General features: G+C 37.6%; 1 protein-coding gene and 1 pseudogene across 1 annotated transcript; both read left to right on the forward strand.

Annotated features, from left to right (window-relative positions):
* The first annotated feature begins 140130 nt into the window (after positions 1–140130).
* Positions 140131–140586, forward strand: LOC118833330 (40S ribosomal protein S13-like). The gene has a single exon (XM_036740696.1). The coding sequence runs from the start codon at positions 140131–140133 to the stop codon at positions 140584–140586; it is 456 nt and encodes a 151-aa protein (XP_036596591.1).
* A 128355-nt stretch (positions 140587–268941) lies between these two features.
* On the forward strand, positions 268942–269655 carry LOC118834041 (annotated as a pseudogene).
* Positions 269656–288358: the final 18703 nt, after the last annotated feature.

Here is a 288358-nt window from a genome sequence, read left to right on the forward strand (position 1 = left end):
TAAAAACTTTCTATTCTAACCAAGCTCTGATACTTGTTGACCCCTGAACAAATCCCCTAATTTCCCCCTTTTGCCATTTATTGACACACTCCTGTACTCCTAGAATACACTTCACTACTGTATTTGATTGACAAGGTCCATTGATGAAGGTTCACCTTAAATTATCACCTCTTCAAAACAAACAAAAATCTTCTCTGATTTTCTCAATAAAACCATGCAAAATTAATTTAATATAAAATTAATTCGATGCAATACCTAGGTATTAGGTACATTTTCTGATCAAGGAACAGTGCTCAGTGGAGAAGACATAGTGATGAGCAAATAGTGCAGCCTTTACAATCTGGGAATATTAAATTTAGTACAAATAAGCAAAACGAGCACAGGAAGAAGGTGTCTACCAGGGAAGTTCCTACACAAACCTGGTGAGTTCTGAAGGTACTATGCTTTCTTTTTGTGCTTTGTCTGTATCTTATTAATTGGGGATAACTTGGTCGGTTTGGAACAATTTTAGGCAGAACTACACCTTGGTCCTGGGCTGGCCATATTTTCCTCCTTCCTTTTTCTAGCAAAGATAAAAGGCAAAAGAATCATGTTTTGACTTTAATCCCTATAGTACACCTACACAGAGGCTTGCTGTCCAGATAACCAAAGATGATCTCTCCCTGAGTCCCAGAGTTAGCTTCTTATCTCAAGAACTGGAAGCAGCCAAAGAAGTCATGGACCATCTAGAATTCTGAGAGACCAATTTCCTGAATTAAAATTCTGGGTCCTATCCAACCCTGGCAATCATGTATAACTGGAATAAAACAGTTACAAATTCTTCCAACCTTATCTTCCCAAGAAAGTGAAACCATATTTCCATGTGGTAGGAGTTCCTGAAGACCTGCCTTTCAAAGTGAAATGGAGAAATCTCCAGGAGCGTTAGCTTTGGCTTTGCCTCTTTAGGAACTGCAAATTTGACAGTTTAAAATGCAGCCTTCAAGTGAGAGAAGGGGAAGTTCCTGGACAATGCAACCCTCTGAAAGAGAGAGAAAGGCACTGTAATTCAATGATCTACCAACACAAGGGAGAATTCTTGGGGAGCCTTATCCTCTTGAAGAATAGAGGATGGGACCCACACAGTACAGACAGCAATGAGTCACTAAAGGTACAACATCAGAGATCATTAAAATAAAAAATAAACTGGACTTAATAATGAAATCATGCAGATTAGATCCATTATAAATTTACTTTACAAAATCTCAACTGAGCCCTAAGTTTAGCAATGTATAATTTTTTGATTAATCAATTCATTATTCCCCTCACTACAATGCTTTTTCCTAACCTTTTCATCCCTCTTTAAACTTCTTCATCCCTCCATGACTCCTTTGCCCTCACTCTCTCAAGAGGAGAACCCTTGCCTCATCTCACATTCAAATCCCTTCCCTTTGTATCTCCCTCTTCACTCCTGTCTCAAATGAATTAACTCCTCTCTTTGTCAAATCAAACCTCTCTGCATTCACAGTATTAATCTTATTTGATTCTATTATATGTAGCAGATTGCTTCTTCTACCACTAATATTATTTCTATTATCCATCCCTGGCTTTAGCTGCTTTCCCACTGTCTACAAACCCATCCATTTGTCCCCCACCAGTTATCATACCATATCTCTTTCCTCTTTTGTGGCTAAGCTACTTGAGAAGTCTATGTACAACTGAGGCCTCCACTTCTTTCCCTCTCACTCTCTTCTTTAATCTCTAAAGTCTGCCTTCTAAACTCATTATTCAACTGAGACGGCTCTATCCAAACTTACCAGTGACCTCTTACTTGTCAAATCTAATGGTCTTTTCTCAGTCCTCATCCTTCTCGATCACATTTAACATTGTTGCTTACCCTATTCTCCTCATTGTTTTCTTCTCTCTAGGTTTCTGTGACACTACTCTATCTTAATTCTCCTCCTACCATTTTGAGTGATGCTTTTCAGTCTCCTTTGCTAGATGGTTAACTATGTCATTCCCACTAATGGTAGGGGCCCCCCAAGAGTCTATCCTGGGTGCTTATCTCTTCTCTCTGTATACTATTTTGCCTATTAATCTGATCAGCTTCCATTGATTCCATTATCATCTTTATGTTAATTATCTTCAAATCTATTTAACTAGCCTTAATCTCTTTCTTAATATCTTCGTTTATATCTCCTTCCACCTACTATAAATGGACATCTTAAATTCAACAGGTTTTCCATGACTTGAACTCATTATCCTCTCTCTCCTTCTCTCCCCCATCCATCTCTCATCTTCCCAACTTTCATATTACTGTGAGCTCCTTGATCACAGTGACTGTCTTTTGCCTTTTCTATGTATCTCCAGCACTTGACACCATACCTGTCACATAGAAGGTCCTTAATAAATGCTTCTTGACTAGCCTTGACTTCTGATAGCTAATCAGAAAGTCTAGATCCAGTGTGAAGGAGGATGTCTCTCAAAGCAACCACAAATATATTGTGTTTTTATTTTTGAGGGTTTCCTACTAAATCTAATTCTGGAGGATTATACTATAAAGAAAGATTTATATCTGGGTCTTTGGAGTGAAAGTGAGTTTCACCAGAATGTGGGAAATTATGCTAACATATTCTCCTCAATTACAGGTTTTTAGGTAAACTCAAAAGCACTTGTCAGATTTGTTGTAGAAGGTATTCTGTTTTGGATATGGATTGAGTGAGATGTAATTGAGGTTCCATAAGATTCTGAAATCCTGTAGTTCTTTAAATGACTCTCATACTTCCAATGAAAATGAAATCTCCATGGACTCAGGGAACTATTCATTTCTGAATTTTCTTCAGATCTCTGTATATAGTAGATGCTTAATAATTTCTTCTTTAATGAAAAAATAAACCCAGAATGGAACAATTTTTAAACCATTATTTTTGTCATGTATCTTCCTTATTCAAAGCAATCTAACCAATCTTTCAATCGAACCCCACCATATAGCTATAGATTTGAGAGACTATCTTCTCCCACTCTGAGAAGTTTGTTAAAGTGCCGTTCAGGGAATGGGAGCAAATGAAATGGCATTCCCTACCCACAAGACAAATTTAATTTCACAATTGCAGCATGAGGATCAGTTTACTTTGGCCTTGAGGGAAGAAGATGAGAGATGGCTACAGGAACACACATTATCACGTCCTCCATCCCATTTTTAAAGGTAAGAATTGACTGCTGGAGTCTACCAAGAAATGAAGATGTATATCAAATCAATACAAATTAACCTACAAAGACAAAGTAAATTTTAGACACAGAAGATTCCTACATAGCTATCTAGTCTAGCCCATACATGGCAAGTATTCACACAGCTTTTGCTCCTAAATATCTCTGGTTATAATGACCTTGTAACACTTTTTTTGTCTTAAGATTTTATTAGTATAGATGACTCATTTTATCGATACACCTCTCTTCTACCTACATCAAGAGTGGGGAACCTGTGGCCTCGAGGCCAGATGTGGCTCTCTAGGTCCCCAAGTGTGGCCCTTTGACTGAATGCAAACTTCACAGAACAAATCCCCTTAAAAAAGAATTTGTTCTGTAAAACTTGGACTCAGTCAAAAGGTTGCACCTGAGGACTTAGAAGGCCATATGTGGCCTCAAGACCACAGGTTCCCCACCTCTGAGTCCTACACAGATCTACAACTGCTTTTGAATTTATATACTTGTTAACTCAACTCAGGTTATTATGACTCTGATGAAGAGACAATATGGCTTCAGTAAGAATAGGGCATTCAAGTCTTATTTATTATTCTTGTTTTAAAGATCACTAAATGAGAGAATATTGTAGATCCTATTAACCTAGATTTTATAAAAAGAAATGGCCTAAAGTTTTTCCTACCTTTCTAATGGAAAAGATGGACAAATGTGGGCTAGATGGTAGCAAAATTAAATAGATTATTAACTATTTAAACAGCCAAAATCAATGAATAATCATTAAGAGTTTGATATCAGTTTGAAACAGAGTCTCTAGTGGAGGGCCCAGGTATTTGTGTTTGGCTTTGCGGTATTTAACATTTTTTATCAATGGCTTGATGAAGGTGTAGACAGTATACTTCTCAGCTTTTCAGATGACACAAAGCTGGGGAGATAACTAACACACTGGATGACAGAGTCAGGATCAAAAAGATTTTGACAGGCCAGAAAATTGGGCTAAATCTAATAAGATTAAATTTAATAGGAATAAATGTAGTCTTACACTTGGTTTAAAAAATACTTTGTAAGTACAAGATATAGGAGATATGATTAGACAGCAATTTGTCTAAAAAGATCATGGGTTTTTATTGGATTTCAAATTCAATAAGAGTCAACATTAAGACGACATCTGAAATATTAGGTAAATTGTTGAATCCACAGTTTAAGGAGTCCATTATAAGCCGGAATATACCTCAGGGAGGGTGAAAATAATGATGAAAGGCATCAAGTCTATTTCATATGAGGATCTATTGATGGAAAACAGGATGTTTAGCCTACAAAAGAGAAGATTCGGGCTAGGACATAATAACAGTCACAAAGTATTTGTTGGGATGTCATGTGGAAGAAGTATTAGACTTGTTCTCTTTGGCCTCAGGAATCAGAAGTAGGATTAATGGGTGGAAGTCACAAAGAGATAAATGTAAGCTTGTTTTTAAAGGAAATAATGTTCTAAAATTTAAAGTAATTCTAAAATGGAACGACAAAATCGACTGTGTCTAGAGGTAGTCTGTTCTCAGGACAAGCAGAGACTGGATGACCAGTTAAGTGTATTATATTAGAAATTACTGGGTGGAAGGGGTGTGGCTTGGACTATCAGGACACTAAGAGCCCTTCCAAATATGAAATTCTACGATTCTGTGGTTAACTTTGATCACAGTTTTGCACGGTAGGGTAAAGCAAAATATTGCATTATCCATGGAGCAAACTTTTAAAGAAACCAATCATTCTCCTCCATCTTATCTTCTCTCAGATAAGCAGCACTTTTTGTACCATGATTTTGTGTCCTCTCTCTATAAACTATACCTAGACTCTTAGAATTTGAGGGGAGCTCAGCAGCATTTAGTCGTATCTATCCCAGAGCATGAATCTGCTTTACTATCCAACTAACATAGGACCATGTAGCCTCTACTTCAATGTCTGCAGCTCCTGAGGCACCCCATTCCAGGTTAGAACATTTCATATTGTTAGGAAGATTTTCCTTATCTTGAAATGAAATCTGCCTCCACTTTTCCCTTTGCAACTAAATGAAACAAGAACAATCCTTATTTTACTTGATACCCTTTCAAAGGTCTAAAGACAAGAGGTATTCCTTAATTTTTCTTTTCCATTCTAAATACCCCCAACCCCTTCACCTTATTCTCATTGCAAATTTTCCAGTCCCTCTACCAACTGGGTTGCATTCTTTTGGACATCCTCCAGTTTTTCAAAGGCTCTCCTAAGTGAAGACATCCAAAAATTATCATTTGATTGATTTACTGATTGAATGAACATAATGCTCCAGATAAGGTCTAACCAGAACAGAACATCATAGAATTTTTAAGTTAGATTGAACCTTAGAGTTCCTCTGGTCCAACTCATAACTACATAAGAATACCCTCTATAACATCCACACCAAATGATCATCCAGCTTTATTTTAAAACCTACTACTTTCAGAGGTAGTCTATGGGTCAGACAGTATAAATTGGTTGGAATAATAGGAGTTCAAACTATTAAGATTATTATCTCTTTTCTGAAGAGGTTTTTCATTGTCTAATGCAGAATTTAGACTTAATATACAATGAAATGCCCACGTCATTATTGGAACCTAATCCATGGCAAGGTGCTTGGAATCAGAAAACCAAATTGATTCATCACATCAGAAAAAGGTGACTCTTAGTTCAGTTAAACAAATTTGAAATGCCAATTTTGGGTAAAGATCTATGGTTTTAGAGCTAGAAGGTGCTTTAGAAATCATCTAAACCTCCTAATGTTTTACAACCTATATTTAGACTCTGTCCTCCTCTCTCTTCGTAACAATTGTCAAATAGTAGCAAAATTATTTTTCTAATGCACAGATATGACTATGCCATTCCCAGGCTCAAGAAGCCTTAGTGGTTTCAGCTTATGTCTTTGATAAAAACTTGTATTTAGCATTTATTACCCTTCACACTATGATTCTAAACTTCCTTGATTCATTTCACATTGCCACCCTTGTGTATTCTATGTTCTATCCCAATTGGGTTATAGTCCTCCACTCTACATTCTTATCTCCATCCCTGGATACAGATTCTTCATTCCTGTACTATACTATACTCCCTCCCCACTTCTGCCTTTTAGAATCCTTGTTGTCATTCACAGCACATCTCAGGGGCTGCTTCTCATAGGAAGCTTTCTTGCTGCTCTCCCTCATTATATTGTAATTACTTACCAGCATACATGTTGTTTCCCTCTCCAAGGAAAGATTGAGCTATCAGGTAATAACACTAAGGAGAGACATCAAATGCCACAATGGCAGAATCAACTTGAGAGAGCAATTGAAGACCTCCTGAAAGGCATTAGATGATTACATTAATATCTAGCTATTAAGTAGAAAACTTGAATGTCATGTGGCCCAATTAAAGAAAACAAAAAAAAGAAACATTCAGGAAAGAACCCAGAAAATAAATGAGTATCAGTGCATCTAGATTTCCTTAATTTAAAAGCAAAAGTTAAAAAGTCAAGATGACACAAGGAATCAAAGCAACACACACACACACACACACACACAAATACAACACAACAATACGGATATTTCAACATCAATTAATAACTACTGCAGAAGTTTAAAAGTAAAGAAATCAGAAGCAAAATAGACCCTTTCAAGGAATAGAAGAATATGGAAAATTTCAAAAGCAACCAATGAAATAAAGTAAAATAGAAAATCCCCATTAGTCCTGTGTGTCCTCCCTCTACTTCTATAGTGTTGTTGTTGGAACAGTGGGAAAAAGGGCAAGGTGAAGTAAGGATGATATAGTTTTCTAGTCTACAAATAGACTGAATTGTTTCTACTAATTACCTAGATATCATATTGGTTCATTAATGAACACAAAACCAACATTTTGATGGATTTCACCATACCAAATACTCAATCTCCATGCTATAAAATATAGAAACCTGACAAAAAAAGATTAAAATAATGTAGGAATAGGGTGAGGTATATACCCTCCCTGTTACATTATCTGATAATAGTTATCCTTAGGATGTTGTTGTTGAGCAAGCAGAGATGATATGCTTTGGTTGAACTGCAAAAAGCAATTATTTTATCCATTTGCTTTGTATTCTGTAGAACATTTAATAATAAACGAACAACAGGAGGATAGGGACTTCTCACCATACCATTTCTCTTTGAACCCCATTATAACTAGAACAATGGTCTAAGAATAATAACAATCATCAAAACAATGATGAATGTCACCCTTATTAATCCCTAACTTCTTGATCTATATAACAATATAGATTATGTAATTAAATGATGGAAACTGTGCAACATGTGCCAACAGTGAAAAAAATACCATTTACCACATACATGGAGAGACATGATGATGTACCTAAATTTTGCACCAGAATCTCACCATCCTTTTTGTAAGTTTTTTCAATTGATTTTAGGAACATATTCTGTTTCTTACATCCCCATATTATCCCAAGTAACCCTTCACTCCTCGAGGGTCATCTGATATGACAAATAGGGTTTTTTTTGAGAGACAAAAATCAGCACAACTAATTGACATATTTAAAAAATGCAAAAGACATGTACAAGTATAACACTTGTGAACCTACCACCTCCACAAAAGAACAGGTTGAAATTTGTCTTTTCATATCTCTTCATTTGAGTCCTGCTCAATCTTTATAATTTTATTTTATTTGCTTTTGATTTATTGGCATATTGTTCTTTTTTTACATTGTTTTCCTTATTGTATATATTGTTTTCTTGGCTCTTTTTGCTTCAATCTGTAAGAATTCATATAAATCTTCCCTGGTTTCTATATATTCATTACACATTTCATTTCTCATGGCACAGTAATAGTCTATAACATTCATGTGTGGCAACTTGTTTAGCCATTCTCCAATTGATGGGCATCTACTTTGTTCACTTTTCAAAACTAACGAATAATTAATCACTCACTATACTACAAATAAAACACTCAAAATATCTTTGAAAATTCAGTCAATAAATTGTACCAGTACACAATTACCATTACAAAGAGAATTGTTGTTTATATCCAACCAGACATGATATTAATCCAAAAAAATTTAAGAACAACATATTTAATAGATACCACTCAATATTCATAATCTCTAAACTAATTGAAGGCCTAGTGGGGAAAAAAAAATTAAGAATACTTGAGACTTAACATCAAGTAGTAACTTCCAGGTGATATGACAAATAGATTTTGGCCTAGACACTTTCTTCAATCTTTACAATCTCTCAAGCCTCTCCAAATTAGGAATTATTTGTAAGAGATAAAAAACAAATCAGCTGTTTTCATGGTCTATGACACCAAGAACCCAAGGAAATAAAAATGCAAGGTACTAACACAATAATGCTTAACTCCTAACAAATTACTCAGAATTTCCCTCCCCACTGCCCAACATGGTGAGGTGGTATGGCTATACAAGCTGATTCCCAGGCTTACAACAGAACTTAACTCTCTTTCACTTCTCTTCTTTCAGTCCATCAATTTTCTCATGCTGTGGCAGCAATGAGGGAAAAAAGCATTTCAGCAACACACTGTGCCCCCAAAACACTCTGTGCCTCAATGGAGCTCTGCCACTAAACAGAAGAGTAGAAGGACCTGGGGCAAGACAATTGTACGTAAATGTGTGGCACTAAGCATGAATAAAAGAACCCTGAATCTTGCTGGGTCTGATACTATTCCCCCTAAGTCACTCAGGCTTTGAGATTGGTGAATTATAAATTGCTTAATTTGGAAAGATGATGAGACAGCATTGTGATTCAAGCCCCAGACAAACTATAATCAAAGGGGAGAGATTCAGAAAGAGAACAATAAGGAAGAATGAGAGAAAAGACTGGAATTACCAAAGATCTGAACAAGAAGAAAATTCATTGAAAGATTGTGAGCATAAAAAAGTTAAACTATACGAGGTAGATATTAGTAAAGGAAGGAAATATGGCTCTGGATCAGGTAAAACATTTCAGTAGTCTAATAATAAATATTGCAAGTCAAAAGGAAGATGAATCAATAATCATAAGGTAAAGAACCCCATGGATGCAGAAGAGAGCAAGGAATCACAACAATATGTTCCTGAATAGTTTAAAGGGGAAACAAAAATTGTGAAGGTAGAATTTATTGCCTGCATATAAGAAATAATTGGTAGCATAGAAAAAATGTGAATCTACTGTGGAAAGTCTTACAAAACAAATAAAAATAATATATCTTATTAGAAATGTGAATACACTGAAGTAAAGGACAATTCAAAAAAGAAAAGCAAAAAGCAACAATGTTATGGCAGAGCAAATCTCCATACAAGCAAAATGTATTGATCTAAAAGACAGGATACATAGAGTCTACTTAATGATAATAGGTTTCCCAGAACAACACAATTTTTTTTAAAAAAGCCTGAAAATCATAATGGAAAAATAATACAAGAAAATCACAGAAATAAAAGAACACAGAAACAAACACAGAAAACAATGTGTCAACCAAAAGAATGCATGGATTGGTTCCAGGAAAAAAAAACTAACCAAACTGAACTATATTGCAAAATAATAAGAGAGGCAAATCAAAACAACCTAACGTGTTCCATTCAACATAGCCTGCTAATTGGCAAAGCGGACAACATGTGGTAATTGTCAATAATGTATGGGTTGCAGGAAGATAAGTACACTGATACATTATTGGTAAAGCTATACAATATTTTTTAAAATTTAGAATTATGCAAGTAAAGTGTCTATACATTTTGATCCCAATAAATAATGTCATTGATAAAAAAAATCCCTAAATGCCAAAATAATTATAGCAATACTTTTTTGGTGATAGTAAAGAATTAGAAACAATGTAGATGCCAATTCATTGAGGAGTAGCTAAGCAAATTGTGTTACATGAATGAATAAAATATTATTCTGCTATAATAAATGTGATGAATTCAGAGAAGCATGGTAAATTTATATAAACTGATGCAGAATGAAGTAAGCAAATCCAAGAAACTATATACAATGCTTACAACAATGTAAATGGAAAGAACAATAACAAAAATGTAAAAAGTGAGTATTTCAAATTTGTAAAGAACAAATTTGCTTTAAAAAAGATATGAGAAGATACTCACCTCACCACTCTTGATGGGGGTCCACAAGGGTTGCACATCGCAAATATTTTTAGATTATTTCAGTGAACTAATTTGTTATGCTTTTTAAAATTTTATTTCTCTTTAAAAGTCTAATTTATTAATTTGATGGCTTTCTTGGGAGGGAATGAGGAACGTTAAGGGGGGAATATATGGTGATATAAAAAAAATGAAAAAACTTATTTAAAAAATAAAAACCAGGGGCGGAGCCAAGATGGCCGCATGAAGGCAGCGTCTTACCGGAGCTCTCTCACAAGGTCTGTCAGATTCCCATAAAAAAGTGAATTTGAGCAGATTTGAGAGAGTCAGAAACCGCGAGCAGTCTGCGTGGGGCAAATTTCCGAGCCGGGAGAGTTTGAAAGGCCAGAGGAACGAACCTGCAGGCGCGGAGAGTGCCCAGTGCAGAGCTGCTCCAGACCAAGGCGGAAGCGGCTGGCCGGGAAATCCACGTGGGAGACGGGCTGGGAGAAAGCTGGGCGCCCGAAACCGGCGGAGATCCCCAGGACTCCCAACACAGGACTGCAGTCTCTGGGAGCGACGAGAGGCAGCTCAACGCCATCAGCTGCGAAAACACCCACTCCTGACGCTTGCAAAACTCAGGATCTCGGCCTCTTGAACTTCCGGAAGACTCAATGGCTAGGTAAGCGGCTCTAACCCCTCCCCCCCTCACCCAGAGAATTCCTCGGGGAAAAAAAAAAAAAAGAGAACTGAAACAGAGGAGAGAGTAGCAGGGCCTCACTGGACAAATACCAGCAGCTTATTAGTCCCAGAGGGGAAGAGTCGGCAGGGGGCCAAGCCAGGAGCCCAGACGTAACCTTGCTCCCCCAGGGGAAGCGCCAGTCAACAGCTCAAACAACAAACAGCTGAGACCATTGCAGAAAAGCAAGGGCTGGAGAGCACCCACAGGGAGTGAGACGCCAGGGAGCCAGACCCCTCCCCCACACCTCAGGAAACTGAAGGTTATAATTTTAGACTCACAACCCCCAGAATAAGAAAGCTGGGACAGAAAGCCCTGAGACTCACAGATAGAAATTCGTTCTAACGCCAGCAAAAGGCAATCCAACATGAAGAAGAACACAAAAAAAACCGAGGACAATAGAATCTTTTTATGGAGACAGGCAGGATCAAAATATCGACTTAGAAGAAGATAGCAATGACACGGTAGATACATCAGATACCTCAAAAGCTAATATGATCTGGTCTCCAGCCCAAAAAGCACTGCTGGAAGAGCTAAAAGAGGATTTTAAAAACCAAATTAGGGAGCTAAAAGAAAATATGGAAAAAATGGAAAAAAGGGAGAAAAAATCCACTGACGAAATCAAGTCCCTAAAGAATAAGATTGGCGAAATGGCTATGGAGATTCAGAATCTAGAGAGAGAAAAGGACACCCTGAGAGGTGAAATCAACCAATTGAAAATGGAGGCTCAAAAGCAAAATGTAAACACTAACTCATTTAAAATTAGACTTGAGCAAGTGGAAGCTAATGAATCTATGAGGCATCAAGAAGTAATAAAACAAAATGTAAAGAATGAAAAAATAGAAAAAAATGTGAAATATCTGATTGGCAAAACAACTGACCTGGAAAATAGATCCAGGAGAGACAATTTGAGAGTTATTGGTCTATCCGGAAATCCACGATGAAAAAAGGAGCCTTGACAGTATCTTCGAAGAAATTATCAAAGACAACTACCCAGAGGTCCTAGAACCAGAGGGCAAAATAGTCATTGAAAGAATTCACCGATCACCCCCTGAAAGAGATCCCAAACTGAAAACACGAAGAAATATTATAGCCAAATTTCAGAGCTATAAACTTAAGGAGAAAATACTGCAAGCAGCCAAAAAGAAGCAATTCAAATATCGTGGAACTACAGTCAGGATCACGCAGGATCTCTCAGCTTCCACATTAAAAGACAGGAGAAATTGGAATATGATATTCCGAAGGGCAAAGGAGCTGGGACTACAACCAAGGATCAACTACCCAGCAAAACTAAGCATAATTTTCCAGGCAAGGCGATGGACATTCAATGAAATAAGGGAATTCCAGACCTTCCTGATGAAAAGGCCAGAACTCAATGGAAAATTTGATCTCCAAATACAAACCTCAAGAGAGACATAAAAAGGTAACCGGGGGAAAAACCCCACAAACTTCATTAACCAATAAGCTTAGGTTGTTTACATCTTTATGTGGGATTATATCATCATATGTATGTTCTTTATGTATATATATATATACATATACATATATAAGTCATTCTTGTGAATGGCACAACTATTGTGACAAATGAAAGGGATATACATAGGTTGTGAATGCCTGTATAAATTAACTGATGTAAAGATATAAAATATAAATAAGAGATATAAAGGGAGGGCTATGAGGGAAGTGGTAAGAAGGTTGTAGAAAAGGGTAAATTACACCAAAGGAAGTGGCAAAAAAACATAGTATAGTAGAGGGAAAGAAGGGAGGGAGAAGAGCAGTATTTGAGCTTTACTGTCATCTGATCTAGTTCAAGAAGGGAATAACATACTCTGATAAGTTTAGAAATCTAACTTGTCCTACGGGAAGTGGGAGGGAAAGGGGGGAAAAAGGGAGGGGGGAGGGCAGAAGGAAGAGGAGAAGTAGCAAGTGGGTAACGGTTAGATAAGGGAAGGGAATAAAGAGGGAGGGTTAACTGAGGAAAGCGGCGGTCAAAAGCAAAACTTTGTTGGGGAGGAGAAGGGGAAAGGGAGAAATAAAAGCATAAACAGGGGGAATTAGGATGGAGAAAAAGACACAGATAGAAATCATAACCCTGAATGTGCAGGGGATGAACATTCTCACAAAACAGAAGCAGATAGCAGAATGGATTAAAAACCATAATCCTACAATATGCTGTTTACAAGAAACGCATCTGAAACAGGGGGATACACATAGGGTTAAGGTAAAAGGCTGGAGTAAAATATATTGTGCCTCAGCTAAAGTAAAAAAAGCAGGTGTAGCAATCCTAATCTCAGACAAAGCAAAAGTAAAGATAGATCTAATTAGAAGAGATGAGGAAGGACATTATATCCTGCTAAAAGGCACCATAAACAATGAAGCAATATCATTGCTTAACATATATGCACCAAGTGGTAAGGCATACAAATTCTTAGAGGAGAGGTTAAGGGAGTTACAGGAAGAAATAGACAGCAAAACTATAATATTGGGAGACCTCAACCTCCCCCTTTCTGAACTTGATAAATCTAACCTCAAAATAAATAAGAAAAAAGTTAAGGAGGTAAACAGAATTTTAGAAAAGGCACATATGATAGACCTCTGGAGAAAACTGAACGGGGATAAAAAGGAATATACTTTCTTCTCAAAAGTACATGGCACATACTCAAAAATTGACCATGTACTAGGGCATAAAAACCTCACAATCCAGTGCAGAAAAGCAGAAGTAGTCAATGCATCCTTTTCAGATCATGATGCAATAAGAATCATTTTTAATAAAGCACCATGGAAAAATAAGCTAAAAACTAATTGAAAACTAAATAATTTAATTCTAAAGAGTGAGTGGGCCAAAGATCAAATCAGAGAAACAATCAATAATTTCATTCAAGAGAATGACAATAATGAAACAACATACCAAAACTTATGGGATGCAGCAAAAGCAGTTCTTAGGGGAAGTTTTATATCTCTAAATGCCTACATGAATAAAATAGGGAAAGAGGAGATCAATGATCTGGGCATACAACTGAAAAAGCTAGAAAAAGAGCAAATTGAAAACCCCCAATTAAATACCAAATTAGAAATACTGAAAATCAAAGGAGAGATTAATAAAATTGAAACCAAGAAAACTATTGAATTAATAAATAAAACAAAGAGCTGTTTTTATGAAAAAACCAATAAAATTGACAAACCTTTGGCCAATTTGATTAAAAAAAAGAAAGAAGAAAATCAAATTACCAGTATAAAAAATGAAAAGGGTGAGGTCACCTCTAATGAAGAGGAAATCAAAACAATAATTAGGAATTATTTCGCCCAACTGTATGCCCATAAATTTGACAACCTTAGAGATATGGATGAATATCTACAAAAACATAAACTGCCCAGACTAACAGAGAAGGAAGTGAAATTTCTTAATGACCCCATATCAGAAAAAGAAATTGAGCAGGCCATCAACGAACTCCCTAGGAAAAAATCTCCAGGGCCAGATGGTTTTACATGTGAATTCTATCAAACATTTAAAGAACAACTAATTCCAATACTTTGTAGACTATTTCGGAAAATAGGGGAAGAAGGAGTCCTACCAAATTCTTTTTATGACACAAATATGGTACTAATACCTAAACCAGGTAGAGTTAAAACAGAGAAAGAAAATTATAGACCAATTTCTCTAATGAATATTGATGCAAAAATTTTAAATAAAATATTAGCAAAAAGATTGCAGCAACTCATTACGAGAATAATACACCATGACCAGGTAGGATTTATTCCAGGAATGCAAGGCTGGTTCAATATTAGGAAAACTATTAGCATAATTGACCATATCAACAACAAAACTAGCAGAAACCATATGATCATCTCAATAGACGCAGAAAAAGCCTTTGACAAAGTACAACACCCATTCCTATTAAAAACACTAGAAAGCATAGGAATAAGGGGAACCTTCCTCAAAATTATAAATAGCATCTACCTAAAACCATCAACAAGCATTATTTGTAATGGGGATAAACTAGATGCATTCCCAATAAGATCAGGGGTGAAACAAGGATGTCCATTATCACCCCTATTATTCAATTTGGTTCTAGAAACATTAGCTGTAGCAATAAGAGAAGAAAAAGAAATTGAAGGAATTCGAATAGGAAAAGAAGAAACTAAGTTATCACTTTTTGCAGATGATATGATGATTTATCTAGAGAATCAAGTAAAAAACTACTTGAAATAATAAACAACTTTAGCAAAGTTGCAGGATATAAAATAAACCTACATAAATTCTCAGGTTTCCTATACATTACTGACAAAGCCCAACAGCAAGAGATAGAAAGAGAAATTCCATTCAAAGTTACTGAAGGCACTATAAAATATTTGGGAGTCTATTTGCCAAGACAAACCCAGGGCCTATATGAACATAACTATGAAACACTTTTCACGCGAATAAAATCAGATCTAAATAAATGGAGAAATATCAGTTGCTCATGGTTAGGCCGAGCTAATATAATAAAAATGACAATTCTACCTAAATTAATCTATCTATTCAGTGCCATACCAATCGAACTACCAAAATTTTTTTTTACTGAGCTGGACAAAATAATAACAAAATTCATTTGGAAAAACAAGAGGTCTAGAGTATCTAGGATATTAATGAAAAGACATGCTAGGGATGGTGGTTTAGCCACACCAGATATTAAACTGTACTACACAGCAGCAGTCATCAAAACTGCCTGGTACTGGTTAAGAAACAGGGGTGTGGATCAGTGGAATAGGATAGGTACACAAGTAGGTGAAATCAACAAGTTTAGCAATCTACTCTTTGATAAACCCAAAGAAGCCAGTTTCTGGGCTAATAATTCACTATTTCACAAAAACTGTTGGGAAAATTGGAAAATGGTAGGGCAAAAACTGGGCATAGACCAATATCTTACACCATATACCAAAATAAAGTCAAAATGGGTTCATGATTTAGGAGTAAAAGTTGATACTCTAAGTAATTTGGGAAAGCAAGGAATAGTTTACTTATCAGATTTGTGGAAAAGTAAAGAATTCATGACCCAACAAGAGATAGAGAGCATTACAAAATGCAAAATGGATAATTTTGATTATGTCAAATTGAAATGTTTTTGTACAAAAAAAGCCAATGCAACAAGAATTAGGAGGGAAGCAGAAAATTGGGAGAAAATCTTTGCAACTAGTATCTCTGATAAAGGCCTCATTTCTAAAATATACAGGGAGCTAAGCCAAATATATAGGAATACAAGCCATTCCCCAATTGAGAAATGGTCAAAGGATATGGACAGGCAGTTTTCAGAGGAAGAAATTAAAGCTATCTACAGGCATATGGAAAAATGCTCTGGATCGCTGCTGATTAGAGAAATGCAAATCAAAACAACTCTTAGATACCACATCTCTCCTGTCAGATTGGCTAAAATAACAAATCAGGAGAATGATAAATGCTGGAAAGGATGTGGGGAAATTGGAACATTGTTGCATTGCTGGTGGAGTTGCGAGCTGATCCAGCCATTTTGGAGGGCGGTGTGGAACTATGCCCAAAGGGCTATAGAAATGTTCATACCCTTTGACCCAGTAATACCACTTCTAGGGTTGTATCCCAAAGAAATCACGCAAGCGGGAAAAGGTCCCATATGTACAAGAATATTTATAGCAGCTCTCTTTGTGGTAGCCAAGAATTGGAAAGCAAAGGGATGCCCATCAATTGGGGAATGGCTGAACAAGCTGTGGTATATGAAGGTGATGGAATACTATTGTGCCATAAGAAATGGGGACGATGCAGACTTCATAACAACCTGGAAAAACCTACACGACATAATGCTGAGTGAGCGGAGCAGAGCCAGGAGAACGTTGTGCACAGCCACAGATATGTGGATTCCGTGAGGACCAACTCTGACATACTGCGCTTCTCTCAGTAACCTAAAGGGGCAAGGACAACTCCAGGGGACTCACAATGGAGAATACTATCTTCATTCAGAGAAAGAACTGCGAAGTTTGAATACAGACTGAGGCACACTACATGCTCGCCTTTTCTGCTTCTCTTTTGTTTTTGGTTTTGGGTTGTTTTTTTTTTGTTTTGTTTTTTTGGTTCTGTTTCTTCTTTCTCATGATTCATTCCATTGGTCAAAATTCTTCTCCACGACTTGACTAGTGCATAAATTAATTCAATGCGAAGTTATACATGACAGTTATATGAGACTTCATGCCGTCTTGGGGAGGGAGCGGGGAGGGAGGGGAGAAAAACTGGAACTCAAAACTATGTAGAACCGTGTGTGGTAAACTAAAAATAAATAAAGGAAAAAAAAAATAAAAACCATATGTGAGAACAGGACTAGGTATTTGATCTCTGACATGTCTGCTAATGATATTAACTTAAAGATGAACTGAGTCTACAGAAGATGAGATTATGTTCTAAAGGTTTTGTTCAATTACAAAAATCAGTGATTTTATCTACCTGTGCAATTATTTCCAGGAAGCTTTTTTTTCCTGAGCCCCTACCTCTCAGCTACTAGAGCCCTCCCCTTCCAAACTATTTTGTATTAATTTGTTTTATATATACTTACACATGTTCATGTTGTCTTCCTCCCTTCATAGAACATACCCTCCATGAGAACCTGGACAATGAACTTTTGCCCTTTTATCCCAAGAGCTTAACACAGTCTTTGACACATGGTTTACACTTCATAAATGCTTGGTAACTGATTGATTATTGATGATATACAAATAATAGCAGGATAGTCATTGCCTTTTGCCCATTTCTATCTGAAATCCACTAAAGAAGATGACAAGAATGAAATGATGATGGTGATAATTACATTAGTCATGATGATGATGATAACTAAAATTTTAATATTCTAAGCATTCCAGAGTAATTCATTTTCTGAGAAAGTCTCCCTAAGTTTACAACTATTGATGTCTGGATTGAAGTCTTGGGAAAATAGCAATGAATTTGTGTTCAGGAGGTTTGTGTTCTCACCTTTGTCATTAAATTGCTACAGTAAATCTAGGTAAGTCACTTTGATTCTCTGGATTTCATTTATGGGTTCATGAAATGAGAGTAACCATTTTTTGTCCTTGCTCTGCGAGGCATTTTGTTATACTCAGAGAGAAATGTACATTAAGTGCCTTGTAAGCTATCACGCATTATATGAATATAGGCCAGTATTTTGTTAATGCCAAGCATAGGAACCCTACTTGGCTTTATTGGAGGGTTCTCTCTAGGACTAAGATGGTCAAAAGTACAAACTCTTCCACATGATTTTTCATGAAGATATGACCTCATTGCAGGCGTTCTTAACCTGGGGTTTCTAAATTTTTCTGCCTTTTATACTTTGATGACTACATTTCAATATAATTTGTATCCCTTATATTCTTACACATTTTATTTTGTGCAATTAAAAACATTATCTTGAGAAGATATCTATAGGCTTTACCAGATTGCTAAAGAAGTCCATGACACCCAAAACAAGGTTATGAATTCTTGTTCTAAAGGGATAAAACAATGGAGAGACAAAGTGAGTGGAAAACTACTGAAAATTACAAAAGAAAAAAAATCTTCCTATCTGTCTTGGTTGGTATATCTATCTATATGCATATTTAGATGTATCTCTAGGGAGCTAGGTGGTACAGTAGCTAGAATACTGGGCCTGGAGTCAGGAAGACCTGAATTCAAATCTGAACTCAGATATTTACTAGCTATGTGACCCTACACAAGTTCTCTTAACACTGTTTGCCTCAGTTTTCTCATGTGTAAAATGAGCTGGAGAAGGAAATGGCAAAGCACTCCAGCATCTGTCAAGAAAAGCCCAAAAGGAGTCAGAAAGATTCAGACACAACTGAAACAACTGAACAACAACACTGTATCTATGTATCTACTTTCTCTCTCTTTCTCTTTCTCTCTCTCTCTCTCTCTCTCTCTCTCTCTCAGCATGTTTCCTCCAGGAGTGAGCTGGAGCTCCACAGTTCACCATCTCTGTCATCGACTACTTGTGGAGGGAACCACATGCTGAGTATGTGTCCTTTAGCCATATTGAAATCATTCTAGAGCAGTAAATGTAGAGCTCTAAGTCTTGAGTTGCTTTGTGATAATAGAAGCTGAAAATCTTCTGATAAGACTCTGTTGTCACTTTCCTATCTTATTAAGACTTCATTTAAACTAGAGATGAACTCCAACAAGCAACCATTAATTTTCTTCTCTCCCTGTCATAGAATTATAGACTCATAAAACATTACAACTAGAACACATATTAGAACCAGAAGTGAACACAGAGGATAGGATGTTAGAATACCCAATAATTATCGATGGAGTGGGAAGGGATCTTAGTGATCATTTAGTCCCAATTTCTCATTTTATACATATTCAGATCACTGAGATCTAGAGAGTTAAGTGATTTGCTCAAGTCAACAAGGAGAACCAAGAATTTCTGTTTTCTGATCTAGTCTACTTTCCATTAATCAGTTTAAATAAAAATGTCAAATAAAGCTCACATTCCTTCAAGAGGTAGTATAAAATTTTCTTTAAACTGGTACCAGAGTCAGGGAAACCTGAATTTAAATTCTGTCTTAATAGATATTTAATTGCTATGCAAAAATAGACAGATCAATTTACGTTTCACAGTCCCAATTTCCTGTAAAAATTAGATTATAATGGCAAGTCTACATGGTCACTTCTAAGTGTAATGGAGACAATGCATGTAAAGTATTCTGAAAAATTTATCTCTTATTTATATTTTATATCTTTACATCAGTTAATTTATACAGGCATTCACAACCTATGTATATCCCTTTCATTTGTCATAATAGTTGTACCATTCACAAGAATGACTTATATATGTATATGTATATATATATATATATATGTATATATATATATACACATATATATATACACACACACATATATATATATACACACACACATATATATATATATATACACACACATATATATATATATATATATATATAAAACATACATAAGATGATATAATCCCACATAAAGATGTAAATAACCTAAGCTTATTGGTTAATGAGGTTTCTGGGGTTTTTCCCCCTGGTTACCTTTTTATATCTCTCTTGAGGTTTGTATTTGGAGATCAAATTTTCCATTGAGTTCTGGCCTTTTCATCAGGAAGGTCTGGAATTCCCTTATTTCATTGAATGTCCATCGCCTTGCCTGGAAAATTATGCTTAGTTTTGCTGGGTAGTTGATCCTTGGTTGTAGTCCCAGCTCCTTTGCCCTTCGGAATATCATATTCCAATTTCTCCTGTCTTTTAATGTGGAAGCTGAGAGATCCTGCGTGATCCTGACTGTAGTTCCATGATATTTGAATTGCTTCTTTTTCGCTGCTTGCAGTATTTTCTCCTTGAGTTTATCGCTCTGAAATTTGGCTATAATATTTCTTGGTGTTTTCAGTTTGGGATCTCTTTCAGGGGGTGATCGGTGAATTCTTTCAATGACTATTTTGCCCTCTGGTTCTAGGACCTCTGGGTAGTTGTCTTTGATAATTTCTTCGAAGATACTGTCAAGGCTCCTTTTTTCATCGTGGATTTCCGGTAGACCAATAACTCTCAAATTGTCTCTACTGGATCTATTTTCCAGGTCAGTTGTTTTGCCAATCAGATATTTCACATTTTTTTCTATTTTTTCATTCTTTACGTTTTGTTTTATTACTTCTTGATGCCTCATAGATTCATTAGCTTCCACTTGCTCAAGTCTAATTTTAAATGAGTTAGTGTTTACATTTTGCTTTTGAGCCTCCATTTTCAATTGGTTGATTTCACCTCTCAGGGTGTCCTTTTCTCTCTCTAGATTCTAAATCTCCGTAGCCATTTTGCCAATCTTATTCTTTAGGGACTTGATTTCATCAGTGGATTTTTTCTCCCTTTTTTCCATATTTTCTTTTAGCTCCCTAATTTGGTTTTTAAAATCCTCCTTTAGCTCTTCCAGCAGTGCTTTTTGGGCTGGAGACCAGTTCATATTAGCTTTTGAGGTATCTGATGTATCTACTGTGTCATTGCCGTCCTCCATATCGATAGTTTGATCCTGCCTGTCTCCATAGAAAGAATCTATTGTCCTCGGTTTTTTTGTATTCTTCTTCATGTTTGTTGTTTTCCCTTTTCCTGGCGTTACAACGAATTTCTATCTTTGGGCTCTCTGTCCCAGCTTTCTCATTCTGGGGATTGTGAGTCTAGAATTATAACCTTCAGTTTCCTGAGGTGCGGGGGAGGAGTCTGGTTCCCTGGCATCTCACTCCCTGTGGGTGCTCTCCAGCACTTGCTTTTCAGCAATGGTCTCAGCTGTTTCTTGTTTGAGCTGATGTCTGGCACTTCCCCTGGGGGAGCAAGGTTACGTCTGGGCTCCCGGTGTTGTCCCCTGCCAACTCTGCCGCTCTGGGACTAATGAGCTTCTAGTATTTGTCCTGTGAGGCCCCACTACTCTCTCCTCTGTTTCAGTTCTCTTTTTTTTTTTCCCCCGAGGAATTCTCTGGGTGAGGGGGGGAGGGATTAGAGCCTTTTACCTGGCCATTGAGTCTTCCGGAAGTTCAAGAAGCCGAGTTCCTGGGTTTGCAAGCGTCAGGACTGGATGTTTTTCACTGCCGGTGGCGATGCGCTGCCTCTCGTCGCTCCCACAGACTGCCGTCCTGTGTTGGGAGTCCTGGGGATCTCCGCCGGTTTCGGGTGCCCAGCTTTCTCCCAGCCTGTCTCCCACGTGGATTTCCCGGCCAGCCGCCTCCGCCTTGGTCCGGAGCAGCTCCGCACCGAGCACTCTCTGAGCCTGCAGGTTCGTTCCTCTGGCCTTTCAGACTCTCCCGGCTCGGAAATTTGCCCCACGCACACTGCTCGTGGTTTCTGACTCTCTCAAATCTGCCCAAATCACTTTTTTATGGGAATCTGACAGACCTTGTGAGAGAGCTCCGGTAAGACGCTGCCTTAATGCGGCCATCTTGGCTCCGCCCCACTCTGAAAAATTTAAAGAACTTTATACATGCCAGCTAGTAATTTGATTTGGATCTGATAGGCAGCATGGCCTGATATACCCAGTTTCTATTCCTACCTCTGACATACACTGGACATATGACCTAGCTTAAATAGTTTAACCTCTCAAAGCTCAAGACAATTCTTTAACGGAAGTAGTTTTTAACCTTGAGTCCACCTACCACTATCTATGGATAGATTTCAAGTGGTCTATGACTATGGAGGGGGAAAAATTATGTCTTTATTTTTGCTAATCATTAAATAAAATTTACAATGTCTCTCAACTACTTAAAACCCTAATTTTGAGAAGGGGTCCATGGGCTTTAAAAGTCTGCCAAAAGGGTCCATGACACACACACATAAAATGTAAATAGCTCTTGATCTAAGACTTATAAGTTGCAAAAATGGTGGTGATTTGCATTGGTAGGAGGAATGTCCTCATCCAAGAGTTCCCCATACCACTGAAATAACAGTCCCTTTATTTATCCTTGGACAATTTAGAACATTATAGTTGTAAAAGAACAGAAATAATTCTTTGAATTCTCACTTTAAAATGGATAAGAAAACCCTGCCCTCTCTGCCTTTGTATGTCCTACAGGGCCTCAAATGTTGTCAGAATGAATTTTCCAGAATGAATTTCAAGTGAAAAGATGAGTCAAGAAAAACATTAATGGGTCTCTTTGTGGTGAGCCCTTGCTTCTCAGTCATCATTGCATTTATTCAACACTGTCTAGATTTAGAGTTTCATCATTCCATGACTTTGGAAAAGATAATGGCCTTCACCACCTTTGATAGTATTATTTCTTTTTCTTCTATTACAGCAATTCCCAATTATTATTTTTTATTTGTTTCAAGAATCTCTTTTAATTACAACAACAAAATTGTTGTGAAAACCTATGGTAATACTTCTAACAATATTCGTATATATGCATTTATGAATATATATAGTACTTATATCTACAATGATAACATTTCTCCAAAACATCGAAATTAAATATAATTATAGTTATAAAATGTATTCTACCTATAATTATGAAAACTCTTAAACATAAAACTATAATTATAAAATGATTATAAATATTTTATATGGGTCATTCTGTAAGAATTAAATTAAGTAATCCAGCAAGACCTCATATGCTTACTATTATCTTCAAGATTTCATTTTACATTTTTTTACTTTATTAATTTTGTGAGATGTATGTTACATTTTGTTTCTTTGGGGGGGCAGGGCAATTGGGGTTAAGTGACTTGCCAAAGGTCACACAGCTAGTACATGTGTCAAGTATCTGAGGCCGCATTTGAACTCAGGTCCTCCTAACTCCAGGGCCAGTGCTCTACTCACTGCGCCACCTAGCTGCCTCAATATATGTTACATTTGAATGAAAAGGTTACAACTAGGAAAATGTTTAACATAACATAATCATCATAGGTAAACTTTATTTCAAGTTTAGACAAAGATTTTCAATACTTGACCCAATACCAAAAACTGTCTTAAATTTGGATGCACATCAACTTTATTCTGTATTTTGATTTAAAATAAGCATAAAGTGAAAATGCTCACTCGCACACATATATATTAGAAAACGGTAAAAGAATCAATCAACATTTACAAAGCACCTACTATGTGCCAGGCATTGTGCTAAGCACTATACAAGCTTTCTTACTGACAAATGGAAATTATTTTTGTTTCGTTTAATTTTAGCCACCTTACAAATCAACAATCATGGAGATCAGAACCAATCAAAAAAAAATGAATTGCTAGTTACAATATTTACCTTTCTCCTGGCTCATGAGAAGAGCTGTATCACAAGATCAACATATTTAAATTGCATATATTGTTTGTTTTTAGTATTTGTATATAAACTAACCTCTGTAATGAAATAAATTCTTCAGCCATGGCTTTCTTCTCTTCTACCACTGCTGTATTAACTATACTTTTGCAGAAACTCTGCAGATTTACTGAGCAATACTGACAACAGAACCCTTTGAAAGTTGTCTTCTTGATCACATGGTTACACATGGTGTATGACTACAGAGTAATAGAAAAGAATGAGGCAGGTATTTGGGTGCAGTGTACAAAACACAAGTAAGGATATTGCAAACATGGGATAATCAGTGGGGAATTGATTTGTACTTAAATGCCATACGTTTATGTTGGTCTGAAAACAATTTGGTGACAGGATGAAAAACTTCAAAAACCCCTTACATTTATTCAGAAGTGGTCAGAATTTGATGTAATTGTTACACAAATACCAACAAATCATTTTGTTCAATCACTATTAGGGTTTTGAATTGCTATAGAAACAAACCTACAATACTGTACTTCAAAGGTGCACAGGCTTGTTGTTAAAAAGGAAATATTTATATATAAACATATGTATGAATATGCATATATACACACATGTATTATGCATATATAACATAATTGAGCAATTATTTATTACTAAAGACCCCATTACTGTTTTTATCATAATTTTTTTAGCATAAATGAAACAAATTTTTAGACTATAATCATGACCCGCTTTGGGGGACTGCAAACAATTAAATGGGAACCACTTCTTTATGAGTACTGGCTGAACTAAACAAATACTGCATCTTATGAAATATTCATGGAGCTTTAAACAGTGCATTGCAAAGAGTATTTGATTTAAAGTCAGAAGATCTGGGTTTGAATTCTGACTTTGGCACTTATTAACTCTATAACCAGTAAAAAAACACTTCCTCTCTCTAAACCTGACTTTCTTCACCTTGAGCATAGGGGAAATACTGGCACCTCCTGTTTTCACAGGGTTGTAGTAAGAAGAGTACTTTATATTCTATAAATTCTAGAGAATAAAATGAGTTACTATTATTACTATGGTAATTTGACTTATCTTTTTTATGTGGGATAATCTCTCCTTCTGTCTCCTATCTTCTCCAATTGAAATCCTACCAATCTTTAATTTGTTTTGCAGTCATGTCTCTATGAGCCCACTTGAAGTTTTCTTGACAAAGACACTAGAGCTGTTTGTCAATTCCTTCTTCAGCTTATTTCATAGATGAGAAAATTGAGGCAAACAGGGTAAAAGTGAATTGCCTAAGGTCACACAGCTAGAAATTTTCTGAGGCCAGATTTGAACACAGGAAGGTGAGTGTCCCTGAATTGAGGCCCTGCACTCTATCCACCATACCACCTAGATACCCCCTTCAAAACCATACATGAATACTATCGTATCTGTGAAGTCTTCTTTGATCCAACCTAACTGGGGGCATTTTCTACTTCGTCTGTAACTCCATTTGCACTCTGTCTCTTACTGCAGTTGAAACCTTAAGAACTGTAATATCAGTATCTGCATATTAGTCTTAATGTTCATAAATAACTATACATTGTTTCATTTATCTTGCTATCTCCCAAGATGAAAAGTATAACTTTGGACTCAGTAAGTACTTTTGAAAACCAACAGAGAGGTACCACCAAGGTATTCCTGGAGTACAGAGCAGGTGAAGATTGCTTTTGACCAAGGATAAGAGAGAACCATGGTAGCTTTCATGTAGAAATTATAATGAGTTTGAGTAAGAGGGAGAATATCAACAGGAAGTGATGGAGGAAAAAAATGCATTCTAACTTAAAGAAATACTGTGAAAAAATATCAGAGAAAATAGGGCACAGGGAACGTAGATAAGCAGTAAATAGTCCAAAGTGATTAAAGGGTAGGGCTCATATAAGGAACTAGTGGAAAATAAGTATAGAAATACAGGTAATGACCTGATTCTATCTCAAGACAGAATGGTGAACATAGTTGTTAGAACTGTGATCATATCCTACTTCTTCAACTTAGTAGCTCTTTGAACACACACAAGTCACATTCTACATCCCAGTTTTTTCACCTATAAAATGAGAATAATAACTATTTAATTTAACCCAGCATATTACCATAAAAACACTTTATAAAACTTAAAAATGTTATATAAATATAGACTACTCAGAGAAAGGACAACTCTCACTGGGCTAACTCTCCCAACTCATATTTGTACTGGTAGCCTGATTTTACTTCTCCTATCAGGGTTCTAGGGGTGACTATAAAGCTAGAAATTTTCTCACATTGTTTCATATGAGCCTCTACCACTGTGCACCCCGTTGACTATTAGCCAGTCTTAATTAGTTTTTGTGTTTTGTTTTTGTTTTGTTTTGTTTTTAGAAAGGGTGCTTATTAAACAGATTCAGCAAGGACATTTATTATAGAAATATTCCTCCAAACTAGGGGTCTACTCTCTCCCTTACATAAACCAGTCTCTTTTAAAAAAGGCTCGGTTTTAAAGAGTAAACACTTCTGGTTTCTTTTCTCTATTTGAGAAGTCTTTAGAAAATGTACCTTTATGCGTAGATCTCTGACGGATTTCAAGGGTCAATGTCCTCAAAGAGTTCTGATTCTGCCTTTCCTTGGTATGCCTCTCAGCTCTTGATATAGACATTCTTTTTACTCCAAGGACACTGCTACTGGCTCTGGTTCTTACTAAATCAGACGGGAAATTCACACTTTCTTATCTCACCTTCTATCTTTTAAACAAGGTCATCTCTTGATCAAGGGGAAAGGAGTGAGGAGAGAGAGAGAGAAAAAAAAATAAAAACACTCCATTTCCCTAATGGCAATTTTCTCTTGCGTTTTCACCACTGGATTCAGCTACCACTCAACTACCTGGCAGCTACTGTATTGCTATTATTCCTCTCTTCTGCTAATCACAATATATATCCAACGTGGCATGTTTTGCTTTTATCTAATGACTCAAAGTCCCTATGAGCTTTTTCAAATGCTTTTAAGGATATTGGTACCTAGTTTATTTTTTATTGAGTTTTTTTATGTATTCAATTAATTTTTCTATGATTAATGGGCATAGAGCTGATCCCTGGCCCCAACTTATAAATTTATCCCAATAGGTGATATTATTATTAGAAAGAGAATAAAACTTGAAGGTAAAAAAATCTGTGTTTGAACCCTTTTCTGTCAAACACTAGCTATGTGACCTTAGACAATTTGCTTTACCATTTAGGACCTGAGTTTACTCATGAATAAATGAAGAGGTCAGTACCATTTTTTCCCCTAAAGTTCTCTAAAGACTAGACTAATCCTGATGATCCCTCTCTTTGTTAAGCTTGTTGACCAATAACCAAGTTCAATAGCAAAGCCATGGATAAAAAAAATCTTAATGTTTTAACATAAGACTGTCTCAGGGATCAGAATATAAAGTTGATGATAGGAACTACAGACAGACATACATACATACACACACACATACACACACCTAGGAATCATATTTTTAAAGCTGAATCAAAATTAATACTAATCTGGCTCAAAAACCTTTTCTCCACCCACTAAAAATTACTTTGGTACTCCCCTACCCTAGAAATAACTTCATATTAACTGTCATTTCTAGGTCAAGCAAGCCCATTAACCATGTTCTCCTACTGCCATCGTTTCCTGCCTACTGTGAGGTGGGCTTCCTTGGGTCTCATAGGACCCAAAATATTCATTTTTTCAGGAAGTATAACTTCATGGGAGAATCTCACGTGATATAATCTTCTGTATCCTTTAATGAACAATTCCCTAACCACCGGATCTCTGCTTTGTCCCATGATTTGCATACACCCATTCCCTTATACTCTTATACTTACTCCATTCCACTGATTCTAAACTCCCAGCTACTTATGTACCAATCCCATTCCCCATCCTCAGTCTTCCACTTCTGTATGTCTATCCAACTCAACAGTACCCTTCCCCTAATGTCTCACTTTACATCTGTCCAACCCTTCCACCATGTCCTCTGGAATGACTGCTCCATAGAGTTTCCTTCATCTTGAAACCTTTTCTCCTCCCTTCTCTTTTCTGTTCTTCACTGTGACAAAGCTCTCTCCTGCAACACAGATTCCACTCCCTTCCCACCCTTCCCCAGTAGTGGCTATACTTTCTTTCATAACTTCCAAATCACTGGTCATAGTCAGGGAGTGAGCATACTTCTTTCCCCTCATTAATACTTCCGGACACTTCTTTGCCCACCTAAGCAACCTCTCCTATTTGAGAATTATACTTTTCTCATCACCCAATCTAGATCCTACTGGCTACCTATACTCACCCAAGTCACGGTCATTCCTTCTTCAATGAAATCATTGCCTTGATCTTTCTTTTAGCCACATATCCTGCCCTCATCCTAGGAGACTTCAGGAATCTACTGATACCTTTTAAATACTCTATTTTACCAATTCATCCACTTACTCAAATCCAAAGACCTGTTCCTCTATTACAATTGAGTTACATAAAAGGATGGTCATAATCTTGAACTTATCATCACATGAAAGCGTTCCATTTCCTCATTCAAGAACTTCAAAACTTCTCTGATCATAATATTTGGTCATTCCATACCTCTTTCTTATATCCCCATCCATGTTCTTCATCCACAGTGTAACCTTCATTCTTTCCACCCTTCAGGAATTTCCCAGACCCTCATTACAATAACAGCTAAAATATTTTCCCCACTTTCTTCACTCTCATTTCCTTGCTTCCTCATCTAATCACTAACCACACCTTGCCAAACCTCAACTCTAGATTACCCACCATCTATCTCCTTCACTACTATTCATATACTTCTGAATGGAGCTGGGGGAAATCACAAAACTATGTTGATTAGGCCCACTACAAATGTTTGTCATCTAATTCCAACTGGGCCTACATTGCTCTAACAGCAACGATTCTACTCCCCGCCCCTTAATTTATTTACTATTCCACGTTCCACATTGGCTGCTCCAAACCTTCACATTCTTCCTCAAGTCTACTACAGTGACTTCTCAGCCAAGTACTTTATCTCACACTTAAAAGAAAAAAAATGAGACCCTTCATTGAGACTTCCCCTTTTTTTCTCTTCCTCTTTATCTCACATGTTTCTGATATCTTCTTCTGTCATGTCCTTCACAGTGATCTCAGATGAAGAGATCGGTGTGAAGAAGCCCATCTCCTTGTCATTGCAAACCTTTCTACACATCTCCTCATCCCATTCCCTCTAGACATGTTCAGGATATTGACCCACTACCATCCCCACACTTTTTAAAAACTATCAGTGTCTCCCTCTCTACAAGCACCTTACTTGCTCCTTAAAAACATGTTTATGTCTCTCCCAACCTGAGAAACAACAACAACAAAACTCTCATTTGATTTGTTGATCTCCACTACTTATCATTCTTTAATTTTCCCCACTTCTTGGCTAAACTTCCTAAGAAAGCTGTCTACATTTAGTCTCTTACCTTTTTTCTCCTCTCTACCTTCTAAATCCCATGCAATCAAGCTTCCAACCTCATCATTCAAGTGAAATAGCTCTCTTCAAAATTACCAATGATTGGAGAGTCAGAGAAAATATAGCAGACGGAAGCCAGGAAGTTGCCTAAGATCTCCCCAGTTTCCCTCAAAAACAACTGAAAAACTCCTGAGTTCCAGAAGCAAAGGTAGCAGAGCAAGCAATAAATTGATGTCACTTTTCCATATTGACGTCTGAAAAAAAACAAAAAACAAAACAGAAAATAGCATCCCAGGAAAAAACCCGGGATGGGAGCAAGTCGAAAGATGGGGTTAACCAGTCTTTTAGCCTGGGAAATATGGAGGATCGGCAAGAAAGGTCCACCACACTTGGGTAAAAGGGGAGCACACTGAAGGACAGGAAGTGTCTCAGTAAGGTAGTAACAAGCCCCACCTCAGAAAACCAGTACAAGATCCTAAGCCCCAGGGTGGTGGAGCAGGAAAACACCAACACCAGGATCCCCCACATGTCTTAGCACAGGCAAAGGAACCAGCAGACTTCAATGTGGAGAACCACCATGTGCACTGGCGCAGCACCTGGAGGGCAGGCATCCTCCAGCAGCAGACCTCCAGGTGCTTCAGCACAGAACCAGCTGGTCAGACATCCTCCAGTCACCAGATCTCCCCATGCTCCAGCATAGCCGCAGGCAGGTAGGTGTCCTCCAGTGGCCAGACTTCAGCATAGCCCCTGGGAAATGCAGAAAAACCCCATCTGGACTCACCACGTTAGACACCATGACTAAGACCCCAGTTCAGCAACAGGTAAGTTACCAGACCCCTACAGCCTCCAGCTGCCAGCAGCTAAGGTGCCAGCATATGAAGTCAGAGATCAGGACTCTGGCCTCCAGCACAAAAAACTTGGGACAATGTTCCCTGTGCCCCAGATTCAGAGCTTAACATTAAGAGCCAGGAAATAGGCAAACAGTGAGCAAAAACCAAAAATGAACATTTAACATAGTTTCTATGGGGACAGGGAAGATCAAAACACAAATTCAGAAGAAGACAACATTGCCAATATAACAACATCCAAAACCTCAAAGCAGAATACTAACTAGTCTCAAGCCCAAAAAGCCTTCTGGGAAGAACTCAAGAAGGATTTTAAAAGCCAAATAAGAGAGGCAGAAGAAAAATGGGAAAAGAAATGAGAGGTATGCAAGAGAGAGTCAACAGGGCAGAGCCAAGATGGCAGCTAGAAAGCAGGGACTAGCGTGAGCTCCCCACCAAGTCTCTACAAAAACCTATAAAAATGGCTCTGAACCAATTCTAGAACTGCAGAACCCACAAAACAGCAGAGGGAAGCAGGGCTCCAGCCCAGGACAGCCTGGATGGTCTCTGGGTGAGGTCTATCCCACACGGAGCTGGGAGCAGAGCCCAGCTTGAGCAGCAGGGACCAACCAGATCAGGAGGAGGGTGGAGTGTGCCCTAGCGCCCTGAATCAGTGCGCTGTGGCAGCTACCAGACTTCTCAACCCACAAACACCAAAGACCCCAGAGAAGGTTAGTAAGAAAAGCTGCAGGGAGTACAAGGAGCTCCCAGTTTGGCTACCGCCCCAGGGCAGCGGAGGTGGGGCAGCTACAGAAAAAAAGCTACAGTTGCTTCCGGCCGAAGGCCCACCTGGTGGGAGGAATTAAGTGGCAGATCAGAGCAGGAGTGCACAGCCTGCTGAAGATCTAAGCCCAGTCCGGGTTGGGGGTTCTTGGGGAAGGAGTAGTGCTGGTGTGGCAGAGCTGGCGCATTACCCACAAATGTGGAACATAGTTCTCTTAACTCCACAAGCAGTCATACCCCACTGAAAAACTCAAGGGTAAAGTTAGTTGGCTGGGAATATGTCCAGGCAGCGAAAACACACCCAGATTCAGTCTCAGACTTTGGATTCTTTCTTGGTGACAAAGAAGACCAAAACATACAGACAAAAGAAATTAACAAAGTCAAAGAGAATACAACAGAAACCTCCAAGAAAAACATGAACTGGTCCCAGGGCATGGAAGAGCACAAAAAGGATTTGGAGAAGCAGGTTAGAGAAGTAGAGGAAGGGAAGAAGTAGGGAAGAGAAATGAGAAGGACGCTAGAAAACCATGAAAAACAAGTCAATGACTTGCTAAAGGAGACCCAAAAAATACTGAAAAATATAATGAAGAAAACAACACCTTAAAAAACAGACTAACTCAAATGGCAAAAGAGCTCCAAAAAGCCAATGAGGAGAAGAATGCCTTGAAAGGCAGAATTAGCCAAATGGAAAAGGAGGTCCAAAAGACCACAGAAGAAAATACTACTTTAAAAATTAGATTGGATCAAGTGGAAGCTAGTGACTTGTTGAGAAATCAAGATACTATAAAACAGAACCAAAGGAATGAAAAAAATGGAAGACAATGTCAAATATCTCATTGGAAAAACCACTGACCTGGAATATAGATCCAGGAGAGATCATTTAAAAATTGTTGGACTACCTGAAAGCCATGATCAAAAAAAGGGCCTAGATATCAACTTTCAAGAAATTATCAAGGAGAATTGCCCTGATATTATAGAGCCACAGGGCAAAATAGAAATTGAAAGAATACAGCAATCGCCTCCTCAAATAGATCCCAAAAAGAAATCTCCTAGGAATACTGTCGCCAAATTCCAGAGTTCCCAGGTCGAGGAGAAAATAGTGCAAGCCGCCATGAATAAACAATTTGAGTATTGTGGAAACACAATCAGAATAATCCCAGATCTGGCACCTTCTACATCCATATTACGAAAGTCAATGGAGCTAGGATTAAAACCAAGAATCACCTACCCAGCAAAACTGAGTATCATGCTCCAAGGCAAAATATGGATTTTCAATAAAATAGAGGACTTTCAAGCTTTCTCAGTGAAAAGACCAGAGCTGAATAGAAAATCTGACTTTCAAACACAAGAATCAAGAGAAGCATGAAAAGGTAATCAAGAAAAAGAACAAGAAAAAGAAATTGCAAGGGACTTACTAAAGTTGAACTGTTTTGATTACATTCCTACATGGAAAGATGATGTGTATGTTTCATGAGACCTCAGTATTAGAGTAGCTGAAGGGAATATGCATATATATATATATATATATATATATATATATATATATATATATATATATGTTTATGTGTATATATATATACACATATATAAATATATATAAGTGAATGTGTATGTATGTATATATGTATGTGTATATATACATATATATATACATATATATATGTATATATATATAAATAGTGAGAGAGAGAGAGAGAGAGAGAGAGAGAGAGAGAGAGAGAGAGAGAGGGCACAGGGTGAGTTGAAGATGAGGGGACGATATCTAAAAGAAATAAAATCAAATTAAGAGATGAGAGAGGAATATATTGAGAGAGGGAGATAGGGAGAGATAGAATGGGGTGGACTATCTCGCATAAAGGTGTCAAGAGGAAGCAGTTCTGTGGGAGGAGGGGAGAGGGCAGTTGAGGGGGGAATGAGTGAATCTTGCTCTCATCAGATTTGGCCTGAGGAGGGAATACCATACATACTCAATTGGGTATCTTAGCCCACAGGAAAGAAGAGGGAAGAAGGTAAAAAAGGGGGGATGATGGAAGGGAGGACAGATGGGGGTGGAGGTAATCAAAAACAAACACTTTTGAAGGGGACAGGGTCAAGGGAGAAAATTCAATAAAATGGGATGGGTTGGGAAGCAGCAAAATATAGTTAGTCTTTCAAAACATGAGTATTGTGGATGGGTTATACATAATGATATACATGTGGCCTATGTTGAATTGCTTGACTTCTTAGGGAGGGTGTGTGGGAAGGGAAGAGGGGAGAGAATTTGGAACTCAAAGTTTTAAAAACAGATGTTCAAAAACAAAAAAAAAAGTTTTTGCATGCAACTAGAAAATAAGATACACAGGCAATTGGGCATAGAAATTTATCTTGAACCACAAGAGAAGAAGGAAAAGGGGGATGGGAGTGGAGTGGGGTGATAGATGGGAGGACTGACTGGGGAAAAGGGCAACCAGAATATACGTCATCTTGGAGTGGGGGGGGGGGGTAGAAATGGGGAGAAAATTTGTAATTCAAACTCTTGTGAAAATCAATGCTGAAAGCTAAATACATTAAATAAATAATTTTTTTTTAAAAAAAGAGAAAGTCAACAGATTGGAAGGACAAAAATTGACTGAAGAAAACAATTCCTTAAAAAATTCAATTGTCCACGTGGAAAAAAAATCACTAAGGAAAACAACTCCTTAAAAAGTAGAAATGGGGAAATATAAAAGGAAGTACTAAATCTAACTGAAGAAAATAATTCCTTAAAAGTTAGAATTGGGCAAGTGGAAGCTAATGACTCTATGGGACATCAAGAATCAGTAAAATAAAAACAAAAAAAATAGAAAAAAATGTAAACTACCTTATTTGAAAAACAACCAACATGGAAAATATATCCAAGAGAGATAAGTTAAGAATGATTGGTCTACCTGAAAGCCATAATCAAAAAAGAGCCTGGGCAGCATCTTTCAAGAAAACATCAAGGAAAAGTATCCTGAAGTCCTAGAACCAGAGAGTAAAATAGTCACTGAAGTAATCCGCTGATCACTTCCTCAAAGAGATCTCAAAATGAAAACTCCAAGGAATATTGTAGCCACATTCCAGAATCATCAGGTCAAGGAGAAAATACTGCAAGCAGCCAGGAGGAAACAGTTTAAATGTTGCGGAACCACAATTGGGATTATGCAGAACCTAGCAGCTTCTACATTAAAGGATAAGAGGGCCTAGAATATGATATTCTGGAAGGCAAATGAGTTTGGAAGAACCAAATATCCAGCAAAACTGAGCATAATTTTCCAGGAAAATAGATTGACATTCAATGAAATAAGGGACTTCCAAACTTTCTTGATTTTAAAAACCAGAGCTGAACAGAAAATTCAGTCTTCCAATATAAGACTCAAGAGAAGCATGCAAAGGTAGAGGGGAAAGAAAAAAAAACACGTTATTCAATAAGTTTAAATTATTTACCTCCCCATATGGGGAGATGATACTTGTAACTCTGGAGAACTGTACAGTGATTACAACATTTAGAAGTGGTATACATAAACAGAGGGTGTGGGTATATGTTAACTTTGATGTGATGATAAAAAAATAATTAAGGGATGAAAAAAGGATTGTACTGGGAAAAGAGTTTGCAGAAAAGGGTCAATCCCATCACTTGAAGAGGCCTATTACAGTATGAGGCAGAAGGGAGTGAGGAGTGATAGAAAGGAATATACTTTTTTCTCAGCAGAACATGGCACCTACACAAAAGTGACCATGTACTAGGGCATAAAATCCTCACAATCCAATACAGAAAGGCAGAATTATTAAATATATCCATTTCAGATCATGATGCAATAAAAATTGCATGTAATAAAGGGCCATGCAAAAATAAACTAAAAATGAATTGGAAAGTAAATAATCTAACCCTAAAGAATGAGTGGGTCAACAATAAATCATAGAAACAATCAATAACTTCTTCCAAGAGAATGACAATAATGAGACAAAATTCCAAAACTTATTGGGTGCAGCCAAAGCAGTTCTTAAGGGGAAATGCTTACATGCTTACATGAATAAAATAAAGAAAGAAGAGATCAATAAATTGGGCATGCAACCAAAAATGCTGAAAAAAGCACAAATTAAAAATCCCTAATTAAATACCAAATTAGAAATTCTGAAAACCAAAGGAGAGATTAATACAATAGAATTTAAGAAGACTATTGAACTAACAAATAACACTAAGAGCTGGTTTTATGAAAAAAAATTAAAAAGATAAACCTTTGGTTATTTTGATTAGAAAAGAAAAAAGAAAAGCAAATTACCAGCATCAAAAATGAAAAGGGTGAATTTACGACCAATGAAGAGGAAATTACAAGAATAATTAGGAATTAATTTGCCCAAATGTATTGTCAATAAATATGGCAATATTAGTGAAATGGGTGAATATTTACAACAATATAAGTTGCCAGAACAAAAGAAGATAAAATAAAATACGTAAATAACCACATTTCAGTAAAAGAAATTGAACAAGTCATCGATGAACTACCTATGAAAAAATCAGGACCAGATGGATTTACAAATGAATTATACCAAACATTTTTTTTTAAAAATAGCTTATTTTTAGTTTTCAATATTCACATCCATAAGATTTTGAGTTTTAAATTTTCTCCCCTACCTCCTTACCAAGATGGTGTGTGATCTGATATAGGCTCTACACATATGTTTATATTAAACCTATTTTCACATTAGACATGTTGTAAAGAAAAATCTGAACCAAGGGGAGGAAGCACAAGAAAGAAAAAGCAAAGCAAAGCAAAACAAAAAAAGCAAATAAAATGCTTTGATCTGCATTCAGATTCTACACTTCTTTGAATATAAATAGGATTTTCCATCATGAGTTTTTGGAGTTGTTTTAAATCCTTGCATTGCTGAGAAGAGAGAAGTCTATCAAAGTCAGTCATCTCACAATGTGGCTGTTACTGTGTACAATGTTCTGCTGGTTCTGCTCATTTTACTCAGCAGTTCATGTAAGTGTTTCCAGGTTTTTCTGAAGTCTGCCTCTTCATCATTTCTTATAGGACAATAGAATTCCATTACATTCATATACCACAACTTGTTCAGTCATTCCCCAACTGATGGACATCCCCTCAATTTCCAATTATTTTGGCACCACAAAAAGAGCTGCTATGAATATTTTTGTACATGTGGGTCCTTTTTCCAATTTGTAGGATCTCCTTAGGACACAGCCCTAGAAGTAGTATTGCTGGGTCAAAGGGTGTGTATAGTTTTATAGACCTTTGGGCATAGTTCCAAATTGCTCTCCAGAATGGCTGGATCAGTTCACAACTCCACCAACAATGCATTAGTGTTCCAATTTTCCCACATCTTCTCCAAAATTCATCATTTTCCTGTTTTGTCATGTTAGCCAATCTGACAGGAAAGATGTGGTACCTAAGAGTTGTTTTGACTTGTATTTCTCTAATCAATAGTGATTTAGAGCATTTTTTCATATGACTATAGATAGCTTTAATTTCTTTCATGTCAATATTCTTCGACCATTTATCAATTGGGGAATGACATGTATTCTTACAAATTTGACTCAGTTGTATATCTATATCTATATGAGGAATGAGGCCTTTATCAGAGACATAGGCTGTAAAAAATATTTCCTAGCTTTCTGCTTCCCTTCTAATCTAGGTTACATTGGCTTTGTTTGTAAAAAAAAAAAAAAAAAAAACAAAACTTTTTTTTAATTTAATCAAAATCATCCATTTTGCATTTCATAATGTTCTTTCATAATGTTCTCTATCTCTTCTTTGGTCATAAATTCTTCCATTCTCTATATATCTGACAGGTAAAGTATTCCTTGCTCTCCTAATTTGCTTATAGTATCACCCTTTATGTCTAAATAATATATACCCATTTTGACCTTATCTTGGTATAGAGTATAAGATGTTGGCCCATACCCAGTTTCTGCCACACTATTTTCCAGTTTTCCTAGCAGTTTTTGTGAAATAGTGAGTTCTTATCACAGAAGCTGGAGTCTTTGGGTTTATCAAACAGTAGATTACTGTAGCCATTGACTACTGAGTCTTGTGTACCTATTCCACTTATCCACCACTCTGTCTCCTAGCTAGTACCAAGTAGTTTTGATGATTGCTGCTTTATAATACAATTTGCAATCTAGTATTTGCTAATACTTTATTTAAAATTTTTTCATCTATATTTATTTGGGAAACTGGTCTATAATTTCCTTTCTCTGTTTGGCTCTTTAAGGTTTAGGTATCAGCACTATATTTGTATCATAAAAAGAATTTGGTAGGACTCCTTTTTCACCAATTTTCCCAAATAGTTTATATTGTATTGGAATTAATTGTTCTTTAAATGTTTGATAGAATTCATTTGTAAATAAATCTGACCCTGAATATTTTTTCTTAGGGAACTCATTGATGGCTTGTTAAATTTCTCTTTCTGAAATGGGGTTAAATATTCTATTTCCTCTTCTGTTAATCTGGACAATTTATATTTTTTGTAAATATTCATCCATTTCGCAAATATTGTCAAATTTATTGGCATACACTTGGGCAAAATAGCTCCTAATTATTCTTTTAATTTCCTCTTCATTGGTCATGAATTTACTCTTTTCTTTTTTTGATACTGGTAATTTCATCTTATTCTTTTTAATCAAATTAACCAAAGGTTTATCCTTTTCTTGTTTTTTTATTATAAAATCAGCTCTTAATGTTATTTATTAGTTCAATAGTTTTCTTAATTTCAATAATATTAATCTCTCCTTTGGTTTTCAGAATTTCTAATTCGGTATTTAATTAGGGATTTTTAATTTGTTCTTTTTCTAGCTTTTTTAATTGCATATCCAATTCAAAGATCTCTTCTTTCTCTATTTTATTCATGTAAGTATTTAAAGATATACAATTTCACATAGGAATCTTTTTTCTGTGTCCTAGAAGTTTTGGTATGTTGTCTCATTACTGTCATTCCCTTGGATGAAGTTACTGATTATTTCTATGATTTGTTGTTTAACCCACTCATTCTTTAGGATTAGTTCATTTAGTTTCCAATTAATTTTTAATCTCTCTTTTAACAGCCCTTTGTTACACATAATTTTATTGCATTATGATCTGAAAAGGATGCATTTAATATTTCTGCCTTGGTTTATGAGATTTTTAATGCCCTAGTACATGTCAATTTTTGTGTACATGCCATGTAACACTGTGAAAAAGAAATATTCCTTTCTAACCCCATTCAATTTTCTCCAGAGGTCTACCATACCTAACTCTTCTAAAATTCTATTTACCTCCTTACCTTCTTTCTTGTTTATTTTGTGGTTAGATTTATCTAGTTCTGATAGGTGGAGGTTGAGGTCCCCCACTAGAATAGTTTTGTTGTCTATTTCTTTCTGTAACTCCCTTAACTTTTACTCTAAGAATTTGGATGCTATACCACTTGGTGCATATACGTTTAGTAATGGATATTACTTCATTGACTATGGTGCCTTTTAGCAGGATATAGTTTCTTTCCCTTTCTCTTTTTATTCTATTTTTTTTTCTTTCTTAGCTATTCCACATATTTTAATGTGAGTTTTATTCAAGGCATTTAAAACACCAGCTTGTGAGTATAAAGACTCTGTTGGAGAGAGAGAATACAGAACACAGGTAGCCACGAAGTTGAGGAATTTTCTTGATTTGGGGCAGGATCTGAGAGTCCACTGTTTTCTGATCAGTCTTATGTTGCTCTGTAATCTCATATTTCTCTTTTTCTGTGTCAAAAACATCTCTCCTTCTTGGTATCTAGGTTTACAGAGCCTCTTTTTCTTGAAGTAAGCATCAGTAAGATGATTTGAAATTTTTACACCTGAAAGGTTAACTCTAATAGAGGTGGCAATGACAAATTAAAGGAACATGGTTGATGGTCAGAGGTCCAGTCACCAGTAAGTAGCAAGCCACTAGCCACTTCTGTTTTAAGGGAGAGATCATCCCATTCACAGTTATGATTACTATGCATGTTGTTCTCTCCATCCTATTTCCCCTCCTCCATTTATGCTTTTCTCTCTCTTTCCCTCCTCACTAGAACTTTGTTTTTGACCACAGCCTCTCTTAATCTGCCCCAGCCTTTCTATCCACTCCTCCCTTTTCTATCCCCTTTCCCCTCCTACTTCCTATAGGGTAAACTAGATTTCTGTACCTATGTTATTCACTCTTTGAATCAAATCTGATGAGAGTAAGGTTCAAATAATGTTTGTCTCCCTCCCTTCTTTCCCTCTACTGTAATAGGTCTTTGTGCCTCTTCATGTGATGTAATTTAACCTTTTTTTTGCCTCCTCCTTTACTCTTATCCAAGTGTAATCCCTTTTCACCATTTAATTAGAATTTTTATCATCACATCAAAATCAGCTTATAACCATGTCCTCTATCTATGTATATCCCTTCTAGATATCATAATAAAGATACAGTTTTCAAGAGTTACAAGTAGCATCTTCCTATGTAGGGATGTAAACAGTTTGCCCTTATTGAATAACATGTTGTTGTGATTTTGGTTTTCTTTCCTGTTTACCTTTTTATTCCTCTCTTTGGTCTTGTATTTGAAGACAAAATTTTCTATTGAGCTCTGGTCTTTTCATCAGGAAGGTTTGGAAGTCCTCTATTTCACTGAATGTCCACCTCCTCCCTTGAAAGATTATGCTCAATTTCACTGAGTAGTTGCTCCTTGGTTGTAATCCAAGCTCCTTTGGCTCAAAGAATATCATATTCCAAGCCCTCAGATCTTTTAATGTAGAAGCAACAAGCTCCTGCATAATCCTGACTGTGGTTCCATGATATTTAAATTGTTTCTTTCTGGCTGCTTGCCGTATTTTCCCCTTGACCTGATGATTCTGGAATTTGGCTACAATATTCCTTGGAGTTTTCAATTTGGGATCTTTTTCAAGAGGTGATCAGCAGGTTCTTTCAATGATTATTTTATCCTCTGGTTCTAGGACCTCAAGGTAGTTTCCCTTGATGCTTTCTTGAAAGATGCTCCGCAGGCTCTTTTTTTTATAATGGCTTTCAGGTAGACCAATAATTCTTAAATTATCTCTCCTGGATCTATTTCCCAGGTCAGTTGCTTTTCCAATGAGGTATTTTACATTTTCTTCCTTTTTAGAATTCCTTTGATTTTGTTTGACTGACTCTTGATGTCTAATAGAGTTGTTAGCTTCCACTTGCCCAGTTCAATTTTTAACAAATTGTTTTCTTTCAATTAGCTTTTGTATCTCCTTTTCCATTTGGCCCATTTTGCTTTGTAAGGAGTTCTTTTCTTCAGTGAGTTTTTGTCCCTCTTTTTCCATGTGGCCAATTCTACTTTTTAAGGAGTTCTTTTTTTCAGTGTACCTTTTTTTTCCAATTTGGTCAACCATATGTTTTAAGGATGTGTTTTCTACAGTTAACTTTGGCCTTCCTTTTCCCTTGACTTTTCCTATTGACTCCCTCTTGCATACCTCTCGTTTCTTTTCCTAATTTTTCTTCTACCTCTCCTATCTGACTTTTAAAATCCTTCTTGAGCTCTTCCAAGAAGGCTTTTTGGGCTTGAAACCAGTTCATATTCCCCTTTGCAGTTTCAGATGTGGGTATTTTGACAGTTGTCCTCCTCTGAGTTTGTGTTTTGATCATCCCTGTTCCCAAAGAAAAAATTGTCATTGTCCATTTCTGCTTTTTCCTTCTGATGTTTGTCTATTTCCTGCTTTTAAAGTTGAGCTCTCCTACTGTAGCACAGGGGGCACTGGCCCAAACTTCTTGTGCTGGGGGCCAGGGACTTGGTCACTGACTTTGTGTGCTGGGGCCTCAGGTGCTGGCAGCTGAAGGCTGTAGGGGTCTGGCAGCTTGCCTGGTTCTGAGCTGGGGTCCGCAACACTAAAGCTCTCAGGATGTGGGGGGATCTGTCCCTGGAGGATGCCTGCTCACCTAGGCTGCTCTGAAGTACCTTAAAGTTTGGCTGCTGGAGGATGCCTGCTTCCCTAGAGTCGTGCTTCTTGAAGTTGTGCTGAAGCAAGGGGATGTTTGGCTGCTAGAAAATGCCTGCCCAATGGCACACATGGTGGTTTTCTGAGTTGGAGTCTACTGGTTCTCCTCTCTGTGCCAAGGCACTCAGGGGACCTGATGTTGGCACTTGCCTGCTCCAACACTTTAGGGCTCAGGATCCTCCAATGGTTTGCTAAGGTGGGGATTACCACTAGCTTGCTGGGACGCCTCCTGTCCTGTACTGCTCCCCTTCCACCAGAGCAAGAGGGACCTTTCCTGTTAATCCCTCAAGCTTCCCAGGCTTAAATACTGCTGCCTCAGCTGTTCCATGATTTTTTCTGGGGCAATATTTTCTGGGTTTTTAGAGGTCAATAAGAGAAAGTGAGAGACACATACTGCTTACTCTGTCATCTTGCCTCCCAGAAGTTTCTACCAAACATTTAAACAATAATTAATTCCAATACTATATAACTATTGGGGAAAATAGACAAAGAAGGAATCCTACCAAATTATTTTACGATACAAATACAGTGCTGATACCTAAACCAGGATGAACCAAAACAAAGAAAGAAAATTATAGACCAATTTTCCTAATGAATATAGATGAAAAATTCAAATAAAATATTAGTAAAGAGATTACAACATCTTATAATGAGGGCAATACCCTATGACCAGGTGGGATTTATACCAGCAATACAAGGCTGTTTCAATATTAAGAAAACTATCAGCATAATTAACCATATCAACAACAAAACTAACAGAAATCATATGATTATGTCAATAGATGCAGAAAAAGCTATCGACAGAATTATACCATCCATTCCTATTAAAAATACTAGAGAGCATAGAAATGAATGGAGTCTTCCTTAAAATGATAAATAGCATCTATCTAAAACTATCAGCAGGCATTATATGTAATTGTGATTACCTAAAAGCATTTCCAATAACACTAGAGGTGAAACATTAAATTAAAAATTTTTGTACAAACAAAGCCAGTGCAGCCAAGATTAGAAGGGAAGCAGAAAGCTGAGAAACAATTTTTATAGTGTGTTTCTCTGAAAAAAAAGGCCTCATTTCTCAGATATATAGACAGCTGAGTCAAATTTATAAGAATGCAAGTCATCCCCCAATTGACAAATGGTCAAAGGATATGAACAGGCAGTTTTCAGAGGAAGAAATTAAAGGTTTTGGATAGTCACATGAAGAAATGCTCTAAATCACTACTGATTAGAGACATGCAAATCAAAACGACTCTAAGTTACCACATCACACCAATCAGATTGGCTAACATGACAAAACAGGAAATTATAAATGTTGGAGAAGATGTGGGATAATTGGAACAGTAATGCATCGTTGATGGAGTTGTGAACTGATCCAACAATTCTGGAGAGCAATTTGGAACTACGCCCAAAGGTCTATAAAACTGCACATATCCCTTGACTTAGTAATACCACTTCTACGGCTGTATCACAAAGAAATCACACAAATGGGAAAAAGATGCAAATGTACAAAAATATTTATAGCAGCTCTTTTTGTGGTGGCAAAGAATTGGGGAATGGCTAAACAAGTTGTGGTATATGAATGTCATGGAATACTTCTGCTATAAGAATTCATGAGCAGGCAGATTTCAGAAAGCCTGGAAAGACTTACCTGGACTGATGCTGAATAAAGTGAGCAGAACTAGGAGAACATTATACACAGTAACTTGGCTCTTTTCAGCAATACAAAGATCTAAGACAATTCCAAAAGACTCCATGGAAAATGCTATCCACATCCAAAGAAAGAACTATTGAGTATAAATTTAGACCAAAGCATACTCTTTTCCTTCTATATTTTTTTCTTTCTCATGATTTTCTTTTATTCTGATTCTTCTTTCACAAAATGACTAATGTGGAAATATGTTTAATATGATTGTATATGTGCAGCCTATATTAGATTGCTTGCCATCTTGGGGAGTGGTTAGAGGAGAAAGGTGTTAGGGGAGGGAGGGAGAAAAATGTGGAATTCAAAATCTTATAAAAGTGAATGTTGAAACTCATGTTTACATGTACCTGGAAAAAACAAAATACTATTAAGTGGAAAAAATTATCAATGATTTCTTATTTGTCAGAGATAACAGCCTATTCTCAGACCTGGTCTACTTTGAGCTCTCTGCATCATTTGATATTGTTAATTACCCTTTCCTCCTTATTCACTTTCCTCTCTAGCTTTTGCATAACACTCCTCTCTCCTGGTTCTCCTCCTGTCTGTCTGACACCTCCTTCACCATCTTCTTTCCTTGATCTACATCCATGACATGTCTACGAATACTGGTGTCCCCTAACCTCCCTTCCCTTTTCTGAATATTTTATCTCACTTAGTGATCTCATTCTCTCCCTTGAGTGATTCCCCTTTCCCTGTGTCCAACTTTACTCTTTACTGAGCTGCTGAATAGATCTCTTATTGCCTCCTAAACAACTTATACTAGAAATCGTCGACATCTTTAACTTGACACTTTCAAAACAAAACTCATCAGTGTTGCTACTAAATCCTCTACCGTTCTGAATTTCCCAAATACTTCTGAAGGTACCACTATGCTTCCAGTTACTCTGGCCTACACAGTGTCATCATTAATTCTTCACACTCATTCACCCCACATATCCAATATATTGCTGAATCTCCTTTCTACCTTCCCAAGACTACCTTCCTGTTTGTCTCCAACAGGACAACCTCATCACCTCTCACCTTGAAAAATTCAGTAACCTTCTAATTAGTTTGCCAACTTTAAGTCTCTTGGCAGTCTAATCTTTCCTCCATTTACCTGCCTGGGTGATCTCCCCCTCCACTAAAGCATAGATCTAATCATAGATTTATGCATAAATCCATGAATTTAAATCATACCTCCTCCCACCCCCATACTTCCCAGCTCTAGTGGTTCTTTATTATCTCTAGGATCAAATATAAAGTCCTCTGGGTGTCATTAAAAGCTCTTAATTATCCTCCCTTTTCCTACATTTCCAACCATCTTAAATCTTATTTCCCTATGTAAACACACCATCAACACTGCCCTTCTCACTATTCCTTGCAAAAAATATTTTGTGTCCAATCTCTCTGCCTTTTCCCTGACTTTCCCCCTCACCTGGAATCTTTTATCCCCTCATCTGTTTCTTAATTTCCCTGGCTTTCATGAAGATGGCTCAGATCTCACCTCTAGCATAGGAGTCTTTCTTCCCCTCTCCCTTACATGCTAATGCTTTCCCTTTTCATACTACATTTTATCTACTCTACATAAATCTTGGATATTCCTAATTTTTTGCAGGCAGTCTTCTCCATTAAAATTTATGATCCTTGAGGAAAAGAACCATTTAAAAATTTTTTGGCCCTTCTTTGTATCCCCAGTACTTGGCGCATAGTAAATATAAATGCTTGTTGACTGACTGATTGTTAACTGAACAAAGGAATGAACCCCTTATTTTCCAGATGAAAAACAGACCAAGAGAGATTAAGTAACTTGAGATCATACAGCTAATAAGTGTCCAATAAAAAGACTTAAACACATTTATTTAGACAACATGTCTAGAGTCCTTTTTATTGCAAGCCCAAAGTCCTTTGCTTCGTAAGATACTGAATCTTTCTTTTCATAAATTTTGTTCATTATTCATCCACTTGTTCATTCATTTTTGAAGCATTAATTACATGTGAACCATGTCCAAAGCACCATGCTGGGCAAAGCAAGAGCTTAAGAGCAAAAACCTAAAAAGGGGGGAAGCCAACCACAATAATAATGAGCTCTAATTTAGACACAGCTTGGAGAGAACAGAAAGCATAGGATATATTTTATATCCTATATTTTTACAAACTTTTTTTTCCAGTTTGTGGATTGAAATATCTCTTAAATCAAAATGGATTCAGTGAAGAATCAGCTTGTGGCCATTTGGTAGATAGTAAAGAAACACTTAAAGACAATATTTATCTTCTGTCACTCTCCTAATGAAATTTCCATCAGTGCCGAAACCTACCAATTTCACTCCCCAGCAGATGACTTCTTTCCTGAGCCATCCGCAAGAGGCCAAGTTGAAACCACCTATTTCTCAGAGGTGGGGCGATGGGTGAGCTCACCTTGCCAAATCTATTTGTGTTTCCTTGTCACAACATTTACCTTGATTCTTCTTCAGGAAAAGACTTGAGGGAAGGAAAAAAATTTTAAAAGATTATTGTAAAATGTGAAATAAATCAAGAGTACTGAGAAAAATTGTTCTATAAATCTTATAAAAATTTAGCCAAGATCTGTCAACTGGTGCCTTGAAATAACCAAGGACAAATATGGTGTTGACATTTTTCATCATTTGCAAGAAAATAATTAACAGCAAATATCAGCCCACAAGTGAAATAGTTTCAAACAAATAAGGAGAGCCTTCCATGTTTTTTGTTTTTTGTTTTTTTGTCCACAGGCCTCCATAGATAGACATCCCTATCTACAAAAGCAAACAGTTCCTCTGAATCCCAGAGAACTGAGAATCTTGTAGAAGCATCTTTTATTTTCTAAGTCAGTGACAAAGTGAAAGTACATAAAGTTTAGTGGAGAGAGGAAAGGAGAGGGAAAGGGTGGGGAGGAGAGGGGAGGGTCAAATTTGTCATTGATGAACTCCAGGGAGGAGTGAGCCACTGATGTCCAGGACAAGCTATTTTCATACTGGAATAACTTAAATTACTACAAATTCTACCTCTCTGGAACCCATCAGTCTGTTTTTGCTACCTAAGGCCAAACAGAATAAGTCCAGGCCCTTTCCTCCAAGATAATCTTTTTAAATATTTAGAGAGAACTCTTTCATTTCAACTAAATATACTCTTATTTTCTCTTCCATTCCTCTTATCTGGAGATACCCCATCTTCCAAGATCAGTTTCACTTCCTGACTCCTCTACGAAGTCCAGAGAGACCCCATGAAGATTTCAGAAATCAATTAACCCAGCCCATTCATTTTTACAAATGAAGACACTGAGGCTTAGAGAGGTGGAATAATTTGCTGACTTCACTGCAAAACCAAGACTAGACGTTCAGGCTTTTATCTTCCCTTCTAAAGCTCCTTCAACTATACTACTGTACCTGTGACAGAAAAGAAATTATATGATGCACGTTATGTATGTAAACAAAACATCATGAGTTTTGCTTTAAACTATTTTGATCAATGACCTTTGCATCTTTTTCAAAAGGCTCCAGGAATGGAGATTCAGCTGGTCTTGCTCTGGTCACCTCTTCCATGATTCAATGATAACATAGCTAAAAAAATTAATTTTTAAGAAAGCTTTTGTAAATCCACCTAGATTTCTTTATATAATTTAATATGGGCTCAAATTGTTGCACTATCACTTCCCTTGCATGGTTGTTTTAATTATATTGGTCGCTGTCCTCCTCAAATTCATGCTTAGAGCCTTAAACCACAATTACACAAGAATCAAAGAGTAGCTTTTTACTATGAAAATATGATGTTGAATTTATTACTCATTCCATAACAACATGTGACTATTCAAAATCCTATAACCCTCTAGAAAAACAATATTTGTTGATTAAAAAATGAACTACATCTTTGAAGAGAGCAGTGTAATTTTGGAGACTGGGTAAAATACAAAACCTTTTTTGTAAGCAGGATTTGTCACTGTCTCTGACTGAGTTTAAAGGATTTGGGCTTGGAAATTGTAAAAGAAGACAAGAGTTTGCAGCTTTTACCTTCTCGCAGAATAATAGGCTGTTCTTTCAAAGCACCCATCTTGTAGAGTGAGTAGTACCCGGGCCACAATACTTTGTGGAACAGGATAGCTATAAGCCAGAGAAGAGTAAATAGAGACATACCAGAAACCACAAACTCCTGAACTGGCCTTTGTTTTCCATCTACAGCTCCTCATGGCTAAAAGATTGGCCCTTTGACATTCGTAGCACCGGGGGACGGAGCCAAGATGGCGATGTAAAAGCAAGGAACTACCGGAGCTCTCTCACAAATTCTGTCAGATACGTCTAAAAAAGTGAACCTGAGCAGATTTGAGAGAGAGAGAAGCCACTAGTAGACTGAGAGAGGCAGGAGCAATGGGCATGTGGCACCAGACCAAACTAACCAGTTACAGCAGAGGAATCCAGCCAGCACAGCAGGTCTGGGAGAGTACTGGGTGAGGGAAATGCTGGAGCAGGAACAGGCCCAGGGTGGAAGTACTGGCTACAGCCTTGATCAAGCCCCAAGCCTCTCAGCCCAGGACCCAAGTCTGTCAGAGTGCAGCTCCCTGAGGCCATGGGAGCAACTAGCCCAGACGTCTCCAACCCACAGTCTAAAGGTTTGAAACTCACCTTCTTGAACTTCTGGGAGCCATGATGGCCAGGTAAAACTGCTGTAATCCCTCCCTTGAATAAACCAAGAGAATAATACCTAAGGAGAAACAGAGGAACCAAAAGGGAGGCTTCAGGAGCAAGAGAGCTGGGGGAGAGGGCCCTTCCTGTGGTGGTGGAAGGAGACTAGTGCAGGAAGAGAGGTGTCCCAGCAGCCCTCACCTCAGCAGAACAACGAGAATAACTGAGCCCCAGGGGGTGGAGCTAACAAACATCAATGCCAGGACCCCAGACATGGCTTTGCACAAGGCAAGGGAAGTGGCAAACACCAGCATGGACAAGAGCTGAGACCACCCATGCTGTAGAACAGTCCTGGAGAAGAGGAGACTCCCAGCAGCCAGACCACCCCTCCCCCACACCTAACGAAACTAGAGGCCATAGCACATAAAGCTACATCCCAACACAAGAAACTTGGAACAGAGCCCCCTGATCCCCAGAAGCAGAGATCCACTTCAGAAACCAGGAGGAAAAAAACACCATGAAAAAGAACAGTAAGAAACTTTCAAAGGCAATTAATTCGTATTATGGAGACAGGGAAGATCAAAATACCAATTCAAAACAAGACAGCATGGACACTACACCCATATCTGAAACCTCAAAAGGGAAAGTGAACTGGTCTCCAGACCAAAAAGCATTCCTGGAAGAACTCAAGGAGGACTTTAAAAACCAAATTAGGGAGGTAAAAGAAAAAATGGGAAAAAAGAAAAAAAAATTCACAGAGGAAAACAAATGTTTAAATAGTAAAATTGGTGAATTGGTTAAGGGAAATCAGAATATAAAGGCAGAAAATGTCTTATTGAAAAGTAAAATTAACCAAATGGAAAAGAAGTTAGAGAAGATAAAGGAAGAAGACATTGGTAGCAGCTCCAGGAGTTCTATGTTTGCTTGGGAAGGGAAGGTAGATGGCAGTGATAATTTTAAAGCAGAATAATCCACACACAATTTAATATATGGTATACCAAATAGGACACTACTTGGCCAGGTTTTGCTGCCTTGATTTCTTGTATTTTTACCTCCCTGTGCTTAGTGCAGAGTAGGCACACAATAAATATCTATGTGTGTGTGTGTAGGTATGTATACAGACATATATGTATGCTTGCACATAGGTATGCATTTATCTATCTGTTTGTCTGTCTATTATCTATCTACTTATCTATCACCTATCTCTGCCAATAGTATTTCCATTGTTCTAACAGCTTTGCTTGCTCATTTCCTCAGTGTGCAAGTGTGTGTGTGTATCTTTTATCCCCGTACCACTCATGGAAATTACTTTTCAAGGATTTGTTTCCTTTCCCTCATTCTGTAATAGCTGTCTTTTTAAGTGATTTCACACATTTCTAGCTATTTGAAATAATGATGTAGAGGGGCTTATACAAAACCTTTCATTCTTATTCAGCCACTGGTCCCACCTTTAGATGCACTTAAGGCAGCATTTAGAGAGGGATGTTTTAAAGAAATTACTTGTCCTTTTGTAATTCGGAGGATTTGTATGGTGTCATTGCTTTCTCTGTGAGATGATATCTGTGAATATTTTCCTGGTTACTAGTGTAGTGACAGACTTGCCATCAGAAAGACCCGCGTTCTGACACTGTCCTAGCCCTTACTACTTTTATGACCAAGAGCAAATCATAGTATTCAGAGTCCACCTTAATTAAGTGACCTGCAAAGAGTCACACAACCAGTAAGTGTTTGGGGTGGGATTTGAACCCAAGTCTTCCTGGCTCCAAGTCCTGTGTTCTACTAACTATACAACACTGAAACTATATAAATTTCAGTCACTTTTGTTGTCATTCACTCAGTCTGGATGTGGCTTTGATGCTATGGAGTTGTAACAATGTTTGCCCAAGTATAGGCTCTTAAAGGCAGGTGAAAAGGAGGGACCACAAGTGATGCCAGCTTTCAACAGGAAGAGGAACCAGGGAATTCTTTGGTTTCATTCAAGAGGGAAAAATTAATTTCAGATCAATTCAACAAATACTTGTTTCATGTTTTCTGTGACGTAGTAACTGTGCATAGCTCTTGAAACAGAAAGATGAAAAATGGCAGTCTCCAATGTATCAGGACCATATAAGTGTCTGCAAAATTTTACTATAATAAAGGATTAGTACACTAATATATACTATATTAGTATAATACTATATAGTATGTATAATGAAACAATATATAATATTATTAGTATACTATTTTAGTATGTTAACATATACTATATTAGTACAATTATTAGTATAATAAAAATATTTTTAATAGAAGGATTTGTTCTGTCATTTTCATTCAATCAAAGGGCCACACTTGAGGACCTAGAGAACCACATGTGGCCTCAAGGCTGCAGGTTCCCCACCCCTGGAAAGATAAAAGAGGCCACACATAGCACGCACACACACACACACACACACGATAAAGGCTTCAGACACCATCTGCAACACCAAGAAGACCTAAGTGTCAGGTATGAGGTCTGACACAGAGACACAAGGTCCACTGATATAAAATGTCTTCTCACCAAACAACTTAGGATCAATTAATCAATCAACCAACCAGCATTTTAAAACAGTACTATGTGCCAAGTATTCAGGATAAATTATACAAAGAATGAAATAATACATCTTCTCTAGGACCTTGGAATCTAATAGGGATAGAAACTTACATATTTAACTATATGCACAATAAACCTAAGGAGAATAAATTGTTTGAAGTCACAGAACTGGCAAGAAGTTCAGTCTGGTCCCCAGGGGCATGATGTGTGGGTATTTATTGCATAATCCTCTTGCCCAAACTTCTCTCCCAGCTCTCTAATACTTGTAAAATTAGCACCTCCAGGAGTACTTCCCCCATCTTATTGCCAGAAATTTGTAAGTCTTACTCTCTGGTGGTTTCTGCCTGCCCACACACCCCCTTCCATGAAAGCTTCAGTTTCCTGTTATCTTGCACCCTATTCTTGTACTCAAATGAGATGATATTTGTAAAGCTCTTAGCCCAGTGCTAGGCATACAGTAGACACTTCATAAATGCTTGTTTTTCTTTTCTTCTTCCTTCCCCCTTTCAGTTGAACCCTGCCATTCCATTGTTCTTTTTTTTTTTTTTTTTGGCTTCCATGCCCTTTTATTCTGTTATATAGAATTCTGAACTGTATAGTTAACAGACTGCCTTTATTCTTGGACTTATATTCAAATTGCTTCTGTCTTTTCTGAATGATACTGAATTCATAGCAACCTTTTCCAGTGATGGCTGTTCTTCATATTGTGAGCCAAGTATCTGACTGGGCCAGAAAGGAGTGTATAGGCTTCTCTTTCTCCCTACTGACATTTCTGGATCGTTCCTTTGCCACCATCACTGAACAACCATTCTTCCTTTTAGAGATGACTAAATTCCCTTATATTATCCTAGCCAGATCCTTGCTCCTGTGCTCTATTAAGCCTCCCTGGAATATTTCCTCTTCTCTCAGAGGTGAATGAATAGGTAGAGAAACCTATAGTTCCACTCTCCCAGACGAAGACTCTTTATACAATGTGAGTAAGCTTAAGGCTTAAATGCACCCAGTTCTAGTCAGAACCAACTACTGAAACCCTTCCAAAGGCTTGCTGATATGTTGTAGTTATAATTATACTCTCCCCAACCTAAGGGCTTCCATGTTCAATAGTTAGACCATATGCAATATTTAGACCTTCCTGATTAAACTTTAGAAAACTTCCTTCCCTAATGGCCCACATTTCTTGATGCCATTACTCCACAGGACATGTGGCAGCTGCAATGCTAGGCCCTTTGTCTGAAAATCCGATATAAACCCATGTCCCCAAAGTCTCTGATCTTTCAACCTGGAGCATATATCCCAACTACACATCTGGGCTACCATCCTGCACTCTGTTCCATTGGACTGTGGAGGTAAGGGAGGCTGTGCCAACTCTTCCACTGACTGAACTGCTGTCCATACCCTCTGATGCTATGTTTGACTGTCAGGATCAATAAACAATTTTATTCATCATACTTTTTTGCTGCATTCCATTCAACTAAACTTAGTTCAAATTTATATGAGACAGAATCTAGCATAGATTTTTTTTCCTCCCCATCCCAAGACCTGCCTTCATAAGGATTAGAATTTGCACAGTGATGCCCTTTTGAATTTTCTAGCCTAAATCTACTTAATAAAGGCTGGATCAATCCAAGCCTTCAGTTGACATAGGAGGAAAAATGTTGACTTCAAAAGAATTCTACCAACTCTTGTCTTTAGTATTATCTGGTCTACTTTGTATTGGAACATTCAATGGATGATGGGGTTTTCTTACCCTAGACTGGAATTTATAATTCCAATCTCTCAGTCTCTAACATTTACAGGCTATCTAGACTGAATTAGGTATTTGGTCTGAACCAATTGAGATTTAGATATGGAGATATAAGGCAACATTTTCCCCAAAATAAAACAAAGCAGTGGCTCTGGATGGCAATGTAAATATGCACTAATAAATGCTGTAGTTGGATCAATTTAGCATAAGGATTTTTTTACGTTCCTTAAAATTCTTGAATTTGACTTATATGTACTTCGACTAGCTTACCTTTATCTTTACTTTTAAAAAAATATTGTTTTTTGGTGTTCCATTTTGAGTTCTGAGTTACTTCCCTCCCATCAGAGAAGGCCAACATTTTGAGATATATATGTGTATGTGTGTGTGTATATATACATATGTGTATACATATTTATATATATGTATATATATATATATATGTGTGTGTGTGTGTATATGTGTGTGTGAGTGTGTGTGTATGTATATAACCCTACAATACATCCATATGTGATTTTTTTTCCCTCTAGAGGTGGACAGCATTTTCTTTTTTTTGTAGTAGATTTGGGTATTTGTATTCAAAATAGTTTGTGCAACTAGGTGGCACAGTGTAGCACTAGGCTTGAAATCAGGAAGAATCAATGAGTTCCAATTCAATCTCAGACACTTACTAGCCATGCAAACCTGGGTAAATCACTTTACTCTCCTTGCCCCAGTTTCCTCATCTATAAAATGGGCTACAGAAGTAAACGTAAAACCACTCCAGCATCTTTGCCAAGAAAACACTAAATGAGGCCACAAAGAGTCAGACACAACTAAAACTACTGAACAACAATTCAAAATAGCTTATTCATAATCAGAATAGCTTAGTCATCACAGTCATGTTGAACAATGCTGCTGTTACTATATACAATGTTCTCTTGGTTCTACTACTTTCACTCTGCATTATTTCATGCAAGTCTTTCCATGTCTTTTCTAAAATCAGCCTTTTCATCATTTCTTACAGCAAAGTAGTATACCGTCACGATCTTATTTGGTCATTTCCTAACTGATGGACATCCTCACATAAAAAATCTGGGTCCTTTTCCTTTTATCTTGATTTCCTTGGGAAACAGACCTAATAGAGATATTGCTGGGTCAAAAGTATATACTTTTAATTCTTTGGGCATAATTCCAGATTGCTCTTCAAAATGGCTAGATCAGTTCAAAGTTCCACCTACAGTGTGTTAGTGTCTCAATTTTTGTATATCCCCTCAAATATTTGTCATTTCTCCCTTCTATTTCACTCCTCCAAAGAAGCTTTTAAATCCTATCAGGAGGGAAAGCAGGAAGTTTGGACCAGAGCTTAGTCCCTCTGTTCTTCTCAGAGAGAGGGAGTACAGGGCTAGAATTATATCTGTCTGTTCTCTTAAAAATTATGGATCCAGAGGATATGATTTCCAGGTTCAAGCCAATTTCTGATCACTGTGCATTAGTAGGCATGAGGAAAACCTTAACCTGTATATACAAGGTTTAATTCCCTTTCTACTAACACCAGTTCCATAGTGAGCACAAATAGCAATTATCACAGAAACCTACTTATCAAATTCAATAGAAAAATGGAAATCATAGGAAGCAAACACAGGAGAAATCTATCTATCTATATCTCTATATCTATCTATCTATCTATCTATCTATCAGACAAAACAGAATGAAGGAGATCTTCCATTGGGAGTGAGGTAATTCAACTCAACCAAGAGAGACAGTCCTAGATTTCATTACCAAAGTCTGTAGTGTAGCAGGCTATGTTTAGGGACATGATAGAGATTGCCAGATCCTCTCATTTCAGCTTCTTCACAGAGTCTTTTCCTTCAGTAACCTGAAATGGGGTTGGCATCTTTCTTCTTCTCTTGAGAAGCTGCAAACTAGTAGCTACCTAAGTACAAATAGACTCAGCAATCCAAAGAAAATCCTAAAACTCTTCTTTCTCCTCTTCTCACCAACTCTATCCCATACCTCAATTAGAGTAAGGGCATTTATCTCTACCAATGAGGAAAGCATCCCATACCAATGGGCTCTGGGACTAAGATTACAAGAGCTTATTAAGAGCTTATTCTGCAAGCAGTTTCTGTGTGCTTTCTGTATGTTTATAGGAGGTTTTAATGGTCTGCTGAGCCATTAACAAGTGTACGTAGAAAAGGTATTACCTGGTTAAATAGATCTCTCTCTTTCCTGGTTTTGATCAAGGAAAGGATAGCCCTAAGCCCTACATAGGAAAAGAGAGATGGCACTAGGGGCCTACTCACCCCAATGAGGATAACAAACACATGCCCATTAGTATAATACAACTGTTTTTGGTTTGTTTACTTCTTTGTTTTGTCTCTGCTGTGTCTTTTCATTTCTGCTGCTAGGTGAAGTAGTATTGGTGATGTCACCAACCTTGTAAGTTTCAAAAGGTCATAATATGGAATTGCCAACAGTCCCACAAGTGGAGTCTATAACAATTTGCCTAAAGCTAAGCTTCAAGAAATTACTTGATTAAGCCAGCCATGGTAATGAATTGACAAGGTAATCAAAGATGGTGCCATGTTGTATAATAAGGTAGTCACTCATCCAAAAGGAACTATAGTCCCTGAAATTCTACCATTAGAAATAATTTCCTTTGTTGGGTCATTAATTATGTATTTTGGGTCACTAATATATTTCTGCTTTAGATGTCCTCTTTAAAATGCAAATATACCTAAAAAGGCAACACATTAAGATATTATCACCCATTAATACCTTACTGTAACTTGAATGTTCATTTAACTTTCCAACTTAACAGTTAGCTGAAACCACATTACTTCAGGAATCAGAGATTTTGAACAGGGTATGTAGGCCATTAGAGTTTGGGAGCTTAGGAGACTCTATAGGGAAGTCACCCATGAGAGGTCATGCCATTAAAGAGTATGAGGCCCTGAGCCTCAGGGGAGTTGAATAGGATTTTCCAGGAGAGGGGAATAGAAAATGAAATTAAAGACAGGTTAATAATCTTGCCCAGAACTAATGACTGATTCCAAGTTTTCAATGAGCTTTGCAATTTATGTGTGTGTGTATGTATGAATGTAAATATGTAAACATATGTGTGTTGTGGGCATATTTGGGGGGAATTGGTGAAGGGGTTGACCTCTGCATTGAACTTATTAGTATAGGGAATTATATATGTGAAAATGCAAATATTTTCACCAGTATAAATTAATGATTATCCAAAAGTTTAAATCTTTAAGACTTGAGTGGCTTAACATCTACCACACAATGATAAAGGCAAAAGAGAAACTGATCTTTTTCCTCTTATACTACTGAAAAAAATCAAAGTATTAGATGTGACTTCTAATATCCTATGTTCTGTAGTCCTTTCTAGCTCTGAAATCCTTTAATAATTATGTCTTATATTTATATAGGCCTTAACACATTGGAAAACAAATTATAGACAATAATTACTTTGATCATCAAAACAACCCTTCGATGTAGACAACATGGGTGTTTTATCCACTTGGCAAGTGATGAGATTAAAAAAAAGAAATCACCTAGAATGAGTCACATTTGAGGGCTAGGACTTGAAAGTAGATATCTACTATAATTAGTTTTACACTGTACAAATCTACCTAGATGCAGAACTCATGTTAGCACCTTCTGGGAATTTTTTTTCTATACATTTGTGATTCTATGGACTCATATTGAACATGAAAATTATATAAATCATAGCTAATTTTTGCCACCCCCTCCTCCTGATTAAATGGAATATCTTCTGGCTTAGGTCATGATATCAAGTAATAAATAGACCAGGGGTTCTTAAAAGTTGTTTTTCTCCCTTCATGAACTTCTTTGTCTATCTGGTGAAACCTATGGACCTCTTCTCAGAATAATGTTTTTAATTGAATAAAATAAAATTAATAGGACAAAAAGGAGATTACATTGAAATAGGTTATCACGGTCAGGCATGGTGGTATGCTATAATCACTACTACTGGGTAGGTTGAACTTGTTGGATCACTTGAGTTTAGGATTTCTGAGCTTAGTAGGACCAAAGCACATCAGATGTCCTTAATCAGCCCAGCATCAACATGGTGAGCATCTAAGAACATGGCCACAGAGAGTACAACTGGCTTGTGTCAGAAGCAGAGTAAGTCAATGTTTGGCACCAATACATAGTAGGATATAAGGCCAGGAGTGGCCACTGAACTTCCAAAATAGAGAGACCTAGTTTCCAAAAAAAATAGTTTACAGAACCCAGATTAAGAACTCCTGAACTAAAAGAGCACAGAATTACATAATTTTAGCATTTGAGGGACTCCTAGGGACTGTTAAGTTCAGGAAATAAGCAAATTATGGTGTGTGGGCCAACATTAGCTTGCAGGCCACACCAAAACAGACAGGGGCTGTAGTTTTCTGACCTCTTCTCTAGTTCATCCTCTGACCTAATGTTAGAAATCCCCTCTGCAACATCCTTAATTGATTCTCAAGATTCTATAAGAATATTCTCAGTGATAGGTAGCTCAGTATGACAAGTATCAGCCCCTTCCATAGGCCCGACAGCTTTACTTATTAGAAAATTCATCCTTACTTCCTTTATATGATGCTAAAATCTACCCCCCCCATGTAACTTACATGTATTATTTCTAATTTTGTCTTTTGGGGTTGCACATGACAAAGCTAACGTCTTCAACATAATAGTTATTCATACACACACAAACATATGCATGTACATAAATATATACATACATATAGATGCAGACCCAGATATATCAATCATGTTAAGTTGCTGTCTTCCTTATTTACAACTAACTTTGGGAAAAGACATTTCTTTTTTTCTTTCCTTTGTGTCTCCTCCTCCTCCTCCTCCACAACAACAACAGCAATAGCAGCAACAACTATTTACAATCCTCAGTTTTTTTCTTTACAAAGGGCCTACCATAGACCAGATGGAGCAGCCGGCAAAATGGCCAGAAAACTGCCCCAAGAGAAAGGAAGACCAGAGTTCAGTTCCAGCCTCAGACACTTAGTAGCTTTGAGACCCTGGGCAAGTCACTCCCCTGAGATTCAGTTTCCTGTAAAGTGGATATAATAACAGCACCTACCTCCCAAGGTTGCTGTGATGATCAAATGAGATATTCGTAAAGCACTTCTCACAGTACCTGGAAGTTGGTAAGTGCTATGTAAATGCTTACGATGATTATTTTAAGCTTTGATTTCATCTGTGTGAGCGCTCCTTCTTCTGGTGTCAGTCACAGAACTACTACATATTGAGTTTCCAATTGGATATATCTTAATATCTATATGTCCACAGCAAAACTCATTATCTTTCCCTCAAATTCATCCTTATTTTGAACATCTCCATTTCTCCTGAGGGCACCATCATCCTCCCTGATTACCGGTTTCATCATTTCAGAATTGCTCTGTCTTCATCTCTATCACTCCCCTCCTTGATTCTTAATTAGCTGCCAAATATTGTTGATTCTGCCTCCACAAATCTCACAGATCCATTGCCCCTTCTCTGCACAGTAGGCCAACACCCTAAGTCAGTTTGTTATCACCTCTCACTGGGACTATGGCAATAACCTCCTCAATGGTAGCCCTTCCTCAAGTCTCTTCTCTGTCTAATACATCATCTACACAGTAGCCAAATTAATATTCCTAAAACACAGGTCTGACACAATCCTAGCCTGTTTCTAGCTGCAGTGGTTTCCTGTTGCCTGGAAGATAGAGTGTGATTGTGTTTGACATGTAAGCCTTTATTTCTTTATTTGATTCTAGCCTAGGGTAATTTCTAGGCTTATTACACATTACTCTCTATTTGCATACTGTGTATGATAACCAAGCTCTCTTGGTCTTACTCATTCAAGACATTCTATCCTCTACCTCTGTGCCTTTGCACCAGTGTCCAGCACTGGAATGTACTCCTTGCTTGCCTCTGCCTCATAGAAACCCTTATTTTAAAAACTCAGGTGATGTGCTGCTTCCTAGAAAAGGTCTCTTTTAATCTCCCCAATCACTAGTATTCTACCCCTCCATTACTTTGCAATATACACACATATATGTATGTGTGTGCACACACACACACACACATAAATATATACATATATATATATATATATATATATATATATATATATATATATATAAAATTTACTTACATGTTATAATATCAATTAAGGTGGGACTTTCTTACTGTCTTAAAATGATTAAGTGTCTTTGATTGAGTCTTACTAGCTGCTAAACCCCAGGCCCAAACCCCTATCTACTAGGTGCTAAGCCTATGTGGGTGGTTAAGCCCTCAGGGTCCTAAGGGGAGTTGCTAAGACCAGAGCCAATAGTAAGAGCCTTAGTTCTGGTCGCTCAGATGAGGTTTGATGATGGCTAGAGAGTGTGTAAAAAGAGAGAACAGAGCTATTGGCTCAGGGCTCTCACTCTTGGAGGAGTGTTGGTGTGGAGACTCTGGGCAGCTGTAGCGAAGAGCCCTCCAGCTTGTAAACCCGGATGTTCAGACTTTGTTAAACCCTAGTAACTATGCATTGAGATTTGAATCAGACAAGGTCTGTCTGTTGATTGTTTGCAATTTGTTTTTATTTGCTCTGAAGTTCAGGGTGCTGGCTTTTTCCCCCCGAACTACATGAATGATATTTGTATCCTGGATTAGAATGAGATTGTTAACCCCTTAACATTGCTTCCCTTAGTAAAGCAGATCAAAAGAACCTGGGCTTGCAGCATTTTGTGTGCTGGTTGTTGGTGGGTCTTACACCCCTTCAGCAGCCGCTAGCAGATCGTTGCAACATATGTGTACATATTGTCTCCACCACCTCCCGCCTCCATGGAATGTAAAATCCCTTGAAAGCAGGAACTGTTTTGTTTTGACTTGGTATCCATAGTGCCTAGAAAAAGACTCAGTAGTTGGCATAACATCAATGCCTGTCAAATAAATTAATTCTGTAATAGCCTTTTCACGTATCTGTGACTAAAAGAATTCATAAGCACCTACTATATACCTAGATCTAAAATAGCTCTGAAGAAAACAGAATAATGATTAAATTTCAAACGTGGAGTTTATGATTTCAAAGGTCAATGTTTAGCTATAGATACACATTTACATGCACACTCATACATGCACATACATACACATATATGTATATTTAAATACACCCACACCCACAGACCCCCCCACATACATATATTATATATATATATATATATATATGTATATATATATATATATATATATATATTATCACCAGAAATTAGGCATACTATCTGAAGATATATAGATAGAGTTACATTTTCATAAAACCCATACCACAATACTATAAAAGTATTCCCCACTACACAAAGAGGTGGTTATGCACATTTGAGTTCCATATTTTTATAGTTCTGTTTCAAAGTTCTGCCAGCCATCAAGCCAAAAGTTCCTCCTTTTTGTAACTTTCCCCATTCTCCTATTTCTTCTTCCTCTAATGAGGAAATGGATATGTAAGATGTTATAGTGGCAGAATCAAGAAGACTTACTAAATGATTAAAAATAAAACAAGACCAGCTGTCTTCTACCCTACAGACTTGTAAATATTGAAACAACTATTACTGCTATTATTGCATGGGTTGTCTCCATGCCACAAGGACGTAGAAGAGGAAGAATTTAGTAGAGAAATACTATACAAATGTCAGAATAAAACAATGAAAGTAACAATACGTTTGGATATTTTTGGTCTATATACTTTTTTCTATTACATCAGAAGCCTTCTTTTCTTTTTTTAACTCTGTTTTATTTAATATTTTTAATTTTCAGCATTGATTTCCACAAGATTTTGAGTTACAAATTTTCTCCCCATTTTACCCTCCTCTCCAATCTAAGATGCCATGTATTCTGATTGTCCCAATCCCCAGTCAGCCCTCCATTCTGTCACCCCACTCCCCCCATCCCCTTTCCCCTTACTTTCTTGTAGGGCAAGATAAATTTCTATGCCCCACTGCCTGTAAATCTTATTTCCCAGTTGCATGCAAAAACAACTCTTTTTTGAACATCTGCTTTTAAAACTTTGAATTCCAAATACTCTCCCCTCTTCCCTCCCCACCCAGCCTCCCTAAGAAGGCAAGCAATTCAACATAGGCCACATGCATATCATTATACAAAACACTTCCACAATACTCATATTGTGAAAGACTAACTATGTTTTGCTCCCTCCTATCCTGTCCCTCTTTATTCAATGTTCTCCATTAAGTCTGTCCCTTTTTGAAAGTGTTTGCTTTGGATTACCTCCTCCCCCATCTGCCCTCCCTTCTATCATCCCTCCTTTTTTACCCACTTCCCCCTTCTTTCCTGTGAGGTGAGATACCCAATTGAGTGGGTATGTTATTCCCTCTTCAAGTCAAATCCGATGAGAGCAAAATCCACTCATTCCCCCTCACCTGCCCCCTCTTCCCTTCCAATGAACTGCTTTTGCTTGCCACTTTTATGCGAGATAATTTACCCCATTCTATCTCTCTCTTTCTCCCTCTCTCAATATATGCCTCTCTCATCCCTTAATTTGATTTTATTTCTTTTAGATATCATCCCCTCATATTCAACTCACCCTGTACCCTCTGTCTATATATATGCATATTCCCCTCAACTACCCTAATACTGAGACAGTTCTCGTGAATTACACATATCATATTTCCATGTAGGAATGTAAACAAAACAGTTCAACTTTGGAAAGTCCCTTGTGATTTCTCTTTCTTGTTTACCTTTTCATGCTTCTCTTGATTCTTGTGTTTGAAAGTCAAACTTTCTATTCAGTTCTGGTCTTTTCACTGAGAAAGCTTGAAAGTCCTCTATTTTATTGAAAATCCATATTTTGCCTTGGAGCATGATACTCAGTTTTGCTGGGTAGGTGATTCTAGGTTTTAATCCTAGCTCCATTGACCTCCGGAATATCGTATTCCAAGCCCTTTGATCTCTTAATGTAGAAGCTGCCAGATCTTGGGTTATTCTGATTGGGTTTCCACAATACTCAAATTCTTTCTTTCTGGCTGCTTGCAGTATTTTCTCCTTGATCTGGGAGCTCTGGAATTTGGTGACAATATTCCTAGGAGATTTCTTTTTGGGATCTATTTGAGGAGGCAATCGATGGATTCTTTCAATTTCTATTTTGCCCTGTGGCTCTAGAATATCAGGGCAGTTCTCCTTGATAATTTCTTGAAAGATGATATCTAGGCTCTTTTTTTGATCATGGCTATCAGGTAGTCCAATAAGTGGGGGGTAGGGTAGAAATGGGGAGAAAATTTGTAATCCAAACTCTTGTGAAAATCAATGCTGAAAACTAAATATGTTAAATAAATTAAAAAAAAATAAAAATAAAAAAAATTATCTCTCCTGGATCTACTTTCCAGGTCAGTGGTTTTTCCAATGAGATATTTCAGATTGTCTTCCATTTTTTCATTCCTTTGGTTCTGTTTTCTAATATCTTGATTTCTCATAAAGTCATTAGCTTCTACTTGCTCTAATCTAATTTTTAAGGTAGTGTTTTCTTCAGTGGTCCTTTGGAACTCCTTTTTCATTTGGCTAATTCTGCCTTTCAAGGCATTCTTCTCCTCATTGCCTTTTTGGAGCTCTTTTGCCATTTGGGTTAGTCTACTTTTTAAGGTGTTATTTTCTTCAGTATTTTTTTGGGTCTTCTTTAGCAAGTCATTGAGTTGTTTTTCATGGTTTTCTCGCATCCTCCTCATTTCTCTTCCCAATTTTTCCTCTACTTTTCTAACTTGCTTTTCCAAATCCTTTTTGAGCTCTTCCATGCCCTGAGACCAATTTATATTTTTTGGAGGCTTTTGATGTAGGCTCTTTGACTTTGTTGACTTCTTCTGTCTGTATGTCTTGGTCTTCTTTGTCACCAGAAAAAAGATTCCAAAGTCTGAGTCTGAATCTGAGTCCGTTTTCACTGCCTGTTCATGTTCCCAGCTAACTACTTGACCCTTGAGCTTTCTGTAAAGGTATGACTGCTTCTAGAGTAGAGAGTACTTTGTCCCAAGCTTTAGGGGCTGCGCTGTTGTTTTCAGAGCTACTTCTACACAGCAATCTCTGCCACACCAGCGTTCCTTCTCCCCCATGAACCACCAACCAGGATTGTGGCCCAGATCTAGGCAGGGCAAAGTAGGCTTTGCACTCCTGCTCTAATATGAAGCTTAATTCCTCCCAAATGGTGGGCCTGGGGCCAGAAGAAACTGCACCTGGGGCTCTAGAAGCAGCCTCAGAGCTGCACCACCTCCACCGCCACCAGGATGGTGGCCGACTCTGAACTCTTTTCATTCTGTCACAGCAGTTTTTCTCACTAACCTGCTCTGTTGTCTTTGGTGTTTGTGAGTTGAGAAGTCTGGTAACTGCCATAGCTCAATGATTCAGGGCCCTACAGCCTGTTCCACCTGGCTCTCTGTCTGGTTGGTCCTGGTGCAGCCCATGCTAGCATATGCTCTGCTCTGTTCCCAGCTCCATGTGATAGACCCTTCCCAGCGACCATCCAGGCTGTCCTGGGCTGGAGCCCTGCTTCCCTCTCCTATTTTGTGGGTTCTGCAGTTCTAGAATTTGTTCAGAGCCATTTTATAGGTGTTTGGAGGGACCTGGGGGAGAGCTTACGCAAGTCCCTGCCTTCCAGCCACCATCTTGGCTCTGCCCTCAAAAGTAACATTTCTAAGACTGATAATAGTTAATCCTGATCTTACTTATCAATATACTATAAATTTCCTTTTATATGTATATAGGGTGTTCAAATGGAATATGGAATTCAATTGAAGACGGAATTCATTCTGGAATGAACAAGGGTATTTCCTCATATAGGTGACTTTGCTGTAAAATCAGAAGACATTAAAACAGTGGAATAAATGAATGCATACATGAATGAATGAACAAGCTATCAGACAGATGAATGAGTGAATGAAAGAATGAACTTTCAAATAAAGATGGATCAATACCCAAAACAAGGAACAAATATATGAACAAATGAATGAATGAACTCCTCATCTATAAAATGGGAATACGACTAGCATCTTCCTGTGAAGATAATATTTAATATTTATAAAGCACTTTGAAAACTTAAAGCATTATAGAATTGCTAACTACTATTAATCTAGAGCTTATATACATGTGATTCCTAGTGATGTTGTAAGAGAATTTTTAACGTGTGAATGGTTGCTCAAAGGTAAAGTTTAGCAAATTTCTATGGTTTTTTACATTATGGAAGGCTTTCTCTAAAATGCAGAAGTCATATGAAATGAAGGATGGGAGCAAACTAGGCTTTATATGGGGAATTAGGATTGAATATTAGTACTTTTTCCTCTTTTAATTTTCCTTCTTTTTGTCTGATTTCTTCTAATTTCATAGTTCCTCAATCAGCCCCACACAAATTATGTAGCTGTCTTTCTTCCCTCAGACTGTGTTCCTGGAATTTCCTTCTCTTTTCTTTAGGAACTGGACCAGAATAAACATGACCCCTTCTTTTCACTCTAGGCATCTAAGTGGTACAGTGGATAGAGTGCAGAGCCTGGAGTCAGAAAGACCTGAGTTCAAAACTACCTTCAGACACTTACTTGCTCTCACTCACGATGGTGTTGATGCAGAGACTCCGGGAAGCTGTAGCTAAGAGCCCTCCAGCTTGTAACCTGGATGCTGAGGCTTTGTTAAACTCCGGTAACTATGTATTGGGATTAGAATCAGACAAGGTCTGTGTGTCAATGTTAGTATTTTGTATTTTGCTCTGAAGTTCAGGGTACTGGTTTTTTCCCCTAAACTAAGTGAATGATATTTGTATGATGAATTAAAGTAAGCTTGTCAACCCCTTAACGTTGCTTTCCTTATTAAAGCAGATCAAAAGAACCTGTGCTTTTGCAGCGTGTGGGCGGCTTTCTGGGTGCTATTCGTTGATGGATCTTACACCCCCACAGAAGCTGCTAGCCGGACTGTTGAAACACTCCTCTGGGCCACAAGTAGGGTGCCCATCCCCTGGGCCTTGGAGGACCTGATATGATTCTACAATTTTCCCTTAGTGTCCTTTGTTTGGTATCTTCCCTTGATAAAGCTGGCTTTTTTTACTTTCTTGTTGTGAGCTCCATGTTTCTTTGTAGAAGACTGGGGATTGTTGAACGCTCCTAAGCATGTGTTAAGATGTTGACTCCACAAGGGAGCCAGCCCTTGCTATCAAAAGATAGTCACAGAGAGAGATATGCCCAGGGAGCTCAGCTGAGCAACCTGCCTAGCAAAGATATTGAACCCATGGGGAATAATGTGAGCATAAAGAAAGAAAAGACATTAGGACCCTGTAGTGTTCCAGTGCATGCAAGTTCCCTATTTGTGAGCCTCTACCAGTATACCTTATGTGTATGTCCACTGTCCCCACTGATGCTGTGTAGCTGGGGGAGAGTGTATCCCATGTTTATGGAGGGAATGTTCTGTTATTACTATTGCAGTAAATGTCTATTTTGAGATAATTATGTCCACTGGCTAACTCCTAATTGTAAATGCATATGCAAGGGCTCATGAGCTACAGTTTTATCAATGCAGACCCAAAGTGTACCTTGAACTTAGCTTTAGTAAGTCTCCTGGGCACCCAAACTGACAATGCAAGTTAGAGGCACAGGCAGTGGATAGTCCTAGACTTGAAGTTGGGAACACCTGTATTCAAATTGCACTTCCCAATACTCACTAGCTATGTGATATAGGCAGGCAACTGAACCTTTCTATGCCTTAATAAATTGGCATTAAGATACTACCATGTGCCATGAACTGTGCTAACTTCTAGGAAAACAAAAACAGACAAAATAATGGCCCTTGATATCAAGCAGCAGTGTAATGGGGAAGACAACTCACAAACAACTATATATAAAGATGGTCTATACAAAGCAATCTGTGAAACGAGGGCGTTGGACTTGATGAACTCTAAGATCCTTTCCATCCCTGAATCTATTATCTTCTGAACTTATTAGGATCCTAAATGAGTGACCCAAGGTTAGACAAGTAAATAGGACCATCTTCATAGGTTAAACTTTCCACCTACAGATGTACTGAAGCTAGCTCAAAATGGTTCAAACTGGTTTGTTAAATTTTCAGTGCTGGCATTCATATCCTAGAAAATAAGCAAATGGTGCAAATGAGGAGTTGATCTGTTGTCTGTTGATTGTCTAGTCTTAAGAGGGTGATAGAGAAAATATTAAATGTGCAGATTAAACTTAAAAGTATATTATGTGTACATCTCTTCCCCACGGAAAACTGGTTGTTACACATTTATTAGCATCTCACTGCTCTCACCTGAATCAATCAACTAGCATTTTAAAGAGCCTACTCTGTGAAAGGCACTGTGCTAGGAAGCAGGAACATAAAAAACAAGGATTAACAATACAATAGTGTTTTTTTTTTTAAAAAAAGGCACTGTATATGGAGTCAGAATCAGGTCAAAATCCAGTTTTCCTAATTAATATTTTGTGATTTGACTTTAAATTGAATGCTCTTTCCACTTCACCACCTAGACTGGCTAATGGCACAACTTTGCTGCTTCTTTCAGGTAAAGCTTGGACTAGGTGACTTCTTAACTCTAAGGTTTTATAAATATGACTTCTTGGAAGAATATCCATTGCTTTCATCTCTGGCTATGGCCAAAATAATTTACATGTATGAAATAATTTCTGGTTTTATTTTTTTCCCAACAGACCCACGAAGTCTCTTTCTATCCTAGCCAGTACAATGTGAGGAAGAGGCTCTTTTCCATATGAGTTCTGTTTCTCAGTAGCATAGGCTACATTGAGGAGGTAATGAGTTTTCTGTCCCTGAAGACATTTAAACAGAAACTGGATACTAGCTATTTTCAAGAAGATTGCAGGTAAAGGCTTTATCTTCTTCCAGTTCTAGGATTCTAGGATCCATGGGTCTTTCTCATAGCCAAAGGAAGAAATCCAGTTCTTCTAAACCAAAAGGGTCAGGCAGAAAAGGGTAGGGAGAACTCCAGCTCAATAACTTACAAATGGGAATAATGCTTTGCCAATTGCTCAAAGAATTTATGAAAATGCAAACCTGCTAACAATGAATCTTACTGTTCTTGCCTGGAGATTGCTGTGCTGGGCAAAAGAGTTTTCTTCTTAAATCAAATAAAATTTGTTTTCTTCTGAGTGGATTAAACATTTATGAGTTACACTTATTGGAGCCGGCATTGGATTTTCATTTGTTGGGGCAAATAATTTGCTGGTATCTGCGAGCTGCATTATGAGTGATACCCTTTTGGAGTGTCTCACCAGATGAGGGGGTGCTGAGACATAGCAATGAGCTCACTGATTTCAAAAGATGATGAAAGTTTGGAGAGCTCGGCCCCCTAAATCCAACAACTGGGTGGGTTTTAATCAAGGAGCTCTCACTTTCTTTTTGATTATTAAAAATCCAATTTCTTTTCTGTTACAGTTTGACTCAGGTAGTCTGTCTTTCTCTTTTTTAAAATAGCTCTCCCCCACTGAAGGCAGGGAGGATATTTCTGCTCTACAGTTTCCCATTCTGTTTTATTAATATCTTCTACTTCTGAACATGAGTACCTGGATCCAATTCCCACCCCCACATCACAAAGACCCAATGTCTTCTCAGTCATTTCATACATGTGTGTACGTGTTATATGTTACATATAGATATACGTGTGTGTATATATGTGTGTGTGTGTGTGTATATTTCTAAAGCAGGGTCAGATTAATAACATATATCATGAATTACTCAATAGAAATAGATATCTCTATATATGCATGTGTGTGTGTGTGTGTGTGTGTGTGTGTTTTCCAATCTGATCCACTTTCTTGGAGCTAAGCAAACTATTTTCTCCTTTAGGATTCTAGAGGATACCCTGAGGAGTTGGGAGTATCTCTTATCTCCTACTATCTACTTAATCTCCCACACTGGGTGTTCCTCCCACATTGTTAGCCACTATTAACTAATTCCATCTAACCAGTTTAAATCAATTAGCTTTGACAAAGAGATATTTACTATTAGATAGAGCAAGAATGGAAATATAAGCATACTCCCTGTCCCCACCTCCTCCCCATCACACCCACCTCCCTAACACCTTAGGGGAATACTCTCACTTATACTACTTTGGTCTCTGGGAGAATGGGCTAAGACTCTTGTTTCTCAATAGAACAAAAACTGTGGCAGACTAAGAGAAAGGTCTGTATTCACTCGGTCACATGTTGGACTCACAGAAAAAGGGGCCCAAGTTCTCTCCCCTTATGTTCTACTAAGCCTAAACGTATGGGAAGATCCTTTTCGGGAGAACACAGAGTTCCTTTATCAAGTCTTGATTTCTACCAGTGGGTTCATGTAACCAAGCTCAACCAAAGCAGGTGCAGCTAACAACAAATTAAAGTCCCAGTCAGTGCATCCCACTTATGCCTTAAGGAAGAGGAACCCAAGAAGGTTCCAGTTGTGCCAGGGTGAACAAGCCCAGTTCTTTGGATACTCACCAGGAGAAATCATGCTGGCCCCAAGTGAAGCATAATGCATCAAGCACACTTTAGTAAGGCAGAGAGCACAGAAGCAAAGACCATGCAGACTGTGTGGGGAATGGAGTGGAAAGAAAGGCAGACAGCATGGGGAAGAGATAGGGAGGGAGAAGGACGCTCAGCATGTATGTACCTGTAGTAGCACTCAAGGGACAAGGTTTTGGGTTCCCATTTAGGTTCCCATATAAGGTTCTAATGGGTGCTGAAAAGCCTGTCATCCATATATCACCTTAGTGTATTCTCATTAGCATATGAATGTAGCCTCAAAGATATCGAGGCCACCTCAAAAATTCCTTTTTAGCATGAAGTTTCTCTGGACTTACTGAGTATATCTGGTGCCTCTCTGTGCCTTGCAAACTGACAACCATTTATTGGGGTCTAATAGGCTAATTTAGCACATAAGTTTCTCGTTGTGACCTTAATTAATTTAGGGGGCAGTTTTGACAAGTGGCTTCTATGTCCCCCCTTCCGTTCTTATTTCCTATTTCCTATCTGTTGTTACTTTACACTGACAAATCACATACCTGCCTACCATACTAACAGGTAGTTACGGGGACCTTAACAAATACAATTTCAATGCATCTTACAGTGTCGTCTGTCACTGAAGACTGTTAGCACAGAAGCAAAACCAAGAGCAATGGTCCAAATAGGAGAGAAAAGCCAAGGTCAAGCATAGTTCTAGCTCTGGAACCCCTGCCAAAGAAACTGCCATCTACCATGTGGTTTGCAGACTAGAACAAGTAACAGAATGTCTACACATTCTCCAAGGCACTTTTGTTACACATTGTCACTCCCTTTTCTGGCAAGAGTTTCCTCAGGCTTCTGCACTCTGTGTAGGGACAGAAGGACTGAACCTTATTATATAATCCCTTATTGTACTTGTCCTTTGCAAAACAAATCATCATGTTAATTTCAGTTATTATAAGCTATCCACTATATTTTTTGAGTTAAAGTAGGAAGGCAAGTTCACATCATGACAGAGGAACCTCCCAGCTATGGGACTGTAGGCAAATTGGTTAATTACTGTTAATCCCAATTTCCTCATCTGTAAAATGGGAATAATAATTGTACCTACTTCACATGGTTGTGTGGGTCAAATTAAATAAAATGTAAAACATTTTGCAAACCTTAATTTACTGCATAAATGCTAGCTATTTTAAGTATTAATATTATTATGATTATAATATAAAATACATTATAATTACATTTATAATTATAATATATTATGATGATTAATATTGTTATGGTTATTACGATTGTTTATATTATTATGTTTAATATTGTTATGAAAAGTTACTATTTTGTAATGTTTTACAGCTTAGAAAATACTTCCCTTGAATCAACTCAATGAGTAAGTATCTTAGAGGATGCGCATTGTTATGAAGCAATCACATCAGTTAACATGTAATAATGTCATATCATATTATATAATTAGATATATTATATTATAACAATATTATATTAGTTAACATTTATATAACACTTTAAGCTTTACAAAGTGCTTTATGTATTATTTCATTTGATCCTGATCCAATACAATGTAATAAACATTTATTAAGCATCTACTGTGTTCCTGACGCTGCTAAGAGCTGGATATCCTCATAATAACTCTGAGAGGTGGGCTATATTATTATCTATATTTTATAGATTTGGAAATTGAGTCTGAGAGAGTTTAAGTTATTTGCCTAGGTTTACAGGCCAATATAGATCAGACATAGTACCTGAACCTATGTCTTGCTGGCTCCAAGATCATCTCTCAATCTATCATGCGGCCTCTCCAGAGATAAAAAGACTTAGATTTTCTGCCCTTAAAGGACTTACATTCTGCTTGATGGGGCATGGGATACAACAGGTAAACAAAAGCACATAAATGATAATTACAGGAGAGAATGAAGACTAACAACTAAAGGGATGAGGAAAGGCTTCCCAAAGGAGGTGAGAGGCACATGGGATCTGAGTCTTGAGGTTGAAGCTGAAGGTTCATAAAATCATGAGTCCTGAGCTAAAAGAGACATCACAGGTCCCATAGCCTGACCCCCTCATTTGCCAAATGAGAAAACTGAAGCCAAGGTCGACTTGGCCAATGAGCATCAGCCATTTTGTTCTCATCTTAAGATCCCCAACACCTAACAGAGAGCCTTGACTTTAAGAGATATTTAGAGTCAATGTTATTTCTTCTTTTTCTCTTAAGCCTCAGTGTCAAGTGCTTTCTCTTCACATTTGACCCCATTTCTCCAATTATGCAATTAGCAGTCTCAATTCAATTCAATTTCTCATCATTTCCCAACTTGATCTCCTTGTCTCCATTTTGCTACATCCCTATCCATCCATCACCCCTCTCTGATCCATAATTAACACTGCTACTTTAAAAAAAAAACTGTTCAAAGGCTTTAGTAACCCTCCATTGCCTTTAGAATAATAATCATAATAAAATTGTTCTCAAATTTAATGTTCTTGATAAACTGTAAACACTTTGGGAGTAGGAATCCTTTTATTTGTTGTAGGTTTACCTCTAGTTCCTAGCACCGTGTCTGGTAGCTTAGCAGTAGGTGCTTAATATATGCTGAGTGATAGATTGTCATTCTTCTCATTTGCTTTATGATCTAGCCAAAATGGCTTGCTCATTGATCTATTATTTCACTATATTCTCTCTCATCTTAGAATGCATTGACCTCTCTACCTGGAAAGCAATCATAGAATAACAGATTTGGAATGAGGACTTTACACACCATTGAGTCAAACTGCCTCATTTTACATCTGAAATAAAACAAACAAACAACTGAGGGATAGAGAGATTCAGTGACTTTGGTCACATAGCTAGTTTCTGCTGCAAGATTCAAACACAGGTCCTCCTGACTCCAACGGTAGTCCTCTATCCACTACTGCCAAGTGCCTCACATTCTGTTTCACCATGTGTCACTCTGATTATATTCATCTATTAAAATTCTTCCTTTTTTTCAAAATCTTTGCTGGGAGCTACCTTCTACATGAAGGGCTGAGTTCTCCCTCCTGAAATTTTCCTAGAACTCATTGTTCGGTTATCTCCCATTTTCTATCACACTCTTTATGAATGCATATGTCTTGTCTTCTGCAGGCTCAAGGACCAACTACTGTGCCACAAATATAGTAGTGTATCAGTAAGGCAAGATTCATGACCTCGAAGATGACCGTGAATATGCCTATATAGTTCGGAATCTCAAAGTATAAGAGATTCTCTAGGTAGAAGGCAGGGGAAGTATAACATTTATTTAGACATTAGAGGATAAAATCCGAAAACCAGTAACTCCAACTCGACATAGCAACAATTGTACCCCAAAGCTAGTAAGTCTATCTCAATGTAACACAAGGAAATTATAACACAGTACTACAGCAAAGAACCAAGTCATACTGTAACCTTTCCCCCTTTGGGGGCCTTCCCACAAACACTCATGAGTCCCAACTGTCTGCCTGTCTGCATTCTCTCCTCCCTCAGTTCTCTGGTCTCCTCAACTGTGGTCTCTGCAGCTCTCTGGTCTCCACTCTCTGCTCTGCACTGTCTCTGCAGCTCTCTCTCATCTCTCCACAGTTCTCTGTGTTCTATAGCTTGCTAGTCTCTGAACTCCCTGTAGATTCTCGGCATCATGGTCTCAGAGTTCTTACTTCTCCTTGGACTGAATTCTGAGCTTAATGGATACTTGCTGGGTATACATACCCTTCTTATGGACCAAGGGCTTCAGGGAAAGGATGTAGGCCTGGCGATCAGCACTTAGTAAGTAAAGGGTGTAGGTCTGCCTCTAATCAGGCCTCCCTCAACTAGCCTCACCTGAGAACTATTGAGTGGGCAGGAAAGATCTTTAATCACTGATTGGCATCACAAGTAGGTGCTTCATATTTTTATGCATTGAAGGCATTTGAAAGTGTAATTGAAAGTGTGTGGTACAATAATCATCTGTTAAAAATGATAAGATGGTATGCCTTGATTTATTTGTCAGTTGAAAACACTGGGTCAATTGCAGTATGAAATAAGTATTAAGAAGGCCTAGATGTCAGTCAACCAATAAAAGATTTTAGACATTCATCAGTTTAGAAGTCCTTGAAAGCCATTGGGTACAGTAAAGGGATACCACACAGGAAATGTGTTTGGATTATTTGAGAAAACTGGTCATTCTCTCTGGATTTTGCATAAAATAGCCTGTCAGTGTGGAACTTAGGAATTCAGACATCTGATACTTTAGTGGTAGAAGCCCCTAGTCAATCCCATGTAAGAAATCATTTGAATGAGAGAAGAAGAGCCTTAGCCTTAGCCTTGTTTTTGACCTTGGTGTCCATCTCCCTTGCCACTGACCAGAGAAGAATACTGAAGACACAACTCATTTTCTCAGAACATCTGTTGTAGTGGCTGCATGGAAGCTGAGGATAAAGTAACCACCCGAAGAAAGGCAGTTTCAGAACCCAAAAGAAGCCCAGGAGGGAAAGGTACACTGTATCTTAAGTGAATGTTCTGAGAACTCCAAAAAGGAGAGGAAAACATGTCCAAGAACCAGGAGATGTGAGATACTTCTTTGCCATGTAAGCCTGAGATTACTCTCCTAAATATATAGGACCTCAAATACTCTCCTCCTCCATATATACTGGTAGGAAAGTCTTTCTCAAAAGACTTTTTGGGGAGATTTCTGTTTTTTTACTAACTGTTCTTACAAAATCACCACAGTAAATATAATTTATTAAAAGCTAATTAAGTCTGGTTGACTAAACGATATCAACGTTTGATCATGGTGTGTGGGGGGAGCACACCAGTGGGGATTCATGAGTTATAGCATTTGAAAAATAAACTCTTGTCCCTTCAATGTTCAACTTAGATCAGATCCCTGAGGGAATAAAGTAGCTGTCATGTGTAGACTCAGCCTTATAGTGTGATAAGGATTGATAGAGTAGACCTAGAGCATGTGTTACAAAACAGTCCTGGCCAGGCACAAAGGGTGTCAGAGTTCAATCAGAATGTTTTCATTTGGATAAGGGAAAATTTCATTACTTTCTATACTGCTCTTTTTTCCCCCACATTTTCCAATATAAAGAGAGAGCTGAGACTGGAATCCAAGAGTAAGTATGGAAAAAAGGTCACAAATAGGTCTTTTTTCCCTTGGCATAACCAATGTTCAAATAACTGTCAGAATTTGAGGCTGATTGGGATAAGAGGCAATTGAATAGATTCCCTGGTGGTGGCCTGGGCTATGATTCATGGAGACTTATTCACAGATAGCTTGGTGTCCTCTACAATACCTCTGTATCCAATCTGGGTTGGTGACACTCAGGCTGGGATTCAATCTAGTGTTCCAGCAGCTAATGGTGACAGGCAGCCTTTTTATACTTGGAAAATGAGATCACTTTCCACTTGCCAAGTGGAAATTGCCAAAATTACCTCATAGTAATCCCAGAGGTAGTTGGTGTGAGTATGATTTTCCATATTTTACATACGGGGAAACTGAGGCTCAAGGTGATGAAATGACATTATCTTTGTCATCATTATCATTGTCATCATCATGGCAGCTAGCATTTGGTTTCCAAAGCACTTTGCAAAAGTTATTTCATTTTATCCTCACAGTAACCCCGGGAAGAAGGGTGACTTCATTATCCTCATTTTACAAATGGGGAAGCTGAGACAGAGAGAAGTTATTTACTAGGGGTCACTGAGCTACTAAGTGTCAGAGAATGGGTTTGAACTCAGGTCTTCCTGACTTGTGGTCCCACAGTGTACCGTGTTAGCTACCTGACATGATCAAGGTTACTCAGCCACAAAGTAATAGAATCTAGACTTAAAATCTGTCTTTTGACTCCAAGTTCCACAACTATTTTTTTCTTTTTATTCTACCAAGACGTCTCCAAGGCGTGAGATTTCAAATGAATCCTCTTGGAGAAGTTACTTGGTAGCCAGGAAGATTGTAATCCTTAATAACTACTCTTTTTATAATGCTTTATTGCTGGAAAATCACTTTTCTCATAAGGAACCTAAGAGATAGAAAAGTATTGCTATTCGCAATTTGCAAAGAAATAGAGATTAAATGACCTGTCATTAAGTTATTTAACAAGAATGTGTCTGATACAGGACTTGAAATCAGTTGTTCTGATTTCCAATTAGTTCAGATACTTTATTTTACATGATACCATCCTTTTCTTGTGGAATGTTTGTTTTTTTTTTTTACAGATTCTTCTTATGGTATCTATTGGAACTTGTCTAGAATGAGTAGAGTGGCATTAGAAAGAGGAGGACAAGCATCCATAAAGGTTATTGGTTCTTAAAGGGGAAGATGAGTACACTATTTAGAACAGAAAAAAAGACCAGAAATGAAGATGATGGAGTAATAAAGAACCATGTAATTTCCAGTTTTGCCCAGAAGCTTGCCTTTCTCTTCTACTATTAGACCTATCACAATCCACCTGGACTATGCAAGGTGATAAAGCAGATAGTGTATCTACCTGAGTGTGGAATATAAGAGTTCTAATCTGCCTCATATACTCCTTAGCTGTGAGATCCTCAATGAGTTTCTTCACCTATCTAGGCTTTGGGTTTTTCATCTGTAAAATGACATGATCGGACCTAATGACCCCCAAGATTCATTCTTGCTCTATAGCCGTGATTCCATGACCTTGTTTTATCTGGGATGATGAGGAGGTCAGTTAGCCTGGCAAAGCTTCAGTTTCTTCTTCTGTCACATGAGGATACCTCTTCTACCTGTCAAGATTATTGTGAATAGTGCTGCCATAATTCAGAAAACTTCTCTGGATTCCTGGACCTAGTAATATTTGCAACAAACTATTTTTGCACGGGAGCTTTCCTCCTCTTCCTATCTGGTGCTCTTCCTTTTGCCAAGAACCTTTCTTGATGGGAAGCTACATAGCTCCATGCAATCTTGATAATTGGTGCCTATATGCTTGAGATATCAGAGGTGAGAAACAAATTCACTGTGCTTGAGTGAAACTGACCCTCTTTGGAAAAGCTTGCTTCATTGTGTTTCTCTCCTGGGGTTTGGACTGCACTGGACTGCTGTATGCTGTCCTAGCATGGGTGTGGTAGGTAAGTGCTGCCCCACTTTTGGAGGGGTAGACTTCTGGCCCCAATGTGGGTTATCTGCATCGTAGGAACCTGGAGGCCATCTGGCTTCTGCGATGATTTGGCCAAGGCCAAGGAGTAAACTATTTGCAGGTTAGGCTCACAGCACTCTTCTTTCTCCCACTTCATGGCCCACAGGTCATTGAGCTTAAGGTCCAGAGACATTTCTCTTTGCATCCTTCCCTTGTTTCCCCTGCTTATCACACTCTGTTCCAACTACCTCTGGGTTAAAACAGGTAAAATAAACTTCCTGTTGTTGTTTTCATTCACTGGTCAAGACAACTGTTTTGCCTACGTGTCCTAAGATCCTCATCTCCTTCCCATTCATAAGCATAATAGATTTATGGAAAACATTATGGGAGGAGGGGAAGATTGGATTCACTCTTGCTACAAATGAGCCAAGCCCAAGAAAAAGCTTTTACAATGGAGGGGAAGAGTGGGGAGGTGAAAGGGAATGAGTGAACTTTACTCTCATTGGATTTGGCTTAAGGAGGGAATAATATACAAACTCAATTGGGTATCTTACCCTACAGGAAAGTAGTGGGGAAGGGGAAAAGGGGGGGATGATAGAAGGGAAGGCAGATTGGGGGAGGGGGTAGTCAGAAGCAAACACTTTTGAAAAAGGACAGGGTCAAAGGAGAAAATAGAATAAATGGAGAGTGGGGTAGGATGGAGGGAAATATAGTTAGTCTTTCACATCATGACTATTAGCAAAATGTTTTGCATAACTACACATGTATAACTTATATTGAATTGTTTGCCTTCTCAATGAGGGTGGGTGGGGAGGGGAAAAGGGAGAGAATTTGGAACTCAAAGTTTTAAAAGCAAATGTTAAAAACAGTTTTTACATTCAACTGGGAAATAAGATATACAAGCAATGGGGTATAGAAATCTATCTTGCCCTAAGAGAAAGCAAGGAGGAAGAGAACAGGGATGGTGGTGATAGAATGGAGGGCCAACTGGGGGAAGTCATAATCAGAATGAATGCCATCTTGGGCAGCAGAAGGGGAGAGATGAGGAAAAATTTGGAACTCAAAATCTTGTGGAAATGAATACTGAAAACTAAAAAGAAATAAACTAATGTAAAAAATATGAAAATGAGCCAAGCCTTCAAGATTCTCTCTCAGTTGTCTATAGAACAGTGGAAAAACAGTAAAAATTGCTATTTTTATATGGGATGTCATTTTCTTTACCTTTTGAATAGGTTTTACACTGTTTACAGAAAAGCTGTACTTCCTGCCCTGGGATTCTAATCTTCCTATTGTTCCTTGCATCAGAAATTCCATTTCCTGACTCTCCCCCATGCCTGGAATTCTCTCCCTCCTCATCTCTGCCTCCTGGCTTCCTTCAAATCCCAGATAAAATCCTGCAACCCCCAAGGGACCTTTCCTAGTATCATTGCCCCCACCACCACCACCACCACCAGTGCCTTCTTTCTCTGATTGCCTTCCATTTACACACATAAGATTTTTACATTTTTTTCATATATATGTAGTTATTAGCATCTTGTTTTCCCCCCATGAGAGTAGGGGCTCTTTGAGGACATGGGCAATTTAATTTTTTTCTTTGTATCCCAGCACTTAGCACCATGCCTGACACATAATAAGAGTTTAATAAATGTTTCATCATTTATATTTTGCTTCAGGTCTGAATCATGGAAGTCCCTCACACTGGGAAGTCAATATGTTCAGTTATCTTCTCACTGCTTCCACCTTCTCTTTAACTGCCACTCCCCATAAGTTCTGTGTTTTAGAATTTTGAAACAATCCCAGTACTGTCCTATTGGCACTAACCACTGGCACTAGGACCATGTCTGTGGTGTAGGTCATTAGGTACCGATGTCTTGAGCTTGGTGGGAACGTTAGGGGAGAGCAGAAAAGCTTGCTGCTTGGCTATGGATTTCCTGGCAAGCTGAAGCAAAAAAAAGGCATAAAAGGAGGAATCTGCCTCACTGCCTCTAGAGGGCTTAGACTAACCACTCAAAAGCTTGGGATAATTCGGAGACTGGGGCTCTCCACGTGATGGAAACCAAGAGAGAATTGTATGCCTTTTGTACTTTTAAAGCATAACAATAGATTATAAGTTCCTGATTCATGTTAAATTCTTCATTAATGGACACTTTTGAGTCTTTTGTGTTTTAGGTATTACGTCACTCAAGAGGAAATGAAAATACTTTTTGGTGGAAACTACATACATGAGCCAAACTTAAGCTTTGGCTTAAGTTCAGGGATGAGGTGAGGTTATGGATATAAGACCCAAAGAATTAAAGGAGAAAGAACATGAACTCTTTCTTGAGGGAATAGTTTCCCTTCTTGTAACTGAACCTGATCTGCAAATCTGGGCCCAAAGTTAAAGGTCCCTTAATGAAAGAAATGGCAAGTGGTCACCCAACCCCTCTGGACCCCTTATCAGTTCTGTGTTGTTTTATAAATGTTGTATATATGCATGTATGCACAGTACACACAGATACACACACAAATGTACACATATACATATATATCTACCTATCTTCTGTGTGTATATGTATATGTTGCTATATATGTACATGCTGTCTTCCCACTAGTCTATTAGCTATTTGAGGGCAAGGACTATTTCTTGTTGGTGTTGTTTTTGTATTCCTACCACTTATCAAAGTACCAAATATATAATAGGTGCTGAATAAGGGCTTACTGATTGATTGATTAGAATGAGAGGACAGGAGGTCAAATCCCAATTCTGCCACTTATTACATATGTACTGTAAGTCAAATCATTTAACTTTTCTGGTCCTCAGTTTCTTCTCTTTTAAAATCAGGAGCTTAGACTAGATAACCTCTAAGATATATTTCATCTCTAAATCTATCAGCATGTGATCCATAGGTTACATTACTCTATACTCTTGATTAAAGGCATTAATTATTCATACAGTATGTTCTGCACTTGACCATATCTGGGTCCTTTCTACTATGGTGTGGTGAAAACATGGTGGATCTGCCATGTTCAGGTTTTCTAATAAAAGACATTGAAAGCACCATGGAATCTTAAAAGGCTCAGAATGCAATGACTTGGGTCATTGATATAACTTCCTAGATGCCTAAGTATTAAAAAGCCAGAGCATGAGAAGTCAGCAGATCCTTCCTCGGGCTCCAGAGCAGCGGACCAGCACAGCCAACAGAGAAGCAGGGAAGTTACACCCAATAAATCAATGCTACATCTCTGTTGAACATCCTTTCCCTCCTATGGCTAAGCAGAACTTCTTTTCTTAGTGGTTAAATGTTTTATGAGTATGTCATTTAGGTCTAATTTCAAACCTGAAATACCAGACTTAGTCAAGCCTGGCCTGCAACAAATGGTGTAGTTAAAAGAAGGATGAGTCTGTAGTTAGGAGAGATAATTCAAATCACAACTTTAGTATGACTTTCTGATTTTGACTAATTCTCTTTGGGATTTGATTCCTTCATTTATGAAATGTTAGAATTGGGCTACCTGACGTCTAAGGCTCATTTGGACAGTAAGTCCTACTTAAGACTCTAATATAATTAACAAAAGAAATCATAATACAGTTTATGTCCCTTTTCTATGATTACAGAGTCAGGAAGTAATTGGGCCAGAATTCTAGCCCATATTACATTGGTTTCCACGTGCTGAGTCTTTTTCTATCCCATCTTTCTCTCTGTTTCTGATCTCAAAGTGAGAAATGCATTCATTTGGGGCAACTTCACAATCCAGAACCTCCATGGGAATACTAACATTTATTTGCATGGGGTATTAAGATTGGGAATACTTAAAAATATGAGTTCTTTTTTTTCTTTTAAAACCAATGTAGTATTAGACTGAATATTCTCTTCAGTAAACTCATTTCAACCAATCCCTAAATCTGGTTTATATGAAACCTGAGTATGAAATGTTTTAGTATATACTTTCATAGCCCAAGAGGTCTTACAATTCCATGTACGAGTGTATCCCTCCACACCCCCATGATAGAGACCATAGTCAATCTAGGGAAACTCCCTTCCATGTTCTCCCATAAATTCACCCATAGGGATCTACCCAATCTCAATCTCAGAAGAATAAAAATTGGAGGTGACTCAAAGGACAATGAAAAGACACATAGTAGTAGGTCAGCAGGGTTTATCATGTGGTTAATAAAACTGGCATTTGGGAAGTGGTATACAAATCATTACCGAGTATACTTATGACTACAAAGGGAAGTTGACTGTTCATTTACTGAGAAGGCGAGAGGCACAGAAAAAGAACAAATTAAGTTCTGCACCTAATGCCCACAAGAAATGAAAAGAACAAAAGTTTGGCCATTCAGGAAAGCAATTTCAAATTATATCCTAAAAGTTATTCAATTGTTCATACCTTTTGCCCTAGTGATACCAGTAGGGGGTTTACACCACAAACTGATAAAAGAAAAAAAGGAAAAGAACCTATACATATAAAATACCTATAGCAGATTTTTGGGGGTGGTAAAAAATTAGAAACTAAAGGGTCATGCATCAATTGGGGAATGGCTGACCTAACTGTGGTTTAGCAAGGTAAAAGCTCCACCAAGGCAAAGGGAGGGACAGTACTCTCAGTTGATGATAAGGGGGGCTAGGACTCCAGTTCTGGTATACTAATTAAGCAATTGAGGTGGTAAGAAGAGGATCTTGTTAGTGAAGAAGCTGGGCCCTTAAAACTATAGTGCCAGGTGTCCCAGAGTGCACTGGTCAAATGTCACTATACATGTGGTGGCAGAGAGAGAGAGAGAGAGACAGAGAGAGAGAGACAGAGAGAGAAACAGAGAGAGACAGAGAGAGAGAGACAGAAATACAATGAGACAGAGAAAGAGAAACAAGAAGAACAATTTATAGAATAACAACATTCTAAAAAAGAACAGCTTTAAAATACTAAGAATTGTGATCAATGCAATGACCAACCATGATTCCAGGGATGAATGATCATACATGCTACTCACTTCCTGGTGGCAAAGTATAGGATTTAAGATATATTTCTGTGCACAGATGAGGTGAGAATTTGTTTTCACTTATGCTGATTATTTGTATAGGTGTGTTTTTCCAGAGGAGGAGGAAAAATAAATGTTTTTAAAATGAAAATATAAAAAAAAATACGATTCACAGATTGTCCCATCCCATACTGTCTGTGTTTAAGAGGTCCAAGTTGAGAGGAACAGCTTGATGGTGCCAACGGGGCAAAGGTTGGTTAGGTCAACGGGTATTCTTGTGGCACTGCAGAAGTAGCAAGAGCTTCAGAAGCAGGAAGCAGGTCAAGTGAGCAAGCTTCTTTAGCCTATACTCATTAACAGAAAAAACACTGGCCAGGGAAGGAATGCCAATGGGATGAGGCATCTACAGGTAGAAACAACAGGTTTGTTTGTTTTTTTTTTTCATATGTAGGGACTTATGTAGAACCTAGAATGGAGTCAGGGCAGATACCCTCTTTCCTAAATCCTTAGTCAGAGGGGTTAAGCACAGCCAGTACCAGATGCCAAATCAGCTCCACCAAGGCAAAGGGAGGGACAGTACTCTCAGTTGATGATAAAGGTGCCTAGGACTCCATTTCTGGTATGCTAATTGGGCAACTGAGGTGATAAAGGAAGGATCTTGTTAGTGAAGGACCCTGGCCTTTAAAACTACAGTGTCAGGTGTCCCAGAGTGCATTGGTCAAATGTCACTGTACATGTGGTAGCAAAGAGAAAGAGATAAGGACAGAGGGACAGAGAGAGAGAGAGAGAGAGAGAGAGAGAGAGAGAGAGAGAGAGAGAGAGGGAGACAGAGACATAGAGAAACAGAGAGACACACAGAGAGAGACAGAGAAAAAAAAGACAGAGAGAAGAGATTTGTCTACATTATATGGCTTCAGGCAAGGCCCTCAACATCCCTTGGTCTCATCCTCATGTATAAAAAGAAGACATTTTATTAGGTGCTTCTGGTTCCTTTTCTAGTTGTACACGCATGGTAAGAGATGCAGAGGGATCTACTGATTCTCTTCACTTCCATCTCCTCATTATCTCAAATACCTGATATCATCACCCTTCTCTGGGATATCCTCATTATCTCAAATACCTGATATCATCACCCTTCTCTGGGATAGTATATAACTAGTACTCTTAGGAATAAGTGAAAGAGACAAGTTTAGAGCATTAGGTTTGTTGAGTGCCTGTGTGTGTGTGTTTACCTCTAGAACATCCTATAAACAAACACATTTGCATAAGTGTCACTAATAAGAAGGATTTATAGAGGTTTTGTAAAAATATTTCTAATGATAGGATTTACAAATAGACTTATGTTTGTATGTGAATTTAACCATGTCAAAGCACTTTTGTATCCATCATATTCTTTGATTTTCACAGCTTTTGCAGGCTTACTGCATGGATCTTTCCCTGCTTGTAGGGGACCTTTGCTGCCTACAATGGACGCTGAGAAGTCATCCTATTGCCTGGACCTCTTCTGGACTGTAAGGGAATGCGAAAAATATCCTTTCCATCCTGCTTCCTCAGCCTATCTCCTAGATGGTCCTATTTGTTCTTGTTTACCTGGATGGAGAGAAATATCATTTCACACAAGCTCCCTCTTCTTCCCTCCTCATCTCACATCAGTCACATACCTTCTTTCATTATCTCTCACTTTGTTCCTGTCTAACATGAAATGATGTCCCCTCCCCTTAGGCCACATCCCTCTGCATTCACAACTAATCTCATTGTATCCCATCTTCTCCAGCAGCCTGAATTTTTATAATAGCCTTTTGGTTGTTCTTGCCTCAAATATCTTCCCACTGCTATCCATCCTCCACCGTCCTGTAACATCAATCTTCTGGAAGTACAAGTCTGATCATGTCACCTCTTATTCAATAAATTCCAGTAGCTCCCAATCAGATCCGGGATTAAATATAAATTCCTGTTTGATATTCAAAATCCTTCATAACCTGGCCCCATCCTACCTTTTCAGGTTTCTTACACTCACTCTGTGCCACATATTCTTCAGTCCAGTGACACTAGCCTCCTTGTTTTTCCTCAAACATAACACTCCAACTCATAACTCCATACATTTTCACTGACTGCCCTTCCACTCACATGTCTGGAATTCTGTCCTTCTTTACCTCTGCCTCCTGGCTTTGTCTGGTCTCCTTCAAGTCCCAGATAAAACCCTACCTTCTACAAGAAATTGTTCCTGATCTCTGTGAATTCTAGTGTTTTCCTTCTGTTGAGGGAATTATCTCCAATCTAGTAAACAGTTTGTACGTAACATTTTGGATATTATCTCCCCAATTAGAGTGTGAGCTCCTCAATAAAAGGGACTTTCTTTTGGCTTTCTTTTAATCCCTATCACTTAGTTCAGAGCCTGGTACATATTAGGGGTTAACAAATGCTGACTGACTGATTAGCTTCCCAAGGGTTAAGTAGCGTTCCCAAGTTCATTCATTAATTAAGCAAGCATTGATAGGTGGCTCTTGAAAGGCTCTTTTAGGAACTAGGATGGATGAAAAGATGAAGAAGGCAAAACCCTGCTCCTCCTGGAGATAATTATCAAGTAAGTGGTGATGATGCAAACTTCCAAAATTGCCCTTTTGTTCCATGCAATATCTTTCGTAAAAAACAAATTATTGTTGTGTAGCAAACATCTAGTCTCACTTTCCCACAGCAAAACTAACTAATTTCTCCCCTCATGATTTGTGGGGTTTTCTGTAATGATGTTGACTCAAGGCCCCATTATGGTACACACACATCCCCACATTGTTAGGTGCCAGTGATTAGTGCCCAGTTCTATTTTATCAATTAGAAACAATTAACTTTCATAAGGAAATTTACTTAGACGATATAGCAAGAAGAGAAGTATAAATATTACCTTCCCCTAAACACTTTGAGGGCAGAGTCTCTCATGTACTATCTTGGTCCCTGAAGAGAGTAGTCTCAAAATTAACACAGTTCCTATACAGCAGTGGCCCTGCTTCAGATGTGGCATTACTTCTGGATGACACTTTTTTCGCGTATAAACTGGCTGATTCTCTTCTGAAACATTGTTCTTCACTTCTTATTCCTCAGCACTTCAAAGCAGACTGGCAGGCTTCAAAACCTGGCCTAGGCTTCATTCTGTGACTTTCATTTCCAATCTCCTTCACCTAAAATGAAAGAACCAAAACCGAGGTAAATAAACAAGGCCCATATAGATAGGGACCATGGATGGGTAGGGCTCAAGGCCTTTGTCCTTGCAGCCTTGTCTCCTCTGATCAGGACCCTGATAGCAGAAAAACTATAGAAGAGAGGCAAGAAGACATTCTAGCTGGGTAGTGGCTCTTGAATGTATCCCCATTTCTAGCCAGGCAGCCAATATAAGAGGCTCCTCTTGATAAAGTTAGCAGACAGTTACCTATTATAGGACATCTATGCACGCTCCAAAATTCACATCAGCTGAGCACCACATTTATTTAGGCTCATAAGAATCCTGTACTTGGCCAATGCTCAATCATAGTTCTTTGTTTTCACATTAGTTATTTTCCTTAAATTACTCCTAATCCCACCTTACTCTTTCTTTGTAGCAAAGAAATATAGTTAAATACAGCCATATGAAACTCACACACTTTTTTAATGGCATATACCATATTCATTCAACAGCCATAGTCTCCATCCCTCTGCTGACAAAAGGAAGCTATGTTTCTTTATCAGATCTCTAGGATGGAAATGATTCATGAGAATTCATCATAGTTTAACTGTTTTTTATTGCTACTCCCTGCTGAAGCTGCTTCACAGTGGTAAGAGTGTAGGGAGTGAGACTAGGGACTATCTACTGGATGGTCACATCTTCTGATGCTTCCCGTTGTAATATGACATTTTGTCATGGAGAATTTTGGGGTATTATAGCAACTCTGAAATTTTCCTATTACAATTGATGATATAAGTGATTTTAGCTGTGAAAATCTAAATGTCATAAACATGTTCAATAAAAGCTTCTTGAAAGAAGAGAGTAAAGGAAAGGAGAGGAGAGAAAGGAGAGGAGAAGAGGAAGAGAGATGAGAGGAGAGGATGGATACAAAGATAACGGAGAAACTTATATGTGAACATAAAGTTTATAATTTTCTGCCTCAGCATATAAATAAACATTAAAAGCAATAAAAGTAGGGAAGGATTTAAGAAAACAATGGATAAATGAGATATTATCTAGAAAATTTATAAGTTTTCCCTTAATGATAATATAGCTAGAATATGTGGATAATTTTGAAGTTTGCAAAGTAATTCCCAAGAGTTACAAAAATCTTAAGAGCTAAATGTTTCTACTACTGCCCTTTTATAGACAAGGAAACTGAGGCACAGAGGATTTATGTGATTTGCTTGGGGTCACACAGGTACTATCTAATGCAGGGGTGAGAAACCTGAGGCCTTGAGGCCACATGTGGCCTTCTAGGTCCCTGGGTATGGCCTTTTGACTAAGTCCAAGTTTTACAGAACAAATCTTTTTATTAAGGGGGTATGCTCTGCGAAGTTTAGATTCAGTCAAAGGGCCACACCTGAGGACCTAGAGGGCCACATGTGGCCTCGAGGCCTCAGGTTCCTCACCCCTGATCTAAGCCAAGATTTGAACTCGGATCTTTCTGACCCAAAGTCCTATGTTTTATTCATGGAGCCACCTTACTGCCACCTATTCCACATGATTTCTGACTTGCTCTTTGTTAATTCACCAAACAGTGACCTGTTTTTGGTAAGGGACCCTATTTTCATTACCTATTAAGTTGAAAAGAAATATTATAGCCTTCTGAGAATGATATTCATAGAGTTTGAAATATGACAGAGCAGAAAGAAGTGACATTCTGAGCATAAACATCAAATCAGCAGGGACACGAATGAAAGAAAGTGGAGCAGTACTTTTTCTGTTCCTCAAATGGAGCATCAAGGTCAGGGTGAGCAAGAGAAAATAATGTCATGGCCTAAGGCAGATAACACAGTTTTATCTTATAGCTTACCTACGTGGACATGTGTGGGTGGGTGTGGGGGAGCAAGGAGGGAGAGAGGCACAGAAGGAAAAGAGGAAGACAAAACATAGGGAGAAAGTGGGAGATACTTGGGAGATGAAAACAGGGAAAGAGATCAGGAAAGACAGGCAGAAACACAGACCAAGACAGAGATAAGAAAGGAGACAAGAGTGAGAGAAAAGAAAAAAGAAGGATAAAAGGTCTCAGAGATAAGAAACTGAAGGAATGGGAGGGGAGAGACAAGAGGAGAAAAACAACAGAGAAAAAAGAATTGAAATATAGAGAGAAAATGAGGAATTGATGGGAGAGGAAAGGAATTAGGGGAAACAGAAGAAGAAAGGCAGGGTAGGGAGCAAAAGAATGAGAAACAGATGAAAGAAAACAGAGACAAGTAGGGAAACCCCAAAACATCAGAGAGGGAAAGGGAAGAAGATGCAAAGAGAAGGGTTGTGGAGACAAAGTAAGACAAAGGGAAAGGAAAAACATGGGTTTGTATCAGATCACTAGTAGGGGTTTTTCCATTGCAAAATTCAGTTACAAGCTGATTCGACTCTGTTTGGAAACACCTTCAGTACTTATTCCTACGAGTCTGGAAACTGGAGCCTGATGATTCTGCATGGAATTGTTTGAAGGTTTAATGAGGTGGACAAATTACATGCCTAAGCAAGTTTACAAAAATGTCTGATTTGTAGGCTTAGCTTTAAATTAAGTTGAATTGGAGCACTTTCCACTACATTACAGTAGTTTCCTGTGCTGTCTCATCTGCTAGACAAATCTATCCATCGTTCGAGCAAATATTCCACCATAAAATGACTAAGACTCCATGATAAGGCTGAACATAACCTAGGATAATTAAAGAAAAGCCAAGTTCATATGTAGTTGGGGAAGACAGAGAGGAGGAGTGGGCAGTGTTGTGAGTCTTGTCACGGAAGGATTCTTGAGGGACTTTTCTTCAGCCCAACAATTAAGGAAGTAATGAAGTTGTATTGACAGACATGACGTGGGGCGGTATTCCAGGAGGAGAATTAGCCTGAGTACGCACATTCAGAGGAAGATAAGGAGGGTTGTGAGTAGGTGATGATAATGATGTTGATAACAACAATGATAATAATAATTACTACTAATAATAATCTAGAATATACATAGTGCTGTAAGGTTTACAAAGCACTTTACAAATATTATCTTACATTTACCACGCAACAACCCTTGGAGGTGCTAGAGATGCTATTATTATGCCTATTTTATGAATGAAGAAACTGAGGAAAACAGATGTTATGTTATATGCCCAGTCACACAGCTAGTAAGTGTCTGGGACTGAATTTGAACCTAAACAAGTGGAAAATATGACCATCACATTTTACATCTTATTCTTTTGTTTACATATTATATCTGTCTTTCTGCTTCCCCATACATTAAATAAGAAAATAATATAATAAATTAATAACAATAAGTCAATAATTAATATATACTTACACAATATATATATATATAAAATATAATTAACCAATATGTTGTAGTATGATTTGTTCATTTTAACAATTAATGGTACATTAACAATAATAATACAATACAATATTAATCTATGGAATCCATTATGGACTATTTTTTTTTTCATTTCCCCCCAAATTAGCATAGATCTTTACATAATCTATGCTTGATATATTTTCTATTGAATTGAATCTCATTTTTCCTTGATCTTTAAAATAAACTTCAGCCATAGAAAGCAGCACAACCCTGACGGTATCTCCAACATGGGAAATAACTGTGACCAGGGTGTAGGAAGCTAATTCATTTACTCATTGAAAGTCACAGCCCCAACCCAGGCCACACAGAAGAGTGTGCCTCAAAACAAACTATGGCAGAGAAGGTATAAATGAATCAGTCGCCCATGTGCTTATGGCTTCCTGGTAATGTCAACAGACATAAAAGAAGGTGTAAATATATAGATGGAACAAAGATAGTAGGATGGATTAAATGTGTTTCCATTTATTCCTGTACATGTAAAGTCAATGCTCCTCTACCTCGCTTTCCTCTGTTGTTATATACTACTCATATCTGACTACTCCCGGAGTTTGTGTCCCATTCATTGGAGATGCTTCAATTAAAAATGACATTGATTAACCAGAAAAATCCAGAGGATGATGATGGTGAAGGGAACTGAAACCAGGTCCTATAAGGACATCTGAGAAGAGTTTGGATTACAAAATAGCCGTCTTTTTTGTAACCAAATGCTTGCCATATGGGAGAGGGATTAGATTTGTTCTACTTGGTTTGAAATGCGGAACCAAAATAATGGGTGGGTATTTTAAGGAAAGGGATTTCAGTTCAATGTTAGAAAGAACTTTCTAATATTAAGAACTTTCTGAAGATGGAATCATTTTACGTAGCTGCAGCCAAGTTGCTTTCCCTATCTGGGTCCCAACTTTCTAAGATTTTGAATGAGAAGATTTCTAATGAAGGTTAGATTAAAAAAAAATTAAATTCCCTTCCAGATCAATGATTGCAAGGCTAATATATGCTTCCTAGCCTCAAGGTTTGTGATCTATTAATAAACTAGTATTTATTTAGCTCATCATTGTGGCATTGTGGGGGGAATATTCCATATAACCCGGCAAGGTTTATTTTTCACTTTCTTCACAGTTTTGCGTTTCTATTCTTGCAGTATATGGCTTTTTAATAAAGCAAGTGTACATCATTTCCCCTTGACATAAGATCAATTATTCATGTTAATATGACATGGCTGTAAAACTGTCACCATCAAATCATTACATAGAATTTCTTTATCCAAGGCAATGTTAAGAACCCTGATAATTGTTATTGCTAATAAAAGTAGCTGCTATTACTTGGCTTTTAAAATATAATTACATGGCAGGAATTCTTTGCCTCATTTTCCTTACACGGCCCATGTAATCACCATATAACAAAATTAGAAATGGATGGGGTGGAAGGCTCTGATTCTAGCCAAGCTTCCTTGGCTTGGAGGCTGAATACAATTTAAGTGAAATTCAACTATCACTTGGAAAGACTTTCTACCAATCCCCCACTGGACTTGTGCCAAAAGGTCCATAAAAAGTTGCCTTTTCTCTCCTCTTTCCTCATTTGCTATCTCACTCCTGATCTGCAGAACTAAAATGACTCCAAATCCTGTGCCCTCTCCACTACACAACAAAGGCCTTCACTGGGGTTCTCTTGTCAGAGGTGCTGAAGTGATTTGTCATTTCCTTCTCAAGCTTATTTTACAGATGAGGAAACTGAGGTAAAATTGCCAAGGATCATACAGTTAGTGCCAGAAGGCTGACTTGAACACTGGAAGATGAGTCTTCCTGGCTCCATCTATACCAGTACTCTACCTGCTGTGCCACCTAGCTGCCCATACTCTCTCCCTCTTCCCAAATCCTGTTGTGAGGATAATTCCCACAAGACACTGACTATGATGGCAATGATGCTAAAGGTAATTGTTTATAGCCCATCGTATTTACTTAGTGTTTAATGCTTGTGAAGTCCTTTGATGTCATTTTATTTTATTCAAGAACCACAAAAATCACAGAATTTCCAAGTAAAAGGGGACTTTGTGCAGAAGGCAGACATCCAGTCCAACTCATACAGAAATGGAAATGCCAGTATAGCATATCTGAGAAGTGATCACTAACCTCTGCTCTAAGACTTCCAAGGAAGGAGAATATTCTAGGTGTTAGGAATTTTCATTTTCTTTACATCATACCTAAATTTATCCCATTGCGATTTCTATCCACTACTTCTAGCTTTAGCCTCTGAGCCTAAACAGAGTAAGTCAAGTACTTGGTCTACACTACAGATTGGCCAGTTATGCCCCAGAGACAAATCTAGCCCCTTGCCTCTTTTTGTATGGCCTGTGAAATCATTCGTACTCCATGGACCATACAAAAGCAGTGGTAGGTTGCATTTCACCTATATGCCATACGTTGACAATGCTTTGTCTATGCTATAGCCTTCTGGAGCCAAATAGAGCAATTACAATTTGTTCTCTACATGCCTGTCTTATGATATTTGAAGATAGCTTTCATTAACCTTCCACCAGACCTTGAGTCTTTTCCAGGCTGAACCTGCCAAGTTCCTTCAATAGATTCTTATATGTTGGTATAGGGTGTTCAGGCGAGACTAGTACCCCTGGTGTGAGGGCTGCTGAGTTCTTTTCAGGTCTTTTTTCTACTTTTGGTGTCCATATGATTGACCAATTCTCACCTGTGCTTGGAGAAGCTGTAACATATACAGTGGTCACACCAAAGAAAACTATTTTGGCAAATGAGCTAAACCAGCTTGAGATTAACTGGATTAACTGAGGGTGTCTCAAAAACATCAGTGAATCAAGGTGGTATCTAATCCAAGTATGTGAAGACTTCTCCAGGCAGAATAGGAGGACGAGAACAATTTGTTCCATTGGCCATAAAGGTGATTGAAGTAGGTACTATGAAGAGCTTAGAGCTTGGCTAGACACTGAAAATGCCTAGGTCATGCACTGTATCCTGAGCCATCACCAATGGTCTTGACTTTTGTCTTGCCACTAGATTGATGATTCTGGAAGACAGAGAGTGAGGCTGATGACTTTACACAACTCTGCCTCACTTAAATCTTATTTATGAGAGACTCAAACGACATCACCAATATCATTCTTCCATTTCTGTCTACTTTGAAATCTTGCGGTGACACACAGGTGATGAAGCAGCAAGTGCAAATGCAATGGAAGCTGTAGTCACAACCCTGCACACAGATAGCCCAGACTATAGGGTTGTTCTCCCACCGGACTGAAGCAGCAGTGGACTTCAGCAACCCCCAGGTATCTGAGCAGCCTTTTCCGGGCCACTGCTCATCTCCTGGCATGAGGACAGCTCTAGAAAAGGTGCCCTAAAAGTTGTCTCTTTCACCCAACTCTGGCCTGCTTGCCGTGGTAGGTGGGGATGTCACCCTGTGGCAAAAACACAAAAGAGTGGATAAAACTTTTGGGAAGATGATTCCACTCACCATCAGAACATGAAATGTGCACCTGCTTATGGACAGCACAAAATCTAGTAGACCTGAAAGATGAACAGCTCCTGCAGGTATCACATTCAAATGGAAGCCCAGAGTGAAACAAGGCTGGCAAATTAACACCAGCTTACCAAATTCAGAGCTAGATACATCCTCAAAGATACAATGATACAATATTTAATATCATTGTAAGGAGCAGAGACAGACAGGATGTGAGAGTGATGAAGGTGTAGAATGCTGGACTGATCAAAGACTTATCCTCTACAAGCTAAGCATTCACATTAAACAAAGGCAATACAACTAACAGAAGGCTTAATGTCAACAGATTAGAGCGCTTCTCCAAGCACAGTTCATTGCTAACATGGAGCAAAAACTGAGCCAATACACAGTTGGCAACAGTGGAGAAGAAAAGGAGAGTGTAGCTTTCAAAGATATGATGTACAGCACCACATTTACTCATCTGGGTCAGAAAAATCACAAACATCAAGACTGGTTTAATGAAAATGACCAGGTAATTCAGAAGTTTCAAAATGAAAAAAATGACAATGTCACAGTTACCCCCAGAATAGTCTGTCTTTCTCTAAGAAGGCAGCATTTAGCTGCATCAAATGTAAAGTACAAACAAGCTTAGTGAGATGTAGGAGGCTTGACTCTGTAAGAAGGCAAATGAAATTCCATTTTATATTGATAGTAACAATTCAAAGTGCTTTTATGATACCTTGAAGGCTATTTATGGGGCCAAAGACCTTTGGTGTATTTCAACTACTCAGTGCCGATGGAGCCACGCTGATTAGTGATAAGGACCTGATCCTGGAGAGAGTGACTGAACACTTCCATAGTCTTCTTAATATACCATCATGAATCGGTGTTGAAGCCACTGACCCTATGTATCAGACTGAAGTCAATTCTTCTCTAGCTGAACTTCCTACTGAAAGTGAGGTTTTGAATGCCATAAGGCTCCTCTCATGTGGAAAAGTGCATGGCGCTGATTCTATTTCAGCTGAGATTTATGAGGCACTGCTCATACACAAGCTGATAGAAATTTTCCGGGTTTTTGGCAAGAGGAGGTTATCCCTCAGGAATTCAAAGATGCCTCCATTGTTAATCTCTGACTATCCTGTGACAGTCACAGGAGAGTTCTCTCTCTTAGTCACTGCCAGCAAATTCTTGCCAGAGTCCTCCTTAATAGGCTGATCCTTCAACCTGAAGATAGTCATCTCCCTGAGAGCCAGTGTGGTCTCACAATGGGCTGAGGAATGGCCGATATGGTATTTGCTGCCTGATAGCTCCAGGAGAAATGCCAGGAGCAGAACGGAAATCTGTACACAATGTTTGTTGATCTAACAAAGGCCTTTGATACTTCCAATCACGAGGGCTTGTGGAAAATTATCACAAAATTTGGTTGTCCAGAAAATTACAGGAGTATTGTATGTCAATTTCATGAAGGCTTGCTTGTCTGGATTCTGGATAATGGATAATGTTCTTACACTTTTCCAGTCACAAATGGAGTGAATTAGGACTGTATGCTTGCTCTCATGCTTTTCAACAAGATGTCTTCTGTGATGTTGTTGGACGCCTTCAACAAGGACAAAAATGATATCAAGGTCAGGTGACACCCCGGGTGCTAAATTATTTTGCATGAAAAGGCTGCAAGCCAAGACTAAAGTGGAGGAAGAATTAATGAATGATTCTTTGTTTATAGATGATTGTGTACTCAGTGTAGCTTTTGGGGTTGAGATGAAACAAATCATGATTCAATTTTCTACTACTTGTGCTAATTTTTGCCTAATAATTAACACCAAGAAAACAGTTTCTCTACCAGTCAGTACCACATCATCCATACATTGCACCATCAGTTACAGCAAATGGAGGAATTCTGAATGCTGTGGATAAGTTCACTTACCTTGGCAGTATACATTCTAGGGATGTACACACAGATGATGAGGTTGGCACACACATTGCCGGACCTAGCTAGTGTTTGGAAGGCGTGAAGGAAAGTGTGGGAGACAAGAGGTATTAGACTGCCCACTATACTGTAGGTTAAGGAGCCACTGTGCTGACCTGATTTTTGCATGCTTGTGAAACCTGGAAAATATACCAATGCCATGCCAAGAAAATGAATCACTTTCATCTGAATTGTCTTAGGAAGATTCTGGAGATCGCCTGGCAAGGTAACATACCAGACGCTGAAGTCCTTTCTCGAACTGAATGGCCAAGCATTCAGATTCTATTGCAGAGAGCACAACCCTGATGGCCTGGCTATGTTGTTTGAATGTTGAAAGTATGTTTGCCTAAAAGATTATTTACAAAGAACTCACAAAGACAAACACTCACATGGAGATCAGAAGAAGTGATCCATGGACACTTTCAAGGTCTCGCTGAAGAACTTTGGAACTGATTGTGAGACATGGGAGCCACTAGCACAGGGCAACCCAGCATGGCATGCCCGCATCAAAGAAGGTGCTATGTTTTATGAGAAAAGCAGAGCTGTAGTAGCTCAAAAGAAATATGTTCATACCGGCTATTAGCGCCTGACCTGTGATAGAGCCTTCCAAGCTTGTACTGGTTTGATCAACCACAGTCAGCCACGCTGCACCTTGACTCCAACACATTGATGTTATTTTGGTTTTCTTTGAGAACAAAGGACAATAACCATATGTCATGGACTCAAGGCTCTTTTCCATGAGGGGCACCCTTCAGTAGACACTCTCTAGTTTATTATTGTCCTAATTAAATCACAGGATCTAGACCTGAACACAATACTTCATGTGAATCCTGAGGATTCCAAGATCATTTAGTGTTTTTGGCTGCCAGGTTGTTGACTGATATTTTTTTCCCATATTATACAAAATAGTGCTATCTATCCATGTCTCCCTCATCCTCTACTTGTGAAACTGATTACATTTTCCCATGTGCAAGGCTTTACGTTTATCCTTGTTGATATACATAGGCAAGAAGAGGTCATGAATAATTTTCCATTTGCCCTATTAGAAGTTGAATTCACAATTGAGAAAGTTATGGATCCATTGACATAATGAAGAATTAAATTTACAGGAATTTTATTATTTATCATTTTCATTTACCAATATGGGTCTGTCATAGAAACCTTTCTTTGTCATGAAAAAGAAAGAGCTAAGCAGACCAGAACAGCAATTATGTGACACATCACACACCCATTTTCTAACCTCTCTACCCAGAGAAGGAAAGTGTTTTATGATCTGATTTTTAGGACCAAGATGAGTCATTGAATTATCTGAGTTTAGCTACTTTTTAGTATTGTTTTTGTTCGCATTATTGTAGTCATTGTGTATATTGTTCTTCTGACTCTTCATCATTTATGTTTTCATTTGCCATCATATACTTTACTTGGCTTTCACTCCATCACAATTCCCTGCCTGGGATAAACTCATCACCAGATAATCTCATCACCAGGATACAGCATCATGGAAATTGCTTCACCTTTAGTACTCACACTTCATTAATATCCTCAGCTGCTTCTACCTCTCTGAATGGAGAGATGGAGTGTAGAGCAAAAAACTCCTCCTATAACCACTTTATAGCCACCAGCTAATCTGTTTGGTTTTAATTCCACTGGCAATCTTCATCATGCCCCTGTACCAGGTACTCTCTGGCACTATTTCCCAACCTTATTAGCTTCCTCTTGCATATTGTATTCACCCAATAGACTGTAAGCTCCCTGAGGACAAGGGCTGTCTTTTTCTAATTAGTATCCCCAGAGTTTAGCACAGTGCCTAACAGATATGAGGCACTTAATCAATATTTGTTTTGCACGTGATACTCTGAATCCTCCTTTGCTGCTATATATTATGATACACTAATATTCATAACATAATTTATTCAGCTATTCCATAATCAATGAAAATCCACTTTGTTTTCAGGGCTTTTTATTTCTTTGTTTTATTTTAATTTTGCTAGATACCAGGTCTCTTACCCCACCTTTTCTTAGAGCCAAGCTAGACTGTCAAAGGCTTGCTATACAAATATGGAAACTAAACCACCCAAAATACAAAGAATGCTTCTAGGCTTTCCTTTTCTCAAGTGAGGACTCCTTTTAATTGATATTGACCCACCAATAAAGGAACAATAAACAGATCATTAACACCTATGATGTCATAATGGGTAATGGAGAAACATTAATTTCCACTCTTTATTCATTAATTACAGCTAGGGTTGGAAAGCTGTGCAGCCCTCTCTGTCTAATTAAATTTAGGAAATGCTTTGAAATATGAACTAATTAAAATTAATCTATGAATAGATGTTATAATAAAAGTTCATTGTCTCATCTTATTTTTTAATGTACAGCAAAGAAAGTTTTCTAGGAATATAATTATATTAATCTAGTGGAATCTGAGATTTTAAAATTCATTGTCTTTCAGAAAGCCATTCAAGGTTGGCCTTCTCTCCATAGGCAATGTGAAAAGGAAAACTGAGGAATCCTTTTATGTAATAAACACTTAATAAGCACTTAGTATAGAACACTACTAGATATTGTAGAGACACAGGATTGATGAAACATATTTCCTGGCTTAGAGTTTATGGTTTTACAGAGAAGATAAATTTAATTCTTCATTATGTCAATGGATCCATAACTTTCTCAATTGTGAATTCAACTTCTAATAGGGTAAATGGAAAATTATTCATGACCTCTTCTTGCCCATGTGTATCAACAATGCTGCTATCAGCTGCTGTGGGGGTGTAAGACCAACAGCACCAGCACACAGGACGGCTGCTAGCACAGGTTCTTTGACCTGCTTTTCTAAGAAAAGCAACTTCAATGTGTTAACAATCTTATTTTAATTAAACATACATATATGATTCACTTAGTTCAGGGGAAAAAGTCAGCACCCTGACTGACACTCTGAACTTTCAGAGAAAATACAAACAAATTGCGAACAGGAATTACGAGCACAGAGAATAACAGAAACCAACAGGCTTCTATCTGTCTGACCAAATCACAATACATAGTTACCAGAGAGAGAAACACCAACATCTGGGTTTTCAACACCAACGGGTGGGGGGCGGGGGAGGGGGGAAGGGCTCTTAGCAGCTACCCAGAGTCTCAGACCACTCTTCCAATGAGTGAAACCCTCCCAAAACAAAAGGCCAACCCAGAGCATATATAAACTTCTCAGAGCCCTGGGGCTTAGCACCTACTTAGCAAAAGGGTGTGGGGTGTGGGTTGTGGGGTGTGGGGTTGGGGTGTGGGGCCTAGGGCCTGGGGCCTGAAGCTTTCTTGTTTCTTAAGCAGGTCATCAAAGACTCTTGATTAAATCAAAGGCTGGGACTGAAACAAAGGCAAGAGTCATCAAAGGCACTTGATTACCTCAGTGCTGAGAAGTACTCCAGAACAGAAGACCATGAAAAGTCCCACTTTGCTTGCCATTACATTTGAAAGGCAAGACTCACTAAAGGGACTTGACTGCCTCAGTGCTGAGAAGTACTCCTAAAGAAACAAAGGCAAAAAATCCCACCCTGCTTGCCATCACACATGTCCTCCAAAAGCTCCATAACAGAGTATCTACCTAACATTCTAGAGGCTTTCCTTTAGCATATTGTAGAGGCCACTGAAGATTTGTGCTGTTATCCCTCACTCTTGATACATAAATAGCCACTCTCATTTCTTGATTGTACATTTCCAGGAAAATTGCAATCTACTTATTCCCAACAAGTCCTTCGGATAGCCTGCAAATTCAATTTTTCAGAGATTATGTCACTCTAAACATAAGTTCAACATGTCAAATGCCTCTGACATACAAAAATGTGCATACCCATTGACCCAGCAATACCACTTCTAGGGCTATATCCCAAAGAGACCATACAAGGGGAAAAGAACCCATATGTACAAAAATATTTATAGTAGCTCTTTTTGTGATGGCAAAGAACTGGAAATCAAGGGGATGCTCATCAACTGGGGAATGGCTAAACAAATTGTGGTATATGAATGTAATGGAATACTATTGTGCTATAAGAAATGAGGAGCAGACAGACTTCATAAGAACCTGGAAAGTCCTACATGATCTGATGATGAGTGAAGGAAGCAGAACCAGGAGAGCACTGTACACAACCACAGACACATTGCTCCTGTGATGACTAACTGTGATAGACTTGGCTCTTCTCAACAATGCAAGGTACCAAGACAGCTCCAAAAGACTCATGATGGAAAAGACTATCCATATTCAGAGAAAAAATTATGGAGTCTAAACGCAGATTGAAGGAAACTTTTTAAATTTTATTTTATTTTTGGTTTTGTTTCATCTTTCTCATGATTCATTTCATTGGTTATAATTCTTCTTTACAACTTGATTACTGGAAAAATAAGTTTAATATGAGGGTATATGTAGAACCTATATCAGATCACATGCCATCTTGGAGGGAGGAGAGGGGGGAAATTTGGAACTCAAAAGCATGTGGAACTGAGTTTTAAAAACGAAAAATGCCTTTGACAAATTCTTGCTTATTAGCTTGTTTCCATGGTACCCCAACATTTATAATCCAATTTCCTCATAATAATGCCATACAGTAGTAAGTTCAGGCATTGTTTTTCCAAATTTTACCAATGAAGAAACAGGGACTCAGAGAGATGATGTCATTTCCCTATGATCTCATAACTATTAAGTGTCAAAGTTAGGATTCAAATCAAAGTCTCTTTCTGGACTCTAAGTACAGTATTCTTCACACTCTAATCATGTCCCCATGAATAAGATCTGTCAACATGGCCACTCTCTCATTGACAGCACTCAATAACCTTCCAACACAAGTTTCTCTAAGCCAGCGTTCTTTCCACACCTGTTACAACACCATGAGTAAGACTTGTTGTATGGACACTGAGGCAGATTGCCATCTCTCGATATTTTAGTACTCCACCAATCCTCAAAATTATTGGCAATGATAATGCCTTGCAGTAGGGACTAGAAGGTGGAACAAGCTTAGTTGACATCATTCAGATATACGGTACTAGGTTTTGTTTGATATCAAAACTCCATTAGCATTCACTCCCTGTTCTGGAGCAGACCCTGTAAATAAGGCATAATGCAGACATAACAGCACACAAATGAATATGCCTTTTGATGATGACAAGGATAATTACAAGAGGAGATCTAATCTTCCAAACCTTTCCCTCCTTTGCTTTCTCTCTAGGGTCTCTTTACTTAGGAATACTGCTGTATCACAGCAGCTCCCTTCTCTTCTAGGGGAGTTATTTATTGGGAATTCATTTAGGTGACAAACCCAGACTGGCCATGCTTCATTCCCCTCTTGGCCACGTTTCTGACTCTCTGAGTTTGGACACCATGAACCCATGAAGGTGCATTCTCTCTCACGCCACCAATTCAGCTCCCTTTTATGTATTGTCAACTCCCATTAGAATATAACCTCCATCGTAATAGAGACTAGATTTCATTTTGCTTTTATTTGTATCCCTAGCACTTATCACAGTGTCTCACATATAGTAAGGGTTTAATAAATGCTTGCTGCCTGCCTGACTGCTTTCAACTCTCCTCAACCTCCACCCGCTTTGGTCCTGGGATCTCATCAGCGTGAGTAACTCCCTCCGCAGATAATGGCCAGCGACTCTTCTATAACTTATAATCTTAGATATCTAGCTAGGGCACTGAGAGGTTGTATCTTCCTAGTGGTCACACAGACGATATGATGAGCATATGTCATTGACTATAAATATTCATTGGTCTTTAAAGTAGACCAATGACTCAACATCGAAATAACACACAATGGAGGACCCCATTAGCAGGAGTTTTATTTATACCTTTTGGTATATGCATGTATGTGGTTAATTATTAATAAGCATTGTTCAAAGCACTGTGTTTGGGAGCTATTTTTCAATCTCTCAATTTGCCAAGAAGACAGTTGTGAAACTGATATTTCTTGCTTAATTATTGATGGTCCATTGATTTGTTTCCTCTGAGGAGCAGAGACAAGGCATTGTATTAAAAAAAAACAGAAGTGAGGATGTCAGAGAGGAACTTGTACATTAGGTGTACAGAAAAAGACAACTGGATTATATATGTACTTTTACACATGACCCTTTTTTATTTAAAAAATAAAAGCTTTATCAGTTAAAAAGCTGCACCCTAAGTAAGACAATAATGAGAATTGAAAATTATAAGATTAAAGTTATGGGATTACTCTTTCGCTCCAAAATCCTAATTTATTTTCCTTCTTTAAGCTCAAGCATCACTTCCTCCAGAGAATCTTTCTTGATTTCCATAATTAACACTGAAATTGACACGCTCTTTGAAATTTTAGAGCGCCGAGTGTCTAAATGCATTTAGCAAAAATTACAAACTTATTTTCTGCATTTTGTTTTGTTGTTCAAAAGTTTATTGATCAGAGCTGACCATGTCATTCCCGAATTACAAAAAAATATTCAGTTGCCCTCCGTTGAATTTAATAAAACTCTACGTAACAAATAAACAGTATCTACTGTGTGCACGGTACTATGCTAGGTACTGGGGAGACAAATGCTCAATACACTCAGCCTTGCATTTCAGTGCCTCCAAAATCTGGCTCACTCCTACTTTTTTTGTCTTGCCCATATTATCATTTTCAGACTCTTTCCCTTCCAGTCAGCCTTGGCTGCTAGTTCTTTCTTCAGCTCTCACTTTTGCTTGAGTGATCCTCCATGTTTGCCCCAGTATAAAATCCCTGACTTTATTCAAGGGGCAGCACTCTCTACATCTCTCTATCTTTCTCTCCCTCCTTCTCCCTCTCTCTCCCTTTCTCTTTTTCTCTTTCTCTCTCTGCTTCTTCTTCCCCCCTCCTCTCAATTTGTCTTACTCTGTATTTACTCAAGTTTATTTATCTGTGCATAAAATGTATCTTCCCCCACCCCTTCCTCCAATAGAATATAAGCTCCTTGAAGGAACAGACCAAATCATTATTGCCATTGTATCTACCATACCATCTACCCTAGTGCCAGGCATATAGTAGACATGATGAATGCTTATTGAATTGACCTGAAAGTGCCCTACTCCTCCCCACAACCCACAGTAGATTTCACTACCTTTGAAGATGGATACCATGTTTTCCATGTTGAAGTTTTCCACATAACACCTAGTACAGAGAAGATAGAAACTCAACAAGTTCAGCCAAACTGGGATCTTTCTAAATTTTACCATATCTGTGCTTGGGCTCACATTGTCCCCTTTAAGATGCTGTGGTAGGAAAGACACTAGTTATGGAATCAGAGATTCCGAGTTCACTTTCTGCTACCATATAATCACAAGGTGAGCTGGTCACCCTCTCTCTATCTCTGTTTCTTCTATATGAGTTTACCCTTTTCTTAAAGAAGAGTGGATTATACAAAACAATCTTTTAAGTGTTTGCCAGCTATAGACAACTCAAATGGTCTTGTCCCCATCATTCCCTATTCCCTCTTCCTTCTCTCTCCAGTTCCTTATACACTGCCTGGCACACAAGGAAAAGTATGCAGACTAGACCTATGATTTCATTGATATAACAGACCTTCTAGATAAAAAAAACTCCTACTACCCATACAAACTGACACCTTCTCTGCAACTTTTAATCTCAGTGAGTTGCCTGAGAGCACTGAATTGCCCAAGGTCTCACAGCCAGTATGTTACAATCAGGACTCGAATGTAAGTTTCCCTGGATTCAGATATCTACCCACTATGCCATTAACTGTCTCATTTCTGGCACATTTTATTCCCTTAATAAATGTTAGTTGATTGATTCCTTTAAGACTCAATTCCGGTGCCACCTGCTCCCTCTCTCTCACCTACCTAGAAGATTCTTCCTTCTAGAACCTCTCACATTTTTTATTCCTGCCTTGCTGCTATTGAATTATGCATTGTATCATCATTTTCCATATCCACATCTTATCTCCTCTATTGGTCTATAAACTTCTTAAGGGCAGAGATGATACTGTATTCACACTATTATTACCCAAAATAGCCTTCAAAAAGTAGGCATTCAATATATGTTTGCGGAATCATTGGTCTTCTTTCCTCTGTGACCTTCTGGATTCTAGTCTCCTCTTCAAAGCCTAACTGTAAAGTGCCACATACTCCAGATTGCCTTCACAGCATCCTCTGACTGATAATGACCTCTAAGCGCTCATCGAGTACTTTGTTTTACACATCCTTCACCCTCTTCTCATGTATTTTTTTTTCTAAATTGCTGCTCTCTATGATTGAGTGTTAACTCCTTACTAGATTATTTGTTCTCTAAGGGCAGTGAGTCTGTTTCATATACGCTTTTATCTTGCTCTGGGTTTGTGACAGTACTTTGCACACAGCAGATGTGTATGAAATGCTGTGTTTGTTGTATTGAATTGAATGTATTGATTGATTAAATGTAGAATCTTTAATATCTGAATGCTGCTCTCTGACAGGCTGTACAACACCACAGTTGTGGATTGCTTGGAAAGAAGAATTGAAATGGTAATAATTCAAGAGATGGTGTAAAGTAATTTCCTGGGCTGAGAATGTGGATGAAAAATAATGTACAATGAAGGGCCAGTGAGCTGACCTCTTTGGTAAGCTATCCCATGACCTTTCTTTTGCGCAGCTAGGTAGGCAATCCCCCTACCACTCCCCCCACAAAAATATCCATTTTGTGTTACTTTTTTATGTTTTGTATTAATTTAACTGTGTACACAATATGTCCCTTGAGAACAGTATAAATATCCTGATGGTAGGTACTCTTTTTAGCAAAATGGAGATGGGGAGAGAATATCTCCTATTATGATCCCTGGCACAACACAGGTACTTGATACAATCTTGCTGAACTGAATTGAAGAACTAAAGGTGATCAGTCTTCTACCCTGTTGGACAGGGCAGTGGAGAGAGCTCTTTACATTAATATTCAACAGAGCAAAGAGGTCCAGATTAGTGGGAGATATAGATATCTGAGGAAATATTAATGAGCTGCACTGTACATTGATTTTGTCTTATACCCCCCTTTGAAGAGGTATAAAATTTGAGGCTAAGGCAAGTATTAATCCTCGGTTGCATGGACATGCACAATATTCACCAGATGGGGAGGCAGTCAGAGTATGAGTTAGAACAAAGACAAAAATGGAAGCAAAAGGAGTAAGTGTGATATGGCAGTCACAAAATCCAATGTGATCTGATATGACCTTATGAAAGGCATGTAGTCAAGGAATAGGGATGTGATTGTATTTTATACTCTGCCCTGGTTACAACTGAGTTAGTGGGAGTTAAATTTTAGAAAGAACATTGTTAAGTTGGAAAGCATTGATAGGAAGAAAAATAAGATGGTATGGAGATGTGATATGTCATATATATTAGGGTGACATGAGCCCAATGTTATCACCAGAATGAGAAACCCCATGCTTGGTTTTACTGAGTTGAATAGTGGTCATTCCATATCACATTTGAGATCTAAAGTTTAGTAAAAGATTTTTTTCTGGCTTCAGCATGGGGTGTGGTGGAATCCAACTAAATTAAAACATTTTAATATCTTTGGTTCCACTTCCATTTAATGACGCCCAGAAAAATACACAATTCACCCCTAAGCAGCCTTAGTCAAGTTCATAATTAGTTGCCTTTGGCTCCACTACATGCCAGTAAGTGTCCTATGAACGGGGATAGAAAGACATAAATGAAATAATCTCCTACCATCAAGGAGCTTATATTCTGTCAGGATAAACAGGCAAATATTTTAGAGAAGACAACTTTGCTCTGCAATTGTAATCCCTCCTTAGGTGGTCAATGCAGAGGCTTACGAGCACTAGTTCCTGAGCACTACCCAGAATGTTTCAAATTTCTGGAGCCTTTGACCTTAGGAGAAATTCCCTTGAATGGAGAATATGTCCTGAAGAAACAGAGAAAAGACACAGGGGATGATGAAAGAGAGGGAGGACCATGAGCCATGCTGAACCCCCTCACTTTTCCTGCTGATCCAGCAGGGAAGTAGAGGACTCAATGCTATCCCATGAGAGAAAAGAAAAGAGAAAAACCATATAGCACTTATATATCAAGGCATGATAGAATGTTCAAGGAGGTGAAAAGAGATTAAATCCAATGGGGCAACAGATGGAGCTAGTGAAAGTACCAGAAGGCAGACATAGCAGCCCTTGTTCCTCAGCTTTTTATCAATCTATCCACTCGACCTCCTGTTTTCTCACTGACTGAAGGTGGGCTGGTAGTTTCTAACTTCCATTCATTCTCTAAAGCTATCTTGACCTGATGGGAAACCTACTTCTTTTCTTTTTTGGTCTTTTTAAAATTTATTTATTTAGAGTTTAAAACTTTAGTTCCAGAAGCAAAACTGTTTCTTTAAGTGCTTGAGTATCAGTGTTAGTTGAAGCTTCTAATAAAGTGAATGGCCATTTTGGATGATTTTAGTCTGAGCCCATAGGTAGGAGGTTTGAGATTTTGAGAAGGGAATCTAACCCAAAAGGAAGTTTCCTCAATTCAGGCTGAGGTGCAAACTCAATTAGAGATATTATGTCTCCAACATTGATAATATCCAAAATATCCATACCTCAACTTGCTTTGAACCTAGACAAATTATGAAAACAAGCTAGTAACAGTAAGAAGGGAATGTTGCTGGGTTTGTCCATATAACCACTCCACCCACAGAACCCAGCAATCCTACCCTATCCCTCCCACCAAATACCCCAAATACCTCCCACACAATACACACAACTTGAACACGTAAAGAAAAAAAAGAGTTATTAAAAAATTAGAGCTGCCCATGAAATCCAACAGTATTGCTCCAGTGTGTTGTGATTTTCCCATGACAGAAAATCCTCAAATGGAGGATATTTTTGGAGGATGTCACGGAATTGAATTTGTACTAGACCTCTCAGCTTCCTTCTACTTTGAAGATTCTGTATACATGTAAAAGGGACGGCACAAAGTTTGCTACAACTTTCAACGTGAGTATGTGGTCCAAATAGGATAAGAGACTTTGAAAATGAACTATTTTACCTGGAATATGAAATTACTTTAGGATTATTGGCCAGAAACAGTGACAAATGCTAATGAACAGGGCTGAGAACAACGTGGATGACTTAATTCATTGAGAGCAGTTCAGAGAATCTGGAGGGCATATCTTCAGTGTTTTCTCTAAAACACACATAAACACTCTCTCTCTCTCTCTCTCTCTCTCTCTGAGTGGCCCATTGCAGGAGACTGCACCAAAATGGGAGATGGTGTGGATATGTATGAGAAGAAAGGAATAAGAAAAGAACTCACTATGACATAGGTTGTACAAACACTATTTCATTAAGGGGCTGACATGTAGAAGGAACATTAAATTTCTTCTTGGCCTTGAAGAGAAGATTAATACTATGCCATACATATTGAAGTGACATGAATCTAATGGTAGCATCTGAGTGAGAAGCTCCATGCCCAGGTTTACTGAGCTAAATTGAGTAATTAAATCTCCTGGAAGAAGAGACACAATAGCTATGAACATTTCAGAGAGTCATATTTTTGTTCCACCTAATATTAAATCTGTCCAAAAGTGAATGGGATGCTTCAGAAAAGTAGCCACTTCTCCTTCACTGGATGTGTTTAAGTAAAAGTTGAATGGTCACTTGTCTGCGATGCTGTAGACAAGATTAACGATTTGAGTAGTCCCAACCACAGAAATTCTAGGACTCATTCACTAACCCCTATCCCTGCCCTCAACATATGCACTCCTACATTATTGACCACTTACTGTGAAGTACACGGTCTATACTTAAGAAGGTACAAACACAAATAAAGCATGGTCTCCAATCTTGGGTAGACATAACAACATCCAGTTGGGATGGGGTTGTTTTAAAATAGTCAAATAAATATAATGAAAGTTTTAACATATTATTAAAGGGAAAAACAGAAGAAAATGCAGAATATTATCGGGGGATAGATAGATCATTTCTAGGTGATGGGATTATGGAGGATCAAGGAAGGTTTCATGGGACAGGTGACACCTAATCTAGGCTTTCAAGGATGAATACCATTTTTAGAAGGAAAAGATGGGGGTAACACTCTTGGAGCAGAGCATTACAGTTAAAAGGAACAGAAAGATGTAGTACTTGGAGTCCGGAAAGCTGAGAGTACTTTCAGGAAAATCGATTAATTGTGAGATGCTTCTGCATACAATATTATCATTTACCACTTTCTCCCTCCACCCCCATTCAGAAAATGATATAATAGTGGTTTACATTTTTATTATTATTATTAATATTACATAGAACAGTTATAGCTGTTCTAATAAAAAAGGATGCGCTAGGCTTGTAATAGCTCTTTTTGGGAGGACATAAAGCCTCTCCTTGAGACATCAGGGCAATGCATTTGCATGTGCATTTTATTGATTTAATTAGCAATTTACTCCTGCCTTCATCAAGTATAATGGCAATGATGATGATGAAGATAATAATAGTGATATCGTACATGTGCACAGCATCTTACAGCTTTCAACAAGTTTCTGAGCCCATTACCTCCCTTGATTCTCACAATAACCTATCTCATAGATGGGGACTAAGTTGTTGTCATTACCCCTCTTCCTGCCCCACCTTTGACAGATGAGGAAACTGAAATTTAGGGAGTTGATGCAACCCATTCAAGCTCACAGAGTTGTTGATGCAGCTGGGATTAGATATTAGCAAGGTAGCTCAGTGGACAGGGTGCTAGGCCTGGAGTAAAAAAGATGGGTTCAAATTAGGCATCAGATATTTATTTAGCCAAGTCGCTTAACATTTTATTTGACTCAATTTCTTCAACTGTAAATGTGGGAATAATGGCACCTACCTCCTAGAATTGTTGTGAGGATCAAGAGAGGTAACATCTAGAAAGAACTTAGCACAGTGCCTGGTTTATAGGAGCCTCTTAATAAAGGCCTATTTCCTTCCTTCCTTTTTTCCTGCCTTTTTTCATTCCTCCCTTCCTTCCCTCTTTCTTTCCCTTTTAGTTCAATTAAAAAGGTGTTTTCCCTGATGTTTTTAGGTTTATTTAATATTGATTAATATTGATTTAATATTGATGTAACGTTTCTGCAAATATTTTAATGTGTTTCCCCTCCAATGTTAGGTAGATTCCCTACCAGACTGCCTAGTGAAAAGGGTCCTGTTCTGGGAGCCACTAGATGCAGATTCCAGTCCTGGCTTTGTCATTCACCCTCTTTGTAACCCAAGGAAAGTAACTCCATTTCCCTGGGGGCTAGGTGTCCCTATACTGTGGCAGATTATAATCCTCTCACATTTTTGTAATGTTTTATGGGTTGCTGATTCCTTCTCTACCCCCACACCCCCAAATTTACCTCATTTACAAACTATGGACTCGTATTTGAAATTTACCATCCTGGTAGGACCTGTCAGAGTTTGCATTCTGCTGGTATAGACTTCCAGAATTCAGGGTCACACCCATACCTTGATTACAAGTAAAAGTGAGGCTATAGTAAGTGCCTAGTAAATGTCTGTTTCAGAAGAAGACAGCAGATAACACAGGCTGATACCTATTCTGCCAACATGGAAGGATAGCTCTGTTACTTAAAGAAGGTTTTTATGCCAATCTCTTACCTTTTTGTAACCAGTTATAACTCAAAAGCATTTTCACATGAATGTTTGAATTCTATCCTCAGAGGAACCCTGGTAAGCAGGCTTATAGGGATTTTCCTCCCATTTCACTGGGGCTTAGGGAGGTAATTTTTTTTGTCCATGGTTGTAAAGTTGAAAAGTAAAAACAAAACACCAACAAAAGCTTTGGTCTTGACCTTGGGTCTTCTGACCCTAAGTGATTTCTCTTTGTAATACACTATATATTTATTATATGGTTACTAGGATTCTGATCCATGGATCTCCTTCATTGCATACAGTATCATCGTTATGTCTAACATAACAAGAACCGCTCAATATTCCAAATCTAAAGAATGGCATCTGATTTGCTGAAGGACAATAAGGGCAGCAGGTGGAACCAAGCAACCAGAGAAGGTACTTCTCCAACTTCAGCATCTATTCACATTTCCTAATCATAAGAAGTGCTGTGTAAAAAATAAATGGAATCAGCAACATCATCTTAACCGTGGGTTCACCTCACTGCTTCTAAACCTTAATTAAACCTAATTTGTAAATCTTAATTGAACCACATGTATAGGCATTAATGAAGCAGTATAATAACATGGCTCTGACAATAATAGAACAAGAATACTGAATGCGTATATTCTGGGGACATGCACTGGTGTGGGCTTCATTGGAGCGTAATAGGGAAAGAGATAAACAATTAATCTCATTAATTGCAATCAAAGGAAAGAAAGTACAAACTGGTTGCCTAGAGAAATAGGTTTTGCTAGGCTACCTCAAAAGTAGAGACAACAGTAATGATGTGGCAGGAGAGGAAGAGGAAAACATCTGAGACGTTTGGCTCATGCTGTTGCCCCTATACCTGGAGCACCCTCTGCTCTCCTCTCTATTTATGCTTCTGTATTTCCTACCCATCCATCAAAGTTCAGCAGATACATTTCGTCTTTTATCAATGAATCAGTAAACATTTATTAAGTGCCTTCTATTACATGCCGGGCACTGTGCTAAGCTCTTGGGATAAAAAAAAAGAAGCAAAAAATAATCCCTGCCTTCAAGGGGCTTACAATCTAACAGGGAAAATAGCATGCAAATAAATATATACAAAGTAAGCTATATACATGATAAATTACAAATAACAGTGAAGGCACTGGGACTGAGAGTGATTGAGGAAGACTTCCCATAGAAGGTGGGATTTTAGATGGGACTTAAAGAAAGTCAGAGAGGTCAGTCATCAAAGTGGAGGAGGGAGAGCATTCCTGGCATGGGAGACAGAAAAAAGGTCCAAATCAGGCAGATGTAGTGCCTTTTTTCATGGAACATCCAGGAGATCACTGTCACTAGATTAGAGTACATTTTAGGTGTGAAGTGTAAAAAGACTGGAAAGGTAGGAGGAGGCCAGGTTATGCAGAGTTTTGAATGCCTGGAGGCAAGAGAAAGCCAATCAAGCTTCTTGAGTTGGGGTAGTGGTGTGGGGACTGTGACATGATCAGCCCTTGCTTTAGAAAAATCACTCCAGTGATTGAATGGAGACTGGATCTTGGTGGTGAGAGATTTGTGGCAGGCTGACCAACCAGCAGGCTATTGCAAAAATCCAGGCATGAGATGATGAGGGTCTACATTAGAGTAATGACAGTGTCAGAAGAAGGAAGGTGGAATATATACGAAAGATGTTGCAAAGGTGAGATTGATAGGCCACTGAATATGGGTCATAAGTGACAATAAAAGAGTCTGGAATGACTCCTTGGTTGGGAGCCTGAAGAACTGGGAGGATGGTGTTGCCCTTTTCAGTAACAGAGAAAGTAGGAAGGGGGGGAGGGTTTTGGGGGGAAAGATAATGAGTTTTATTTTATACATATTGAGTTTAAATTGTCTACTGCACATCCAGTTTGAAATGTCTGAAAGGCAACTGGAGATGTGAGATTGGAGGTCAGCAGAGAATTTGAGGAAAGAAAGATAGATTTTAGAATCATCAGCATAGCATCCTATAATTACCAAAAAAGATTTACCCTGCTACCCCACCTTTACGACCTACTACAATACTTTCTCTGTATTGCATTTCTCAAACTGAACTCAAATTGAATTCTATTTTAATTCCATGAAGATTTGTCATCTACCATGCACAATCTTATGAAACAGGCATTTGGGGATATAAACATACAATTTAGCATAGTCTTTGCCCTCAAAGAGGTTATAGTGTACTTTTGCACATGTTTAGTATTTTTTGCATGTTTTTGGTCCTTAGCCATGATTTCATTGATGTAGGGAAACTCTAGGAAAGCAATCTCCTTAATCAATAGGGATTAGCAATTTCTCTATATCATGGACCATTACAAAGTTGTTTGGGATTTCTGAGAGCCTAAAGGAATAGGCAAGGATCATATGGCCCCTGGGTGTCAGGAGCAGGATTTGATTCATGTTTTCCTCACCCCCTAACCAACACTCAACTACACCAATTACAGCTCTCTTCAGACCCAAATGGAGACATCGCAAGAGGTGAGGCCCCTGGAATAGCCACCATAGAGCACTTCCAGACCACTAGCCCCAGTTTCAGTGCAGATCCCACAGACATTATGTAAGAAATCAACACTTGGGAAGACGAGACCCAGCAACTGCTTATGCAGGTGCTACAACCCTACTGCCTCATCAGGGTATTTAAGACCCAAAAGAAAACTTTTCACCACCAAAAATTTGACATTCCAAATTAAAAAAAAATAAAGAAGTTACAATACCCTATTCTTTTAGACCTTTCCATTTGTCTTGGGGCCTCCTATATCTGTTGTCTCCTCCATCAGAATGTGAACTCCTTAAGACCAGAGGATGTCTTGCTTTTCTATATGCATTCCCAGTGCTTAGCACAGTGCTTTGCATAAAATAAATCCATAATAATTTACTTCCCCTCCCTTCCTTTAATTCTTTCTTTCATTTCTCCTTATTTCTTCCTTTCCTTCCTTTCTCCCTTCCTCTCTTCCACGAATGAGGATGGTTATGGTCCTACTGGAGACTCCTGTGATTAGATGACATCTAGAGTATCAAGGTCAGTTCTCAGCACCCTATCTTAAGGAGGCCATTACCAAATCAGAGATTATATAGAATATGGTGGTCTTAAGTATGGGTGGTAGTGGTAGTAAATCAAGTCATATAAGATAATTTGTTTAAATAGAGGCTATATTTTCTTACTTGAGAAGACCTAAGGGCTCCATGCTAGCTACCTGCAAGTATATGAGATGTCACATTAAAAAAAAAAGTATTAGCCAAGTCTGTTCAACAGAGGAAAAGCAAAGAATAGAAAGTAAAAGTTCTAAACAAGACGGTTTTGTTTCAATGTACAGCATAGTTGCCTACTAATGATCAGCTGAAATGTGGAATGGTTAAATATCAGAATCTGTAACCATTTCTCCTTCATTGCACATTTGGAGCAGAGGCTATATGATCATCTATTGTTGTTATATGGGGAATTTTTTCTCTAGAACTTGGTCCCTTGGTTACTTACAGATCCCTTCCAAATTTGAGACTGCGATTCCATCATCCAAGGGATAGAGCGGAGTGAATGGATGTGTTCTTGGTGGAGAGAATAGGGAAAAAGGTGCAGAGACTAGGAAGTCTAGGGGTCTTACAGGGAATACTGCTCAATCTGAGTGGTCCAAACCATAAAATATATAGAGTTTGGAGTGATATATCTATCTAGAAACATAACTTATAGCCAATTTGGGGAGGGCTTAGAATGCTAGGCTGAAGACTTTGAATATCATCTGGCAGGCAATGTAATCCATTGAAAGCTTTTTTTTAATTTAAAATATTTTAAACTAGAAAATTACCAACAGATATCAATATTTCCATGTACTACTGATCTTCCATTTTCAAACCCAAAACCTTGGCCTGTTCCCAGCATCTGCTTCATTTGCTCCTATTTGGGTGCTACTGAAGGGAGCTGGAGAAATAATTAAATCCTGCTGAATTGGGTAGTGTGTGTGTGTGTGTGTGTGTGTCTGTGTGTCTGTGTGTGTCTGTGTATGTGTGTGTATCTCAATTGGGTCCTCACTGAAGCAAGGTGATTTTTTTCATCTCCATAATTAATTCTGTTTCCCACTCACCACAGAGAGCTTTTCAATCATTTCTATTCCTCCTTAATCTCCCCACAGTTCTCTCTCTCTTCATCCACGAGGCTGTGAACCTTGCCTCATATGTCACTGAAAAAAAAACCTATAGCTTTTTGCTGAGGTCTTCCTTTTTTCTCCTCTTCCCCATCTCACATCACTTCAACACAGTCCACCACTATCTCCTCCTTCACCTCTATCTCACATAATAAGGGAGCTCTTCTCCTTCCTAAGGCAGACTTCTCTACATGCATGCCAATGATTCCATTCCACTATTTCTCTCCAGCAGACTAACCTATCCATCATCTTCCCCCTCTCTTCTCTTCTGTCTCTCCCTAACAGCTGACCAATTCCTTGCTGCCTACAAACAAGCCCATGTGTTCTCATCATTACAAACAACAAAATAAAATAAAATCCTCTCTATTGACCAAACTAGTTCCATTTATGATCACCTTATATTTCTCTTTCATGGCAAAGCTTCTCAAGAATATAGTCCACCCGTATTGTTTCCATTCCCTCTTCTCTGACTCTTCTGGAACCTGGCTTCAAACTTCATCATTCAATTGAAACTCTCTCTCTGAAGTTATCAGTGATTTACTGATTGGCTTTTCTTAATCTTTTTTTTTTCCTTCTTGACCTTGCTGAAGCTTTGACATTATTTTTCTGGATCCTCTTTTCTTGAGGAGTGTGTGTGTGTGTGTGTGTGTGTGTGTGTGTGTGTGTGTGTGTGGTGGGGATATATCTTTCTCCTCTTCTGAATGTTCTTTTTCAATCTTATTTTGCTGCATATTCCTTTATGACAAGCCTGCTGATCATGAATGTTCCCCAAGGCTCTATCTTGGACCTTCCCTTTTCCTTATATACTTTAGCTCAGTGATCTCATCACCACTTACGTGTGTTTAATTATCATCTCTATGCAGACGATGCCCTGATTCATTCACTACCTTCTTCCTGAATTCGTCTTGCATAATATACTTTCTCTTGGACATCTCAAACTGAGTATTCTGTAGACATCTCAATCTCAACACATCCCAAACAGAACTCATTCTCTTTTCCCTACATCCTCTTTTTTTCTGAACTCCCACATTTATGTTGAGGACACTCTCAGTATCAATGTCGTCCTTAATTCCTCATTCTCACTCACCACTCATATCCAGTTTTTTGTCAAATCTTTTGATTTCTACCTTCACAAATTTAACACCTTAACACTCTCCAGTAGAATTCCTATTTATTTATGAAAAAGTCTCATCTCTCCTTCTAGACTGTAAGGACTTTGCGCATCCAAAACAGTCTTTCTGGGTTATATTAAAAGTAATTTAAGGAAGATAAAACGAACTTCTCATCTCTGTCACTTTTCCTCTCCATCATTGTCAGGTCTAGCTTTGCTCACTAGAAGGCAGGGAGACTTCTAGATGCTTGCCACTTAAGGAAGTCCTAGACTAAGTAAGATGGTTTTATTGGATTTATTAGCTTAATAATATTTCACTGAGACAGTGCACGATAGTAACTCAGTGCCAAAATGGATAAGATCACAGCTCAAATTAATGAGCTGAAAAAGAGAGAAAAAGAAAAAAAAAAGAAATACAGAGGTGGAATATTAACTGCTTTTCCAGGAAGTTTTGAGAGATTGAAAAAGAACCAGTTCAAACCAATGAGTTTGTGCCTCTGATACTTGATTTTCTACCTACAGCAACTTCTGTATCCTTAGCAGCTGTACCCTAAGCAGACTTGTCAGCCCCCAACCTCAACCTCAGGGCACCACCTTAACATGAAATGCATGTGGCTTTTACATGGACTAGGTCCAGGAGCAAAGAAAACAAAAATCAAAACAAAACCAAAAAAAAAAGGAACTTTGTCGCAGAAATAAATTCAGTTACAAACAACTGTGAGGAGAGTTTATATTTACATATACCATCATCACCAAAGAGTACTTCTGCCAGTTATATTCTATGTCATCCTTTCAGCAACCCTGATAGAGAGCCAGGCAGATTTTTTTTCTCATTTTTCAGTTTGGGAAACTGAGCTTTAGGGTGATGATGAGGTTATCCTGCTATTAAAAATTAAAATAATGTTAAGGACTGGGCCAGGGAGAAGGATATTACTACTGAGAAGCTTACATTATTGTGGAAAAGGGATTTTGTTTATTATTTTGACATTGTAGCAAAGGAATTATGGAAGAGTTTTTTTCATTTGTTTCCTGAAGCTTAGAATATTTTTTCTGTTTTTCTTTATTGTTATGCATGTGTACAATGATTCCCAGCTACTAGCCTGTAAGTTTCTTAAAATCATTCAGAGCCTCCTCCATTTAGATGCGGAAGGAACCTCAGAAGCCATCCAATTTCATCATTTTACAAATGATAAGCAAATATTTGAAGAGGTCAAGTTACTTGTCTGAGGTTATACAGATACTAAGCTTCAGAAACAAGATTTGAACTCAGGTTCTGTTTCCAGAGCTGTATCATCCTCCTTTCCAATCAACAAGCAATTTATTAAGCACCTACTCTGTTCTCATTACTTGTCCACACACAAAGTATACAATGAACATGTAATAAATGAGGTAAACAAGAGATCATAATGTAAAGAGGTTAATTCAAGTTTACAAAAATGACTGTAACCTCATAGGATGAGACTCATAGCTGAATATGGCTTTCAAAAGACACATATTACTCCAAAGGAATAGCACATATCAAAGGGAAAATAGTATCTGATTGGTTTCCTCAACTCTAACACCAAAAGCAGGGAGTTCTCATTCAGCTAAGAACTCACAAGTTTCTAGCCTAACATTTTACAGATGTAGAAGATTCAAGAAGAACCTGGGGGAAGAAGAGAGAATGGATATGGGTCATATAAGAGAATGAGCATGGCTAGATAATAGACAGACTATGGATAAAGGTACACTAATCCTGAAGAAAAAGTGGTTTGCCCCTCTTCTTCATATTACAACACCTGAAAAAAACATATCTTGAATATTATGTTCAGTTCTTGGCACCATATTTTAGAAATAACAGTGACACATTCAGAGGAAAAAAGCTAGGATACTATGGAGATTATAAAATGTATCTTTAAAATATGGGTTGATATGTGGTCTCAATAATAGAAGACTTAGGATGGAGCCATGATTACTGTCATCTACTATCAAATAGGTTGTCATTTGCATAAGAGATGACTTTTTTTCAGCTTTACCCAAGAAGGCAAAACTAGGATTATAGATCTCAGAGTTGGAAAAGACACTTCAGAGACAATGTCATTCGACCCCCTCATTTTGCAGTGGAGGAAAATGAGGCCTAGGAAGGTTAAGACTTATCCAAGGTCATGCTGGCCATAGAAATAAGCAGAATTGGATTCTAGGTCCTCCGACTCTGCAACCAGTGTCGTTTCTGTGTAAGAAAAAAAAATGTCAAATTGAAAAGCAGTGTTTTGGGTGGGCAATGGGATCCCTTCGACAACAAGCCTTGATAGAGACACTAGAAGATCATTTTATGGTGAGTATTTTAGGGGCAATCTTTGTTTGGATAGAGGCTGGACTATGTGACCCCTAAGATGACTTTTATTTCTGAGGTTCTGTGATCTCAACCTTATTGTTTCATACCAACTTTTGATAAACCGCTCTAGCTGTGAGTTAAAAACTCGCAATACCTAACAACAGGAAAGAATATTGAATACTATATCCCATAATTTGTGGATGTGCTTTGGTGGAAGGAACACAAGACTGGGAGACAGAGGAGAAGGGTTCAAAACTTGGTTAGGTACCTGACTTGAGTGATTCAAGGAACAAATATACTATATATGCATTTTAATTTCCTTGGTTCTAACACAAAAAGTTTGTGACAAGATAATCTCTAACATCCTGTCTGTCTCTAGATCCCATGATTTTATGGTCATAATTAGCCAGAGAGATTAATATTTTAACAACCACCATCACAACAACAACAATGGGCATGAAAGGCGATTCTAAAAAGTGGAAACAGTGCTAGGTTCTGAATCAGACAGTCAGTCTATTTTTTAATCCTGGCTCTATCACTTGCCATTTATATAATGTTTACATGTCTGGGCCCAAGTTTTGCCATCTGTAAAATGAGAGAGTTGCACTAGATGGTCTCTAAGGTCTTTTCATCTAGAATTCTACGTTCAGTTTATAAACCACTGTCTGAAAGTAGGGAGAGCTTGATTCTAATTGAAACTGTATCACAATATTGCTGAGAGCCCTGGATCAAGTCACTTTTCCTCTCCAAAACTCAATTTCCTAGATGGAAAAACACAGAATGGGTTTGACTAGATAAGCTTATAAAGTTTCCTCCCCCTCTAAAATTCTATGATCAAATGAGATAACATGGAGAACAAGTGATAACCTTATAGCACTATACAATTTTTATTATTATTGTTATTTTTCTGTGATAGTGAGTTTGAAGTATGAGGAGACACATGGTGTGAGATAACATGACTGGTAGTTTATTTAAAAAATATATTTGCAACTTCATGACCCACAAACCTCTAAGAGCAGAGTCGATATGGGCTGAGTCTTATCTTGGGGTCCAACTCCCTACTCTTACCTTGATCCTATCTCTTTCTATCCATTCTGGCTGATGAACTCCATAATCATTCCTTCCCTTTCTCTAAACTTCAGTATGTGTCTATCCACTTACTCCTTGTCTGCTTCCTAAAAACATGCCTTGCCCCTTCAGACTCTTAAAAAAAACACATACTTTAGCCTACCAGCTCCTGGAATAATCACCTTATCTATCTCCTTTATTCCTCAGACAAACTACCAGAGAAACCTATTTCTTTACTTCTATTTGCTCTCCTCTCTATCACTTCTCAACAGCTTTCAATCTGAATTATGATCTCATTTGTTCTACTGAAATTAGAGTTTTCGACCTATAATCTTAATTGCCACATGCCCTTTCTCAGTCTTTCTCTTTCTTGATCTCCTTGCAAAAGTAATTGCCAATGTTAGTTACACTCCCCTCCTGTATACTTTTTCCTCTTGGGGTTTTTATAATATTATTCTTTCTTGGTTCTCTTCTTACCTATCTGAATGCTCTTTCTGTCTCCTTTCGTGGATTATCACCCATTTCTTGTCCTCACGTATAGTAAATGTCCTTAAAGGCTCTATCCTGGCCCTCTTCTCTTTTCTTTCTACATTCTCTTGGTGATCTTATCAGCTCCTGTATTTTAATGTATATACATGTGTATATTGTCTATTTGGATATGGATATGTGTGTGTGTGTGTATGTGTGGGTATATATATATATAAAATTGTATATACATTTATGTAGATAACCTTGTGACCTTCAAGGTGCAATCACTAGTTAACAACCTATCAGACATTTCAAATTACAAGTCCCATAGACATCTCAAAATATAAATCATTATCTTTCCACTAAAACTATCCCACTTCTTTACTTCCCTATTTCTGTCAAGTGTACCACCATCTTTCTAGTCACTCGTGTTCTTTTTATTTCTAGTCTTTATTTTATTTAATATTTTTAGTTTTCAGCATTGATTTCCACAAGATTTTTAGTTACAAATTTTCTCCCCATTTCTACTCTCCTCCCCCACCCTAAGATGGCATATATTCTGATTGCCCCTTTGCCCAGTCTGCCCTCCTATCACCCCACCCCACCCCCAATCCCTTTTCTCCTTACTTTCTTGTAGGGCAAGATAGATTTCTATACCCCATTGCCTGTATACCTTATTCACCAGTTGCATGTAAAAACAATTTTTTTAAACATTTGTTTTTAGAACTTTGCGTTCCAAATTCTCTCCCTTCTTCCTTCCCCACCCACTCTTCTTGAGAAGGCAAGCACTTCAACATACGGCACACATGTATCATTATGCAAAACGCTGCCATAATAGTCATGTTGTGAAAGACTAACTATATTTCCCTCCGTCCTATCCTGTCCCCCTTTATTCACTTTTCTCCCTTGACCCTGTCCTTTTTCAAAAGTGTTTGCTTTTGACTGCCTCCTCCCCCTATCTGCCCTCCCTTCTATTGTCCCCCCCATCATTCCCCCGCTACTTTCCTGTAGGGTAAGATACCCAATTGAGTATGAATGTTATTCCCTCCTTAAGTCAAATCCAATGAGAGCAAGATTCACTTATTCCCCCTCACCTGCCCCCTCTTCCCTTCCAATTTACTGCTTTTCCTTGCCGCTTTTATGTGAGATAATTTACCCCATTCTCTCACTTTCTCCTTCTTCCAATATATTCCTATCTCACCTCTTAATTATATTTTTTTTAGATATCATCCCTTCATATTCAACTTACCTTGTGCCCTCTGTGTATATATATATATGTATGTATGTATGTATATGTATATATATATGTATGTATGTATGTATGTATATGTATACATACACATACAGAGACATACACACATATATATATATAACATATATACACACATATATACATATACACGTATATATGTATGTATGTATGTAAATGTATATTCTCTTCAACTACCCTAATACTGAGAAAGGTCTTATGAACATCATCTTTCCTTGTAGGAATGTAAACAAAACAGTTCAACTGTAGTCAGTCCCTTATGATTTCTTTTTCTTCTTTACCTTTTCATGCATTTCTGGATTCTTGTGTTTGAAAGTCAAATTTTCTATGCAGCTCCAGTCTTTTCACTGATAAAGCTTGACAGTCCTCTATTTTATTGAAAATCCATATTTTGCCTTGGAGTATTATACTCAGTTTTGCTGGGTAGGTGATTCTTGGTTTTAATCCTAGCTCCTTTGACCTCTGGAATATCATATTCCAAGCCCTTTGATCCCTTAATGTAGAAGCTGCTAGATCTTGTGTTATCCTGATTGTGTTTCTATAATACTTGAATTGTTTCTTTCTGGCTGCTTGCAATATTTTCTCCTTCACCCGGGAACTCTGGAATTTAGCTCCAGTATTCCTAGGAGTTTTCTTTTTGAGAACTTTTTTCAAGAGACAATTGGTGGATTTGTTCAATTTCTATTTTACCCTCTGGTTCTATTATATCAGGGCTGTTATCCTTGATAATTTCTTGAAAGATGATGTCTAGGCTCTTTTTTGATGATGGCATTGAGGTAGTCCAATAATTTTTAAATTCTCTCTCCTGGATCTATTTTCCAGGTCAGTGGTTTTTCCAATGAGATATTTCACATTGTCTTCCATTTTTTCATTCTTTTGTTTCTATTTTATAATTTCTTGATTTCTCATAAAGTCACTAGCTTCCACTTTCTCCATTTTAATTTTTAAGGCAGTATTTTCTTCAGTGGTCTTTTGGACCTCCTTTTCCATTTGGCTATATCTGCCTTTTAAGGCATTCTTCTCCTCTTTGGCTCTTTGAAGCTCTTTTGTCATTTGGGTTAGTCTATTTTTAAGGGGTTATTTTCCTCAATATTTGGGGGGTCTCCTTTAGCAAGTTATTGACTTCTTTTTCATGATTTTCTTGCATCACTCTCATTTCTCTTCCCAATCTTTCCTCTACTTCTCTTACTTGCTCTTCCACATCCTTTTTGAGCTCTTCCATGGCCTGAGACCAATTCATATTTTTCTTGGAGGCCTTGGATGTAGGATCTTTGACTCTGTTGACTTCTTCTGGCTGTGTGTTTTGATCTTCTTTGTCAACAAAGAAAGATTCTATAGTCTGAGTCCTTTTACATTGCTTGTTCATTTTCCCAGGCAATTACTTTGTTAGTGTAGGACTGCTTTCAGAGTGGAGAGGGCTTTATCCTAAGATTCAAGGGTTTAGTGCTGCTGTTTTCAGAGCTACTTCTATTCTGAGGTATGATACACCTCTCCTGGCCTGTGCTCTGGTCTGTGAGTGCAGGCACTCCTTTCTGTCATGTAACTACCAGAATGACTCCCTCTCCACAGCCACCACAAAGCTCTGCCATACCAGTGCTCTTCCTCCCCCAAGAACTTCGAAGCAGCTCTGCGACCCAGATCTACACAGGGCAAAACAAGAGAACATTGCCTCAGCACCAGCAAAGACATCCCTGCACTCCTGCTCTGATCAGCCACTTTATTCCCCCTACCTTGTGGACTTGGGGCTCTGGAAGCAGCTCTGCTGCTGTTCCTGCTGCTACCTCCATCAGTGCAGCCACCTCCTCACCCCAGGGCTGCAGTCTGACCATGCAGTTCCCTCACCCAGATCCAGCAGTTTGCCCACTGACCTGCTCAGTTGTCTCTGGGGTTTTTGAGTTGCGAAGTCTGCCACAGCTCAGTGATTCAGGGCCCTGAGACCTGCTCTGCCTGGTCTACTCCATGCCTGATCTGTCCTGGTGTGGCCCACATTGTGCTGCGCTCTGCTCCCAGCACGGTGCAATAGACCCTTCCCAGCTACCATCCAGGCCATCTTGGGCCGGAGACTTGTTTCCCTCTGTTATTTCGTGGGTTCTGTAGCTCTAGAATTTGTTTAGAGTTATTTTTACAGGTGTTTGGAGGGATTTGGGGGAGAGTTTAAGCAAGTCCCTGTTTTCAAGCTGCCATCTTTGCTCTGCTCCCCTCATATTCTTAACTTAGCTGTTGTCCTTGACTCCCCACTATCACTCACCCAGCATATCTAGTCAGTGGCAAAGGTATTTATTTTCATTTTTTACTTTAAAAAAAATGTGGCTACCTCCACAACATCTCTTGCATTTGTACCTTTTTCTTCACTTACAGTCACAACCCTAGAGCAGATCCTAGTCACTTTTCATTTTCACTACCACTATAATTTCCTAATTGGTCTTTCATCTTCCAATTTCTCCACCTCTAAATCCACCCTCCACGTGGCTTTTGCAGAGCTATCCCTCAAGCATAGGTCTAAGCATTTTACTCTGCCGCTCAAAAAGCACCACTGTCACCCTATTGCCCACAGGCCAAAAGGTAAACTCTGTTCAGCATTTAAAGTCCTTTATAACATGGCTCCAGCTTACTTTTTCAGACTTAGTGCATATTACTCCCCTTTACAAAGTCTGTGATCCAGCCAAAGTGGCCTACTTCTTTTTCCCCAAACAGGTCACCGTATTGCCAGCTTCTTTCCTAGAAGTCCCTCTCACCTCATCTCTGCCTGTTAACATCTATATATTCTTTTAGATTTCAGCTCAAGTATCACCTCATAAAAGATACCTTTCTTATCCCAGCTGCTGTCACCTTCCTGCTTTCGCCTACTGCCACGGCTATAAAATACTTTGAATATATATGATGCTTATTAATATGGTTATAGGTTATTTTTCTGATTTTTGCTATTGTAGCTTCAGAACCTACTGCTGCTACTTCTACTACTACTACTACTATTTCTACTACTACCGTCCTTGGCTAGGCACATACTTAATGAGTGCTTGTTGATTGATTAAATGATTAAATCATTTCTTGATTCTACAGATAATGCTTTCCCCTCAGATCAGCACTGCCCAAAGCATTCACCGCACCTATCTGCATGCTAAATTTGGGAGTCTTTGTTTCCTCATGCGGTCACTGCATCCTTTGCTGATACTCGGCCTTCTCCAAGATGTTGTCTGATCAAGAAATCTTTACCTCTTCCTAGAAGGACTCTTGAGGTTGCCTTACAGGCAACCCTTAAGTCTAATGCTGTGTGTGAAACTTGCCTTCTTCTTCTATAGGCTCCATTCTGGAATTCTGACACTAAGGGAATTTAGATCACTCTCCAACTTTCCTCTATGCGGGAAGGTGAAGCTTCTGTAACATTGTCCACAAACTCACCTCTCAGACCACGTGAAGAAACCCATGTCCGCTGTTTCTTTGGAACACTCTTATTGCCCTGGGTTATTGTCCTTCACTTGACCTGGGCAATCTCAGGTTTCTGACCTGTACTTAGACATCCTTGGGAGAGCACACATTAGATCCCATGAGCTCTGATCCATTAATGACTGCTTGGGGGAGGTGGTAGAAACTGCACTTGTATAGATACCTCCAACATGATACAGATCTGTTGTGCTACACTTTGTTATGTCCTTTGAATACATAAAGGGAAAAAATGACCAAGATTTTGTACACAAATGCATAGGAATGACTCCTCCTGTAATAGTATATCCTTCCAAATATCATCCCAGAGACCTTGGGATATGCCTTGGAACCTGAAATGGATCAGAGCCCATATCTTATCCTTTCATTGACATAGACTCAATATGGGAAGAGGTTTATCTGATGCTACAAATAAAGCATTATGTTGTATATGCTCATAGAAGTCGTCAGTGGATTCTCCTGAGCTTCCCCTACACACACACACACACGTGCATGCATGAGCGGGTGCTTATTTATATTTTTTTATTTTAATTTTCCATTCTGAATTCTCTCCTTCCCTGCTGTCCCTCCCCAATCTACAGAGAAGGAAAGCAATATGAGACCCATTATACATATGAAGTCATCCAAAACATATTTCCACAACAACCTCACCCAGTTTGACAGTAAAACTCTGCATTTATATGCTTTGCATTTATATATGGTATAGTTAGAAAGTACAGCCACTTGCATTCATTCTTTTGAACCCTCTAGCTGCTCTGTGATGGAAGTACTAGTAAGAGTTATCATCACCAATTTAGAGATCAGCAAACTGAGTTTCAGAAATCTGAAGTGACTGGCCAAAAGTTAAAGAGATGTGGATCAAGATTTGGTTTCCTAAATCAAAGTCTGGAGCAGTTTCCACCAAAGAAATCTTTCTGGGCCCTATGAATAACAAAAAAGAAGCAGCAGATTAGGCTTTTTTATGGTGGGGACATTTTCTGGAAGCTGAGGCCAAAGCACATGATATAAGTAGCAAGCACTCACAAGATACTATGTAATGCACTGCTAAACCAGGTCAGACTTGCTCAGACTTGGTGAATTTAGAGGAAGGCTCAGTGTTATCTGCAGAATTTAAGGAAGTCTTCCTGGAGGAGGAGAGATGTGACCTTGAAGTCCTTGAAAGACAAATTATCCTTTTAATATCATTGGAATGATTCTAGTTTCATTTGCATGCTAACTTAAATTGTTATAAATTCATGTTTTAAAAATGACCTGATTTAATGAAGCTTTGATAATCATCTTCATAACTCAGTTTATTAGACAGCATTTCCTAATATGGATGGGAAGTATGCATCCTATATAAGACTAAACCATAATAAAATAATAATTGAAGTAAAATTATAAAAGTCATTAAGAGTAATGTGAAATGGATCAGGTGGGGGCAGGGAAGAAAAGGCAAGGCATGTTTGAATCTACTGAATCAGACCAAACAAGATTCTACAACCTTCCTGACCATCGCTATCTATACCATGCTTTCTGCACTCTGGCCATCATCCTCTCCACCACTGATCCTAGGTGATCGTAGGTGAGCTTTCTCCTTATCTTGCCTGAGACCAGTAGTCTATGCCACTTATTTGTCACCTACACATTGCACAGATACCTACCATCACCTCCTTTTCTAGCTTGCCTTGATATGCTGATTTCCCGTGTTAGAATGTAAGTTCCTTTAGGGTAGGGAGAGTTTTGCTTGCTTGCCCTTGGACTCCCATCACTTACTGCATCACATGGCATATATTAAACAGTGAACAGATTCTCTAGCGAGCTAACTCAATTTCTATTTTTTAAAAGGGCAGATTTTTACAGTGATAAGAGTATTGATTCTAGAATCAGATGACTGAGAATCACATCCTCCCTTTGACAGTTTCAACAACGGTGACCTTGGGAAAGTCACTTACCATTCCTGGACTCTAGTTTCCTCATTTGTAAAACAAGAGTAGATATACAAGATAACTCCTGATGTTACTTTTAAATATAAACCTAGGGCTTTCTGTACTTGAATAAAATCACTATTTGGGTTTTAAAATTTTAGTTACTATTTTCTTTATGATTTGGAACTAAAAAGCTGATGAGATGTGTAACCTCAGGGAATTTACCAAACTTATATGCCCCAATTTTTCTGTCTGTAAAAGAGGTTGTTGAGTTAACATACACTGAATATCCAATCTCTGTGTGTATACTCACACACACATACAAACATATATATGTGAATGTGGTGTATGTATGTATATATGAATGCACATATATGTATGTATATATACACATATGTATGTATACATATATACAATGTATTTATAACATTTTTTCTTTTTAAATTTTTAATTCCAGATTCTTTCCCTCCCACACTCCTTCCCTTCCACCAAGAAGGCAAATAATATGATATTGATTATAAATGTAAATCAAGCCAAAAATATTTCCATATTATTAATATTGCAAAACAAAGTAAAGAAATAAAATGAGAACAGTATTCAATTTTCTTTTTTATCACTTATTTGTTGTTTATTCAGTATTTAGGGTTAGTATGATACTTGAGGAATTGGTTGCATCATTGTACATATACAGATCTTTCTATGTAATATGGAAATTTATAACTATATATGTATGTATACATATACATACATATATATATATATATATATATATACACACACACACACACACACACACACAGGTTGACAAAATCAGGTCCTCTGGAAAGGTAATACATGGGGCCATGTTGTAGAGCCCTAATGGAGAGGAAAATAAAGGTAATCAATGCATTAATAAAGTATTACTACTGTATGGCGTTTTGTATCCAGGAATGTTGTCATGCATGGACATACATGAACCTGTAGCACTCACATATAAGGTAGGTAGTTTATATACCTGTGGGGCACTGGCTCTGCCTGACCCCCACTCCTGAGACTGTACAAGTCATATCCAGCATCACATGTAAACAACAGAGTTTAATAAACAATAGTCACATTGTACTATTCCCCATTTCTAACTTTCTCTGTTTTGGCTCTTCCTGGTTTAGGTATCAGCACCATATTCGTATCAGTCTTTTAGGGACTATTTTACCCTCCGGTTCTAGAATATCTGACGGCAGAAGTCCTTGATAATCTTTTGAAAAATGCTGTGCAGGTTCTTTTTTTGATCATGGCCTTCAGATAGTCCTACATTTTAAAAATTATCTCTTGGATCTATTTTCCAGGTGACTTGTTTTTCCAATGAGGTATTTTTTGCACTCTTCCAAGAGGACTTTTTGGGCTTGAGACCAATTCATATTCCCCATTGAGGCTTCACATGTAGTTTTTGTTTTGAGCTTCCTTCTTGTAATGGTAGCTTTCTATGCTCAGGGCTCTCCTCTATTTTTTACTCATTTTTCAGCCTATTTTGTGACTTTAAAGTTGAACTTTGCTCCTGGGGCACAGGAGGCACTATCCCAAACTTCTTATGCTGGGGGCCAAGGGCCTGATCACTGGCTTTTCGTGTAGGGGCCTCAGGTGCTTTCGGCTTGCCTGCTGCACTGGGGATTGCCCAGCCTAGTTGACCTTGTTGTGCTGAGGTTCCAGGGCTCACAATTTTCCTCTTGCAATGAGGCAGGAGGCCTCACTACTAACCTGTTGAGCCAAGACCAAGGGGTCTTGGTTACTGATCTATACTGTGGCTAAGAGTCTCTCCCACTAGCTTGCCTGGAAACTGTCTCCTCTCGACTACACTCCCCTTTTATCCAAGTGAGACAACTCTTTCCTGAATTTCTTCTAAATTATCTTGAGCTGGAAAATTGTTTCACTCCATCTTTTTGTGGGTTTGGTTAATCTGAATCCATTTAGAGGCTTGATTTAAGGTTGTTCCAGAGGGACACTGGGAAGAGCTCAGGCAACTTCCTGGCTTTTCTCTGCCATCTTGGCTCCACTTTCTTTAGCATTCTTATCCTCCCCTCTTTTTAATCTCCTCCATGAATTCTTCCTGGCCTTGGATCCAATTTACCTTTTTCTTCAATGCTTTGTTTGTAGTTGTTTTCATATTGTTTTCCTCTTCTAATTTTGTATCTTGGTCTTCGCTGCCACCATAGTTAGCTTTTATGTTTAAGTTCTGCTGTTGTTTGCACATTTTCCCAGCCTATTTCTTCACTTTGAACTTCATGTCAAAGTTAGGCTTTCTTCACCTTGGGTTAGGGAAGTACTGTCCTCAACTTCAGGCTTTTTTTGCTGCTGTTTTCAGAACTAGTTCTGGATTGTTTTCAGTGCTTTCAAGGTGGTGTTATCTTGGGAGAGATGTGATCAACTGCTTTCCTGATGTGGACTCTGGCCTTTACCTAGGAAGTACCCCTGCTCACCTGTATTTGCAAGTGTTAGCGTTCCTCTTGGCCCTGGAACCGTGGCCAAAACTCCTCTTCCCTTGTGACTAATCACAGTACTCCTTTCCATCTTGGACTGTGATCCAGAACTGCTTATGGGCAGTATATTTGCCATTCAGAGCAAATTGTACCTAGTGGCACCAATAGATCCCATGTAAAAGCTTCCTGACCAGTTGCCCAACCCTCTTATTGCCTCTGGACTGAGAGCTCCCAAAGCTGCAGCTACTACTACTACTATTGGGGTGTCTCTAAGGCCCTCCCTGGGGCTCCTACCACCCTCTGGGCCTGTGCCTACCCTGATATTACAGACCTCTCCTGCCAGCATCGTAGGTGTCTTAGGCTGATAAATGTCTCCCTCTGACCTTATGTTGGCTCTGCCAATCCAAAATTTTATTTTAGATATTATTTTAACATTGTTTGGAGGGAATTGTTGGGAGAATTCAGCTGGCTCTTGGCCACAGTACACCACAGTCTTCTAAATATCCAATTTTCAGAAACTGCTTCACAATTCCTTTCAATGCTCTAAGATTTTATGTCCTGTGTTCCTAGAGTCTTTGTTATAAAGTGTCTTCCTTTTTAATATTCTAGTTTGTATTTATTTAAATTTTGGGGGGGGGGAATCTTAAGGTCCCTTCCAATTCTCACTCCATGTTTTTCTCTACATTAGATTATTTCCTGGCTTCTTAGTCTTTCTCAAGTCCATAAACCTTTTAGGTTGTTTGCTATTGTTTTACCTTCTTTCTCTTCACCCTCAGCCCGTAGGAGAGTGTTCTCAGAACATTTCTCTGTTTACAATTTCCCTGCTTACGTACTTGTTTTCAATTCAATCTCATTTTGTTATTTTCTTCTCAGGATTATAAGCCTTCAAAGTCCATTTAGATTATGTCTCTATTCACTGTTGCTTGCAACATCTCCCATTTTAGGATAATTTACGGATTTCATTAATGTGCTATTTACTCCGGCTTTGAGAACAAATGGACTTTTCTTCCATACTACATAGGCTATACTGAGAATAAAGGAGCTGACTTCCAAATTAAATGTGCCAATGGTTATTTAATTTGAAAGGGTTATGAACACCAAGGAAGACAAATAATAGAAGGTGATCGAGACATGTTTGAAATACAAGTTGGAAACTGTAAAATTGGACGCCATGTGGAGAAAGACATGCAAAAGGAAAATATACCAAAATATGGATGTTAAAGCCTGGAAAAATAATTGGGAAACATTAATTCTGGTGAAAAATGATAGTTGTGTTAAAAGATGTGATAAGAGCTTAATAAGTATTCATCAAATTATTTATGAAAATTAGCACTACAAAAAATAACGTGATATATATTTATGATATGCTGCATATAATGCTTCACAGTTATAAAGTACTTTTACATATATACATCAAATATTTATGGTATCAAATGCCTACTTGAGCAGCATATTTACTGGATGGAGAGCTGACCTTGGATGCAATAAGGCGGCAGGATGCAAACATTTATGAAACATCTATTATGTGCCACAAATTATACCAAGCACTTTACAAATATTCTCTCATTGAATCCTCACAACAACCCTGTAGATATATGTATGTTATTATTATCTTTATTTTACAGTTGAGTAAAATAGGCAGGTGGTATTATCTTGACCACAATCAAACCTACCAGAGTAGGTTGATCTCAAGTCCAAGTTCAAAGTTCTCAGCACTTTTATGACCTAACTCCTTGAGCAGAAAGACCTGTGTTCAAATACCACTTCTTACATTTACTAGCAAAGTGGTCCTAGGAAAGTCATTTAAATGCTCAGGGCCTCAGTTAACTCCCTAGGATTAAGTCATAGACTACTTGCCAACTGCCTTGATGGAAGGGTTTTGCACACCTAAAGCTACAACCTTTGCCTATTTGCATAAACAGCTCCTACATGCAGAGGCCTAATATAGGTTGGGTTTGTAGAGATGAGGAGATGAATATCATATGGCAACTTCTCCTGAGGGTTTGTGGTATTACACAGAAACAAATAAGCAATATTGCATAATAATTACAACATAAAGTATGATGAAACATATCAATTATCTGGGATCATAGATCGCATAGCATAGCATAGAAATCTGCAGGGTGGGGTGGGGAAGAATTTGACAAAGATTGTTGAAAAAGTGACTTTGGAACTAAGTACTGAAGGAAAGGTGGAATTTCATTGTTTAGATTGTGAAATGGCGGGGGGGGGGGGGAGTGAGAAAAGGGCATTCTACGTAGAGGGGACAGAACCTACAAAACAACGGTTACATCTTCTCATTTGATCCTCAGGACAACCCAGGTAGGTAAGTACTGTCAGTATTGTCATCCTTATTTCACAGATAGAAGAGAGATGAAGTGACTTACACAAAGTAACTAGCAATGAAGTCACACACCTGGGATGTTAACCCAGGCCTTTTGATTTCCATATTGCTCATTCAAATTCACCACAGAATTAAGTGAAATATAAAGTGTGAATGAGACCAAAAAGGGAATAATGATTTAAGAATCAGGCTTGTGGTCAGTAAGACCTAGGCTCTAGTCAAATGCCTCCAAATAGTCTTTTGAACTAGTTAGAGCAAATCATTTAACTTCACTGTGGGCCAGACAACCTTCCTTGACTTTAAGCTATAGACTAGTCCCAAGTAGTTTTCCATACCCAGAATTCTCCTTATTAATAAAATCATAAATTCTGATTTTAAAAGAGAAGTGGAGTAAACTTTGAAAGGGATGCATAAGATACTTGCTTTGTCCTCATCCTAAACAGCAGGAAACAGTTGGCATGTCATTAGTGGGAGCCTGGGGAGAATGGAGAAGGGTTTTGAGTCACTTTTCAGAAATACAGCTTATCAAATGGAGGAATCCAGAGCTCTGGATTTTGTGACCATAGTTCTGCTCCAGTTTGGCATTCCAGGTACACATTCTCTGTGTTGACAAGACAATCAGCCTAATTCTCCCTCCCAATATATGCATGTCATAAACCTGTCTTGTTGAGGCAATCAAAGAGAACTGGAACCGTAAAATATGATTCACCCCATTCCATCCTGCTCTGAATGGCAGAATGGGTACCAGGAAACAACATTCTACCTCTTAATGACCAGGTTTTCACATTCAGATTAAAGGAAAAGAGGAGAATTCTGGGAACTTTAAAACCTGCTTAATATCTTTTACAAGTAGAGCTGAATTCTGTGAATAGCTTCTGAAGGTTCTGCAGGAATACACAATTCAGAAGGGAAGGCAGAGCACAATTCAGCTAATAGGATGAGTCAGCATTTATCAGAAAAGGGGATCATTTTGAGATGCTGTGCAATTAGGCTTAAAAGCCAGCTCTATTTTAATCAATCAAACAAAAAGCATTTACTAAGAACTTATGTGTCAGACAGTGAATGTACAGAAAAGGTCCAAAATAAAAAAAAAAATAAAAAGTCCTAGACATCTGGGACATTACAATCTAATGGAGGAGAAGGCACGAAACGTTCAAGACATAAACAGAGCAGATGGAAGTTAATCACTTAGAGGGAGTCCAGTCCACATTTATCAGCATTTATTAAGAGCTGACTATATGGCAGACACTGTACCAAGTGCTGGGGATACAAAGAAGAGGGAAAAAAAATCTTCCCTGTCTTCAAAGAGCTTACAGTGAAATGGAGGAGGCAATACACAAATGCCTATGAGCATACAAGATATATAGATAGGTAGATAGATATAGAAAGATGGAGAGATAGAGAGATATACATATATACGTACATACACAGTGAATTGATGATAATCTTCTAGGGGAGTATCAGGTACCAACATTTATTTATGAGGATTAATAAAGGGCTTTTGCAGAAAGTGAGGTTTGAGTTGAGATGGGAAGAAACTCACAGCAGGGAGAGCGACACTGCGTATTCCAGCCAGTAAAAGGCGAAGCATCAAGAAATCCATGGTGTTGTGAAAAGAGCATCAAGGAAGCCAATGTTTCTGTATTGGAGAGATTTCCTAGAGCTCCAATAGGGAGGGAGTTCTTTGAGGAACTCATTGATCTTCTTTTGCTAAAATATCATGATACCGAAGAGGCTCCTTGAAGTCCAAGTGCCTGTCCAAGCAAGAGCCACTGACTTCCAGAGGGGGAAGTTGCATGGCCCAGATGTTGTACCTGGGACAGCAAGGGCAAGCTGAGATACCTCAGAGAAATGGAAAAGAAAGGCAGCCCTGGAATTTGGCACAAGATAGACCTGACAAAGGGCAGACAGGAAAAAGGTACAGATGAAACAGGAGCTCTATTTCCCTCCTCCTGCATCTCCTCTATGACCCTCTTTGTAGTGGTCACAACAATTCCAAGCCTCCTCACCCCGAGTTCTTTATATGTTAATGTGCTTTCTTAAAAAAAATGACTATCCATAAAGATAGGAAAAGGGAGTGCAGCTGTGATGTTCATTGGTATAAGAACCTTTTGGATGAGGATACTCCCTCTACCAAAGAAGAACAGCATGTTCTCTACAATTATAGTCATTGCGAGTATCCTAGAACATTGAATGTTTAAGTGACTTGCCCAGGCTTATACACTATGTGTCAAATTCAGGACTTGTCTCCAAGTCTTCCTGGCTTTTAGTTTGGCTCTTTAGCCACTAAAGCAAAGGTGATAATGCATGGTCAGAGGGCCACCAGCAATCCACAACACTTTTGAGTTAAGTTAGACCTGATTAAAATGTAATTGGGAAATATTTAACAACAATGAAACCAATAGAACATAGAAAATTACATATTTATGTTATATAAGTCAGTATACACCCTTAGGGGTCCTTATGTACTATTTAGTGACACTTATTTCCATATGAGTTTGCTACAACTGCACTAAACTGCCTGATCTAATTTATATGATTCATCAGAATATAAACTACCCATGAATATAGACAACACTCCTAAAATAAAAATCTTTGGAATATATGCATATACATGCATGTATATTTATATGGATGTGTGCTTATGTATTTATATGCATGAACATATACATTTATGTGTGCGCACATATACATATTTTATACACATATTTTAGATTTACAAGCTATTATTCAATGAGAATTTCATTTTCCTGAGAAATTTTGGCTATGAAACTTCAACTGAATTGTGCTTTTTAAAGATTCTATACACATGTATATATGTACATCTAGAAATATATGTACATGTCTACATTACATAAAAAATGAAAAGCTCCTATGTTATGAGAGCCACCAATTGTGCTACCTGGTTATCTTATATTATTTTCCCCACATTATAGATAAGGAAACAGCATCACAGAGGGTAAATAACTTGTTCAAGATTGTTAGGAGGTTCAGGTGCAGAATTTTAATCCAGGATCTCTCTTCTGAGTTTGGTTTTCAGAACTCGGAAAAATTTCCTGTTGGGCCACTTTGAATGAGAACACTTATAATCTCCACACGCTTCTGCCTAAAGAAGACATTAGTACATCAGTTTGGTGGGGGGAAGGGAGGTGCCGGTATAAGAACGTACGGATTACCTTCTGTCTCATCCCTCTCAGCCCAGGTTCACTCTTAGCTCTGTTGATCTCTCAGGATCTCTGAATAAAGGAAAAAGGCCACAAAGGAATCGACTATATTACAGCCCCTTCTACATTACAAAGAAGTGATACACGAAGTGACGCACATGGTCTTAGCATTAGGGATTTAAACTCGGAATTCAGGGTCCAGTTAGCATTTAAAGTTAGGTCCATCTGCGGTGTCTAAACAACCCTTCATCAAAGCATAGATTCTTTTCCTGTGTGGTATACTAGGTTGACCTCTTTTTATGAGCTCTGGTCGTTGGGTTTAATCTACTCATTTTATAAATGAGGAAATTTAGCTAGAGAATGACAAACTCAGGATTTCATGACATTAAATCCATTGTTCTATGGCCTTCCCAAGATACTCTCTAACTAGGCCCAGTTGTAACACGATCACCCAAGACATTCATTTAATCCCTACTTGATTAGATATATACAAAGTCTCAAGCATGTTTCCTCTCAGAAGTTTATGAAACAGATCAGAAAACTTCCCTCAACTCACCACATGTGTCACTGTACCCTCCTAGAATGTAGCTTTATTATGGCTGAAATGAAAAGTGAATGTACCTTGTAACTTTTGTAAGCAATAATCTTTGGTGAATTCTAGCACATAGTAACTGGAAGATCTTATTAATGTCATTCATCAGAATACAGGTTGTCCATGAATATAGACAGCACTCCCTAAACAGATAGAAAAATAAATACACATATACATGTATGTATATATGTATGTAGAAATGTATATGGGGTATATGTATTTATCTAAATTGTATATGCATATATATGCACATATGTATATATATGTATGTGTATGCACATATGCATGTATACTTTATATTCTAGACTTGCAAGCTATCATTTGCAAGCTATTATATACACACGTATATGTGTACACATGTGTATATGTATATATACATATGCATATGTATACATACATGTGCATATATGTATATAAATGCATGTGTATATATACATGTGTGCGTATATATTTTATATACATATTCTAGACTTGCAAGCTATCATTTGCAAGCTATTATATACACACATATGTGTAAACAGGTGTATATGTATATACACATATGCATATGTGTATATATGCGCATATATTTTATACATCTATGCTAGACTTGCAAACTATTATTAAATGAGAATTCCAATTTCCTGAGGGCTTTTGCGTGCGAAACTTCAACTGAATTGTGCTTTTTAAAGATCCTAGATTTATACAGATGCATATATGTATATACATAATTATATACACCTGTCTATATGGACATTAATTTATGTGTATACACACACATATATAGTTTGTCATATATGTTCACATATGTTCATCAAACTTCTTATGAATAGTAATGAATATTTACTAAGTTCTTACCAAATTTTATGTATCTTTCCCCTTGAATTAGTATTTTCTCCTAATTTCTCTAGTTCTCAATGCCAATACACATAGAGACGCAAATCTATTCAATAAGTTTGTATATGTATACATTGAGAATTTTATGCGACACAAATTTTAACAAAACATCTTTGGGAAAATGCTAGAGCTTACATTTGGACCAAGAAGGCCCACTGCACTCTGTTCTATAATAAAATTATGGTAGCATGAAATGCTGCTACACACTTTTTTTTCTCCCCCACTACCCACCCTGGTGCAGGTAGAAAATGTGCTCGATTTGGATTCAGAGGTCTCAGGCTGAAATCCCAGTTGTGCCCCATATTATCTGTGTGACCTTGGGTAAATACTGAAGACTGTCAAACTTATTTGCCAAGTGGTACAGTGAACTGCCTTGGCTCATCAAGCTCATTAGTTGACAGAACCAGGGTTCAGATTCAGGTCTTAGGACTAAGGCCAGGAGCCACTCTTGTTCTGAGCTCCCACTGACGTTTGTCCTAAGCTTTCAATGCAACAAACATTCATTTACATTGAAATCATTTTCTGGGATAGTTGATGCTGGAAGCATAATAAGAGTTGAGCCACTCTACTTTCTTTGTGCCTTTTGGTTTTTCTGATTAATTCAGGAATTCCTGGCAAGTTATGCCTCTGAAAAAGACATAGTGCTCATAGCTCCGCACCTCCTACCCCCTCACACCACTCCCTCCCCACCCCACCCCCACCCCGCAATTCTCTAGGCCTGTTCTGAATTTAGTAAAATGTTTACTGACTTCTGTTGGGACTCCTGCCTGCTTAGGCAGGCAGAGCCTTTTCATTGAATCACATTAGCTACTTTTGCAACACATTCCATCAGGCTTAGAAATGTGATTTTATTACAATTTTCAAGTTTCCAGAACAGAATTTTCTTGTTTCACAATGAGAGAAATACTGTTGGGAGTTAAACGGCTCATACTGCAAAACACGTATTTAAGGGTTAGAAGGATGAAGACAATAAAAGACAGGCTAAATTTTAGTCTACCTAATTTAACTATCTCTAATTCCACTGCACGACTATGTCATCTTAATGGTGGTATCTCGTGTTGCACTGTCGTTCTCCTTGCCAAAAATTGATTAGATGGGCTCTTTATAAAAATTATGATGACTGGGGAAATGCGGGAGAATTTAATTTCATCAGTTCAGAAAATATGATCTTCCCCTCTAATGGAGTGTAACATAAAAGAGGAAACAGAGGGCTGAGTTAGTTACTAGTAATTAGGGAGCTGGCCAAGAAACAAGAGTTATGGTCACTGAAGACAGATTTCAATGGAGGTCTGTTGAAATAAAAAAAAAAAACACAGCTTTTGAGCAGATACTACAGGGAAAGAGTTTGTTAAAGGAGAGAAGATGAAATATGGAAGGTATGTTTTGATCACAGCCTTGTCTTATCATCTATTCAAAGGTCAGAGGCATGCTGGCAGTAAAATCAATCCGTGACATGCTGCTTGGCATTCAACTTCGTGTTTATTGTGATCTCCTGGTGGATGACCCTCCCCCCCCAACTATGGATACCTGGCCAACAACCTGGGCACCCCTGGTTTGATTCCTCTTTCCAGCAGGGCAGCAGCAGGGATATCTGGCAGATTATCTAGGGTAGTAGAAAACTTAAGGTGTATTCCGATTTTTATTTTTCCATTTACATAGAACTTTCTAATTGGAAGAATCCTCAGAGTCTCTGACTGACTTCTTAATGAAGAAATATTCTCCACGAATTCCCCAAATAGTTGTCTCTCCACACAACGATCGAACACTGAGAACTCAGTGATCTAGAATTGTATCTGATGAAGAATCCAATTCTATTTTTGAAAGAAAAAAATCAAATTTTGGGAAATTATTTTCTTATGTTTAGATGAAATGGACATTCCTGTAACTCCTCTTTGCCCTAGGCTTTCCTTCTCAAATAAATGTAGAATAAATCTAATCCCTCATCCATATTACAGATATCCCCCTGTATAAAAAACAGGAATATTTCATAGATTCTAGATTGTGAAACATCCTTGAGATTCTCTAATTCAATAGCTTTATTCTATAGATGAGTAAATGGAGAAGTAAAGTGATCTACCTACATCATATAAGGGAACAGTAACTGAGAGGTAGAATGTGGATATCCAAATGTGAGAGCTCATGCCCTTTCCAGCATATTTGTTCTCCTTAAGCCTTCTCTTTCCCAAATTAAATATCCTTAGGTCCTCAAGTAATCGATTCTCATATAACCTAATTTCAAGTTTCTTCTTCATGCTGGTCACTATATTTTGGACAATTTTCAGTTTAGCAATGGTCTTCCTAAAATTTAGTGCCCAGAGTTGAATCTAATATTTTAGATAGGGCACTTGAAATGGTAATCACTATTCCAGGTGCTGTTTGACCAAGACACAGCCAATGGCAGAAATGTCCTCTCTCTTACACTGGACACCAGAATTCTACATATGCAGACTTCAATGGCATTAAACTTTGGGGGTGTCAGAGCACATCCCTAATTCATATTACGCTTATAATCCATTGTTTTGTGAATAGAAATTAATGTTGACCACATGGCAAAGAAAGGCCTAACTGGCAATTAGTCTACACTGGGGGCCAAATGAAAATCAAGAATCTGTGCTAGCTAGTGAGATTAGGTTAGGTATACCATAGGATGACAGCATAATTCAGTAATTAAAACCATAGTTGGCACTTAGCATCTAGATGCCACTTACTCTTTCTGAGCTTTCTTATCTGTAAAGTGAGGATAACAGTATCTATAATATTTAGATCAAAGGTTGATGTGAGCTTGAAAAGTGATAATATATGGAAAGCACTTCAAAAATGTTAAAATTTTAAATTAATATATTATTTTAATATATTTTATTCCAGTTATTACTAAATGACAAGATGTTCAATTTTAAACTTATCAATTCTGATTTTTTTAAAAGTTGATTTTTTTAAGTTCTGAATATTGTTTTAATTGAATTAAGGAGAAGAAAGAGTTTGTCTACCACGGAGCCAGGGGAAAAAAAGGAAAAAAAGAATCAAATCCACTAGAGAACAACTAAGATCTGATGCCAACAAATGAGAAGAAGAGCCAGTAGTATGATGTTTAGGGATGTTTCACTTTTCACACCAGAAGATCTGGGTTCTATCCTTGATCTTGACATTTGTGTCTTTGTTCAGTCCTTCATAATTTCGTGACCCTGTGGACCTTAGCAAACCAATGTTGTCCATGGGGTTTTCTTGGCAAAGATATTGAAGTGGATTACCATTTCCTTCTCTAGATCTTGACACATACTTGCTGAGTGAATTAAGTAAATTTGCTTTGGTAAATCACTTCGCTATAAGGTTCAGTTTCCTCATCTGTAAAATGTAGGTGGTAATCCTAATCCCTTTTTACTTCTAAGTTGTTTTTAGAAAGTATTTTTTTCAAAATAATAAGATACTATAGTTGGTTAAATATAAAAGGCCTCTTCTGTTCATTCTAGTTTTACCACACTTTGCCCCAGCTCTATGACTCTGGTTTGCCTCAGCTCAAGACACAACAGTAGGCCATTAACTGTGCGTTTGCCAAATGAACTGGACCAATGGTCAAAAGCACCAGATTTGAAGTCAGAATCTTGAACCTGAATCTTCTCTTAGCTCAAGAGACAAGAAGATTCACCACTTTGGGCTTCAATTCTCTCATTTATAAAATGAGAGGACAAGATTCAATGAAATCATAGATCCGGGGAATGGGGGGAGGGGGTAAAGAGGGTCATACATTTATAGCTAGAAGGAAGCTTACAGCTCTTCTACAAAAACTCTTCCTTTTTAGAGATGAAGAAAATGAGGCCAAATGAAGAAAAGTGACTTGTCCAATGCTACACAAATACTAAGTGGCAGAGGAACCTAGATCCTTCCAACTCTAGTGTTCTTGCTAATGTACTAGGTAGGCATCAATTCTAGTTCTAGATACCATGACTCTCCTCTCCCACCCATCCCCAAAGGAGGAACTGGGCAGCACATTCCTGGTCGGAGTTATTTCTTTGCAAAATTTATATCCAGTGTCCATATTTCTAAATATCAAATACCAATTTCTACGTAGTTAAAGAAATGTCTTCCCAAGGGCCTCTCAAAGATGCTAGGTAAATCGAGATGTTTACATGCACAGGGGCTGTATCTTGTCATTTCCAATGTCACCATGGGCTTTTATGATTTGTTGTTCCTGCATCTTTCTGATTGCTTAATGATAACCCACCTCAGGTGGAAAAAGTCAAACCATCTATAGGTATAAATCTGTATTCATGTGTTCTTTACAGTTGTTGATTTCCTATTTAGAAAAGTATTAATCATAATGTGGGTGAGTCTCCATACCTTCTATTATCCTTCATACTGGAGAAATAAGTCAGCTAAAAATGAACATAAGAAAGACCTTCTTTCTTTGACTTATGTTAGAATGAGCTAATGCTGTTTTTAGAAGAGAAATGTTACTTTTATTAACTTATTGTCTTTAAAAATTTACTGTCCCCAACGACTTTGCCATGTGTGGGGGTGGGGGATGGGGATGGTGGTGGTAGTCATCATCAAGTCATGTAGAATTTTAAAAAGAATATTCATTCTTGTTGAAATGTAAATACTTTTGTACATTGCCATGGCTTGCACTCTGTAACACACTTCAGGAATAACACATCGCAATATGTGTAAGAGGATCTATCAGCTATCACAGTGAAGGGGAGTCTCTCATATATATATATATATATATATATATATATATATATATATATATATACATATAAATGTGTGTATATATATGTGTGTGTGTATATATATGTATGTATACATAGACATGTATATATAGACATGTATACATACATACACATAATAAAACATGTTCCATTTTAAAATTAAGTCATAATATGAGGTAACTGGGATCCTTGTGTATGAAGTAGTTGTCCCATTTCTATTTGAGTTTGACACCACTGTCCTACACTGAACCATTCTTGATTCCTTCCATTCACTAGCATGATCATCCAAAATTTTAACTTGAATTTATTTTCTATATATTCATTGATGTACATATTATCCCCACTGGTAGATTGCAAGCATGATGATGTCAAGAACACAACTAGATAACTCTAAATTTTTTATTTTTTTTTCCTTCTCTCAAGGCAAAATTTACATTTTTCAACTTCCAACCATTCCTCCTAGCTCTGGTCTAAGTTAAATACATCTAATTCTTTTCCACAAGAGAATCTTTCTGATACTTAAAGTTAGATATATTACACCTGACTAAGTTTTCTCTTCTCCATGTGAAATAGCTTCTTCCCCTTCAAGTGATCTTCATGAACTGATTTTACTGAATTTTTGTCACCTTTCCTATATTTTAGTTTCATGTTTATACAGTGTTTCATCTATGACATGTTTTCTCCCTGTTATTCTACATCTTTAAAAAGTCAAAATGCATGGTATCCACATTTTGTACGATAGGAAACTGAAACTGTAATGAAGTCTTAGAATCGTAGGAACTTAGAATTTGGAGGCACTAGCTTTGATTTTCAGGGAAAAAAATTCAGTATGGATTAAATGGATCTCTAGAATAGAGTCTGGAACTTACTCCTGCCCTCTTGGGCATGAACACTTTATTTCAGTCTTAGAATATCAGCCTCGGGTAGAATAGTAGTGAAGGAATGTGATAACAGCATTCATCTATTCATCTCAGGTCTTCCTGATTCCATGGGGAAGCTATGTTCAACAGTGGATAGAGCACCTGGAGTCAGGAAGAACCTGAGTTCAAATCCAGCCTCAGACGCTTAATTACTAGCAGTGTGACTCTGGGAAAGTCATTTAACCCTGTTTGCTTCAGTCTCTTCATCTGTAAAACAAGGTGGCGAAGGAAATGGCAAACCATGAGCTCTTACGAAGTACCAAAAGGATAAAGGTTTATATTCCTACTTTTCTTCCATTCTTTAGAAGCAATGTGCAATTATATCACTATGCTAGCCATGCGTATAAGGAACCATGATATGGCGTTTTCTGTTCCAGTAGCCCTAAAACTCATCCTAAGGTATTTTAAACTGATGAAACAGAAGCATAGAGCAATTAAAGCGTTTCTCCAGCCTTGGAGAGTGGAGCAATTAACAAAAGGATCAAAATAATTAAACAATGCAATGTGGATGTATCAGATTGCACCTACCCCTCCCCACATCAAATCAACATGAGAATAAATGAGAATAAAAAAATAAAAGCTGAATGGAATCAGGCCAAAATTGGGTAAAGAACAGTATCTTGCATAATTTATCAAGATAAGGTCAAAATGGATACATGATCTAGAAATAAAGGGAGATATCATAAGGAAATTAGAAGAATACTGAACCTATTGCCTATCAAACATATGGATAAGAGAAGAATTTATGAATAAACAAGAGATAGAGAGCATTGTGAAATGTAAAATGGATCATTTAATTTACATTAAATTAAAAAGGGTTTGTACAAATAAAACTAATATAACCAAGATTAGAGAGAAAGCAGAAAATTTGGAAAAAATATAGACAGTTTCTTAAGATAAAGTTCTCATATATCAAATACATGGAGAACTTTGTAAAATCCATAAGAATATTAGTCATTCCCAATTGATAAATGGTCATAGGATGTGAAAGGCTGTTTTGGATGAAGAAATCAAAGCTAATTATAGTCATATAAAAATTCTCTAAATCATTATTGATTAAAGAAATGCAAATTAAAACAACTTTCAGATGGCATCTCATACCTATCAGATTGGATAAAATGATACAAGGGGAAAATTACAAATGTTGGAGGGAATGGGGAGAAATTGAGACACTAATACACTGTTGGTGGAAGGGTGAACTGATCCAACCACTCTAGAAAGCAAACTGGAATTTTGTCAAAACAGCTATAAAACATCATATACCCTTTGATCCAGTGATACCACTATTATGCTTGTTTCCCAAGGTGATCAGAGAAAAAAAAAGAATCTTCTTGTTTAAAAATATTTATAGCAGCTCATTTTCTGGTGGTAAAGAACTGGAAATTTAGGGAATGCCCATCAATTGAGGAATGGTTAAACAAATTGTGGCATATGATTGTAATGGAATACTACTGTGCTATAAGAAATGATGGCAGGTTGATTTAAAAAAAACATGGTAAGATTTGCACGAAATAATGAAGAGTGAAATGGGCAGAACCAAGAAAACTGCATACAATTATATGAATATTTTTCAAAGAATAGCTGTGAATGACTAAGTTATTCTGATTATTATAAATACTCAAATCAACTTCATAGGACATATGAAGGAAGATAGTATCTACCTTCAGAGAAAGAACTAATAAATATAAGTATGCATAGTACGATTTTTATGCATGCACACATACCATATATATGTATATATGTGTGGTCAGATGGTGGCTTTCTCAAGGGCAGAGTGTGGAGGGAAGGGGGAAACAGTTCAGAACTCATCTCCATGCTTTTGCATTGACTGTCCACCATATTTTGAATGTTCTTCTTCCCAACATCTGCTTCAGACTTTCTAACTTCAAGAAACAACGTGAGCCACACTCTACTTGAAGCCTTTCCCAATTCTCTCAGTGTCTAGTGCTGTCACTCCAAAACCATATTGTACTGAACTAATTTGTTATTTTTCCTCTTTATGTTTATTTTCATACACTTATGTGGGTATTGTGTGTGTTCTTGTTGTCTCCTTTGTTAGAATGATGATGATGAAGATGATAATAGGTATTATGTATATGGTGTTTTAAATTTTGCAATGTGCTTTGCAAGCATTCTCATTTCACTCTCACAATATATATGCGAGGTATGTGCTATAACTATTCATCTTTTACAGATGAGAAAACTGAGGAAGAAAGAGTTTAAATGAATTGCCCAGGGTCATGCAGCTAGTAAGTATCTGAGGCTAGTTTTGAACTTGTCTCCCTATTTCCTGGCCCAGCTCTCTATCTTGTGCACCACTTAACTATGCTTATGAATAAGGGTTGTTTTATTCATTGTATTTCTATCCCTAGCAACTAAAACGATGCCTTGGCACACACTAGGCACTTAATAAATATTTGATTTGAGTTTTTGTTCTTTGCTTTTGCTTGCATTTTTGAGCAAACATTCTCTTTCTTATATCTTTCCTGTCTCTATGCAATACCCTGTAGCAAATTTATGCCCACAATGGGGTTCTCTATTGGCATCTGGTTCACCAGAATGTGATTTTTTTGCAGATTTTGGTGTTTCTGAAGTCCCATAGTATGGCTGTGCATAAATTCTCTACCAAGAGATTGGCTTTTTGGTTCCTGGACAAGTTTTTGTTCATGGAAATTTCTAAATAACTTCCTTTGTGTAATCCTGTTACCTCTCTTATCCACATGGCATGCAGGAGCCCCATCCATAGTGCCTACATGGTTCCACACCATAATCTCTGGCATATGCTGTCTTCATCCTCTTGATTTTGTTATTACTGTTTTTGTTACACTACACAGATATCTTTTCATAGGATCAGGGTTTGGAGCTGAAAGGAACTTTATAGGGCACTGAGTTGAATCTTTTATTTTACCAATGGAAAAAAGGAGGCTGGAGAAGTTAAGAGACTTGATCAGTGTCATACAGCTTTTAAGTATCAATTCAGGATTTGAACACAAGTCCTCCTGATCCTATGGCCAGGTATCTATCCACTAAACCTTGTTGTCTCCAGCGTATAAGGCTGTTTTCAGTTAACTAAGGATAAAACAAAGGGAAATGATCACTTGCATTGAACATTTGGGAAAGTTACAAGTTATATAAGCCTAGAGGGTCTGAAAAGCCTTGACAACAGATTCAAGTTGAAGACATTTTTTTTGTCCATTTCCCTGAGTGGGAGAAGATCATTCTTTATCCGATTAGAGTGAGAAATGAGCTTACACTTTAACCCATTTTCTTTTGAAAATTAATCATCCTTAGTCTACCTATTTTAATTAAGTGTATTTAAGGCATACACAAAGGGATTTAATTAGAGTTTAAATGAGATTTATACAGAGAATGCCAGGTGATACACAAAATTCCTTCAAGCAAAATCCAAGTCAGGTTGGGCCTTGTGCCTTAAGAGATATATGGCAGTTCTGGTGGACTGATAAGTACAGCTTTCCTTCAGTTCGAACTATATCTCAAGAATCAACCCACTCCTTTTTTAGATAATCTGAATCTATTTAATTTCTTGAGTCTATCGAATGAGGTCGGACAGTTAGGAAGGGGAGAAAAAAAGGAGAGGAGGAAAAATTTGGGGAACAAAGTTTAGGTTAAACGTGATGCTGTACCACAAACTTTCTACTGCCACGTTTGATCCCCTATTACTTGGTAGGCCTCTCGGGGAAAGTATCATCTTTTAATTTGTGTTGTATTTGTTCACATGTACAACTAATTAAGGTTACTCTTACTAGCTGTTAAATTCCTTGAGGGCAAAAACTATGTATCATATTTTTGTTCCTTTTCTACCTAGTGCCTATCTAGTTCATCATACCAAATTAGCAATTACTGAATGCTTAATTTATATTAAGTAACTTTGAATAGCACAGATTATTTCTTTCTAGTAACACTTATTGCATCGTTACGATTGTAAGTAAACTAAAGGGCTTTAAACTTTTTTTGTGTCATGGACATTCTCAGTATTCTGCTGTTACTGTATGGAATGTTTTTAAATACATAAAATGAAACACAGAGGATTACAAAGGAAGCCAATTATATTTAAATACATTTATCAAAATATGTGTTAAAGTTTACAAACTCTCTGAAACATCCCATCCATAGACTTCAAACGAATGAAGAGGATACGGTGGAAAAAACTACTATTAGCTCTGTAATCAGAGTAACTGGGTTTAAATCCTACTTTGGGTGATTATTGAATCATTGTATGACTATTACCTACGTGGGCTGGGTAAGTTATTTAATCTTTCTGTGCCTTAGTTTCCTCATCTTTAAAATGGAAGTGTTGGACTAAATCATCTCTTATGTCCCTTCCAGCTCTAGCTCTATAAGATTATGACTAACTTCCTCCTTCATAGTCATGAATCATAGAACTCAGGGAATCATAGACTCTAATACTGATCTAGAAGAGATTTCTTGAAGCATGGCATCAAAACACACTTGGAACATGAATCCTTTTATGATATATCTCTCACAAGGGTTCAAGAAGCTTCTGGTGGAATAACATCAAAGATAAGTAATTTACTATTGCCTAATCCAATCCATTTTAAAATTAAATGTTAGAATATTCGATGTTAGAAGTGGCAAAGACCTTAGAATATAGACTGTTGGAGTTCAAAGGAACTGTGGCTTACAGAATGTTAAAATAGATAATTTTAGGATTGTAAAGTACCTTAGAAGTCATCTTGTTCAACCTCTCCGTGGGAGAAATATTTGTGAAATGTTATGCCTTGGTCATAAAGTACATTCATTCTTTATCACTGGACAAGAGAGCTGATCACTCTCTTTCACTGCCAGATCGTCACCATTATGGGTCGCATGCATGCTCCCAGGAAGGGCCTATCCCAGTTGGCTCTGCCATACCACCACAGCGTGCCCACGTGGCTGAAGCTCACCTCAGATGACATGAAGGAGCAGATGTACAAGCTGGCCAAGAAGGGCCTGACATCCTCCCAGATCAGCGTGGTCCTGAGGGATTCTCATGGTGTGGCACAAGCACACTTTGTAACTGGCAACAAAATTTTGAGAATTCTAAAGTCCAAGGGACTTGCCTCTGATCTTCCTGAAGATCTTTATCACTTCATCAAGAAAGCTGTTGCTGTTCGAAAACATCTTGAGAGAAGCAGAAAGGATAAGGATTCTAAATTCCGTCTGATTCTGAACGAGAGCCGAATTCACCGGCTGGCTTGGTACTACAAGACCAAAAGAGTGCTCCCTCCCAATTGGAAATATGAATCACCCACAGCCTCTGCTCTGGTTGCTTAAATTTTGGTTTGTGTACTAAAAAAATAAAGTCACATCTAACTGAAAAAAAAAGAGAGCTGACCGCTTTGAACTTATTAATTTTTTAGAGAAACAATTACCAGAATGATAGAAACTACTTTCCTGCCCTTTCAAGTGTAGGGTACCTCTATTTTCTTTTAAAGCAGAGAAAATGCCCAAGAAAGTCAGATTAGAATATGAAGAAAGACCATAATGACCCCAGGTCCCAGTCTTTCATGATCTCTAAGCTGCTATGTCCATGTGACTAAAGTTTGTAGCAGGTGAAATCTGAAATGACTGAGGAAACAAAAGTTCAAGCTTCTGAGCATATCAATTTATTAAACAATGAATGCCAATTGCATAACAAATTGGGACTAGGTCCCCTCAGCTTGGCACTAGACTCTGAATACAGGGGGAGACAGATTTTTATGGATTTAAGGAAAACAATTAACAAGATGTAAACCAGAATACAATATTAGGTAATCTGATTTCTAATTGAAGAAGAGATTAGGGCCTTTCCAGGTTTGCAGGGTGAAGCATGAACAGGTACAATTCCTTAAAATCAGGAAAATAGAGGTTTCCCAACTTCTCCCTCCAAGTATATGCATTCAATCAAAGGAACAATGAAACAGTAACTACTTGGACAATATATGGTCAGTTTTGAAAGGAGACTCATCCTAATGAGTTCAAATCTGGTCTCAGACACTTACTAGCAGTATGACACTGGGCAAGTAGCTTAACCCTGTTTGCCTCACTTTCCTCATCTGTAAAATGAGCTGGAGAAGAAAATAGCAAATCACTCCAAAATCTTTGCCAAGAAAACCCCAAAAAGAGTCATGAAGATTCTGAAACGACTGAACAACAGCAATTACTTGAGTCATATGCATTGTTCATTATTTTGTTTATGATTAGTGGGTCCATTTTCTGATTCACTTCTGTCATAGATAGGAGGACACAATTAAAAAGAATTGGATTTAAATAAAAAGAATCAGTTCAAACCTATCTGGCTGTGAGTGAGTCACCAATGGTCCTCTTTGGCATCTGTCTTTAAGAAAAAAAAATCTGCTTATTGGTTTTGTTGTGCATGAGATTACTTCTCATTTATGGGTAGAACTGATTGATCTTTTGACTCTGAGATACCATTATCTATAAATATGAATCAACCCATAAATCTTACCAAATTACCATCAGGCTACTGTCTTTGGGAAACTCCCCAAAGTATAATGAATGAGCTGCCTCAGGAAGAATCACTTCATCCTCCCTGGAGTTCTTCAGGCAATGGATGGATATTGACTTGCTGAAAAAGTTGGCTTAGAGGTATTCTTACTCAGGTAGTTTGGACCAGATGGTCTCTAACATCCCTCCTCACTCTGAGATTGTGTTAAATAGGCCTACTCACTATAAATGAATTAGGAAAAGAGAATGAAATATAAAAGCAGATTGGGCAGACAGAAGAACACTGAGCTAGGAGGCAGACGGCCTGAGTTGGAGTCCTAGCTTAGTCAATAATTAGATATATGACCTTGGGCAAATCACTTAACTTCCCTGAATTACTGGTGAAACCTTTCCATAATGGAAATAATATTTGCACTAATTACTTCACAGAATTACTGAAAGGAAAGTGATCCATAAACTATAAAAATCTGTAGGAATGAGAGGTAAGTAATAAATAAGAGATAGAGAGAAGAGAGATACAAAATGGATAATTTTGATTACATTAAATTAAAAAGGCTTTGTAAAATAAAACAAATGTCAAGATCAGAAGGAAAGCAAAAAATAGGGGGGAAATTTATAAACAAAAAGTCTCCTATCTCAAATACATAAGAACTTTGTAAAATCTATGGAATATTAGTCATTCCCCAATTGATAAATGGTCAAACGATATGAACACGCAGTTTTCTGATGAAGAAATCAAAATAATTTAGTCATTAAAAAATGCTCTAAATTATTATTGATTAAAGAGGAAAGCAAATTAAAACAACCTTGATAACTTATCAGTTTGGAGGAAATGGTAGAAGAGGGAAATGATAAATGTTGGAGGGGATGTGGAAAAATTGGAACACTAATTCATTGTTGCTGGAACTGATCCAAACACTTTGCAGAACAATCTGGACTTGTGCCCCAAAAGTTATTAAACTGCCTGTACCCTTTGACCCAGCAATATCCCTAATTAGGTCTATTTCCAAAGATGATTACAGAAAAAGGAAAATAACCTATATGTTTAAGATGTTTTTAGCAGCTTTCTTTTTACTGGCATAGAACTGAAAATTGTGGCGATGCCTATCGGTTGGGGAACAGCTGAATAAATCGTGGTATATGCTCATGTTGGAATACTACTGTGTCATAAAGAGTGATGAACTCGGTGATTTTCGAAAAAACACAGATGCATGAAATAAGGAGTGAAGTGAGCAGAACAGAATGTTGCATACCGTAATAACAATATTGTTTTTAAAATAACTTTAGTTATTTTGACTATTATGAATACCCAAATTATCTACAAAGCATCTATGCAGGAAGACGCTATCTTCATTTTACATACATATATGTGTGTATATATATATATATATGTATGTATATATATACATATATATATGTATATGTATATGTATGTATATATATACATATATATGTATATGTATATATATATACACACACACACATTATATTTGTGTCTAATGGTAACCATCTCTAGGGTGGGGAGGGGGATAAAAAGGAAAAAATAAAGAAACTTACATGATAATTTTATTATATATTTAAAAGGAATAGCAAGTTGTATTTAATTGATTTGCCATTTCATATGAAATCATCTTTTTTAAAATTATAGTGAAATGCGGGGGCGGAGCCAAGATGGCCGCATGAAGGCAGTATCTTACCAGACCTCTCTCACAAGGTCTGTCAGATTCCTATAAAAAAGTGAATTTGAGCAGATTTGAGAGAGTCAGAAACCGCGAGCAGTCGGCGTGGGGCAAATTTCCGAGCCGGGAGAGTCTGAAAGGCCGGAGGAACGAACCTGCAGGCTCGGAGAGTGCTCGGGGCGGAGCTGCTCCAGACCAAGGCGGAAGCAGCTGGCCGAGAAATCCACGTGGGAGACGGGCTGGGAGAAAGCTGGGCGCCCGAAACCGGCGGAGATCCCCAGGCCTCCCAACACAGGACGGCAGTCTGTGGGAGCGACGAGAGGCAGCACAACGCCACCAGCCGTGAAAACACCCACTCCTGACGCCTGCAAAACCCAGGAACGCGGCTTCTTGAACTTCCGGAAGACTCAATGGCCGGGTAAACTGCTCTAACCCCTCCCCCCCTCACCCAGAGAATTCCTTGGGAAAAAAAAAAAAAAAGAGAACTGAAACAGAGGAGAGAGTAGTGGGGCCTCACAGGACAAATACTAGAAAGGAGTTAACGCCAGGAGCCCAGACATAACCTTGCTCCCCCAGGGGAAGTGCCAGACATCAGCTCAAACAAGAAACAGCTGAGACCATTGCTGAAAAGCAAGTGCTGGAGAGCACTCACAGGGAGTGAGACGCCAGGGAGCCAGACCCCTCCCCCACACCTCAGGAAACTGAAGGTTTTAATTCTAGACTCACAACCCCCAGAATAAGAAAGCTGGGACAGAGAGACCAAAGATAGAAATTCGTTGTAACGCCAGGAAAAGGGAAAACAACAAATATGAAGAAGAATACAAAAAAACCGAAGACAATAGATTCTTTTTATGGAGACAGGCAGGATCAAAATATCGACATGGAGGAGGACGGCATTGACACGGTAGATACATCAGATACCTCAAAAGCTAATATGAACTGGTCTCCAGCCCAAAAAGCACTGCTGGAAGAGCTAAAGGAGGATTTTAAAAACCAAATTAGGGAGGTAAAAGAAAACATGGAAAAAATGGAAAAGTCCCTAAAGAATAAGATTGGTGAAATGGCTACAGAGATACAGAATCTAAAGAGAGAAAATGACACCCTGAGAGGTGAAATCAACCAATTGAAAATGGAGGCTCAAAAGCAAAATGTAAACACTAACTCATTTAAAATTAGACTTGAGCAAGTGGAAGCTAATGAATCTATGAGGCATCAAGAAGTAATAAAACAAAATGTAAAGAATGAAAAAATAGAAAAAAATGTGAAATATCTGATTGGCAAGACAACTGACCTGGAAAATAGATCCAGGAGAGACAATTTGAGAGTTATTGGTCTACCGGAAATCCACGATGAAAAAAGGAGCCTTGACAGCATCTTCGAAGAAATTATCAAAGACAACTGCCCAGAGGTCCTAGAACCAGAGGGCAAAATAGTCATTGAAAGAATTCACCGATCACCCCCTGAAAGAGATCCCAAACTGAAAACACCAAGAAATATTATAGCCAAATTTCAGAGCTATAAACTCAAGGAGAAAATACTGCAAGCAGCCAAAAAGAAGCAATTCAAATATCGTGGAACTACAGTCAGGATCACGCAGGATCTCTCAGCTTCCACATTAAAAGACAGGAGAAATTGGAATATGATATTCTGAAGGGCAAAGGAGCTGGGACTACAACCAAGGATCAACTACCCAGCAAAACTAAGCATAATTTTCCAGGCAAGGTGATGGACATTCAATGAAATAAGGGAATTCCAGACCTTCCTGATGAAAAGGCCAGAACTCAACGGAAAATTTGATCTCCAAATACAAAACTCAAGAGAGACATAAAAAGGTAACCAGGGGGAAAAACCCCACAAACCTCATTAACCAATAAGCTTAGGTTGTTTACATCTTTAAGTGGGATTATATCATCTTATGTATGTTTTTTATGTATATATATACATATATATATATATATATATATATATATATATATATATATATATATATACATATATAAGTCATTCTTGTGAATGGTACAACTATTATGACAAATGAAAGGGATATACACAGGTTGTGAATGCCTGTATAAATTAACCGATGTAAAGATATAAAATATAAATAAGAGATATAAAGGGAGGGCTATGAGGGAAGTGGTAAAGAGGTAAAACATATTATAGTAGAGGGAAAGAAGGGAGGGAGAAGAGCAGTATTTGAGCTTTACTGTCATCTGATCTAGTTCAAGAAGGGAATAACATACTCTGATAAGTTTAGAAATCTAACTTGTCCTACGGGAAGTGGGAGGGAAAGGGGGGAAAAAGGGAGGGGGGAGGGCAGAAGGAAGAGGAGAAGTAGCAAGTGGGTAACGGTTAGATAAGGGAGGGGAATAAAGAGGGAGGGTTAACTGAGGAAAGCGGCGGTCAAAAGCAAAACTTTGTTGAGGAGGAGAAGGGGAAAGGGAGAAATAAAAGCATAAACAGGGGGAATTAGGATGGAGAAAAAGACACAGTTAGAAATCATAACCCTGAACATGCAGGGGATGAACATTCTCACAAAACAGAAGCAGATAGCAGAATGGATTAAAAACCATAATCCTACAATATGCTGTTTACAAGAAACGCATCTGAAACAGGGGGATACACATAGGGTTAAGGTAAAAGGCTGGAGTAAAATATATTGTGCCTCAGCTAAAGTAAAAAAAGCAGGTGTAGCAATCCTAATCTCAGACAAAGCAAAAGTAAAGATAGATCTAATTAAAAGAGATAAGGAAGGACATTATATCCTGCTAAAAGGCACCATAAACAATGAAGCAATATCACTGCTTAACATATATGCACCAAGTGGTAAGGCATACAATTTCTTAGAGGAGAGGTTAAGGGAGTTACAGGAAGACATAGACAGCAAAACTATAATATTGGGAGACCTCAACCTCCCCCTTTCTGAACTTGATAAATCTAACCTCAAAATAAATAAGAAAAAACTTAAGGAGGTAAACAGAATTTTAGAAAAGGCACATATGATAGACCTCTGGAGAAAACTGAATGGGGATAAAAAGGCATATACTTTCTTCTCAAAAGTACATGGCACATACTCAAAAATTGACCATGTACTAGGGCATAAAAACCTCACAATCCAGTGCAGAAAAGCAGAAGTAGTCAATGCATCCTTTTCAGATCATGATGCAATAAGAATCATTTCTAATAAAGTACCATGGAAAAATAAGCTAAAAACTAATTGGAAACTAAATAATTTAATTCTAAAGAGTGAGTGGGCCAAAGAACAAATCAGAGAAACAATTAATAATTTCATTCAAGAGAATGACAATAATGAAACAACATACCAAAACTTATGGGATGCAACAAAAGCAGTTCTTAGGGGGAGTTTTATATCTCTAAATGCCTACATGAATAAAATAGGGAAAGAGGAGATCAATGATCTGGGCATACAGCTGAAAAAGCTAGAAAAAGAGCAAATTGAAAACCCCCAATTAAATACCAAATTAGAAATACTGAAAATCAAAGGAGAGATTAATAAAATTGAAACCAAGAAAACTATTGAATTAATAAATAAAACAAAGAGCTGGTTTTATGAAAAAACCAATAAAATTGACAAACCTTTGGCCACTTTGATTAAAAAAAAGAAAGAAGAAAATCAAATTACCAGTATCAAAAATGAAAAGGGTGAGGTCACCTCTAATGAAGAGGAAATCAAAACAATAATTAGGAATTATTTCGCCCAACTGTATGCCCATAAATTTGACAACCTTAGAGATATGGATGAATATCTACAAAAACATACTGCCCAGACTAACAGAGAAGGAAGTGAAATTTCTTAATGACCCCATATCAGAAAAAGAAATTGAGGAGGCCATCAACGAACTCCCTAGGAAAAAATCTCCAGGGCCAGATGGCTTTACATGTGAATTCTATCAAACATTTAAAGAACAACTAATTCCAATACTTTGTAGACTATTTGGGAAAATAGGTGAAGAAGGAGTCCTACCAAATTCTTTTTATGACACAAATATGGTACTAATACCCAAACCAGGTAGAGTTAAAACAGAGAAAGAAAATTATAGACCAATTTCTCTAATGAATATTGATGCAAAAATTTTAAATAAAATATTAGCCAAGATTGCAGCAACTCATTACGAGAATAATACACTATGACCAGGTAGGATTTATTCCAGGAATGCAAGGATGGTTCAATATTAGGAAAACTATTAGCATAATTGACCATATCAACAACAAAACTAGCAGAAATCATATGATCATCTCAATAGACGCAGAAAAAGCCTTTGACAAAGTACAACACCCATTCCTATTAAAAACACTAGAAAGCATAGGAATAAGTGGAACCTTCCTCAAAATTATAAATAGCATCTACCTAAAACCATCAACAAGCATTATTTGTAATGGGGATAAACTAGATGCATTCCCAATAAGATCAGGGGTGAAACAAGGATGTCCATTATCACCCCTATTATTCAATTTGGTACTGGAAGCATTAGCTGTAGCAATAAGAGAAGAAAAAGAAATTGAAGGAATTAGAATAGGAAAAGAAGAAACTAAATTATCACTCTTTGCAGATGATATGATGATTTATCTAGAGAATCCTAGAGAATCAAGTAAAAAACTACTTGAAATAATAAACAACTTTAGCAAAGTTGCAGGATATAAAATAAACCCACATAAATCCTCAGCATTCCTATACATTACTGACAAAGCCCAACAGCAAGAGATAGAAAGAGAAATTCCATTCAAAGTTACTGAAGGCACTATAAAATATTTGGGAGTCTATTTGCCAAGACAAACCCAGGGCCTATATGAACATAACTATGAAACACTTTTCACGCGAATAAAATCAGATCTAAATAAATGGAGAAATATCAGTTGCTCATGGTTAGGCCGAGCTAATATAATAAAAATGACAATCCTACCTAAATTAATCTATCTATTCAGTGCCATACCAATCGAACTACCAAAAATTTTTTTTACTGAGCTGGACAAAATAATAACAAAATTCATTTGGAAAAACAAGAGGTCTAGAGTATCTAGGATATCAATGAAAAGACATGCTAGAGATGGTGGCTTAGCCACACCAGATATTAAACTGTACTACACAGCAGCAGTCATCAAAACTGCCTGGTACTGGTTAAGAAACAGGGGTGTGGATCAGTGGAATAGGATAGGTACACAAGTAGGTGAAATCAACAAGTTTAGCAATCTACTCTTTGATAAACCCAAAGAGGCCAGTTTCTGGGCTAATAATTCACTATTTCACAAAAACTGTTGGGAAAATTGGAAAATGGTAGGGCAAAAACTGGGCATAGACCAATATCTTACACCATATACCAAAATAAAGTCAAAATGGGTTCATGATTTAGGAGTAAAAGTTGATACTCTAAGTAATTTGGGAAAGCAAGGAATAGTTTACTTATCAGATTTGTGGAAAAGTAAAGAATTCATGACCCAACAAGAGATAGAGAGCATTACAAAATGCAAAATGGATAATTTTGATTATGTCAAATTGAAATGTTTTTGTACAAAAAAAGCCAATGCAACAAGAATTAGGAGGGAAGCAGAAAATTGGGAGAAAATCTTTGCAACTAGTATCTCTGATAAAGGCCTCATCTCTAAAATATACAGGGAACTGAGCCAAATATATAGGAATACAAGCCATTCCCCAATTGAGAAATGGTCAAAGGATATGAACAGGCAGTTTTCAGAGGAAGAAATTAAAGCTATCTACAGGCATATGGAAAAATGCTCTGGATCACTGCTGATTAGAGAAATGCAAATCAAAACAACTCTTAGATACCACATCTCTCCTGTCAGATTGGCTAAAATAACAAATCAGGAGAATGATAAATGCTGGAAAGGATGTGGGGAAATTGGAACATTGTTGCATTGCTGGTGGAGTTGTCAGCTGATCCAGCCATTTTGGAGGGCGGTTTGGAACTACGCCCAAAGGGCTATAGAAATGTTCATACCCTTTGACCCAGCAATCCCACTTCTAGGGTTGTATCCCAAAGAGATCACGCAAGTGGGAAAAGGACCCATATGTACAAGAATATTTATAGCGGCTCTCTTTGTGGTAGCCAAGAATTGGAAATCAAAGGGATGCCCATCAATTGGGGAATGGCTGAACAAACTGTGGTACATGAAGGTAATGGAATACTATTGTGCCATAAGAAATGGGGATGATGCAGACTTCATAACAACCTGGAAAAACCTACACGATATAATGCTGAGTGAGCGGAGCAGAGCCAGGAGAACGTTGTGCACAGCCACAGATATATGGATTCCGTGAGGACCAACCCTGACAAACTGTGCTTTTCTCAGCAACCTAAGGGGCAAGGACAACTCCAGGGGACTCACGATGGAGAATGCTATCTTCATCGAGACAAAGAACTGCGAAGTTTGAATACAGACTGAGGCACACTACATGCTTGCCTTTTCTGCTTCTCTTTTGTTTTTGTTTTTGGGGTTTTTTTTGTTTTTTTTTTTTTTGGTTCTGTTTCTTCTTTCTCATGATTCATTCCATTGGTCAAAATTCTTCTCCATGACTTGACTAGTGCATAAATTAATTCAATGTGAAGTTAAAAAAAAAATTATAGTGAAATAAGGTGACTGGATTAGACAGCCTAAGAAATTTTAGCTATAGATCTATAATTTCAAACACACACACAAAAAGTTTTCTAAGGTTTTTTCCCAGATCTAAATCCATGAATCTGTCTTCTGCCACCTCTGTCTATTGGTGCTCATAAAGAGGGCTCCAGTCTCTTCATTCACAGAAGGCCACCTTTATTTACCCTTTTTCTTCACTCTCATAGGCATCTCAAACTTAAAATGCCTAAAATAAACTTATTAACTTTCTCCCCAAACTCTCTCCTCTTTCTAACTTCTCTATTATTACTGAGGACACAAACAACTTTCTAGTCACCTCGGCTTCCATTTACGAGATATATATATATATATATATATATATACATACATATATATATATATATATATACATATATATACACACACATATATATACATACACACACATACATATATATACATATATACATATATACACACACATATACATATATGTATGTATATATATATGTGTGTGTGTGTGTAACATGTTGTCAGATGTTGTTTTTTTCTAACTGCTAAAGTGATTTTCCCAAAATGTAGATTGGCCTATGTGGTGGCCTTAAGTAATAAACTCTAATGGCTCCATTACTGCCAAGATTAAATTTAAAGTCCTCTTTGGAACATTTAAATCTCTTCAAAACCTGGCCTACTTCTAATTTTCCATTCTTCTCTTACTTTATTCTCTTTATGAACTCTCTGATCCTGTTACTCTGGTCTGCTTATTCTTCACACATGCCATTTCATCTCTAGCTAGGGCAGCTAGATGACACAGAGGATAGAGAACTGAACCTGGACTATGTCAAATCTGGCCTCAGACACTTTCTGGCTGTGTCACCTTAAGAAAGTCACTTATCCCATTTGCTTATTTTTCTTTAACTGTATAATGGAGAAATGACAGCATCAGCATCTACTTTGTAGGGTTGTTGTGAGGCTCAAATGAGATAATATTTGTGAGAGTGCTTACTATAATGTCTGGCACATATTAAGTACCACATAAATGTTTATTCTCTTCTCCTCTTGACTCTGTGCCTTTTCACTGGCTATCTCCCCATGCCTGCAGTGCTCTTTCACCTCCCTGCCACCTCTTAGTTTTCTGGGCCTTCTTCAAGAGAAGGGAGGCAGAGCCAAGACAAAGGAGTAAAGGCAGGGACTCACCTGAGCTCCCTGCCAAACTCCTCCAAGAACCTTTAAAAATGACTCTCAACAAATTCTAGAGCAGCAGAACCTACAAAAAGATAGAGTGAAAAAAATTTCCAGCCCCAGACACCTTGGAAGGTCGGTAGGCAAGGTCTGTTGCATCAGGGTGAAAGAAACGTAGTCCAGAGTAGGCTGAGCCAGTGCAGACTCGGCCCCCAGCAAACCCAGAGCAAGCGTCAGGGTGAGTGAATCACTGGCAGCTGTGGTGGTTTACATACCTCTCAGTCCACAGATGCCAAAGACAACTTAGAAGGTCAAGAGGAAAGGTCTGTCGCATCTGGGTGAGACCAGAGAACAGACCAGGGCAGGCCATGCCAGCAAAGCCTCAGCCCCAGGAGCAGACCTTGGGAGTGACTGAATCAGTAACAACAGAGTGGCAGCTGCTACTTCCTGAGCTTTCAGACCACAAACTGTAAGTGGTTCAAACAAATAATCAGAAGGAAATTACAAGGGTCTTTTTGTTAGCATTGAAGCAGGACTGTTGCTTTCCCCATACTCAGATCCAGGTCACAGTCCTATGTGGCCAGAAGAAGAAGATCACTAGCATAGAAGAGCTTATGGGCCACAGAGGAGGGGGGGACCCTCCTCACAGTTCCAAGAGAGAAAAGAATATTCGTGGTCACTCACAGACCAGAACACAGGCCTGGAGTGAAGTAAACACCTCTCTTTAGAGCATACCACCTTTAAAGAACTGAAAACTTGCCAGTCCCTAGAAGCATTTCTGAAAACAGCTGCACAAAACCCCTGAAGTTTGGGACAGCGTGCCCTACACCCTTGAAGTAGAGTCCTAATTAACAAACAGCTAAAAGTCAAGCAGTAGGCTGGGAAAATGATCAAAAAAATGGAAAAAAAAATAACTGACTATAGAAAGTTTCTATGGTGATGTGTGAGGTAAATAAAATGTGAAGATAATGTATAAATATATATATATACACACACACACACACACACACACACACATACATATATACACGCATACATATATACATATACACACACACACATATATAGATATAGATATAGATATATAGATATATAAATGTTTAAGAAATAGGGAAATAGGGAAGTGGAAAATTATGAGGCCATGAGAGTCTGATGGCTCAGCCTCTGGGAAAGTTTACCCTGAAACTTTTTGTTCTTTCTTCTGGTTCTGGCTTAAAGATTTGCTCAGTAAGAATAGGGTCATTGTGACCTGCTTTCCTTTACTGTAAAAGTACTGCAGAAGAATGGAGAGGGTCTCCCCCTCCCCTTATCCTATTCTCCTTCTTTATATTTATAGATGTCACCTCAGTTGTAATCATTAATAAGGGAATGGGAATTGGAGTTTCTGTGCCTCGATTTCCCAGTTCTTTGTCTAGCTTTCGTGCTCAGATTGTAAGCCCGCCTCCCAGCCAATGGTGCGAAGGGTCAGAGGTGGGCGGGAATTCTCTTGTGTTAGGTATAATTATTGGTGCTTTGCCCCTTGTAAAGCTGGTTCTGCTCTGTGCTAGCAGAGGACATCCTATTCTCGACAATGGAATAAAATTTATTTCTGTTCCCACCCTGAGATGGCTCCTTATTATCAATTAACTTTTAATTGGTGGGGGTCTTTCATCCCACACAGTGAGAAAGAATGTCAAAACACACACTTAGAATGGAACGAAGTCAAAGCTCCTACATCCAAAGCCACCGAGAAAAATATGAATTCATCTCAGACCATGGAAGAAGTAAAAAAGGATTTTGAAAATCAAGTAAGAGAGGTAGAGAAAAAATTGAGAAGAGAAATGAGTAATGCAAGAAAAACATGAAAAACAAGTCAACAGCTTGGCAATGAGACACAAAAATACTGAAGAAGATTGGTGGAGTATTTAAAAAAATTCCAAGCTCTCAAGATTTTCCCCTCACAAAAGAGATAAAAATAGCACCTTAGGGCAAACAAAATGTGGGTAAAAATAGCTAAGAATAGGGGAAAACAGGGGTCTTCCTGGGACAATTGGAGAAGATCAGAAAAAAAAATCCCAGGATGAGATTTGGTTCCTCTCAAGAGTAAACACCTCCAGGCCAAGGTCTGCCCCGAGGTTGGCAGTTCTGAGAGGCTGCCTTGGCCCCAGCTACAGAAACTTTTACCCTTGGGATAGTGAGAGGAGTTGGACATCTGAGCCTGGGAAGATCAAGGAAACCTCTGCTGAGGAGGAACGCCAGACCCAGCTGTGTTTTGAAGAGCATCAGGGGCGAAAGGAAAGTGCACATGCCCAGTGAGTGCAGAAGCAATAGAGCAGAAAGCCCTGGCTGTGGGCACTTACAGGAGGTTGGAGGTTTATGCCTTTGGTTCCACGCTAGAGGGGAGAACTGAAGATCTGGGGCAAGAGGCACCATCCCCCATATCCCAGGGCTAAAAGTGATTACAAAAATTAAGCTACTACCACAAAAAAATGCACAGTCAAAAGAGAAAGAATGCAACCACAGAAAGCTATTATGGGAACAGAGAAGACCAGGGTTCATCTTCAGAAAAGGATATTGAAAGAAAGAAACTCCCAAGAAGTAATATCAAATGGTCATCTGCCCAAAAATAATTCATAGAAGATTTTTAAAAAGACTTTAAAAATCAAATGGCAGAGATGGAGGAAAAACTAAAAAAAAAGAAATAAAGAATAATCCAAGAAAAAAAAAAAGATTATGAAAGGAAAGTCAACTAATTAGAAAAAGAGATCCAGAATCTTAAGGAAGAAAATGACACCTTGAAAATTAGAATTGGGCAAGGTGGAGACAGTGAAATTATAAGAGATCAAGAAATAATTAAACAAGATATGAATAATGACAAATAGAAGAGAAAGTGAAACATCTTATAAGAAAAACAACAAATTTGGAGAATAAATCAAGAAGAGGAAACATAAAAATAATTGGAGAAACTTAAAGTTATGATCAAAAAAAGAATCTTGATACAACAATACAAGAAATAATTAAATAAAAATTGTCTTGAAGCAGTACAATAAGGGGGGAAAGTAGAAAGAGAAAAAATCCAGTGATCACCACTTAAAAGAGATCCTGTGAGGAAAACTCATCAGAATATCAGTCAAATTCTTAAACCCCCAGCTCAAGGATAAAATATTAGAAGCAACAAGAATAAAACAATTTAAATGTGATGGTGCCACAATTAGAATCACACAAGACCTAGTTGCAGAGACATTAAAGGACCACAGGTCTTGAAACACTATATATCAAAGAGCAAAAGAACTGGGGCTCTGGCCAAAAGTATCATACCCAGCAAAGTTCAGCATAATCCTCAATGAAAAAAATGGACATTTGATCAACTCTCAGAGTTTTGAGACTTTGTTAAAAAAAAGCCCTGAACTTAATAGAAGATTTGACACACAAGAGCCAAGAGAGATATAAGGTACATATCAACAACTGATAATAAGGGATTCAATAAGGACAGACCATTTACTTTTTATATAAGTAAAATGTAAAACATAAATCTAAGATTCTTATTAATAATTGGGTAGTTCATAAGAAAGATTGAGGTAAACTTGAGTATGAAATGAATTTAAAAAGTAAAACCATTTAGGAACAGCTAAAAAGCATAATTATTTTATACAAATGAGGTGCAAGAGGAAGAATCCACACAGAGGAATTAGATGGGTGAGGAGGGCTGGTGGTTCTGGTAACATACTTTCATCACAAATGGGTTTAAGAGGGAACAGTACATATATATTTAGAAGAGTATAAAAGTTCTAAATTCAGAAGAAATTAGACAATAGAGGCAAAAGGAGGGGGGAGAGGACAAGGAAGGGATCTTAAGAGGGAAACGTGAGGAAATAAGTGAAAGGGGGGTATAGAAGGGTGTTTAGATTTATGGGAATTGGGAGCATGGGGGAGAGATCCTTGGAAGGGGGTAGGCAAGTAACAGGAGGGCAAGGTAGCAGGTAGAAGTAAAGTTTAGGAGGCAGGAGGGATAGGAAAGAAGAGATATGCACAAACATAAAAACAAAGATCAGGAGTAAATTTGTTTGGGAAAGTATGTCTATATATGTATGTATATATGTTTATGTGTATGTATATATCGATAGCTATAGAGAAACATCCAAACTTAACTGTAACCTTCTCGAGTAGGGGTAGGGGGAGAACAAAGTAAAAAAGTGCACAGTAGAGAAGAAAAGAAAACTTACAAGGAAGCAAAGACGGACAGTTCTCGACACATTGTGTATTGTTTATCATACAGACTTTCTTGAAACAAAAATTTATTGTTACTTATTTTGAATCCTGTCTTATGTTCTGCTATGCACATGACATGCTTTTTTTCTTTCTTTGCATTTAATTTCCAATATTTAATGATATGTTTTTGTTTCTTTTCTCTATTCAGTATTTATGTTTTGGCATTTGAGTCTAAATTAAAGACAAAAAATATACTGAAGAAAATAATACCTTAAAAACCAGAAAAGGCCAAATGGTAAAAGAGGTCGAAAAAGCCAATGTGGAGAAGAATGGCTTAAAAATCAGAATTGGCCAAATGGAAAAGGAAGTCCAAAGGTTCAATGAAGAAAATAATTCCTTAAAAATTTCTTACTATTAGGGTAGTAAGGAGTATACACACACACACACACACACACATATATATACATACACATATATGTGTGTGTATATATGTATGTATATGTATGTGTGTGTATATATATACATATATATGTGTGTATATATACATATGTGTGTATATATATATATGCATATATATAGAGAGAAGGCACAGGGGCAAGTTGAATATGAAAGGATATCTAAAAAAATCAAATTAAGGAGTAAGAGAGGAATATACTGGGAGAAAGAAAAAGGGAGAGATGGAATGGGGTAAATTCTCTCACATAAAAGAAGCAAAAAAAGAGTTTTTACAGTAGAGAGGAGGTGAGGGGAAATGAGTGAACCTTACTCTTATCAAAACTGGCTCAAAGAGGTAATAGCATACACACTCAATTGTGTACAGAAATCTATCTTACCCTACATGAAAATAGGAGGGGAAGGGGACACAAGAAGGGGGAGGGAGGTGATAAAAGGGAGGGCAGATGGGGGAAGGCATAGTTACACGTAAACACTTTTGCAGAGGGACAGGGTGAAAGGAGAGAGACAATAGAATAAATAAGGAGAGGAAGAGGATGGAAGGAAATACAGTTAGGAATAGGTAACTTTACAAAAATTTTGAAGCAAGTTTCTCTTATAAGGGCCTCATTTTTCAAACATATAGAGAAATGAGTCAAATTTATAAAAATAAGAGTCATTCCTCAATTGATAAATAATCAAAAGATACGATCAGTTTTCAGGTGAAATAATCAAAGCTATAGATAGTCATATAAAAATATTCTAATTCACTACTGATTGGAGAAATGGAAATTAAAACAATTCTGAGGTACTATCTCATACCTATCAGATTGGCTATTAGGACAGAAAAGGTAAATGATAAATGTTGGAGGGATATGGGAAAAATGAGACATTAATGTACTATTGGTAGAATTGTGAACTGATTCAACCATTTTACAGAACAATTTGGAAGTATTCCCAAAGGGCCATAAAACCATGCATATCCTTTGACCTAGCAATACCTAGGCCTGTACCCAAAAAGTGATTTAAAAAAAGGAAAAGGACCTATATGTACAAAGATATTTACAGCAGTTCATTGCTGGGGGCAAAGAATTAGAAATTGGGAGGATGTCCATCAATTAGGGAAGGGCTGAACAAGTTATGGTATGTGATTATTATAGAGTATTAGTGTACTATAAGAAATGATAAGCATGATTCTCTCAGAAAAACTTGGAAAGACTTGCATAGACTGATGCAAAGTGAAATGTACTATGTACAAAGTAACAGCATTATTCTAAAATGATCAGCTGAGAATGACTTAGCTCTTCTCAGCAATACAATAATCCAAGACAATTCTGAAAGACTTATGATGAAAAATGCTATCTATCCCCAGAGAAAGAACTGATGGTGTCTGAATACTGATTGAAGCACATTTTTTTCAACTGTCTTTATTTTTTCTTGAGGTTTGTTTTTGGTCTATATTTTCATTCACAACAAGACTTATGAATATGTTTTGCATGAATACACATGTATAACCTATATCAAACTGCTTGCCTTCTCAAGGGGAGTAGGGAAGGAGGAAAGGAGAGAATTTGGAACTCAAAGTTTTAAAAACATGTTAAAAACTGTTTTTACATGTAACTTGGGAAAATTTTTTAAAAATAAATAAATGCTTCAAGAGGAAACTGAAATACTACCTTCACCTGGAGTCCTTATTTTGTAACCTTCTAGTATCATCTCCAAGATTAATTTTTAATTCTTATATGCAAAATATATGTATCTATCTTGTGTATAACTTTTAATGTTTATTATTTTAATCTTGTTTCCTCTTTCCAAGTATGAGTTCCTTGAAAGCAAGCACTCTCTTGCTCTCTCCCTCTCTCTCTCTTGTACCACCAGGGCTTAGCAAAAGTTCATTATCACACTGATTGACTCATGAGAGAAAGGTGTTTCAGGTATGCCAAAGGAGGAGACTAACAAAGTCTAGGCTAAACCTCATTTGAAAATTTCTTACTTTCTTCCTGAAATAAATATGAGTCAGGCATACTAGAGGAAGAGAGTAGAGGCAAGGTTAAGCTCTTTGTGAAATTCCCTATTTTCCCCTGAGAGATAAAATAAATCATAGGACTGGACAATAGATGGCAATGCATATCCTGATGTCCACATCGAGGAAACATAATTTTGTCCTGTATGCATTTGAAAAAGTGCTGAGAAAGGAAACAATGCATCTTGATCCACCAAAGTATCATTTGAAGCCCTCCTGTCTTGAGAGAAATATGCTTCAAGCATCTAAGATGAAGAGCTTAGTGGTGACAAAGCTTGTCGTAGTTTTAAATTTTCTAGCATACGTGGAATGAAATGTCCCTCAGGTAGGCCAGAAAATTACGTTGCTGATGGAACACATGACTACTGGCCTTAAGTTCTCCATTAACAGGTAATACAGGACAGACAGAGCTGTTTTCTGCTTCTGTCTGAATCCCTTTAGTTTAGAACAGTGCCTGACATAATAAATGCTTAATTAATCCTCTTTCAAATTAATTGGATATGTAGTCCTGAGGTTATTAACCTTTTTTTAAAGTGTCATGGACTTTTTTGTCAGTCTGATGAAACCTATACACTGCTTCTTAGAATGTTTTTAAATAATGAAAGTAAATGCTAAATTTCGGTCAGAGGTTAGTGATGATATAAAATGTAATCAAATACATAGGACTACAAAGGAAACCAATTATTTTGAAATATCATTTTCGAGATTTTTTTTTTAAAAAGCCATAGACTTCAGGTGAAGAACCTTTCATCTAACAGTGTTAGAAGACTCACTTAAGACCATGGTTAACAGGATAATTCAAATTCTCAAATGTAAAGTTTGCCTTGTTGTGTCCAAAAAGGGACTTCTGTGCAAAACCATGAAGGGAAAAGCTTGACTTTAACTGGCGGTCCAGTAGCAAAATTCTCTTTGTAAATGTCACCTTATTCAAACAGGAATGTCTAGGCATAGAGTGGTATAGATGCAGTTAATGAAGAGAGGGTGTTCCTGGTATGCTTCCATGGAAAACACAAGTCTAAAATAAAGACTTATGATGAGATAAACTATTAATTAAAAAGACTGTGTTAAAGCCTTCCCCTCTTATTATCATCTGTTCTTTTCTGTGATGACTTTTTCTATCTTCTTTAGACTTCTTTTCCATGCTATATTTCTTCAAACCTGTTATATCTTCTGGATTTGCGAACGGTGGGTAAATCCTGGCACGGATATTTGTTAACTCTTTTAGACTAGACGAGGCCTCTTTTTCCCTGGTCTTGTTCTGTCCTTCTCAAACTGTCAAAGATTTCAAATCACCAGCATGGGCCAGCCTAGGGACAGAGATTCAACAGGTTGTAAAATCTTCTGGGACAGAAGTTTTAACCTTTTTTTGTTTGTCATGGACATCTTTGAAGCCTATTGACCACTTCTTGGAATAACATTTTAAATGTATTAGACATACATCTGATAACAAAGAAAACTAATTAGACTGAAATACAGGTATCAAAATAGATTTTAAAATTCTAAGACTTCCAGTGAAAGGTTCTTGCCATAGAACAATTCAAGTACTTCAAAAGGTTGGGGTTGGAGACCCTAGAATTTTCCTCATTGTTATCATCTAAACATTTGGCAGGACCCTTGGCCACATCAACACTGATGACATCCCTTTCCTATAGAAGGAAGGAGAAAATTTCATCAAAGATGTTTATTTTTTTTTCATATCTTCCCCCTTCCCAACTCCCTGCCCTGGATTTTTCTGCTCTTGCCAATTCCTTTGAATTATAACCCATCAGTGTCTATTCATTAATACATACTCCAATGCTTTCCCTTTCAGAGGACAAGATTTCCTCATTCTATCCAAATACAGACTAAGGATACTTCCTTGAAAGCAATGCCCCAGCCAAGGGAGTGACTACTAGCAGGCACTGCAACAGTGTCTTATCACTGACTATCACTGAGGGAGTTACATAGGCATTGCTGTGTCAGGTTTTATAGATGGTTATTTATGGATTGAAAACTACCTTCTGTCCCCCTGAAGAAAAGAGAACATTTTAAGAGGTAGAAACCAGTTTTAATGGTACACACTGGGCTATTGGAATAGGAAGGTACCTTCAACCTTGCATTCTTCCAATCTTCAATTTATGATTGTTTTATGATTTGGTATTTTCCTTATCCTTGAAACAAACTCACCCTAAGTAGGTTTATCCAGAGACAGAACTGGAGAGAGGGAGGGAGGGGGGAAAAGTTTAAGGAGATTAAAAGGTAATTTTTCAATAAATTATATATACAGACCCTTTAACTACCTCAATAAATGTAATCCACAATTATTTCAAATAGGCTCGTAATGATGATGATAATGTCTATTTTATAAGATCTTGTACTAGCATCACTACCTCCACAATAAACTTGTCAGATGTCAACAATACGGGTGCTGTAATCTAGTTCCCAGGTTTATTAACTGCTGTGCCCTGTGGCATTTTCTCAGAATTACTGTATACAATCGAGCCAGAAGCCGCTTTTACTTCTAACATAAATATAAGAACGACCTTAATAAAACAGATGAATTACACTGCAGTGTAAATTAGACTGTTCTAATGGACTCCAGCCCTGAATGTATTGAAATAGTAACCAATGTGATTAGGTTCAGCGTGGCAAAGACAGTGACTGTAAATCACCAAGGGCTGCCAATTTTTATTTTATTTTATTTGGCTTTAGTTTTATTTCATTGGGTTTCCCATCCACATTTCTCACCTTTGGATAGAACAATTGATTTGCCTGTGGAGTAACACCTATTCTTCTTTAATCCCATGTCTAGTTCGGGGTTTCTACATAGGATCATAACACAAACACAGAGAAAAGCTGTAAACTGTAGTTAGAGCATTCTGCAATCTGACCTCTCTTGAAAGATTTAAGCCAAAACATGGTGGAGTGATAATCATTCATAGAATCCTAGACTTACAGTGTGGTAGACCTGAGACATTTTAAAGCTTTGCATCTGTAGCAGATGCTTAATAAATGTTTGTTGCATGCCATTGTTGAATTTAGTAGGATGTTACAACCAGAAACAACCTTAACAAAATAGATTGGCAGAGCACAGAAAATTAGAGCTCCAAGAAAATAATGTGTAGGAGCCAAGAGAGTGAGATCATCACATGTAGAATGTTACGGATGCAACAGTCTTTAGAACATAAGATGTTAGAAAATATAACATTAGTACAAAATCTTAAAATGGAAACTTTAAAAATATACAATAATAGTTGGTATTTATGTAGTTTCTTAAGGCTTATAAAAGCTTTACATATGTTATCTCTTTCGCTCATCACAGCATCCCTATGAGGTACATTCTATTATTATTCTCATTTAACAGATGAGAAAACCTAGACTGAGAAGTTATGTGATTTCCTCCTTGTCACAGAGGTAGTATATATAAGTCAGGTTTCAAACTTAATTCTTCCAGACTCTAAGTGCCCAGACTTTACCCATTTTACCACCTGGTAGCTATACAGTGATCAAAAGTCATCAACTCCACTCTCATTTTACAAATAAGTGATTTGGAGCCGAGAAAAAAGAATTGCTCAGGTGAAACTACTCCTTGAGGGTAGGGACTTTCTCCAGTTTGTAGTTATGTTTCCTGTTCATGGCACAGGGTCTCGAACATAGCAGGCACTAAACAAATACTAGTTGACTGATTGGAAGAGTCAGACAAACCCAGATCTCTTGATTTATAGTCCTCCTTCTTTCTCTCTTCCACTACATCATGTTATTCAGAATCAGGAAATACAGAATTAAAAATATGTATAAGCTACAGTTTGACAATACAGCCTTTTTGGGAAAGTAGCATGTAGAAACAATTGATAATTATGATTTTAATTTTTTAACAAAACACTCAAATTTTAAAAATCTCATTCATTCTTTTGTCTATAATAACTACACGTCTATAGCATTTAATACTTAATAAAATTCCATGATATACATATGAAAGTTATTAGTTCAAATTCTTGGATGAGAAATTTGAGACTCAGTAAGGTAAAATCATTTATTAATAGCCATCCCATTAATTGGTAATAAAGACTGGGTTTGAACTCTGTTACTCTGACTCTAAGTTTAGGGCTCTTCCATTCTGATCACTGGATTTTAACATTCTTTTAGGAAGAAAAAAAATACGTGGTGCTCTTCCCTCTCAAACTCCATAAAGCATCATTTGCTTTTAGGATGTTAATATTTGGGACTTACTGAGTAACGTGGTGAAGTGGAAAGATCACTGTCTCTTGAGGCAGAGTTCTAAAGCAGTTACTTGGGAAAGCAGAATCAGCAAGATGAGTTCAAATCCTGCTTTAGATAATTATTAACTATATATCCCTGGACAAGTTACTTAATCTCTCAGCCTCGGTTGCCTCAACTGTGAAACGGCATCATAATAGTATCTAACTCAGAGGATTATTGTGAGGATTAAATAAATTAATACATGCAATGCCCTTTGTAAGCCATCAAGTAATATATAAATACAAGCAAATATTTTTATTATGTGTCTTCAAACAGAAGACTCTATGAATTGCTGTCTGTACAATCTTGGAGAAGTAATTTCATGTCTCTGAGCTTCGGTTTCCTCAACTGCAAAATGAAGCAGTCAGGCTAGATGATGTTTAATGTCCTGTATAGCTCAAAATCAATGCTCCTATGATCTTAGATCAAGTTCCAATGTTCACCAAAAGGCATCAAGATTCAGTTTCATTACCAGGAAAATCTTGATAATGGAGCTGTCCAAATGTGGAATGGGCTGACTCAGGTTGTATTGAGTTTTCTCTTTCTTGGAAGTATTTAAGCGGAGACTGGATGACCACTTATCTTCTTATTTAGGTATGGGCAGGACAATATAGCCTATTCAGTCCCATCCCCCTCTGATACTGTTTGTTCCTATCTAGTTCTAAATCCACTTTATTGTGACTTTATCCCAGGCAATTGGGCCTGATGGAGTTCACCTTCAAGATCAAAAGACAATGCTAAAGTTCCAAAAGGGAATTCTGGGTACCAAGGACTAAGTTGCTGACAAAGGCCAAAGTTTAAATAAAACATGTTAGGTGGAGATGAATCAATACTTTATTTGTTAAGGAGAAGTAAAAGTACAAAAAGGCTTGTACAACTGAGCATAAAAAGTGGGAAATCAATTCTACTTAATTCAGAATGCTTGAAGAGTCACCTATGCCATTATGCATGAATAATTCAGGATCAGAAATTTATTGCAGACACATATTGTTTGCTTTGGATTTAGATTTGCCCCTCGTTTGACCCGAATCCTGTAAAGAACGATATTCAACTAATTGAAATAACATTTTGCAAGTAAGACAATGCCTGTGGGATATTTCCAACCTGATCTCAAAATAGAATTTGGAGTACAGGAGCAGCTGATGAAATTTATATAAATTCTGTGATTTATAGTGGGTTAACAAGGCTAGATAAGGGTCTTAGTCTTTGTCTGATCCAGCTGCTGTGGTAAAAATGAGCCAGGACACGAAGGTATGTCTTTTGTTATATTGCTCTTTTCTCTTCAGGTGCAGTCACATAGAGGAACTCTGTTCTGTTACATTCTGGAAAGGTTATAGACACACTGAGGCAGAGGAAAAAAGATCATTTCCCAAGTAGGAAACATCTGAGTCTTTGCAGCAAATCCCCCTTCTGTCCACCTCAACCGATCCCTTCTGCATAATGAGGGAAGCACTAACAGAATATTGCCACAAAGATCATCTTGGCATTCCCACCTGGACAAGTCTCTTGTTCAAAGTAGGGTCTTAATTTTTGTTTAAATTTAATCTAAAGCATGTGTAATATAGTTGCCCTGGCCCCATTCTCTCAGGGCCAGGCCTGTTAGATTCCATGACCCTCATCACAAGAGTCTCAGGTACCTTGAGGAGTTTGAGGTATCTCTCTTCTCTCCCACTTAATCAAGATTCAGAAGCATAATTCCCCCACATACCACCTCAGTTTTGAGGGGCAAGGAGGTTACATTTTTAATTAGCTCAGTTCCTATGTAGAATTGTTCTCATCAGATTCACATTCATTTTTTCTAATACTTGTTGCACATTCACTCATACTCCGCACACTATCACATCCTGGTAGGGGAGTTAGAATACTACCTGCTCCCCACTGAAACTTTGAGGTTTTACCTCTGATACCATTACTCAGCAAACTCTCTTCCTTTCAGGTTCATTAAATCTGTTTTTTCACCTAATCAAGATTCTGAATTCTGTTTCCTACCAATCTCCAGAATACTCTCCTTTCTTCTTCATTGAGTTAAATGTTTGTCTCGTGTTCTTTCTCTCCTCCCAGGGTCCTGTACCACCACCTTTAATATTAGGGGGCTTCAAGATACATATGGATACTTTCTCAAAAGCTTTAACTTCATATTTCCTCAAATTACTCATTACCCAAGAACCCCAACTACACATAAATATGATCATACCTTAAGTTTGATCTTTGCATCTAGGCAATGCACTCTGTTGAGGTCAGGAAGATCTGAGTTCAAATTCAGCCTCAGACCCTTCCTAGTTGTGTCACTCTGAGCAAGTCACTTAAGCTCTGCCTTAGTTTGCTCATCTGTAAAATGGGGATAATAATAATACTTATCTCCCAGGGCTGTAAGATTCAAATGATATAGTATTTGTAAAAGGACTTAGCACAGTGCCTAGTAGACAGTGTTACATAAGCATTATTGTTATTGTTTTTGTTATTGCAATTACCCACAATTTTCCACATATATGTTCATGAACTCTTAAATTTCCTTATCTGATCACTATCTATTGTTATTCTACCTCTCCCTCTGCCTTGAAATTTCTAACCTTGTTCTTCATCCTCACCACACACTCCAATCTCTCTATCCCTTTGTTGTTTCACAGGCCATCCTCTCTTCCTTTCCCTATCATCTGTGAATCAGTTTAACTCCAAATTATCTTCTTCTATCAATTCTCTTGACCCTTTATCCTACTGGAAAAATCTTTTCTTACCAATCCTCTGTCTTCCATCACTCTAGGTTCACTACAAGTTTAGCTAACATATCTTCAACTGGGCTCTCACTATTGCAAAGCAATAATTTTATACTTCCTTTATCGATTCACTATCTCATGCACCATAGAACCTTTTTATCTTTCCACAAATATCCCATGGCTCACCTTCCCCCCAAACTCTCAGCTAAATATATCATCTCATTCTTCTCCCCTCTTCCTCCTTCCTCTTCTCATGTTCTCTGTCTCTCTCACTCTCTTTCGATTCCCAACTCCCCATTCCCCTTCTCCCTTCACTTATCCTCATTCTAACTTTTCTTAAATTCGCATTTACTGACTCTTTCTCTAATGCTGACAAACATGCCTATGTTTCTAACCAAAAAAACCCCAAAACAAAACCTTTTTCTACATCCATACAGTCCTACTAGCTATCATCCTAAATCTTTTCCTTCTCTTCATGGCTAACCTCTTTGAGAAACCAGCTATGATAACTGACTTCACTTTCTTTCCTACAACACTCTTCTTTACTCTACAGGGTGACATCTGAACTTGTCATTTAACTGAAACTGACTCATTCCAAGTTAACTCATTCCAAAGTCAATGCATTTCAAATTTACCAGTGATTTTATAACTGAGAAACTGAATGTTCTTTTTTCTCAATGCTTATCCTTCTTGTCTTCTCTGCAGCCTCTGACAAAGTTGAATAGCTTCTTCTCCTTGATATTTTCTTCTCTCTACATTTTCATGATACCACTCTCTTCTGGTTCTCTTGCCTGTCAGAATGTTCTTTTTTTCAGTATCCTTTGCTGGGTTCATATCCAGGTCTTACCCACTAAGACCTTAGCCTCTATCCTTGATTCTCTTCTCTTCCCCTTCTACACTCTCTGTTCCATGCTCTGATCAGCTCCTATGGTTTCAATTATCACCTCTATTCAGATGATTCCTAGATTTCTTTGTCTAACCTTAAACCCTCTCATAGGTTCTAATCTTGCATCTCAAACTGTTATACATCTTGAAACAGATGGCTTATAGACATCTTAAACTCAATATGGCCCAAGCTAACCTCAACTTTCTTCAAAACCTTCCCTTTTTCTGAAATATACTATTGCAATTGAGTGTATCATCATTGACTTAGTACCATGAACTTACAGTCTTAAGTGTAACCCTCACCTCCTCACTCTCTCTCATCTTCCATATCTTATCAGTGACCAAATCTTGTGGATTCTTCCTTCTTTATTAACACTGCCACCATCCTGGTCCTGGTCCTCACGACTTCATGCCTGGACAACTGCAATAGCTTGTTGGTTGGTCTCCCTTCCTCACATCTCTCCTCACTCCATTTCATTTACCACTCACCTTTTAAATTTATCTTCTTAAAGCACGAGTCTGGCTATATCACAACTCACTCCACCCATGATATTCAATTAGCTACAGTTTTTCTTTATTACCTTCAGTATCAAATATAAATTATTCTGTTTCAAGCCCCTAACCTCTTTCTATATTTTTAATGTTTTTATACTTTATTCTCCTGCAATATTACGCTACCAAGTGACACTGGCCTCCCTCCTGTTGCTTGCTTGTGATACTCCATTTCCCAAATCCAGATACATTCACTAGCTGCCCCCAATTCCTGTAACTCTTTCCTGGTTTGCCTAGTTTCCTTCAAGTGTCAGTTAAAGTTCAATGTTCTGCAACAAAATTCTCCCTTGGAGATTTTTTACAAGTAATTCTCCATATATTTACTTTGTACATAGTTGTTTGCAGGTTATCATCCTCATTATACTGTGAGGTCTTTGGGACTTCCTCCTTTTTTTTCCTTTTCTTTGTGACTTCAAAACTTAGTACAGTGCCTACCACATAGCAGGTGCTTAATAACTGCTTGTTGTCTTGCATAGGACAATTTAATTTAGGTGCTAATTGATGGCCCACTGAAAATCTTCCTTTATTCCTTATTTATAAGTTTATTTATTTATTCCAAAAGGTATAGAGCATGCTGAACAGAATATAAGCCCTGTGTAAACAGTCACTCTGCTCCCAAGTCAACTCATTCCATTCTTAAAGAACTCTAAAAAATATCAGATGATTTCTCCTTTCAAAATGATAATGTCCTCAAGAAATTCCAAATATTGTTCTTTGTTTTCTCCTTTAAGTCCCACCAAGATACATTTGATCCCTCTTTCATATTGTAATACAAGGAAAATTAGGAACCCCTGAGAAACCCCTAGCTACTGACAAGCACCCCCAGAAAGAATGGACTCAGATATCTTTGGCATTTAGCAAACCCCCTGGGACTCCATGACTCCACCAAGGAATGTCAATAGATAGGACCATCCTACTGAAGGATAACCTGGCAGACCCTTTCTAGCAGATATCCCCGGGGCTCCGTGACTCCACCAAGGAATGTAAATGAGATTATCCCACTAGTCCAATAACCTGACTGAATCTTTGATCAGCCAGGACCTTTGTTCCTGTACCCCCAGACCACCCTGTGACTTGGCATGTAAATTCTCTATATAAACTACCCTTTTGCTTCAACACATGGCCAATGATTTGTGGTGCCATACCCCAATGGCTGCCGGCTAATAAATTCTCCACTTAAAACTTATACTCTGTGGTGTGTCTCGCTCGCTTCTGGTACAACAATATAACACATAAATTAATTTAGGGAAGGTATTCTCATATCAGACACATAGTTAAAAATCAAGAATGATTTCCATGATTCAAAAATGAAGAAGCTTTTTATCTTATATCTTGTCTCCTGAAATTTTTGGAGGCAAACTTCATTTTGAAGAGGTACGGATCCCAGTTTTCACTGTCCTAATCAGACCACCCTTGTAATATTTCATTGTTTTGAGTGTCATGATTTATGACGGAATATTGACAAGCTGGGCCAGAAGAAGGTCAGCAAGACTTTGAGGCAAAAGAAATAGAGAAAATGTTGAAGAAACTGAGGATTGGAGAAGACTTGGGGTTTGGGGTTACATTATTGCTTACTTCATCTATATAAGTATCTATCTTTTACAAATAGACCCTTACATCTGGAGGATTGTGTTCAGCTTCCCCCCCCCAATAACATAGTTATTTAATATTTTATTTCCCCCAATAGCATGTGAAAACAATTTTAATGTTCATCTTTTTATTTTGAGTTCTGAATTCTCTCCCTCACTCCTTTCTTTTCCCCATAATTGTGAAGGCAAGCAATTTGACATGGGTTATGCATGCGTAGTCATGCAAAACATATTTCCATCAGTCATGTCGTTAAACAGATCAAAAAAACAAAACACTAAGCAAAATAAAGTTTTAAAAAAAGATCCTTTGGTCTGCATTCAGAATCCATCAGTTCTTTCTCCAAAGATGGATATAATTTTTCAGCATAAGTCCTTTAGAATTGTCTTAGATCACTGCTGAGAATAGCTAAGTCATTCACAGTTGATCATTGTACAGTATTGCTGTTACTGTGTACAATGCTCTATTGGTTCTGATAATTTCACTTTGCATCTTCCCATGTAAGTCTTTCCAGATTTTCTGAAAGAATCTTGCTTTTCATTTCTTATAGTATAACAGTACTGAATCACAACCATATACCACAATTTGTTCAGCCATTCCCCAATTGATGGACATCTCCTTAATTTCCAATTCTTTGCCAGCAGAAAAGGAGCTACTATAAATATTTTTGTACATATATGTCCTTTTGCTTTTTTATCTCTTTGGGATACAAACCTATTAGTGGCATTGCTGGGTCAAAAGTGTATACATGGTTTTATAGCTGCTGATTCAGGGGCCCACAGGACCTGCTGTTGTTTTGCTGGGGGAGGGCCTGCACTCTACTCTCACCTTGGTGTAACATCCCTTTCCTGCCAGCCTTCTAAGTTGTGCTCGGCTCAAAAATTGTTTCACTCGTCTCTTTGTTTGTGGGTTCTGTCACTCAAGAATCTGTTTTGAGGCATTATTCAAAGTTGTGTGGAGGGAAATTTGGGAAAACTCAGGTGAATCCCTTCCCTTTTTTCTACCATCTTGTCTCTACCCTCCTGTGTTCAGCTTTAGGAATTAAAGTTTCATTGATAAGTTTCAATGTGTCTAGTAAAAAGGCAAAGAGGATTTTAAAAGATTTTAGTAAAATGCTTTAAGAGGATTGATTTTTTTAAATGGTTATGTTTAATTTGGATGTAGAATTCATGGGAGACATGATAACTGTATGCAAGTATTTAAGGTCATTAATGTAAAAGTAAGATTAAAGTAGTTCTGTTTCGCTCCAAAAGACAGAATCAGAAGCAGTATGTGGAAGTTATAAGAAGTAATTTTAGGTCTAATGTTAAGAAAAACATCCTAGTAAGCAGAACTCTACAAAACTGGAATGGTTTATTTCACAAAGCAGTTGGTGGTCTCTCTCTTCTTTAAGGTCTTCAGGCAGAGGCTGAATGAAACACTTATTTAGTATACCGTAGTAGAGATTCATTTTTGAGTATGGATTAGGTTGAACAATGAGATTTATCTGAAGTCAAGTTCTGTGGTTTTGTGATTCTTATACAAAGGATTTATATTAATGTGACCTGGGTTCAAATTCTACATTTGTTACTAACAACATGTGATCTTTGAAGAAGTCAACCTATCACCCCTGATCTCTCTTTCTACATATGTGAAATAATGAAGTTGAGCTATGATCACATAGCTAAGTTCCCTTATGGTTCAAAATCCTATGATCTTATGAACCATGTACACACCCTACAGAATAGGGAAGAATTCAGCAGAATGTAGTTGTCACTGATAACCATAGATGTTATCTGATACTGATGTAGCCACAGTTGTAGCTGTCTAGGTCAAGGCCAAATCAATATTTGAATATCTCCTATAACATCCCATAAAAGTAGTCATCCATCATCTTGAATACTACCAGTGGTGGGGAACTTACTATACTAACCCATTCCATTCATGACAGTTCTAATAAGAGGCAGAAGTATCTAGAATGACATGCTTTCTCTGAAACCTATACTTTTTCATTCTCTAAAATATTCTTATATAAGAATCACTGTCTATGATAAATATAACCATGTATGTCTGTATGTGTTTCCATTGTAGAGGGAGCAGAATGAACAAAAAGAAGAGAGAATGATACCTCTCCTGTTTGATTATTAAGCAGTACTCAACATTCATTTCCTCATGACTGGTCCCTTCAAATATCTGAGCTGAGAAAAATGAATACATTCTCCTCGACTAACAACCCAAATGAAGTAATCACAATCTCAAAATATCCAGTCACTTGGAAGAGAAATATTGGGGAGGCACTGTGAAAGTAGTCATGATTTATACCCCACATTCCACTCTTCATACTGTATTCAGAGCAACCATTTCGATTAATTTTACCTTGTAGTTCTAGGCTGAGTGCTGGAAAAGGTGATGATGAAAACTCAGTCCCCACTTTAGGGAGCTTCTAGTCACAGAATCACAGAGCTAGAAATAGCCAATTTGCGAACTTTGCATATAGTATCTCATTTGAGATAGGAAAGGTTGGTTCTACAGTTATCATCATTGTTATACTTATTTTTCATATGAGGTCAGCCAGTCAAAAAGCATTTGCTAAATTTCCATTACATCCAAATTACTGTTCTCAGTGCTGAGAAAATAAAGAATGTCAAAAAAACAAAAAACTCCCCTGCTCTCAAGAAAGCTCAATATCCCTGAGTGAGACAAGGTTCAAATAGCTGTGTATAAACAAGTTCTATACATACAGGTTTAGTTGGAAATACTCAGAAAGGGGAAGGCATTAACATTAAAGGGAAGTAGAAAAAGACTTTTTGAAGAATGTGATATCATAACCAGAACTCTTATTTTACAGATGGGGAAACAGAGATCCCAACAGGCTAAGTGACTCTCTAAGGCCCCCAAGTTTAATAAGTAGCAGAGCAACTATTTGAACCTAGGTCCTTTGATATGCTTTCCATCAGATCGTGCTATCAAATAATGTCTAGTTCCAAAACATAGCTCAGCAGTAAAAAAGAAAATTCCCTTTTGAACATACCTGGAAAATGGCCATCCAACCTTTTTCTAAATACCTCCAATGAGGGGAAAACCACTACTTTCCAAAGCAACTTATTTCCTTTTTGAGGAGCTCTATTTTTTAGGAAATTTTGCTGTGCCTCAAGCCTAATATGCCACTTTACAACTTTCCTCTCCCTGTGCCCCCCCAGCCCATTATTCCTTCTTTCTACCAACTGTTTTCTCTCCAAATGACATCAAATTGCCCACAGAATCCTTGGGTCTTTAAAGCAAACCTGTGCCCAGGAATCTCAGTGGCCAATTTCTAGTCTATGTATAGCCAACAGAAAAGTTCAAAATGGATATGATGGCAAAATTCAGTAGCAAATTAGAGAAGTAAGCTTCCGTGATCACATGCTAAGTGGCTTACAAATAAAATTGTAATTTTATCCAACTTTTTTTTATTGCGGCATCCATCATTCTTCCTGGGTTAAATTATTCAGCAATTCATTGTGGAAGACAGTGTGTTTAATTTATCACTTCCATGGTAATTTTCTTCTTTTTTACGCAGCATAAGGCCAGGACTGTATAAAACTTTCCTTTGGGAAATCCTAGGAATTCTCCTAGGTTTCTCAAATTAATGCAAAGCAGGAAATAAGAACCTTCAAATTAGAAGATAAATAGACTATCTAAGAGTCTGTAGGACCACCTAAAATGGTAGGAGAGTTAAATAGTTCCAATCAATAGACTTGGAGATAAACTCCAATTGTGAGACTTCTTTCTATTAACCAAACAATAATTAATCATTTAATGGTGAATACTACTAATACTGGGGAAATAGGGCTTACAAACAGGTTTCCAATATATGGCGGCCATCTTTTCTTACTGGAAAGAGGGATTCCTCCTCCCTGCAGTGAGCAAAGTCTCCCTGCCTCACTACACATTCTGCCACCTGAAAGTTATGCCTAGGCCACGTTCCTTCCCCTCCAATGTATAATTATAAATTATAGGCCCACTCCTTATGTGCACCAAGAACCAGCTCTTTGCTGTCTCTCTCATGACGTGTAATTAGGCCATTGTCTTCGAGCAGTCCACTGGCCCAAGAGATTGTAAATAATTGATAAACATGATTGCTTCAAGTTTCTGGGTCTGGTATTTCTAGATATTTGGATGGGAGTAACACAGAATTTACTATAATCACTCATTGGTGGGGGAGGAACACATAGTTGGATTTTAAAATTTGGTATTTTAAAATTATATTTCCAAACTACAGAGGATGCTTTTGATGTTGATTTGTATATTTATCTAATGTGTTTTTGTATGTGTTTGTCAAATATTTATTGTTCCTGGCTCTGAAAGAGGTCTATGCATATTATAATATTTACGTGGGGACGAAGCAGAAAAGACATAAGTTGCAACATTCTAGATCCAAATTTAAAAATCCTTTTTTCAAGAGAACTGAATCTGACAGGGAATATGAGGGTATTTTTTCCTTCACATATTACAGACATTCACAGATCACATGTGAGTTTATCTAGCCTAGCTTAACATGTGAAACTATTCTACAAAATTCCTGAAAGTGTTCATCCAACCTTTTTGGAAGTCCTCCAACGTCAGGGTGCTCAGTACTTTACAGATTATGATTTTCATTTTGTGACACCCCAAATTTTTAAGGAATTTTTCCTTATATCGATACAAAATCTTCTTCCCTTTAACTTCCATCCATTATTTCAGACTTGTAGAGTGAATCCAAGTTGTCTTACTCATGACTAGTATTCAGATATTTGAACACAATGAGATCTTTCTTTTCCACTCTCCTGCACTCTCCTACCTCATTCTTTTATTTCCTACAATAAATAGTTCTAGTTTCTTCAATCAAACATGTTAGGACATTTTACACTCATATAAAAACCCACCAAATTCAAAGAGGATGGGGACTCTCCTGCTCTATTGCTGTTCTATGCACTTGCTATATTCAGGGCACTGGGGACATCTTCCTCCCTCAGCTTAAATGCTGGCAACATCTGTGAACTGACTTCTCCACATGGCATTGCAGACCAAGAGAATTCTGGATTTATGGTATTTTTCTAGCAGCAGATTTGTTTGTGTTTTGGCTTCTTCCTGTACTCCATGGGGAAATCAGAAAAGCAAAACTTGTCTTCTCTTTTAGAAAACATATAAATGACAAGAGTTCTTGGCTAAGCACACACTGCTGTTGCTGCAGCTGGCTACATAGTGACCTATGAAGATCAAAGTAGACTGTGAAATAAACTGGGTACCCCAAGTCTCCTGAGCCTTTGCTGAGTCCCTTTATGTGCAACAACTACCACCTCAAGGTTATGTGAACTTTAGAATCCTCACTATGTAATCACATATGTCTACAACTGCTATCCTTTTACCAGGGTGTATTTAAATTTCTAAAGAAATGAAGGAATAGAAATCCTCGGAAAATGGCAGAGTAAGCACTAACCTCAGAGACATGACCCCTTCTCCCCAGAACCCCTTCAGCAGAGCTAAATAAGAAAAGCACCCCAAAAAGCAGCAAATTCAGAAATGACAAGAGGAAAAAAATGAAAGATGCCATAAGGAAACACTTTCAGGCAAAACTATGAAGCCTTGTTCAGCTGCCCATTCTTTCTGGGGTTGCTGCCTTTGGATGCTCATTCTCTCCCATAGGCCATGACCATTCTCGTCTAGCAAAGCCCCATATCCCTCCTACATTTTATTGATTTATGGATTTAAACCCATTGCAACAATTTGAAAGGGATAACAGTCCAGGAGATGGCTGAGAACTCGTGAATAAGAGTTAGAAATAAGGTTTGGGAAGAAGGGAGATGTCTCTAAAGAAGCACAGGGTATTGGGGGAAAGACTGTCAGTCAGTCCAAACACATTTATCAGTATCTACTTTCATGCCAGGCACTTACTTGCCAAGACAAAAACAACAGCACTTAGGCCTTAAAAAGCTCACATTCTAATGGGGCATGTGAACAACTATGTATACTCAAGTATGAAACATGTAAATGGGAGGCCTTCTCAAATGGAATGCACTGGGAAAGGGGAAGAGAGGGAAGGGATTATTACAGACGACTGGCTTTGAAATGAATCATGAAAGAAAACTGTGGAGACTGGAAGGCCCCAGAAGGAATGGAATGGTTTTAACTATTTAACACCATATAAGAGAAAATAGGCCACCAGTAGAAAGCATGAAAAAAGGTAGAGAACATTCACAATTTCAGAGGGTTCTCAGCATCTGATTTATACATTACTTTTTTTTAAATCAAATTAATTTTTTGTTACATCTTAAGTTACAAGCTGCCTCCCTCCTCCCTCCCCACCCTGAACTAGAAAAGGCCACCATTTCACATTCACTCACACACACACACACACACACACACACACACACACATACATATATATACATATACACATATATACAGATATATGCATATAAACCATACTATGCATACTTTTAATTATCAATTCTTTCTCTAGAGATGGGTGGTATCTTCCTTCATAAGTCCTTTTGTAGTTCATTTGAATTTTTTATAATACTTAGAATACCTTAATTATGCATAGTTACTATAGCCAGTGTTCTTTTGGTTCTGCCCATTTCACTCTTTAGTATTTAATACAAGTCTTTCCTTTTTTTTTCTAAAATCAACCTACTCTTTATTTCTTACAGCACAGTAGTATTCCATCACGGCTATATACTACAACTTCTCCAGCCATTCCCCAATTAATGCACATTCCCTTAATTTCTAGTTCTTTGCAAAATGGTTGAATCAGTTCACAATTCTACTAACAATGTATTAACGTCCCAATTTTTCTACATTCCCCTCGACATTTATAATTTCCCCTTATAGCATTTTAGTCATTCCAGTGAGATATCTCAAAGTTATTTTAATTTGTATTTCTCTAATCAATAACAATTTAGAGCATTTTATATGACTATATATAACTTTGATTTCTTTATCCAAAAACTGCCTTTTCATATCTTTTGACCATTTATCAACTGGAGACTGACTCACTGTCTTATATATTTAACAAAGTTCTCTATATATTTGCCTTCAGCATTGTTACGGGATATCCAAACCCTTTTATGACCATGCTCTCTTTGGTCTGAAGAAAGTCATTTACATGGAGGAGATTGGCAACCAGAAAAAAAAGTGAGACTGGTAAAGGTGCAGAAAACATGCAACTTTCGTGGCCTTCTGGAATCTCACTGAATCAATGTCCTAACAAATCGTCCTATTCACGGATGGCCACAAGTGTTTCTGTCAGCTCTGTCAACAAGTAAGCTGGATGCAAAGAGTTAGAATAAGGATCACTAGTTCTATACTGCCTTTGATCTGCCTCCTTTGCCTTGTATGGTAATGATAACAACAAAAGTCCTCTTTGTTTTTCTTACCTTACTTTGGGTCAGCTCATCCTGAGGCTTAATAAAGTCATGAAAGTTTCCCTCATCTGTAAAATGAGCTAGAGAAGGAAATGGTAAATTGCTCTAGTACCTTTGCCAAGAAAACTCCAAACGGTGGCACAAAGAGTCAGACATGACAGAAACGACCGAATAACAATAACGATGAAGCAGCTAAGTGGCACAGAGGATGGAGTGCTGGACCTCAGGATGACTTGAGTTCAAATCTTACTTCAGGCACTTACTAGCTGTGTGACATTTAGGCAAGTCAGTTACTCTATTTGCCACGGTTTTCTTGACTCACATGAAGGTAATGTAGTAGGCACTGCAGAACTCCTATCTTCATCATCATCATTAATGTTACTCTTGTTTATTACCATTATTTCTTAATAGTTCTCAGCCGACATCTCAGCATCGACAGTTACGTCTCTGGTCCTCCTCTTACCTTATACCCCAGTGACACCTAGCTGGGCCTTTTCTCATGCCTGAATCTTTATAGGGGTTCCCTGATCAATTTCTTCTTCAACTGTCCGCAGGATAGGGACACTGCCTTTTCACCCCCTCAGGCTTTCCCCAATATGACTCCTGAATCTACTCCTCGTTAGCTTATTGACTCTGAGAAGGTCGCTTGGTATCAATGTGCTTCCGTTTCCTCATCTATAAAATGGGAATCTGTATTTACACCTCAGACTTGTTATTCTAAGATTGAAATCTTAGATTTACAGTTGGATAGGACAATGGAGGACATCTCGTCCAAAGCCCTCACGTTCCGGGTGAGGGCACTGAGCAGCAGAGAAGTCAAATGACTTGGCCAATTTCAAACAGAAATTAGAGGGCAGAGCAAATAATTGAATACAAGGTCTCTGACTCCAAACATGGCACCCTTCTCCCTCTATTATGCTGCCTTCACGATGATGTATATAACATTTTTATAACCATAAAGGTCTGTATAACAAAATATCATTAACTACACATATTTTAAATGGTTGTATATATCATACTGCCCTGTTAATGCTATAGGAAAATCACTTGGTAGTAGGAGCTGGGGGGAGAGAGAGAGAAAAAAGTCTCATTTATTTGTAAACATCTGTGCCTGTCAACCCTCATTTTTAGGTGATATGACAGAGGGCTTTGAACTCCTCAGCACCGAAGAAGCTACACTTTCATAGAAGTCAATATTGGTTAATGTTAAGTTATTCTCTCTTCTCCCTTCCTGGCTGAGAGACAGAAACTGTGCCCAAGCACTTAGAAGCTAAAGTCCATGTGTGAAAATGAAAGCAATTGAGCACTTAATCGCTGGACATATTTCTCTGAGCCTGGATATGGTATAGTACCCATGATGCTCTCCCTGATGGCTTTATTTAACAGTGAATCATATTAGCTGTAAAAGGTAGTCAATAGCATAGATCAATATTTATGATGTAATTTATGAGACAAATATATACGCAAAACAGAAAATCTTTAAGCAGAGGATTAGGAGAGAGAAGCTCAAGAGGTTAGGGATGCCTTACATCAACTTTTACTCTCAGAACAAGCTCTTGAGAAGCAGAGATAAGCTATTTGCAACTCATCATATGGGAAAACTAACGTGACAGGCAAAATCCCCCATACTTCATTAAGAGGAATGTGCCTTTTTCTACTCTCACTTTACTTGGCTTTACTATAATTGTGGTACCTCACACCACTTATATGACCAGTTCAGTTTTTCTCTGGGCTCTTCCCCTCTAGAGGCAGATCTAAGTTTTGTGAACCATGGTCATATAGAGCAAGGAAAAGTTACATATTGTTTAAAGGTGAACCACATGATTGGAAATCCATATGTGTATGACCTGCATAAATAGAATCATAGGATTAGTTGTGTTCAACTTCAACTCGATTTGATTTAAGGCTGCTTCCATGATACCTAGGGGGGCAATAATTTACATCTGTCAGTAGCTGGTGGGTAGTGTCTACTTGTTATTTCTAGAGCTCACAAACATCCCCTTAACCAATAGAACAGAATCTGTATTGCCTCAAATGAAGCCTTGGATATCTATATTGTAAGGGTCCAACAATCATAGACTCAAATCTAAATAAAAGACTGACATCTTTCAATTAGGAGGAACCAAAATGAAACCAGCAAGATACCTGAAGAAGGGAAAGACAACTAAGTACAATGTTTTATTGGGTCCTTCTCTGCTGGTCATTATCCTTTCATTTGACAGGAAGAGAGACAAGGTCATATCAAGGAAAGTCTCCAAGGAATCCAAACAATGCAACCATCAGCTTCCCAAGTGCCCAGAGCCTAGCCTAAATTTAACTTTCATTCAAACAACAGCACAATAACTTAAACCTGTCTAGAGGCAAGAAAGGTTGTACCTTTCCCCTGGATTAGTGCCACTGTGTAGCTGTTCTCTTTTTCTCAATTTTTTTTACCCATTTCAATTCACACTCCACTCAATTGCCAAGATGATTTTTCTAAAGCATAAATCTAGCTATGTCATATCCACGGTTCAGTGAGCTCCAGTGGCTCACTGTTCCCTCCAAGATCAAATGCAAACTCCCTTGGCATTCAAAGTTCCTCATTACCTGGCTTCTTCCCTTTTTTCTCTCCTCTTTCTTGACTCTTCCATAGACTCTATGATCCAGTCACACTAGACTAGTAGCAATTCCTTGAACATAGCCTCTCATCACCTTTGCACTGGCTGGTCCCCTGAAATGCTCTACCTCCTCAAACCTCAGGCCCAATACAACCTATGAAAGCAATACTTTCCTAGATCCCCCAGATGCTAATTCCTTCTCAAATTCTTTATTTGTAGTCTTCTTCCTGATTAAAATATATTCTCCTTGAGGACAGAGACAAAATTTTTCATAATTTTTGTAACCTCAGAGCTTAACATTGTGCCTAGTACATAGTAAATGCTCAGTAAATACTTGTTATTTTGCTGACTTGCATCCAGCCTAATTATCTATTGCTAAATGGTACTATTCCTTCCAATTCTTTATAGGCCATAGCTAATTTTACCTCCACACTTAACAGAGAGTAGCAAATTGCTTCTAATATTTTTTCACTTGCTGTCTATTACTCCCATAGAATACACGCGCACACACACACACACACACACACACACACACACACACAGAAATGGCTTCCTAACTCGTGTTCTAGCTAGGACAGCTCATTAACAGAATAGATTATAAAACATTAAGGTGTTATCATCTATCTGTGAGATTCTTGTCTTTGTTTTCTCATAAATCTTTCCTAGGTGGTCCAGCCAACGCACTTGCCTTTAGAACTCAGCAACTCTTTCTATGGGAAAAAAGACTATTTCACTTTCTAGTTAAAATTCTTAATGACAATATCCTTTATGTGCTCTACCACCTATCTCACATATCTATTTTTCTAGCTTTCTTACTGGAACCATGTTCTCCTAATGAAGAGAGTTCACCGTATCAACCTGCTACCTTCTTTCCTTCCCTTCACTCCTTTTATACTTCATTAAATTAAAACCACCATTTCTTTCAAAGGGCATGTCAATAGGTTGTCTTATATCTCCACTCACTATAATTATAAATTCCTATAGCAAAACACCCAGGTCATGACTGCCCTACAGGTGTTGTCTACAACTCTTTTGAGATCCTTAAGTGAATGAACTATCTAATTTTTTGTATTTACAATCCCATTTTTTTCATTCATTCACTCACTCACTGTAACAACAATGCTAGTTGACACTATGATGGCTATGTAAGACCAATAACACCAGCACACAGAAGGGCTACTAGCACAGGTACTTTGATCTGCTTTTCTAAGGAAAGCAACTTTAAGGGGTTTACAAATCTCACTTTAATTTTTTTTTCTTGCGGGGGGGAAGGCAGGGCAATTGGAATTAAGTGACTTGCCCAAGGTCACACAGCTAGTAAATGTGTCAAGTGTTTGAGGCTGGATTTGAACTCAGGTACTCCTGACTCCAGGGCTGGTGGTCTACTCACTGCACCACCTAGCTGCCCCTCACTTTAATTAAATATGCACGTATCATTCACTTAGTTCAAGGGAAAAAGTCAGCACTGTGAACTTCAGAGAAAACACAAATTACAAGCAGAAATTATATAAACAGAGTAAAATAACACAAATGAACGGACAAGCTTCTATCTGTCTGACCACAACAATACATACACAGTTACCAGAGAGAGAAGCACCAACATCTGGGTTTTCAAAGTCAGGGGGCTCCTTACCGGCTACCCAGAATCTCCACACCAACACTCTTCCAATCAGTGAGCTCCAAACAAAACGTGAACCTCTGAGTTTAGGTACCCTGACCATGTGACTCAAAACCATGTGACACTTCTTCAGGCATCACAACCATGTAACTCAAACCTATATGAACTAGGCTTTCCCTTGATGTAAGCAGGTCATTAAAGACTCCTGATTTAATCAAAGCAACAAAGACCAGGCTCATCAAAGGCACTTTATTACCTAAGTGCTCCAAAAGACAAAATAGAAAAAAAAAGTCCCACCCTAATTACCACAACACTCATTCATTCATTGGTAATATGTTGTTATTTATTTATACTTAAATGGGATTCTCTATTCATATTGATTACTTGTAACTTTATTATAAAAGAGACTGTGGTGTTACATAACTGGGAGCAATACAACTAGATCAAGATTAAATTAAGAATTGAGCAGGTCACAGTTTTTGAATTTACACTACATATTTCCATGGGTTTGAACAAATTAACGTAGTTTACATAATTCTAACTTCAAATAGTGTGAATTTCAGGGGGATTCATTATTCAGACAAATCAGAACTTAGCTCCACTTAATGTTAAAGAAAAAGATGAAACTTTCTGTTTATTGAGAATATTTGAGTCACCAAATGTACTACAAATTTCCTAAAAGTAATCCAGTATAATCCTATTATAACCATGACTTATATCTATGAGATAAATTTATGCAATAGGTTGCAAATTTATAGCAATTCTGAATTTATGAAATGGCTTGTGCTAATGCTTCCTGTTAGAGAGTAGAATTCCTCTAGTATGGGCTTGGACTTTAGCTTCCAGCCCTGTTCTAAGAACCCTTTTCCAGCCTCTCTCTTGAGTGGCTCTCTTTGCTCTCACCCACCTCTGCATAGCAAAGGATGCCAGGATACTTAAAGACAAGATTAGTCAGATTAGTGGTTCTTTAGAGCTGCACAGATTAGTAAAGAAGGCCAGAGATTGAATTTAGAAAAGATAAATTTGGTTTAAATTGGGGATGTTTGAAGGACAACAATCTCCAATGATACATTCTTCTGGGTTCTTTGAAGGAAAGTTAAGAGAGAAATAAAAGAAGCAAGGAGAACAAAGGAGAAATAAAAACAACTAAGGATCAGGGAATCTGAAGAGAAGAGTAATTAGAGAAAGACTTAAAAAGGTAACTGACAAAACAAGATAAGTAAGAAAAGGTAAATGTAGCAAATTGGTGGATAAGGCAAATTATATGAGTGGGCAAAGGAAATTATTCAAATAGATAAGAAGCTAATACTAGATAGTTGTAGAAAAGGTGAGCTACTGTGGAGTTGTTGCTGAGACCCTAGAAAAGGGATCAGATGTGGCTGTAGAGTTATACTGATTTGGAAAGTCTTAATAAGGTGATTAGCAATGTCATACAAGAAGTTTAAAAATCAAGGCTGAAAATCTCAGACCATATAGAAACAGATCAAATTTTACCATGACATGCATAAAGTACGTGATATCTGTATTTCTGCCCCAGCTAAGTGGCTCGTATTTATGTTTTAAGTGTAGGCTGATGTTCATAAAAGAGGTAAAGAGACTTGACAAGTGCTTCTCTGCCCTGTGGAATTTTCAGGACAAATAACTGTCCCTAAAATATATATTAGAAAATAAATCAAATCAAACAAACAAAACAGAACCAGAGATTCAACGGGTAGAAGAAATAATTTGTCCTTTGTTAAGAAATCATAGATTGGAATGTAGTCACACAAAGGAAGAGGGCACAGAAAATTTGAACTATATACTTGGGAGTTTAAAGGAAAAATGAGTTCCTTACTAGAGAGGAGGAAACTGGGTACTGTGAAGAGAACACAGTTGCAATAATAAAGAAGAGCTACTAAAGATTTAAGAAGAGAAGAGAACTGACAACTAGTCATATTCTGCTCAGTAGTATCAAAGTAGCTTACACGACAACAGAGAAGTCTTTTGTGACAAATGGTTCAGACAAAGCTGATTCCTCACTATGTAGCTTCACTAGTGCAACTAAACACTACATCAGACTCATACCAACGTTCATAATGTTTCTTCTCTGTCAAATGGTAGTCCCTGTGTTTTCTGTCTCAGGTACTGCTATGGCTAGTCCCCGTCACTCAGTGCTACTCTCCAGTGAACCCTGGGTGCTTTAGTCTCTGAGTATCGGTAATGCCTCCAGTGGGTTTCTTATGGTTCAAAGTAAGGGGTTTTACTGATTACACCCAAGTTTGATTTATGGTTTATGACCTGACTTTTTGACTACATAATTGATCAGTAGTTGACTACCTAAGTTGATTAACATGATTACGGTATGTTTTCATTGGTGAGTTCTCCTTTCTGAAGAGCCACATGTGTTTATCAGTTGCTTAGCAAAACAGACTGTTGCTAACCAAAACACAATATACAGATCCTGATCTTATTATTAAAACACAAGTCAATTACAAGATGATGTCTTAAAACAAAATAAAGTTCTATACGCTAAGTTAACATACTTAATCTCCCCACACTATTGTTTTGTTGGAGGATGTATCCAACACATAACAAAGAGAAGAAGAAGCAGGGGCTAATGGTTAGGACTTTGGACTTAGCATCCAAAAGATTGCTGTTCAGGTTTTGCCAAGGACATTTATTAAATATGTGACCCCCAAGCAACTAGCTGTAACTCTGTTTCTCATTTTTCCTACCTGTAAAGTAAGGGTTTGGGATTCAATAGCAAGTAGGATACTTTCCATCTCAACATTGATGATGGTTTGATACTGTCAAAATTTAGTAAAATTTTTGAATACTCATGTCTTGGGGTGATTCACATGGACACGAATTTTCTGTGAGAAAAAAACTGTTGAATATTATGAGAATATTGGCACGAAACAGAAGAACAAAAGGGCGGCAATTATGCTTTCATTACCATTTCCCACTGATGGATGCAGAAAAGGAAGGGGAAAAAGCTGATTAGGGGAGTTAATTACTGGCTAAGAATGTCATGCTTAATAATGGGATTTGGATTCCTGGAATATGGCTTCCAACATATTACGGATCCTTATCAGGGATGGAGCTCACTTAACAAAGGCTAGTAAGGATGTATTGTCTGGAATTTTGCCAATCTAATCCAGAAGGCTTTAAATTAAACAACAAAAAGCAACAACAACAAGAAAGGATGGAGAGAGGACAAAACTGTCTATGTATATCCAACATTTACAGCAGCTAATATAACAGATGATTAGTAATAGAGATCATAAGTTCACAAATGACAAAATGCAAAGAAAGAGCCAATGGTAAAACTCATGGCCCCAAAAGTTTCTGTACAAATGCTCAAAGTTTAGGTAACAAACAACAGAAACCAGAGTCTTTAATTCAAGGAATTACATTTTATCTAACGTGTATCACTGAGATTTCATGGGATGACAGAGCACATATTGATGCCAGAGAGTCAATACCCATGAAATGTTAGGGAGTAATAAGAGAATACAATGAATTTAAGTCTCCTGGACTGGATGGACTCTATCATTGAGTACTGAAAAACCTGGTAGATGTGATAATTAAGGGAAATATCAGTGAAGACAGAAGAGATAATATAAAGGTGAAGAAAAGAAAATGTCCTATCTTTTAAAATGCTAACAGAGTAAACTAAGAGACCTTGAACTGGACTAATGGCAAGATTTTAGAATGGAATATTAAAAAGATGGTTAGTTAACATTTAGAAAAGAGAGTGATTATTACCAAGAGTAAACATGGACTTCATTAAGGAGAGGTCATGTAATCCTTATTTGACTTCTTTTTTTACAAAAAGGACTACTCAAATAATAAAGGAAATGTCATGGACATAGTTACCTTTACCCAGATTTTAACAAAGCTTTTGTTCAACAATCTCATTATTCTTGTGGAAAAGATGGAGAGACATTCACTAGACAACAATGCAATTAGATGAATTCTGAATTCACATCTGGCTAAACGACCAAACTCAAAAACGAAATCATGATTTGTTCAGTGTCATCTTCCCAGTGTAACGGAGTATTTCAGATATCTATATTTGAACCTATGTTGTTAAATATTTTGCTTTACCAGTGACTTGGATAAAGGCATAAGTAGCATACTTCGCTAATTTGCAGATAACCCCAAACTTGGGAGGATAGTTAACATATTGGATAGCTTTAGGATCTGAAAGGATCTTAGCAAGCTCGAGTGTTCAACTGAATCTAATAAGATGAAGTTCAAAATTATAAATACAAAATCAACTTAATTGAGGTATGATTAGATAATAATTTGACGAAAGATTTTGGGTGAGGGGGTTTAGTGGATCACAATATGAATGTGATTTGGCAATGTGATGTGATAGCCAAAAATGGCTGACGTGACATCCAATACATTAGATGTATTAATAGAGACAATTCATAGGAATGTTAGTGATAATGTCACTGTACTTTTTTCAGACCATATCTATCTTACTGTGTTTAGATCCACTTGCAGTACTTAAGGATATGAATAATCTAGATCATGTTCAGAAAAGGTCAATCAAGATGGTAAAAATCACTGAAATATCTGACAAGTAATAGTTAGTTGAAGGGACTGGAAATATTTGACTTGGGTAATAGGAAAGTCAGAGGTGACATAAGAGCTGTCTTCAAGTATTTGAAGGGCCATCATATAGAAGAGGTATTAGCAGTTGGCCCCAGAAAATAGAAGCCAAATAATGGTTAGAATTCACAAAGAGGTACATTTAGGCTTGATGTCAGCAAACGTTTCATTTCAATGAATACCATGTAAATATGGAATAGGCTGCTCAGGGAAGTGATGGCTTCTACCATATTGGAGATGGTGAAACTGATGCTGAATGATGACCTGCCTGTTATTTTAGAGAGGGTGATACATTTCAGGCATGGGTTGTACTAGATGGCCACTATGGTTCAATCTGACTTTAAATTTATGTGATTAAATGGTCCTTTACAGCAGGAAGATACAGAACCTGACAGAGACATTATTTGCACTTATCTCCAAATACCATCAAAATATCATCAATTTCTTAAGTGGGAAAATGCAAAAAATGTACCATCAAGTACACAATAGATGGGCCAAGACTATGGACCGAATATGGCACAAAAGCAAAGGATGAGAAAGGGACAGCCCAAATTTGTCATGGACTATGCAAGACACCGCGGTAGATCTATCAGTTTAAAATAGTTCCTGCTTGAAACAGATTTCCAATGTGTTTGGGAAGATAAGACTTTCACACATGAAACAATTCAAAAGGAACTACAAATAAGTCCTGGATTATGTGATACATACTAGAGGAATAAAGGGAGATAAACAAAGACCTTCCACATGGTCATGAAACTGAGTCTGGGCTATGAAGGATTCCTAGGATGTGAATAAGGGAGAAATGAAGGCATATGTCACTTGATGCATGAACCTGGGAATAATGTAGAATGCTTTCAGGGCTTGCAACTAAATTCTCTTACACAGCCTATACAGGATATACAACAAAGGGATTTGGTTTTTTTGCTGGTTTTGTTTTTACAATAATATTTTTTTAAATCACCTTTTATAAGACTGATGTGGGGGCACAAGACTTACATAGCCTTTTATACGTTGTGTTCTTTAAGGCATTTTACTCTAAATGGAGATGTGTGAATAGGATATTGGTAAAAGAATTAGACTTGCTGCTAAAAGACAAGGTTGGATACCTACCTCTGACACATGCTATCTGTATGGCTTTGAATAAATCACATCAGAAAGAGAACCAGCATAGCAGTGAGAGGTATAGCTTACCTCCCCAATGAATTCTTCCACAAAGAGCTAGGAAACATACCATACTGAGTTCTAACCAGAGAAACCAAGGGGAAAAAAACACACCAAGTCATATTTGCAGCCCATGTCAGCACAGAGAGACAGACAGCGAAGGCTACGAATACTGATAATGGGGGTTTGGCCAGGGTTGAACCACACAAAGAACATATTAGCACAAATGAAATGGAAAAAAAAGACCAAAGCTCTACACCAGGGCAAGAAGAGGTCCTGGACCCAACTGAGGTATACTGCAACCTTGTTCAGTGTAGGAGGAGACGTCAACTGGCAATTCATTCATTTACTATGTCAAGAAACATTTCTTGGGCATTAGTTTTGGTCTGAGTTACCTCAGAAAATGATGGCTTCTGCATTATTTGAGGTCATGAAAGTGATACTGTATGAGCCCTATTTGTATGACCACTTCCATTTCAAATATCTAGGGCTGACTGAGGAAAATACTTTCACTTTAGGGCAGTTCCAAAGTAAAGAGCACTGACAAAGCCTAAGGCTGTGCACTGAGTTGAGTTCAAAGTTCAGATGCAAGCAATGGCTGTGTGGCTTAGACCCCAGGAGGTCAAGAGAGTTTCAGCTCCAGCTTCCAGTCAATCTGAAGCCTACAATGGAATAATTAAGGTAGGAATCTTATACCAAATGGAGCTACAATACTGTCATCTGACCATACTGAACTTTTGAGCTAGCTGACAGTGACTGAGCCCAGCAAAAGACTTGCTGAAACTCCAAACTGAGCAGGCCCATTGTCATGATGCTCAGACCTGAATCCAGGTCAGGAAGTCGAAGATCTCAGATCAAGAAAGCAGTGATCAGATTTTGCACTGTATCATACCACTTTGGGAACAATGAAAGCTTACAGATCCACAGTCTGAGTTGTCATTGAAAATCTGAAATTTGATACCCTGAAACTTTGATATCCCAAGAAATTAGCAGAACCCAAGAGATCAAAAGTCCAGGCCAAATAGTTTCCCTAAAATTGCTGAGAGCTTGGGATGGCAAAAGGAGCAAACAAAGAATTCCACTATGAAGAAATATTTTGATAAAAGGAATGCTCAACACACAAACTCAAAAGGAGAAAATAATGTCAAAATATTGACAAGCAAAACTTTAAAAAAAAATACAGCTTGGATATAAATCTAACCAGAATTCCTGAAAAAGGTTTAAGACTTTAATACTAAAATGATTTTTAAAATCAAATGACAGTGCTTACTGAAAAAATTAAAGAAATGAGAAAAGAAATGAGGAAAAAATAAGTATAAAACTTTAATTTGTGATTAAAACAAAATAATTAGCAATGTCTCTTAACAATACATCCTCTGTTTGGACCTTTTATCTGAAGGCCAAAAGAGGCTAGTTATTCTCCTTTTTACACCTTAAAGACATTGTTCTTTCCAATCCAAGCCAAGATTTTCTTAAATACATGACACTCGCAACATTGTCAGTCAATAAACATTTATTTAACACCTTATCTGTGCCAGAAACCACGCTAAAGACTGGGAATATAAAGAAAGGCAAAATATAGTCCCTGCTTTGAAGTCTCACATTTTAATGGGGGACATAGCACATAAACATCTATGTAACACTGATATATATATGTGTGTGTGTATATATATATGTGTGTGTGTGTGTGTGTGCGCGCACACACACACACACACACACACACACACACACAGAGTACATTGGAGAAAATCAACAAAGGGCAGACACTAGAATTAAGGGGGATGGGAAAAATCTTCCTGTAGAAGGGACAGGGGGAAGTTTAGCTGGGATTTGCGGAAAGCCAGGGAAATCAGAAGGCAGAAAAGAGCAGAGAGATGCAGATATCTCTCCCCACAATAAAGGCTTTACATGTTGAAATGGAAGAACTATACTCAAGATAAATAAATGACCAGAGCAAAAGGTCATTACTAATTCCAAAATATAATTGAGTCCATGCTTACAGTGAACTTCACAGATGAGTTTTGTTGTTCTTTTCAAAAAATGAATAGGTGAGTGAAGACCTCAAACCAACAAAACTTTGTTAAAGGCAAATAGACGACCATGCTGTATCCTCCAAGTAGTATATAAGCTCCTTGAAGGTAGAACCAGTTTTATACTTGATCTTCATATCCCTAGTGGCTAGCACAGGGGGACTTATAAGGCATATGTATAAATAAATATCTGTTGGTTTGAATATAATTACATTTAAAAGAGGGTTGGATTAGTTAGCCTCTTGTGAACCCTTCTAATTTTATGAATGTTACTTATGAATTTGTCAAATGCCTGCTCACAGTGAGTCCTAAAAGGGATTAAAAACTGAAGGAAAGTAAATATTTCATAACAGAAGGCTGCATTCATTTTATTTGTCGATGTGTGGGCTTGGGTTGCATCTCTAGCATTTGAGGCTATGCATAGAATTTTATTATGATTATTATGATGAAATTGCCAGCGGTATGTTTCTGACTAAGATTAGATAATGAAAGCACTTTTGATTTTGGAGAGCAAAAGATGAATTTAACAAGACAAGCTTAATTGAATGATAAGGAGAAATCTGTTTATCAGCAACAATAAAATAAACCTTGGAGGGAAATAAAAAATGATGGATAGTGTAGGTGATGGAGAGGACACAGACAAAACAAAAAAGACTCAGTGACCTTTCAAACATCAGCATGTATCTGCAATGAAGAGAAAAACAAAATAGAAAAATGAACCTTGCCTCCCAAAACTTTTCCCATGAATACTTCCTATTGAAAACTCTATATGAAGACTACTTAAATAGAAAATTCTCATTTTAGCCAAGGCTATATTTGATTCAGAAATAAGTACAAGTTCAGATTTAATGGGGAACAAAATTTTCTGACAGGTTAACTGAGGCCAAGATATAAAGAGGGTTAGATTACGTAGCTGAGGTTCTTGAGAAAGAAAAGATGAGGAAGAGGAAGGGAAGGAGAAGAGAGGGAAGAGAGGGAGGGAGAGGATGAGGAGGGAGGAGAAGAAAAGGAGAAAGAGATGAAGAAGGAAAACAAGAAGGAGAAAGAAGAGATTAAGATGATGATAATGAAGAAAAAGGAGGAGGAGGAGGAAAATATGAAAACTATAGGCCAGCAAATTTGACTTCGGCTCTTTGAACAACTGTATAACACATTATTAAATAAAGCTGAGGGAATAAAGGAAGCCCTGATAACAATGAGTCAGAATGGCCTAATCAAATTATTATGTTGTTATATCAGGGAAATCTTATACATACTGTTGATAGAAAAGCATTTGAAAAAGTCTCATCTTTTCCTCTTGCAGAATATATATATATATATATATATATATGTATGTATATGCTATACAAAGTGGAGGTAAATGATTTTTTAAAAAATTGGTTAAATACCCATACCCCAAAAGAAGCCATTAATGATTGCTTGGAATATCTCTAGCAGAGTACAACAGGAATCTTTGTTAAGCCATATTTGGCCTTTCTCAATGATTTGGATAATGGCATAGATGTCATGCTTTTTCAAATTTCATGTGACAGGGCTGGGAGGGATATTAAACACATTGGAGAAGTGTCAAGATTCCAAAATATCTTATGAGAAGAACACCTTTGGTTGAATTAAGAAGATAATGCGATAGTGATTCATGCAAAGTATTACACTTGGGTTAAAATCATTTTCATAAGAGTAAGATCAGAAAATCATAGATATTAAGCAGTTTGAAAAGTCTTTAGGGGTTTAGTGGATGGCAAGCTGAATCTGAGAATGAGTACTAAATCTATGTTCAGAAGACAATAATTCAAATTCTGGCTCTGCAAATTCCTACCCAGGTGACCTTGGAAAAATGACTTACCTTCTCTCAGGTTCAGATTCCTCATGTGAAAAATAATATTCCCTCAATGACCTCCAAAGTCCCATATAATTCTAATTAAACTTAGGCTATACTTGAGAGAGTTATACTTTCCAGGATTAAGGAGAGTGTGGCTCTCTGTAAGCAGTACTCTGTACTCTGCTGGCAGGAAGGGAAGGAATTCTATGTATGAGGCACTCTGTTAAGCACTTTACAAACTGTGTTCAGTACTAAGAGTCAGATTTTATGAAAGACATTGATGATTTACATAAGTGTGAGTGGAGGGAGATAAAGACAGAAAGGGGCCTCAGGTTTATATTGAATGTGACCTCTCCTTACATCTATTCTTGTTCTGTATCTATGATTCCATCACTTTAAGGGCCCTTCCAGCTCCATTATATTTCCCATTTCTAAAACACTGTGTATTGTTTTTCCCCCCACTTTTAGAATTTTATGCTCTAAGCCCCTTCTAGTTCTATAATCATATGTTTTAATGTTCCTCATATTTTCAAATTTCAATGCATCTATAGTCAAACATTTATGTTCCAAGGTCCCTTTCAGCTATAACCTTCTTTTAGTTATGAAATGCTTTATGGTTGAGAGTTATTCTAGACGTTCTTCAGTTTCTAGCAATTAAACATTCTCATGCTGAGCCTGCTACTTCTTAACACAGAAACAGGCAAAATCATAGGTTCACAAAATGTGAAGCTGTGAGAATTTTAGAGAGCATCTTGCCATTCTTTCCTTTCCAGATAAACAAACTGACGCTCAAATAGGTTAATTAACTTGCCCACTATTGCCCGGCTGATAACTGTGACATAAACCTTTGACTTCTGCCTCTCAATCCAATGTTCTTTGGACTCTTCCATGAGTAGACCTTACTCTGATTTCCTTAATCTGTCAGTTTCCTTAATTGTTATCATGATTATTATTTTAATGAAGACGTCAAATAGATTGGCACCTAAGATATACAGCGCAATAACTTCTAGATCAAAGGCTTGGAATGACCTTTTGAAAATGCTTGGGGAAACTTGACAAACTTCAATTTGCTTAACAAAAACACTGTCAGCTGCCTAGCCAGCTCTCTTCACTGCCTTAGAGTTGGAGATGGTAATTTGGACTGACACCAGTCATAACTCTTCATGCTTCACAGAGGTCCCCTACCTAAGCTATCAATCTGCCAGCTGTTGCAAGACCAGGAGAAATGAAGGGACAACAATTTTCATAGGCCTCAACTGAAAGTTCCTTCAGAATAAAAAAGGGAAAATAAGTTCATAGCATGATGTAATTTATCCATTTCTCTGGAGAGTTCAGCTTAAATATTCCTTACCATTCACATTAAAGGTATGAGATGAATATTGTGTCTATTTAGTCAAATCTTTCCTCTGTTTTCTGTTTTTCCTTTTCCTGATGATGTCTGTCATTACTTGCATGAAAGGAACCAACATTCACTCCCATCAGCTTTTTTGTTTTGTTTTGTTTTTCTCAGACCAAATATAAAAATCATAACAAGGTCGTATATTTGCATGGTGCTTTACATGTTGCAAGACACTGCTCATCTAACATCTCATTTGGGCTATATGACAACTCCTTCAAATAGGCCATTAAATACTGGGAGATTCACTGCATATAGAAGGAAGCTGAGAGTTGGGGATGTGATGTTATTTGACCAAAGCTACAAACCTAATAAACAGCAGAACCATGATTAAATCACAGGTGTCTTGGCTTTTAGTTCAGTATTTTTTTCCATGACATCATGTTACCTTGTGTTCCAGTCACTGGTATATCACAAGGTCACTTTGAAATAATTGAAATCATCTGATATTCAGTCTCTTCTTCTTTGTTTAACTTATCAGTATCCTCTGTCCCTTGTACTGGACCCTCTGAATGGAAAGCTCGAAAAACTCCATAAGGAGGGGGCCCAGAACAGTCTTCTACCCATTTCTCACCTGTTCCACTGTTTTCAGAGTTGTTTGGACTTTTCTACAACTTCCCCCCTTCCCCAATTGCCATTTTTGTGTGTGTGCTGGCTTTCCCCATTAGACTGTAAGTTCCTCGAAGGCAAGGACTGTTTTCCCTCTTATTTGTATTCATACCTACAGCACTTATCACAGGGCTTGGCACATAGTAGATAATCATTAAAAATTTACTATTACCAGGGGAAGCAGCATTGACCAAGTCATAAAACTTTGGAGAAATCTTTGAACATACCTCTCTTCCGTAACCACGATGATCATCTTTGTTTTTGTTGGTGTAGATAATCCCTCTACTGACCCAGACAATATCCCACGCTTGACTTAACAGCAGATTTTAGGAGTTGAAAGAGACAAAAACATTCAGTTTCTGCTTCCCTCCAATTCTTGGATACCCTTTTCTCTTCCCAAGAGTGGTTGATTTGATCCCCTTCAGCTCCCACCACCACTCACTCCCTTCTTGCCAGGAATACATGCCTTTTAACATTGCTTGGATGAACAGGGAGTCAACAATAATCTTTTCGTTAACGTGGAATATTACCAGGCTTTATCAACTGTCCTAACACTACGCCCTAATTTCCATCTGCTCTGTCAATTCATACCACTGACTCTTAGCTATTGTTATTAACCCACTAATGCCTTCTAAAGATCCATGGACCTTGGCAGCTGCTTTACCCTCATGACTTCTGGGTCTTTCCATCTGATCCTGCAGCTACCCAACTATATGCATAGTCTCCTGAATTAGAATACGATCTTGTTAAAGGCATGGGAAGGATCACTTTTCTTTTCCATTTGTATTGCTACCTCTTTGAACACTTGGCACAGATTAAAAGCTTTACAAATCTCTTTTCCCTATTATTTTATTCATCACTTGATGGCTTAGTTACAATAGTTATTAGATGGAGGACATAAGATCTGACTTCAGACTCCTTACTGAAGTTACCTCCAGTCACCCACAGCTTGGTAAAAGCACTAGATTTGGAATTAATGCTGATTTTGAAATCCCAGCTCTGCCCCTTACCTAACCTTGTATCCTTGGGAAACACAATTTGATGTCTCCAGGCTTCTGGTTTTTCATTTGTAAAATGAGAATACTGGGCTAGATATTTAATTTTTCTCCCAGTTCTACAGCCTGGAATCATGTGTTAAGACTTGCCACAGAGCGTGCTCCTTGAGCTTAACCTTTGAGACTCCAGCACCACCTCCAAATCACAATGATCATCAAAGGAGGACTTCAATGTAAACAGCATAATAGTAATATTAGCTTTAACATTTTTTATCACTGTAACTCTCATGATCCACATAAACAATCCTGTGGGGTAAATAGCACATGCACTGTTAAGCCCATTTTGTGGATGAGAAAATGAAGTCTCAGAAAGTTTACTGGATAGTCCACCACAATACATCTAGTAAATGTTAGAACATTGACTAGAACCCATGTCTATTCTGCCCTTACATTGCTTCCGTGATTCATATGTTTATCTCATTTCCTATTGCTATCATTTTATTTAAATACTCTTCGATCTATATGGATTACTATAAGAGACTCTTAACTGTTCTCCCTGATTTCTTTTCTCTTCCATTTGCCAATACACACTGTTCATGTCTGCTCAATTATCATAAAGCATGGACCTAATCATGCTGTGCCCCCTGTATATGACAATTATCTATCTTTAGCTATTAGGCTAAATCCAAAGTCCTCAAGGATCTCTGTTATTTCTTCTCAACTTTGATTATCACTTACTTAACTTGCTTCGAAGACCCAAGTTTCATCAGAGTGGATGGTCCTCCTAGGGCTGCAGTGGGATATGTTGATCCTAATAGGAATTCATGTTGTTACTCCTTCTCCCTTGGGAAACCAATGAGGTTCAGTAGAAAGAGGCCTAGCTCTGAGGACAAAGGACATAGGCTCAAGTCTTTCCTCTGACTCTTAATACCCACATGATAACTATAGGGATAGACTTACAATTACTTTGGCACTTTAAAGGGAAAGGAATTACCTGTACTCCCATAGGCTGGTGCTTTCTCTGCAGTTTTTGTTTTTATTTGCTATTTCAAATATTTTAATAGGAGTTCTCTGCAAGGCATTTAAAACACCAGTATATGAGGATAAATTCTGTTTGAGAGAGAGAATACAGAACACAGGTAACCACGGAGCTGAGGAATTTTCTTGATTTGGGGCAGCATCTGAGAGTCCACTGTTTTTTGATCAGCCTTGTGCTGCATCTGTCATCTTGTATTTCTCTTTTTCTGTGTCAAAAATCTCTCCTTCTTGGTGCCTAGGTTTATGTAGCCTCTTCTTCTTGAAGTAAGCATCAGTAAAATGATTCGGAATTTTTACACCTGAAAGGTAAACCCTGGTTAGAGGTAGCAATGATAAATTTCTGATGTGTCCTTCCAGCTGATGGTCAGAGGTCCAGTCACCAGTAAGTAGCAAGCCACTAGCCAGCTACTTCAGGAAAACCACTCGCTTGCCCCTGTGGCGGCCAGTGAGCATGATCAGAACAGTGCCTAGCTTGATGCTAGCTCCAAGTCTCCTCGGATGCTGGCTGAAGGGCTTTTTGCCATGACTTAGCAGCTTTCTAGGCACATCCTCAGTAGGGTAATACCGAGGCATTTTGCGAATCTTTACCACACGGGTTCCTCCATTCTTATCACCACCAACTGGCTTTGAGATAGTAGCAGGCACCTTCTCTTCCTTTTTCCTTTCAATTAGGGTTTTTGGTGCATGTACGTCTACTTGTATATGGCTCTCCGGGAATACATCGCAGACCTGGAGTATCTACCAATCCCTCAGGCCAGGACTGGGTTCACTGGGTTCTCACTGCAATGCTTTCAAGGCTTTCACCACCTTTTCAGTCACATCTTCCTTTTTGTTCCCCTTTTTGGCCTTCTTTCACTTTGGCGGCTTTTAGTCAACCACCCAGACTCCCGGTCTATAAGAAGGGCTATAAGAGGGGGTCACTTTCTCTGTAATCCTAAAGAGTTGCCTAGACACAGTGCTTCTTAAACTGTGGGGGTGGGGCTCCGTATGGGTTCATGACCCACAGTTTAAGAAATGTTGAAGGGATTGACAAAGGAAGAAGTTTAAGGAGCCCTGGAGAACAATGGTGTCAAACTCAAATGAAATAGGAACCACTAAACAGTATATGAGCATCTCTGTGGGCAACATTTTGACTTAGAAAATCACATATTCACGTTATCTATGTTTCATTTTATTTTTATTTTATTAAATATTTTCTCAATTATATTCTTTTTTCTTTTTTTAAAATTTATTTTTAAAAAATTAATTTATTTTTTGGTTCTACATTCACTTCCATCAGATTTTGAGTTTCAAATTTTTCTCCCCCTCCCATCCTTCCCCTCTCCCCAAGACAGTGTGAAATCTCATACAGGCTCTATTTATGCATTCATATTAAACATATTTTCACATTAGTCATGATGTAAAGAAGAATAGAACTCATGGGAGGAACCACAAGAAAGAAGAAACAAACAAAACAACAAAGAAAAGGCTAGCAAATAGTCTGCTTCCATCTGCATTCAGACTCCAAAATTCTTTCCCTGGATGAGGATGGCATTTTCCTTCAGGAGTCAATTATATTCTAATCAGATTCTGACTTTATTAGGGAGTACTGATGCTGCTGACTGAGTATTTTACTTCCCTGGACAAGGAACAATGAGATATTAAGTGATTTACCCATAATCATACAGCCAGAATATATTAGAGATAGGACTTAACCCCATTTCTTTCTGGCTTTGAGGCCTGCTCTCATTCCACTATGCAATACTGACTCCCCCCAGAGAAGTGTCAAAGAAGAGACACAACCAAATAGACAGACATAACCAAAAGCCAGTGGGGGGTGGGGAGGGGGACAGGCGGTGGAATAGTCAGAAACAGAGAAAGAGATAAAGAGGAAGGCACAGAAACAGAGGAGAACACATTTATAAGAGTGCTACAAAAGTATATTAGAGCCCGGGGAGCTATAATTAACTCTAAACCTATGAGGACTGCTTATAAGGCTCATCATTTTACCATAAAAATGTGCACAACATTTTAGGGCTATACAATTATTCTCAGGAAGTGAATAATATTTTGCATACCTGTTATCACATTATTTCTAAATGGAAGGTGTTATGGGAGTTTTTAATGATGACAGACATCGGAGCTACCAGCATAGGAAATAGAGCAAACAAATTCAAGGTCAAGTGAAGGCACTTTTAAAACAATGGAAGGGTTCACAGATTCAGAGATCTAGAGCTGGTCAGAACATCATCAGTCATCTAATCCAACTCCCTAATTTTATAGATAAACCTGAGGTATGGGGAAGTTAAGCAGCTTACTCAAGAACAAGTCTGGGAGTACTAAGTGTATACAGTGGAAAGAAGATGGGATTTGAAATGGGGGGAGAAATCTGCTCCCAGTTCCAATACCTACTCCTTGTATGACCACTGGCAAACCAATTAACCTGAGGCTCAGTTTTCCTTCTCTGTAAAGGAGGAATGATACTTTCCTTGTCTTTTGTCTTAAGGCTGTTGGAACAACAATATTTGGTAAATCTTAAAATGCCATAAAGTAATAAGAGCTTTCACTATTCGTTGTCTCCTTTAGTTTTCAATCTAGTCCTTTTTTTCTCAAAGAGAAGTACCTTTTATTTTTTGAAATGAATGAATTCATCCCTCATGATTCTGATACAGGAAGCAGCTGCACTAGGGTTTGTTTGTCTTTATGTCAGTTACTGCATTGTTATTAGCAGGGCTCATTCATTTCCTAATCCTTAAAATCAGTGATTTTTAGAATGTTATTTTGGAAACTCTAGATGAATGTAAATATTTGGAAATGAGTGTGTTTTTGGCACCATTCCTTTTGCAAATAATAGCACCTTCCATCTTTATTTGTATTCTGCTTGATAAAAGCTGCATTTTTTCCCCATTAAACTGTCTAAATTGAGTGGGTTTGTTGATGTTGGAGTTGTTTATTTGTTTTGTTTTATTTACTAGGCAAGCAGACCATAGAAACTCCAATGTCCTAAACCTTTCTCAGTCTCAAACATACCAGGGAGCCTTCAGGGACTCCAACCCAACCTGGCCCATCTGTCTGACAGTCAATACCCCTCCCATCACCAAACAATACAGTATATAAATATAACTGCATACAGACACACATGAGCACATACATATGCATTCATGCTCTGAGAAAACATGCTCCATTTCTCTCTGCTCTGTTCATTTCCCTTACCTTCTTACTCCCTTATTTTCAAAAAGGGGTCACAGCATACAGAGGTATTACCTTAATGGTATATACTAGAAGAAGTAACAGAGGCATGGGGAAAATTCATCCTGGCATACAGTAGGCATTTAAGAAATGCTTAGTAATTGCCTGATTCAGACACAGCTCTACTTCCTGGAATTAACTGACATTTTGGCAGGCTGCCTCAGCCACTTTGATGGATCTGCCTGAAGAAGCCCCAAAATTGAGTTGTCAGAGCCTCTCTTAAGTTATATTCCGTATTTACTTACCTCTTCCACGTTTATAAAACATTTTTCTCACAACAAACAGGAGAGAAATGCATCTGGAGTCAGTAAGGATTTGAATCCTGAACATGTAATATAATACCCATATGACTGTGAGCTAATAAATTTATGTCTCTGGGCTTGTTATAAAGATAATAAGTATCAGAGCCAGGATATGAGCACATATACCATAATTCTAAGTCTATTGCTCTTTCCCCTAGGTGACCCTACTTTTTCTAAAGGAAAGAAAAGTATTATTGCTTTAAAGTTATCTTAAAACTGATAGTACTTGTCCAACATGGTTAAGTGGGGCTGGGGAATAATAGAATAATATGTCCCTCCAGTGCTGAAAGACAACCCACAGTGAGCATCTACTTTGCTTGCTGGATACAAAGGGTGGTAGCAGAAAGGATCCTAAGGTTAGACATGCTAATATGTTATAATATATGCTAAAAGAACACCTCCACATGGAAAGTCTAGCAAAGGAACAGGGGCACTTTACATGATTATGAATCTGGGGAGAAGGGAATATTTTAGCTAATGTAGATGTTTTCTCTTTGGCGTATATTACCTCTCCTAATTTAAATAAATTACTTTTATGATTGCAATCTCTGCTTTTCTAGATTCTCTTGAAGCATTTGTGTGTAAGTGTATTTTAAATTCCTAGTTTCTCTTTTCAACACTGTATATGTATTTATGATTTAGGTGTAGATCTTGCCAATTTGTTTTATTTTCAAAGCCATTTTTTAACTACTTTGTTTTCCTGTAACTCTAGTCCATTAATATTCAACTGTATAATTAATTTGTTTCTATTTCCATCAAATTCTGTAATATTAGTTCTTCCTCCACCATTTTAGTACAATTCTAGGTACATGCGATTTGTTTTTCTTTCACCATTCTGATCCTATTATTTCTCTAGTAAGTATCCCTTGCCTTCCATTTCCCAGCCTAAATCAGGGAATTCTTTTTTTTGCACTTAATATCATTTTACTTTTTTCCAATTACATGGAAAATACTTTTCAACATTTATTTTTGCAAGACCATGAGTTCCAAATTTTTCTTCCTCCCCTTTTCCCTCCTCCTTCTCCAAGACATCACACAATATGATATAGGTTATACATGTACAATCATGTTAAACAAATTTTCACATTATTCATGTTGTGGAAAAAAGTCAGTACTAAAGGGAAAAATGACAAGAAATGGAAAAAAAAGAGAAATTAGTATGCTTCAGTTTTCATTCCGACTCCATAGTTCTTTCTCTGGATAACGATAGCATTTTCCATCATGAATCTTTTGGAATTGTCTTAGAATTTAAGATTTAGATCATTATATTGCTAAGAAGAGGTAAGTCTATCAAAGTTGATCATAGCACAATATTGCTGTTACTGTGTACAATGTTCTCCCAGTTCTGCTCACTTCACTCGGCATCAATTCATGTAAGTCTTTCCAGGTTTTTCTCAAGTCAGCCTGCTCATCATTTCTTATAGAACAATAGTATTCCATTACATTCGTATGCCACAATTTGTTTAGCCATTGCCCAATTGACGGACATCCTCTTGATTTCCAATTCTTTGCCAACATAAAAAGAGCTGCTATAAATATTTTTGAACCTACAGGCCCTTTCCCACTTGTATGATTTCTTTGGGATACAGCACTAGAAGTGGTATTGCTGGGTCAAAGGGTATGCATATTTTATAACCCTTTGGGCAAAGATCCAAATTGCTCTCCAGAATGGTTGTATCAATTGACAACCCCACCAATAAAGCATTAATGTTCCAATTTTCCCACGTCTTCTCCAATATTTATCATTTTTCTTTTCTGTCATTTTAGCCAATATGATGGGTGTGAGGTGGTACCTCAGGTGTTTTAATTTACATTTCTCTAATCAATAGTGATTTGGAGCATTTTTCTTCATATGACTATAGATAGCTTTAATTTCTTCAACTGAAAACTTCTCATTCATATTCATTGACCATTTATCAATTGGGGAATGACTGATAGTCTTGTAAATTTTAATCAATTCTTTCTATATTTAAGAAACGAGGCCTTTATCTGAAACACTTTCCTTCTAATTGTGGTTGTATTGGTTTTGTTTGTGCAAAACCTTTTTAATTTAGTGTAATCAAAATTATCCATTTTGCATTTCATAACATTTTCTATCTCTTGTTTAGTCACAAATTCTTTCCTTCATTAATCTGACAGGTAAACTATTCCTTGCTTTCCTAATTTGCTTATAGTATCACCCTTTATTTCTAAATCATGTACCATTTTGACCTTAACTTGGTATAGGCTGTGAGATGCTGGTCTATGCCTAGTCTCTGTCATTATTTTTTTAAGTGTTCCCAGCAGTTTTTGTTAAATAGTGGGTTTATTTTACATCCTGCAACTTTGCTAAAGTTGGGCATTGTTTCAAGTTGTTTTTTTTAGTTGATTCTCTGTGTACGATTACATCATCTGCAAAGTGATAGATTTGTTTCCTCTTGCCTATTCTAGTTCCTTCCATTTCTTTTTTTTTTCTTTTCTTATTGCTAAATCTAAAATTTCTAGTACAGTACTGAATAATAGTGGTGACAATGGGCATTCTTGTTTCACCCCTGATTTTACTGGAAATGCTTCTTGCTTATGCCCATTACAGATAATGTTTGCTGATGATTTTAGATAAGATACAACTTATTCTTTTTAAGGAAAACTGAACTTACTCCTATGCTCTCTAATGTTTTTAATAGAAATGGGTGGTGCATTTTCTCAAAAGCTTTTTCTGCATCTATTGAGATAATCAAATGATTTCTGTTAGTTTTGTTAGTGATATGCTTAATTATGCTGCTATTTTCCTATTATTGAACCAGTCCTGCATTCTAATGCACCTCATCATAGTGTATTATCCTCATGATAAACTACTGTAATCTCGTTGCTAATATTTTACTTTGTGCATCAATTAGGGAACTTGGTTTATACTTTTCTTTCTCTGTTTGTCTTTTCCTCATTTGAATATCAGCACAGTATTTGTGTCATAAAATGAATTTGGTAGGACTTCACAAATTTTTCCAAAAATTTCATACTGGAATTAATTATTCTTTAAATGTTTCATAGAATTCACTTATAAATACATCTGACCGTGGAGATATTTTTTCTTACAGAATTAACTGATGGCTTGTTCAATTTCATTTTCTAAATGAGGGTATTTTATTTCCTCTTCTCTTAATTTGGGCAATAGATAGATAGACAGACAGACAGACAGATAGACAGATATTTTTAAAATATTCATCTATTTCACTTAGACTGTCAAATTTATTAGCATATAGTTAGGCAAAATTTTCCTAATTATTGCTTTAATTTCCTCTTCATTGGTGGTGAATCCACCCCTTTCATTTTTTATATTGGTAATTTAGTTTTCTGCTTTTTTTAATCAAATTAACCAAAGGTTTATCTATTTTATTGTTTTTTTTAAATAAAACCAGCTCTTAGTTTTATTTATTAGCTCAATAGTTTTCTAAATTTCAATTTTATTAATCTCTCCTTTGATTTTCATAATTTCTAATTTGTTATTTGAGTATTTCTAATTTGTTCTCTCTCTAGAATTTTAGTTGCACGGTCCATTCGTTGATCTCCTCTTTCTCTATTTTATTCATGTAAGCATTTAGAGATATAAAACTTCTGCTAAGAACTGCTTTGGCTGCATCCCATAATTTTTGGTATGCTGTCTCATTATTGACATTTGCTTGGATGAAGTTACTGATTATTTCCATGATTTGTTGTTTTACTCATTTATTCCTTAGGATTAAATTATTTAGTTTCCAATTAATTTTTAGTCTATTTTCCCATGACCTTTTATTGCACATAATTTTTATTACATCATGATTTGAAAAGGATTCATTTAATTTTTCTGCCTTTCTGCACTGGATTTTGAGGTTTTTATGGCCTAATATATGGTAAATTTTTGTATAGATGTCATGTACTTCTGAGAAAAAGGTATACTCCTTTCTCCATTCAATTTTCTCTAGAGGTTTATCATATCTAACTTTTCTAATATTCTGTTTACCTCTTTAGTTTCTTTCTTATTTCTTTTTTAGTGGATTTATCAAGTTCTGAGAGGTGACGGCTTGGGTCCCCAGTTAGTATAGTTTTGCTGTTCATTTCTTCCTCAATTAAATCACTTTTAAGAATTTGAATGCTATCCCAATTGTTCCATACATATTTAGTATTGATATTGTTTAGCAAGATGTAATTTTCTTCCTTATCCCCTTTAATTAGATCTGTTTATACTTTTGCTTTTTTTGAGCTCAAGATTGCTACCTCTTTTTTTTTAACTTCAGTTGAAGTATAAGATATTCTGCTCCAGACCTTTACCTTTATTCTGTATGTGTGTACCTGCTTCAATCGTGTTTCTTGTCAACAGTATATTAGAGGATTCTGGTTTTTAAACCACTCTGCTATCTGCTTCTGTTTCTGGCAGAGTTCATCCCATTCACATTCACAGTTCTGATTACTGTGTATTTCCCTCCATCCTTTCCCCACCCCGTTTATACTTTTCTTTCTTTCACCCTGTTCCTACTCACCACTATTTTGCTTCTGACCACCATCTCCCCCAATCTGCTCTCCTTTCCATCAGACCCCTTTCTTTCCACTTTCCCCATCTACTTCTGCCCTCCCTTCTATTAGCTCCTCCCTTCCCTTTTGTTTCTTCTTTCCCCTCCTACTTCCCTATACAATGAGATAAAATTTCTATGCCCAACTTAATGTTTATGTTATTCCCTCTTTGAGTCAAATCAGATGAGAGTAAGATACAAACAAAACTTAACCCCCTCCCCCCTTTCCCTCTATTGTAATAGATCTTTTGTGCCTCGTGATATCATGTAATTCGTGCTATTTTTGTCTCCCCCTTTTCTCTTCACCCAGGACAATCCTTTTTTAGCCCTTAATTTTTTTTAAATATCACATCAAATTCAACGTTTACCTACAACCTGTTTCTATGTATGCTCCTTCTTACTGCTGTAATAGAGATACAGTTCTCAAGAGTTACAAGTATCATCTTCCCATGTAAGCGTGTAAACAGTTTAATCTTATTGAGCAACATGTTGTTTTTTTATTCATTTTCTGTTTGCTTTTTTATATTCCTCTTCATTCTTACACTGGAAGATTCAATGTTCTGTTCAGTTCTGATCTTTTCATCAAGAAAGTTTGAAAGTCTCTTATTTCATTGAATATCCATCATTGCCCTTCAAAAATTATGCCCAATTTGCTGAGTATTTGATTCTTGGTTGCAATCTAAGCTCCTCTGCCTTCTGGAATATCATATTCCAAGCCTTCTGATCCTTTTATGTAGTACTTGCTAAATCTTGCATTATCCTCACTGTGGCTCCATGATACTTGAATTGTTTCTTTCTGTCTGTTTGCAGTGTTTTCTCCTGGACATGAGTGTTGTGGAATTTGACTACAATATTCATTGGAGTTTTCATTTTGGGATCTCTTCCAGAAGGTGATTGGTGGATCCTTTCAATGATTATTTCACCCTTTGGTTCTAAAATAAACAGGCCAGATTTCTTTGATAATTTCTTGAAAGATGCTAGGCAGGTGCTTTTTTTTTCTATTGTGGCTTTCAGGTAGTCCAATAATTCTAAAATTATCTCTCCTGGATCTATTTTCCAGGTCAGTTTTTCCCCATGTGGTATTTTACATTTTCTTCTATTTTTTCATTCTTTTTGATTGTGTTGGACTAATTCTTCATGTCTCACAGAGTCATTCGTTTCTACTTGTACAATTCTAATTTCTAAGGAATTACTTTCTTCAACTAACTTTTGTACATCCATTTCAATTTGGCCAATTTTACTTTTTTTTAACTATTTATATTTGAAATAAGTTTTGTTTTCCTTTCTTTTTTCATTATTAATTTTATTTCAGTTTTCAAAATTCACACTTCCACAAGATTTGAATTCCAAAGTTTCTCCCATCCATCCTTTCCCCTCACACCAGGACAGTGTGCATTCTGATTACCACTTCCTCCAATCTGCCTTCCCTTCTGTCACCCCCCTTATCCCCTTCCCTTCTATTTTCCCATAGGGCAAGATAGATTTTTATAATATATCTTATATCTCATATATTATATATCTTATTTCCCAGTTGAATATAAAACAATTTTTAACATTCATTTTTAAAGCTTTGAGTTCCACATATGTAGTCATGCAAAACACTTTCATAATAGTCATGTTGTGAAAGACTAATTATATTTCCCTCTATCCTGTCCCACCCTCCATTTATTCTATCCTCTGCTTTGACCTATCCCTCCACAAAAGTGTTTGCTTCTGATTACCCCCTTTCCCCAACCTGCTATCCCTTCTATTATCCCCCCTCTCTTATCCCCTTCCTGCCAGCTTTCCTGCAGGGTAAGATAGATGTCTATACCCAAATGAATGTGTATGTTATTCCAGCCTTAAGCCAAATCCAATGAGAGTAAGGCTCACTTACTCTTTCTCACCTTTCTCCCTCCCCCTCCATCGTAAAAGCTCTTTCTTGCCTTTTTAATGTAAGATGATTTACTACAGTCTACCTCTCCCTTTCTCTTTCTCTCAGTACATTCCTCTCAACACTCAATTTTATTTTTTTAGATACGATCCCTTAATATTCAGCTCACCTTGTGCTCTGTCATATATGTGCCTGTATTCCCTCCAACTACCCTAAAACTGAGAAAGGTCTCATGAGTTACAAATATCATCTTTCCATGTAGGAATGCAAATAGTTCAACTATAGTAAGTCCCTTATGCTTTCTCTTTCCTGTTTACCCTTTCATGCTTCTCTTGATTCTTGTATTTGAAAGTCAAATTTTCTACTCAGCTCTGGTATTTTCAACAAGAATATTTGGAAGTCCTCTATTTCATTGAAATTCCATTATTTCTCCTGAAGGATTATACTTAGTTTTACTGGGTAGATGATTCTTGGTTTTAATCCTACCTTCTTTAACCTCTGCAATATCATATTCCAAGCCCTTGGATCCCTTACTATAGAAGCTGCTAGATCTTGTATTATCCTGATTGTGTTTCCACAGTACTTGTTTCTTTCTGGCTGCTTCTAATATTTTCTCCTTCACCTGGGAACTCTGGAATTTGGCTACAATATTCCTAGGAGTTTTCCTTTTGGGTTCTCTTTCAGGAAGTGATCAGGGATTCTTTCAATTTCTTTTTTACTGCGTGGTTCTAGAATATCAGGGCACTTTTCCTTGATAATTTCTTGAAAGATGATATCTAGGCTATTTTTTTGATCATGGCTTTCAGGTAGTCCAATAATTTTTAAATTATCTCTCCTAGATCTATTTTCCAACTCAGTGGCTTTTCCAATGAGATATTTTACATTCTCTACTATTTTCATTCTTTTGGTTTTGTTTTATAATTTCTTAATTTCTCATAAAGTCATTAGCTTCCATTTGCTCCATTCTAATTGTTAAGGAATTATTTTCTTCGGTGGGCTTTTGGACCTCATTTTCCAATTGGCCAATTTGGCTTTTTAAGGCATTCTTCTCCTTGCTGGCTTTTTGGACCTCTTTTTAATTTGGGTTAGTCTAACTTTAAAGGTGTTGGGGTTTTTTTGTTTTGTTTTGTTTTTAATTAAGATTTTTTTTTTTATTTTTTAGTTTACAGCCCTCACTTCCGCATGATTTTGAGTTCCAGATTTTCTTCCTACCCCCTCACTCACTCCCCAAGACAGCATGGAATCTGATATATCATCTACATATAACTTTGCATTAAACTTATTTATACAATAGTCAAGTTGTAATGAAGAATTATAACCAATGGAATGAATCATGAGAAAGAAGAAACAAAACAAAAACAAAAGAGAAAAACAAAGGAGAGCAAATAGCTTCCCTCTATCTGCATTCAGACTCCATAGTTCTTTCTCTGGATGTGGATAGCTCTCTCCATCATGAGTCCTTTGGAGTTGTCTTTGAACCTTGTATTGCTGAGAAGAGCCAAGTCTGTCAAGGTTAGTCATCACAGAATCCATATATCTGTGGTTGTGTATAATATTCTCCTAGTTCTGCTCCGTTCACTCAGCATTATATCATGTAGGTTTTTCCAGGTTATTATGAAGTCTGTATCTTCCCCATTTCTTATACCACAATAGTATTCCATTACATTCATATGCCACAACTTGATTTCCAATTCTTTGCTACCGCAAAAAGAAGTTATAAATATTTTTGTACATATGGGTCCTTTTCTCACTTATGTGCTCTCTTTGGGATACAGCCCTAGAAATGGTATTGCTCAGTCAAAGGGTATGACCATTTTTATAGCCCTTTGGGCATACTTCCAAATTGTTCTCCAGAATGGCTGGATCACTTCACAACTCCACCTGTAATGTAACACTGGGCCAATTTTCCCATATCCTCGCCAGCATTTATTTTCCTGTTTTGTCATGTTAGCCAGTCTCACAGGAGAGATGTGGTACCTAAGAGTTGTTCTGATTTGCATCTCTCTAATCAGTAGTGATTTAGAGCATTTTTTCATATGTTTATAGATATATTTAATTTCTTCCTCTGAAAACTGCCTTTTCATATCCTTTAACGATTTCTCAATTGGGGAATGACTTGCATTTCTACATATTTGGCTCTGTTCCCTGTATATTTTAGAGATGAGGCCTTTATCAGAGACACTAGTTGTAAAGATTTTCTCCCAATTTTCAGCATCCCTCCTAATTTTTGTTGCATTGGCTTCTTTAATACAGAAACTTTTCAATTTAACGTAATCAAAATTATCCATTTTGCATTTTGCAATGCTCTCGATCTCTTCTGTGTCACGAATTATTTGCTTTTCCATAAATCTGATAGGTAAACTATTCCTCGCTCTCCCAAACTGCTTATCATATCAGCCTTGATTCCTAAATCATGAACCCATTTTCTTTTTGGTAATTTAATTCATTTAATATTTTTAGTTTTCAGCATTCATTTTCACAAGAGTTTGAGTTACAAATTTTCTCCCCATTTCCACCCTCCCCCCCTCCAAGATAACGTATATTCTGGTTGCCCTGTTCCCCAGGCAGCCCTCCTTTCTGTCACCCCACTCCCCTCCCATCCCCTTTTCCCTTCCTTTCTTGTAGGGCAAGATAAATTTCTATACTTCATTGCCTGTGTATCTTATTTTCTAGTTGCATGCAAAAACTTTTTCTTTTTGTTTTTGAACATCTGTTTTTAAAACTTGAGTTCCAAATTCTCTCCCCTCTTCCCTTCGCACCCACCCTCCCTAAGAACTCAAGCAATTCAACATAGGCCACATGTATATCATTATGTATAACCCATCCACAATACTCATGTTGTGAAAGACTAACTATATTTTACTCCTTCCTAACCTATCCACCTTTATCCAGTTTTCTCCCCTGACCCTGTCCCTTTTCGAAAGCGTTTGTTTTTGAATACCTCCTCCCCCATCTGCCCTCCCTTCTATCATCCCCCTTTTTTATCTTCTTCCTCCTGCTTTCCTGTGGGGTAAGATACCCAATTGAGTGTGTATGGTATTCCGTCCTCAGGTCAAATCTGATGAGAGCAAGATTCACTTATTCCCCTTCACCTGCCTTCTCTTCTCTTCCTATAGAACTGCTTTTTCTTGCCACTTTTATGCAAGATAATTTACCCCATTCTATCTCTCCCTTTCTCCCTCTCTCAATATATTCCTCTCCATCCCTTAATTTGATTTTATTTATTTTAGATATCATCCCTTCATCTTCAACTCATACTGTGCCCCACCTCCCTCTCTCTCTCTCTCTCTCTCTCTCTCTCTCTCTCTCTCTCTATATATATATATATATATATATATATATATATATATATGCATATTCCCTTCAGCTACCCTAATACTGAGGTCTCATGGATCAAACACATCATCTTTCCATGAAGGAATGATAACAAAACAGTTCAACTTTAGTAAGTCCCTTGCAATTTCTTTTTCTTGTTCTTTTTCTTGATTACCTTTTCATGCTTCTCTTCATTCTTGTATTTGAAAGTCAAATTTTCTATTCAGCTCTGGTCTTTTCACTGAGAAAGCTTGAAAGTCCTCTATTTTATTGAAAGTCCGTATTTTGCCTTGGAGCATGATACTCAGTTTTGCTGGGTAGGTGATTCTAGGTTTTAATCCTAGCTCCACTAACCTCTTGAATATCATATTCCAAGCCCTTTGATCTCTTAATGTAGAAGCTGCTAGATCTTGGATTATTCTGATTGTGTTTCCACAATACTCAAATTGTTTCTTTCTGGCTGCTTGCAATATTTTGCCCTTGATCTGGGAGCTCTGGAATTTGGCGACAATATTCCTAGGAGATTTCTTTTTGGGATCTATTTGAGGAGGCAGTCGCTGGATTCTTTCAATTTCTATTTTGCCTTGTGGCTCTAGAATATCAGGGCGGTTCTCCTTGATAATTTCTAGAAAGATGATATCTAGGCTCTTTTTTTCATCATGGCTTTCAGGTGGTCCAATAATTTTTAAATTATCTCTCTTGGATCTATTTTCTAGGTCAGTGTTTTTTCCAATGAGATAGTCCACATTGTCTTCCACTTTTTCAATCCTTTGGTTCTGATTTATATCTTGATTCTCATCAAGTCGCTAGCTTCCATTTGCTCTAATCTAATTTTTAAGGTAGTATTTTCTTCAGTGGTCTTTTGGACCTCCTTTTCCTTTTGGCTAATTCTGCCTTTCAAGGCATTCTTCTCCTCATTGGCTTTTTGGAGCTCTTTTGCCATTTGAGTTAGTCTATTTTTTAAGGTGTTGTTTTCTTCAGTGTATTTTTCAGTATTTTTGGGGTCTCCTTTAGCAAGTCATTGACTTGTTTTTCATGGTTTTCTCACATCCTTCTCATTTTTCTTCCTAATTTTTCCTCTCCTTCTCTAACTTGCTTTTCAAAATCCTTTTTGAGCTCTCCCATGGCCTGATACCAGTTCATGTTTTTCTTGGAGGCTTTTGTTGTAGGCTCTTTAACTTTGTTGACTTCTTCTGGCTGTATGTTTTCGTCTTCTTTGTCACCAAAGTAGGATTCCAAAGTCTGAGACTAAATCTGGGTGCATTTTCGCTGCCTGACCATGTTCCCAGTCAACTTACTTGACCACTGAGTTTTTCAGCGGGCTATGACTGCTTGTAGAGTAAAGAGTTCTATGTTCACACTTGGGCAGATGCGCTGTTGATTTCAGAGCTATTACAGCCAGCTGTGCCACACCAGCACTCCTCCTTCCCCAAGAACCCCCAACCCGGACTGGACTTAGATCTTAAGCAGGCTCTGCACTTCTGCTCTGATCTGCCACTTAATTCTTCCCACCAGGTGGGCCTGGGGCTGGAAGCAACTGCACCTGTAGTTCTATAGCTGCCCCACCTCCACTGCCCCCAGGGTGGTGGCTGAACCCGGAACTCCTTCCACTCCCCTCAGCTTTCCCCACTAACCTTCTCTGTTGTCTTTGGTGTTTGTGGGTTGAGAAGTCTGGTGACTGCCACAGCTCACTGATTTAGGGCGCTAGGGCACACTCTGCCCAGCTCCTGCTCTGGTTGGTCCATGCGGCCCATGCTGGGCTCTGCTCTGCTCCACTCCCAGCTCCGTGCAGGATAGGCCTCACCCAGCAATCATCCAGACTCTCCTGGGCTGGAGCCCTGCTTCCCTCTGCTATTTTGTAAGTTCTGCAGTTCTAGAATTGTTTCAGAGCCATTTTTATAGGTTTTTGGAGGGACTTGGTGGGGAGCTCATGCTAGTCCCTGCTTTCCAGCCTCCACCTTGGCCCATGAACCCATTTTCACTTTATTTTGGTATACGGTGTAAGATATTGGTCTATGCCTGGATACTTTCTGTTCTCACGTGGGTTGTTCCTATAGTCTTCAATCCTAAGAATCATTTAAAACTAAACTGAGCAGAGGGCATATGATCTTAATAATAATGACCAACATTTATAAAGTATTTACTATGTCTCAGGCACCATACTAAGTGATTTCTACTTATTATCTCATTTAGTTCTCACACAAACCCTGGGAGGTAGATGCTTTTGTTATCTTCATTTTATACATGAAGAAACTAAGTCAAACAGAGGTTAAGTGACTTGTCCATGGTCAAGCAGCTAGCAAGTTTCTAAGGGATTTGAATTCAAGTGTTCCTGACATGAGGCTTGGTGCTCTATCAACTGTGCCACCTAGATGTCTCTTTGAGTAAAAATAAAATTGTGCTATTATCACACAAGCAATAATGACAGATCATATTAACAAAAAGTAAGTTGATAATTATTATCCTAGGATTTTTTTTAACTGGCATCATTCTCTTATTCCTTGCTGAGATCCAGACATTCAGAAACAATAATTCTCTAGATCTTTGAAGGGACCTCCATTAGTATATAAAGTCTAAAACATTCTATCAGGTTGGAAAGGCTTCAACTAAGAGACAGGTAACAGATGAAGAAACTGATAAACAGAAGTTTGTCAACTTTGATCACAACATATCATGACAACAGTTCACTGAGCATTCAACAAATATTCATTTCCTGTTGTTGATATTGATCAGTCAGTTCAGTCATGTCTTACTCTTCATTACTACATTTGACGTTTCTTTGGCAGAGACAGCAGAGTGGTTTGCCATTTCCTTCTCCAGTTCATTTTACAGATGAAGCAACTGAGGAAAATTGTGTTAAGTGACTTTCCCAGGGTCACACAGCTAGTAAGTGTCTGAGGCCAATCTTGAACTCAGGGTGTCATGACTCCAGGTCCAGTGCTCTACCCACTGTGCCACATAGCTGCCCTGATATCCTTTTGGGAAAAGACTATTCATATTGATGAAATCATAGCTGCTTCCTTCCCCACTCATAGTTCCTAGTTCTGCCTTTTGGAGTCAAGCAGTACAAATGGTGGTGGTGGGGAAATGGGGGAAGGGGTATGTTTGGTCTGGTACAAACACCTAATCATGTGAGTTGTAAGATCTAGCTTTCAATCTAGACTTAGATGATTGTTAGCTATGGGGCTTTAGATACATTATTTTATTGGCCTGAGCCTTAATTTCCTCACCTAAATATTGAAGCAATTGGAGTATGTGATATTTAAGGAGTTTTTCTTGCCTCTAATTTCAATGTTCTTTTTGAGACATCTCTTTAAGTACAACTAACAGATGCTCATAGATTGATCTGTAATTTCCAAAGTGACATGGCTTCTTTTTTTTGTCTTCATAACAGCACCAGGAGGGAGGCAATCCATGTGTTACTGTCTGTTAGACATAAGGCCTAGAGATTGTCTAGAAAAGCATTGTGGGGAGCAGGGAGACATGATGGCAGAGAAGAGGCAGCAAACCAGCTGAACTCTTACAATATTCCTCTCCAAACAATTTTAAAACAACTCCTTAAATCAAACAGCAGAAACAACAAAAGCCCAGAGCGAGACACTTAGTCCAGCCTAAGACATCTTAGAAGATTGGCAGGAGAGGTCTGTGATAACCAGGTGGGGGGATGGTCTGCACCACATGTGGTATGTCAGCAGCAGCAACAGCAGCAGCTGGCTTTGGAGTCAGCTGTGAGAATGGAAGCAGAACCTTCAAAAGCCTTTAGCCCAGATATGATGGTAAGTAAAGGAGTTGGACAACTAGCCAGAATGAGATTACAAGGGAACTTTTTCCTGGCACTACTATGTATAAGTGCTACTTTTTTGAAAACTCTTTGCAATAGACAGTCCTGGGTCCCAATTCCAGGGAAGAGAGGAGTGCTCACGCTTACAGCTACAGGTAAACAGGTCCAGGGTCAAAAGGAGCATTTAGTTTTTATGGCTACAGGGCCCTTCCTGGGCAAAGGCAAGAGGGCAAACCAGAGGAGTAGTGACCACATCTCTCCTCTGATCACACTGTCTTGGAAGCATTGAAAAGACTCCCAGAACTAGCTCTGAACAAAGCAGCACAAAAAAGCCTGAAGTCTGGGACAATGCCTCCTCACCCAGAGGTGAACAGATCCCAATTTTAACATAAACTTCAAAGTCAAGAAATAGGCTGGGGAAAAGAGCACAACAAAAAATAACTTGACGAGAAAAAGTTAATAGGTGACAGGGAGGACCCAAGATATAAACTCAGAAGAAGATAATGTGAAAACAGTCACAACTAGAGCCTCAAAGAAAAATGCTAACGAGATCCAAGCCAAACAAGAATTTCCGGAACGAGTTAAAGAAAGAAATAAGAGTAATGGAAGAAAATTTGGGAAAAAACAATTAGAGTGATTGGAGAAAATCATGACAAGAGAATAATCAGTTTAGGAAAAGAGGCATAAAACTAGTCAAGAAAATAATACCTTACAAAACCACAAAAATTAAACGAAGAAAAATCCCCTTAAAAACAGAATAGACCAAATGCAAAAGTAGGTACAAAAGCACAATGAAGAAAATAATTCCTTAAAAAACAGAATTGGTCTATTGGAAACTAATAGCTCCATGAGATATCAAGAAACAATAAAACAAAATCAAAAGAATAAAAAAAGAGACATCTCATCAGAAAAAAACCAACTGATCTGGAAAATAGATCAAGGAAAGATAATTTTAGAATTATTGGACTTCCTGAAAGCCATGATAAAAAAGAACCTAAACAACATATTTCAAGAAATTATCAAGGGAAACTGCCCTGATCCTATATCTTTGATCCCAAGGGTAAAATAGAAATTGAAAGAATCCTCTCATCACCTTCTAAAAGAGAAGCCAAAATATAAACTCCCAACAATATTATTAGCCAAATTCCTCAGCCCCCAGGTCAAGGAAAAAAATACTGCAAACAGTCAGAAAGAAATATTTCCAAAAGCATAATGCCATAGGCATGATCTCACAAGATTTAGCATCTTCCACAAACATGGAACAACTGATTGGTCTAACATTGGAGTAGGATTACAAGAAGGCCATACCCTGTCATCTCATTTATTTAACTTATATGCAGAGTACATCATGCAAAATGTCAGGCTGGACAAATCAAAAGCTGTAATTAAAACTGCCAGGAGAAATAGCAACAATCTCACATATGATGACGATACCACTTTGATGACAGAAAGTGAAGAAGAAAAGAAACCTCTTGGTGAGTGTAAAAGAGGAGAGTATAAAAGCTGGCTTGAAGCTTAAAATAAAAAACCTAAGATATTGGCAACTGGTTCCATCACTTCTAGAAGAAGGGAGGGAGGGAGAATAAATGGAAGTAGTATCAGATTTTATATTACTGGGCTCAGATATCACTGTAGATGATGACTGCAGCCATGAAATTAAAAGGCTCTTGCTCCTTAGCAGGAAAGGTATGGCAAATATTGGGAGCATACTAAAAAGCAGAGACATCTCTTACTGACAAAAGTCCATATAGTCAAAGCTATGTTTTTTTCCATTAACAATGTATGACTATACATTGGATTGTAAGAAAAGCTGAGTACCACAGAATCAACAATTTAGAATTGTGATGCTGGAGAAAACTTTCAAAAGTTAGACAGCAAGGAGACCAAATCAGTCAAAACTTCAGGAAATTAATTCTAGCTATTCAATGGAAGACCAGATACTGAAGCTGAAGCTTAAACACTTTGGCCACATAGTGAGAAAATAGGAATCATTGGAAAAGACCCTGGCAAAAGTAAAAGGGGACAGTAGAGGATAAGATGGATAGATAGTATCATGGAAAAAACAAATATGAACTTGGACAGACTTTGAGAGTAGGGGACAGAAGGGTCTGGAGTCAGTAAGAGTCAGACATGACTGAACGACTAAACAACAATAAGAAGCAATAAAGGAGTAGAGGACTTGGAATATAATATTCCAGAAGGCAAAAGGAGGTAGGATTATAATCTAGAATCCATAGCCAATAAAAATGAGTATAATCCTTCGGGGGGAAAATGGATATTTAATGAAATAGAAAACTTCCAAGTGTTTCTGAAGAGAAGGCAAGACGGGAATAGAAAATTTGACATTTAATACTCAAAAGATTTAAGAGAAGCATAAAAAGGTAAATCTGAAAGAGCAATCATAAGGAACTCGGGAAAGTTAAACTGTTTTAATTTCTATATAAGAAGATGATACATGTAACTCCTAAGAACTCTCTGATTATTAGGGCAGTTAAGAATCTACATAAACAGGAAGCATGAGTGTGAGTCAATTATGTAGGGATAATCTCAAAAAAAAGTGAAGGGATGAAAAAGAAGGATACCCTGGGAAAAGAAAGGTAGAATGGGGAAAATTTCCTCACATAAAGAGGAGCAAAAGGAAAGTATTATAGTGGAAGGGAAAGTGGGGATGCTGGTGGCACACAATACATGAACTCATTCTCATCAGAACTGATTCAGGGAGGTAATGTGTGTGTATGTATGTACATACATAGTATGAGTATGCATATGTGTATATGTATGTATGTATGTATACATATGTGTATTTGTATATGTATATATGTGTGTATATATACATATATACACACATATATACACATATATATGTATATATACATATATATGAGCATATATATGTGTATATATACATGTATACACACACACACACACACACACAGACTTTTGAGTAGGGAATGGATAAGAAGAGAGAGATGAGATAAACAAGAAAATAGGATGGAAGGAAATACACAATTGGTAAGTATAAGTGTGCATGTGAATGAGCTGAACTCACCCAAAAGACAGAAGTAGATACCAGAATGGATTAGAACCTAGAGTCCAACACTATGTTATTTACAAGGGAAACACTTGAAACAGAAACACACACACAGAGAGTTAAAATAAAGGGCTCAAACAGAAGCTATTACACTTCAGCTGAAGTAAAAAAGGCAGGGGGAGCAATGATGATCTCAGACAAAGCAAAAGCAAAAATAGATCTAATTAAAAGAAATAATAAGGGAAACTACATTTTATGCTAAAATATATTATAGACAATCAATTAATATTTTAAAAATTACAACTTCTCTGATAAAGGTCTCATTTCTCTAAAATACAGAGAACTAAGTCCAATCATAAAAATAAGAGCCATTTCCCCAATTGGTCAAAGATTTGAACAGGCAGTTATCAGAAGGAACCAAAGCTATCTATAGCCATATGAAAAAATGCTCTAAATCACTATTGATTAGAGAAATGCAAATTAAAACTACTCTGAGATGCCAACTTACACCTATCTGAAATGATAAATACTGGAGGGGTGAGAGAGAATAGGCGCATTAATAAACCGTCGGTAGAAATGTGGACTGGTCTAACCATTCTGAGAACAATTTAGAACTATGCACTAAAGGCTATAAAACTGTGCTTACACTTTGGCCCAGCAATACCAGTACACGATCTGTACATCAAAAAAAAAAAAAAATTAAAGAAAAAGGAAAAGAATCTATATTGCGAAAAACATTTATAAAAGCTCCTTCTGTTGTGGCAAAGAACTGAAAACTGAGGTTTGTAGAATATGATTATGATGGAGTTCAAATCTGTTGCCCCTATTATGCTATAGGAAACGATAAAGGCATGGTTTCAGAAAAACAAAAACATGGCAAGAACTCTATGAACTGATTCGAAGTGAACTGGGAAATCACTGTCCATGGTAACAGCAATGTTGTAATGATGACCCGCTGTGAAATACTTGGCTATTCTTACCAATAAAATGATCCAAGAGAATTCTGAATGACTCATGATGAAAAAATGCTATCCACCTCCAGAGAGAAAACTGATGGACTCTGAATGAGAACTGAAGTATATTTTTCTCACTTTATTTTTTTTTGCTTTTTTGTGATATGGCTAACATGAAAATATATTTTGTATGATTTCACATATATAGTTGATATAATTTTCCTTGTCCTTGCAGTATATATGAAATGAGTGGGAAGGAGGCAAAGAATCTGGAACTCAAAATTCCAAAAAGAAAAGAATGCTTAATTTAAAAAAAAGACACATTATGGATTTGATAGAATTTGGCAAATGATTACATGTAAGAGAAAGGGAAAAAATAAAGACTTCTGACTAATGATTGAAAAGAAATTAAAAGCCATGTGGTATATAGTTAGTAAATTGTGCGCTGAATTTGGAGTCGGAAAACAGGTTTTTTAGTTCAAGCTCTAGCACTTGATAACTATCTTGCTCATCTTCTCTGTATCTCAATTATCTGCTCATTGTAACATAGCTGACAGCAGGTGACAGGTTCCTCTTTCTTAAAAATCTTCAAGTACAGAGAAGGTGAACACTTCCTGAGTAGGTTATGTTCAGGATTCCTTTGAAGTAGGAGTTGGACTTGAAGGTTGTTATGGCCCCTTCAAACTCTCAGAGTCTATTATGCTGTGTGATCTGCCTTATAGAGTTAGAGGAAATTGCTTTGTAAATTCACCTTTTATAAATAAGTCACTTATCCAACCTCACACAGCTGGTAAGTGGCCAGGTCAGGACTCAAACTCATGTCTTCTGTACAGAAATCCAGGACTCACTCTACTACACAGTAGATGCTTCCATATTTCCTGTTCCTGATAGTACTTACTCTTTTTTCTTCAAAGTAAATCATCTGTGGGTTATTATTAGTCAGGTCAGGTCGGTTCAGAATTGTATTGCTGTTGGCCAAAGGCCTTTGCAAGACTTAGAGAGCAAAGAGCAGATATGATGTTATCTTTAAAAGAAATTATAAACATCAAAATGGAGCACAGTTAAAGTGATTTTCTGAGTGGAAGAATAGATAACCTTTTAGATCTGATATTATGAAAGGCAACATCATCAGATCAATACATCACTTTGTCATTTTAACTGCCTCACTGTCTCATTCCTCTTTGTATAGCCATAGAACTCCGTGCAAGGTTTGGTCTGTCTGATATAGTTATAGAAATGTGTAGAAAGTAGTCTGTAAAACATTTTTCATTCTGACTTTTGTAATAATAACTTACATTTTATACAACTTTACAGATTGCTAGTGCTCTGGACATACTAGTGTAGTACGAATGTTGAAATCCACCCTATGATATGACGGGGTGACAAGGGCAACCATCATGGAAAATGAGGGGAGTGGAATGAGGGGCAACAGATTTGAAAGAAAGATCACTGAGCTCGGAGAAAGAATAATTCTAACATGTTAAACCGTGATACACTGGAAACTTCAATTATCCTAGCCTTAGATTATTAATACGCCTATCTATATGTGTACACAAGTACGTATATATTTATCTATCTTCCTACCTGATACAACGTTTTTAGTTTTTTGTTTGTTTTTGTTTTATTCATTCTCTAGTACGAAAAACCACGGTCTGTAGTGATCACAGTGATTGTAGCAGCTGAACAAGAAAACCAAGGAGTTTCTGAACTTGGAATAAGTGTGAAAGTTGAAGGGTTTCATGCCCCTAAATCCTTGATGCAGTAAGACACCACATACTGCTTTTAAGGATAATACTTTTAAATGTACTTCTCAGAATAATGATGTTTTTAAATGCATAAAATATGTATTCTTACAGAGGAAACCAATTATAGAGAAATAAACTTTATCTGTATATGTATATAAATATATCCATACATATTTTAGACAGATAAACTTCATATTGGTAGAATTTGATTTTATACATTTACAAACATTATTCTGAAAAGGGATCCACAGGCTTCACCTGACTGCCAAAAGGGTCCATTACATTAAAAAAATGAGAACCCTAAAACAGAGTAAGAGGACCTGTATTTAAAGCTTCCCTCTCAAATTTATTTTCTGTGTAACCTTGACTCTTATGGGCCCTAATCTCATTATCTGTAAAAGAAACAAAAGGGCCTTTCAGCTCTAGATCATTTTCTCCGTGTTTAAAATAAATATTTATTGGGGGCGGAGCCAAGATGGCAGCTGGTAAGCACGGACTAGAGTGAGCTCCGTACCCGAGTCCCTCCAAAAACCTATAAAAATGGCTCTGAACCAATTCTAGAACGGCAGAACCCACAGAACAGCAGAGGGAAGCAGGGCTCCAGCCCAGGACAGCCCGGATGGTCTCTGGGTGAGCTCTATTCCACACGGAGCTGGGAGCTGGGAGCTGGGAGCTGGGAACGGAGTGGAGCAGAGCCCAGCCTGAGCGGCGTGGACGATCCAGACCGGAGGCCGGGCGGAGGGGGCCCTAGCGCCCTGAATACGTGAGCAGTTACCAGACCCCTCGACCCACAAACACCAAAGACTGCGGAGAAGGTTAGTGGGAAAAGCTGCGGGAGTGGAAGGAGTTCGGGGTTCGGCTTCCAGGCCCGGGGGCAGCGGAGGTGGGGCAGCTGCAGCTGTTGTTACTTCCGGCTCCAGGCCCACCTGGTGGGGGGAATTAAGTGGTGGATCACAGCAGGGGTGCACAGCCTGCCGAAGATCTGAGCCCAGTCTGGACTGGGGGTCCTTGGGGAAGGAGGAGTGCGGCTCTGACAGAGCTGGCACCTCCCCCCCAAACGTAGAACATAGAACTCTGTAATCTACAAGCAGTCATACCCCACTGAAAAACTTAAGGGTCAAGTTAGTTGGTTGGGAATATGGCCAGGACGCGAAAACGCGCCCAGATTCAGTCTCAGACTTTGGATTCTTTCTTTGGTGACAAAGAAGACCAAAACATACAGCCTAAAGAAGACAGCAAAGTCATAGAGCCTACAACCAAAGCCTCCAAGAAAAACATGAACTGGCCCCAGACCATAGAAGAACTCACAAAGGATTTGGAAAAGCAAGTTAGAGAAGTAGAGGAAAAATTGGGAAGAGAAATAAGAAGGATGCGAGAAAACCATGAAAAACAAGTCAATGACTTGCTAAAGGAGACCCAAAAAAATACTGAAAAATACACTGAAGAAAACAACACCTTACAAAATAGACTAACTCAAATGGCAAAAGAGCTCCAAAAAGCCAATGAGGAGAAGAATTCCTTGAAAGGCAGAATTAGCCAAATGGAAAAGGAGGTCCAAAAGACCACTGAAGAAAATACTACTTTAAAAATTAGATTGGAGCAAGTGGAAGCTAGTGACTTTATGAGAAATCAGGATATTATAAAACAGAACCAGAGGAATGAGAAAATGGAAGACAATGTGAAATATCTCCTTGGAAAAACCACTGACCTGGAAAATAGATCCAGGAGAGATAATTTAAAAATTATTGGACTACCTGAAAGCCATGATCAAAAAAAGAGCCTAGATACCATCTTTCAGGAAATTATCAAGGAGAACTGCCCTGATATTCTAGAGCCACAGGGCAAAATAGAAATTGAAAGAATCCATCGATCGCCTCCGCAAATAGATCCCAAAAAGAAATCTCCTAGGAATATTGTTGCCAAATTCCAGAGCTCCCAGATCAAGGAGAAAATACTGCAAGCAGCCAGAAAGAAACAATTTGAATATTGTGGAAACCCAATCAGAATAACCCAAGACCTGGCAGCTTCTACATTAAGAGATCGAAGGGCTTGGAATGCGTTATTCCGGAGGTCAATGGAGCTAGGATTAAAACCTAGAATCACCTACCCAGCAAAACTGAGTATCATGTTCCAAGGCAAAATATGGACTTTCAATAAAATGGAGGACTTTCAAGCTTTCTCAGTGAAAAGACCAGAACTGAATAGAAAATTTGACTTTCAAACACAAGAATCAAGAGAAGCATGAAAAGGTAATCAAGAAACGGAAATTGCAAGGGACTTACTAAAGTTGAACTGTTTTGTTTACATTCCTACATGGAAAGAAGATGAGTATGATTCATGAGACCTCAGTATTAGGGTAGTTGAAGGGAATATGCATATATATATATATGCATATATATATGTTTATGTATATATATAAGTGAATGTGTATGTATGCATGTATCTATGTGTATATGGATGTATGTGTATGTATGTGTATATATATATATGTAAAAGAAAGAGAGCAGACACAGGGTGAGTTGAGGATGAAGGGAAGATAGCTAAAAGAAATAAAATGAAATTAAGGGATGAGAGAGTAACTTACTGAGAGAGGGAGATAGGGAGAGATAGAATGGGGTGGATTATCTCCCATAAAGGTGGCAAGAGGAAGCAGTTCTAGGAGAGGAGGGGAGTGGGCAGGTGAGGGGGGAATGAGTGAACCTTGCTCTCATCAGATTTGGCCTGAGGGGGAATACCATACATACTCAGTTGGGTATCTTACCCCACAGGAAAGAAGAGGGAGGAAGATAAAAAAAAAAAATAAAAGGCAGGGGGATGATGGAGGGGAGGGCAGATGGGGGTGGAGGTAATCAAAACAAACACTTTGGAAAGGGGACAGGGTCAAGGAAGAAAATTCAATAAAGCGGGATGGGTTGGGAAGGAGCAAAATGTAGTTAGCCTTTCACAACATGAATATTGTGGAAGGGTTATACATAATAATACATGTGTGGCCTAGGTTGAAGTGCTCAACTTCTTAGGGAGGGTGGGTGGGAAGGGAAGAGGGAAGGGAATTTGGAACTCAAAGTTTTAAAATCAGATGTTCAAAAACAAAAAAACTTTTTGTATGCAACTAAAAAATAAGATACACAGGCAATGGGGCGTAGAAATTTATCTTGCCCTACAAGAAAGGAAGAGAAAAGGGGATGAGAGGGGAGGGGGGTGATAGAGGGGAGGGCTGACTGGGGAACAGGGCAACCAGAATATACGCCATCTTGAAGTGGGGGGGGAGGGCAGAAATGGGGAGAAAATTTGTAATTTAAACTGTTGTGAAAATCAATGCTGAAAACCAAATATGTTAAATAAATAAATTGCATTAAAAAAAAAAATAAAAAAAAATAAAAAATTAAAAAAAAAATAAATATTTATTGGTATTTTCTGTTTCTTCTATCACCAAAGTAACCCATGTATCCTTCCCCTCCACATCAAAGAGAGTTATCCCATATGACAAATGGTATATTTTGAAGGGGGGAAAAAATCAGCACAACTGATCAATACATTAAAATAGTCCAAAAACCCGTAAATGTGATATACTTGTGGACCTTCCACTTCCACAAAGGAGTAGGTTGAAGGTATCTTTGCATATTTCTTCATTTAAATCCAACTTGATTTGTAAAATTTTGTTTAATTCACTTTTGATTTTTTGTGTGTTGTTTCTCCATTTATATTGTTGTGGTTACTGTGAATATCATTTCCTTGGCTCTACTTACTTTGCTCGTGTCACTAAATATATATCTTTAGGTGCTTCTCTGTATTTAACACATATATCATTCTTACAGCACAGTAACATATCACTACATTCATATACCACAATTTGTTTAGCCATTCTCCCATAGATGGGCATCTACTTTGTTTCCATTTTTTTGCTATCACAGAAAGTACTGACATAAATATTTTGGAGTATATGGAGGAAGCTTGTCTGTTTGTTTTAATGGCTACCTTAGAGTATGAGCCTGGTAATAGAGTTCCTTGACCAAAGGGTATGTATATTTCAACCAATTTATTTGCATAATTATAAATTGCTTTCCAAAACAGTTGCACCATTTCACAGATCCACCAACAATTATCTTTCTCAAACCCCTGCAACAGTGATTACTGCCACTTTTGTTGGTCATGTTTGCCAATTTTCAGGGTATGAAGTATAATATCAAAGTTGTTTTGATTTGCATTTTTCTTAATATTAATGACTAGAGCATTTTTTCATATGGTTGAACATACATTGTACTACCAATTTCTCACACCATATACCAAAATAAAAGTCAAAATTGGTTCACGATTTAGACACAAAGGCTGATACTATAAGCAATCTGGGAGAGCAAGGAATAGTTTACCTGTCAGATCTATGGAGAAGGGACAAATTTATGACCAAACAACAGATAGAAAGCATTATGAAATGCAAAATGGATAATTTTGATTACATTAAATTGAAAAGTCTTTGTACAAACAAAGCCAATGCAACCAAGATTAGGAGAGAAGCAGAAAATTGGGAAAGAATTTTTACAACCAATGTCTCTGATAAAGGCCTCACTGCTAAAACGTACAGAGAACTGAGTCAAATTTATAAGAATACAAGTCAGTCCCCAATTTATAAGTGGTCAAAGGATATGAACAGGTAGTTTTCAGAGGAAAAGATTAAAGATCTACAATTACACGAAAAATGCTCTAAATCACTACTGACTAGAGAAATGCAAATCAGAACAACTCTTAGGTACCATATCTCTCCTGTGTCAGATTGGCTAACATGACCAAACAGGAAAATGATAAATGCTGGAGAGGATGTGGGAAAACTGGAACACTAATGCATTGTTGGTGGAGTTGTGAATTGATCTAATTATTCTGGAAAGCAATTTTGATCTTTGCCCAAAGGGCTATAAAAATGTACAATACCCTTTGACCCAGCAATACCACTTCTAGGGCTATACCCCAAAGAAATCATACAAGTGGGAAAAGGACCCATAGGTTCAAAAATATTTATAGCAGCACTTTTTGTGGTGGAAAAGAATTGGAAATCAAGGAGATGCCCATCAATTGGGGTATGGCTAAACAAGTTGTGGTATATTAATGTGATGGGATACTATTGTGCTAGAAGAAATGAGGAGCAGATGGACTTCATACTAACCTGGAAAGACTTACGTGATCTGATGCTGAGTGAGGACAGCAGAACCAGGACAAAATTATACACAATTACAGACATATAGTATATCTGATGACTAACTTTGATAGACTTGGCTCTTCACAGCAATGCAATGTTCTAATATAACTCCCAAAGACTCATGATGGAGAAAAGCAATTCACGTCCAGAGAAAGAATTATGGAGTCTGAATGCAGGTTGAAGCAAACTATTTGCTCTTTTGTTTTGTTTTGTTTTTGTTTCTGTTTTGTTTCTTCTTTCTTGTAGTTCATCCCACTAGTTGCAGTTCTTCTTTGCAACTTGATTATTATTAAAATATGTTTTATGTGAAGGTATATGTAGAGCCTATAGCAGATTGCATTCTGTTTTGGGTGGGGAGAGGGGAGAAGAGGGAGGAGGAGAAAATCTGAAACTCAAAAACTTGAGGAACTGAATGCTGTAAACTAAAACTTTTAAAAAAGAAATACATTGTACTTCTTTTGAGAACTGTTTTATTCATATCCTTTTTCCATTTATCTTTTGAGAAATGTCTCTAAGTCTTATAAATTTTTATTAATTATTTATAAATCTTAGATACCAAACCCTTATCAAACAAATTTTATACAAAGTTTTTCCTCCATTTGATCACTTCCTTTCTTATCCTAGATGCAGTAATATTGTCCATTCAAAAGTTTTTCAACTATAAGTATTCTATTCTGATATGTATATATGTGTGTGTGTGTGTGTTTCTGTCCTGTCTGTATGCATATATGTGTGTATATAGAGTTCCTTCAATCTTTTTTTGTTTTAAGACAAGCGCTCATATGGTAGTAAAAAAAGACACAAAACACTCTCAAAGTCTCTCTTAAGAACTTTGAAACTGTGTGGCAGGACCACCCAGCATGGCATGTCCTCATCAGAGAAGGTGATGTGCTCTATAAGCAAAGCAGAATTGAAGTAGTTCAAAAACATGAGAGATGCACAAATTTAGAGAATCCACCCCAAATGTTCACATAGACTATTTGTGCCTGACCTGTGGTAGGGCATTAGGAGCTCATATTGGTCTGATCAGCCACAGTCAGACCCATTGTAACTCGACTAACACAGTAATGCCATTTTGGTCCTCTTCAAGAACAAAGCCATCTGAGCCATCAGGGCCCAAACAATGACCTGTGGGCTTGGGATCGGGTCTATTGTTAGCCAGTCATTTAGAGCTAGAATGATTTCTGTTTAAGGCACGTCCTTAGGAAAGAAATCTAGTCCATAAACTCCAAAATATCTTGTGAGGTTTCAGGGATCAAAATTTAGATTCCTTTGGGCAGAGCACCTGTAGGTAAGGACATGATACCTTATGTAGACAAAGGGACAGTCAGGAACGGGAGGGGGAGGGAGGGGCCTCCCAGGGCAAGTAGACTTTTCAAGCACCAAATCCCTCAGGTCTCATCCAATGTAATGTCCTCATCTTCCTTCACCCAAAGGAATATTCTCCAGTGGAATCCCCTTTCTACCTCCAAATTAAAGCCTCCTTCATTTGCTACCTTTTCAATCTTTCTACCTCCCTTTTTATCCACTCACTTAAATGTTCTTCTTTTTCAAAGACCATAGAGCTCACTTCTTAATTGCTTCCCCCTGATTTGAATCCAGTGTATCATTCACCTTTCTCTATCTTCCTTCTTCCCTTTTTTTCTTCTATATACCTTCCCTAGTTAAAATGCATTCCCACAAAAGAACCATTCACCTCTACGCAGGGTGTTATCTCTTCACTGTTACCTCTACCAGATTTCTGCCTTCACCCATACTTTTGTATATTAGAAAAGTCTCTTACTGGTCTCTTTGCTGTTACTGTTCTTGCATACTCCATTTAATTATTCTATCTGGCATTTCTCTCATTTGGAGTGTTTAAGTAGTAAATAATCTCTTTAGTTCAGATTTTATTTCAAAAGTGTTTCAAACACCTCTTTATTATCCAATTTTATTCCCTATGTTTCATCTCAGATTTGCAGGATAGGTCACCCTGAGGTGCATCCTGAAAACACATTATTCTAATCCCTCCTCCTTCTTGTAGTGGTGTGGAATACTCTTGCATTTGTTTGAATGCCCTTTCCTGTGTATTTGAAGTACTTTCTCCTAATGACTTATAGAACTTTTTGTTTCTGGATTGAATTGTTAAATTTAAACACTATTGACTTGGAGTTTGCAGCCTGATGATGATTTTCTGATGATGATCTGTGAATTCTTTAAAGGAACTTAATTTTCTATTTCCAAGAGTTCCAGGCAGTTCTTTTCTATTGTTTCTTTCCTTGTGGTGTTATTTTTTCTATTGCGTTCTTCCAGGAGACCTATGATCCTTAGGCTGTTCCTGTGTACAATTTTTTTTTGAAGTTCAGTAAGTTTTGCTTGCATAATGTGTATATTTATTTTGAAGTTATTGGTTTTTGTTTGTTGTCTTCTAAGTTGTCCTTCACTTCTCTATTTGAATTCCCAATCTATTGTTCTCTCTTTTGTTTCTTTGGCGAGGCTTGCCATTGCAGATTAAAGTTTTTCCATTTTGTTAGTTTTTTATAGTACAGGACATAAATTCTTATTTCTCTTTTAAGCAGTTCAGTAATAAAGTATTTTAATTCCATATTCTCTTAAAATTCCACAGTGCCTTGTCTCAAGTATCGCATTGATTTCTTTTATTTTGCACTATTTATTCAGAGATGTCTGTGCTCATCTATTAGATCTGTTGACCCTATTTCTTTCTGCTGTTACTGTTTCTTCCTATTGATTTATCTGTTTATGTTCAAGATCTTTGGGTTTTCTTATTATTATTCTAAGGTACTTTCAGTCCCCTCCCTCTTCTGTTTTTTTTATCATTCACTTCCTGGCTCCCTCCATTCAAATTGTAGTTTCTTTTGGGGTTGGATCTCAAAGTATCTCACCCTCTTCCCACACTGGGCAATTCATGGTTCACAAGCCTGAGTCTCTGCCCAAATGAATTTTGGGCGGTCATAATGGGCCCTAACTCAATGCTCTGCTCTTTCCTTCAGGCCTCTACACAAATAGTCTTGTGTGTCCCAGCAAAATGTCCTATTCTTTCTGTTCCTCAGTTCTCTGACCTGGCACTGGTAGATCAGAACTCTGCAGCACCGGTACTTCTAGGTTGCAGCCCTCAGCTGTCTTTTGTTCCAGAAGGAATAAGGATAAGTTGACTGTTGATGCATCTGCAGCCTGAAGCCAGGGTCTTCACAGTACTGGAAAGAGAAAGGGGGTGACCAGGGTTCAGGAGTGGGTTTTCATATAAGCCTATGTCATGTCCTTGAATCTGCTAGTGCAACCTGGCAAAATCCAAGGCTGCAAACTCTCAACATGATATGCAATGTTCAATTACTCAACAGCTTCCCTGAGATTTCTGATTTTATCATTGGAGTATGAATAGCCTTTGAATTCATGAATACACTGTTTCTTCCTTTCCCAAACACTGGAGAACTGAGTGTCTATGCTCTTAATGTGCTTAAAAGGGGTTGAAGCAATCTGAAATGTGTTCAGTTGTTACTTTGATATTATGATACCTTTTATGACCACTTTTTCTAAATACTCTAAAATAAATGGCCTTGGTAGAAGGAGATGGCAAGAGAATGGATTTTAGGTTGGGACTGGAAATGATTGATGTGATTGCCTAATGCCAGACTCAGCCCACAGAGGGTTAGAGCTAAATGATGATTCAGCTTTTTAGAGAGCTACAAGCAGCTTGAGCTTAAACTCTAAACAGTCCCTGACATAGACTTAATTAAAAGAATTTGGGTATTTTGGGAAACCAGTCATAACGGATATTTAACTGATGACAGGCAATACTGTTACTCTGATCCTCTCAGTACTCCCTGGTGGTGGTTGATCACTAAATTAACAGATCACAGATTAGAGCTAGAAGGTACCTGGAAGCCATTTGATACAATTTCATTCTTTTATGGTAAAGGAAACTGAGGATTAAATGGGATTCCTATGGTCATCCAGGTAGTCAGTGATGTTAGAAATGGTAAGTGAACCCAGGTCCTCCAGCTCCATCTTCAGTGACCACTACTACACAGTCTTGTGAAAAAACATAGAATGATAGACTGTCTTATATTCCTGGGGTGGGGGGAGAGCGAAACAGGGAGAGAGATGGAGAGGGGGAGAGAGAGAGAGAGAGAGAGACAGAGATAGAGACAGACAAAGAGAGATTGACTTACGGGTACCATCAACATTAAATGAATAGAAAGCAAATGAGAAACTGGTGAAGGAAAATGAAGGGTCAATAAAAGGAAGCACTAAAGCTGGAGTACCTCGCATTATGGTTTAGGTAGATCATGAGACTTAATGACGGTAATTTAAAGGTTGGACTTTATCCCTCTCTGGTCTTTCCAACTTTGAGATTCTATGATCCTACGAATCAAATGAAAATAAACTGAACAGCTCAGAATGACATGCAACAAGTACACGGAGCTACAATTCTCTTATCCTGCTGAGATTTTCTAGCTCACATTAAAAAATATCTCACACTTGGTCTAAGTTTATTTATAACCAGTCCTGTTTTGCCTCTAGGGAGACACCAACTTCCTTTTTGTCAAGACTAGAAGAACATTTGCTCTGAGCAGAAAGAAGATGCTTCTTATATCATACTTGGAGCCAAGGCATGACTTTTTCAGACTATAAGTGATATATCCTAATATCATCTTTTATCTGTATCTTTCCAAAAGAGTAAATGCCTCAAAGTTTTTTTTTCATTTTATTTGCTTTTTTCACGTAATATATCATTTTCCTGAATGCTTCAGGAATTTGCATGTCCTGTGAGTCTCTGGTGAGTATTTCTTTGGGATTTATATTCCTCTGTATCCCAATTCTTCTAATCTTGAAACAAATGTGTACCCTGCCAGCACCTCTCTCCAAATGATGACTTCCTTCTCTAGCCTCCATTTTGATGAGGGAGCAGGCCAGCCATGCTTTATTCACCTGCCAATTTTGCTTATGAAACTTTGGTCTTTACCACAATGATTCAGTTCTCTTCTCATCCTGGAACTTGCATTAGCACCTGGGACCTTCTCACACTGGACCATTCCTTTACCAAGTCCAGTTCCCCTCTCAGAGTGATGAGTTCTGTCTAGGGCCTTCATTCCATGGACTGGCAAAGGATGGCCATGCTTCATTCTCCTTATGTCTGTGTTCTGACACTCTCAACTTTACTACCATACCTCTACGTAGGGACCTTCTTACCACACCTAGAAAATCCTACTGTTCTTTCAGCTCCCTTTGTGTGTTTACTTCCTTCATTGTACTGCATACCTCTTAACGACAGAGACTAACTTTCTTTCTGTTTTCATTTGCATCGCCAGTACTTATCCAAGTGCCTGGTACATATTAAATTCTTAATATATAATTGTTATCTTGCCTTGCTTTGCCTCCAAAACCTTAGAAGATTCAGCTGTGGGTATTTATATATCTTTGAAAACTGAGTTCTAAACTCATCAGTTTTAGGATCATTCCTAGAAAACCTAAAAGTACTTTCAGCCCTAAGTTTCCTCATTTGTACCTTTATTCTACTACGTGAACCCATTTGAAAATTGTGTGGCTTCATATTGATTCTCTCTCCCCTTCATGTGTATACTTCCATTTGTAGTATTATGTACAACAAATACTCATGCTCAATAAATATTTGCTAAGTTGAATTGAGTTTTTACTCTCTTAAGTCTCTTAAGGAGACTCTTGTCCGATTCTCTTAGATTCAATGACAAAAATAGTGTTCTGAATAACAGAATCATAATTGTATGCTTAAACTCTTAAGGAAGTCAATAAGATAAATTCTTACCTAAAGTGACCCCTTCCTTCTTTTACACCACACAAAAAAGTGGTTGGGGTGTATAGAGTGTCCAGGAAGGACTGACAAGCCATGTGGCGTGAGGGCTTGCTGACCTTTTTCTGGAGCGCTCATCCACCTTTCACTTGACTCTCATCTGTGGCTCCAAGAAGCTTTAGCATGTTCAGCAGCCACATCCTGGTAAAACCATCTTGGCAGATGGGCTGAACCAGGTTGAGAATTACAGAGAGGCCTCAAAACTAATGGTGACTTAGAGGGACAGCTACACCAAATATGTGAAGATTCCCCCGGTGGAATGGATAGATGAGTACAACTTTTTCCAGTACTCATGAAAGCAGCTGAAGTAGAGTGTGGAGTACTTAGAACTTAGTCAGACATCAAATACACCAAAGTCATCCACTGTATCCAGAGCCATAACCAGTAGTCCTGACTTTTGTCTTGCCAGGGGACTTCAATGACACAGGAAGAGAGAGTGAAGCTGACTACATTGTATAAGTCTGCCTCTCTTAATTCCAGTTGATGTACAAGTCAAGACATCACCCTATAATGATACTGATCCTCTTTAAAAATGAACAACATGGGAGCAAAGATGGCGGCTGGTAAGCAGGGACTAATGTGAGCTCCGTACCGAGTCCCTCCAAAAACCTATAAAAAATGGCTCTGAACCAATTCTAGAACAGCAGAACCCACAGAACAGCAGAGGGAAGCAGGGCTCCAGCCCAGGACAGCCTGGATGGTCTCTGGGTGAGGTCTATCCCACATGGAGCTGGGAGCTGGGAGCTGGGAACAGAGTGGAGCAGAGCCCAGCCTGAGCGGCGTGGAACAACCAATCTTGGAGTTGGGTGGATGGGGCCCCTAGCGCCCTGAATATGTGAGCTGCGGCAGTTTTACCAAACTCCTCAACCCACAAACACCAAAGACTTCGGAGAAGGTTAGTGGGAAAAGCTGCGGGAGTGGAAGGAGTTTGCGGTTCGGCTTCCAGCCCCGGGGGCAGCGGAGGTGGGGCAGCTACAGTTGCTGCTGCTTCTGGCCCCAGGCCCACCTGGTGGGAGGAATTAAGTGGCGTATCAGAGCAGGAGTACACAGCCTGCTAAAGATCTAAGCCCAGCCCAGGCTGGGGGTTCTTGGGGAAGGAGGAATGCTGGTGTGACAGAGCTGGCACCTCCCCCCCAAACGTGGAACATTGAACTCGTTAGTCTACAAGCAGTCATACCCCACTGAAAAACTCAAGGGTCAAGTTAGTTGGTTGGGAATATGGCCAGGCAGCGAAAGCACACCCAGATTCAGTCTCAGGCTTTGGATTCTTTCTGGTGACAAAGAAGACCAAAACATACAGCCTAAAGAAGACAACAAAGTCATAGAGCCTACAACAAAAGCCTCCAAGAAAAACATGAACTGGTCTCAGGCCATGGAAGAGCTCAAAAAGGATTTGGAAAAGCAAGTTAGAGAAGTAGAGGAAAAATTGGGAAGAGAAATGAGAAGGATGTGAGAAAACCATGAAAAACAAGTCAATGACTTGCTAAGGAGACCCAAAAAAATACTGAAAAATACACTGAAGAAAACAACACCTTAAAAAACAGACTAACTCAAATGGCAAAAGAGCTCCAAAAAGCCAATGAGGAGAAGAATGCCTTGAAAGGCAGAATTAGCCAAATGGAAAAGGAGGTCCAAAAGACCACTGAAGAAAATACTACTTTAAAAATTAGATTGGAGCAAGTGGAAGCTAGTGACTTTATGAGAAATCAGGATATTATAAAACAGAACCAAAAGAATGAAAAAATGGAAGACAATGTGAAATATCTCCTTGGAAAAACCACGGACCTGGAAAATAGATCCAGGAGAGATAATTTAAAAATTACTGGACTACCTGAAAGCCATGATCAAAAAAAGAGTCTAGATACCATCTTTCAAGAAATTATCAAGGAGAACTGTCCTGATATTCTAGAGACACAGGGCAAAATAGAAGTTGAAAGAATTCTTCGATCGCCTCCTCAAATAGATCCCAAAAAGAAATCTCCTAGGAATATTGTCACCAAATTCCAGAGCTCCCAGATCAAGGAGAAAATACTGCAAGCAGCCAGAAAGAAACAATTTGAGTATTGTGGAAACACAATCAGAATAATCCCAGATCTGGCAGCTTCTACATTAAGAGATCAAAGGGCTTGGAATTCGATATTCCGGAGGTCAATGGAGCTAGGATTAAAACCTAGAATCACCTACCCAGCAAAACTGAGTATCATGCTCCAAGGCAAAATATGGATTTTCAATAAAATAGAAGACTTTCAAGCTCTCTCAGTGAAAAGATCAGAACTGAAAAGAAAATTTGACTTTCAAACACAAGAATCAAGAGAAGCATGAAAAGGCTATATGGCCCCGCAACTGGATTTGTAAACTATTAAAATTAAAAAAGACTTTTGAGACCAGCTAGTCCAAGCCTCCCTCCTTTTGCAAGTTAGACAAGTGAGGCCTACTGAGGTGGTATGATCCTGTGACAAGGTAATGGTATAGCAATCCATCAACCCATCAACAAGTGTTTATTAAGAGTCTACTATGCATCAGCTACTGCCTTCTGTGCTTGGGATACCAGGACAAAAAAATGAAACATACCATGCACTCAAGAAATTTATATCACATCAAGGGAGACACAGCAGTTCTGTTGTGGACATGTTGAGTTTGACATGCTTATGGGCATCCAGTATGAAATATCTGATATACAGTTGGTATATTTTTCGAGAAGTTAGATCTGGGAGTCATCTACATAGAGATGAATCTGAACCAGTGGGAGTTGGTGAGATCTCCAAGAGATAATGGAGAAACAGAAGAGAACAGAAGAAATAGAGCCTTGGACTTCTAGGGGGAGAGAATGAATACCAACTGTCATGCTGATTGTTATTTAATATACAAACAAACCAACCAGTTGAAAAAAAATGAACAACATAAAGGTGGTACTACTGGAAGACCTCTAATTACAAAAAATTCACTAACCTCCAAGCCTACTCCCTTTTTAAACTGCTCTCCTTATTAGGAATTGGCTATAATCTACATTCTTTACATTTCCACATATTAAAAGGGATTGTTCTTAATATAGATCTGATTGTTTCACTCTTCTGTTCAATACCCTCCAGTAACCCCCTCCCCCCAACGCCTCTGGGATAAAATGTAAGATTTTATATTTTCTTTAGCTTTTAAAGCCCATTATAACCTGGCTCCAGGCTTTCCAGCCTCCTTCTACTCATACAATCTGTGATCTAAATAATTGATCTCTTCCATATTCCTCATATATGACACTAAATCCAGTTTCTGATAGGAATCCTGGGATTTGTATTCCAGAAACAGAATAGTAACATTTAAAATCAAAGGAGAGTTTAATAAAAGTAAAAGTAAACAAATCTTAAATATCAGAATCTAGTTTTTAAAATAAAGTAAAATAAATAAACATGGATATTTTGATTAAAATAAATGAAAAGAAAACCAAGAAAAGAAAAGGAATGGAAGAAATAAGTGTAGTTTAAGGAAGTAGAAAAAAAAATCACTATCAAATGATATGATCGTTTATTTATAAAATTCTAAAGAGTCACCTTAAACACTACCTGAAACATTTAACAACTTCAGCAAAGTTGAAGGATATAAAATAATAGCTCACAAATCATCAGAATTTCTATATTTTACCAACAAAATTCAGCAGGAGACAGTAAAAAGAGAAATTCTATTTAAAATAACTTCAGACAGTATAAAATACTTGAGACTCCATGTATCAAGATACCCACACAAACAAGAAAGTTCTAAATAACGGGATAAATTTTAGTTGCTCATGGGTAGGTCAGGTCAATATAACAAAAATGACAATAGTATCTAAATAAATTTATTTATTCACTGGTATACCAATCAAAATACCAAAGGATTATATTGTATAGCTAGAAAAAAATAGCAAAATTAATGTGGACGAGCAAAAGGTCACGAACATGAAGGGAATCAATAAAAAAATATGCACAAAAGAAGACAGCCCAGCAATACCAGAGCTCAAACTATATTACAATCCTGTAATCATCAAAATTAATGAATGAGAAGTAGAGTAGTGATCAATGGAACTAATCAAGTATACAATATACAGAAGGAAATGGGCACACTTTTTGTTGTTTTTTTCTTTTTTTGGAGTGCTTTTCAGCACTAAGGCAATCAAGTGCCTTTGACTGAGCCTTGCCTTTGTTTGAAAAAAGAGTTTTTGATTGAATCAAGAATCTCTGATGACCTCCTTAGGTCACAAGAAAGCCTAAGTCACATGAGTTTGAGTCACACAGTTGTGACATCCTCTGTGGAATGACCCTGAAGAAGTGTATATATACACACACACACTCTGAGGTTAGCAATTTGCTTTGGGGGCTCACTCATTGGAAGAGGGTTCATGTGATTTGGTGAGACGATACTCTGGGTAGCTGTTAAGGAGACCCACCCCCGGTTTGAAAACCCAGATGTTGGTGCTTTTCCCTCTGATAACTATGTATGTATTGCCATGGACAGATGGTTAGAAGCCCTGTCTTATGACCTGTGTTACTTGCTCTGTTTATATAATTTCTACTTGTAATTTCTGTTTGTGTTTTCTCTGAAGTTCAGGGTGCTGGCTTTTTCCCCTGAACAGTCCTGACTTTTGTCTTGCCTTAGAAAAGCAGATCAAAGAACCTGTGCTGATCCTGGAGGGTGGAGCCAAGATGGCAGCTGGAAAGCAGGGACTTGCCTGAGCTCCCTCCCAGGTCCCTCCAAAAACCTATAAAAATGGCTCTGAACAAATTCTAGAGTTGCAGAAGCCACAGAATAGCAGAGCGAAGCAGGGCTCCAGCCCAGGACAGCCTGGATGGTCACTGGGTAAGGTCTATCCCACGGAGCTGGGAACAGAGGGAAGCAGAGCCCAGCGTAGGCTGCACCCGGACCAACCAGACCGGGAGCCAGACAGACTAGGTCCTAGCGCCCTGAATCAGTGAGCTGTGGCAGTTACCAGACTCTTAACCCACAAACACCAAAGAAAACAGAGAAGGTTAGTGGGGAAAGCTGCAGGGAGTGCAAGGAGATCGCAGTTCAGCCACCGCCTGGGGGCAGCGGAGGTGGTGCAGCTCTGAGGACAGAACTACAGCTGCAGGTGCTTCCAGCCCCAGATCCCACCTGGTGGGAGGAATTAAGTGGCAGATCAAAGCCAGAGTGCAGAGCCAGCTTAGATCTGAGTCTGGTTTGGGTTGGCGGTTCTTGGGGGAGGAGAAGCGCTGGTGTGGCAGAGCTTGCTGTGTAGCTCTGAAAACAACAGCACAGCCCATCAAGCTTGGGACAAAGTACTCTCTACTCTACAAACAGTCATACCCAGACAAAAAACTCAAGGGTCAAGTAGTTGGCTGGGAACATGGCCAGGCAGTGAAAACGGACTCAGATTCAGACTCAGACTCGGGAATTTTTCTTGGTGACAAAGAAGACCAACAAATACAGCCAGAAGAAATCAACAAAGTCAAAGAGCCTAAAACAAAAGCCTCCAAGAAAAACATGAACTGGTCTCAGACCATGGAAGAGCTCAAAAAGGATTTGGAAAGCAAGTTACAGAAATAGAGGAAAAATTGGGAAGACAAATGAGAAGGATGTGAGAAAACCATGAAAAACAAGTCAATGACTTGCTAAAGGAGATCCCAAAAAATACTGAAGAAAACAACACCTTAAAAAATAGACTAACTCAAATGGCAAAAGAGCTCCAAAAAGCCAATGAGGAGAAGAATGCCTTGAAAAGCAGAATTAGCCAAATGGAAAAGGAGGTCCAAAAGACCACTGAAGAAAATACAACCTTAAAAATTAGATTGGAGCAAGTGGAAGTTAGTGACTTTATGAGAAATCAGGATATTATAAAACAGAACCAAAGGAAGGAAAAAGTGGAAGCCAATGTGAACTATCTCATTTGAAAAACCACTGACCTGGAAAATAGATCCAGGAGAGATACTTAAAAATTATTGGTCTACCTGAAAGTCCTGATCAAAAAAAGAGCCTAGATACCATCTTTCAAGAAATTATCAAGGAGAACTGCCCTGATATTCTAGAGACACAGGGCAAAATAGAAATTGAAAGAATCCACAGATCACCTCCTCAAAACGATCCCAAAAAGAAAACTCCTAGGAATATTGTTGCCAAATTCCAGAGCTCCCAGATCAAGGAGAAAATACTGCAAGCAGCCAGAAAGAAACAATTTGAGTATTGTGGAAACACAATCAGAATACCCAAGATCTAGCAGCTTCTACATTAAGAGATCGAAGGGCTTGGAATACGATATTCCGGAGGTCAATGGAGCTAGGATTAAAACCAAGAATCACCTGCCCAGCAAAACTGAGTATCATGCTCCAAGGCAATATATGGATTTTCAATAAAATAGAAGACTTTCAAGCTTTCTCAATGAAAAGACCAGAGCTGAATAGAAAATCTGACTTTCAAACACAAGAATCAAGAGAAGGATGAAAAGGTAAACAAGAAAGAGAAATCATAAGGGACTTACTAAAGTTGAGCTGTTTTGTTTACATTCCTACACGGAAAGATGATGTATATAATTCATGAGGCCTCAGTATTAGGGTAGCAAAAGGGAATATACGTGTGTGTGTGTATGTATATGTATGTGCATATATATATGTATATATATATATATACACACATATATATCTATATATGTATTTATATAGATAGAGGGCACAGGGTCAGATGAATATGAAGGGACGATATCTAAAAATAAAATAAAATCAAATTAAGGGATGAGAGGAATATATTGAGAGAGGGAGAAAGGGAGAGAGAGAAGGGGGTAAATTATCTCACATAAAATGTAGCAAGAAAAAGCAGTTCTGTAGGAAGAAAAGAGAAGGCAGGTGAGGAGGAATGAGTGAATCTTGCTCTCATCGGATTTGACCTGAGGAGAGAATAACATACACACAGAATTGGGCATCTTACCCCACAGGAAAGAAGGAGGAAGGGGATAAAAATGGAGGGACAATATAAGGGATGGCAGATAGGGGGAGGAGGTAATCAAAAACAAACACTTTTGTAAAGGGACAGGGTCAAAGGATAAAACTGGATAAAGGGGGATAGGATACGAAGGAGCAAAATATAGGTAGTCTTTCACAAAATGAGTATTGTGGAAGGGTTTTGCATAATGACACACATGTGGCCTATGTTGAATTGCTTGCCTTCTTAGGGAGGGTGGGTGGGGACGGAAGAGGGGAGAGAATTTGGAACTCAAAGTTTTAAAAGAAGATGTTCAAAAAAAAGTTTTTGCATGCAACTAGGAAGTAAGATATACAGGCAATGGGGCATAAAAATTTATCTTGCCTACAGGAAAGTAAGGAAAAAGGGGATAGGGAGGAGTGGGGTGACAGAAGGGAGGGTTGACTGGGGAAGAGGGCAATCAGAATATATGCCATCTTGGAGTGGGGGGAGGGTAGAACTGGGGAGAAAATTTGTAATTCAAACTCTTGTGAAAATTAAAGCTGAAAACTAAAAATATTAAATAAATAAAAAAAGAATCATCCAAAAAAATGACATCCGACCTCAAAAAAAAAAAACCTGTGATAGTAGCCCTTCTGGGTGCTGGTGTTGTTGTTCTTGTTATTGGTCTTACACTTCCACAGTAGCTGTTAGTAACATTGATGTTACACTTTCTCAATCTCATTTTCCTCATTTGTAAAACAGAAGCTCTAACAGAACCTACCTTGCAAGGTTACTTTGAGCATCAAAAGAGATAACATACATAAAGTGTTTTGTAAACCTTAGAATACTTCATAAAAGCTAGTTATCATCATCGTAGTCATCATCACTGCCATCATTAGCATCTTCCTTGCTATTATTATGTCCATATATACCAAGTGATTTTAGTTCAAATCCCTTAATTATGAAACTATATTTAGTTCTACAAAGAAGAACTCATAATGTAATTAAAAGTAAACTGAATCACAATTGGCTTAAATGATTGTAACAGTAATACTACTTGCAGCTGCTGTGGGGGTGTAAGACCAATAACACCAGCACATGGGAGGGCTGCTAGCACAAGTTCTTTTGTCTGCTTTAATAAAGTAAAGCAATTTTAAAGGCATCACCAATCTTATTTTAATCAAACATATGTCTATGTATATGTGTGTGTATACATGTGTGTGTATATATATATATATATACGTATATACACACATATGTGTATGCATGTATGTATAGATAGATAGATAGATAGATGCCATTCACTTAGTTCAGAAGAAAAGTCAACACTCTGAACTTCAGAGCAAATACAAACAGAAATTACAAACAGAGAAAATAACACAAATCAACAGACAGGGGTTCTAACTGTCTGAACAAAAGCAATATGTATGTAGTTACCAGGGAGAGAGAATCACCAACATCTGGGTTTTTCAAAGCCAGGGGGCTCCTTAATGGCTACCCAGAGTCTCATCTGGTGACATCACATGAACGCTCTTCCCATGAGTGAGTCCCAAAGCAAAATGCTAACCTCAGAGTGTATATATACTTCTTCAGGGTCAGAGGGCATCACAACCCTCATGACCCAGGCTCATGTGACTTAGGCTTCCATGTGATTTAAGCAGGTCACATGGGCCTATTAACGTATGGGAAAGATCTTCCCATTAAGCAAAAATACATTAACAATACAGTGATCTCCCGGGAAAAAAAAGCCACATTCTGTACGTTTTCCATAGTGAATAGCTTCTCATGTGAACACTGAATACTGTTTTCAATGTAAGTGAGATTGGTACATATTTGCAGTATGTGAAATCAAAACTACATTGATTTATTTTTCTCACCTATAGCTTATTTGGTAGAGGGAGCAGGTTAGGGACTAGTTAGAAGTTTTAAAAAGTAAATGAGAAATTGAATGCAAAGAAGAAAATAAAAAAGGTATAGAAGAGTACATAAAGAGATAATTTCTCTAACTACATTGTTAAATTACATTCATATATTATAATTTGTGTCTATATATACGAATATATATTTAAACAAACTACATATCAAATATTCAAATTTTCTATAAAAAATAAGATAAAGAGATAAGTATTTAATAAGCACCTATGTACAAGATGTATTAAGAGATGGATATAAAAAATATAAGCAAAAATAATCTCTGTCCTTGCCCTCAAGAAGCTTAGATTCCAGTGGAAGAAGATAATACACAAAAGGAATCTTAAAAGCAAGTCAATGGGAAGAGGAAAGATACCCAGGGGCATGGAATTGAGATCTAGAATATAAGTAGCTGAGTTGGGGGGAATTTAAGGATGACTGACTTGGTGCTGTTCCCAAAACGGAGACCCTGGAAGGAATTCATGGGAGAAGGGAGGGAGAATGTCAGAGAGATATTTCAGGGTAAGAAGAATGCAGAAAATGATAGATATTTCAACTTAAGGAGGCCTCAGCCATTGAGGAACAAACCTAGGATAAGACTGAAGCTAATGCAAAGTCTGAAAATTCAGAAGTAGAGCAAGGAGGGAAAAGGAGGTTGGCCAAGCACTTGGAGGAATTCCCCAATAAAATAAGGTAACCAGCATATCAAAGACATGTGGCTGCATCCAGGGTAAGGAACATTCAAATCTCTTTCTTGTTTGAATTTGGAAAGCTTTGGGCTTGTTGATTGTTAAGTTCATTTTTTTTTTTAAAAAAGAAACTTTATTTTCTTAAAAACAGGATAAATAAACGTAGGCCCAAGTTTTTGCTTTAAAGAAAATTTGTAAAAGTGACTTGCTAGTCACTAGTAACATGCATCATTGTTAAGCATGTAGGTCAATTATAATGGATCTTCTCTGGTCCTGCCACTTTCTCATTTTTCAGAGAGCCTAAAGTTTTAGTCATCATCCTTGATGTAACAATTCTGTCATTCATTATATTGATGGCGCCCAACTGGCTCCATCTCTCATTTTATTAAACTCGTGTTTTCACTGTATTGGGCACCTTGGGACTATAAAGATAACCAGCAATTTGTCACATCCTCTTTCTTGATGGAGTCTTTATTTTTTTCTTATTGTTTTCAGTCTCTAGCCTCTGCAATAAAGTTTTTGATTAATGTTAAATTGTTTATTTTGTCCTTACATTGCTTTGACTCCCTGTATGACCTTAACTTTTCAATTTTTACCTTCAATAGCTGTAAAGGGGATCTAGAATTTCTATTATGTTTTTGTTTTTTGGATTCCTTTATAGGGCAACAATCTTTTTTTTGCTGAATTCAGTTAGATAATATGGTGTTCAAATGCATATACTGCATATACAACCTAGTTATTGATATACTTAAAAAAGTCAGTATCTGTTTCAAGTTGTTTCAATCATGCTAGTATTTGACACTAGTTCTTAGGAGTCTTCCTTGATAGCTCCACCTTGTCCCTTATTATTTTTGCCACGGTGATGATTGCTATTTATACTGCTATGTGAAGATCCTGAATGGCTTTATATCATTAATGTAAAATACCATGGCTTTCCCAAGTTCCAACATAAGTATGTGCATTTCCATTTCATCTGAGGGCATAATTTCTGGAATCAGAATTAGGTAAAGATTGTCAGTCTCTTCAGGAGCTTCAATATTTCTCTCTTTAGATTTTGGTAGTCCCTCTATCTCTGATTTTGTTTGATCTTGACTTAGGGATGAAATTGCTTTTAATGACTGGTATCATAACTTGGAGTTGAGATTATTACTGACAAAAAACTATAAAGCCTTTGCATACATAGCTACTGTTTTCCAAATTGTTTCACTATATTTGGAAATAATAAAAATTATGAATGCAATAATTATTTTTGCATTTTAGTGGTCAGTAACCATCTTTACTAAACGATTTCAAGTATGTTGGGTATTAGCAGTTCTTATTGTTTTTAAAATATTAGTAGTTCTTATTGTTTTTAAAATATCTAACACTCTTATGGTACTAGGGCATTAATGAATGCTACGTTCTCCACTGTTCTCTTTCTCAAGCTATTCATCACTACGGCTTTATGTAGGGCCATCCTGCAAATCCATGCTTCCCCATATATTTCACAATTTCATAGGAGCAGTTGCATCAATTTACTAACACCGGCTGGCCTTTATTTACTCTTTTTCATTGCTCTTCCTCCTCTATACTATGCAAAACTATTTGACCTTTGGTGGTTAACACCATAATCATCATCATTAATAATAATAATTCCTCTGAAAAATATAGAATCTTGGAGGTCAACGTGTATTTAGCCTTATTTAATATTTCTTTCATGATTTGCTTGTGGTAGTTGTTTGACAAATAGAACCAAATTAACAGGAAACTACTTTAAGTGAGGAAAATATCAAGCATAATATATAAATAAAACAGCAAACATCTTTTGTTTATTTTTTGCTAATCCATAATGCCCAATACTAGGGACATGAATACAAAGGAGAGACAATCCCTACTGTCAAGAATCTAATATTCTGCTGAGGAGGGGGAGCGGATAAGACATTCACAAATTAGTAAATATAGGATGGATGTAACAATTCTGTCATTCATTATATTGATGGTAAACGGGCAGAAAATAGGCAGATAATTCTATTTCCATATCCATATCATCTTTATATGATTATTTATGTCTATGTCTATACAACTATACCTATATTTCTAAGATCTATCTATCTAATCTTTCTACCTCTATAATGAAAGTACAATGACTGGTTGAAGGAAATAGGAATTATTATCCTGCAGAAGAATAGACCTATGTGTAATATGATAGTAATCTTCAAGTATTTGTGTGGCTGTGATATAGAAGAGGGATTAAGTTTGTTCTTTTTGATTCCAAAGGACAGAAATAGGAAAAATTGTTAGAACTTTCTGAGAGGTCTGAATTGGCCAACGTGTAAATCCATAGCTCCTAGTTCCTGGAAATCTTTTTTTCCTTAGTATTCATGAAGTTTCTTCACAAATTTCCTTTTATTTGTTGCTTTCTGCTTTACCCTAAGGGACAATGACTTCCCTCAGTGTGTCTACTGTCTCACCTGAATATCTCTCAATTCTTGGTTTTAGCATTGTCTTCAGTCAGTGTTGCAGGGGTATTGATACCTGCTCTGGAGGATACTGCTACTTACACAGATGTGAAATCCAAATACTTCTGGTCAACAGGGCAGTGAGAAGACAGAGAGAAAGAATGATTCTCCATCCCTTGTCCTCAAGAGCTATTCCCTCTCAGGAGTCATGCACTGCTATATTTGACTCCTGACTATTGACTACTAGGATATATTGACTATATTTGACTATTGCTAGCCTGGTCTGCTGCTCAATGATAGATTCTGAAACAGCTTGCTTTCTTATACATATTCACAGTGATATTTCTGATTTATTTGGCCAAAAGCAAGATATTTACCAGGTACATTTGTATTTATTCAATGATTAAAGAAATTAATTCTTCTCAGATTAAGGACTTACTCATACTTTATGTATAATTCTTCAATGACTCAATCCAGGCATCTAGACCTTCTGTAATTACAATGATTGAGGTGGGATGGGAAGAAAACCCCATCGTTTTGTACATATTTTTCATTTGCTTTTCTATGTACATTTTTATCCCCAATATAATATAAACTCCTTGAAGGCAGGTACTGTTTTTCCTTTTTTATTCCCAGAACATAGTAGGATCCCCTGCAATTGAAGAATGTTTGTTGGGTTGGAGTTTTCTGATGATCAGCTGAGATAATATCTATTAAGGCCTTTGAAACAAGAAATTTTCTTTACAAATGTAAACTGTTTTTGTCATTTTTTCCCTAATAATGAATGTAGGAAAGACCTAGAGCAAGTCAACAACTTTTAGTTTGTTCACAGGATTGCAGCCCACAGAAATCAACAATTTCCTCATCAATGAGATTAGAAATTAAGGCAATGTCTCTCACTGTTTTCCTATCCTCTCTTACGTGGTTCCATGTGGACTTCACAGAATCACAGATTCTCCAAATTGGACAAGATATCATTCTATTATCAAGCCCATCCCTCCCTGAGCAGTCATCCTCTCTATAGTATTTGTCACTAACTGACCTTTTACCATCCCACACACAATGTCAAGAAACTCATCACTTTCTAAGAGAGCATACAAAATTTAGGGACAACTTTTTCATTTTATAGAGTCCTTTCTCCTGCTTTTTACAAAACCACCTTATGGAAACTCTCCAGGATTTGTTGGCTTGGTTTGATGACTTGCATCTCAGTCCTGACAAGTGAAGTTAGAAGGTAAATTCTGATTCCTCTAGGAACACATTGGTGGTTGTAGAGAGCCAACAAATTTCCAGAGAAGTCCCTCAGTTTTATTCCTGTCACTTAGGGAATGATTTTCTCTAAAGCCTGACAGTTTTAGCACACTCACTGAAACAGATCCTACTGAATTGTGATAGGGGTAAAAAAAATCTATATCAAAATAGGAAAAAGAGAGGGTTGTAAAAAAATACTAGATATTATGAACAATTCTTATAACAATGCCTACTCTGACCACTGAATGCCAGATATCTTACATTTCCCTCCATTCTCCAGGGTTTCTTTAGGGGATTAACCAGGGAGATGTCTGGTCTCTGCCACTGGCTCAAATTCCCAATGACTGTGCTCCCCCAAGTTTAGGAGGATTCCTTGCATTCCAGTTCTATGGATTTTGTTTTACAGATGAACATTTACTTGAAAGACATAGCATCATCAAATATACAAATACCCTCCAAAAAACCTGGGAGTATCATCCCCTTTTTTATTTCCTCAGTCTCTGGAGATGAGGAAGATTAAGTTCATTTATCAGCTCAATTCCTCTATTTTATGGTGACACCAAGTCCCCAGGCCAAAGCTGCCCAACGCTTATGCCCTGGGACCTTGGCTTCTCAGGCCTTCTCTGTTGGGCTGCCAAGAACATCTGAGACTAGAATCTAGCCTCCAAGTGAAGATTCTTTGACTTCCTGAGTTTAGGTGCTCCACCGCTTATGTTTGGAACTGAAATGGAAAACTAAACAGACCAAACCCCCTAAAATTCTAGGGGCCCAAGACCTAAAGTTGGACCCTTCCCACCACCAGCTGAGCTCATGGTGCCTGTGCTATGGATGCACAAGACTTTCACCCACTCTGGATGTTACTGGAAAGAATGAGACAACCCCAGGATGGTAGTTTTAAAGATACAGACTGTACCAGCAATGCAACCAATTGAAAGAGGCCACACTACCTGTGTAGTCTTCTAAAAGCAGGACCCTGGCACTTCACACACAGGTGCCTCCATCTTAGGTGATCTGAGCATATGCCAAAGTCTGGTTACCTTCATATTAACTTAAGTATTATAACATTTACATTTTTTTCTTTTTAAATAGCAGCACAAGAAAGTAACGATTATTCTTTTCCCTTTATGGATATCTTTTTTATCCTGCATTAACTTCAACAACATTAATTCAATCCAACAAACTTTTTTTTAAGTACTGACCATTTGCAATGTGAGTGGCAGCATATTGAAATACAGAAGATCCTCAAGGGATTCAAAGAAGTCCTGGGTTCAGGTCCTGCTTCTCACACAGAGATAAATGGTAGCTGCGTGGCAATTCATTTAACTTTTTCCTGTCCTCAGACAACTCTAGCTGAGCAGCTGAATATAAATGATAAATGGATTGTTGATTCGTTTTTGTTGAGAAAGCCTTCACGCGAGAATTTCCTACACCCATGAAATCACATCAGGAGCTTCCACCTTGAAGGAAGCTCCTGACATGACATATCTATATCTATAAATATCTGTTGATTGGTCGATACAAATATACACAAGCACATATATAACATATATATGTATGTATGTAGATAGAACAGATACGTTAAAGGCAGAATTATTTCATGCTTGTCACTGCAGTCTACTACTTAGTGTAGTCCCAGAAATAGTTTGTGACACAGTACACATATATAGAAATATGGATCCCAGAAACGCATGATGATGTCGTCTTAAGGTGCTTTCTACTATATCACTGAGGGCAGTAACAAATAAAATCAATGAATTTACTTTGAGATGGGTAAGAAATTAACAAGTGGGGTAGAGTGTGCATAGCTCAGAAAAAGGTTAGTAGAAGAGAAGGCACCTGAACTAAGTATTGAAGATACATAATATTCTCAGAGTCTGACATAAGGAAGGAATAGATTTTCTACAGAAGTGATTGTAGAGGTGGGAATTGGAATACTGAACTCAGGGAAGAGCTAGAACTGCATTTTGGGGAGTGAATTCTAATTACTTTGTGAAAGTCTGAAATGGGGTGGGCACACCTGGTTCTTTGAGTATGTGCCAGGAAAGGCAATGATGGCTATAGGCACTGAGTTGGCAATCACTTTAAATCACAGAGGGTGTAGAGGCCAATGGCACAGACAGTACAGAGACAAGCAGTGAAAAAGGGTACAGAGACAGCTGGCATGGAAATGGGGGATGGGGTGGTGAAGCAAGGCAGGCAGTGGTGAGGAAAAGAATAAAGAAGAAGAGGGGCACAGAGAAATTCACTCACATAACCATGAAATAGAGGCATAAGCCTGCCAAACCATGAACCAGGTGGAAATGGAAAAGTGCTAGGGGCAGGAGTTTGAGTTTTCATTTTAATAGAGTTTTTCTGAGAGGTAGACTAACTCTTCATTAGCATATCAAAATCATTTCGAAGTTATCAATAAAGCTTTAAAGTTAATAAATCCAGGTCATTTCAGAGTTATCAGCCCCATTTGGTGTTTTGCTGGTATTACTGCTGATGTCTAAAATTTGTCTGAGATTTACATATCCTAGGACCAGGAGGCCCCGAAAGCCTAGATGGATTCTCCTGATTCAGCACATAATTCCGGGATGTGATTTTTGGTCAATACATGGTATGATTTGTAAATTATGCTCCTTTGCTCTTTGGGATGGTTTGTATGTGACTTCTAGGTTCCCCTTTACAATCTTACCTCCTGCTATTGCCATTTTATGCCAGCTGCTTAGAAACTTCCTTACCATACTATCTAGAAGGGGGATGGCCAGGAGGACCAGAACAAGACACAATTTTAGCACAGGTAGTATAGTTAGATTAGGCTGGAGCTAATTTGTAGATGGCTTAAATGATGTTCTAAAGAGATCTGAATTCATCTGGAAGGTCACTGGGAGCCACCGCAGGCGTTGGAAGACAAGAAATAAATGTTCAGACCTGCCCTGGGGGAAGATTTATCTTGAGGCCTATATAAGGAATGATTTGGAGAGAGGAGAAAGTAGAATGGAAACTAATTACGACACTAATTTTCCTATAAATGGTAGGTGATAGGGGCTTAAACAAGCATGATGTTTGTGTCAATGGAGAAAAAAGAAATGAGAGGTACAAAAAAGATACAAGTAGAATTGACAAGATTTTGCACCAGATTCTATGATTTGTAGATTTATGAAATCATACAATTTTTACAGCTGGAATTATGATAATAATTAAGTGCCTGCTGTGAGTAGAGTTTTGTGCCAGGTGGCATTAACAAAGCAGAAAACAAAGACTCTAACATCAAGTATCTTACCAAGACAACTTAATATTATTCAGGTATTCATTAATATTTGGGCTCCCTGGAATAGTGTACATATTACCTTAGATATTCACTGAAGGAGAAGCAGAATGATAACTTGAGATATTATGGAGATATTTCATACTTTAGCAATAGATATAGTTTGTAATAAATGGTCTCTGAGGTCTTTTCTATCTCTAAAATTATTAGAGGTATACAAACAGGAGGCCTCAGAAATCGATCGTTAGTTTCCAAATATGAACAAAGTTCCAACAATTAGAATTCAGAATTTGCTTCGATTATATCTGAGATGTTTCTAGAGTTGGTTTTAGGTACACTTAATTACAAAAGAGCCTTACAGAACCTCAGACTTGGAAGAAACCTTAGACTTCCTCTTGTCTAACCTCCTATTCAAAATAAGAACAATTAATAATAGCTTATATTTTTATGGTACTTTTTAAGGTCATAAAACATTTTCCTTATAACCCCTCTGTGAGGTGTACAATGAAACGTTTTATTCATTCTATAGATGAGGAAATAGGAAATAGTTTAGGGTCTTGCTGAGGCTCAGACACTGAAGGAATGACTGAGGAACCAATCATAATTCTACTGATTCTTATTCCATTTCTCTCTATTCTACACTGTGCTGCCAAATTCCCGGTCCATAGTTTCACAAACTGATGGCCATCCAGGATCTGATAAGCTCCATGGCATCTGTTGATGATTTCATATGCATACATTTCCATCTCTTTCTCTGTCTCTCTCTGTCTGTCTCTGTCTCTGTCTCTCTCTCTCTCTCTCCATATACACACACACACACACACACACACATACATATATATACACACATACATATAGATAGATAGATATAGATATATACATATATAGAAATAGTGATATATATACACACACATATCCTATGATCAATAAAGAGAACCTCATCCTCCAGAATGTCCCTGGTTTTAATGAAGCACACTTGGCCCCTCAACATTGGCATCTCTATTAAATGTCAGTTAACAAATTGAATTAACCAACCTAATTTGCATTTTAACAGGAATTATCAACAGGACATGCCTTAATCCTAATAATAAAATAATATTTATAATTCAATCATACAAGTTGTAAGTTTATACATATATGTAGTATCTGACAGTGTACCTTCACATATGTTCCTGTATCTTTATTCGTGTGTATGTACATATATATAAATATAAAATTTATAGCAGACAAATATTCTGTCAAAAAATGTGATGATATATTATTATCTCCGTTTCACAGAGAGGAAAAATGAGGCTCAGAAAATTTAATTTACTACAGATTATATAACTAGTAAGTGGCAAAGCTAGAAGTAAGAGCACTGACTTCTTATGCTACATTGTTTTCTTTTTCTCCATTTGCTTAACTTGTGTTGGGATACCCTAACAAATACAGTGGGAAAGATACTGTATGGCTGGAAGATCATGCGATATGGGTGAGTAGACACCTACTCTACCAATGCTTAAAAGTTCCTTCACTGAACTTATCTAAGCTCTAAGGCAAAAACTGAGCCACTGGAACATCGATGTCTTAACTTAAAGAATGGAAGAGAAAATCAAAACCTTTCAGACTTCACTCTCTTTTCCAGTTTGCTAATGTGTGTGGCTCCCTTAACCTTCTTTCACACCCTGTTCCCTCATGTGTAAAGCAAGACTAATCACACTGACCCAGACCTTGGGCCCAGGTGTAAATTGGTTAGATAATATTTGTAGAATGTTTTGAAAACATGATAGGCTTAGGGTTTTTAAGAAGACACCTGTATAACAGAGGAAAGTTAAAGTCAGTAGGCAGAACAGAACTGCCTCTTCGGAATGACACAAAAGTGTTTCCAAAGTAATAAAAAGTTATGATTTAAAAATAAATAATACAAAAAGGATTGGAAGAAGATGTGGTTGTCTACATCTATGGGGGGGGGCAGAATGATTCAGAGGAAAGATTTCTGATTTTGAAGTCCTATCACCTGAGATGGAATCCTGGCTCTTACTGCCCTAGTCACCTTAGACAGATAAATTAAATTTAATCTCTCTGAGTTTCACTGACCTCATTTGTACCACCAAGGGGTTAGCTTTGAAGACCTATATGATCCATTCCAGCATTAATTCTACATATGATCCTTTCATGCTGCAAGGCTGGAAGCATGATGTCTAACTTGTCTAGGAGCACAAAAGAGCAGAGAGTAGGTGAGGACAAGAAGAAGACAACTTTATTGAGCTTTAATCCAGGGGGAAATGGGAGGAGGAATTTGATACTTTAAGCAGTACAGTGGACAAGAACACTTGTCTCCCTCTGGATCCCGTAAGAATTAGTAGATATTGCAATACACAAGATATCCTAGTATTTTATTTCTCTTTCACTACGTTACCTTCTTCCCTAGTCAAACGTTTCTTTATGTCATTTTTCTTTTTTTTTATTTTATTGTAATCTAGTAAATTTACTAGATCTTTATTAAAGTTTTTGACATGATTGATTCTTTGCAATTAAGTAAGCTATTTAAAGCTATATTTTAAAAAACCAAGTTATATAAATAGAAAGGCTAAAGATATGATGAAATAACACTAGATTTGGAATCAAGTCTAACATGATTTTGATATGGGTTTAAATGTAAGTTCTGGTTTTTACTACTAATGTTATCTTGGGAGAGATACCTAACCTCCCCGTACCTTTGTTTCTCTCTCTGTCCAGTGATGACAGTGGCCTAGATTATCTCTAGGGTTAAATATTATTATCATATTATTCAGCGGTCTGCTGGTAAATATGAAAAAAAGCAAAATGTAATGATGACACACTTTTAAATTTAATTCACATTATTAATATTCCTTCCATTATTTTCTTAAGTCTTTATCTCTATAGTTTAAGAATTTTTACACAGAAAATTTAACAATCAACTCTCGTGAGCCAATTCAAACTAGCTCTAGCACACTACTATTATTCATATCATCATTGCCTCAAATTAAAAAAAAACCCACAATAAGATAGGTTCCTGTATAAAGTAGAGTTTTGAATATTGATCCCCTTTGTTTTAAGCATTTGAATGGAGCAAATATATTACTGTCCTATATCTAATCTACATTAAGTTCCTCACTCCTTCCTTTTGAGGAGACCCTTAATGTGAAGCAAATAATCTAAGAATAGTCATCACTGCTAATGTGCTGCAACCTGCTTGCACCCACTTTGAAACTTTGCCTCATGTTTGATGAGCTGTATCATGATTTTTTTCTGAGATCATGTAATTTCATGATTCAGTCCCATAGCAGTAACCAGAATTATGGTTCTCAAATGAAGCTCAAGACTTCCAGAATATTCCATTTTGCTAGTGTGGAACAGGCCCCCACAGTGATTCAGATCACAATCCCAGTGATTTAATATTTGATCTTTCAAAGTTGTCGTGACCAAAATAATCATAACCTAAAATGGATTTTCTTATAAAACTTATGTGAACTTGGTGATGGACCTATCTAAAATTTGCCAGGCTATTCCTCAGACAAGGAAGGATACATTCTGTTGTAAGGCCTGAAGTTGGAGCTTTTCAGTTTTGCAAGACTCACCAGAGACTTTCAAGAGCCTCTGAAAAGCCAAAGTCACCTCCAAGAAACCATGAAGAATCTGAGTAGGACTTGCATGTAGACAGGAAGACAATATTGGTGATAAGATGATATATTTTGTCTTAGGGGACATTTGACATTTATTGAAATCATCTGTATACTTAGCGCTTTACATAAGACATGTACATAAATGGTGAATGATAGATGTACTGAATTGAATCATAATATTACTAAAATATAATCCATTCAATCTATAAATCAAAAGATATTGATTCAAACCCTATCACATGGCAGAAACTATCCACCTCAATTCTATGTCCTATCTAAATTTTGAACCATCTGTATTGTTAATAGATAGCTTTTATTTATTAAAGATATTTACCCCAAGGGACTAATTCAATGGGTTTTCCAATTCAATTGCCTATCTATTTAAACAATATGCCTCCTTGGTCCACTTTTCAAAATCCTCCCCCTCCTCCTCATATGTGTGTGTGTATTCTTTCTATAAAGGGGATCATCTATATTCTATAGGACAAAAAGAGGAAAGTCCTCTTTTATTTGGACTTTGTTGATGACATCCTCCATGACTAAACATACAACTCTAAAAATGTTTTCCTCTTTATCATCTCATTTGATTATGATATTTAGTATGATATTCAAGAAAAATTATCTTAATGGTCACATCTATCATGGAATAATTTATATCAACTTATAGGCAGAATGAATTTTTTTGAGGAGAAGCCTTTAAGTTTCCATTTTGATCTACTAAGTCTTTGAGTGGCGATAAAAAGAGACATCTCAGAATTTATATTCTCTAAAACTTTCAGTCAAATGACGTCTCAGGAAAATATATTTATTGTAGAAAAGCATGTTCCAAAACAGAAGGAAGTCAAGGAATAAGTATAGGCAAGCAGGGCAGATTTAAGAGTTATTGGCTATCTTCGCCTATTATATTGTAAATTCTTTACAGGCAGGGACTGTCTTTGTTTTTCTTGTTTGTATCTTCAGTACTTATCAGTGTTTGATATATAGTAGATTCGTTATATATGTTTAGTGAATTGAACTGTACAAAATAGACATTTGCAGTTTAATGTATAATCTTCGTTTTAAATTCTGATCTTTATGTGGAAATGTCCATTTAATTTTCATGCTTAAGACCACAATATAAATAACAAAACAAAAAGAAAAGAAAATGTTCTTTTTAAAGTCTAATATTTTATTTGCCCCAATTACATGTAAAAACAACTTTAATATTCATTTTAAAAATTTGACTAATTCTCTCCTTCCCCCTCTTCCCTCCTCTACCATTGAGAAGACAAGTAATTTGATGAAGGTTATATACATACAGGTATGTGAAACATACTTCCATGTTGTGAGAGAAAACACAGACAATGAAAAAAAAGAAAAAGAAAAAAGTAAAGAAAAAGTATCCTTCGACCTGCATTCAGACTCCATCAGCAAGAGCTTCTCTGGAAATAGATAGCATTTTTCATCATGAGTCCTTCACAATTTTCTTAGGTCATTGTATTACTGAGAATAGCTAAGTCATCCACAATTGGTAGTCATACAATATTGCTGTTACTATATATACAACATTCTCCTGCTTCTGTTCAATTCACTTTTTATCATTTCATGTAAGTCTTTCCAGGTTTCTCTGAGAGCATCCTGCTCATCATTTCTTTTAGTACAATAATATTCCATCACAATTATACAGAACTTGTACAGTCATTCCCCATGGATGGAAATTCTCTTATTTCCAATTCTTTTCCACCACTAAAAGAGATGCTATAAATATTCTTGTGCATATAGGTACTTTTCCTTTTTGTTTTTTATCTCTTTGGAATACAGACTTAGTAGCAGCATTGCTTCATGAAAAGAGTATGCATGTTTTTATAGCCCTTTGGAAATAGTTCCAAATTGCTCTCCAGAATGGCTGAATCAATACACAACTTTACCAACAGCACATTCGTGTCTCAATCTTCCCACATCCCCTCCAACATCGGGCATTTTCCTTTTCTATCATATTAACCTATTTGATAGATGTGTGCTGGGAGCTCAAAGTTGATTTAATTTCCATTTCTCTAATCAATAGTGATTTAGAGCATATTTTCATATAACTATAGATAAGTTTGATTACTTTGTCTGAAAACTGTTCATATCCTTTGATCATTTGTCAATGAGGAATGATTCTTGTTTCTATAAATTTGACTCAGTTCTCTATGTATTTAAGGAATGAGGTCTTTATCAGAGAAGCTTACTATAAATTTATTTTGGTTATAATTACTATGTATTTATCCCCATCCTGTTTTCCCTGTTCATCCTATTCTCTCTCCTTTTACCCTATCCATTCTCAAAAGCATTTTTGCTTCTGACTTTTACCTCCCCCATCTGTCCTTCCTTCTTTGCCCCTCCTTTTTACCTCATCCTCTTGAACTTTCCTGCAGGATAAGATAGATTTCTATATCCAACCGAGTACGCATATTATTCCTCCCTCTTTGAGCAAATCCTGATGACAGTTAAAGTTCACAAGCTCTCTCCCCACCTCCCTCATCTTCCCTTTCACTGTAAAAGCTCTTTCCTGTCAAATAAAGTACCTTATTCTACCTCTCCCTTTCCCTATCTTCCAGTACATTCCTCTTTCTCACCCCTTATTTTTTTAGATAATAATCTAATTATATTCAACTCACACCCATGCACTCTATGTATACTCCTTCTAACTTCCTTAATAATGAGAAAGATTTTAGGAGTTATAAGTATCATTTTCCCATGTAGGAATTTAAATAGTTTAGCCTTATTAAATCCCTTATGATTTCTCTTTTCTATTTACCATTTTGTGCTTCTCTTAAGTCTTGTATCTATCTGAAAATCAAATGTTCTATTCAGCTCTGGTGTTTTCATCAGGAATGCTTGAAAATCCTCTATTTCATTAAAGATCCATTCCCTCCCACCCACCCACCCACCTCACCGAAGATTTATACTCAAGTTTTCCTGGTAGGTGAATCTTGGTTATAATCTGAGCTCCTCTGTTCTCCAAAATATAATATTCCAAGCCCTCCTATCCTTTAATGTAGAAATTACTAAATCTTGTGTAATCCTGACTATGGCTCCATCATAACTGAATTGTTTCTTTTGGGTTGCTTGTAATGTTTTCTCCTTGATCTGGGAGCTCTGGAATGTGGCTGTAATATTCCTAGATATTTTCCTTTTAAGATCTCTTTCAGGAGGTGATCAGTGGATTCTTTCCATTTGTATTTTACCCTCTGATTGTAGAATATCAGGGCACTTTTCCTTGATAATTTCTTGAAAGATGATGTCCAAGCTGTTTTTTATAACAGCTTTCGAGTAGTCTAATCATTCTTAAATTATCTCTTTTGAATCTATTTTCCAGGTTAGTTGCTTTTCCAATGAAATAGTTCACATTTTCTTCTATTGCTTTTTTACATCCTTTTGACTTTGTTTTATTGTTTCTTGATGTCTCAAAGTCATTAGCTTGCTCAATTCTAATTTTTAAGGAATTATTTTCTTCGTAAGATTTTTTTCTTTTTTTTTTTTTTTGGAGAGAGAAGGCAGGGCAATTGGGGTTTAAGTGACTTGCCCAAGGCCACACAGCTCATAAGTGTGTCAAGTATGATTTGAACTCAGGTCCTCCTGACTTCGGGGCCGGTGCTCTACTCACTGCACCACCTAACTGCCCCATCAGTGAGCTTTTTTTTAACCTCTTTTTTCCTATTTGGCCAATTCTACTTTTTAAGTAGTTCTTTTCTTCACTGAATTTTTTAACCTGTTTTTCCATTTAGCTAATTCTGCTTTTTAAGAGGTTCTTCTCTTCAGTGACTTTTGTACATCCTTTTCCATTTGGCCAATTTTGCTTTTCAAGGCATTCTTGAAGAGATCACTAGATTTTTGTGCTTTTTATTTTTTTTTATTTTTACCATTTGGCCAATTCAGATTTTTAAGGTGTTATTTACTTCAGTATTTTTTGTGCTTCCTTTACTAAGCTGTTGACCTTTTTTCATATTTTTCTTGCATCATTCTCATTTCTTTTCCCAATCTTCTCTCTACCTCTCTTACTTGATTTTTAAAATCCTTTTTGACTTCTTCCATTGCCTGACGCCAATTCATACTTTTCTGTAAGGTTCTGGATGTAGCAGTTTTGACTTTGTTATCTTCTTCTGAGTTTATATTTTGATCTTCTCTGTCCTCATGCTAACTTTTTATAATCAGGATCTTTTTCTGCTGTTTGCTCATTTCCCAGGCTATTTTTTGACTTGCAATGCTAAAGTGTGGCTCTGCTTCCTGGAGTGGAGGAGGCACTATCCCAAGCTTCAGGTATTTTGTGTAGCTCTTTTCAGTTAATTCTAAGGATATGTAAGTTTTTTGGTTCTTTTAAGGTGGTATGATCTAGGGAGGGGTGTATTTACTACTCTCCTGGCCTGAGCTCTGTTCTATGAATGACCACAAAAGCACTCTTCTCTGCCCTGGAACAGAGACTAGGGTCCCAGCTCCCCTGTGGCCACAAGCTCTAACATGTTAGTGCTCCTCCTCACCCTGGGGCTGAGACCTAGGACTGTGACCAAGATCCCATGGAATAGAGTCTTGCCACCCCAGTACCAGCAATAGGACCCTTGTAATCTTCTTCTGACCATTTGTCTGAGCCCCTTACCATCTGTAGGCTGAGAGGTCCAGAAACCACCAGTGTCATCATTGATTCATTCTCCCTCAAAGACTACTGCTAGTTTCCTGGGGTGCAGCCTGAGCTGGACCAAGCTCCACTCTCACCTTGGTGCAGCAGATTTTATTGCTGACCTTCTAAGTTGTCTTGGGCTGGAAAACTGTTTCACCTCATTCTTTTGTAGAATCTTCCCCTACAGAATTTGTTTTGAGGCATTATTTAAAGTTGTTTGTAGCAGTTTTAGGGAGACCTCAGGTGAGTCACTGCCTTCTCTCCGCCATCTTCAGAAAATATTCTTCAAAATCTTTCCTATCACCTTCTCCCTTCTTATATTTTCCTCAAGGATAAATTCAATACATTCTTAGAGCTTTCTAGTAAAGATTTTATAGCGAAAAAAATGTAAGCATGTTGATCCCCCATTACTGATGTGTTGTTCTTGGTTGCTTTTTTTAGTAATGTGATTACCAAGATCTTTGAATCTAGATCTTTTGACTCCTTATTACATACAATATGCATATGAGTCACTTTCCTGCCCTGGAGCTTAGTTTCTTCATTGATAGAATGAAGAGGTTGGATCAGAATTTTCAAGTCCTATAAAATATGAAATACTAGGATTTCTCAGGAAAAAAGAAAAAAAAACAAGAAAGAATTACAAACAGAACTAGGTTGTGTGACAGCCACCTATGGACAAGCCAGATGTCATGGAATGTGCATAAGAGTTCAAAGCAGAGCGACTTCCTGGTGACCTGTATGGAAACTGAATTCAGAGTCTGGTTGGTTTGTGTGACTCAAATCATGTCAACAGGATAAGTGGAGATTTATAATTGGAGCCCGGAGGTTCAAATACATTTGTATTTAAGATTTCTGTATATATTGTGAGCCAAAATTAGCATCCTAAATAAATATTTAATCAAAGAGCTACATAATATTAACACTGCAAGGGATGTTAGAATGTGAAATCTTAGAACTACAAGGGATTATAGAGTCTTTCATGTCCATTCCCACATCTACAGCGTTTTAGGAATTCATGAATTGTGTGGTAGGGAAAAGAAGTTACTTAGCTCAGGCCATAGAGCTAGTGAGTGGTAAAATTAGCTAATTATATTTATTTTGTCTCCCTCGTCTCCAAAAATCTAAATTCCAAGCTGGACCCTCTATACATATACATATACACATACACACATACATATACACACATACATGCACACACATATACATACATGCACACACATATGTACATATGCATGCGAACATACATATATGTGTGTATCTGTGTATATGTATATACACACACATATATATATGTATATATATATATATATATATATATATATATAAAATATTTTCCCACTTTTCTCGACTCACAAACCCATCACCCCAATTTAGTACTTATTTGTTTCTCACTTGGATGACTCAAGAGAGTCCAAAGTATCCTCCCTGCCTCTAACCTCTATCCCATTCCATCCTTCCTATTCCAAGTTAATCGTCTTTAAATTCTCTCCTCTTTACAATTCTTCAATATTAAATAACAGTATCACCACCAACAACAAAACAGCAATAATGGTAATAATAATAATAGTTATTATTAATATAAAGGTGAAAGAAGAAAAAGAAGAGGAAGAAAAACAAGAAGAAGAAATGGTGAACCAATCCTATCAGTATTTTATTGAGGATATTTTCAGTGAGCCTATATGAGCTAATTTTCTAATCATTTGATTCATTTAAAAAAAAATAAGAAAAAAAAGTTATCCGTGACCTTAGCCTGATAAGTAGAAAATAACAAAATACTGGCTTGCCTATAGGCCATCTAAAATTTATAAAAGACAAGAAATGTCATGGAATTTATTACAATAATGGCATTGATCATAATAAACAATAAAGACAACAGCTAACGTTTGCAACGTCCTTTACATCGTCTATTTCATATGACCAGCAACGTGGAGTACAGGACAATTTCTTCAGTCCCATTAACACTCAAAAAACTTCTGAAAAAGTAAACATGGAGAAAATAGAGCTGAATCTGCAGGAAAAGAAGCCCGACAAGGCAGTAATCGAAAGATGGATATTCAATAAAAGAGGAATTTTGAACATTCCTGACAAAAGAAAAAATGGGGGCATGCGAAAATTATTTGACGTGAAAACAACATAAACAACAGAAAAATGAGTAAATAACTACAGCGACCAAGTGAAATTAAGTACTGAAATAAATTATACCATATTTAGGACCTACTAAAAGAAAAGAAAAAAGAACAACATACTGGTTAAAAAAAACAAATAGGCACCACTAAGAAATTTCTTATTGAAAGAAAACAAGAGCATAAAAATGAATAGGGAACTGAAAAGAGTAATAGTGGATTAACAGGCCTGAAAGATCATGGACAAAAACTTGCAATCCCACCAGTTGAATATATGTGTGTGGTATTAAATTGCGCAATGAGATGGTATATAACGCAGAGAGGGAAGGTTGAAGATAAGAAGGGAATGTGTGCTGTATTATAATCAATACATGAGTGAATAATAAAGGCAAGCTGACTCCTATAATTATTGCTACAAGAAGAGAAGCTACAGGAAACTATGAGAGGGGCCAAGGGAAAAATTGATTTAAGGACAAAGAAAAGGGAAGATTTTAACCCAATGAGAGCAGAGGGTTCTGCTAACAAGTACTCCAATGGGAGGAGAGATAAATTTTGCAACAGCAGATGCTGACCTAACAATAGTTTCAATATTAAGGAATTGGTACAAAGCAAGACAGTTTCCTATGAGAAAATGTTGTGCCTGAATGGCCAACATTTTCCCTTGGGAAAAGGGAGATGAGACGTCCTGAGGACAATAGGCACCCACAGAAGTAAAAAGAAATGGCCACAAAAAAGAGATTGAACAGCAACTGATGAACATAAGGATAATATGGAAAGTTAGGGGTATAACTGGACCACAGGATTTGGTATCCAGAGATATTTCTACTGTACGGCAATGCTTCTATTTTCATTATTTCATTATTATTAAAAAGGGGAACTTTGTATTTGAGATAAAGATATAGATACATACAGGCCATGAATTAAAGAATAAAATTTACAAATAGAATAGGAATTGATGATGAGAATAAAGTAAAAAAAATTCTTCTTAGGAAAAAAAAGTGAAGAAAAAATAATACACAGTTAGGTATTTGATAAACGTTTCTATCTACCTTCAACTAACTGAAACAAAAGAAATAAATAAATTGAAGGTTGACATTAAATTCACATAAACCAGCAAAACAAAATGGTACATTGACCATGTCTGAAAATGTATATTTCATTCTGCAATTTAACTTCATCTCCCCTCTAGTAGTAGGTAGGCGGTATGTTTTATCTTCAGTAAAGTAGGCTCATTGTTTTTTTTTTAATTTTTCAAAAATTTTAAATCAGACCAGAATTTTAAAATCTTTTCAAATTTTCTCTATAAACATTGTCCAGGTAGAAATTATGTTCCTGATTCGGTTCATTTAAGTCTTCATCAATTAATAGATATCTTCCCACTTTTCTCTAAAAGTCCATTTTCTCATTTCCTATGCACCAATAATATTATAATCTATTTATATTCCTTAATTTGTTTAGCTATTCCCTAATTGGTGGATAACCCCTTTGTTCCCTTGGCTATGATGACAAGCACTGCCATGAATATTTTTGTATTTATAGCTCCTTTTCCTCTTTGGTTTATCTATTTGGATTTATAGGCCTAGTAGTAATATAAATATTTCTGCAGAATTTCAAATTGCTTTGCAAAATGGCTGGACCAAATCACAACTCTGCCAATAACGTATGATTGTGCTTTTTTGGTTGAAGTCTCTCCAATATTTATTATTTTCCTCTTTGTCGTTCTAATAGATGTGGGGTGAAACCTCCAAATAGTTTTAATTTCATACTACTTTTACTATTACTATTGCTACTACTAAACAATTCACATTTACATAGTGTTTTAAGGCTGGCAAAACTCTTTATAAATAGATCTCATTTTGTCCTCACAACAACCTTGGAGGTGGGTGCTGTTGTTATTCTCATCTTACAAATAAGGAAACTAAGGCAGAGAGACGTGAAGTGATTTACCTAGAAGGACAAAGATAGTAAAGGTCTCCTCAGGTCTTCCTGATTCCTGGTCCAACATTATATCCACTGAGTCAGTTAACCACTTAATTTAAGGGCACCTAGTTGATACAGAGGTTAGAGCACTGGGTCTGAAGTCAGGCAGACCTGAGTTCAAATTCAGACTCATACAGATAAAAGCTGTATTACCTTGAGCAAATTATTTAACCTTTTCCTCAGTTTACTCATCTTTAAAATGGGGATAATAATAGCATCTACCTTGCATAGCTATTGTGATGACCGAATGAGATAATAGTGAAGTTCGGCACAGTATAAACATTATTATCATTTTTATTAACTCCTCTAATAAATAGTGATTCGAAATATTTTATGTAGTTATAGATATGTTATAATTCATTCTTTGAAAACTGGCTGCTCCAATTTTGATGATTTATCTATTAGGGAAGGATTTTAAGTCTTATCAATTTGAATCAGTTCCTTTTGTATCTTTTCCATGATACCTTTATGAGAGAAAATTGCTGTTAGGATTTTTTTCCTTAGTGACTTGTTTCCCTTCAAATTTTAACTGCATTGTATTTGTGTTTGCATAAACTTTGAAGTTATATATAATTAAAATTATATACTTTATCTTATTTGATCCTCTCTATGAGTTGCTGGTTATTGACTCACTTCCTATCCAAAGAAATGTAATTTCTTGTCTGTTCCTCTAAGTTGGTTATAATTTCTCCTTCAGTTTGTAAATCATCTATTTATTTGGAATTTATCTTGGCATATGGTGTAAGCTGTTGGTCTATGCCTAATATCTGCCTGTTTTCTTAGTTGTTTGTTTGTTTGTTTTTTCATCAAATGGGGCCTTTTGGTTTATTAGATACTAGGGTGCTATATTTGTTTCTCTATGCTGCGTACGTGGTCTGTTCCAATGATCAGCCTTTCTCTTTCTTAGCTAGTATTAAATGATTTTATTGATTCCTGCTTTGTAATATAGTTTGAGGTCTGGTACTGATAGGCCCTTTTCTATTTTTTCCCATTAGCTCACTTGAGATTATTGACTTTTTATTTCTCTAAATCAATTTATTATTTTTGAAGCTCTATAAAGTGATCCTTTGACAGTTTCACTGCTCTGGCATTATAAAAGCAAATGGGTTTAGATAGTAATGTTACTTATTTTTATATAGGCTTAACCTATCCACTAAAATTTCCTAATTATTTACATCTCAGTTTATTCCAGCAAGTGTTTTACAGGTGGATTCATTTAGTTCTGTGTGTATCTTGACTGACATACTCCCAAATTTTAATACCTTCTGTAATTATTTTGAATGGAAATTCTCCTTCTGTCACTTCTAAATGTTTTGCTTCTTTTCTTTTGCTTTTGCAAATATGTGAGAATGATTTTTATAGATTTATTTTATACCTGGTTACTTTGTTCCATTTTTTTCAATAACTTTGGTTTACTCTTTAACATTTTTTAAAGTAAATCACATCACTGGTCCTTTGGAGAACAATTTAGAATTTTGTTAAAAAAAAGAGCTATAAAACTGCATATACCTTTTGACTCAGTAATACAATTATTAGTTCTACATCCCAAAGAGACCAAAGAAAAGGGGAAACGACCTATTTATATGAAAATATTTATAATGTTTCTGTGTTGGCAAAGAATTGGGAATTGAAAATGTACCCATCAATTAGGGAACGTCTAAAAAAGTTGCAGCACATGATTGTGATGGAACATTATTGTGCTATAAGAAATGATGAACAGAATGGTCTCAGAAAAACCTGGGAGGACTTACATGAACTCATGCAAAGTGAAGTAAACAGAATCAGAAGAATATTACCACAGTGATACCAATATTGTAAAAATGATCAGCTATGAAAGACTTACCTCCTCTTTTTTTATTTTGTTTTTGCAAGGCAAACAAAGTGGTCAAGTAACTTGCCTCCAGTCACACAGCTAGTATATGTCAAGCGTCTGAGGCTAAATTTGAACTCGGGTCCTCCTGACTCCAGGATGGGTGCTCTATCCACTGCACCACCTAGCAGCCCCTTTAGCTACTCTTATGAAAACAATGATCCAATGATTCCAAAGGATCCATGGTGAAAAATACTATCCAACTCAAAAGAAATAACTGATGAAGTCTGAGTGGAGACTGACGCATACTTTTTCCCCTTTATTTTTCTTGCTTTGTGTGTGTCTTTGCAACATGGCTAATTTGGAAATATGTTTTGCATGACTTCATCTGCGTAATTTATGTTTTATTTCTTGCCTTCTCCACGGGTGGGGGAGAGGGAGAGAATTTGGAACTCAAAATTTTAAAAAATGAATGTTAAAAAATGTAATTGGGAAATATTTAATAAAAAATAATAAAAAAATAAAGTAATCACACCTGTAAAATCAATAATTTGTTTTCCTCTGTGCCCTGTTTGTTCCCTCAACTTCTTGTTCTTGGCTTATTGCTTTAGCTAGATTTTCAAGGAAAATGTTAAATACTGATAGTGATAATGGAAATCCTTGATTTACAACTGATCTAATTGGAAAAGACTCTAATTTAACCTCATTATATATAATTCTGATTCTTGGTTTTAGATATAGGTATTATTTCTTATAAGAAAGGCCCATTTATTCCCATGATTTTTAAAGCTTGTTTTTAAAACTATGAAGTGCAACATTTTGTCAAAAGGCTATTCATAATCTGTTGGCATATTTATGTGTTTTATAATCATAACTTAACACTTAAACAGCATTTACTAAGTGCCAGGAACTATGCTAATCACTTTACAAATATTATCTCTTTGATCTGCACGACAATCCTAGGATTTGGTGCTATTATTTTCCTCATTTTACAGATTAGAAAATTGTGGTAATGTGGTTAAATGTGCTTCTCAAGGGTCACATAGCTGGAAGTATCTGAGACTGGATTTGACCTCAGTTCTTCCAAACTCTAGGCCCAGCACTCTATCCAATACTTGACCTAGTTGCCCACTGTTTATTATTCATATTCTTATTACAGTCAATTTTACTTGAAACTTTCAAGATAATTAAGCAAACTTCAATACCTAATACAAACTGGTCATATATTTTAAAAATGTTACTCTAGTTTTGTTACAAACATTTTCATTCAGTATTTTTCTATTAATGCAATACCTGGCATGTAGCAGGTATTTTTCTACGAAACTTGCTGATTTAATAGAGATATTGGCCTTAATTTTTCTTTCTCTGATATACTTAGATTATAAATTTAGATTTATAAGATTAGATTATAAGACCAATTTATCTTATACAAGGAATTAGCAAGGTGCCTTGTTTCCTTATTTTTTAAATACCTTATGTAATTCTACAATTACTTATTATTCAAATGTTCATTATAATTCAGTTGTAAACCAATTTGGTCCTTTTTTGGTGGGGGAAATTTGTGAGAGTTCATTCATGACTTGTTCAATTAAGTATGTATATTCTCACTTCTTGTTTTGTCCAACAGTTTTTTAATTTTTTTAATAAAATCCATCCATAGCATTTAGATTATCACTTTTAATTACATATAATTTGGCAAAATATTTTTAATGATGTCCTTCATACTGTTTATTTGCTGCCAATTTTCCATTTAAATTTATTTTATATTAGCAATTGTGTACTCTTCATACAAAAATCAATTTAGCTAATAGTTACTCTTGAAAATCAGATTCTAATTTTAATATTTTAATTGCATTTGTTTTCAGTTTTATCTGTTTTTCTTTGCTTCCTGAGCATTTCTAATATTTGCATTTTGTTGTATTTATTGCCTTTTAATTTTTTCTTCTTTTCTCTTTTGCTCATGAATTTGTTCAGATACACATTTTTCCCAAATATTGCTTGGGTTTCATGCCAAAAGTTTTGCTATGTTGTTCCATTATTGTCATTACCTTTAATAAAATCATTTTTTATGATTTATTCTTTTATCCATCACTTTTTAGGATTGAATTAGTCTCAATTTAAACTTGAATCCTTTCTTCAAAGGTCCATTATTAATCATATTTTTATTGCATTTTGTTAGCAAAAAGTTTATTTAATATTCCTGCTTTTCTACATTTGCTTAATAAATTAATAAAAATATCCATACTCCTTTTTTCCATTCTGTAATTGCCAAACATCTATCTGTAATGCTTCTTCTTTTATGACTTGGGCCACTGACTTGAAAGGTGGCTTAAATGGATAAAGACCCTGGGAATTGTATTTTTTCCTAGTGTAAGAAGAGAGGAAGACTACAGGGCTGAGTTTTTCATCTACAATGGGGTTCTGAAGCATTTCTTGGAATAGAGGATAGTGGACATGTGGAAAAAGGGAAGTTGGCAGTTGCCCACCCCTGCCAGATACACACAATGTAGCAGTAAGTTTGACCACTGTGATTGCCAAAGACACTGACAGCTTACTTCCTCAAATTCAAGGCTCCCAGGGAGGCTGTAAGAAATAAAAGCTAAAGGAATAAACAAAAAGGCACATGCCTATTTTTAGTTTTAAGGATTTTTTGTTTGTTTTTATTTTTTATTCACTGGTACTCATATGGCTGGAGGGTTGTTGGGGGTGGGAGGGAGAGAGAAGACATGAATGTACTAGCTGTCCTTATCCTTTGCCTTCCACCTTACTTCATATGGGTGCAACTGGTCCCTATTTCTTATTTTGTGTTTTTTTTTATTTCATTATTGTTTTACTATCATATTTCTCATGAATTATTGCAATTGACCCTGTCTTTTGCATTTCCTTGTGTACCTTTGTCAGAGGCATGAGGATGCAGGTTAGTTCTGTAAACCATACAAGAGAAAGAGACCTTTCCTACTGCAGGGCTGAATTTCCATTACTTCTTATAGAATTTTTAGAAAATGTTTGTGTTATATAATACACAAGAGGCACTGGAGGCTTCAGACTGCAGCCTCTAAGAGGTTCACTCTTGATCTTTTCAGACAGGAAAACAGCTTCAAAGGGGTTAATAATAAACCTCATTCTAGTCTAGTTTTCTCTAACACAGTATTGCCGATAACAGAAGCACCAAAAACTCCTACAGTATTCCCTAATCACCCTTCTGGCAGGGGCCAGTCAGGGCATTTACCCCTACTTCTGGATGGGGACAACTGAGACAGGCACAACTTGTGCACTCAACCTTAAAGCATTCCCCTTGTGTGGGACAAACCACAGGCTCAAAATAAACAAAAACAGAGGTGTTTCGGTTTTCTCAAGGTAGAAACAAAACAGAAGCTTTATTTGATCAAGTCTCGCGAGAATTGGGCATCTCCCACTACCAGGGCAGGATGGTAGTGCAGAGAGGCAAGGGGGAGAAGGCAAGCAAGGGGATATATAACCTTGTACAAACAATTCTAAGAAATTCCACCCCTAGAGGCTGGACCCCTGTCCCTATTTGCTGGGACAGGTGGCCTCACAATCTATCCCAGAATAAGTTTATCCAATACTAGCACAGAAACTACAGAATTACCTTATAGGGAAATCTCAATGTTAAGATGACAGCATGCGAGTAGGCTAGGTGAGGGGGAGAGGGGGAGACCACCTGATTTCCCCGAAATCATATGATTTACAGGAAAACGAAACTTAGGCCTAGTGAGGTCTACATCCTAACTAAATTTGTACTATCTGAGTATTACCTTGCTTGATTTATTCATGGGAAGCTTTCACAAACAATCTTGTATCCCACACACCCTGAATCCCCTCAAGCCTCAATGGGGGCTGGTTGAGGCAAACACAGACTCCCCCCTTCCAAGCCTTGATGGGGGCCAGTCAAGGCACACAGCATCCCAGCTTGTGCATTCAACCATAAAGGCTCCCCACCTCACTGACCACTGACCACCTGTTTTATAGGGCATCACACCAAGAAGGCATTTTGCCAAGGAGTGACTTCATAAGGTTATATTGAGTTTTAGCATTATCATGTCAATTCAGGTAGCGCATTACATGTTTATGACTTTAAGCACAAACATTGATACTTTGCAGGGTTATCTAATGATACACAAGTGTAGTGGAGATGTTTTGAACCATAAGCCTGGGAACTCATGTCTAACACCTGGGAAACAGATTGTTATGACCACGGATCCTGGGAAACTGAACTCTAAAAAATAATAACAAAAATCCACTTTACACACACTAAAATCCACCTTACTGACAGTTCGATATCTAACTGTTGCATCATCATGAAATATTCACTCTTCACAAGAAAAATTCCCAAGACAGAATTACTAATAATTTAGGGGCTTTAAATCTAGTCCATTAGATCTGGAGGCTAAACTTTTTGTGACCCCCTTCTTTTCCATGTGTATGGTGGATAGGGGTAGAAAGTGCCAGATCTTTCTTCTCCAAGTTTCTGTCTAAAAGGGATTCAAACTCCACTTGTAGGGGAAAACCCTCAGCCTTAGATGACCACACACCACTCCCCCATCTGCTGTCTTAACTTCTACACACATGCTAATGGATATAGGTGTAGAAAATCATACAACCATCATGACTAGGTCATCTACAAATGTGTTACACAGCTATTACTGGGCCCTCACTGCCAGTACACAGTCCAACACCATTCCTAATCAATTCACTATACCACACTTCATAATGGTTCTTCTAAACCTTTTCATTCCTCTACAAACCTGCCTTGGCTTCTCCTCCCTCCATCCTCTCAGCTGAAACCTTGCCTCATATTTTATAGAAAAAAAAAAAGTGAGGCCAATCACTGAGAGCTTTTTCTTTCCCCTCTTCCTCATCTCAAGTCACCCAGATGCCTTATGTTATTATGTTGTGTATTGTTAATGTATTTTTGCTTAATGGTGTGTAAGGTAGTGAGAGAACAAAGTGTGAAGACTTCACAGGGTATATGTGTGTGTGTGTATATATATATATATATATACACACACACACACACACACACACACACACATATATGCATATATGTATTTATATCTAAAATGTTTGCAAATCAATATTTAGAGAAGGGGGAAATGGGATAAATTTGAGTCTGTGGGAATCTGATTATTTAGCCTCTAGGAATGTCTTTCTCCCCCTCCTTCTTTAGATTTATAGATGTCACCTCAGTCATGAATGGAATACAAGATTGTGAAAGCTTCCCTATGAATAACTCAGCCTAGGCAATATTCAAATAGAGATAGTACAAATTTAGTTAGGATGTGAACCTCACCAGGCCTAAGTTTCGTTTTCCTGTATATCATATGATTTCAGGGAAACCAGATAATATTCACCTCTCCCCCTTCCCTAGCCTACTTACAAATGGCCATCTTAGCATTAAAGTTTCCCTATAAGGTAATTCTGTAGTTTCTGTGCTTGTATTGGGTACAAACTTATTCCTAGTTAGATTGAGAGGCCACTCATCTCCACAAATGGGGACGGGGGTCCAGCCTCTGGGGTGGGATTTCTTAGAATTTTTTGTACAAGGGTATCTATCTCCCTGCTTGCTTCCCCGCCCGCCCCCCCCCCACCACTTCTCTTCACTGCTATCTCTGCCCTGGTAGTGAGAGATGCCCAATTCTCGAGATTTGATCAAATAAAGCTTCTGTTTTTTTTTTTCCTACCTTGAGAAACTGAGACATCTCTTTTTTTTTTTTTAAACTTGAGCCAGTGGTTTTTTGTCCCACACAATGGGAAGAACTTTCCCATTCATTAATAGGCCCGTGTGACCTGTCTGAGTCACATGGAATCCTGAGTCACACGAGCTTGGGTTACAAGGGTTGTGATGCCCTCTAACCCTGAAGAAATGTGTGTGTATATACATAAACATACATAAATACATATACACACACACATATATACACACATACATATATATACACATATATACACACACATACATACACATATATGTATACATATATACACATACATATATGCGCATATACATACACACATATGTGTGTGTGTGTGTATATACACACACATATGTATATAAATACACACACACTCAAAGTTAGCATTTGCTTTGAGGCTCACTCATAGGAGGAGTGTTCGTGTGACGTAGCCAGATGAGCATGTGTGTGTGTGTGTGTGTGTGTGTATATGTATATATACACACATACACACACATAGATATACACACACTCAAAGTTATATATATATATATATATATATGTATATATACACACATACACACACACACACACACACACCCAAAGTTAGCATTTTGGTTTGAGGCTCACTCATGGGAAGTGTTCTTGTGATGTAGCCAGATTAGCATCTAGATAGCCATTAAGGGCACCCCCTCACCCCACCCCCAGCTTTGAAAAACCCAGATGTTGGTGCTTCTCTCTGGTAACTACGTATGTGTTACTTTTGGTCAGAAAGCTGGAAACCCTGTCTGCTGGTCTTTGCTGTTTATATAATTTCTGCTCATAAACATATGTGTGTAGTACACACACACACACACACACACACACAAACACATACACATTTGATTAAAGTAAGATTTTTTGACCCCTTTAAAGTTGCCTTCCCTAGAAAAGCAGATCAAAGAATCTGTGCTAGCAGCCCTCCAGTGTCCTGGTGTTATTGGTCTTACACCCCGACAGAAGCTGCAAGAAACATTGTTGTTGCATATGTCCTCCTTCACCATTTTCCTGCATGGAGAAATATCTCTACTCTTTATCAAGGCCTGCTCTTCCTCATGCAGAAGTAATTCCATTCCAGTCTCTTCCAACAGATCATCCCCCCCCAACTTAATCCCCCTCTATCACTTATATTTATTCTCTCCCTGTCAATTGGCTCTTTCTACTGCCTACAAACATATTCCTGTCTCCCCCATCCCTGCCAAAATCCTCATTTGATTCCTTGATCCTTCCATTCCTGTTAACTATCTTCCTACATCTCTTCTGCCTTCTGCCCTTATGTAGCTAAACTCCTTGAAAAGATCATCCACATAGATATATCCACTTTTTCTTCCTCTTAATCAATTCTTAATCCCCCACAATCTAGTTTCTGACTTCATCATTCCATCAAAATTGTTCTCTCCAAAGTTACCAGTGATCTCTCAATTGCTAAATCCAATGGTCTTTTCTCAACCCTCATTCCTCGTAACCTCTCTCTAGCATGGGACATTGCTGATCATTCTCTTCTTAATACTCTCTTCTCTCTAGTCTTTTGGAATACCACTCTCTCCTGGTTATCTTCCTACCTATCAGACAGCTCCCTCTCGATTTCCTTGGCTGGATCTTCATCCAGGTCACATGTTATGTCCTTAGGTATCCCACAGGATTCTCTCCTGAGCCTTTTTCTCTTCTCCCTCTATACTTCACTTGATTATCTCATTATTTCAATGGGTCTAACTGCCATTCCTATGCTAATTCTCCTCAAATCTTCCTATTCTTCTCTAACCTCTTTGCAGACCTACAATCTTGCATCTCCCAATATCTTCCAGACATCTTGAATTGGTTGTCCAACTGTTGTTAAACTGGTTGTCCAACTGGTAAACTGGTTGTATCTTACCTACAAAGATGGCCAATATGTCCAAAGCAGAACTCATTTTTTTCCTCCCTAAACCGCTATCCTTTCCTCTTTCAGTGAAGAGCTACATCCTCTCAGTCACACAGGCTCACAACCTAGGTATCATCCTCAATTCTTCCCCAAATCTCATAGACCACATACAATCTGTTGTCAAGATCCATCAAGTGCATCTTTGCGGCATCTATCAAATATACCCTCTTCTCTCCTCTAATACAGCCACCATCCAGTAACAGCACTCATCATTAACTCATGCTGGGACTATATTGCATTAGCCTGCTGGCCAGTCTACCCACCTTAAGTCTCTTCCCACTCTAATGCATAAGTGATTCTCCCCCTCCCTTATTAACTCACTATACCATACTCTACAAGGGCTCTCCTAAACCTTTCATTCCTCTTCAAACCTAAAGTACAGGTCTGATCACATTACCCCACTACTCAATAAACTCCAGTCACTCCCTATTATCTACAGTATTATACAAAATCTTTAGTTTGGCATTCAAAGTACTTCATAACATAATCTGCTCCCTGCCTTTTCCTCCTATGTTATTTGTACCTCCCCTAAGAGACATCTGAAAATTGGATGAGAATGTCGTCTTTGCCATCATAGAAGTCATTGACAAAAATGAAGCTGTGCCACAGACAAGTTAACAGCAAAGTCCACCAAACATGCCCTTCATGATGATATATATCCATTAATTCCATCTTCCACTTTTCAATAGGTTCTAAAACTATTTAGTCATTTTAGACGTATCATGATACTTTTGCCATATCTACCTAAGAATATCATGTTACTTTTAAATATATCCAATTCAGATCCAGAGATGATATGCCTATGGTATTCTCCTCATCTGCTAGCCATATACTAAGTTAGTCATAGAAGGACATAAGTTTGTTTTGGCCTAGTTTGCTCCAGAGGAAACCATGCTGATAAAAGTAGGACTCCAGTCTGACTGCACGTCCAGTGCTTTTTCTACGGCACCAATCTGATGCTTTAGGCAAATACATTGGTGTTATTTTTTCCATGAGCACAAAGGGTATCTGAGACAAGATACTGTTTTAATGAATTCCGCGAGGAGTGCGTGCTGATGGTGTGCCTTTGAACTCCTCGTGTACTTTGAAATGTCAGAAAAAAAAACCTCCCCAGAGTTCAGGATCATCCTGTTTTGAGCAGGGAAATTCCTGCAACTTTGAGCTGAAAAATTCACAGAAAAAATAAAAGCCCAACAACATATACACATATTTACATAGAGACAGAGAAAGAGACACACTGAGAGGGAAAGAAAGCAAGACACAGTCTGGGGCAGAAGAACACTCAGAGGCTCCCAGATTGTTTAAAGTACTTAGTTTCCTGTTAAAGAAATAAAATGCCATTTAAACTTTTAGAAAAAAAAAAGTTGAAAATATACAGAAAAATTTCCAGTGATCAAGAATCTCTAGGTAATAAGTATAAATGTATCTATATCCATATCCACATTCCTATCCATAGCTACACCTATATCTATATCATCTACATTTATATCTACGTATATATATATATATATATATACACATAGACATACATGTATATGCATGTATTCGTGTGTATATACATATATACCTATCTATATTATACATACACATGTAAACACATACACACACATATTCACATGAATCCCTCTATATAAATTGTAACACCTGCTATCCTGGCCTTTACTGCGTACGAGGCAAGCTTTGTTAGATTTCACCACTCCTCTATGATTCTCTGGTATCTCTAAGGGAGTTTAGTATATGGAGGATCTCTGAAAGTGGCTCAAGCCCCCATTGATGGTGTTTCCCCAAGGCGTAACTACATTAGGTTCAAGAATGTTTAGTGTTAGGGCTTTTAAGAGTTGGATGTGCTTTTGCCCATATAACCTGAGATCAGCTCTCCTGGAAACAATTTTCCTGCTCTAGCCTTAGAAAGACAACTGTTTCAAGGAGAATAAGATAGCTTTAAAAAAAATTTAAAAAGAGAAGAAGATAGCTCAAGCATTGAACGTTCTTGAAATCTGGCTTCTTGGAAAGAGGGGCAGAAGACCTTGTGCCCTAGGTGATCTCAGAATTTGGCTTGGCCGTCTGGTGGCGTAGGATGTAGAGCATACGAGCCTGAAGTCAGAAAGAACTGAATTTAAATCTGGCCTCTGTCACTTACTAGCTGCTTGATTCTGGGGAAGTCACTTAAACTCTGTTTCCTCATCTGTAAAGTGGGAATAATGGTATCACCTACCTTCTAGGGTTTTTGTTCTGAGGATCAAATGAAATAATAATTATAAAGCACCTAATACAATGTAAATGCTGTATGTTTGGGTAGCTAGAGTTTGGGGCTTGGAGTCAGTCTGGCCTCAGACACTTAGTAGCTGTGTGATCCTGGGCAAGTCACTTAACCCCCTTTGCCTCAGTTTCCTCATATGTGAAAATGAGCCGGAGAAGGAAATGGCAAACCACTCCAGTAATTTTACCAAGAAAACCCTAAACAGTGTCATGAAAAGTCAGACACTACTGACATGACTGAATAACAACAACGTGCTATATGTTCGTTACTATTATTATTAGCCTTCTAGCAAAGGAAGGTGGTTTTATGGATGGTCTAATTTCAGGGTAGTCTAACAATCCCAAGTTCAAGAGTTTGGGTACCCAGATTTCTACAAAAAAGAGACTTAAATACCAGCCTTTTAGAAAGAGAAGTAGATGACTGGATGCAGAGCTCTAGACAACATCAGGCTCTTGGACTCAGACTAGAACTACATGCAATGCCCCCTCTGAACTGGGACAAACAGTAAGAAATTTAAGCCAAAATAACAGGTAGCAAGAGACCTAGATTTGCCCTCAAGTGTAATTATAAGTTATTCAAATGCTGTAAGTAAAATGGAAGGGAGATACTTCTCTTATGCTCTTAAGTCTAGCTCAGTGGTACTCCCAATGAATTCTCAGTGAAGAATTGCATGCTATCAGGTTATTACTAAAAAGATGGACATATCTCTGAATCAGTTAAGTTAAAATGGAATTTGCCAGAATGTTAGGAGCTTCCCTGTCTTGCAATCCCAAACAGTATTACCTTCTGGAGTAGGGTAAAATTTTCATGTAATTCCACCAAGCTGGAGGCTTGCAAGATTCCTGAGGTGGCCAGAGCACTCACTAAACTTATTGAGGGGCTGTTTCTATAGCAACTGCAAGTTTGTTTTTCATTAGGAAGTCCAATTCACAGCATTTCACTATAATTAGGAATGTCTAAGTAGGACCCTGAAGAAACTTAGGATTCAGCGGAGAATGAAGAAAAATAAGTTGACTGGCTATTGATTCCTGTAGCACTAGCATGCATTTTCTAAATCTTATATGTTTATATATACACACATATGTACACATATGTATATAAATGTATTAGAATATATGATAATATATTGTTATTATATCATATATAATATTTAATGGCCGTTCTATACCTGATATGTATAGTTTGTGTGGAAGATGCTCATTTTACCCATGTCTATGGAACTTGAGAAAATAAATGGCTATATTTAGATACTTCCCCAAAAGAAACTCTGGGCAGTGATAACAAGCTAAAGAAAATTATCTTGCGGCCAACCCCAGTGATTTAACCTGATTTGTGGAGCCCGGGGTGCGGCACCCCTGGCTACACATGTCCATACCAGTGCAGGTCGTTCTGTTGAGGCTTAGTCTAATGCGGAACGCTGTGAAATTAGGTAGCATAGCTGGATTCTAATCAAGTTCTGCCGTTTTCTTACCTTGGTTGGGCAGATCGTACGATGTTCAAGTTCTTTAATTCCTTCCTCTTTAAAATGGCAAGTGAGCGCGGGTCTGTTTGTCTGGGAGTCCGTCTGGGCTGCGGCGCACGCCCCTTCTAGGGCATGGCCACCCAGGAGCTCACCCTGAAGCTGCAGCGGTGGCTGATGATGGAGCAGGTGTCCGAGGCCTCAGCAGAAGGGCCTGGACGGGGAGGGCTGTGGACTGGGCCTGCGCGGGGCAGGAGCCCAGGTCCCTGGACCTCCCCGCCCAGGCACTCGAGGTCAACGCCCACTCAGAGCTAAGGGCCCAGCTGAGCATGCACGAGCGCGCGGCCCAGACTCACCAAGGTCTTCAGACCCTACACCGAGTCCCTGGAGTTCAGCCCCGGCAGATCAAGGACATGGAGAGCCTCTTCCGACGGTGTGACCCTAGCAAGGATGACTATGTCGACTTGACGTAACTGAAGCTGATGATAGAGAAGCTAGGAGCGCCCCCGGACCCACTCGGGGCTTAAGAACATGAACGAGGAGGGGGCTGAGGACCTAGACGGCAAGCCGAGCTTTCGAGGGTTTTTGCGGATTTCCTGCAAGGCGGCCTCAGGGGAACTGCAGGACAGAGGCTGGATGTCTCTGGCAAAGCTCTGAGATCATTGTGCCCATCGAAGGAGTGAAGTGGGCCAAGAACTTCCCCGAAACCAAGGTCCCTGACTAGCAGATATGAAGCTGGGGGTCAAAGCAGAGCAGATGCCCGGAACACAGGACGAGGAGGACAAGAGGAAACACCGGCGAGCCAGGCAGCCTCCTCCCGGTAAACCCCACCAGGTCCGGTGTGCCTGAGTGCGGCCAGAGACTCGCCCTGATGTCCACCAGCTGTGCTTTCCAAGTTGGCCTGGGAGGAATGGCCAGCGCCTTGTCCCCCAGGGAGGACCCATCTCTTCCAGTGTCTGGCGTCTTTGTCTTTAGCCCAGCCATGATGGCCTTTCTTCTTAAGTTTCCTGTACTTTGTGCCCAAGGGGTAACTGGTCACTCGTAAGAGCTGGGGAGACAGGGTAGGAAAGGTCAAAGTCGGGGATGGGAGGAGATTCATTTTGCAAAAAGAGGGGAAATAGCCCCTTTCTCACCTCACCACTGTTTCTCTACCCATCGAAAGTTCCCAGGACTTTGCCATTTTCTTGGTGTCTTTTACTTTCCCTCTGTCCCCGTCCTTTTAGCCAATCCTTTCGAAGAGGAAATAATGTGTGATCATTTGGCCAAAGAAAGGTACGATTCTTCCATTCTCCTGTTCCGTCCCTACGTTCAGGCTGATTGCCTTCTCAGAGTGCACTCACCGGAGGTATATGCTGTTGGCTTTGTTGTGGATTCTTCCCTTCGTCTTCCATCAACTCCCCAAGGCAAAGCTGTTCAACCATCCTTCCCCTTAACCCAGTGTTTGGGGGGGGGGGGCTCCAAGAGTTTAGGAGTGTCTCCCCAAAGCCCACAGTGTTGGGGGGCAGCAATTCTAAAATCCCCTCATATTCTGCCACTTAGTTTTAAAGGGATGGAAAGAAGCTGCGGACCCCAGGGACTCTCTTCCCAACACCCTTTACCTCCATGTGGTAATATTTTATCAGATTGCCAGTTTGGATTGGAGGCCTCATGCAGGGCACCTGAATCTAACCAGAGCACCTGGTTATGGTTCTGGAACTTTTAATGTACAGACAGGGGCCTCGGGCCCGCCTTCCATGGCAGGCAGCCATTCCAAGACCACTGTGCCCCAAACCTTCTGTGAGTATGTGAGACTTCATAGTTGTTTTTTCTTGTCTTTTCTAATCATCCGTGGGGGAGCAGCCCTTTTTCACCGTCAAGAGTTTTTTTTTCCTTTTTGACCTTTTTATTAAAAAAAAAAATCATTATGCTGTTAAAACTGGGCATGGAAGAGTAATTAAAAGAAAGGAATTTTTAATAGGTTGTAGAATGACAAGAGTACTTAAAGCTTTTCTTATCAATAAAAATAAAATGTTTATAAGGTCACTTATCAACTCGATATTTATTAAGATCTGAGGGTTTTTAGATCCCTATTTTGTAGCCGTTCTTTTTCTTAAAAAAAAAATCAGTGTTTTTTTTAGCCTTCTTAGTTTTCCTTGCCAAATGAACTATGCAAATAAAATGCATTATCTAAAAAAAAATGAAGTGGGAACAATCCCTTCTACTATGTATGTATACACACACATACCTCAGAGGTGTAGTATAAGAATGGATAGATGTTATGTTAAGAGACAGACAGGCAGAGACAGAGACAAAGCACTAATTGGCAGGAGTCTGCATGAATTTCTTGGTAGTAGATTGGCACCCTGTGCCAAGATTCTGAATTAATGCTTTTGAAGAATTTTAAGACAAATAGTAAACAGTCACTTCCCACAAGGAACAGAATGCCCACTAGTAATAATTCTAGCAATGATACAAAAGAAAAAGGAGGTAACTTTTTAATAATAATATAGAATAAAAATTATTTTAAAGAACTATGTTTATTGAAGGTATTTTTACATGCATTGTAGTATTAATCTATAAAAAGAAAAAAAAATGAGTAAGATAATCTATTACTTTGAAATACTAAGCAATTAGTATTTACCACGCACTAGGGAAAAGTACTGTGGTTACCCAAAAAAAAAATGTACACACACACACACACACACATACACACATGAGTGTCTGCCCCCAAGGAGCTTACATTCTAATGGGAGAGACAAAATCTATATAAATAGGATATATGCAGAGAAAATGGAAGATAAATTTATGGAAGGTTGGATTTAACAGTGTGGGTGGAAAGAGGATAGGAAAAGTCTCTTGTAGACTGGATTGAACTTGAATGTAAAAGGAAACCAAGATATTAGGCGAGAGAGAGAGAGAGAGCATTCCAAGCATGGTAAATAGCCTCTACAAAGGAAAAATATTGGAAATGGTTTGTTATATGGGAGGAACAGCAAAAAGATTGCTACAGCTGGATTGTAGGGTGCATGAGAGGGAATAACTAAGAAGACTGAAAGATAAGAAAGGGCCAGGTTGTGAAAATCTCTAAATACCAGAAAAAGGAGTTTTTATTTGACCCTATAGTTAACACTTTACCATATTTATAGTGATGTTTATTGCATAGAGGGTTGATGACCTTAGAACTATAGGAAAAAATCACTTTAGCAGCAGTAGATGGATTGAAGTGGGAAGAGACTTGATGTAAAGAGGTTAATTAGAAGACTGCTTCATTAGTCTGTCCTTGTGGTGATGTGGTATCGAAGAGGGACAGGCTGGGAGGGTGGGGATTGTTGTGTGAACAGAGAGAAAAAGATATATCCAAAAGATGGCTGCAAAATCAGAAACAACAAGATTTAAGAACTGATCAAATTTATGAGAAAATTGAGACTGAGGAGTAACACAAAATCTGTGAGTCTGTGTTGCTGGAAGAATGGTGTTGCCCTCAACAGTAACTGTGAATTTTGAAAGTGGAGTAGGTATGGGGATAAAGATATTGAGATCTCTTTTTGGATATCTTGAGTTTGAGATGTCTATGAGATTTCAAGAAAAAATGTCAGGTAGAAAGTTGGTGATTCTAGATGAGAGCTCAAGAGAGGGACTAAGGCTGGATACATAAATCTGGGAATCATGCATAGGTAGTGTCATTGAAACCATAGGAGCTGATAAGGTTATCAATTGAAATATTATATAAAGAAAAGAAAGAAAATGTTTAAGGGCTTTGGAGCTTACATACACAAACAATAAGTGGGTGCGACATGAATGCAGATCCAGCATAGGATACGAAACAGTGGTCTGACAAGAAGGAAAGGAAACAAAATAAAGCAGGGCCATAAAAACCCAGAGAGGAGGAAATATCCATGTGGGGAAAGTGTTGAACAGGGTCAAATTCTGCAAAAGGATAAAAGAAAATTACAGTCGTGAGAAAATGCCATTACGTTGGGCAATTAAGCAACATTCGACAACTTTGGAGAAAGAAGTGTCAGTTTAATATTGATTCTAGACTCCAGATTTCAATGGTGTTAGAAAAAAATGAGAGGAGAAAAATTTGATAGATTATTAAAATAGTTTTAGTTGAGAAGAAGAGAAATATAAGATGAAAACTAGTGGGAGAGTTAAGATAAAGAGTTGTTTTGTTTTTAATTTTAAGGGTATTGAATTTATAAGAATGTTTGCTGGCAGCAAAGGAGCTATGCACATAAATTATCATGCCTATTTTATAGTTGAAGAAACAAATACAGTGTGGTCTAGTTGGGATTTAGAGAATGAGTTCAAATATTGCCTAAGCCCTTACTCCCTGTTTATAAGAATACTTGCTAGGTACATATTCCTTTAGAAAATGACATTACCATTATCTCTGTTCTATTGCATTTTTATTTATTTTTTAAATGTCTTCCAAGTTCATTTTATTCTGGTTAGCATGCATGCAACCCTATGTGTTTGATACCCCCAGGTTAGGCTATAATCTGTCATCTAATGTGCTCAACACAGTATTGATACTTGTAATCCTCCTTGATTGGATGATTGATAGTTATTCTAAAACCAAATGAAAAATTAGAGTAATACAAAATGATGCTACCTGGACTGAAAATAACAGTTTAAATATTTATTGTATTCCACTTCTTTTTTTTAATCTTGACAAAGTTTTTATACTATCAGTTGGTTTAGCCCACATAGGTAAAACCCTGTAGTACCATTGATGTGAGCATTTCCTACATAAGTGAACAGAACCAGAAGAATGATTAATACACTCTCAATAGTATCATAAAACAAAGAACTTTGAAGACACAAGAACTCTGACCAATACAACAGCAAACCGTGATTTCAGAAGATTGATGATGAAGAATGTTACCTACCTCCTAATAGAAAGGTGATGGACTAGGTACAGAATAATACATACATTTTTGAACATGATCAATGTAGGAATTTCCTTTTCTTAACTATATAGTTAAAAGGTTTTTGTTTTGGTTTTTTTTTTAATTTTCCTTCCTCTTTCTCTCTGTGGGGAGATTTATAAATGAGGAAAAAACCTTATTGAATTTTAATAAAAATATGAAACAAAACAAAAAATAAAAAAAAATTTGAAAGAGGAGATACCAAATATTTTATTTGGAGTTTCTAGAAGCTGACATGTGGCTAATACTCAGTTGTCAATGTCAGTAGAAGAAAGTAGTAAAAATAGCCTAGTAGTAGAATTTTTATTTAAGAGAATATAATACAAAATAAATTATAATTAATTTTTTCTTGTGGTATACTTACCCTCATAATCGTGTGGTACTTTGCATGTCAGACAAGTGACAACTTCCTGGGCAGGCTGTTTTTCTCTGAACTTGTGCAAATCACTTAACTTCATTGGTCCTCAGTTTCCTTCTTGATTTATCATTTGCAGAGAAGGGATGTAGAAGTGGAGTTAGACTAGATGATTCAATGATCTTTTTAGTCGCATACTCGCTAATCTTATGGTGTATAACTCTGAACCTAAGTTCATGAAATGGATAGGATAATGATATGATCCAATTGGTCCACTGAGGGAATTGCTTGGGTGCCTTGGAAAGCTGCATCTTCTGGAGCAATTATTCTAGAAGACATCCAAGAAAGACTCTCTACTCTCCCTTGCAATTCCAGCCCCATTAGTCCAGGGTCAAAGGCAATCTAGATTAATTTACTGCTATTGTTCCCAAGGGCAGCTAAGGAGTAAGTAATCTGTAAACATAAGAGGAAAGATTCCTCAAAACATCCAGAGAATGACAGACCTGAACATAATCTTAATGCTGAGTTTCCAAAAGGACACACACACACATACGTGTACTGACAGTGACTTTTGATTCTTTTCTTTCCAAACACCCTTCTTCATACCTCTTTTTAAAACCTCTTTTTGGACTTAACCTGTTATTTCATCAATACAGGAAACTCTGGGGTAAGAAAAGACTCTCTACCAAAACAACTCAATAACTTCCCTGCAACCCGTAATTTTAGAGATATACCTAGTACAGTGTGAGTTTAGATGACTTGTTCAGGGTAAAAGAGATAACATATGTCATAGGTAGTACTAGAACCACAGTCTTCTTGGTGGTGAGACCAACCCTCTATTCACTATGCCATGTAACCTCTGTCTATGAAATGAGTGGGTTGAAATAAATAATCTCTAAAATCTCTTTGAGTTCTAAGTCCTAGCAACCTGCAGTATTATTGTTGTTAGTGATGGCTTAAATAGTTTCTGGAAAGCCCATGGTATAGGGTTGGGTTATTATACCAGAAACATATGGTAGGGTCAGTCATACTTGCCAAATTGAATTTAATTCTACAATTACATCAGAGAATAAATATGATATAATGGAAAAAGTACTGGGCTAAGCATTAAAAGATTTAACTTTGAGTCTCTCTTCAGCCACCTAATTGGAGAGCTCCCTTGAGAAAGTCACTCTTTGAGCTTGAGACTCCTCATTTGTAAAATTAGCAGCTTGACTGTCCATCAAGAAATACAACAGAAGAAGACATTTGTACAGATGCTTTTTCACTTGCCAAGTGTCAGTTATCATAATTGAACTACTGTACCTCTCCTTTGCTGCCATCATCATATAGCTGTGGAAACAGCAAATAGACTTCTTTAACTCAGATAAAGCAGATGTGAATGAAGGAGAGCAAGGTGAAATGAGGTTGAGAAAGGACTCCGGAGCCATATTGCAAAAGGTTATAAACATGAAGGAAAGGAATTTGAATTCTATCCTTGAGGGAATAGGGAGCCACTGAGAGTTCTTAAACAAAAAAAATGACATGAAAGGCATGGGTCAAGATTCTTTCGGGAGAGATTCAAAGATTAGTTTAATAATTTGGCTAATGGAGAGCAAAGAATAGAAGACTTTCCCAGCTCCTTGCTAGTATGTTAATTAAAGTTTTCAAATATCAGAGAAGCATTATGTGGACCAAGAATTAGATGACCCACAATCCTGTAAGACTTTAAATTAATTAAAAACTAATAAGCTAATTAATATTTAGGATAGGGAATTTCATCAAAATTAAAATGTAAAATAAAAAAGGGTATCTGGGGAGAAAAAAATTTAAAGGTATAAAAGTCAGCATCAGGGTGTGTGTATGTCCCTGTGCCCATGTGTCTTTTTGGGAATTGAGCACTAAGATTATGAACAAGTCTGTTCTCCAGATGTTTTTTATAAGTCCTTTCTCTTGTGTTTACAGTTTTACCTACTCCTTTGTTGCCCTTATGAACAATAGAAGTAAATAGATATGGACTGCCTTTGACTTTGGAATAATGGGGCTGGAATTACGAGGGAACTTAAAGCTTCTTTCACTGGGGCTTGTGTGCCTTCAAGAATTGCTCCAGAAGATGTATTTTTCCAAGACACCTTGGATCATGTAAATTATCCTACATAATAACTTTCAGTAGCCCCCCATTGTCCATCAATGAATATTCCAACACTTTATCCTGGCATCTAAAGTAGCTTCTCAAAATGATTACTGCCAACATTACAACACTTATAGCCCAATACTCCCATTTATATATCCCACATTCAAACCAAAGAGTGTTACCTACTTCCTCTGCAAATAAGTCTGCACTTTCTTGACTTTGTTCTTTTGGACTCTTTCTTATGCCTGGAATCTTGCTCCCATCCCACCTTCACCTCATCTCACCTGTCCTCCAAATAATCCATAGAACCATGGAAAAATTCAAGCTGAAGAAGATCTTAGAATAACAGTTATTCACCTTTTTCTCATCATGGACCCTTTTGATATTCTAGTGAAGCCTGTGGACTCCCCAGAATAATGCCAACAAATACATAAAATAAAAGATTATAAAGAAATCGGCTACATTGAAATATAGTTAGTATTTTCTTTTATTAATTTAATTCTAATTTAATAACATTTGCTTTAAAGTCTATGCAACTCCCTCATTTTACAAATGAATAAGCCAAGGCTGAGAAATAAAGTGATATTGTCAAGGTCATATGTCATATTCATATAACAAATCTGATATTAGGACACAGATCTCCTTATGCTTGCTCTATCAAACACTGGATGCTAATCTAATTTAGATAATCTATTTGGTTCTGTTTATTATGATAGTATTCAAAATCTCTTATTTCTTATTCCACCTCTTGATTTATTTTCCCCTCTCTGGTGGTTCATTTTCCGAAGCACATTTTGATTTTTAAAACTGACTTTGCTTTGTCATAATTTGCCAGATAATATTTCATTTAAATATTAGTAATTGTCAGGAATGTCCTTTGCCTATTAATGAGGGGTACATGGGCCATTCTGTAGTGCCTGGAATCTGAAAGAAAGCTTTAAAATAGTTATTGCTGTTCCATGAGCTGATAAATCTCTTGTTAAAATACTTCCATTTTCTATCCTCCAGCTGTCTGCTCTGAGAGAGAAAAATCAATCAATTCCAGTCTGAGAATTATGTATTACCCAAAGTCTATTCATATACTTTATTTTTGAGCTCAAAATCAGCCTGCTCCATGTTTAAATATTGTATCTTTGAGAGTTTGATTGGAAACTTCTCTGTTATTTATTTTAGGTTGCCTAGCTTCCAAATACATTTGTAATTTGATTTTTTTTTTAAATCTCACCCTCATAGGGGTGATGACATCTACTTCTCAGAAACAAATAGCTTCTGGGAAGGATAATGGATATTAGTGTTAATCCTCCAGCTGCCCCCAAGGGAAGAGAGAGCAGCAAGCAAAATCTCTAACCCTGGGTAAAATGATGTACTTTATGTTTCAGACAAACTGGACGGCTTACTATTCCTCCAACATGTTATTCCACCTTTGTGTCTTTGCTAAGCCTTTTCTTCCACTCTTCTGGCCCTTCTTCCCTCCCCCACCTCATCTAACATCCTCTGTCGTGTTCAGGATTCATTCCTTCATTCACCAAATAATTATTAGGCACTATGGTAGGTCTTGAGGTAGATAGACAGTTGAGATAGCATATGGTAAGTGCTTCCATATGAGTCATAGTCTAATAGATGAGAAGCATTCTCAGTTTCCTATCATTCTTTGTATATTACAGTATATTATATTGTATAATACAGTATATATATACTGTATAATACAGTATAGTATATTATACAGTATTATACAGTATATATAATACAGTATATTCTATTATATATTATATAAATATACCTATTTACATATATATATACATATACATGTACAATGAATATAAACATAAAATAGGCACATAAATAAAAAATGTGGGATAGGTGTCCAGAAATAGGGAACAACTTGTTTCAAAAAATGTTGGAATTAAAAAGACAAAAAAAAATAGAAGAATGGCTCACAAGTTCTCCTTGGAAAGGAAAATAAGGAAGTTGCTGTCATTTTGTAAAAAAGAGAAAGAGAGGGAGAGGGAAAGAAGGAGTGTGTCAAGAGCAAGTAGCCATCCTTACCCTCAAAGAGAATACTTTCTAAAGGAGGAAGCCTATGAAGGGGATCTGGAGAAGAAAAGAGGATGGAGAAGGGTGTGTTGAGGAGTGGGATAAATGAATTCTTTCCAAGGCTCTTCTTGAAATAGTAGTTGGAGAAATAGCCATCTGGGGAGTTAGGCCTCTGGAGCAGATTATCCTAACATGGTATGACTGAGGTTAGTAAGGAGAAAGTCAGACAGTGAGTTGAGATGTAAGAAAGAACGCTGTATCTGGTATCAGGGTGCAAATCCTGATTTTCTTGCTTACTGTGTGACTATACAGGTTACTCAACCTAACGGTGCCTCAGTGAACTCATTTGTAAAAATGAGAAGGGTTTAATTGTTGACTTCTGACCTAATTTTTTTCACTTCTAAAATGTTGGTGTAAAATTCCTTGATAGCTGGTAGTAAGAAAGAAATTGTGATATATAATTATCTGAGTATTTCACTCAGGCAAGGCATTAAATAGATGTATGCATGATAAGATGCTTGTCACTATCATGGAGGGTTTCACTGTCAAATTCAAATGTAAGAGGGTTCCAAATCATTAGATTCTTTATATATTATGATTTTGAGTTTGACAGTATATGGATTACATCAAATCCTTGCATGCTATGGAGGCTCCTAAAAGAAATCTTTCAATTTCCTAACAATAAATCACACTGGAAAAATAAAGAAGATGAAGAATACTTGCTGTCTGATCCATCTAAAAATAGTTGACAAACATTAAGTCTAGTATGTGCCAGATATCATGTGAAGGTCTGGGCATAAAAGTAAAAGGAAAAGCAATGTCCCTTCACTCAAAAGAGCATATCCCAATTGAGGAGATAATGTGCAAAGAACCATGTTCAGACTATTATACATACATATGTTTTAATATATCTATGTATCTATCTATTTAGGTATATATATATATATATACATATGTATATGTGTATTTATATATATACATATGTATGTATATATATATATACATATATATATATATATATACACACACACACACATACAGAGAGAGAGAGAGAGAGAGAGAGAGAGAATGGGAGGTAATCTGGGAAAAAAGGGATTAGCAATGGGGAGGATGGGCATTGAGAAAGGTCCCTTTCAGAAGACTGAATTTGTACTGATTTTTGAAGGAATCCAGGAAACAGAAATAAGAATGGAGAACATTCCAGACATAGGGGACAGTAAAAATACATAGACTTTAGAGATAGAGTATCTTGACTGAAGAATAACAAAGAGGCCAGTGTCACTGAATCACAGAGTATCTAGAGGGGAGTATAGTGAAGAACACAAGAAAGGTAGAAAGAGGCTAGCTTAGGATGAGCTTTAAAAGCTAAACATAGGATTTTATATTTGGGTCTGGAAGTAATGGGGAGCCAAGGTAATATCAAACCACTAACACACAAGCATAAACAGCGGACCTTGGATTTGATTCTGAGTCTGTCATCTAAAGCCAGGACTCTTTTAATTTCACCAAGGCTGCATATACATAGAGCCATTGAAAGTTCCCTTACCATCCCATTATTGTTTTTGTCTCTCAGGTCCTACAAAGAAATCAGTTCAGTCCTAATTTCTTCCATCCTTCTTGACTCCTTTCTGAGATATGAAGATTTTGTTGCCAACAATACAGATCTGCTCTGTCTGCCTCCTTCATGGCCCTTCTTTTTTACTTCTACGTTCTCAACTTGTAGAATCCTCTTATTGAGAAAATGGAACAGACTACATATAACTGTGCTTGCTTCTGTTCTTGAATGTCCTATTCCCACTGAGGAAGAATTCAGAGTTTTCAGTAAGAAAAAAATAATGGCTATTTCTCTCAGAGAAGGAAGGATCATTTATAGTCATTGAAGCATAAATTTCGGTCTGGAAGGCGTGTTTAAGGCCATCAAGTTCCACTCAAATAGATTGTGACTTGCTTACCATTACACAGGTAAACAGAAGCTAGTTTGGGTTGGGACCCTTGCCTCCAAAGTTTGATTTTTCCATTGGAACATACTTTTTGGAATAGGTCATCTTGCCTAAACTTCCCTAAAACATTAGCCCTCTTTATATTTGAAAAGGTACTTCTTTTTTTCATGAAGGATCATCCTTTACAAACTGAAATTGGGCAACCATAAAAAGACAATTTCAGTCATGATGTTAAACTAACCTTGTCTCATCCCCCAATTCACTTCCTAATGAATGATAATCAGCTTGGGCTGCATTCCTGATTTCTACATTCCAAGACAGACTGCTCTGTTTATACCACTAAAGTTTTTTCTCTCCTAGGAGTACTTAGAACACTGTTCCTGTATAAAACTTGGATGGGCTTTCCAACAGAGAAGGCACACAAAACAAGGTGTGAGGAGCAATTTGAATGAAGCTCTAAGAAGTTCTCATCTTTGCCTGGCATTCCTTTCTCAAAATTGTATCACTTCTTTGATGCAAGACTTTATGCTAGGAATGATCCTTAAGCAAGGGGGTAGGCTGAGGTGAAGTCATTAGCATTAGATGATAACCCTTATGAGAATATTAATATAATAGGCAGATTGACTCCCTTCAAAGCAAAGGGGCAAGCAACTGAAGACGGTGAGCCACAACTACTTCTGTTATGGGTCTTTGTCTACACAGTGATGTGATCTCTGGAAACTGCAGCTAGTTGTGGGCAGAAGTACCACATCTAATGTGAGAATGAAGTTCGTTTATGTCCATGTCACACAGTCATATGTCTGAGAAGAAGCAGGTTTCAAATATGCTTCAGTAGGCAGCCAAACATGATTGGGTTATTGCACTGAGTTATCATGCAGCAAAAGAAAATGCAGAATAGTGGAAAAAGTATTGAATCTGGATTTAGGGAAGGTAGTTTTGAATCCCAGATTTGCTATTAACAAGTGGTTTGAGCTAGAGAAAATAGCTTCAGATTTCTGGGCCTCAGTTTTTGATATCTGAAAATAGGAGAATTGATATCCCCAAGTTATTTTTTCCCAGCTCTGACTCTATGATTATTTGAAATGAAATAACTTATATTTTTAATGTTCACCTCCAAGTCCTTCCCAAACTGAATGTTTCCTGATTCAAGTTACCATTGATATTCTTTTCTGATTTCTACCATTATAATTGCTAAACATTATTTTCTAATATGCTGTCTTCTTTCTCCCTTTCATTTTTCCTTCTTCATTTCTTTTCCTCTCCTCTTTCTTTCCTTCCTTCCTTCTTTCCTCCCTACTTTCCTTTTCTTCCTTCCCTTCCTTTCTTCTTCTTTTCCCTTCTTTTCTCCACTCTCTTCTCTGGCTAACCCTTCTTCCCTGTTTCCTCCCTCTTTCTTGTCTCTCTCCCTCTTTTCTTTCTTAAAATCTTTCACTCTTTTAAAGCAAGATTTTCAATAAAGTTTAAAGTGATGAGACCACTCTAAGGAATCCATAGGGCTGGTAGGTTAAAAAATGCTCTTGAGCAAACACAAAATAAAGCCACTGGTGCACCCAACCTCATGGCTTTGAGTCAACGTGGATGATAAAAGTTCACAATGGGAATTCCAATTATGTCTCCTGCAAGTACTCAATAGGAAATGGATATGAATTTCCTCCAACCACTCCATATCTATTTGACAGCCACCAATTTTCTTTTAGTTGTGGCTTTTTTTAGAAGATAAGACATCAGCTTTCAAGTACTTCTTCATAAAGTACTTTACCAGGGAGATGGGAATACAAGGAAAATGAGCATTTGCTCAGCCCTCTCCTCATTCAACTACAGTCAATCAAACTAAGGCTACATCTTCCCATTAAGGAAAACAAATATCCACAAATTATCTATCTGTCTACCCATCTGTCTATTTCTCTATATACATAGATAGATTCTCTATCCATCAATGTTGATGGATGAGATCTATCTATTTATGTAGATGTTAGATGGATCTAGATAAATGGATAGATTGATATAGAAATAGATGTTTTTAACAATAATAAAAAGAGAGCACTGCCACGTATGACCAGAAGAAGGTAGACTGGTTACATAATGAGAATGAGGGGTAATAAATTCAATGTTGTTGTAGTACTTGTTACTTGAACGTATCTATGATGACTTAGATTTGTATTCTTCCTCCAGTCATGCAGATGGCAAACTATCTGTGCTTTCTCATCCTGAGTAACACTTACCTGTGACTTCCTATAAATTCTCTACTGGGATTCAGCAAACATGCTGAGGACTTTGCTCTAGAGTTCTTCAGATTGGTTGCATGTATATCAGTAGGGCAATATTCATGACCTCAAGGATGACCATGAGCATGCCTGAATGGTTCAGAATCTCGAAGTGTGAAAAATTATGTAGAAGGCAAAGGAAGTACAAGATTTATTTAGACTCCAGAGGATCAAATCCAAGAACCAATACCCCCAATTCGATGTAGTAGCAATTATATTCCAAAACCAGCGAGCCCACCTCAATGTAGTAACAAGGAAATTATTATACAGTATTATAGCAAGGAACCAAGTCATCCTGTAACCTTCCCCCCTGCTAGCGCCTTCCTGTAAACAATCACTCACAAATTCTAACTCTTTGCTCAGCGTTCTCTCTGCAGCTCTGTTGACTCCGAGCTCCTGCTTCTTCTCCTTGGGCTGAATTCCCATTCCTGTAGCTCTCTGCAGATTCTGCTTTTTGGTCTCTGCAACATTCTTGCTCTGCACTCTCCACTCTGCAGTCTCTCTTGATGCTGGCTCTTCCTCAGTGTTTGCTGCCTCAATGTCTTCCTGCTGTCTGCTTCTGAATTCTGCTCTCAGTTCTAGGCCCTCTTTTTATACAGTTCTAGCTGGCATCTGATTGGCTAGAACTCAGGTCTCTGATTGACTGAATTCATGATTGACTAGAACTCAGTGCACATGCCATTGGCTCTGGGCTTAACAACTCCCTTTGGGTCCTGAAGGCTTCATGCCCACATCAACTTACCACCTAAGTTGATGCACCTAAGTAAGCAGGGGCTTTAGGCAAACTTAAAAACAAAGATATAATCAAGCTTTCTCACCTAGCCCCACGTGAGGCCTATTGAATGGGTGGGGAGATCACATTAATACTACAGCATATCAGCAGAACATTTGGTTTGTCCATTGTTTTGCACTCACTCTGACTACATAACTGACCCATCTTATTTTGCAGTAATACATTTCGCTAATGTCCCTTGTGCCTCTGTTTCTATATACCTTCTGATTGGTAACTTCTCATGACCTATATTAATAGTCCCAGAAGAGGGCACCTAGAGTGTTAGGTAGATTGACTATGAAGAATTCATAGGGAGACATGGATGAAGACTGCACATATTACTGAAGGATAAATAAACATAGTCATCTCTTCCAATGAGGGAGGATAAATGCTTTTAAAAATTGTGTTCATAGAAATAATGAATTAATGATAATAGCTAGCATCTATACAATGCTTAAGAGTTTGCAAAGCACTTTAATTTACTATTTTATTAGATACAACAGTACTGTGAAGTAGATAGCATTATTATTCCTAGTTTAGAGATGCAGACAGTGAGAATGACAGATTAAATGACTTGTCCAGGGCCAGACAACTAGTAACTATTAGAAGCAAAATTCAAACTCAAGTCTTCCTGATGCCAGACCCAGACATTTCAATAATCATAATGTTTTTGTGTCAGAGCATTTCCCTGTCCAGTAACTCTAAGGATAATATGGGGCAGCCTGGGCTCAATGAAGAACTGGGAAAAGAGGACAGGAATATTAAATGTGTCTCTTGCTTCTGATTTTTACTGCTGTGATGTCTCATTAGAGGCTAGCTCCTATATTATTGACCAGTATTCCCTTCCTTGGAACTTGTTTTGTTTTGAAATTTATTTTAAATTTATTTTTATTTTTCTTTATGTAATATTTACATAATTTTTAATTTATTATATTTATATAGTATTTATATTAATATATCCATATTATTAATATAATATTTAATATATAACATATATTTATATGATGTTCATATCATATTATATTTTTATCAAATTTATCTATTTTAAATTTAAATTTATTTTAAAATTTATTCACTTTTATAAGATTTTGAGTGCCGTATATATTTTCCCCCTCTTTTCTCCCCCCGTCCAAGATTCACGCAATATGATATTGGCTATACATGTACAGTCATATTAAACATATTTCTACGTTAGTCATGTTGTGAAAGAAGAATCAGAACGAAAGGGAAAAGCCACAAGAAAGAGAAAACAAAAGGAAACAGTATGCTTCAATGTGCATTCAGATTCCATAGTTCTTTCTCTGGATGTGGATAGCATTTTCCATCAGCTATCTTTTGGAATTGTCTTAGATCATTGTATTGCTGAGAAGAGCTAAGTGGATTAAAGTTGATCCTTGCACAACTTTGCAGTTATTGTGCACAATGTTCTCCTGGTTCTGCTCACTTCACTCAGCAGCAGTACATGTATGTTTTTCCAGGGTTTTTTTCTGAAGTCAGCCTGCTCATCATTTCTTGTAGAACAATAGTATTCCATTACATTCATATACCACAGTTTGTTCAGCCATTCCCCAATTGATGGGCATCTCTTCAATTTCCTCAGAACTTATTTTGAATATGGTGACAGCCCACATCTTGCTTCTCGTGATTTCTCCTCCTTATATACAAGTATATATTTATTTCTGGATCATGCCTACATTCTTCATTTCATTTTATTTTTTTGAGGGGTAAAGGCAAGGCAATTGGGGTTAAGTAACTTGCCCAAGGTCACACAGCTAGTAAGTGTCAAGTGTCTGAGGCCACATTTGAACTCAGGTCCTCCTGACTCCATGGCCGGCACTCTATTCACCGTGCCACCTAGCTGCCCCCACAATCTTTATTTTATTACCAGTTCCATTCACTTCTCTTGAATGAGGGGTAACAGCAACGACGTGACAAATTTGATTCATAGCAGGGCTTCATGACCAGAACTTGTCTGAGTTGTTGTCCAGTGCTTGTCCAAGCTCAGAGAACAACTAGTGGTGGTCAAAACAATACAATAAGTATGTGATTTTGGCAGAGGGTGAGCACAAAGGATTACTGTTATGTCAACCTCAGGGCACAGCTTGCTTGCCAGGCCTTAGCTCTGGAAAACTGGGTGTCTCCTAATATCTTGACACTACCAACAAAAATAAAAAGAAATGCTATCCTAACCTCCTCATCTCTCTCTCTCTTTATTTCCTCCAATGTTGGGGGAGGGGGTAGTGTCTATTTCTGGATTCTAGCCTCTAAAGCTAATCAATCCACTGCTCCTCAGACTTCAGATAAACTTTGCTTCCACATGTCCGTTCTTCCTGTAGCCTCTCCCCCCACTCTTCATATATGTAGAGCAAGTTTGTTGCTTCCCTATGATTTTCTTATTTTTCTTTTTTTTTCTACCATTAAACTTTCTAAAAAAGTAGTTTACATTTACTGTTTCAGTTTGCTCACTTTCTATTCTCTCCTTAACTCCCTGCCATCTGGTTGCTATCACTACTATTCTATTAAAACATCTTAATCAGTTGGGTTTTTTTTTTTTTTGCCCTTCTCATGCATCATATACATTTCTACTTCTGTTACCTCCATTTATGATCTCTTCATCTGGAATCCTTCTCCACTTCTTCAAATGTTACCCTAGTTCTTCTAGGACTACTCCAGCCCACATTAATCTCTTCTCTGGGGTATCATAATCTGCCATCCGCATTAGTATTTAATCATGTGTTGAATTGTACTGTTCTCTAATTCAGTGGTTCTCAAACTTTTTGATCTTAGGACTCCTTTCTACTTTTAAAATTACCGAGTATCCCAAAGAGCTTTGTGTGAGTTATATCTATTGATATGTATGATATATAATGAAAACATCTTATTATTATTATGAAAAGGTTTGACCTTGCAGAACCCCTGAAAGAATTCCAGTGACCTCCAGGGGTCCCAATCCACACTTTAAGAATCCCTGCTTTGAGTATTTCATGCCTCATAGAACTGTTTTTTAATTAGCTTGTAGCCTCTTTAAGTAGATGGCTTGCTATTTTTAACTACAGTACATAAAATAGTGGTTTTGCTAGATAAAAACATAACTGTTCAGAAAGGAACCTTTTTTTTTTTCCTTTGGCCTTGTATCTGGAGAAACAGCAAGTTGTAATTCCATAATTTAAGCCTCAGAGATTTACCAGCTGTGTGACCCTGGGCAAGTTTAAGTAACTTTGTTTCCTCACCTGTAAAATGCACATAATAATAGCACCTACCTCCCAGGGTTGTTGTGAGGATCAAATGAAATAATATTTGTAGAACACTTAGCACCCAACACATAATAAGTGCCATGTAGATGTTAGTTATTATTATGTTTATATTAAATACTCTCTACCATCCTAGTTGGTATCATGAAGAGTTCATAAACAGCACCATATTTTTTTTATTCATAGATTTTCATGCTTTCATCATAGACCACGCCCGTTGGGTAGAGTTGTATCAAGTTGGTGTCCAGGGAGAGCTGAGGGAAATGTTAGCTACTCCTTCTAGTACAACCGCAGTGTGTGATCTAGCATGAATTGCAGCAAGTGTTTTGGACATTGAGGTTGTACCTAGTTTAATTGATGCAAGTCTTGCCTCAACCTTTTGTAAGTTGTTTTGGGTGGCTTCGAATGTGTTGCAGACTGTTTCCTTTTTACTGAACTTTCCCATAACTTCCACTAGTTTTGCAAGCATATGCCTTATTTTAAGGACTGAGTTGGTTAAGGTACCAATGGTGGCTTCAACAGTAGAGAGACGCTTTTGAATTTCTGTTAATGGGTCATGAATGTCATATCCTACAATGGCAGCAAACTCATTGAACATTTCTCCATCCTGGTCAGTGCAGGATCCCATACAAATGCTGGCACATTGACTTCTGCCTTGCCATTAATGCATCCTCCATGCTCCAAGGCTCAGGTCCAGGAAGCACTGCATCTGAGCTCTCTCCTGTCATGGTCAAACTCACTGTTTCCTCTCCTCCTCTTTCTCCTAAATCCTTTTGGCTAGTCTGAGAGCTGGTTAAGTCAGAAATCTCGTCTCCTCTTCGCTTGATAGGATTTCCCACATTGCCATCTTTAATGGTTAAATCATGACAAAGTTCAGTCAAGGCGAGTGTGGCATCTACTCTTCTGTCCATCTATGGTTTTCTGAACAATTGTGGTTGGTTCCTAAAAATATTTTTTAAAAATAGTTTTTGAACTAACACTATTGCTTGCCAACTCTATCACAGAACGTGACAGGGATTTTTAACCTAGGATCCATGGATAGACTTCAGGGGGTCCATGAACTTGACCATCACTTGTGGCATTGTGTCCACAGTCCCCACCAGAGAGATATTGACTGAAGGCCTCTTTATCAGATGAAAAAGGGAGTCAGTGGTGGGAACATCATCCAGTCTCATTGTCGGAATCAGACTGGGACCCTGAGCCCAAGCCATAGAAAGCTGCCAGGGCAGCGATGGCAGCCAACATGACTATTCCTCTGACTCTCCCCCAAAACAACTCAATAATTGTTTTAATTTCATCTTCGTTGGTGATGCATTCAACCTTTTCATTTTTGATGCAAGTAATTTGGTTTTCGTTTTAAAAAATCAAATTAGCAAATGGTTTAGCTATTTTCCTTCATAAAACCAATTCCTAGTTTTATTTATTTTTTCCATTTTTTTACTTTCAGTGTTATTATTCTCTCCTTTGATTTTTGGGATTTCTAATTTAGTGTTCAATTGGGGATTTTTTTAATTTGCTCTTCTTAAAGTTATTTTTTGTTTGTTTCATGTCCAATTCTTTGATCTGTTCTTTTTCTCCTTTACTGAGGTATACATTAGAGATAAGTTTTCCCCTAAGTACTTCTTTGGATACATCCCAGATATACTCTTATTTTTTTTTAAAGACAAGACCCTATAATCTATTACGATGCAACTAGGCGGCTCAGTGGATAAAATGTTTGGCCTGGAGTCAGAAGACCTGAGCTCAAATCTGGCCTCAAACACTTATAAGCTATGGACCTGGGACAAGTCACTTAACCTTTGTTTGCCTTAGTCCACTGGAGAAGGAAGTGGCAAACCACACCATTATCTATGCCAAGAAAACTCCATAGACTGTGTGGTCCACGGGGTGATGAAGAATCAAACACCACTGAA

Source organism: Trichosurus vulpecula, chromosome 1, assembly GCF_011100635.1.
Source record: "Trichosurus vulpecula isolate mTriVul1 chromosome 1, mTriVul1.pri, whole genome shotgun sequence".
In the NCBI taxonomy this organism is placed as follows: Eukaryota; Metazoa; Chordata; class Mammalia; order Diprotodontia; family Phalangeridae; genus Trichosurus; species Trichosurus vulpecula.

Coding starts and splice junctions, on each gene's coding strand:
- LOC118833330 (XM_036740696.1), top strand. CDS start 140,131: ATGGGTCGCATGCATGCTCCCAGGAAGGGCCTATCCCAGTTGGCTCTG.